This window comes from Diceros bicornis, chromosome 17, assembly GCF_020826845.1.
Source record: "Diceros bicornis minor isolate mBicDic1 chromosome 17, mDicBic1.mat.cur, whole genome shotgun sequence".
Taxonomy (NCBI): Eukaryota; Metazoa; Chordata; class Mammalia; order Perissodactyla; family Rhinocerotidae; genus Diceros; species Diceros bicornis.
The window spans coordinates 48,911,425-49,199,782 of record NC_080756.1 but is presented as its reverse complement, the minus strand read 5'-3'; the positions used below and the strand labels follow the sequence as shown (position 1 = coordinate 49,199,782).

The 288,358-nt window shown below is 42.2% G+C and overlaps 1 protein-coding gene and 1 long non-coding RNA gene across 5 annotated transcripts; one reads left to right on the top strand and one right to left on the bottom strand.

Moving 5' to 3' along the window:
* Positions 1 to 26,024: 26,024 nt before the first annotated feature.
* Positions 26,025 to 60,057, bottom strand: LOC131416311 (uncharacterized). Its single transcript, XR_009222576.1, has 3 exons — positions 59,966 to 60,057; positions 59,659 to 59,735; positions 26,025 to 26,310 (listed from the first exon to the last, which is right to left on the bottom strand). It is a non-coding gene; the product is annotated as an uncharacterized LOC131416311 (long non-coding RNA).
* Positions 60,058 to 63,647: 3,590 nt separating this feature from the next.
* Positions 63,648 to 283,249, top strand: ETV6 (ETS variant transcription factor 6). 4 transcript variants are annotated; one of them, XM_058558748.1, is made up of 8 exons: positions 63,650 to 63,968; positions 150,896 to 151,022; positions 233,088 to 233,252; positions 246,116 to 246,250; positions 260,296 to 260,841; positions 273,589 to 273,731; positions 275,609 to 275,709; positions 279,450 to 283,249. In XM_058558748.1, exons 1-8 carry the CDS (start codon positions 63,936 to 63,938, stop codon positions 279,553 to 279,555), a joined length of 1,356 nt encoding a protein of 451 aa, XP_058414731.1. In that variant the 5' UTR covers positions 63,650 to 63,935; the 3' UTR covers positions 279,556 to 283,249. The 4 variants fall into 4 exon arrangements, with proteins under 4 accessions (XP_058414733.1, XP_058414731.1, XP_058414730.1 ...); XM_058558747.1 differs by having other exon boundaries at positions 150,893 to 151,022; XM_058558750.1 differs by lacking the exon at positions 275,609 to 275,709 and having other exon boundaries at positions 63,648 to 63,968; positions 150,893 to 151,022; positions 279,450 to 279,555.
* Positions 283,250 to 288,358: the final 5,109 nt, after the last annotated feature.

The following is a 288,358-nucleotide window of genomic DNA, read 5'->3' as shown; positions in this document are numbered from 1 at the left end:
ATACTTTTCTTTGTCCCACTGCTAGTCCATCAGGGCAGTGCCTGTGGGCTAGCTTTTCCCGACCAAAATGCCTAACAAAGACAGTTCTCTTCCTTAATCAGAAATTTTCCCAAAGCTCTTAAGTTAGAAACTTTTGTTCCATCTCTGTTACAACAGAGGTAGTATTCAAATCACAGAACAGCTGCTCCTGCAAGGGCGCTGACCCATCAGAACTCTCTGGAAGGTAGACATACCAGCAGAAGATCAAACCTAGCTGCACAGATCGATGCACGCAGAGCCAAAACACATTTTTTGAAATATAAGAATTTAAAATATTTTCTCTTTCCTACCTCTAAGAGGCTGATCAGCTATAAGCTAGGGGACCCTGTTGAACTAATTTGAGAAGAGCGAAAAATACAGTGGGTGTAGACACGGAATTAAAGAAACTTTGAGAAAGAGTAGATCTATCTACATAAAATAGGAGCTACTTGGGGGGAAAAACGATCCTGGAAGCAAAAGGAGGCAGACGAGAAAGAAGAAGGAGGTCTACAGAGGAAACAAGTGTGAGACTAGAGATCCTGGAGAGACGTGACAAAGAAATTTGAGTTGCTCACAAGATGAATGAAACTTCGGGAAAAGGAGGGGCCTAAAGAGAATTTTTAGAAGTTTTGACATGTGTTACATATGCATTTCTCCAGTTCCTGTCTCTTTAAGAAACATTTAGGGGCTGGCCCAGTGGTGTAGTGGTCAAGTTTGCATGGTCAGCTTCGTGGCCCAGGGTTTGTGGGTTCAGATCCCAGGCACGGACTGAAGCACTGCTTGGACATACACACCACTCATCAAGCCACACTGTGGCGGTGTCCCACATGAAAAAAAATAGAGGAAGATCGGCACAGATGTTAGCTCAGGGCCAATCTTCTTCACCAAAAAAAAAAAAAAAAGAAACATTTAGATAAAAACACTGTTTTCAAAAGTGATTTTGGAGTAAAATTTGTGTTTCTTTTGAATGTGACACCATGCTGAGGTTGGCCTTAATGAGAGCCAGTTAATGTTCATGTGTCTATTTATATGTAATATTTATAAGTACAAATATAATTATTTCAAAGATTTATATACATATAATATTTAAAACTCACACATATACATACACATATAAGTTACAATATCTGAGGATACATTGATAATGTATCATTTGAGACATGTAATATGCAATAATAATCATATTATATCTATCAAAGACACACGTGTGTGTGCATGTGTGGTATGAAAGCAGCACACTTAAGGTAGGTCAAATGCATGTATAACCTCTCATTGCTTGCTGAGACCAGAAGTGAAAGTGAAAAAAAAGTCTCTTGGAGGTAAATTAAGAGGGTTTTTTTTTTTTTTTTTTTAATGGTCCTGGGATCAGGTCTGTGGGTGTGTAGCTCTCCGATGCTCCCATTTGAAGCAGAGAAGGAAAGGCAGATTTCTTCCGTAAAGGAACGAAAACACAGCACCTCCACGGGCAAAGGAGACGCAAGGGGAGATGGAAGATGCTAGACAAGGAGGAGGAGCCAGGAAGTTGCCAGCACAATGGTGAGGCTGTATGTTGGACCAGGCTTTGCTCTTCCCAGTGACTAGACACTTTTTTTTTTTATTTGTATTGGTTCTGTTTAACCCTGCATCACCCTGGTGCAAAGTTCAGCTATGCACAGGTACACATTCCCACTACACATTTTTCTCATAGCTAGTAGAATTGTCCCAGAGACTTAGGAAGTCATAGAGGAGGTCACACTTTGCAGTACACATCATCCTGCCATCTCTCGTGCTTTCTCTTTCCCTCCATCTCTCTACTCATTAACCTCCCTGCTCCTTCGCTGATGCGAACAAACTCCTCCCTTCGTCTTAGGGGCAGTAGTTTGAAGACCAGCTTTTGTTACAATGTGCTCTAGGATCTCAGTCGTCACTTCAGGGTGATTTAAGTGTTTTCTTCCCATCAAATTTCCCATCAAATATTCACAAGATGTAATTCTTGTGAATAAAAGTTTTTCATCACTCCACATAATTAATTATGCAATGAATACATTTGTTCTTGTAGTGGGGTAATATTTTGATATTTAACTATATGTTCTTTTCAATTCTTTTTACTTATCTCTTGTTTCCCACCATTCAAGGAGTGTTAGGATTTTTAGAAACAGAGATACAGAGAGAACTATTAAATCCTTAACTGCTAAGCTCTTGAAAATAATTTTGTAAAGTCCATAGCAGAGAAAAGGGTCTTAAAAGCCATGACTTTCCATTACAAGAGCCAGGCACTTGAGAGAGAAACATGTTTTTTTTTTAATCTCCAAAGTTTGACTTTAAATAACTAGAGCCAACGCTTGCAGGACCAAATACATAATATTTATACCATAACCACAGAGAGGAGTATGTGACGTTGTAAGAGCCGTGTCCTGCTCAGAAGGAGATGAGAGCTTGGCCGGCAGGCAGGGAAGTGGGGATTGCGGGGGGTGCACTGAGGGCTCAGTTACTGGTGGGGCCTCGTGCTGTCACTCTCTCCTCCAAGGCCAAGTCTCTGCGGAGAGGCAGAATAAGCTGAGAAAAGTCTGAGGCATTCCAGAGCAAACAGAACCATTGCCTGGCTTCACAGACAACCGGAGCGACTGTACACCACAGAGAGCAACCCTGATCCACCTGGGCAAGACAGTGAGCAGCAAAGCCTGGGCTGGGGCTGCCCATAGGGCCTGAGGAGTTCTCACAGAGCTTCTTACACCTTGCTCAGCAGGGTGCAGAGGAAGGAGCTGGAATCGCCAGTCTCCCTGAGAGTTTGTGGGACAAGCTGAGGGCACCAGACGCGTCTCTGATTAGGACAAGGAAGATACAGAATTTAGACGTGAGGACTGGGGGTCATGGCAGGGTTCAGCAGGAACAGAGAGCAACGCTCAAGGCCTGAAGGAATGAGTCACAGAGATCAGCACAGACAGACACCCATGGTCCAAACTCTCACGCCCACCCCTAATGCCGTAATTTCACATATGCATCCCTCAAACTCAGAGGCATCCAGGAACATAAGAGCTAGAACAGTGGGGCTGGAGGGTTAATTTGATTTACTCATAAGAAACTGAGTTTTAAACTGAGTGTAAATTAAGTTATGAGGATACAAGTGAAAATAGAGGCTCCTACGCTAAGCTGGGTTCAGTTATAGCAAAATTATTAAATTTTTTATATAAGCCATCTTGTGATAATGCAAAGTTTGTACTCCCAAATCTTTTGGCAGAGTTACCTGGCAGTAGCTACTAAAATTTAAAATGCATAAACCCTTTAACACAGCAATCCCAATTTTAGAAATCTATCCTTTAAAAGTAAAAGAATCAGAATGCAAAGAGACGTGTATAAAGATTTTTATTTTGACAATATTTGTAGTGTCAAAAACCTGGAAATAGCTTAAATATTTAGTGGTAGAGAATGGGATGAATAAAGAACGGTATATCTGTGGCCCAAAATATTTTGTAGCTCTTAATATTTGATATATATTATTAAACGAAAAAGCAAGTTACAGTGTGTGTATACATATAATCTCATTTTTTTTTAAAAAAAGGAGGGTCCTTATATATGTTATTATAAACATAAAAAAGATACATCAAACTGTTAACATTAGCTCTTTAATGGATGGTGTTGGAAAAAGGAGGAGAGACCATACATTTTTTGTTTAATGTACTTCAATATTGTTTGACTTGAAAGAAAGAGCATGTTCTCAGTTTGTAATATATTTTAAGCAATAAAATTAAAATGTGAAAAGAACAAATGGATATGAGAAGGAAAAAACCCTCGGTTTAGCAATAAGTTTCAAATGATACTCTCAAAAACTTCTATTAAAAAACTGAATATGATTTTGAAAGACTAGCCTTTCACTTCTCTCTTGCCTGTCATCTCTTAACTGCACCTCTGGTGAAAGTGATGAAATATAGTGAAATGGGAAAAAGAGGGGGGGGAGATCTTAAAATAAACCATTCACACTGTGGAATATATTAAAGAATTAAGACTTAATCTTGACTGTTTCTGAATCCGAATTTTCAAGGACTACCTCCAGTTTGAGAAGGTGATTCCCGCTTTCTGTGTGGATACCCCTTCACCTGCGAGTTTCCCCACTCCTCCCTCCCTCTGCCTCCCTTCCCATCCGAGGCCTCATGTCCTCCAGTTTCCCATGCTACCCACATTTGCATCCCCGGATCTCCTTGTCTCTGACCTCTATTCTTCTTACCGCCCCCTCCAGGCTTCCTCGTTCCCCTCACTCCACGTCTTCCTTTGTCCTCGAGAACACCTTGGACATCGTAACTTCACAGAAGGAAGCATTAGTCCGTTGGATGGAGCACCCGAGGGGGCTCCTGGAGTCCATACCAAGATTCACACTAACTTTTTTCATGAAAATCACTTCATGCTCAGAAATGGAATAAAGGAAGGGAGTGGCGCTGGCTGGGCTGGGCTGTGTCCAAAAACAATTCAGGTACGGAGTGTTCCAGGCTATGTTGAAGGCAGTCCACAACTGCTAGTAATTTTAGCAAGGAGGGAGAGGAAAGGAGAACATTAATTAGAGCCTGAGAAAAGATCAGAATGGGGAGAGAGCTAGGAATTGGAATGGTTTGTCAAGCTAAAAGAAGAAAAAGAACCAAGAAATAGAGTATCAGAAAAGAGATTTGGTGATTAATTTGTTTACTACCGTATCCACTCTGGCCTTCTTTCTCATGGTTCAATGCACGTCCCAGGGCTCAGAATAGGTTCTTAAGGTTTCCGAGTCAAGAGGGATAAACCTGGGGCTCCTAAAGAGGAGCTTTGGGCGGGGTGGCGGTGAGGGTTTCATCAGATAGAAATAAATGTATTTTCCACTTTGTAATTTAAAAGTATAAAGTAAGCATTGTATTTTTTTAATCATACTTAATATTCCACAAGTCATTCTTATCTATTTAAATCCAGAATCATTTTGATGTGATGACAAGCAATGGGAGAAGGTGGGCTCCATGATTTTGCGCCCAACCAAGTAGTGTAATAACCAAGTAGATTAATGTTTTCTGGGCAAAACATTAAGAATTCATGGGAAGCCGTTGGCTTGAAGCAGGGCAAAAAGAGGCAGAAGGCCGTGCAATCAGTGGTGGACTTGGTGCTACTGGGCTCCTTTTTCATGATGAAACCATCCCTGAAAGCATTCTACTCCCTTCAAGAACTGATGATGCAAAGCAAATGACCTATTTAATGCTTAATCCCCTGAGCCCTGACTTCTGCTCAGCATTCTGAAGCAGCCCAGAGGACCTGAACCAGACCACTTATGAGGAAGTAAGTCAACTACCTCCACCCACGACACCGCTCCCCTAAACAGAAGTGAGAGTAAGTTCAAAATTGGGTGGCAGTGTTTGCTGCAAAGGCCTTTGGCCTCTTCCTGCCCGTGTTAAGCAACTCAGGCACACACTACCGGTGTCTTGGCAAGAAACTCTAACTCCCACAAGAGTGGGAAGAAGGCCAAAGAAGGCCAAAACCTTCAAACAGCTCAGTAGCAAAACTGCGGGAGGGAGAAAAGTTTGCCCTGGGAATCCTGGCCAGGTGACTCAGCAGCCCGGCAAGAGAGGAGCTTGTAGTTCTGGAGGAGTCAGAGCTGGTGCCACCAGGGCTGGTGGAGAGGAAGAGGGGAGGTGTACTCGGCAAGAAAAAGTGCATGGTCCGGCATGCGAAGATGGCAATGGGAGCTTTCTCCACCCAGCAAATTCTGATTTCTCTGTCCACGCCTGTGGTTCAACGCGGTGAAAAAGGAAATGCCCAGCAGGTGGCAACACCAGATAACGAGTAAAACGAGGCTGCGAGACAACACTAGTTCGTCTTGCATGCCCTGGCTGTAGCCGTCTGTGGTGGGATTTTGCTATTAGCGGATGTCTCCATGAGAAGGAAGAGGCATCAGTTGATCTTGGTACTCTCAGCACCTAGCACAGTGCCTGGTACATGCTGGGTTTATTTGTTGATTGAGTGGATCAATGAATGAATGAATAAAGAAACTTTGAAAAGTCACCTAAACTAGAAGCAAGTCATCATTTAAAGTGAACCTATTCCCTTCTTCTTATCCCATCACTGCTATTGTCCTTTTAATTACAAATTTAATTAGTTTTAGTAAGAATAATAAAGCACCATACTAGATTAATTCTCTACTCACCCTTTTGCCAACCTACACCCTTTTTCTCTATATAATTACATTTTTCTTATGTCTTTCAGAGACTTAAAGAAAACATGAGGTTTTAAAAGAAAAACAACTCTGAGATTAGAGCCACAACAGCTAAAATTCCCAGTTTAAAGGAATTCATCTATGTTTGGATGTGATGTTGGTAAGGAAGGCAATAGACAGTAACAATCATTCTTCGGTTACTTGTATTTTTTTTAACCAATGACTTGTTTGCCAACTGCTGTTAGCTTTACTTTTAAAAAAATTCTCTTTTATTGGCCCTCTCCAAAATATGCTATTGTGCTGTGGCTTGTGCTTTTTTAGAATCATTGCTTAATAATAATCATTTGAGGTAATGAAAATAAAAAGACTAAATAAACTGATATGTAATGAGAGCTCACCATGCACCAGGCACTGTGCTATATTGGGTTAGGAGGATGACTTTCTATCACTTCTGAGATAAGTAAAAAAATCCTCACCCTTTGCTTAACCAGGGACACAAAATGGCCACATTGGCCACCAAAATAAGACCTTCCATATCTACCTATCAGAGTGAGAGATAGCTAACTTTCCCTAAAAGCTAATGACAAGATCTTTGCTGATAAGATAATGGCAGTTATGGGGATGACCCATAGTGTAGTGGTTAAGTTCAGCGCGTTCCTCTTTGGCAGCTCAGGTTCACGGGTTCAGATCCCGGGGGCAGACATATACCGCTTGTCAGCCACACTGTGGTGGCAACCCACATATAAAGTAGAGGAAGATTGGCATGGATGTTAGCTCAGGGCTAATCTTCCTCAGAAAAAAAATAATAATAATAATAGTGGCAGTTAGCAACACTGAGTTGGGGCATGAGCATGAGGGACAGTTTATGCATACATATGAGTTTTTTGAGGGCAGGAATGTTATCTCACATATTTTCATATCCCCAGCACCTCACAGAGTCTGGCATATTTTAAGGCCTCAATAAATATTTACTGAATATGTGGAGACTATCAAGACATATCTCACTGAACAATGGTACTTGAATCACAGCCATGTTCTCAGCAGAAAAATGGGAGAGCAGACCATGGGAGCCATCATCAAGCAGACTTGTAAGACTGGGCCCAGACCAAAAAAATTAGATAGCATCTTCAGAAAATGATGACACCCTTGATTATCTCTCTCATCTTAGGAACTCCTGTCCTTGCCCTGTTCAACTTTGTTACACCTAATCATCTTACTGCTTTTACAACTTTATTACATATTAAATGCAACTTTTATGAACTCAAAGAGCCCATTTGAGTCCTTTTCATCCATAAGGGAAAAGTTCTGAGTTATCATTAGTCTCCCTATCTCTGGAGGAATATTGTATCCTAAAAACAATTATCTTAAATATTGGTGGTCCCCAGCACTAGGCTTAGTTCCTATTCTCTTCTCATTCTGCATTCTCTCCCTAGGCAATCTCATCCCCACCCATCATTTCTATACCAGTAACTCCAGATCTGTACCTGTAATTTAGATTTGTCTCCTGAATTCCAAGTTCATACATACAGCTAATTGCCTACTATACACCTCTACCTAGACATACCATAACTACCTTAAACATATCATATCAAAGATCAAATTCAGGAGCTTCTGGTTTAAGATGGCAGATGGAGCATATCCACTTATCTTTTTTTCCAAAAACCATATTAAAATTTTAGTAAAGAAATAAAAAGGTGTGGACACCCCAAACACAACCCAACAAACAGAATGGGAAAGAAGCTACTAGAGGAGCAGAGATTCCAACAAAGTTCTGGAAGTTAGGAAATGGATGAAGAGGGGTGACTGATGATCAGAGTGAGTAAGCTGCAGCCTAGAACACCTAAGAAAGAGATTACAGTCAAGGAAGAAGCCTATCTGCCTAGAATAAATCCAGAAATGCTCTTAACTTGAAGACACCAAACTCTACAGAAGGCAAAAGAGTGAGAAACAAGCAGAAAACAAAAAAAAGCACTTTAGTATCTCCAGAAATATTAAGAATGGGGGCCGGCCCCCTGGCTTAGCGGTTAAGTGTGTGCGCTCCGCTACTGGTGGCCCGGGTTCGGATCTCAGGCGCACACCGATGCACCGCTTCTCTAGCCATGCTGAGGCCACGTCCCACATACAGCAACTAGAAGGATGTGCAGCTATGACATACAACTATCTACTGGGGCTTTGGGGAAAAAAAGGAGGGGGATTGGCAATAGATGTTAGCTCAGAGCTCGTCTTCCTCAGCAAAAAGAGGAGGATTAGCATGGATGTTAGCTCAGGGCTGCTCTTCCTCACAAAAAAAAAAAAGAAAGAAATATTAAGAATGATATTGCATCCATAAAACAAAAGCAGGTAAAAGATATGAATGCCAAAATTTCATATTTATCCACCAAACTACTTCTGTTCCTGTACCTCCTATTTCAGTGAATGCCACTATCATCCCCCCAGTTTCCCAAGCTAGGAAGTGGAAAGTGATCCTTTATTCTTCCCTTCTCCTTGTGCTTCATTCAACAAACTACAGGTTGATTCTATCTCCTAAATCTCTCTCCTTCACCACACCCATGGTCTTTTATAGACTTTTATTATGTCTTCCCTGGATTCTCTCAATAGCATTATTTCTGTTCTTTCTAACTTTAGTTTGAAGCCTTCCCAAATCATTCTCTAGGATCTCGTAATTCCTAATCAGTCCAGCATCTGAAGGCCTTTGTTGAACACTTTACACAGACTTTTCAACGGCATACTGTGCTAAACCATGAAGCTCCAGAACATAGAAATCTTTTAATTTCTGCCTTCCTTAGAAACCTTCCCCCTGATATAAAGAATCAAATTAAAGAAAATGTAGTTGGATGGGTAGGTCTCCCTTTGACATCATTTAGGTTACAACCCAATTCTTTGAGGAATTGGAAACAACTGTCTTTGTCTTGCAAATCTCTGCAAAAGCAGAAATGAGGCTCTAGAAGCAGTTCAAAGTTCACGTATCTTTACCAAGCCCAAAACCTCCCCTATTCCTCTCAAAATGCTTGTAGATATTGGGAGGTTGGAAACAGAATTGTCCTGAACTTGAGAAAAAGAAGGAAAATTTTAAACAGTAATTACTCTAGACCTCTGATAATAGGCAAAAATACTCCAAAACTCCTTGGAGAAAATGTGAATACTGTCTCTGTACCTTCGTGATGTAGATTTTCTACCTACATCTTCTCTAGCACCTCAGAGCCATTCTTTGAAGTAAAAACTTTAGGGAGAAGTTTCTCATCAGAAGGGAAAAAGGGAACTATTTGGGAACTGGGCTAATGAAAAATATTAAATGCCTTCTCCACAAATATTAGTAAAACTTTTTAGCCATCTGAGCAGATGAACTTAACTTATTCCAACTGCCAAAACAAATTTTGGATCCAACTGTTCTTTTATAAACTAGTGAGTTTTGTATTATTGTACCTGACTTACGGCTATAATTTTAGAACAAAAGCTATATGACTGTTTGTGTTTGTATGTTTACATGTGTCTATTTATGTAAGTTGTAGATGTCAGATATTTTTCTACCTCTGGATGGTATTGCCAAGTTAATTTACAAAAGAGCTCTGTTTAGTTGGCTTAAAAACAAACAAGCACTTGCATGAATTAGGGATTCCTAAAACTCTCAGAAATATAGAAACTAACCCAAATGCTTTTCAAATTCATGTGATCTGGGAAAGTATTTGGTATTAAAGCTAATTTGTTTGTTGGTTTAATTAAAATAGGTATGTCTTCAAAGTTATCAGCATTAACATTAATACAGACAGGGCCGGCCCCGTGGCTTAGTAGTTAAGTGTGCGCGCTCCGCTACTGGCAGCCCAGGTTCGGATTCCGGGCACACACCAACGCACCGCTTCTCTGGCCATGCTGAGGCCGCGTCCCACATACAGCAACTAGAAGGATGTGCAACTATGACATACAACTATCTACTGGGGCTTTGGGGAGAAAAAGGGGGAGGATTGGCAATAGATGTTAGCTCAGAGCCAGTCTTCCTCAGCAAAAAGAGGAGGATTAGCATGGATGTTAGCTCAGGGCTGATCTTCCTCACAAAAAAAAAAAAATTAATACAGACATACAATTTTTATTCTACCTGGGTTTATTCATATTATCTCTATTGGAAAATTTGTCAGCAAGAAATATAGTTTGGGATAATGGCTGACTTTGGCTAATGTTTCATGAAGTTTTTGTGAGCAGTCTAAAGATAATTGTTGGGAGCAAGTGATTTAGATAGATGTAAGCGGAATAAGAGTTTATAGATGAACTTTTTAGCAATAATTATGTTTTATGGTATGTGTACTTAAAAATAGCTTCCAGGGCCGGCCCCGTGGCTTAGTGGTTAAGTGCGCGTGCTCTGATGCTGGCGGCCTGGGTTTGGATCCCGGGCGCGCACCAACGCGCAGCTTCTCCAGCCATGCTGAGGCCGCGTCCCACATACAGCAACTAGAAGGACGTGCAGCTATGACATACAACTAGCTACTGGGGCTTTGGGGAGAAAAAATAAATAAATAAAATTATAAAATTATAAAAAAAAAAATAGCTTCCAAAATCTTTTTGGTAACTTAAAACCTTAGAGTTTTTCTAAGCTAAATTAAATTACGGAAATTCATTGAATATCTAGATCATTTCCAAATAAGATAAAATGGTGAAATATCAATTACTAAGCATAGGTTTACCTACTTTGGGCTTCCTTGTTACAGAGAAACTAAATATAATTTTGTATCTGTTAGGAAATATGTTTTGTGTCACATTAAAAAGTTGTACTATGAAGAAGCATATATTTCTATAGATGATGAAATGTATTTATAGATTTGCCAGTCTAAAGAATACTGGTGTAATAGACAGTTCATAATTGCTTACTTCTTAGTTTTTATGGAAATTAAGGTTTCTAAGGGTTAAGAATTCTAATTAACATATGTAATTAAAATTACTAGAAATAATAAGGAAAACAACTCTGTATGCAAGGAAAATAGGACGCATTTTTGGTTAAGAAAAGGTATGAGATATGAAGATGTATTTTTGTTTAGGGAAAAGAAAGTAAATTTGTTCCAAAGTAAAACTGGTTATTTCAAAGTGGGAAAGGGGAGAATAAAGGAAAAACTAAATAGAAAGTTGAGAAGAGAGAGAGAATTTTACCGTGAGTGGTTAAGCTGGCTAAAAATCAAATTGTTATTGGAAAGGTTATAAAATTAAGCTTTAAAATCAGTAGTGTACTTCTGTAAAACTAGAATTGAATTTTTTTCATCTGTTAAAATGACAAAGTTTTCTTGGATTATTAGTCTGCACCTGATAAGAGATTGTAAAAGGGTTTTTTTTTTTTTTTATCTTTAAGTAATCTTCCTAGAAAGCAAAGATTCTGTGCTTTATCAAATAATTTTCTGTGCTTTATGTTATCTTTATCATCAGGTCTTTCATTACTTAGGAAAACTGAGTCTTCTTATTTAAAAAACTAAATTTTGCTCACAACTATGTAGCCTTCTGTATTTGCTTTTCAAATCTTTATTATCACTTTGGTCAAGTGGGTAATTAAGTACTCATTGTAAGAACCATTGTTTCATAATGATCTGTGATCCTATTATTCAAGTGCCAAAACTTTTGATATTTTTTGACAAACTTCCCAAAATCAAATTCTAAATGAAGTCTTTTTGACCTCGAACTAACTCTGGGATTTTTCAGAGGGCCCCTGGAACATCTCAAAAGATTTGTTCTCTCTCCTTAAAAAAAAAAAAAAAAGTCAAGAGATGTTAACTAATTAGGCCTATTTCATATGTTAAATTATGTGGGAAGCATTGTCAAGTAAGTGACACTTAGATTAAACCTTAAGTGATACTTAATTAGACCTTAGATTAATTTGTGTGGATATATTTTATTAATATGTGTTCCAGAAATTGTATGAAATTCCTAGAAATTTGATATGTCCTGGTATAATGCTATCACTTGTAATTCCAGTTATCTTAAAATGTTATGTGTCACAGAAATAACCAAATGTCTTTGTCAATTGATTATAATATACTCTCATCAGATCTTTAACCATGGCCATTTTTAAGTCTTTTGCCATTTACACTTATTGTTTTGCTGTGACGCTTTTTGTGTGTGAGGAAGACTGGCCTGAGCTAACATCTGTGCCCATCTTCCTCTATTTTGTATGTGGGACGCCTGCCACAGCATGGCTTGACGAGCGGTGCATCAGTCCATGCCTGGGATTCGAACCTGCAAACCCCAGGCCACCACAGTAGAGTGGTTTGCACCACATGCAAACTTAACCACTATGCCACCGGGCCAGCCGCCATACTCTAACACTTTTGCAAAAGTGTTCCTGTAAAAGTGCTTCACCTTCAAGGTAATGCCTGGAAAGAACTCTGTCAAGCACACATTTCTGATAACTTTAAGATCATAAAACTGAGCTGGATAAGAATTTAGAGAACTAATGGAAAAATTGGATTCAAGCAGATCAAGAATTAATAACATGGAACTGAATGAACTGATAAGGATGATTATAATTTTTATGACTTTTTGTTTGAAACACTGCTGATTCTTTAATGTTTTGTTTTTCCAAATTTAAGGAAACTTTTTCTCTTAAGCTATCTATGACTTAGAGCAATTTAGTAAAGTGTACCTTTGTGAACAAAGATAAAACAATTACTTTTTCTCCCTACCTCATCTCTCCAGAATTTGGAAACTCGTACTATTCTTATTTTCATGGCAATATAGTTATTTGCATAAGATCAATAAGAATCTGTTCTCCTTGTAACAGAACACAATTTGAAATATTGGTTATATTACTAAGGCTTTGACTGGAATATCATATTTGAGAGAGATATGCATAGAATCAGATATGCCGAACAGCTTTAAGGAACTAAGATTGACTTTATGGAGTCAATAAAGCTCCTTGGAAAAATATCCTGGTACCTTGCTTACAGAGTTTCCAACAACCTAGCCAGGTGAGGAAGGAAGGTCACTTCCTGGCAGGTACAGGAACCTCGGGATTTGGGGGGACCTTGAGAAGATTTATAGGTATTGCAGGTGAAGTCTGATGGCAAGTCCTTGGCTGGGCTTCCCAGCCTTAAGAGGCTTTTAAAAGTCCAATCTGAGATTTGTTATGAAAAGTTCTGGCAATAGATTTAAAAGAGCCTATATAGTCAATTACTATTCTTGCTGTACTTATGTAAATAATCAGGCCAAGTTTATTAAAACCAGATGTATTATTTTGCAAACAAATTAGTCTTAATTTGGCTATCTTTGGCAGGAGTGTGGGTGACTTTAGAGAGAAAAATTATGTTTCAGTAGAAACTATAATACACACTTGCAGATATAGACTCTAGTCATGTTAACTTCTTTGAGGTTTTGTTACTTACCTGTGAAATGGACTGGATCCTGAATTCCTCTAGTTTCCTCAAATATCTCGCTATGAATCTCCAAACTGACATTTCCAATTTTCTCCCATCTTTTTGACTTGGAATCATTGAGAACTAAAAGTGCCCTTTTCCTGAAGCCCTGCAAAGTGAAGCTGAACTACTTGACAAAAACTTCAGAGAAATCACCACAATAACTCTTGTTTAGACAATCTTCCTTGTGCCTATTGCTGTATGGGCCACTCAGAAATTTTGCTGGTACACCTGATGACATCATCAGAGACATTCAAACTGCAACGCAGGAAAATATGTCAGATTGCCCCTGCCTGCCCTTACTCCATCTGAAGATGCTTGGAGCTTCACATCTAGAAATCTTCTCACCTGACAGCTCTCAGGACTGAGACACTGGCTTTAGAATTTGTTCCAACCAATAACCTTTGTTTTTCTTTTGTTTCTGTAGAAATGCCTCTTATTAATTACCTGATGGCATACCATATAGGCTAACTTTGGGATCTCACCTACAAGACTGCCTCCTGAAATGAGACACAACTCTTTTAACTGAACTGACGTATTCTCAAGACTGAGACTGCTTCACAGAGATATGGAGCAATCTATCAATTTAGCTTCTGGATTGTGAAACTTCTTACTTGAAGTTTCAAAGGAAGGACTATAGGGGAGCAGTTTTTGTCACCCTGAAATATGTCACTTTGGCATGAGGATTATTTTGAGCCAAAGGCAATCAAAACCTGGCACATTCAGAAAAAGTTCTTTATCTCCCCCTCAACTGCCTAAATTTACATTGGAAAGGGGGCCTGTACCAGGAAGAGAGATGCTACCAGAGGCACTTTTTTACTCAAGAAACTTATCTGCATAACGGGAGAACCTTTGTTTTGCAAACATCTCCTCTGCCTTCCTGGCCTTCCTTCCCTTTGTATTCCCAGACCTCTACCCCTTTCCTTAGCTCAGGATGTTATACAAGCCTCAATTACCTGACTGCCTTTTGAGTCTTCATATCTTTATGGGGCTCCCTTATGTATGTAATTTTGTTTGTTTTTCTCCTGTTAATCTGTCTTATATCAATTTAATTATTAGGCCAGCCAAAGAACCTAGAAGGGAAGAAGGGAAAATTTTTCCAACCTTACACTTTGTTATATCCCACTAATATGAACTTACTTTTAGTTCTTCCTTAAAATGTGTCTCCTTTTTAAAACAAGTGCTGTTTTCCCTACCTGGAGCCCCTATTCTCTCTATTGTCATGGGAACTCCTTTCAGGCTCAGCTCAAGTGTTACTCCCTCTGAGGAAGTTCCCTAACTGCCCTGGACTGATGTGGGAATCCTGGTCCCTATATGCCCTGTGTATGTCTCATTTGCCTCCACTACAGCACTTTTGTGTTAAACTGTGTCAATGCAAAAGAACCAATATCCATTATATAGATAAGAGAGATAGGTGAGTTTTACTTGAGCCAGAGTGAGGATTATAACCTGGGAAGGCCTTTTCCAGGAAGGAAGAAAGTGTTTCAGAGAAATATGGTTTTCAGTACAGTCTTATCTTTTTAGAATAAAGAACATACATTAAACATGCCCAGGATACATATTCATCAAAGTTTCAAAGAGGTATTCAGTTGCAAATTAACAGGTCAATATGGTCCTGATGTTGGGAATGGGACTAATGTGGGCGTTCCCAATAGAGTGTTACCAATAGGGGGAGGAGGGGAAGTATGCATTCTTATCTTAAGAAAGTGCATTCTTTACTATAACGGTTAAAGCAGATGTACAATTTATGTTTGACAGGCCATAAGGCAGGCTTTTTAGTTCAAGCTGAATCAGTTTTTAATCCAAATAGTTACCCCACATATCTCAATATGTGAAAATCTCGTGTCAGTTGTAATTGTACATTTCCTGTTTCCCCAAACCAGACTGTAGGCTCTTTGAAGGCAGGAACCAATTCTTTTAGCTTTATATCCCTTGCATACGTGTCACATGGATGAATGATCATAATCACAGCAGAAGGAAACTCAAAAAATCATCTGCCCCTGGGCCAATGAAGTATTATCATTCTCATTTTATTAGTTGAGGCAGCTGAAACACAGACAGTAAGTGCCTTATTTAAGGTTGCAGAGCTGGAGAATATGGGTTTGTATGTGTGATGGTGCAGAGGCAGGGAGGGGAGAGAATGGTAGTCATAACTAAAATCCTGGTTTCCTACCTTCTTATACAGTGATCTTTCCACTACATGATGACACCTCTTACTAATCTATTATCATTTACCAAAGAAATTCAACTTGAAAAAAGAAAATATTAGCCAAAAATATTATTGCCCAGACTAATGGGATTGCTTTCTTTAAAATAATGACAATTATTATATGATATTTTTAACTCTAGCCTTATTCCAAGCCAGGAGGGTAATCACCTTTGAAATTCCCCATTCATTCATTAGGCACAAAGTCCTATATATAATTTTCTATTAGAACAAACTAACAAGGAAGTGCTTCCATAGGTTATCACATTCAGGTCTTCCCCTTATTCTCTCATGGCAACTTCTGGCCCCTATGCCAAAGGTGGCAAATGGGCCAAATATTATCAGTGTGCTGGCTAGTCAAAGCCACTTGGTCCCTACCTCAGCACGTTCTCAAATAGCCCACCATTACGTTACTCCATTCCTGAACATTTGCAAGTTTTCTTCACCATGGGGAAAGATCTGTGTCTTCCATTTCTTTTTTATCTCTCTTGGTGCCGTATCAAAGTGCAATGATCATAATACGTACTCCAGTAAGGACTTGTTGACTTGATAAAGAAGATAAAAAGGAACCTACAAAATACTCAGTGATTTTTTTTCCACTTTCTTACCCATTTCCTTCTCTTGGATATTGTTATTTGATAGCTTCTTCTTAGTCTATTTTGCCATTTTATCCTTTTAGGTCCACGATTCAAATGATGTCAATTTCCTAGATTCTGCCCTCCACCTTCTTCTCTCTAAATACTTTCTCCCTGAGCAATCTTATCCATTTAGTTTCATCATAACGTATATGCCAATGACCCCCAAATCTACAGTTTTAAAACCAACTTCTCCTAAGAACTAAAGACCCCACTTTCCAAGGGCCTCCTATACAATGCCACATGGATAGCCTGATACACCTTAAAAATAAGATGTCTAAAATAAAATTTGTCACTTCACCCAAATCCATTTCTCTGTTTGTTAAGGGCATTGCCATCCTCCCAAACATAGTGGCCTAGAGCCCCAGTCACAGTTTATATTCCTCTTTCCTCGTTACCGTGGCCCCACTGGGATGGCTGAAGTGGCTCCACACTCAAAAGGAGCTCCCCTGTGCCACACCTGTAATACCTTCCCTCACCCCCAGCCATGACTTTCTAGTGGGACCTTCCAGAAACACCACCTTATACATCAGGTCCAGTGGCTGGTCTAAGGGGTGGATCTGTGACACGGGCCCATCCATCAGGGTCCATCCTGGGAAAGTTCAAGCTGGCCCAGGGGAAGATCTCATTCTTCTTTAGTCCCTCAGCTAGAAGAACCAGCTGTGGCAATGATCCTCAAGTAAGGAGAGAGCTTCTCTATAGGACAAAAGAATACAGGCTACCTTCAAAGAGAGGATATGAGGAAGAATGATATCTGAGGCCCTGATTCAATTGTCCCTATCTGGCTCTATCTCTGTCGTTCCTGAAGTTAGGTTATTAATCTAATTTTGCAAATAAATTCCCCTTTTTTTCACTTTCATCAAGTTGGGCTCTGTCATTTACAAAATGTAACTTAAACCTTTTCTTTTCACCACATGCTTCCTTCCCCTGAATAGATAAGTTAGCATTTAATCAGTTGCCAAATCATGTGGATTCCATCTCTTAAACATCCTCCATATATATCCCATTTTCTTCACCTAATCCAGGTCCTAGGTGATGTACTGGCTTCCTTAATATATTCCCAGACTCTAGTTTCACCTCCTCGAAACACCCTCCAATTACTGTCAAAAAACTTTCTAAAGCTCATACTAAGTGTGTCAGCCTTCTCTTTAACAACCTTCAATGGCCCTCTAGGACTCACAGAACAAAAATAAAACTGCTCAAACAGGCTCAAATACCCTATGATTTGGCATTTCCTTTCTCTTCCATTTTACCTCTCCTAATATATCTTTCAACCACTCACCTATTGCTAAATATTTTCTGAACATTCCTGCCTCTATGGTTGCCATTTTCTCTCCACTTATTAGAGATACAAATCCTACCCATTCTTAAAATGTGACCTTCACAAAACCTAAAGCCTCTAAATCATCAGCAAACTCTACATTTTCTTGGCTTCTACAGCACTTTATACCTCTACTGACACACATTTGCTTTGTGCTGCAGTTATTTTCATTCATCTTATTTTCCTTTTAGGCTGTAAAGTTCCTTGAAGACAAGGACTCTTCTGTATTAACCATTAGTACTGTTAAAAAAAGAAACAACAGGCCCAAAATGGAGTCACTTGTGCTTCGCTCCACATCAGCAAATGAAGACTTAATACCGATCCTAACTGCAGTTTCAGTCTCTCCCAGGAATGTAACCTTTAATCAGTCAATCTGGAATTACCTGGTCAGCATTAGTGAGGTAATCCTCCTGATAGACCCTTGCTGTCCCCCATAGGAAGGTGACTTGCCTGAAACAATCCACTCTTAGCTAGAAATTTTCTTTTCCCACCCCCTTCCATCTGTAAAAGACTGTCCTTTTGTGTAGCTCTTTGGAGCTGGTTTCCGTTTGCTAGATGGGTTGCTGCCTGATTCATAAATCATCAGATAAAGCCAATTTGACCTTTAAATTTACTCAGTTGAATTTTGGTTTTCAATAGTACTAAAGGGCTCCAGAATATGCCATCCCAAATATGCCTCTTTAGTGTATGGATTATTTTCAGCTAAAGGCAATTGAGAACCAGCAGATGCAGGAAAAGCTCTTTAATTCCCCCTAACTGCCTAGAAATAGGGTATAAATTTTCCCTTTTGTAAAGGAAATTTACATTTATAAAGGAAATTTCTGTTTGTAAATGTGTCTCACGCCAGGAAGAGAGCTCCTCGCAGAGATGACTCTTATCACTTGAGACTCTTATCTGCATAACAAGACAACCCTTATTTACCAGGCATTTCTTCCCTTCCCCTTTCCATACCGTGCCTCCTCCACCCAGAAGCTCAAAATCCATTTTCTTTTGTTTAGCTGATAATGTTACATAAGCCTCAATCATCTGGCTACCTCCTTGAGCTTTCATTTCTTTGTGAACTCCTGTGCATACATACATAATTAAATCTTTGTTTTTTTCTCTTGTTAATCTGTTTCTTATTGGTTTAATTGGTGGGGGGGGGGTGCAGCCAGTAAACCTAAGAGGGTAGAGAAAAAAAGTTTTTCCTCCCCTGCAGTGCTCAACATAGTATTTTGTACCTAGTAAGTTTTCACCAAACACCTGTTGAATTGATCTAAATATAACATACAGATTTGGGTAGAGGGATTGTTTCTCTTCTAATCATTCAAATTTTAATTCAGTGTTGGAATTAATGCTTCCTGTGGAATCTGTGAGACAACTATTATGAAAGTCTAGATAATTACACCATTTACTATTTAACATTCTCATAAATGTCCTCTGTATGAGAAGTCTCAGTTTAAAATAAATTCTATAAGAAAACCAAATGTCTCAGTTTGTCTCATTAAAAAAAACAAAATTTCACCTTCTTATCTCCTTTTTTCCTCCTTCCTCCCTCCTCCCTGCTTTCCTCCCTCCCTCCCTCTCTCTCTCTCTCTCTCTCTCTCTCTCTCTCTCTCGCTCTTTCTTTCTTTCTTTCGACAATCAAAATGCAAGCTATGGCTTGGGTGTAATTATAGGTGCCAAACCAAAGTCAGCTTTTATTTACAACCCCTCTGCCACGTCAGCAGTCCATCTCCTCCTCTGATGTATGCAGACTGCACCCAAACCAGTTTGAGTCATGTTATTTGTATGCCATTAAAATGGGGCATCTGATAATATCTGCTCCCTTTCTCTGGTTCAATGAGTGAACGGGGCTCCTCTCCCTTCCCTTAGTCACCAGCTTTTGAATATTTACAATCTGTGATAATACAAAGAAATGGGTTTTGAACTCTAAGAAGTCTATAGTTGAAGTGGGAAAGCTACAAGGGAATAAAAAACAGAATGGACCCCTAATAATAATGAATTTTCTGTGAGTGGGAGTAGGTTATGGAAGATGGGAGAGAAGAAGAATAAGAATGAATGACTAGAAGCAGTGAAAGTTTACAAAGAAACCCAAGAAAGCTAAATATTTGCTTATGGGTGAACAGGAAGGGAAGGAATAGTGTTGTGTTTTTCACATATTAAGTACTCATTAGCCATTTATACAAGGATTTGGACAGTGCTTAAAAGATAAGGCCTTCTTTCTTAGAATTGAGAATAAGAAAAATTATTCCTTTGAAAGTGCCGTGGTAACTTTAATGCTGTGGGATGATATATTTAAATTGTTTGACTGGAACTTGGTTAAGTCCCTATCTGCATGCAATTCTATATAAACTGAGTTTAGAGTCTTTGGTTCCAGGTATTCACAGCCTGAATCTTTATCTATATTTTTGTAGATGAGCTGATTGAGAACATCTATTTTCAGACTACCTAATCCTGGTTTTCCAACCAGGCAGAGCCATTCAGCCAGCCCCAGTTTTGCTAGGTTAGCACAGTTAATGAGAACTGAAGCAAACCTGAACAACTGGATTATGAGTCCTGAGCCTGGTCGGCCAAGGGGAGTAGACAGATGTTACTGACATAGAGTTGAAGAATACGTAGGCAACTGATCCAGTGCAGAATCAAGGAGTTGGGATATTGGAGTGGAAACTGCATCAGATTTGTGGCCAGGACAACATAAGTTCGAATTTCAGTTCTCTTGTGCAGACTTTGAGCAAATCAGTCAATTTCTCTATGACTCAGTTTCCTGTGACCTTGAACAAAACACTCTATTTCTCTCAGACTCAACTTCCTATAAAAAATTGGAATATAAAGTTATTGTGATGATTAAATGAGATGATGTATGTGAAAATATTTTATAGTCTACAAAGTGTTATGTAAATGTAAGGTATGAATTTTAGGTTATGGTCTTGTTAACGTTATGATTAAGCAAATGGTTTCTATCAGTTTCTGAGAGCAGAAGAGTCATGTACAGTACATGTAGAGACAGGATAAGCCATTCACTAATTCAACACTAATTCAAATGTTTATTAATGGCGTACTATGTGCCAGCAATGTTTTAAGTGCTGGAGATACAACCATAAAAAAAAAAAAAGGTAAAAATTCTTATCCTTGTGGACAGGATATAGATAATAAACAAACAAGCAAAAAAAAGGAGCACTTCAAAAATTCACTTGTGTAAAATTTAAGGTTACATTGTTGTGAATTTAATGCAGATGGTATTTTCAGTTGATAAGATAAAGATAATGAAATGAACTGTATACACAATCAATAGACACTGAATTGAGAAAATCTCAAATTATCAAGAGGGAGTCACTTCAGAACTCCTCCCCACCTCCACCCTGCCCCTGCCCCTAAGAACTTTAGCTGGTTAAGAACTGAGAGCAGAGGTTGGACAGAGGCTAGGAGCCAAGTGCCTTATATCTGGGGTTAAAGTACATAATATGATAGGATGTCTTGGAGAAAGTAACATAGGGAAGGGAAATAGGGAGGACCATGGTAGGTGGGAATGGAGGATGTTCAGGAAGACTCACTGAAAAGACAGTGTCTGAGCAAAGGCCTGAGGGAGGTGGGGGAGCCACCCACATGGAGATCTGGGGCAATCACATGCCTGGCTGAAGGAACAAGGAGGGAAGGTCCAGAGTTGGGAGCATGCCTGGTGTGCTTGAGTGTTAGCAAGGGGGTCACTGAGGCTGTAGTGAAGTGAATGGGGGAGGGCGAGGGCAAGTAAAACCTGGAATCAGAGGGAATGGGGCCAGATGTCGGGGGCTGTGAAAAACACTGAATTTTACTTTGAGTGAGATGGCGAGCCATTGAAAGAGGATGAGCAGAAGAATAACATGATCTGAATGTTCTAGCGGTATCGTTCAGGCCGCTGCATTTAGAACAGATTGCAGGTAACAAGGGCAGAAGCTGAGAGATTAGTGAAAGACTATTGAAATAATCCAGAGGAGAGATACAGTGACTTGGACCAGAGTGGAGCAGTGTTGGTGAGAAGTGGTTGAACTTGGGATATAATTTTTTTTTTTTTTGAGGAAAATTAGCCCTGAAATAACATCTTCCTCGGGAAAAAAACAACCGTTGCCGGGGCCGGCCCGGTGGCGCAAGCGGTTAAGTGCGCGCGCTCCGCTGCGGCGGCCTGGGGTTCGCTGGTTCGGATCCCGGGCGCGCACCGACGCACTGCTTGGCAAGCCATGCTGTGGCGGCGTCCCATATAAAGTGGAGGAAGATGGGCACAGATGTTAGCCCAGGGCCGTCTTCCTCAGCAAAAAAAAAAAAGAGGAGGATTGGCGGATGTTAGCACAGGGCTGATCTCCTCACAAAAAAAAAAAAAAAAACCGTTGCCAATCCTCCTCTTTTAGCTGAGGAAGATTGGCCCTAGGCTAACATCCGTGCCCATCTTCTCTACTTTATATGGGATGCCGCCACAGCATGGCTTGACAAGCAGTGTGTAGGTCCACACCCAGGATCCGAACCTGTGAATCCTGGGCTGCCAAAGTGGAGCAGGCAAACTTAACCACTATGCCACTGGGCTGGCCCGTAAACTTGGGATATAATTTGAAGGTCAAACCAATAGGATTTGCTGACAAACTGAATGTGGGGTGTAAGAGAAAGGAAAGTATATAAAAAGACTCCAAGTTTTTCACCCTGAACAACTGGAAGTGTCAATTGACTTTTACTGAAATGAGAGTGAGGAGGGATGAACTCACAGGGATTGACTTGAAAAGTCAAGAATAATTGTTCTATTTCTCTTCTGATGGTGTTAAGTGAGGGAGTTAGGATTTAATCAGTAAAGATGGAGAAAGAATATAGCCAATTAGAATGAAAATGGCATTCCAAAATTAGGTTGAAGCCATGGTGCAAAAATATGAGGGTAGGTGATGAGCCCACCTAGTGAGCTTGCTACAGGGCAGGGGCGATAAATGAGTTGAAGACTTGGAGCAGGAGACAAGAAGTTGAGGGAGCACAAGACGAAGACTTGCATCTTGCTATCGTAAGATGCCATCACTGGGGCCACAGGAAGGGGCAGAAGACTAAAAACAGGTGGTGGGCAATACCATTCTGGTGGCAGTCATAAGATGTGTGAGTGAAGAGTAGGCAAGAAATTCAGCAAAGACAATCCAGGTAAAAAGAGAACATTAAACCCATGATATAGGGATGGGGAGGAATTGACTACCTATCTTGAGAAAAAGGGGCTAGGTTTACAACATATCATCAATGTGGTATGAAGAGCAATATATTTTTTGAGTGATTTTCCTTTTTGCTCGATCCCCCATCCAATCTATTTTTTGAGATCTGTAGGCTCTACTTGTCAAATATTTCTTGGATCTGTCCACTTCTATTGGCTTCCACTGCTAATACTCTATTCTAGGTTACTAACATCTCTTCTTATTACTCTTGCAACAGCTTCCTAAATGTCTCTCCACTTATTTTCTTGTCTCCCTCTAATCTATTTCCCACATAGGTACAAGAGGGAACTTATTAAAATGTCAATAAGATCATGATAGTTTCCTTAAAATTCTTCAATGGCTCACTATTATTACACTTAGAATAAATTATAACAAAACTAGCACTTCTGTGACACATACTGTGTGCCAGGCACTCTACTAAGAGCATTACATAGATTAATTTGCTTAATATTCAACTCTATGAGGCAGATACACTTGTATAATTTATATTTATCAGATGAGGAAACTGAGGCACTGAGAGGCAATTTGTTCAAAAGGCCTGTCTTACCCTGGCTTTCCCAGAAGCAGAGCCTGCAGTAAACGCATATGCACCACGACTTTATTCAGGAATTCAATCTCAGGAAAGCAGGAGTGAGTCAGGTGAGGAAGGAGCCGATACAAAGTGACACGTTACCTCGATAATGGCCACTGCATGGTATCAAGCACAACCGATCTCTTGACCTTGCCTGACCGTCTCTGAGAAGCTGTATGAATAAATGCATCTCAGGGCACTCCATCTGGAGGGGAGAGGGGAAGATCTTTTTCACTGGCCCTTCTTTCTCTTTGGTCAGAGTTTACCCTCCAGGGCAGTAGCTCCCTTGCGTTTGTGCACACAAGTAAGTCTTAGCACCAACAGGAATGCACCTGGTCACACGAGGACAGGTGCACGGTGTGGGCACAAAGCAAGATGCTATCAGAATGGTCCACATGAAGTCTATCGGAGGCTGGCAGAGCTGTCTGTCACATTGGGGCTGGAGCAGAACAAGTAGCTGAAGGGTACCAGAATGTGCCACCCTAAAATATGCTTCTTTGAGCTAAAGGCAATTAAGAACCAGTGGAAGCAGGAAAAGCTCTTTACTTTCCCCTAAGTGTAAAAACAGAGTATAAATTTCCCCTTTTATAAAGGAAATTTACACTTACAAAGGAAATTTTCATTTGTAAAAGTGTCTCATGCCAGGAAGAGAGCTACTTCCAGAGACAACACTCATCACCTGAGAGACTGTTATCTGCATTATAAGACAACCCTCATTTATCAGACATTTTTTCTCTCACCTTCCCACAACTTGTCTTCCTTGCCCAGAAGCCCAAAACCCCTTTTCCTTTGTTTAGCCTAAGGTGGTATATAAGACTCAATCATCTGACCATCACTTTGAGTTTTCATTTCTTTGCGAACAATCATGCATATGTACATATTTAAATCTGGGTTTTTTTCTCTTGCTAATTTATTTCTCATCAGTTCAATTTGGGGGCCTAGCCAGTGAACCTAGCAGGGTAGAGGGAAAAAAGTTTTCTCTCCTACAGTTAAGGATGCCTGGGATACCACACTTCCCCAGACAGAGGCTGCAGGTGAGATCTGGACCTCTGATAAACTTAGCAAAAGGTAAAAATTCTTTCCAAAGTCAGCCTCCCTGATTTCTGTCTGCAGAGTCTGATTAAATGAGGGTGGTAACAGCCTCTTTGTCTTTTCCTTTCGAAATTTAGAATAGCAGGAGAAAAACAGTTGTAAGAATTAGTTCTTTGGATTATGACTCTTGTAAATTTGGTTTTGAGTACTCATTGCTTATTGATCCTTAGCCTCCCAAGAAAAGTCATTGTTTTCCTCTGTCTCTGCCTTTTGTGTCATTTGTCATAAGGAGGAAAATCATAAGAGATTCTCCTACCATTTCGTGTCTTGAGAGCTTGGCTTGTAACCAGTGAGAGTGTACTCTCCTTGGTCTCTGACAGCTGGGGGCATGGTGTGCAGGTTGTCAGATCTATGTCTGGTGGCTAACCATCAGGCTAGGAAACCTGACACATGAAGTGCATAAGTCTTTCTGACCATACCAGCTCTCAGGGGAGTTTGTCTTACTGAGAGGTCTTAGTCCATAAGGGGTCTTTGTCACCTTTTCCTTTCATTTTCTTGTTTGTGCAGAGAAAAGTCTCATCCCAGTAGAGCCTATCCACCGTGACAGATTAGTGGGTACACGATTGAAGGCGTTCACTTTTGTTGGAGACTAGAGGTTCCTTACTGCTTGTGACAACAAAGGTATTTGATTTCTTAAGCTGTCTTTGGGAGTAACTCTGGATCCTGGGATGTGGAGAGGGGGTCACTATGTGCTGCATCTTTTGTACCCTTTTTGGAGATGCCTCTTGTGTTCATTGTTAAGTCATAAAAAAAGCTTATTGGTTTAGAGCCACATTGGCATAGATATGCCTTTGGAAATTTGGACTTTATATCTAAAAGGATTTTTTTAATATTTATTTTTTTAATTGAGATATAATTGGCATATAACATTATATTAGTTTTAGGTGTACAACATAATGATTTGATATATGTATACATTGCAAAATGATTACCACAATAATTTTCATTAACATCCATCACCACGCATATTCAAATTTTTTTCTTGTGATGAAAACTTTTAAAAAAACAGTCATGCATCACATAACGACATTTTGGTCAACTGTCATTATGTATATATGTCAACTGTGTATATGCCAGTGGTCCCATAAGAGTATAACGAAGCTGAAAATTCCTATTGCCTACTGACATTGTAGCTGTCATAATGTCACAGCACAATGTATTTCTCACATGTTTGTGGTAATGCTGGTATAAACAAACCTACTACACTGCCAGTCATGTAAAAGTATAGCGCATACTGGGGCTGGCCCCCCGGCATAATGGTTAAAGTTCAGTGCACTCTGCTTTGGCAGCCCGGGTTCATGGGTTCAGATCCCAGGCATGGACCTACACCACTCGTCAGCCGTGCTGTGGCAGCAACCTACATATAAAGTGGGGGAAGATTGGCACAGACGTTAGCTCAGGGCGAATCTTCCTCAGCCAAAAAAAAAAAAAGTATGTACAATTATGTACAGTACATAATATTTGATAATGATAATAAACAACTATGTCACTGGTTTATATATTTACTATACTATACTTTTTATCATCATTTTAGAGTATACTCTTTCTACTTATTAAAAAAAGTTTACTGTAAAACAGAATGCCATGTTACACCAGCAGAAGCCTCATATACATCTTGTGTTTACAGCATCTCTTGATGGCATCATTTTCTCTTGTGCTTGATTTAATCTCATGTTGTTTTGTTCCTCATGGCCCCTAAGCATGCAAAATCCACTGCTAATGTTGCCAATAAGAGGTCATGTTGAGTGATTGACCTGCAAATGAAATTAAAAGTGATTAAGGACTACAAAGTGGAAAATCAGTGATGGTTATTGCTCGCCAGTCAGGCATGGCCCATTCCACCATAGCTACGAACTTGAATAACAAGAACAAAGTGACAGAAGCCATTAAAGGATCTGCTTCATTGAAGGCAACAAGACTAAAGTAAATTCAGGAAAGGCCTATATCAGACATGGAGAAACCTCTAATGACCTGGATTGAAAGACCAGACACAGAAGTGTACCCCTCTCAGCACCATGATGATCACAGCAAAAGCAAAAAGGTTGTTTGCAATATTGAATGCCGGACCTGACTACGATATTGAATTTACTGCTAGTTCTGGATGATTTAAACGATTCAAGAATTATTATTCATTACATAACGTGAAAGTGAGCGGTGAGTCTGCGAGTGCTGATGTGAAGGCAGCTGAAGAATTTTTGGAAACTCTAGATAAGCTGATCGTGAAGGAAAATTACTTGCCAGAGCAAATATTCAATGCAGATGAAACATCTCTATTCTGGAAATAGATGCCTGAAAGGACTTTTATTCATAAGGAGGCCAAGTCAATGCCAGGTTTCAAAGACAGGATTACAGTCTTGCTTGGGGGCAATATTGTAGGCTACAAATTGAAACCCTTTGTAATCTGGCACAGTGATAACCCCAGGGCATTCAAGCATATCAATAAGCACACACTGCCAGTGTACTGCAGGAGAAATAAGTCGTGGATGACCCAGCTCCTCTTTCAAGACGCTCTCCTGAATTGTTATGCCAGAGAAATGGAGAAGTACTGTTCAGAGAATAACATACCTTTAGCTTATTGTTGATAATGCTCCCGACATCCTCCTTTTATTGGTAATCTTCATCCCAATCTCAAAGCAGTATTTCTCCCTCCAAACAACACCTATCCAACCAATGGATCCAACCAATGGATCAAGGAGTTATAGTAGCTTTTAAGACCTACTACCTGAGGAGAACCTCTGCCTTGGCTACTGCTGCAACTGAGGAAGACACTGATGCAATTCTGGAAGGATTACAACATCTATGACTGCCTCAAGAACCTTGCTTGGGGTTGGGGTGATGTCACCAAGGAGTATATGAATGGCATGTGGAAGAAGACACTCAAGAGTTCTGTCCAAGACATCAAAAGATTTGCCACGGATGAAGAGGTTGCAAAAATCAACAAGGCTGTGGTTGAGATGGCAAACAATTTCAACCTGGGTGTGGATGAGGATGACATTGAGAAGCTCCTAGACATCCTTCCTGAGGAATTGACTAACGAGGAGTTGTTGGAACTGGAACAGGAAAGCATAGCTGAAGAAGAGGCAAGAGAAAAGGAAACTGCAGGAGAAGAAAAAGAAGAACCTCCAAGAAAGTTCACAGTGAAGGGTTTAGCAGAAGCATTTGAGAACTCAACAAGCTCCTTTAAAGGTTTGAAAACATGGACCCCAACACTGAATGGTTTTCATTAATAGAGAGGAATGTTCATGGTGCATTATCTGCTTACAAGCAAATCCGTGGTGAAAAAAAGAAACAATCAAGCAAACCACCATGGACATAGTTCTGAAAAGAGTGACACCTCTTCAAGGAGAGCCTCAGGCAGGTCCTTGAGGAGGTGTTTTAGAAGGCATTGTTAGCATAGGAGATGACAGCTCCATGCATGTTATTGCCCCTGAAGACCTTCCAGTGGGACAAGATGTGGAGGTGGAAGACAGTGACATTGATGATCCTGATCCTCTGTAGGCCCAGGCTGATGTGTGTGTTTGTGTCTTAGTTTTTAAAAAAAAAGTTTGGAAAGTAAAAAAAACTAAAATTTTTAAAAATAGAAAAAAGCTTATAGAATAATAATATAAAGAAAGAAAATATTTTGTACAGCTGTACAATTTGTGTTTTAAGCTAAGTGTTGTTACAAAAGAGTCAAAAAGTTAAAAAAATTAAAAAGTTTATAAAATAGGCCAGCCTCATGGCTTAGCGGTTAAGTGCACATGCTCCGCTACTGGCGGCCCAGGTTCAGATCCCGGGTGCGCACCGACACACCGCTTCTCCGGCCATGCTGAGGCCGTGTCTCACATACAGCAACTAGAAGGATGTGCAACTATGACATTCAACTATCTACTGGGGCTTTGGGGGCAAAAAAAAGGAGGAGGATTGGCAATAGATGTTAGCTCAGAGCCGGTCTTCCTCAGCAAAAAGAGGAGGATTAGCACGGATGTTAGCTCAGGGCTGATCTTCCTCACAAAAAAAAAAGAAGCCCTCTCCACTGATGAGGGTCTTCTATAAAAAAATAAATAAATAAATAATTTTAAAAAAAGTTTATAAAATAAAAACGTTATAGTAAGCTAAGCTTAATTTATTATTGAAGGAAAAATTTTTTTAATAAATTTAGTGTAGTCTACATGTACAGTGGCCAGCCCTGGCAGTCTAGTGGCTAAGATTAGGTGCTCACACTGCTGCAGCCTAAGTTCGTGTCCCGGTCAGGTCAGCTGTCATAGTGTAACATACTGCGGCGGCTGCTTGTTGCTGTGATGCTGAAAGCTATGCCACCAGTATGTTAAATACCAGCAGAGTCACCCAAAGTGGACAGGTTTCAGGGGAGCTTCCAGACTAAGACAGACTATGAAGAAGGATCTGGCCGCCCACTTCCAGAAAAAATGGTTATGAAAACCCAATGAATAGCAGCAGAGTAGCACCAGAAGGTGAGAGGACAGTACAAAGACCAGGCAGGGTTCCACTCGACTGTACAAAGGGTCTTTAGGAGTCAGAATCAACTCAATGGCACTGACAACAACAAAGTGTACAGTGTTTATAAAGTCCACAGTAGTGTTCAGTAATGTTCTAGGCCTTCACATTCACTCACCACTCACTCACTGACTCACCCAAAGCAGCTTCCAGTCCTGCAAGATCCATTCATGGTAAGTGCCCTATAAAGGTGTACCATTTTTTATCTTTTATACTGTATTTTTTTCTGCACCTTTTCTATGTTTAGATACACAAATACTTATCATTTGTTACAGTTGCCTACAGTATTCAGTACAGGAACATGCTGCATAGCTTTGTAGCCTAGGACCAATATGTTATACCATCTAGCCTAGGTGCGCAATAGGCTATACCATCTAGGTTTGTGTAAGTACACTCTATGATGTTGGCACAAGAAAATCACCTAACGACGCATCTCTCAGAACATATCCCCATTGTTAAGCAATACGTGACTATACTCTTTTAGCAAGTTTCAAATATACAAGATAGTATTGTTTTGTTTTTTGTTTTTTTTATTTTATTTATTCATTTTTTCCCCCAAAGCCCCAGTAGATAGTTGTATGTCATAGTTGCACATCCTTCTAGTTGCTGTATGTGGGACTCGGCCTCAGCATGGCCGGAGAAGCGGTGCGTCGGTGCGCGCCCGGGATCTGAACCCGGGCCACCAGCAGCAGAGCGCGCGCACTTAACCACTAAGCCACAGGGCCGGCCCACAAGATAGTATTGTTAACTACAGTCACCATGCTGTACATTACATCTCTAGGACTTATTTATCTTATACGCAGTTCACAATTGCCTACTTCCTTGTTTGTACTAGAAATTAAGGTTACCAAGGGTTAAGAATTCTAACCAATATATGTAAATGAACTACTAGGAATAATAAAGATAAAGGAAAAATTTCCATATGCAAAGTATGCAAGGAAAATAAGGTGTTTTTGTTAAGGCAAGATATGAGAGATAAAGGATGTCTTTTTGTTAAGGAAAAGAAAAGAGTAATTTTGTCCTAAAGTAGTTTAAGATTATTTACAGGTTGTTTTAGATGAGAAAGAGGAGAATAAAGGACAAAAACCTAGAACGATATAAGAATTTGTAAAAGGAAAGAGAGAGAGAAAACTTTCTCATGTGGTCAAACTGGCTAAAATTAAATGTATTTATCATAAGGTTTTAAAATGAATTTTAATATCAATAGTGTACTGATACAGAACTGGAGTATGGATTACCGGTCTATTCTTTTTTTTTTTTTTTTTTTAAACACTAATCCAAACCAACCTTTATTTATTTATTTTTTTAATTTTATTTATTTTTTATTTTTTTCCCCCAAAGCCCCAGTAGATAGTTGCATGTCATAGCTGCACATCCTTCTAGTTGCTGTATGTGGGACACGGCCTCAGCATGGCCGGAGAAGCGGTGCGTCCGTTCGCGCCCGGGATCTGAACCTGGGCCGCCAGCAGCGGAGCGCACACACTTAACCGCTAAGCCACGGGGCCGGCCCTGGTCTATTCTTAATAATTGTAAAAGGTTTTTCTTTGACTGTTGAGTAATCTGCCTAGAAAACAAAGATTCTGTGTCTTATCAAAACAATTTCCCGTGCCTTGTGTTGTCTTTATCATGTCTTGGAGTACTTGAGAAAACAGAGACTTCTTAATATTTAAAGTGCTACAGTTTGTTTACAGTCATGTGACTTTCTGTATTTGTCTTTGAAATCTTTTATTGTCACTTTGGTTAAATAGATAACCAAGCATTGTTTAATAGTAACCTGTGATCCTGTTCAATCAAGAGTTCAAATCTTTTGACATTTTTTTTTCAAATTTCCCAAAATCAAATTCTTTTTTTATTTTTATTTTTTATAATTTTTATTTATTTATTTTTTCCCCTAAAGCCCCAGTAGATAGTTGTATGTCATAGCTGCACATCCTTCTAGTTGCTGTATGTGGGATGCGGCCTCAGCATGGCTGGAGAAGCGGTGCGTCGGTGCGCGCCCGGGATCTGAACCCGGGCCGCCAGCAGCAGAGCACACGTGCTTAACCGCTAAGCCACGGGGCCAGCCTGCAAAATCAAATTCTAAATGGGGTCTTTTTTGACTCAAAATAACTTTGAGACTCCCCAGAAGGCAACTGGAAAATCTCAAAGGATTTGTTCTCTCACTTTGTAAAAGAGAGATGTTAAATAATGAGATTTATTTGTATGTTAAATTACAGGGGAAGCATTGTCAAATAAGAAGTGATTCTTAACCTTCTTTAGGTTGTATTTGTATGGATATATGTTACTAATATAAATGTTTCAGAAATTGTATAAAGTTCCTAGAAATTTGTCAGTATCTTTGCTATCCATAATATGTCCTTGTATAGTCATCAGTCATAAATGCAGTTGTTATAAAATGTTGTATGTCACAGAAATAACCAAATTTACTTGTCAGTTGTGCCATAATGAACTCTCATCAGATCTTCAACTGTGGCCATTTTAAAGTCTTTTGTCATTTACACACAGTTAATATTTTAGTCTTATTCTTTCTGAAAGCATTTACAATCAGCTACAGGTAAAAATGCTTCATCTTCAAAGAGAGTCACAGAAAAAACTCTGGCAATACTTTGGACTACTGGTTTCTCTCTCTCTCTCTCTCTCCCTTTTTTTTTTTTTGGCTGAGGAAGATTCATCATGCGCTAACATCTGCTACCAATCTTCCTCTCTCTTTTTTTTTTTTTTTGTATGTGAGCTGCCACAATAGCACGGCCACTGACAGATGAGTGGTGTAGGTCCGTGCCCAGGAACTAAACCTGGGCTGCCAAGTGGAGCATGATGAACTCAACCACTAGGCCAACAGGGCTGGCCCTGGAGTACAGGTTTCTGATAACTGTAAGTTCATACCACCAGACCGGGTAAAGATTCCCAAAACTCTAATGGAGAACAAAACAAGAACTAATTTCATGGAACTGAATGGACTGGTAAGGATGATTATAACTTTTATGACCTTTTTGTTTGAAATATCCTTGGTTCTTTAGTGTTTTGTTTTCTAGATTTAAAGAGCCCCTTTTCTCTTTTCTTTAAGTTATCAATAAGTTACAGCAATATGTTAAAGTGAACAAAGAGTAAACATTTACATTTTTTCTCTACCTGATCCTTGCAGAATTTGGAAACTCTTGTTGAATGTTCTTATTTTCATGGTAATATAATTAATTGCATAAGTTCAATAAGAATCTGTTCTCTTTGTAAATAGGACACAATTTGAAACATTGGTTATATTACCATGGCTTTGACTGGAATGTCATATTTGAGAATGATGTACATAAAATCAGATATGACCAGACAATATTAAGGAACTAAAGATGACTGTATTATGAAGCTGGTGCTTACAAAGCCCTGTTGGAATACCCACCTGATACTTAGCTTAGAGGGTTCCTGGTCCTACAGGTAAGTAAGGAAGATCACTTCCTGACAGTCACAGGAAACTTAAAATATAATGGGAACGTCAAGAAAGGAGGAATTCACCCAAATCTATAGGTATTACAGGTAAAGACTGATAGGAAGGTCTTAGCTTGGCTTCCTACCCTCAAGAGCCTTTTCTTTTTATTTATTTAAATTTTTTTACTTTTATTATGGTAAGTTGTTTATTATAAGATGATTTACAAATATCTTGCTGTCTTTATCAAGAGGCTTTTAAGAATCTAATCTGAGTTCCCTTATCTAAAGTTCCAGCAAAGCAGACTTTAAAAAGCCTAAAAAGTCGATTACTATTCTTGCCATATTTATGTAAATAATCAGGCCAAGTTTAATGAGACTAGATTTATTTTGCAAATTAGTCTTACTGTGATTATCCTTGATAGAAATTGGAGTGATTGTAGAGAGAAAAACTCTATGTTTCAATGAAAAAAATATAGCACATCCTTGTGGGTTGTTGAATTCTAGCCATGTTTGCTGTCTTTGAGCTTTTTCACCACTTTATAAATTGTCTCCTGCTGTTTTGTACATTTTGTCGATAATTAACTTTTCCAATTTTTCTCTCAACCTTCTGACTTGGCAGCACTAAGAACTAAAACCTGACTGTGCAGATTCTTATTAGGATTATCTCAAAGACCCCTACAAGATATTGCTGGATGCTTCCATGCTCTGCTCTGAAAAATAAGCACGACTGTGACACTGATGTATATGCCATCACTAAAGACATTCAAACTGCAAACCAGGCAACTGGAAGTTGGATTGTCATGGCCATACTCACTCTACCATCTAAAGATGATTTGGGCCCAATATCTAGAAATCTTTTTGACTGACTTCCCTCTGATCCCCAAAACTGGGTTTATACTTTGCTCCATCCACTAGCTTTGTTTTTCTTTTTGTTTCCATAGAAATGCCCCTTCTGGAAAAAAAGAAGTTTCAAAGGGCAGAATGAAGGGTAACAGAATATGCCACCCCAAAATATGCCTCTTTGGCACACGGATTATTTTGAGCTAAAGGCAATTGAGAATGAGCAGATGCAGGAAAAGCTCTTTACCTCCCCCTACCTGCCTGAAAATGGAGTATAAATTTCCCCTTTTGTAAAAGGGATTTGCCTTTAAAACTGGAATTTCCATTTGTAAAGGTGTGCCTTACCAGGGAGAGAGCTACACCCAGAGACAGCTCTTACCTGAGAGACTCACCCGCACAACAGGACAACCATCATTTACCAGACATTTCCGCCCTTCCGCTTTCCATAAAATCCTACCCTGCCCAGAAGCCCAAACCTCTTTTCTTTTGTTTAGCCTAAGATGGTATATCAAGCCTCAATCATCTGACTGCCTCCTTGAGTTTTTATTTCCTTGTGAGTCCCCATGCATACATATGTAACTAAATCTGTTTTTTTTCTCTTGTTAATTTGTTTCTTATCAGTTTAATTGGGGGGTCCAGCCAGTGAACCTAGGAAGGTAGAGGGAAAAAAGGCTTTCCTTCCCTTAATAGCCAAAGACTCTGCAGATGAATGAAGCCAGGGGATCTGAAGTAGTGCACAAGAAGTAGCTGATGCATACACATAGTAAGTAATAAAGCTGGAATTCAAGCTCTGGCAGCCTGGCCTCAAAGTCTATACATTGAACTTGAAGTAATTTTATTAATTTCTTTGGTGACCTCTTTTTTGTCAGTCTCTTCAGTACAATGTAAGGAACGGAGAATGTCTATCTTATTCCCTATTATATCCTCAACATGGAACACAGTGCCTGACCCAAGGAGATACTCAATAAATATTTGTAGAATGAATGAATAAAGGGTTCCTAAATGAGAAATGGATTTTAAGGTGATATTGTCCATATCATTGAAAGTAAAAGTGCTATCAAGTTACTAAATGGACAAAGAGAAGTACTGATAAGTGAAGATAAAAGACTGGAAGGAAATGAGATGGATGATCTAGTTTGCTCAAATTTCCTTCCAGCTTGAAGAGTCCTTGAACTATGGAAGACATCGTTAAGGAAACACGAAGGAAGCAAAATCAGGAATTCCTTAGGAAGTTCAAAAAAGGAAATGTAGAGAATCTGGCACATTGTATGACATATAGGAAGTTATTTTAAGCAGGTTTTTGAAACTAAATCTATAAATGGGTTACAAAAATCCAAGAACCCCATACAATTTTATACAAAAAAACCATGTCTCTATATTCATATGCAAATTTCTAGGCAATAGTTTCTCTCATGTTTGGAAATGAATCGATAACCTCCACATGGTTAGGAAACATTAATTGATTACAGCAATTTATAGATAATCGAGACTTACTTCCTCAGTTTTCAGATGAAGAAATCAAGGCCTAAAAATGTTATGGGACCTGCTGAAATTCAAACAATGAATTAGGTGACAAGAAGGACCAGGACTCAGGTTTCTCGATTCTCAATCCAGTGCTCTTTGCTGGCCCTGCATCCCTTCCTGAAGTTAAGTCATAAAATACCACGTGTAAAACAAAGAAAAGTTTAATTTTTTGGAAAAAAGAAGAGAAAATTAAAACAGATTGATTACAAAGATAGAAGCAATAGAACCATAAGGCTAGAGAAGTCTCGAGGTATACCTAACTTTTCCCTGATTTCAGGCGAAATGCCTCTAAACATCCTGGAATGTTTATTTTTCAAGATGGTTAAGGTATATGAAAGAAAGGACCAAAATAATTATTCAGCATTCAGCTGAGAAACAAAAAGAACTAGATTATCTTTATTCAAAACATAAGTAGGAGGGTATATCAAAGTTGTCCACAAAAAAGAATTTTAAAAAGAGTAATAAAGGCATAAAGTGACAACCTATCAAAGTCTAGTGCTCATCTATGATGCAAAGCAAAAAAGAAACATGGAGCGTTTTCTTATAAATACTAAGATAACAAAGCATTGTGAACCTCTGATTTCACAGTGTGGTCTCAAGGATAAATTAAGTAAATGAAATCCATAATCTCCAGTCCTCACGTTAGGCAATTAATTAACTTTTGTTCAAAGAACATCAAACTGTTAGGAGACCTGAGTTCAAATCTTGAATTTGCCACTAATTCATGGCCTTGGACAAGTCAACTTCCCTGGTTCTCAGTTTTTTCCATCTTCGGAGTGGAAAAAATGTGATCTTGGGGGGCCGGCCCTGTGGTGTAGTGGTTAAGTTTGGCACACTCCACTTCAGTGGCCCAGGTTCACAGGTTCGGATCCCAGGCACGGATCTACACCACTCGTTAGCCTTGCTGAGGTGGCAGGCCACATACAAAATAGAGGAGGATTGGCACAGATGTTAGCTCAGGGCGAATCTTTCCTGTCAAAAAAAAAAAAAAGTTGAGGGGCTGGCCCCATGGCGTAGCGCTTAAGTGTGCGTGCTCTGCTACTGGTGGCCCGGGTTCAGATCCTGGGCGCGCATCAACACACCACTTGTCAAGCCATGCTGTGGCGGCATCCCATATAAAGTGGAGGAAGATGGGCACAGATGTTAGCCCAGGGCCAGTCTTCCTTAGCAAAAAAAAAAAAAAAAGAGGAGGACTGGCATAGATGTTAGCTCAGGGCTGATCTTCCTCAAAAAAAAAAAAAAGTTGATCTTGGGCAGTGTTTTCTCAAACTTTATTTTGATTGTTTTTTATTTTTAAAAATTTAATTTTTTGATTACCACCCATAGTAAGACATGTTTTATATTATCTGCATGAATAAACATATATGCCTATAACCGAAACAAAAGTTTCATAAAACAATATTGACCCCTAGTAAGTTCAGGGCACTCTGATATTTTCTATTCTATTAGATTTTGTCCTGTTTTTTTCTTTTTTTAAAATGCAGGTTATGACCCATTAAAGTGATTTCATGACCTACACGTGGGTCACAATCTACAGCTTAAAAAACATTATGAAAAACATTCAAGTCACTTGTAGCTTTCATATTCTATTAATCAACTCTCTACGAGAACCACAAGTCAATAGTGAAATCAATTTACTTGAATTTCTATTTTGCCCATCCCAATGTGGAAGGTGATAACGGATAATGATAAAGAATTACAGGTAGCAAAAGGGAAAGAAAGCGGGAGCTTTGAGTATCCATAAAAGGAAATTCAGCCAGTGACTATTTTGACATTGACCATAGAGAAAAAGAAGACATTCACAACTAAATTGGAAAGTTTTCACTGACGTTTTTAAAAGACTGCCCATGAACTGTTTAAGTTTTAAGAGCTTCTTAAGAGAATGTTTGAGAGAAGGAGGAGGCTGAGGCAGTAGGAAGAAGGAGAGGAAAGAGGGAGAAAAAGAAGGAAAGGAGAAAAAAAGAGGTAAATATTCAGGTGGTGGTGGTGGTCCTGACCCCTCTGACCTTCACTGTGCTGGGCTCAGCTCACCAACTGTAAGTGTGACAAAGGACTTTCCGAACCGCGTCAGCATCCCCCACTGTCAGAGCACTCCTTTTGAATTACAATCTGATCATTATGTGTCTGCTTGAAATGCTTCAGGGACTTCTCAGCATCTCCAGAATAGCATGCAAACTCTTCAGCATGGCACACAAACCATTCATAATATGACCACATTTTCCCCTCTTTCCCCAATACCATTCACACCCACAATGCACAAACACCATCACCAGTTACAGCAAATCCTTGGAGTTCCCCAAACCTCCCTTCTCATGCCTCTAATTTTTTTCAGCTCTTTTCTCTTTCTAGAATACCCTCCCCTCTGCTCATCTCTTCTAGTCCTTCAAGTCTAAGCACAAGTATCCTATCTCTGTCATTCCCCACCTGGTCTGTGTCCCTCTAACGCTGCACTTACCCCAATCACAGACGCTAATGTCATATATTGCAACGCACATTTGTTCATCTTTGCCCATAGACTATGAGAACCTTGAAAGCAGGGGTCATGTCCATCCTATTTATAGCTGAACAGTGCCCAGTACATAGCAGAAATTCCATAATCTCATAATTTCTCATAACACAAATTCCACTAACTGCATGAATACTGAAGGACTCCTATGTTCCACCTGTCCCAGCCGCTGAGAGTAACTGAAAGTTCTAAACTTCAGCTTTGATGCTTGACAGTCAAGTGTAATCACATTAAGTAAATAATCCTCCAGTCTCCGGACAAAACTTTAGCTAAATCTTCACATAACAAGTAAAGTGTGAGATTTCTCTAGTTAAAAAAGATGACAATAATTAAGCAGAATGGGAACATAAGCCCCTGGCAGTCAATCTAGAGAATGTTGTCCTCCTAAAATGGCCCCTCCAAAAAAGTTTGGAATTAAAAATGGACAGAACACAGAAAATCACAGTGAAAAGTTATCAGATCTTAGGAAATTTAGTATTTCAACTCCATCCCCTTTGTTAGTGGAAAACAGAGATAAATATGGCTAATGGTAAATATCATATTGTGAAAGAAAGCAAAGCACCTCTAAAACTCGTAGTTGTATTTCTACTCTGATTTTTAAAAGAGTAGGATTTCATTAAGACAGTAAAGCCCTGGTGTGAGGAGCAAGTAACTTGGGATCAGGATAATTCGTTTTTAAGATATGGTAATTAAACACGAGAGGGTCAATTTTCTCTAACAAGGGAAAATGATAAGAGGAACATAGATAAAGAATGTTAGCCCCAGACAGAAAAGAATGAAATATCTGATCTTAGAAAATGAACAGAGGTGAGTCCAATGAAAGACCATAATAAGGAGGGGATAAAACAGATGCTGATTCTAGAGCGGCCAAGCACACCCTTCTGGAATTGAAGTCATTTAGATTTGACGTCTTAACAAGAAACATAAGGGGACAGCTAGGAAGTAAAAAAATATGCTTCTATTAAATTGCTGATAAAAGGCAGGTGAGGGAATACAAAGGGCTGAGGACACGGTTTAAATATCCTTGTCTCTATGACATACAGAATATCTCAACTAGATATTTATTTCATTTCCTGAAGAACAAAGGAAATGAATAAAGTAAATGCACTTATTGGTCATCGGAAACAATAAAGAAGTCTGATTCCAAGAGTATTTCCCAGTGAATGAAATTCTGGTCTTCAGTGAACTCTTTGAAAGAAAATGTTTGTGAGTACCTGAAGAAATATAACCAGTAAAATTATGTGAATTCTTGAGGATAAATCAAGATATGGATGTGATTACATTTTTATCATTGTTGAGATTTTGTCCCCAAAATTACTGATGGTTATCTGTTAGTTGTAAAATTGTGATATTTAGAATTTTTTCTTTTACTTATTTTTGTTATCGAAAGTTTCTACAATGAAGAATATATACTTCATTCCATGTATGCAGTGTATCAAAGAATTTTGTATACAAGGAAAATTGTGTACATCAAAGAATACAATGTATTACTACAGTAATGAAGAAAAATTCCCCTTCCATCCCTCTCTCTCCTCCCCCCTAAAACAATTCTGAATAAGATAACATCTAAAAATTTGCTTTATTTCATCTGTTGTGGTAGACATATGAAAAATTTGATCCCATCAACTCAAACCACTGCTAAGATGATCATGATCTCTAGGAAATTAGACTATTCAGAAGAGCATCAAACTCAGACTCTTAGAATTAGAACCTGGAGGACACAGTTCCAGTAGTAGTGGTGGATTTAATAACCCCTTCCCTCTGGCAGAGGTGACTTTTATTGTTGTGGCTTGACAATAAGTAATCAAGAATGGTTAAGAGATTTTTATATTAATTGATTTAGTCATTGACTATGTTATTACCAATTTTCTTGATTGAAGGAATAGAAAGTAACTCAGCTCAGAAATTTTTTTTTTTTTTTTGCTGGGAAAGGTTTGCTCTGAGCTAACATCTGTTGCCAATCTTCCTCTTTTTGTTTTTTTTTCTCCCCAAACCCCCAGTACATAGTTGTATATTTTAGTTTGAGTCCTAATTCTTCTATGTGAGCCACTGCCACAGCATGGCTACTGACAGATGAGTGGTGTAGTTCCACACCCAGGAACCACACCTGGGCCACCAGGTTCGAAGTGGAGTACGTGGAACTTGAACCGCTAGGCCATCAGGGCTGGTTCTCAGATTTTTTACAAGTGGATCTATTCTTAAGGACAGAAAGAACTCAGGAAAACACTATTCAGCTCCAGCCTCAAGAGAGCTGAGGATGGGAACTGGGACGCTGTCAGGTCAGGGTCATGCTCCATGAGTCCTGGAACCACGTGGTCTTTCTTCTTTGCTACCTTCTGAACATCCGCCCCATTCTTGCCTCTGCAGATCAGATCCTTTCACTTATTCAAAATTTCTGCTCTTCTATGATTTTGGCCTGCATGTGGCTTTTTCTAGCCCATAAAACTGACTCTAGGCATGATGCTACGTAACAGATAGGCACCCCACAACTAACACAAACTCTGAGAGAGCCAATTCCACATTAGTTCCAAGAGAAGAGGCTGATTGTCTCAGCTTGGGTGAGGTGTTCATCCTTGTTTCTAACAGTAATTTCCAAATAAAGGGAATTTGTGCAAACAAGTATCCAAAAGGTACTTATTACTTTTCACTAAGCAACTTTGGATGAATCATTATATTTAGTAATGGAGATGAAAATGTTATCGGGTAGTTCTTCCTTGCCTCTCTCAATTCTCTCACCAAGTATCCTGTTGTTCCTCGCTTTGGCTGCCAAGAGCCCAATCCCAGGTTTTCTTTCCTAAATAATGACCCAACTCCAAAGGCATCTGCACACCTTCTCCCCATCCATAGTCTCATTCCTATAGCAGTCTGCTCTTTCCTGGCTGAAACAGAGCAACTAAGTCATGCTAAAGTACTTATGACTGATAAAGTGATTTTACAGCAGGTCCTTCATCCTCTCAGGGACTTCATTTACTTATCTCTAAAGTGACAGAGCTTGGATTAATTGACTCTTAGGTTGTTTTTTAGTATAACTTTCTAACTTCCAAAGATGAAAGTTGAAGATCACCCCTCCAAAGCTATTTGAATTTTTAAAGGGCATTCTAACTGATAATAATAGTTAACATTCATTTAATGCTTATTATATACCAGACACTCTTCCAAGAGCTTTACATATAATAGTTTCTTTAATCCTTACAACAACACAGGAAAGAGAGTGTGTTAATTAGGATCATATTAACTATGGTAACAAATAAATGCTGAAAATATATACCTTAAACAAAATTAAAGTTTCTTTCTCACTCACATCACAGGCCAGGATGGGTGTTCCCTGGTGGTTTTCTTCCATTTGGTGATTTAGGAACCCAGACTTTCTTTTTGTCCCTTTTAGCACTGCCATCTCCTAGATCTCACAGTCATCTGGTTTCAGCTACAGAAGGAAAAAGAGAGTACAGACACGGTACCCACATCTTAAAGAGTCTGGTCCAGAAGTGACATAGCTCACCTCCACTGATACTCTGTTGATGAGAACTCTCAAGGCAACACCTGGATGCAAAGGAAATTAGGAAATACTGTCTCAGATGGGATAGTTCCCAGAAAAATTAGTGTTTTTCATCACTCCTAATCTACACATTGTTTTCACACTTTAACATCTTTTTGATAGGAATGCTTTGTTCAATCAAGGACAATTATTCAATGTAAATTCATATTTAGTTGGCAGCATTTTTTTTTTTAGGTGAGGAAGATTGGCTCTGAGCTGACATGTTACCAATCCTCCTATTTTTTTTGCTGAGGAAGATTAGCCCTGAGCTAACATCTGTGCCCATCTTCCTCTATTTTGTGTGTGGGATGCTACCACACATGGCTTGATGAGCGGTGTGTAGGTCCGTGCCCGGGATTCAAACCTGCGTACTCTGGGCCGCCAAAGCAGAGCACGCAAACTTAACCACTACACCACCGGGCCAGCCCCTGTAGTTGGCAGCATTTTTTCTATCTTAGTATTACAAAAAAATTGTGTATTTGACAACCAATGAAATCTTAGGTTAGATGAGATTCAGTGTACAATATGGAAGAGGGAGCAGAAATTTTGGCTCTTCCTCGTCTGCCATTCTTTTCACCAAATATTCATGCATACTCTTCTTTTCTCACTCCAAGGATACATACAAAAGTCCAATCAACTTCAAGCATACAGCTCCAAGTCCAGTATCTTTGGGTGATGTGAAGCCTTTCCATCTAAAGCTCTTCTCAGTATGGTGATATACAAATATATAAAAAAGTTATCTTATCTCACACTATGATGATAAAACAGGGACAAGATAATCATAATAAAAATTCCTATGAAGAGGGCCGGCCCGGTGGCGCAGGCGGTTAAGTGCGCGCGCTCCGCTGCGGCGGCCCGGGGTTCGCTGGTTCGGATCCCGGGCGCGCACCGACGCACTGCTTGGTGAGCCATGCTGTGGCGGCGTCCCATATAAAGTGGAGGAAGATGGGCACAGATGTTAGCCCAGGGCCGTCTTCCTCAGCAAAAAAAAAAGAGGAGAATTGGCGGATGTTAGCTCAGGGCTGATCTCCTCACAAAAAAAAAAAAAAAAAAAAAAAAAAAAATTCCTATGAAGAAAGAGAAGAATTGGGAAAGCATAGCAGTCACTTGTCCATTATAGTAATGGATTCTGCTTTTTAAGTTATCATAGACATAATTTTAAAAATGCTTTGCCAATGCATAACCTGGGTCTCTGTCTTTCCAGCACCCAATGTCTGTTCCTTTGCCATCTGCTGCCCAAATGTTCAGCCAAATACAGTTACTTTAGGGTTTTGTTATAGCAGCATTTCCTTCAAAGTACCAATTTCTGAATTAATTAGGGTGATGTTAGGGGCAGTGAATAATAGACCCCCAAATATATGGCACAAACATAATAGAGGTTTATTTCTGATTCATTTAAGCTCCTAGACCAAATGTTCCCAGTTGGTGGGCAGCTTTCCAGTTGGTGCATCCAGTATCCTTCCATCTTGTGGTTCAGTCTTCCCCTAGGTCCTCATCTTCAAGTGAATCCAGCTGATGGAAGGAGAAAGATGATGGAGAACTGACATCTGCTTCTTAAATCTTGACCTGAAAATGCCATACACCACCACATTCCACTGGTTGGCATCAGAAGGAAGACAACTTCTGGTGCAGGAGGAATGGGGAAATCTAGTCTTTGTCTGGGTAGCTGCTTCTAGTGACAACTCAATCCTCTGCAGGGGAAGCACAAATTTTGGCAGACAGCTGGCTGTTTCTGATACAAGAAGATGAAGATTCAATTTTGAATGATAGATGTTTAGTGGCCGGGAGAAATTTAAATAATATTATTAAGAAGTTCCTCATAGACTGCTCAGATCATAACATATCACTAGCTACCAACTCTGTGTCCGTGTGTTATTGTGAAATATTAGATGAAATATCTATGACAAAAATTGAATCAAAAGCAAGAATAGGGCTGGCCCCATGGCTTAGCGGTTAAGTGCGTGCGCTCCGCTGCTGGCGGCCTGGGTTTGGATTCCGGGTGCGCACCAACGCACCGCTTCTCCAGCCACGCTGAGGCCATGTCACACATACAGCAACTAGAAGGATGTGCAGCTATGACATACAACTATCTACTGGGGCTTTGGGGGAAAAAATAAATAAAATTAAATTAAAAAAAAAAAAGCAAGAATAGGTGATATGATTTTTTATAAGTAGCCAGCAATGGTAATAATAACGGTATAGTAGAAGTAGCTAGCATTTATTTTTAGTGGTTTCTATACGCCAGGCACTGTGTTGAAGACTTTTCAAGCATTATTTTATTTTATTATTTTTGTGTGTGTGTGAGGAAGATCAGCCCTGAGCTAATATCCATGCTAATCCTCCTCTTTTTGCTGAGGAAGACCGGCTCTGAGCTAACATCTATTGCCAATCCTCCCCCTTTTTTTTCCCCAAAGCCCCAGTAGATAGTTGTATGTCATAGTTGCACATCCTTCTAGTTGCTGTATGTGGGACATGGCCTCAGCATGGCTGGAGAAGCGGTGCATCGGTGCGCGCCCGGGATCTGAACCTGGGCCGCCAGTAGCAGAGCGCACACACTCAATCACTAAGCCACGGGGCCGGCCCTCAAGCATTATTTTATTTAAACTTCACTTACATTATCCCAATTTTGTGAATGTAAAAGTTCAGGGAGTTAAATAACTTGTTAAATTAAACAGCACCTAGAAGTGTCTCATTCAGGGCCTAGTTGCTAACCATACACCAATTGTTTTTCCTACTTAAAATTCACAAACCCCTAAGATTTCTTGAAGAAATAGTTGAGAAGTCCTGAATTAGAAGTTAATGATAATAGTTGGTAACAATACAATCATAAACATAAACACAAATGAATTACCTGAAAACTACACATCATTCCTTGGTTAAAAGGTTATCAAATCATTCAGAACATGTTTTTAAAAATATTTGTTGTTAGTGCCATCCAGTTGATTCCAACTCCTAGCAATCCTGTGTACAGCAGAGCTAGACCTTGCCCCGTCTTTTTGCGCCATCCTCTCACCTTCCCGTGCTGCATTAGACAATACTCAGCTGTTATTCACAGGGTTTTTTCAGAAGTGGGTGGCCAAGTCCTTCTTCCTAGTCTGTCTTAGTCTGGAAGCTCCACTGAAACCTGTCCATCATGGGTGACCCTGCTGATATTTGAAGTACTGGTGGCATAGCTTTCAGCATCATAGCAACACACAGCCCCCACGGTATAGCAACCAACAGATGGGTGGTGTGGTTCCCCGACTGGAAACCATCCTGGGCTGTAGCAATGAGAGCACCAAATCTTAACCACTAGACCACTAAGGCTGGCTTTTTAAAATATACATATATTTTATATAATCAAAATTTTAAAAATTAAAGATTCTTACAGAGAACTTGCAGTTTGAGAAATAGTTCCTAGTTCAATAATGTGTGGTTCCCTAACTTTATCAGTCATACTTGCTGCTGCTACCTCACTGAAATACTGAAAGGTGAAGATTCTCAAGGTCCAGTTACAGAGAGGAAATGATGGGTCCTTCTCGTGAATGACCAAGGGTGACGAGAGAGGGAACGCCAGCCAGCCAGGGTTGAACCAGGAAAAACGTGACAGTTTTTGGATGGAAGAGGAAAAGGAACTCTGACAGAGGAGTCCCGGTTCAGGGAAGGCTGGCCTGCAGGAACAGCCAGAGGGACTCCTTTGGAGGAACTCTCTAAGGAAGATATGGAATGGGATAAGGCAGAATCTTGTGAATATTGTTTGGCTCTCCTGTCATCTTCAGGCAGTTCCTCCATCTTTTAGCATTTAGCATCCATTCCTTTCCTTGGGCTTCTGAACCTCAAGTCTTCTTTGATTGTTGAGATTCCTCCTAGTTAGACTAGTCTGTAAATTAACATTACACAGAATAGATGGAAGGACTAAAATTTTGCCTCCAGACAAAGGAACAGAGGAGCGAGGTTTAAACTGCACAGAGGCTGCCCACCCCAGAACCGGAGAGTGCACACCAGAGAGTCAGCCGTCATAGGAGAGCATACATGCTCAGCTGATTCTGATGCTGAGTCTGGGAGCAAAACTTTTGGTTACTTTATGCTCGAGGCAGGGGGGAGGAAGTTGTACCTTCCTCTTACAACAACCTCCAGAGTGTTCACTTAGGAGACTGAGAGCCAAGTAAACAAACACAAATGACAAGGAAACAATTTAGGAAATGCACCCAGGGAGAGCTAGTTAGTCTTAAAACACATTACTGAAGAGTCGTGAAAGTTTAGACTCACAAGGAACTTGCAAGTTCCATCTCATCTAAAGGTCACAAACTGGCAGCCTAGGCCAAATCTGGCCCACAGATGGGATGTGCTTTGTTTGGTTCATTGTTTGAATTAGTTGTTCACATTTAAAATAAAGAGAGTTCACATGTTTAAAAAATGTGATCACTCTTGAAAAATCGGAAGATCTGGCAAGCCTGAGGGGCCTGCATTTCCCCACGGCTGTAGAGCTGAACAGCACTTGTACCCTTTAAACGTTGCACATATTCCCCAGTTTGCCACAGTCCCCGCTTCACTTCGTTTACATAACCTGCTTGGACTCTGTCGACACCAACCTGTTCGTGTTTTATAGTTAAGGAAGTGAGGCCCAGAGAACCCAAGTGACTTGCCCATCCACACCACTTTGTTTAATATAACTTATATGTTGGTGCTCTTCCCATACATTCCTTTCTCCATCCCATACTTTTCCCCAAAGAGATTTGGAAAGTAAGCACACAGTCTGAGGAAATTACATTTAAAGCAGGAAGAGACAAAGATGATGTCAACCAGAGAGAATGAGTTAGAGGCTTACTAACTGGAACTCAAGAGACTTCAATAGAAAATTAATGGGAGGAGGCGGAAGGAAGACAGAGATTACACATGGAAGACGAACAAGCGAGAGAAGCGTACGTGAAGAGCTAAGGTGAAGTGAGGGAAAGAGCAGAGGAGGCACCCAGTGCGTCTGCTCCCACAGAGATGTTAACCTTGCTGGAGAGCAGCCGTTGACAGAAAGGAGGCTGCCAGAAAGAGACCCCAAAATCAAAACTGATAAGAAAAAGTAATTAGAGATTCTAAGAGATTTCTTCTTCAGATTTATTTATTAAAAAAAAAAAAGATGTATGAAGAAAAGCAGAGAAGGCTTCTCAGGGTTGCTGAGAACTTATTAACAGAAGGAGAGCAAAACAATTATCTGAAAGAATACAGTCCACAAGGAAAAAAAAGAGAATCTTCCTGAAACCAAAATGCGAACGGGAGAATTTTACCAAGAATTTGCTGTTTTAGGGGTTCAGCAAGAGTTTTTCTAGAAAGAAAAATGAACCAAGACTGTGGCACAGCACTCTTTTTCTTAGGGAGATGGGTCTCAGGAGCGGTACTGCTGCAGGACTGCAGATTCATATCGAATGCTATTGTGTGAATTCACTGTAAAATTTAATAGAAGTAGCAGAATGATATTTGAGATCCTGACCAAAACAAAACGGAGCAAGTGATGTAGACGATTGATAAACCTTAAGAAAAACAATAGGATATGTGTGTAATTAGCATGTGAGAGTCAGAAGACTTGGGTGCAGCTCTTGGCTCTGCCCCTAATGGGCTGGGTCACCTTGGGTCAAATACTTCATTTCTCTAAGGTTCAGTTTCCTCAACTGTGAAGGGAGGGGCTCCAGCTGATTTTCAGTGTTATCCCCAGATCAGCAGCATCAGCATCACGGGAGAACTTGTTAGGAATACAAATTCTCAGGTCCCATCCCAGACCTACTGAGTCAGAAACGCAGGGTGAGGCCCTGCAATCTGTGTTGTAACAAGCCCTCTGGGTGAGAAACCAGTCAAGGTTGAGAACCACTGAGCAAGCCACCAGCCTACGTTCCTCACAGCTGTAAACACTCTCATTCTAAGTGAAAGAGGAAAGACAGCTGGGTTACCCCAGCAGCTGGCATAAAAGATTTTTTAAAAGATATGGAACAGGACAAGACATGATTATTTGCCTCAAATGGTGCACGTGTTGGGTTAGCCATTCAATTTTGTGAGGTGTGAGAACGCCGTGCACACAGGCAAGGATCATTCCAACAATGAAACGAAGTGAGTTGAAGCAGTTAAAGACCACAGGTGGCGAGACAAGGACAATCACATAGGCATCAGCAGTCATCTCCCTATGAGGGTGGACATATATTAGAATGGGGTCAGTGTGCAGACAGGAAAGGGAAGAAGGATCCTCCTTTGCAGTGTTTAAGTTATACAGTTTTAAAAAATAAATACGCTTTTAGCTCAATTAATGAACTACTTTATAATTAGCTACTTTATATTAATGGTGCTTATGTTTACAGAAACAAAATCCTCAAGGCTCATTGGAAGTTTTAGAGATGTCATGGGGCTCAAAGGTTGAGCTATAATACCAAAAAACAAAGCAAAACAGAAGAAAACACGCAAGCCAAGAAGCAAAATAAACAAGGAACACCAACTTCCTAATAACCTTCTCTCTGTCCAGGCATAGTTGAAGATGAATGAGACTGCAAGATTGAGGGATTTCAGTTTGCTTTCTGTAGCATCCCCCACTTGGTCTTTCCCCTTTGCTTTCAGGGACCTGCTCTTTAATTTCTTTTCCTTGTCAGTCATTTACGTGTGTTAATTCATTGACTGCTAACACTTGAATATGAAGAAACTTCACGATGTGCTAGGTCAACCAGGCATTTTCATTCTGTTTTTCATAATAAATTCTAGAATGAAAGGTTCTGTCATCTGTGAAAGGAACCATACGTATCACCTACAGGTAGTGAAATTCTTGAATGGAGCAGAAAAGTCCAAGGTCAGTAAGGAGAGCTCTGAAAGTCTATCTGACTTAGTGATCTTCCTAGTGTAACTGGGAGCAGTGGTAGTAGTGGAAGTGGAGCAGCAGGGGAGGTGGAGTAGCAGAGGAGGTGGAGTAGCAGGGGAGGTGGAGCAGCAGAGGAGGTGGAGTAGCAGGGGAGGTGGAGCAGCAGAGGAGGTGGAGTAGCAGGGGAGGTGGAGTAGCAGGGGAGGTGGAGTGGCAGGGGAGGTAGAGTGGCAGGGGAGGTGGAGTGGCAGGGGAGGTGGAGTGGCAGGGGAGGTGGAGGAGCAGGGGAAGTGGAGTAGCAGGGGAAGTGGAGCAGCAGGGGAAGTGGAGCAGCAGAGGAGGTGGAGCAGCAGGGGAGGTGGAGTAGCAGGGGAGGTGGAGTAGCAGGGGAGGTGGAGTGGCAGGGGAGGTGGACAGGGGAGCAGCCCAGGAGCCCGTGGTAAAATGAATAGAGACTATACTGGCCTCTTTGCTAAAGAACTTTCTCCCACAGGAAGGACAATCTTCAGGTTGGCTTGGCAAGACAGTCTGTATCAATTGTCATGAAATCTGCATGGAGTCTCTTCCAGGACTGAAGACTTCCTGCCTTACAGGTCAGACCTTTCGTATCCTTCCTGCTTCTCTGCCTCATCTTTCTGTGCACGAGTACAGACCAGCTCCTCTCCACTCCCCCTAATCATAATCCACCTCTGTCCCAGGAGCCAGGGCTGCTGTGACAGTCGCATAGGTTCTATCCTACACAAAAGGGCCCACATAAGTGGCATCATGCAGAGGGGGCGAATGGAGGCTGGACTCTAGCCCATGCTTCTCTCAGCACACACTGTGTTGAGGGAGTGCCTTTTTCTAAGTCACACAAGGTGCCTTTTGAGCCAGCCACAACCGTGCCAGTAAACCCTGCATTGTATTTTTGGGCACATCGGACACAACAGTGGTTTTCTTAAAGAAACTCCTCTTAACATACTCTCCAGATTAACCCATGCTTCTCATTCCGTCTATAAAACTGACTGGTGCCCATGGCACAGCCATGCCAGCAGTTGGTAAACACTGCCTAGTGTGCTCTGCGCATGTCCACTCCCTCCAGTTATGTTCTATGTACATCAGGCATCCCTATTTGTTCCCAGACTGGTTTCTATCAGTTGTACTTGTTTTAATTATCCAAATTAATTAAATATTGAATAAATTGATGACAGTGCAAAAAAGAGAATTGCGGTTTCTGTGAAAACTAAGTTTAACACTTTGTAAAGATTGGAAAGGGTGAGTATTAGAAATAGATGTTGATTCAGTGGTGGAGAGGCAGCTATAAAAGACTGGCAGAAGAATAATGCACTTGATTCTGCACTTGATTTACTTCATATGTGACTTGAAATCCTTGATTAATTTTAAAGAAACTCAATCAAGAAATCATAGACCACGAATTATGGGTGTAGTTTATAAAAGAAAGATGTTTCACTGAAATCTGCAGACCTGTGTTAAAAGCAAAAAATAATACAATATTTTTTTAAAAAAATTTTGGCCCTATATCAAAAAACATATATGTTTTAAGGTAAAACACATGCTTATGAAATGTTTGTGCTATTTTAATGAATTTTTACAATTAATTAACCATCAACCAATACCCAATCCAGATCATGTCATATAAGAAGCCTTCCATAGAATTTTATTTAGGGCCTAAGGAGATTTGTGTGTAGTAGCTCCTCACCCTTTGTGATGCCCTTCCATGCAACTTTAGGTTATATCTGCCTTTGCTAACACTATTTTTGACAAACAAAGCAATAATGTATCACATGAGGAAAGCCATCCTCAATAACAGCCATACAATCATATCTATACCAATTCAAAATATAAAAAATGTTCTTTTGAATCCAATTTGACTTTATGAAATATACTTTACTACACATTAGAACAGGACACACATTCTTTCTGGCAACCACAAATCAATATTTGGCAGCTTCGCTTGGAATTTTGTAAAAATTGCCTTTTAAGTTCAAACTGACTAAAAGACAGCTGGTTATAACAAACTCAGAACTTTTCTTAGGAAGGATGATTTAATGTGAGGTTAATTATTCATTAAGGGATGAAGGAAGGAAACTGGAAAAGTTATGTTTCATCATTTCCCAATCATTTGGAATGAAAGAATCAGGCAGTTTCAGAACTGGGGAGAAACTTCAAGGTCAGCAGGTTATGCCTTTCTCTCATGGCAGAATTCTCTTCTTCAGATCAAATGGTCCCCTGCTCTGTTTACTCACTCACCAAAAATGAGATGTTCCCCACGCTGGAAAGGAGTATGCTTCATTATTGAAAAGCTCAATTCAGAAAATTCTTTCTTATTGTGAGTTTTACTCTGTCATTTTATCACCTCCATTTTTGGACATTAGTTCCGAAATTTGCAATTTGAACATTTCCGTTCTTGCATATTTTGAGGGAACTAGGTATATTTATCCTGGAGAAAACAAAATGCGTGTGTGTGTTCTAGATGGATTGTGGTAAGAGTAATAAGATCCTCAGTATAAGGAAAAAGTTCCTAACTATTAGTTTAGCAACGAGGTAATGTGGAGGTTTCCTTGAAAAGTAGTGAGGTCACTTGTTCCAGAAAAGAGCAGTGATTATCTACTGGGAAGTCTTCAGGATGAGATTCTTATATTGGATAGAAGGCTAGGATACATGGCCTCTAAAGTTCCTTCTAAAATTCTAAAAGTCTTTAATATACTTGACATTCTTCATGACTTTCTACTCCATAACATACTTGGCTTCTTCAAATATCCTTCATATCCTATAGCTTCCAGGTCTTTTCACTATTTTAGTTGACCTGCTATGAAAGCATGTTGATGTAATAAATATCCTTAAAATTTTGTATCCAAAATTAAAATTTATAATTGGCAAACATGATGCTGATATGGGGTCATCGGGAAATGGTGACTTTGAAATTGCTAGTAAAAAACCAATGTGAAACACAGTGTTGCTCAAGAGCCTTGGAAAACACTAGTTTCAACTAAAGTTGCCAGAATTTATCCTTAGAACTAGAATGTCACTAACAAATCAATAAGGTAATCAATTACTTTGTAGCATATTTAAAGTAATACAGGTCAAGAATCCCTTATTTGCAATTCCAGAAAACTATGAAACACAAATTTTTCATAACTAGATGGGTGGCAGATTCTGATGTGAACCACTAGAGGCTATTTGATTATCTATATTTATCCTATTTATGCAGAGTATTCACACTTTTGGCTGCTGAATTATTTAAATGTTTGATTTGGAGGTGCACTATCATACCTTTCTAAATCCAAAATATCTGAATTCAGAAACACTTCTGGCCAAAGAATTTTGGCTTAGGGACTACGAACCTGTCAAATGTGACAGGAGACTGGTGGTGGGCATCTGTGTATTTGCAAGGAAAAGAAGTGATTCCACTTGCAGTAGTGTGGTGCTCCAGACACTCTGAAGGATCCAGCAACACAAATAAAAACAATTAGATCCTGAATAAAACATACTTTTAATGCCATGCTGGCCTCCCAAGCAGTAATGGAAATCTCCAACCCCTCTCCCCCATACACACACACTAAATACAAAATAAATAGAAATAGACCAAACACATTCCAAACCAAGGGAAAAAATGGAAAAAGGAAAAAAGAAATTTTGACACAATCATACCGAAGAGTTTAAGATAATGTATTAGTCACAATAGGCTACTTTATGCTTTGACGATAAATGAATTTCAATATCTCACTGATATAACACAAACACAACTTCCTTCTCACTCTTGCTGCACACCAATGCAGGTTGGTAAGAGACTCTGCTCTACACAGTCATTGAAGGACTTGATCGATGAAGGCTTTGCCATCTGGCATGTTGTAAGTTGTTGCAACAACATAAAAGAGCACATGGAGAACTCAAACCCACTCTTTCCAGCTTTGGACCTGGAGAGACATGTCACTTTCATTCCTATTGTCAGGATTACTCACGTTGCCTCCGCTAAATGCAAGTTTTCATGTAGGGCAGCACAAGGAATATTTGCTGATCATGACTATTTGCCATAAAAGGAGAAAAAAGAAACACAGAAAAAGTGGGACAAACAGAAATTTAAAATGACATGGTATAAACAAGTCCAGATAAGTCTATAATCACAGTACACCAATGGAGTATACTCCTAAGTAAAAAAGTGGGTAATGTCAGAAAGGATTTTTTTAAATCTGGTTACATGGTGTTCAGAAGAGATCTACCAAAAATGTTAGAACAAATAAGGCTTGAAAATAAAAAGACAAAAAAGGATATAATGGGCAAATATTAACCAAAAGAAAGCTGACATGGCTATATTTTTATTAGAAATAATAGATGTTAAGACCAAAAAATTATTAAGTATAAAGAGGGACACTCATAATAGTTTTTTAAAAGCCCAATTCACCAAGAAGATATAAAAATTCTAAACTTATGCCCACCTAATAAAATAGTATCAAATTATATGAAGTAAAAATTGGTAAGGTGGAGAGACAATAGGGCTCACAAAACTTGGAGTATTTACTATCTGGCCTTTTACAGAAAAAGTTTGTAGACCTCTGTACGTGGACATAAGGCATCTCAGCAAATTTCAAAATATCAGTGTCAAACGACAACAATCTGTGAACCACAATGCAATTAAGTAAGAAGTCAATAAAGAAATAAATTAAAATAAGTAAACAAAATTTCATACTCTTGAAAATTTCAAAGGAAACCATACTTTTAAATAATGCATGGGTGAAAAGAGAAATAATGATGGGAATTTTAGAATACTATGTAGTAAATGATAATGAAACTATTATATATTAGAACTTGGTAGATGGCCAAAGATGGACAATTTGAACATCACTAAGGGCACTAATTGCAATGCATTAAAACAGATCAGAAAATATGTTTAAATCTATGAGCTTAGATACTTGGGGGAAAAAAGCTAGTAAGTTACCTTGGGAAGATGATAGAGAATCATTCATTATGCTGAGAACTGGTAAATAAAGAGAAAAAAATCAAGCATTTATCCTGCCTTTCCTACATGGACTGTATCAGCAAGCAGTCAATAATCAATCAACTGGAATCACTGGCACAGGCGGGCAAGCTGAAACTTGCAGGGAAACCCAAGAGGCCAACCGTATCCAGATGCCCAAATGCAGCCAGTAAAAGGGAGGTTTCTGAGAGGTCAATGGGAAGCTGTTGCCTCTGTGGGCCAGTCACAGAATTTAAGGAGAGTGAGAACAAGCTTGGATCCAATGGAGACCTCTGCATCTATCCACCACCACATTTGTCTGCAACGAACTTCTGAAAGCAGTGGCCACTGCTTCACTTCTGCCTTCCAGATTTCATGCAGGCTCTTCTCTCTGCCAACTCTAACTCAGAACCATAAGGGAAAGAGAATTCTAGAAAATAGCAGCACAACTTAGTGGAGGCCACTCTTTTTCAACTTGGCAGCTATACATTTCTTTTAACCACTTCCAAATAGAGATAATAGCAAAATCATGCTTCTGCTTAACAAGATGTAACCACCCTCCATACAACTGAAAAGGCACTGATCTTCTCCCTCAAAGGATACACAAATGAGATCTATCTTTAGATGATGTCCATTTGTCACGTAGCTGATTTCACTCCTCCTTTGTTATCCTGTAACTTAAATACTAATGTATAATGTCTTATGTTAGTAGATAAATGGGAGAGGGAAAAAAAACTACACATACACACACGTGTATGAATATATTCATATCAAAGAAAAAATATACTTATAACTACTATAATCCTCATTTCTGCAATTGGTTCACAGCTGGTATTTATAAGCTCCTTTTCACTATCCAGTCAGTCTTCTCTGCTCTCAGCAAGCAACTCAACTTTCCTGGAGGGTGACACAAACCTTCAGTCCTGAATGGTCTGTACCATTTGCAGTCCTGCTGTATTGGGTTGCTGTAGTTTTCTATCAACTTTTTTCATAGTACAGAGGAGTATGAAGACGTGTCCTCATAGGATCTGTTGAATTCCAGAGATACTTCTCCCTGCCCCCATTGTATAGTAGCGACCCAATTTCCCCTTGAGGATCAAGATCAATCACAATAGCTAATACAGTAAGCCACTTTTTTTGCCTGTTGGTTTAGTGTCATGAGAAACTCAAAATGGCCAGGTTGGAGTCTCAGGTTCCAGTTTGATAGGATCATCCCGAGTGAAAACACTCTTTCTTTTGGAACTAAGACCTCTAAACCAACAGAGCACATAGTTGAGAGAATAGGAAGCACAATTTTTGCTAGTGGACCGTTAGAGTTAGTAATAAGAGAGGCCAATCCTACTTCTACCCCTTAATTCTTGGAACTGAGAGGAAAAGCACCATATGGTGATCGCTCACGCAGAGCATGTATCACATCCTGGAAGACATTACTCTAGCCCTGCAAAGTGTTGCCATCCAGCTGACACCACAACTGAGTCTTCAAAGGCCATCCCACTATCCTATCATGCAAACTGCTTCAAAATGATGGGAACACGATAAGCTCAGTGAATTCCACGAGCTCAAGCCATTGCTGTAAATTATTTGGTATAAAATCAGTTTCCTGTTCAGAAGTAATGTTGTGTGGAATACTATGAGGATGAATAAGGCATTATGAGGATGAATAAGGCATTGTGTAAGTCCACAAAGGTTGGTTTTTCCGGAAGTATTGCAGACAAAAAAGGCAAATCTACATCCAGTTCTGACCAGTGGAAGGAATTTCCATAACCACTGTCTGTTAGGGCCACTCTCAGGTGGGGCAGTAGTGCCACAGTTGTCCACTTTCAGCTGGTGCCAGCATACCCCAAAAAACCATCTGTAATCAGGCCTGAAGTTTTTCTTCCTTGGTATAGTGGACATCCTATGTGGCCATAGGTGTGGGTTGAAATAGTGGAGTTAATTTAATAGGAATAAGAGCCATAGGAATCCGAGCCAATGGCTCATGTAATTTACTTGTGCTTTCAGGACCTGCTTAAACCCAATCTCATATATATTACTTCCACTCATGTTGGAGTATTTCTGTGCATGCCCAACATAGTGGCTTGGTGGGTCAAGCAATACCTAGTTCAAAATGGGAAGTTCAGGTTCCATGATACTTGGTAGCTCAAGGTCAAGCATTCAGTAGCTTCTAGGGTCCAGGAGCAAATCAGAAGCTATTTCTTAAAAGTAGAATATTTACCTTTAGAAGATGACATAGCTTTGCTCCAAAATCCTAAAGGTCTGCACTGTAATTCACCTATAGGATCCTGCCAAGGGCCCCATACAACATCCCTATCTGTCATAGACATTTTAAATATCAGTGGGTTTTCTGGATCAAAGGCCTTAAGGGGCAGAGGAGCTGGCACACAGCTTGGACCTGTTGCAGAGGCTTCTCTTCAGTGAGCCCCACTGAAAACTAGAAGCCCACTAGATGTTATACGTCTTTCTTTGGAGTAGGAAGGGCTAGATGCAGCAACTTGTTCTTCACCTTAGAAGAGATATCTTGATCATGCCCCAGATCAAAGGAGGCAGTCACTAAGGTGGAAGGCCCCTAAACTTTGGTGAAATTGATTTATCAGCCTCTGGATATTTGCTACTTTCTGCTCATGAGTTCCAGTTAACATACTATCGTTACTGTAATAGACCAAAATAATATTTTGTGGAATGGAGAGGCAATCAAGGTCTTTTCCAGACTAGATTACAGTAGAGGGCTGTAGAGTTGATAAAGGCATGAGACAGGACAGTGAAGTGTATTGCTAATCCTACCAGTTGAAAGCAAACTGTTTTTTGTAGTCTTTACTATGAGAGATGAGAGAAAAAGTATTAACCAGATCAAGTACCTGCATACCAGGTACCAAGCATTGTATTGATTTTCTTATACAAAGAAACCTCATTTGGAATAGCAGATGCAATTGGGATCATGACTTGATTAAGATCATCATAACCCACCATCATTCTCCAAGATCTCTCTCTTCTTCAGAGGCCAAATAAATGAAATGAATGGGAATGTAGTAGAAATCACCACTTCTCCATTCTTTAAGGCCTTTATGGTGGCACTATTCTCTGTAATTCCTCCAAATATGCTATATTGCCTTTGGCTTACTATTTTGGCAAGTAAAAGCAGTTCTAGAGACTTCTTTTTGGCCTTTCTATCATAAATCCCTCACTTCATATTTTGGGGAACAATGTGGGGATTCTGCCATTTGCTGAATATGTGAATTCCAACTCTGCATTTCGGAACTGGGAAAATAATCATGCGGTGGGTTTGGGTATCCACCAGGCCCAATATGAGTTGGGCTCAAGCCACTTATTCCCTGAATTCTTAGGCCCTACTCCAACTGGCACACCACAGTGACATTTTGGGTTTCTAGGAATCAGTGTTAATTCAGAGCTAGTGTGCAGTAATTGCCCCAAATTCTGGTTTTTTCCCCTTCCCCAACGCAGAATCACACTGGTAAGTGGCCACAGGTGACTTTGGGGAAGGGTAGGTGGAAGATTTATAGTATATACTTTTGGCAGTGTAGTAGGATTCTTCTTTAAGGAGATCTGCCTCCGCTTAATTTAAGGGAACCTGCACCAACTTGATTGGACTAAATCAAGTCTGGGAATCAGTTGACGAACCAGCGCTTTCTGTTCTGGGATACAAGTCAGATTTTTTTTTACTCTAGACCTAGAGCTTTTCTTGTGCATACAAATCAAGTAAGACTTTAATAGAGTGTCTATTTATTTCAATCCTAGGGAGATCACAATAAAGTAGACAATACTAAAGATCAAGTCATGTTGATTATCCCTTCAGCTCTGCCGTCCATTATGACAACTGACAACCACATTTCCCTTGTCTCTGGTAGTTCAGATAGTTCAGTGATGTCACTTGGCACCTGTCACTCCAGGATCCCATCATCCCCAGTGAATTCAGGGAGCTCAGTTTGATGGCAGCATTAATGGCTCACAGAGAATGTCTACAACAGAATTCTATAAGGATGCTGGTGTTTGCTTCAATAATGCATTTCTTACAGCCTTGATGAAGGGAGTGTCTTCTGAACCCTCCAAGGTCATAATTAGTGGATGGCTGAGCAGTTCTTACATAATAAATCCACTCCAGCATTACAAGTCCTTATTTTCTGTATACCTTTCATCTACATACTGTGAGATGGATTTATGAAAGAGTGAGTTTTCAGGTACTACTTGAGAGAAAACGGTTTTACAGTTTGTGTGTGGGGGTGGAGTTTTGAGTAATATGGGACAAGGCCTACGAAAGTAATGGGAGTAATGAAGTAAGAGATTTGAGCAGAGATGAAAGACTCAGTAGTGATTATAGATGAACTATAGAAATTTGGTGGTGGAAAAAGGGAAGTGGCAATAATCCAAACTATGGGAGTTGCTACTTCTGGAAAGAAGACTGGGAAGATAGAGAAGAATCTGTGAACAAAACAGAAAGACTTGGGCATAGGCAATATACATGGCATGAAAGAGAGCAGCATGTCAAAAACTATTTTGAGGTTCATTAAGTTGGAGGCTGATAATATGGTGGCATTAGTAAGAAAGATGAGGAAGCCATAGGGAGAAGGCATATGGACTACAATAGTTTGAAGGTTAGATGGGAAAAGATGTGACAGAGTACTGAAAAATTCTAAAAATATAACTGCTAGAGGGGGCTTGTGGAAAGCTGATCCTTTTGTGTAGTGACTCTGTAATGTGACAACTTGGCTAGGTGGAACTACATTCCCAGAATTCCCTTCTCTGTCTGTTTCCGGCTACTCCAGGCCAAAAGAGAGAGTATGGTGTGATTTGCAGGATGGAAATGAAGCAGCAGACATTTTGTAGCTCACGCATGTTGTCATTATCTGTTGCCTCACCTTACTGGTGTGTGGCAGCAGCTGAGCCAGCGACTGTTCCACCCTCACCAAGATCCTCTTCAGCTTCCGCAACTCCTGAGTCAGATGTGTGTGTGTGTTTAGTTCCAAGACAAAGGGCCCCAGCTTGTGTGGGACACCCAAGCCATCAAGGTCAGAGGCAAGAGAATTGATATGGGTTTCAGTCCATTCTTATGGGCTCCAGCTCATGCTTTTGAGTTCTAAGTTGTTCTTGATCTAACCCACTTTACATCCATCCATCTTCCCAACTTCCTGCCCCATATATATATATTTCCTTTGCTATATTAGTCAGCATTCAATCAGAGAAGCAGAATCACTATGTATATATATGTATATATACTACACACACACACACACACACACTCACACACAGTGGTGATTCTGCGTCTCTAACTGCACCCTGACTGATGTAATAAAGAAAATACATAGTTTAAGGCACTGATTCTCAAGATTCCAAAATCCATGTCTTATTTGGATAAGCATAAACATCTCTCTTCTTTCCCACCCCACTGTTTATGACAGATCCCTTTTAAAGAAGCATGCCCCTTAGGTTAAGGAATTCTGGTTTGGCAGAGATATATGGATGGTGTTTCTTACTGTAGTTTGTATTGTTTAAAATGTTATTATTTTCATTTTAAAAATATAACATTATGCTGTGATAATAGCTATGGGTTTTTAAATTAAACACATCCACTTCCACGTAGTCTTAACTGTTTGTTCTTCCCCACTCCTTGCCCCTCCTCATCACTCTTTTGGAGGATAAAGATTAGACATTCAGGTTCCTCTTCTATTTGTATGTAGAAAGTCACAAGAGCCCATAATTCACTTTGTAACACCTAAAACAAACCAGATAATCTATATAATTATAGTTTTTTTAAGAAAAACCATCAGAGAGATGAGTGCACAAAGAGACCTAAGTGAACTAAATTTCAGAAAATGACAATCCTTGATATAAGAGAAAAGATCCACAGCAGTTCTCGCCCCTGACTGAAGTGTAGAGAAGAGGTATCCACCATAGACGATGGTTAGAAGAAATCAGCCTAACTTTTCACAAATTTTAATGGCAAATGTGTGGGCTGATGTGATAGATTAGAATTCAGAGGAGTCACAGACACAGAACAAAACTGTACTACCTCACCATTTTTTCTCACTGATATTCACCAATTACTGGGATAGGACCACAAAAACAAGGGCAGTGAAGAAGAGCTGAGAGACTCTCTCAGAGATACAATGAGCTTTCAGCTAAGAAAGATTTGTAGTGGAGCAGAAGAGCTGAAGGAAAACCCATGACACTCCAGGCCTTCAGCTAAGAAAGACAGAGGATGGAGGCAAGAGAGAAGCGAGATCCTACCCCAAGGCTTGAGCTAAGGAAGAGAGTAAGCAGGGTAGAACAGCTCTAAGGCAATATTTGCTTGTAGGAAAAGTCTTGATTCTGCCTTCAAAATATTTGAAGCCAGTAGTGAATTTAATCAAACTAAAAAATTACAACAAAGCCCAAATCCAGCTCAACTATAGATCATATTGACTTAACTCCAATTCTAGTGGCCATATAGGAGAAGGTGTGTGGCTCTTTTTGGAGGAAAATATCATTTAATTCATTGTCTACTGTATTTTTATATAAAATGTCCAACACACAATAAAAAATATCAAGATACACACAAAAGCAAGAAAAAGTAACTCATAGTTAAGAAAGGAAACCATCAATAGAAGTTAACCGAGAAAAACCCAGATTTTAGAATTACCACAGCATGACAAAAATGCTAAAGGACTTAAATGAAAAGGTGGAAACCATGTATGAAGATGGGGCAACTTCAGAAAAGTGACAGAACTATAAAAAAAAGGAAGTGCTAAAAATAAAAACACAGTATCAGAAATAAAGAATTAGATGCGCTTAACAGTAAGTTGGACAATACAGAGGAAATAAACTTGAAAAGAGATAAATAGAAAGCATCCAAATTGAAAGTCAGAGGAAAAAAAGGATAAAACAGAATAGTTGAGATCTATGGAAGAATGTCATGTGGTCTAACATTTGTATTACTGGAGTAACAAAAGGAGAGGAGAGAAAGAATGGGCAGAAACAATATTTGAAGAAATAATAGATGAGAATTTTCCAAAACTAATGAAAGATATCAACTTACAGGTCCAAGGACTGCAGCCAACAGCACGAAGAATGAATCCAAAGCAAACCACACCTAGGCACATCAGAGTCAAAATTCTGAAAACCAAATTTAGAGAGTGGATCTTAAAGGCAGCCAGAGAAAAGAAGACACTGTACAGAGGGAGCTAAAATATGAACTACAAATGACTTTTAATAAAAAATAATGGAGACAGAGATGGAATGATATGTTTAAAGTGCCAAAAGGGAAAAAAAATTTGTCAACACAAAATTTTACATACAGTGAAAATTATCCTTCAAAAATGAATGTGAAATAAAGACTTTCTCACCAGACAAAAGCTGAGAACTTTCATCTCCAGCAAGAAATGCCAAAAGAAGTTCTTGAGGCCAAAGAGAAATGATCCCAGATCTGCAAGAAGAAATAGAAAAGTTCCAGAGAGGATAAATATCTGGGCAGATTAAAAAGAGACATATATTCTAGTACCTTCATTATATACATATATTTACAATTTTTTAAATATCAAAAAAACCCTACGTATGGTGGGTTTTATAACATATGTAGAAATAAAATACAAGAAAATATAAGACAATATTATAAAGGATGGGAGAGGGAAAATGGAATTATGCTGTTGTAAGTTTCTTATATATTCATAAAATAGAATAATATTATTTGAAGATAGGCTGTGATAAAGACGCAAATTGTAATTTCTAAGGCAGCTACTATATTTAACTTAAGAAGAAAAGCTAGAAAGACCATTTAGGAATTTAAATGGAATGTGAAAAAAATACTCAAATTTACCTAAAAGACGTCAGGAAACAAGGGATAGAGAAATAACTGACCAATGGGAATGAATGAATGGATAGAACTTCCCTCAACCAACTGAATGGCTTTGGAAATTGCTTTTGCTACAGACTTGATAATGTTTTTCATGAAGTCAATCTAAAACTACAAGGCAAAATACAGCCACACGTGAAGCTTACACTGCAGTTAAATCATGTCAACACAACTAACACTGTTTGAATCACAAATATTATCAAGCTGCTTTATCCACGTCCCTTGCTGTCACAAGTTAAAACAAGAAGCAAGATCTCCATCCCAACACAAATTTGCAGCAGTTATGTTTTTCTGAACACAAACTACAGTTCTGACAGTGGTTTTTGGATTTTGATGCAAGAGAAAAGGAAATTTCCATATTTAAAATCCACTTAACTGTGCAACTTAGGCGCTTCCACCTAACCTTCAATTGGAAGTGATGAATCTGCAATGTAATGGCATGCTAAAGAGGAAATATCAAGAGAACTGATAGAATTCTAACAGAATTGTATAAATGCCTTCTAAGCAATGAATATGCTTAAGTAAAATCATATGCCCATGAATTGATATATTTGGCAGTACCTATCCGGGTGAAAAGATATTTTGAAAAATGAAATATGTAAAATCTCATGATAGAGCAGCATGAACAGATAACCATTTGCAATCAATTTTCACGACAGAGAACATTACTGAGAACCGGGTTCGACTAAGTGAAATGTTATCCCCCTAAAAGAGTTCCATTCCTCTCATTATTAGACGTCTATTATAACTGTTATTGTTACATCTTACATTTTGTCAATAAGAAAACGGTAAATATTTGTTTTCTCTCATGTTATATAAGTATCTATATATTGTCCTCAATTTTGCCTCTTGGTGCACAAAGCCTAAGATATTTGCTATCAGGCCCTTTACAGAAAGTTTAGCCAACACCTGGCTAAACTCAATGTTTGCCACAGCTGCCATTGTATATTTTGCTTTGGAACCACTACATTCTAATTTAAACTACCATTCTATGAGTCACTTGAAGAAGGTAAGGAGGAGATAGGATGGAAGTTGAGAGTTAATTCAGTCCTGAGGTTAAATAATTGTAGCTAACATTAATTGAGCACATATCATACGTAGGAAGCACTCAGGTAACAAAGTACTTTATATATATTTGCTCATTTAATACTCACAAGAATCCTATGAGATAGATACTATTCCCCACACTCAGCCCACCCTCCTTGTACAGAAACTAAGTGTGTTGCCAAAGATCATATAGATAAGTAAGTGACAGAGAGGTTTATAGGATTTAACCCAGCAATGGGACATCAGAACTAATGTCTGCAACAGCAGTCCAGGGATCAAAGACAGATAATTGTTGGGGGTGGGGGGGCGTGCAGCAGGTGGTCCAAAGCAGAGGAGTTGGTGTGGACTTGAGATCTCTTGGAGAGGACAGGACTGCCAGGTGACAAACTGCTGAGGTCCCTGTAGGCTCACAAAAACCCGTTATTCCCACCTTCCCAGCAACAAGACTCTTTCCCATCCCAACCCCTTTAATAAATTCTGGTTCAGAGTGTTCTTCTGATGAGCGTGTGAAACAGTCTGAACACATTTTATTATGTGGAGAGGTGAAGGAAAGCGGGTAGGAAAAATCCTAGGGTAGGATGGAGAGGATCTGGGAAATCTGTCCTGGTCTCTCTCTCTATATATACATATTGTATATATGTATATAATGTATACATTACGTTGTAAATATAATGTGAATTTATACACATTATATTTACACATATGTATTTATATATTTGTAATATAATACACGTCCATACATTAAACTCCTATGTATGTATTAGCAAGGTTTAGAATTTAAACATAATTATAATGTTCTCAGTCTTCCGCAGAGCATTTTAAAAGACTATAAATAACAATAAAAATAATAGAGTGATCAGACCATATGTACTCAAGGCTAGAACCCTCAGCCCCACAGGCTTTCACTTCCCTTCAATTGTTTTTCCAAGCAAAGATTCCTCCCCTGGCAGGATCCCAGGGTCATCCAACCGGCCAGTGACGACTTCAGAGAAGCGGTCCTGGGGAGGGGTGTTATCTTCAGGAACACGTCCCGTCAACTTTGTAGTCGAGTCACCTATTTCGGTTGGTAGCAGCCGCTATTTCTTTAAATGGACAGCGGATTTCGAAACCGGGAGGAAGCGGGGTCAGGAAAAGGAACCCAACTGCTTTTGATAACTGCCCAGCAGCCTTCCCTTCCCCAGATCGCGTGCTCCGCCGGGGAAGCGCCTGCGGCGGCCGCATCCCCCAGCTGGCGCGCGCGGCGCCGGCTCGTTTCGGGGCGCCCACCTTCGCGGGGAATCCCCCCACCCGGGCGTCCCCCTGCGTCTGCGGCGCGGCGGCCCGGCTTTGTCTCGGGCGTCGCGCTCGGGCGCTCGCTCTCCCCACATTTCCCGGTGTGCAGGCTGTAACCCGATCTCCCATTTCCTGGTGGATTCTCTTAAAGAGGCAGCGGTCGAGAAGCAGAACAAAGGCTATTGTTTTATTTCCTCCTTTGGATTCCGTGTCCTTACCGGAATGTCCCTTCGTATACAATTATTTTCACTGCGTCTGCGCTTAGGGGAAAAAACCCAAACACCTTGTGCATTTCAATGCATCTAGGAGAGGGAGCTGGGGAAGGTGGGGGGCGTTTAATAAAACCTGTTCTGTGGTGTCTGGGGCCCCAGTGTAACGTTTTTTAATCGTGTCTTCCTTGAGCGAGGCGATCGTTGGGCCGAGCTTCGGAAGCCCCGCTCCGGGCCGGCGGAGGGCTGGCGGCGGGGGGAGCGGGGCCGCGCGGGGGCCGCGCTGCGGTGGGCTGCGCCGCCCGCCCCGGTAGCAGCCGCGGCCTCGCGCGGCCCCGCTCCCCCGGGTTTCCTCCGCCCGCGCTCCCGCCGCCGCCGCCCCTCCCCCCGCCCGGCTTTTATTTCCCCGATGCCGGGCTGTAACCCGAGCTTTTATTTCCTGGTGGCTCCTTTAAGAGGCAGAGCTCAGTGCTGGGAATTCACGTCAGTTTCTGCACTGAAACTCTCAAGATCAATGAGCAGAGAGCTTTCTCAGTTCTGCCTTTCAGTTTCTCTCTTCCAGGAAGGAAAACATTCGAGAGAGCGAGGGAGAGCGGCGGGAGGGCGGGGGGCGGGGGCGCCGGCCGCGGGTGGGAGGAGAGAGCGGGAGGCCGGCCGGCCTGCGCCCCGGGTCGCCGCGCCGCGCCGCGACCTGCAGACCCCGCCGCCGCGCTCGGGCCCGGCTCCCACGCCCCCGCCGCCCCGCGCGCCCAACTCCGCCGGCCGCCCCGCCCCGCCCCGCGCGCTCGCAGACCCCCGGGGCGGCTGCCGGGAGAGATGCTGGAAGAAACTTCTTAAATGACCGCGTCCGGCTGGCCGTGGAGCGTTTCTGGGTTGGGGAGAGGAAAGGAAAGTGGAAAAAAACTGAGAACTTCCTGATCTCTCTCGCTGTGAGACATGTCTGAGACTCCTGCTCAGTGTAGCATTAAGGTAAAGATCTTCTCCCCCTCCCTCTCCGTGCTCGAAAACCTTGCGCTGCACCGGCCGGGGCAGTCGTTCTGGGCTCTTCAGAGGGGGCTGTTGCAGTCGCTCGGTTCGCAGTAAATTATTTGGGGCGCCAGGGAAGGAAATGCAGCTCCCGGCGGCTGCTGTACCCTTTAGCGTAACCTTGCTACTCCCCCCCACGTTGAGCCCCCTATCGGCTCCTTGGCCCCCACTCCACCCCCTTTCCTTTTGACAATGAAATGCCTGTCACAGTTGGTCAGGGAACCCGAGTGGTCTCTGGAACAGTAAAACACCCCCGTAATTAGTGCGCTTTTTAAAAAACCTGCTCCCTACTCCTACTCCCAAAATGTGACTGAAATGTAACTTTTGTTCCCGAGGGGTGGTCTTCTTAGAAAAAAAGTTCTCCAGCCCCCATCGTTTCTTGTTTTAAGGACTCCCTGGGTCTTATCAGACGAGATTTCCCCCCTCCTCTGACTGTAATTGCAAGCTCTTGCCGGAGAGACAGTCCTGGTGTCAGCTTTTCCTGGGCATTGCACAATGAATTTCTTTCTCTCCCTTTTTTTTTAAACCAAGGTGAATAAAGTTGCTGAATGGTTATTTTACTCCGATGCATATGAAAGTTGAGCAATCCCAAAGTAGAAAACTCTACTGATGCAGGGAGAGAGAATTATCTAAGTGACCAGGCGAAATGACCTTCCCTGTTTGACAGTGCGGAGAGGATATCTAAGACTAGAAATCTCCCGGCTTTCTGGACGTGTTTTGCAGTACTGTAAAGGCGGGATGGTGGATGCTTGCAAACGCAGTACTTGGCGTCCAAGCAGTTGCGTGTGTGCATGTACATATATAATCTATAAAGGCTGGCGGTGCTTTGGTTTGTTGCTTCTAAAAAGTTGTTGTAAAGTTTGCCACCGTGAGGAGGCAGAACGATGTGTCCATCTCCCCCATTTATTTTTCCCATCGCTGCGTTTATTGTGCACTTGATTCGATTCACTGTTTCGTCAGTACCCAGATGGAAAAGCCTCCTGCTTCAGTGAGGGGCTGAAGCTGCCGAAGTTTGTTTGGGGCTTGGCCCCTTTAATATGTGTTCATCGAGTGGACACTGCAGAAACAATGCACAAGTAACCTGTTTTCTTCATCTGTGAGGAATGAGAGAAACCTTTCCTGTTTTAACACTGCTTTTCCATTTGGATCTGTTTAGAGGAAACAGTATTTTATCATATTTGGTTACTAGGTTTTCGTAGTTATACTCAGATTTTAGTGTTTCTTATCAGGAAAAGGTGGGTTGGGTTTCTTTGTTTTTGCCTAACAAAAACGCCGAATGGAACTTTCCGGCTTCTGTGTTTGTACATATCTAGGGGTAGCAGTATGTCTGTGGTGGAGGGGGTGTCAGAGTGAAGATCTTAGGGTACTTTGATACTCCAGTTTCTTTTGCTGTATAAATTAGATTCTACAACGAACAAGTTCAGGAAAATCCTACAGTATGGATAATCTGTTTGACACTTCGTAACATGAACAGAGGTAACTAAATAATAGGGTATTAAATCAGTAAATTGTATTTAGCTGGGTGGCAATAGATCTGACATCAGGAAAACCTGGATCAACTATGGGGCAGTAATTTTAGGGGAAATTTTAGCTGAAAACAGCAAAAAGCAATCCTTTCTGTGACTTTTTTTTTATACCTCTTCTAAGGAGTCTGCGTATCCCCACTGTTCTGATGGGCTTATGTCTGTGTGCAGCTGGCAGAAGTGCTGCCGAGTGGCTGGTTTCATTGTACTCTAGTGGGAAAAGAGTACAGCCACCCCTTTCCTTACACACACACACGGAATCAGTCTCAAACCCGAACAAAACACTTTCTCAAATGTGACATAAAAATCACATGCATAGTTTGCATATTATTTTTTTCCTTATTGCTTACCCTCTCAGTTCTTTTTAGGTGCCTCTTTTCACAACTGTGTATTTCTATGTAATTAAAGTAGATTTAGTGTTCTTCGCTAGTGAAGAAAGGAGCACTTTTATTTTGAATTGTTCTTTATGGAAACAGTATATGACTGTCGACTTAGACTGTGTGTATGTTTAGGGGCACATATGTGAAGTGTATTTTTCCACGGAGTTTGTTTAATTCACAATGTCCCAATAATATGCGCAGGAGATCAAGGACTGGGATTATTCCAGGTCATCTGAAAATGTTCTGGTGATGTGTGTGGTGTTTCATTGAGTCCTTGGGATGTGGTACAGTGACTGCAAAATAAAAACTGTTTGTTGCTAACCCACAAGCAAGTACTGGGATTGCTTGTAGAGTCCAGTAAACAATAAACTTTTCTGTGGAATGGAGATGAATGTCAGAGCTTTCAAAGATGAGCTGATGATTCTGATGTACTGAAGACATGTGACGTGGAAGGCTCTCTGTGTGGACAGATTGCCCTCACTCCTCCTCTCCACTCCTGAAACCTTCCTCACTCGCTCTCATTGCTTATAAGCAGCTGGTCAGCAGGCAGCAAATTCCTCGGCAGCTGGTGTGGCGGAGCACAGAGGAGCCCGACCAGAGGCAGCCACAGAGGGAAGTGCTTTGTTTACTTCTGAGCAGTGTCTGTTCTGCTAGAAAAGAGTAGTGTATGATTTAGGTGGAATTTCCAAGGTGAAAGTTTCTGTATCAGTTAATCAGTGACACCTTAGTATGTATCACTTATGTGGTGGCGGTTGACAATGAATGCCTGCTAATGGCTTTTATATTTCTTTTGTGCTTTATAAGCATGTTTCCATCACCTAGGGAAGTTAATATCAGACACACATTTTGCAGTAGAAGACAGGTTGATAGCCCAAGGTCACCCAAACTATCTCCGAACCCCACTGTTTCTGTGCACCGGGCTGCCCCTTGTGTGTAGTGAGTGGCACTGTCATTGTGGGAGTTGACATGCTTTTATTCCTGACCATTTGGAGTTGTTTAAAAGTAAGGACAGGGTCAAGTAACACATAAAAAGTCAAATTATTTTTCTCAGAGGATTGTGTGGCTGACTGTGCTGGTCACAGGAGGAAGGAAGAGGCTGTCTTTTCCATCATCAGCCTTCACCTTCAAGTCACCTGTTCGGTTTTAAGTTCAGCCAAGTTGCAGCGGAAAGTGGTTATGGCCCAGCAGACACAGTTTTTCGGGAGGCTTGGCACCGCGCTGTAGTCGGCCAGGGCTCTCCAGATTACAAAAACTCGGCGCATAACTTCCCTGGTCCCGTCCCTGCCCCCTGTATTGGTCGTATTGGGCCCTTCCCTCCATACTGGTGGGCTTTCCCAGCAGAACGAACTCTCTTTTTTTTGCTGCTAACTGGGAAACTCTCTGCCTTTCCCCTCCTGGACTCTGAGCTCCGTGGGTTTAGTGATGATGATCTTTGTGTCCTAGTGCCTAGCTTGGCACCTGGCACAGCAGTGTTTCTCAGTAATGTTTGCTGATCTGAAGTGAGGCACAGGACGAAATCAGTGCCCTCTCCTCTGTCTGTCCCTGTGTACCTCGATGACTTAACGCCGTCATCCACTAGCTTGCATGAAGTATTTAATAGGGCCACTCTGCTGTCTCAGGGAGGCTGGAACACTCCCTGGGTGTCTGTCCAAATATTATTATCTGTAGAATTTTGGTATAATAATGTTTTATTATTTTGATAAAATTACCAAAAACTGCTTTTGTGTCTAAATAAACAAGAAAGGGAATTGAGTACAAGATACAACAAAGGGGCTTGAGGAATCACTTGAGGAGATTCAGATTAGCAGGCCAGTTGCTTTGACAGTGGAATCAGGGAACTTTTAGACTTTCAGAGTTGAAAGACCTCAGAGATCACCTGGGTCAACCTCCTATTTTTATACAGAGGAAGTCCAGAGAGCTGAATGGTTTGCTTCAGCCGATCGATGACTGAACCTGGTTTAGAGCAACACAGGCCTCCTGGTTCTCAGGCCACTGCACCGCATTTGCTAGGGTCCTGGTGCATCCCTATAAAAGGCCCAGGAAATTCGATACAATAGGCTGTGCTCTCTCTGGCACTTCCTAGCTTGTCCATTTTAATCACAAGCCAGCTGGTGTGAGGGCACGGAGGTATGTGCCAAGGAAGATGGTGTGTGTGGGAGCATTGGGCCGAGAGGATATATTGTTAGATGTGAGAAGAGGAAGTAGTAGGAGTAGGGGATGAGGGAAGGAGGGCTTGATGGACTTGTATTTGTACCACTATTTGCAGCAATAATTTTTTTTATTATGGTAAAAAACACGTAACATTATATTTACCCTCTTAACTGTTTTTAAGTATACAGTTCAGTAGTATTAAGTGTATTCACACTGTTGTGCAACAGATCTCTAGAACTTTTCCATCTTGCAACACTGAAACTCTATACCCACTGAAGACTAATTTCCCTTCTTCCCTCCTCCCAGCCCTTGGTAACCACCTTTCTATGTTCTGTTTCTATGATTTTTGACTACTTTAGGTACTTCATGTGAGTAGAGTCATACATTATTTTATTTCACTTAGCATCCACATTGTAGCATGTGACAGGATTGCCTTCTTTTTTTAAGCCTGCGTTTTATGTATGTGCTACATTTTCTTTATCCATTCATCTGTCAATGAACGTTTGGGTTATTTCCCTCTCATGGCTGTTGTGAATAATGCTGTGGTGGACATGGGTGTGCAAATACCTCTTCAAGATCCTGCTTTGAGTTCCTTGGATATACACCCAAGATGGGATGGGTAGGATGTAGCAATACTTCTTTATAGTGTGTGAGGGCCTGGTACTTCTGCTTTGGGCTGAGGGCACTGGGCCCGTCATCAGGGCCTTTTCTGAGAAATCCTCGAGTGGGCCATAGGCTCTTTATCCAGGGGCAGCCAAACTTACACCTTAATTTATGTATAGTAAGCTCCCTGTTTCCAATGGCATCTGCTAAAAACATGGCAGCTGGTCCTAAAGACGTAGCTTCCCTCCTTAGCATAGGTAAGTCAAGGGAAAAAATACCCCAAATATGAACACCAGAGCAAGGTAGAACTAAAACAAATTCTGTAAATCTGACTTAAGCTGCATTTACTCGCACTGAGGAAGGTTGGGGGCAAGGGATGTTGGGACTGACTTGAGCAGTTGCCTTCTCTTACTGATTTTTCAAAAGTTTCCCTTTGGTATGGATCTTCCAGCTGAGTGAATCGGTGTCAAATGAAGCCCCCTGGGGTGTGGCGTATACAAATGACAGATTTTTCTCTGTGAAAGCTACTTGAGAAAACGCACTGGAGTTTGTTTTCTGGCAGAGTCCTTCACGGCTGTTTTTGTTGTTAGATGTGTGTAAGAAACCAATCTCTGTGTGTATTTGTTGAGTAGAATGAGTATGAGTTTACTCCACGTTCCCACGCCAAAAGGGGCCCAGCTTAAAGACTGTTTGCTGCCAAACCTAGTATTTGAGGAGAGACTAGACCAAATTAGTGAGAAGTTAGAATTATAGCCTATTAGAAACACATTTTTTATTGATTTCTGAACATACAGGAACCAGACTAATAAAGTGTTGCTTACTGGGACATTTCAGGGTGAGCCTCGATGAATAGGCAAAAATGGCTTGTGTGCCACATCATCTGTTGGGTAGGCATGAGAGCTACTGTGTGCTTGCAACTGTCTCTTCAGTGTCGAAATATCACCACAGATATACTGCTTGCTCTGTTAATTTGCTTGATCACCCTTTCTTCTTAGATAGTGAAAATATACAGTTCAGCCTGGTCTTTGTCTAAATGATCTGGAATCTTGAGAGAGTGGAGGTGGGGTTGACTAAGGAAGGCATGAGCCTGTGTTTCAGTGTGGACTCCCAGATGAGCATAACTGCTCACTCAGTCCTGTGGGCTATGCCTATGGAAAGCTGTGGAACACTTGCATTTTGGGAGCTTTATAAATTCTGTGTAATTAAAGATGTTGTCTGCTGTCTTAGTGGTCATTGCTCCTACATTTCCTCCTCTTCTTTTCCTCCTCCTCCTCATCACCACCGTCATTTATTGAACGCTGCTGCGTGGTGCTCCTTGTGCTAAGTGTTTTATCTACGTTATTTCATTTACCCTTCATAACTCTCTCGGGGGTGCACTTTTTCACCCCACTTTACAAATGAGGAACCTGAAGCCCTGCGCAGTTAGGCGATGCACTGGCCTAAGATCTCTCAGGCTGTACGTGGCAAAGCTGGGGCTAGGATCTACCTCATAGGACTATAATTCCAAAGTATTTTCCGTGACATTAATCTCAGGTACAGCCATCTTTGTGAAGAAAATGAGGAAGCTAAGCGTGATGGGGCATTGGTGGAGCTTCACATAAGCCGAGACGAGAGGCAGGAGTAGAGCGGGCAGAGGTGTTTACTCAGGTCCTGAATTTCCTTCCCTCTTTGGTCCCCTCGGAAGGTAGGTTGTTCTTCTCGCTGTTCCTCTCGTAGTGGGGGTGACCAGATGGTCACACTGAGGCACCCACCTCGGAATGAATGTCCAGATCTTCCATTTTTACACCAATCCTTGACATTCTCTAGTGATATTTTGCCTTTTGATGGGTTTCATTTTGGGCCCTTCATGTTTTCCTCAGAACCTTTCTTTTCCTTCTCTGCTTTTCTCTTCTTTCCCCCACTCCCTGACACGCCTTCTTAAGTGGGTGACAGGCTGAGGCTGTGTCCTCTCATCCTGCCCAGCATTGGTGCTAGACACCTTTGTCTGCATCATTTAGTCTCTTTTCCTTCCACAACTTTTTAAACAATTCATAAGCACAGTGTTTTCTTTAAATCATCCTTCATGTACATCTTTAAAACTGTATTTTCTAGGAATCTATTTGAAGTCTTTGCAGGTATTCCCTGATTTGTCCCCCACGACCAAAGGAATAATCTTTTTTCTTTTCCTCTCTCTTGATAGCCTGACCCTACTGGCCTTGTTCTAATTTACTTGAATGAAGAGAGAATTTTGGCTATCTGACTTCATAAATTTCTGGATTCGAGCAGCTTTCATGAAGCATGTCTTCCTAGCAGATAGAGGGAAGGCAGCAGAGAGAGCTGTGGTGTGGAGGTACTAAGAGGGGATTAAGAAAGCATAGTCCCCAATTCTCATGAAGCAGATGAGGAAACTGAGTCTTGTGGCATTTAAATATCGTGCCGGAGATCACACTGCTCATCTGTCCTAGGGCCATGTCCCTCTAACGCTGTGGCAGAGGAAAATGGGTAAAAAGCAGACAAGAATTCAGAAAACATTACTTCCTCATGAGGACTCATATAGAAAGAGTTAAACCCCTGTCTGTGGCACTACACAATGACTGATGATATTAATGATCGTAATTATGACTTCCAAGTTAAAGAAAAACTTTAAATTATGAGATTTAGGAAGTGAGGAAATAATGCAATGCATTTTGGAAAGCTATCCAACAAAAATGGTTGGCATAAAAATAATGTTAAGTTTTAAAAGGCCATGCTTCAGTTATCTGGACAAATGACTTATGAAAAACACTTTACTTCCCAGCAAAGACAGGAAAGAGCTATCCAATAAATGTGCACGCTCACCAGACCTTGTGTGCTCCTCGGGGGTATTTTCCCTTTGTGTGTGGGAGTCAGACATACAGAAGACGATCTCATTTCCTGAATGACCTGAAAAGGACACGTCGCCCTGCTGGTGTGCGCGCTGTGAGTGAACATGCTCAATGATGTAAGTGTTGCCACAATGTAGTTCCAATTACCTCTGCTTCAGATTTTGATTTGCGTTTCATTCTGTCTGATGTTGTTCTTTGGTTCTTTTGTCTTTTTTTTTTTTGGTGAGGAGATCAGCCCTGAGCTAACATTCCATGCTAATCCTCCTCTTTTTGCTGAGGAAGACTGGCTCTGAGCTAACATCTGTTGCCAATCCTCCTCCCTTTTTTTCCCCAAAGCCCCAGTAGATGGTTGTATGTCATAGTTGCACATCCTTCTAGTTGCTGTGTGTGGGACGCGGCCTCAGCATGGCCGGAGAAGCGGTGTGTCGGTGCGCGCCCGGGATTCGAACCTGGGCCACCAGTAGTGGAGCGCACGCACTTAACCGCTAAGCCACGGGGCCGGCCCCTGGTTCTTTTCTGTACAGTCGATTTCTCTTAAGGGGATTGTAAATTGCTGAGAAGAGGGGTCCAGTCATTGCCATACCATGGAGCGCTTCTAGGGGAAGAGAGCAGACACTGGAGTAGACAGTCCTGAATGTGAATCCTGCTTCTTGAACTTGAACTTATTCATCTTAATCTTGAACCTATTAAACTCATCTGAAGTAGTAATGAAAATACATGTTTCTTAGGGCTGTTGGGATATGTAAATTGCCTAATGCAGTACCTTACACTGTTAAAAAAAGACTAGTTCTTCTTCCCCTTTATAGATCCTCCACATCATATGGATCTAGAAGGGGCTACAGATTTTCTGGTCTGTGCCTACATTATACAGTGGAGAATACAGAGGCCAGAGATGTGAATGGTCTTGCTCAAGCTCCCGTGACTGGTTCGTGGCACTGCCTAGACTAAAATCTAGGCCTCCCGAGTTGGCTGAAAGTCCCAGCAATTGCTCTTGTCACTGTCCCATTGAGTTTCTCGCAGGGCTGGGGTCACTCAGTCAGCGTTCAGCAAAGCTCTTATTTTAGCTTTAATTGAATACAAGCCTCAACAACATGAGAGATGAGCCAACTGCAATTACATGATAATAACAAATGCCTTTTGCATCTTACAGTCAAGTTTTGAGGGAATAGCTGGTATGGTTCTGAATGTTTCCAGAGATGAAAGAAAAGGAAAAAAACCTAAGCCTGGACGTACTGTACAGTGACTCTAACTAACATTATTACTCAGCACTCAAGTATTTGAACCTATTCAGGGATCCGCTGGTTCATACAGTTGCTTATTATTTGCGACTGGGGCGAGACTTGAAAGAGAACATCAATTCTTTAGTCTGCTTTTGTTTAACCGGCAGTTCCATGTCTGTCTGACCACAGAACAGACACTGTTTGCTGTGGGGTGGTGAATTTCCAGTTTCAAGAGCAGGGAGTAGATGGCTCTTAGTGGACCTTTACAGAGAAGAGTTTGAAAAAGCCAAATTTGTTACTTTGGGGCATGAGAGAACCTTTGTTTTTAGTAGATGTTAAGGGACTGAAGTATCTCTTTTCAGCAGCTGTATTCTCTATGCTATGGACTTAAAATGCGTTCCTAAGTTCTCCTTTGTATGTGTATGTACAATGAGAAGATGAAATACAGACCGGAAAATGACCTTTTTTTGAGGAATCGTTGGGAGAATGTCAGCTGCCTCTTCCACCGACCCCGTGAAGTGGGTGTGGGCACTTTCAGACTGTTGAAGAAAGAGCTTCAGTTTGGAGAGAAACTGTTCCTCTGCGCTCCTCCTGGAAAACACAAGTGAAAGTTTGTGATTTTCTTCTCAGCTGCCTGGTACCCTCTCCAGTGGGGTATGACGGACCGTGTAATTTTATCTTTCTGAAGACTTATCTGTATAATGAAGTCAGTAATCCCTGCTTCACTCACATCCCCTATATGTGAGGAAGCAGTAACTAGAGATGAGATGCTGACTGTAAAGTATTTTCTGGAAGAAATGAGCTACAGATAGAAATCAGCTTCGTATAAAAAACAATCAAACCCCAACGAGCAGCCTGTTTGTCTCTGAAGTTACCCGTTTCCCTAACACTTTCCTTGTTCCCTAGTGAAAGTGTGGGTCTAGGTGTGGCAGCTGAAGTCGTGGGGCTGCTGAGAGATGAGAAAGAAAGAGGGAGGGCTCAGATCAGCCGCCTTGCTGCAGGTGTAACCCGGAACAGTGCTGGGGTCTCTAACAAATCCAGGTCAAGAGACAATTTAGAATTAGTATTGTTCCAAGCCTAATGATTAATACTCAGAGAAATAGATCCGCACTGGAGTGGGCAGGAGGCAGTGTAGTAGAGACTTGATAAAAAGGGGAGTGGGAGTTTGCTAAGCTCTTTTCTTGCCTGCTTTGAGGAGCTCAGATGAGGGAAGGAAGCGTCTCTCAGCACTGGTTCCTCCATTATTCACTGTTACTTCTAGACCATTTGTCTTTCCCAGACTATCCTTGACCACCACATCAGACTCCTGCCAGAGCAGACCACACTGTAGTGTCTCCTGACTCAGCCACGTATTTTCCTGTATAGATTGATAATCATGGGCCGGGCACCCAAAGGGCAGAAGTGAGTTCTCTTTTCTTTGGGCCTCGTTGTGTGCTCGTGCTCAACATTCTGCCACAGAGTTGGCACATCTGGTTTTGGGAAATGGAAAATCTGAAGGATTGGACCCCTAGTGCATTTTGCAGCTGCTGTGCCGTCCTTTTGACTTGCGATCTGGGAGATTTAAAAAATCCGTGTCATGATTTCGCTTGACTAGTGCTTTGCAGTGTAGACACTCAGGCTGTCCTGACTCATCGGTCTTGACAGTAATGGCCAGTGATGGGTGGGGACAGCAGGTTGGGAGTCACCCTCTCTTGGCACCCTTTGATCTGGTCTATATTCGAAGTGAGGTGAACCAGGTGGGAGAGTTGTCATTTGAGGATGAAATCTGAGTAACTTAGATCCTCGGTCAGGGTAAGTCTCCTTTTCTCCCCGACTTGGAGACCTGAATGACCTGATTTGGCTGACTACATTGCAGATCCCCTGGAAAGCTGCCAGCTCCTTATTTGACTTTGTGCCATTTACTCCTTCCCCTAGTCTGCTGACTCGAATACTTTAGGGTGAGGTGGAAGGAGAGACCATACCAGTTGGAAAGGTAAGAGTCTATACCCTCAGAGAACCAGAGAAACACAGGCCCGCTTTCTGAATTTCGCATTCTGCTTTTTTGCATCTCTGAGGCCCTGTGCTTTGGCAGGGCTGTGAGTTAGGTGGTGAGGGTGCGCTTCTCTGCAGGCAGAAGTCAGCTGCAGGTCAGACACAGCTTTTGAACACGATGGAATCCAGGGGGAATGTTGGCGAGTACAGCAAGGCTGGAGTGATGATCCTCTAATCTTTTTCAGCACGCTGTAAGGGTATCTTTAACTTGCACCCAGACAGGCAGGGAGCTGGGCAGAGGGACCTAGGTGTTCAGTTACATCTCAAGTAGGGCACCCGTTCGTATACATGCTCCCACCCTTCCTGGCACCTCGGCTTTTCTAAGCTGCCTACCCTGGAAAATGAGCAAGGAGCCACTGGCATCAATGGCAGGATGTTTATTTATCATCCTCTGGGGGCAAGGCAGCTTGCTCTGCTTGGAGATAGGTGGGACAAGGCCTCAGAGGGAGAGGAACCTTAAAAATGCAATAAGGAAAAAAGGCCGAGAGCCATGCAGACCCCACTGAAAGGCCTCATTCCAGCAGAGAGGGAAGAGATGGGCCCAGGGGCGCAAGTCACTGTTAACGTTAGCCGCCTCTTCTGAGAATTTGTCTGTCTTGAAAAATTTGGTAAAATGGCCAAGTGGAGCTTCTCTAAGGTAGGGGAGTGCCTGTGTGTGCCTTTGTGGTTAGCCATCGTGTTAAGCAGTCCGATTTAAGGGAAAGGTGGTTCTGTGTATGTTTCTATTTCAGCTGTGGTATTTAAATTTCACCCTGGAGGAGGTGTGGGTGGGTGAGAGTGTGGTCCTCTTGCCTCTTGGTTCATTTCTATCTGGGTTAGAGGTGAACATGAGTTCACGACACAATCTATTTCTTATTTGGGTGCATTTTAGGGTCACCTGCAGAGCCCAGGGCAAATCCATTACTTTGCCTTGATACACATGTTTGTGGACTGCCAGGCTGAGTGCCAAATGGATTATTGGAAAGAATTCACTTCACAGCTCTGGCCCCCAAATTGGTATCTGGGATTCTTCTTGGGGTCTCCTATTCTTAGGGTTCTCTTTTCTTAATCCTTTTGGGGCTCTGAGTGGGGCCTGTGTTGAAAAGATTATGCCTCTTTGGGGAAGTTCTGGCTGCACACCTCCCCAGCCAGGATGAGGCAAGTGTTAGTCCAGCTGGCTGCATATTGGGCAGTTGACCATGGTTAGCACTTCAGGGGCTTCTGGTATACCATTTGTCAGCAAGGCAGTCTCTCAGCTGGTCCTAGTGTCCCCAGGGCACAAATGTTAGGCTTTGGGGGAAAATTTACAATTTCAGGTTCACTCTTTGTTTGCATTTGTGTGCATTAATGGCCTCATAACTGAAGTGCATTGAAAGATTGCTCCACACTCCAAAGCCTAGAAAGTACCTTCTTTGGGTCAGGGAAAGGTTTCTGCATAAAGTTACTGAAGGCTCAAGCTTAAGAATCAACACTGGAGGTTAGAATTAGCATGTTCTAGGGAGAACAGCAAGAGGGTAGCTAACGCCAGGCCTTTATGTGCTATTTTTAGTGCTAGTCAGGACTCTATGGTATGGCCTGTGCTTTCTTGGGCATCGTTCTGCTTTTATTCCAAGGGCTTGTTCTTGTGACTCCGTTTGCATATATGCACATGTATTGCATGCTCACGGGATCATAAGTCACAGAAATTATGGTATAATCTGTTTTCTAGCTTATAGAGTGAAAGACTGTGCAAAACCCAGCCTTGTGGCAAAGAAGCCTTACATGTAGATGTGAAATATATCTCTTTGGAGGGTTAGCTTTCTGATGGGCCATAAACGGATGGTTAAACAGCAATGTGAGGGGCTGTTAACAAGCTGTTTCTAAGGACATCTCCCTGGTCTAGTCTGAAAAGGTAATGTGTACGTATTGGAGCTATGAAATAGTTTGCCTGTGGTGTTTATATATTGGTAGATTGTGTGTTTGTGTGTCTTCAGTGGTGAATGAACTGAAAAGATAATTTTAAATGTTGTTTATTTGTTCCTGTGTCAGTGTCCACATTCTACACTGGGCTATGTTCTGGTTTGTTTTTAAGCTGCCTTAAATGAAGAGGTGTTTGGTCAACCACCATGTATGAATCAACCAAATTTCAAAAAGCTTCAGTATGTTTATGATAATACTCGTTAAATATGTTTAATATCATAAACATACTGTATGTATGTTTATGATAATATAGGTATATAATAGCTGCTTTAAGGATTTAGAATACTTGGATGAATAGGTAAATCACCTCCCCGTAAGCAAACTAGCATTCAGGTTCCCAGCTTCAGCAAAGCAGGGTTCCTATTATGCGTCTAATCTTATTTGAACTTCTTTTCACATTCAGGTGACATAGCTGAAAATCAGTCCATGCCAGTTTCTGCTACTATTGGATTTTAATGAGAACTCTTTTTGGTTACTAGGATGCCATGCTTCTACTGTGTTCGCAGCTGCTGTGTTCAAAAACAGGTGTCTCTTATAATCCTCTGACGGGATCAGTTTGCTAGCCTGGCAAAGCCTTATTATTATTGTTTTTATTTATTTATTTTTGTCCCACGTAGGTCAGATGCTGCCAAGAGCTGTTGATGAGCAGGATGAATGTGAGAGAAGATGGCAGCTTTTCTTGGTGGAGGTTTCTGTTAAAAGAATCCATCTAAGAGTCTTATACCATAAAGATAGAGCTAAATAAAATTGTTCAGGATGCGAATCACAGGGGAGAACAGCCAAAAGAAGGATAATAATGAATAGTTCTGCCAAGTCACCTCTCTGTCATTCTTCAAAGGCCAACTTAAAGCCAACGCTGTCATAACAGCCATCCAGGACTAAGGGGAGTGAGTGATGGCCCTTCTCTGGTCCACGGCACACTAACTGATGCATCCACTGTTGCTTCTTGGGGCTACTGGATCATAAGCTCCTGGAGGGCAGATGTACTGTCTTCTCCAGCCTGCAAGGCAATCTGGTGCAGTGCTCCACACCCCGTATCTCTCACGCTGTCCTTTCTGTTCCATCCTAACTAGACTGTCTGCCTTCTGGCCCCAGACTCATCAGTTGTCTCCTATCCGATCTTCTTATCTCCACTCTCTACACCCTCCAGTCCAGCCCAGAATGATTCTTTGCAAATAAAAATATGATTACATCACTCCCTTTCTGACACTGCAGTTCAGGATGAAACCCAGCTCCTTATCACGGCATGCAAGGCCCTGAATAGTCTGCCTTTCTAGAATCATCTTCAGCCTCCCTCTCCACATTATGTTCCAAGCAATACCTGCTCTCCTTCCAAACCACCTAATGAACTTTTATGCCTGGAATCGTCCCCTGATTCTTTTTCTGCCTGGTAGCCAACTTGTCGTTTGAAGCCCATTTCTTAAGCCTTCCCTGTTGCTGACAGGCACAGCATCCTATAGCTCATTGAACATGCCTGTTGTTGGCAATGATCCTGTTATAGTTTAACTGTTAATCATCCTCTAACTAGAATGAAAGCCCACTGAGAGCAGGAGTTTGATGTATTCGTTTTTATATTTCCAGTGTCCAGCACCGTGCCTGGCACAGAGATGGTCCAATGTATGTTAGCTGAATAGATTTTTTTTTAATCAGCACGCGTTTAAGTTTCTATTATGGGCTTGGTGAGTGCCGGGCTCTGTGATAAGTAGAGAAGTGTAAGATAAAGACCTAGCACAGTTGAAATCCTGAGCATATACTCCTTGAGGCGTAGAGGAAGGAAGAAAGGTAGAGACTTAATTTTTGTTGCAGTGTCAGGACCACATGGCAGGATACCTGAGGGGTTCCCGTGAGACCTAAACACTGAACAAACACATACACACACAGCGCCCACTCATTCCTTTCCTCTCGATTGCCCATCTTCCAGAGAGGAACATAGACAGCTGGAGAAAAGGCTTGAGAAGCTATAATACTCGATGTGTGGGAAGAATCATGGACAGCTGAAAATGAGTGAACTTATTCACTGCTCCCTCCTCTTTCTTGGCTCCGCTCAGCCTCCTGGGTCAGGGAGAGAGAGCTGATGGCTGTTTGTTGTGGCCCTGTGCAGTCTTAGCATTGCTGGCTGTCATACTCTGGGAACCAGCGGCCTGTCACCATTGTATGGCGCTCCCAGTTGTTCCCTCACTTCATTCCTCTCCTAGCTGGTCGGTAGAGATAACCTGAGAGAGCAGCACAGCTTTCTGCGCCTTCTTTCAAGTCTGTGATTGCCTTTTCAAGTAAAGGGAGGAATCGGACTCTTCACTTGGTCAACTCTTTTCAACCTTCTCCTCCAGCTCCCATGTTCTCTTCTACACTTATCTGAGATGATCTCTTTGGAGCTCTTATCTTACTCCTAGCATCTTGCCCTGAAGGGCTAAACCAGTGAGAACACCTGAATGTACCTCAGAGCTAGGAAAACAACTCAAAGTCATGTCTAATGGATGGTATGACGCCCTCAACATTTCTGTTTACAGTGGACAACTCAATGCTATTTGTTGCAAGAAGAGACTATTGGGAGAGTGTATTAGGGTCGTGAACAATCTGATAAATGTGAAATGAACCAATTGGGAGAAGTCAGGTATTTTCAGATATAAGCAGACACACCTGGGCCTTCCACACCAGCCCAAATGGCTCGTTTTCTCATTACTCTCGTTGCCATTGACATACAGCTGGGATTCACGGCATCAGGATATGTGAAGAGTTTCAACTTCCTGAACCTAACCAGACCCCAGCAAGAGTTCTTTTAGAGTTCCCCCAAACTGTCACCAACCAGGTTTTCCTGGCCACCTGCCAGGGGTTCTCTTTTCTAGACCTATATTGCAGCTGCCTGCCAGAACCTCGAGGCCTTATCTCATCTTGGCTGCAGGTGGGTCCGTCTCCACGTTGCTTTACTCTAGGCCTTTCTGTCCTGCAGGGAGTCCAGTTTTCCCCTGCCTCTCTCAGATAGGCTCCAAGAGGGTTTGTGTGGCAAGTTGAGAGTTGTTACAGGTATGCTGATGTAAGCCACCTTGGGGAGCAGCAAAGCATAGACCTGTGTGTTCCCAGTGAAAATACACATTTATGAAGCTGCCAAGGTAGGGGGTGACCACTAAGGGTGAACCCATGCCATCTTACAAACACTCAACCTATTCACCTCATACTTGGACAATATGCTGCCATCAAGTTTCCTCCCCCTGTTACTATCCTTGCTCAGCATCTCCCCTGCCAAGGCTGTTGATCTATAGAGGCCATTTCCTTCCCTGTCCACTGCCTCTCTGTCTCTTCCAGCCTTACCGGACCCAATGGTAAGCTTACTGTTCTGGAAACGCAGGAACCTGGGACTTAGCGCTGATGGGACCTAGGGTTCTTGATAATTGGTATGTCACAATCTAACCTTGGAATTGTCCCCCATTTAGTCCTACTTAGAGCAACCTGCTTAAGAACAAACTTTTGAACCTCCACGACTATATTAGGGCTGTCAGTCATTGTTTTTACTTGAAGTTGCTTCAAGTTTGACCTGCCTAGGAGAAAATTTCAGGACACTTCTTAATGAGCTGTTGAAATGTAAATAGGAATGGAATAACAAGTGCCATGCAGTTGTGGGAGGGGCACACACACCCCCAGCAGAAGTTACCAAATTTTCCAAACCTTAAATTGTGGTGTGTGATCTGATAAAGGACTTACTCTTTTTTATTTGTGTGACAAACCTTACAAAAGGATATGCTATTATATTTTAACAAATACTTCTATTGAAAATAAAATAGCGTGAGGTCAGGGCTGCTGCGGAATAGCCCTGCTTCAGACCTGTCTTCCAGTGTGGCAAAGGTGACACTCGGTAACCAAAGATACCACACCCTGGATCTTTTCCGAACTTCCTTCATTTTAACGACCCCTTGGCTGGTATTGTGAAGGACGAGTTAGTATGTTTGTCTTTCTTCTAGATAAAAGTTTCAAGGACACTTAAGCCTTCTGCTTCAGGGCAGAATCTGATCACAGGCTGAGATCAGGAAGAAATTTTCCCCCTGTGGTATCAAATTGCACAATTGCCCGGCCAGGTGTGCTACCTCTGTTAAACAAACACACACAAGCACACGCCTCCTTGCTGGCCATCTTCAGAGCAGGATGTTGGACTCCGTGGCCCAGCAGTCTAATTCCTTTGGCAAGTCCTGCACTCTAAGATGGGTGGCAGCTGCCCCGTGTGCTCTTGCACTTGGCTTTCCTCCGCTCACTGAACTCAGGGCCACGTTGTCTGACCCCGACAGCTCTCCCTTTGCAGGAGATTTGAAATTGGGTCTAAGTATATACACACCCACACAGCCATGCACACACATCTTGAAAGAGTTTTCCATAAACTCGCTTCCCTTTTCCTGGGCTTTATTTTAGTTCCTACACCACATCAAACCCCTATGCATTCCCAGAACATCAAAATACCGTTCACAACTAATAGTAGGATTCTTTAGCATAAGGCCCGCAGTTGCCAATCTCAAGCTTGTGTTGTGACTTCGAAGTCTGATCTGAAAGAAGCTGGGGGGTTGGGGGGAGATGGACTTTTTCTTTTCTTTTTTTTAAGGCCCAGGCTGTGCCGCCTCTTGTGCAGTAAGATAATTACCAGCGATTCCCAGGCTCACCGCCTGCGTTTCTTCCCTTGCAGCTCTATCTTCTGTGGTGCAGTTCTTCCTTCACTCTCTATTATTAGCCTGCTTAGCTCTACCCTTCACTTCCCCACCTCTCCCTGGTTCCCTCCTCATCTTCCCCTAGTCTTCCTTTTCCCTTCACCTCTGTAAAGTTATTTTGGGGAGCACTTTCCATGTTCTATTCAGATACGAACTTTCTTTTTCTTTATTAAAATAAATTTGTTCCTCCTTCATTTCATCATGCATTCATTCATGTTCCCAAAATAGAAAGCATCGCCCTCCCACACGTAACATCTGGCTTGTGAACCTTTACAACAGGATGTGCTGAAGTGAGTTCTCTGAAGACAGGTTTGCTACATCCCAGGGCGGGGGGCTCTGATACCCCTGGTGGCCACCCGCTCATCTTCGCACCATCTCTTGCCCTTCTCTCTGCTTTTTGATGATTCTACCCTAGTCACGTTCCTTCCTCAGATTACTGTTTTAGTGCTTAATTGTTCATGTCGGTTTGTTCATTTTGTAGTTGATTGTTTCCTTTTTCCCTTTAAGTTCTTCTTGTTCTTTGAGGCACACTGATATTCCTGTTAGAGATTATACCAGTTTTCCTTACCTAAATTTGCTAAATGGACATAATAGTGAGTATTTGGTACTTATACCAAGGATCCCTTTCGGAAATAGGAGAAGAAAAGTAGATTTTTGGCAGCTTTTGAAATAACAATAATTCCAAATTTATAATAATTGAGAAATCATTCATGTGATTCTTATAGAGTAAAAGCTTAAAAATTACTCTTTTCTTTGTAATTTATATGAGTCTCCCTCAGTTTGGGTAAGAAACCCAGTTTAAGTGTACAACTTTTTCAAATAGTGACCTTAGAAATTATTATAATTATTTCTTTAATTTCAACAATGAATAATTACTTTCTGTATGTTGTTTTAATGTTTATGATACATTACTGTGCAGTATTAGCCTATTGGGAATTATAATTTTCTCATTTTATAGCAGAGTTTATAATGTGTGCTGTGCTGTATTTAAGTAGTGAAACTGCATTTCTTTAAATAGGCTTTCGTGTTCAGACTTTCACTGAGGTAGCCATATTCTTGGACCTTTTATTACTACCCGTTTGTAGTATTTTTCTGTGTAAGGGCAGTTTCATCCTGTTTGCAACATACCCTGTTCTGGGAATGGCTGGAAGGAGTTGAGGGAATTCTGTTTGAGTCATACCCCATCACAGAGCAACATCATTTTAGGAATGAAAACAGAGAAGTTCTCACTCTTCTAAAAATAATGGGAGAAGATTTAGGGAGGTGGCTTATGAGATCAATCCTAAGATTAGGCCAGACATCCATACTAATTCCGTCTTTGTAAACGAGAAGTAGCCTTAATAGCTTTGATGTTAGGTTAGAGGAGTGGGTGAAATTTTATTCCACCGAAAGCATGACCCTTCTGTAAGTATTACACTTTGAAACTTGCCTTGTAGGGTTTTAAAAATGTTCTTTTCAGGATTTTAATCATTTATAATAAAATTAAGGGCCACTAGCATTTTATTAAAGCCGTGTATGCATTTTGAAGAGGAGTTGGTGATGGAGCAGGGATTGTGGGTTGTTCTAGCTTTTCCTAATCTGTCTTGCTCCTAAGAAGTGATGGGAATAACCAAAACCTTAAAGGTTGTGGATTTCTCCTTCCCAGGAGAGGGACCTCCCACCCCCCAGACTTGCATCCCAATAATCTTGCATGGGGGGAGAGTAAAGAGCTGTTGATTTTTTTTAGAACTCGGTTTTAGCCTCCACAGCAATTCCAAAACAGTGAGGACTCACCAGCTTAGACTTGGGAGTCCAGTGGGGTTTAGTACTTGGGGTAGAAAATTGGGATTCCAGCTCAAGACTGCTCCTCTAGTCTGAGAGTTGTTTAAGAGGGGCCTGAATTGGAAGCCTTATTTCTTTGACTCTTTCCTTAAATCCAGGTTTGCTGTCTAGTGTTCTGGGCCTCCTGTTACAATGATAAAGGATTGAACAAGCACCATCATGATGTCTGTCCAATCAGTTCCAACACTTGTAATTCAGAAGATAGTCATTAGAATAACAGAATTTAGACAGAGCTACAGTTTTGAGGAGTTTCAGACTAAGGCCCAAACTAGAACCCAGGTCTTCTGACTCCCAGCCAGCTTACTGATTTTTGACTCAGTAGTCAGTTTTATTTGTTTTAGGCTGTGGTTTCAAGGTAACAGATCAGTTCAAGTCAAATCACTGTGATTAGTGGGGAAAAAAACACTAAAAAAATCAACATGGTAAAGTGAGTGAACATATTTACTTTTCAGTTGGGTGTTTCTTGGTCACATAAAGAAAACCACAAACTCCGAAGGTCTTGAATGCTTCATGTTTGGATCTTTTTTTTTTTTTGAACTCAAAATGCATTAAGGACAGTGGAGTAGGAAATGGACCCTATACATAACCCACCATCCGCTCCCCTGTCTCACCCCCTGCATTCTCGTTGGGTGTTTCAGGGCTCATTTTAAGGTGAGAAGTTAAGTCTGGCTCCCTGACCACCCTGTTTCCTTCTGCTGAAAAAATGTGATCACGAGGTTTTTATGTTACATGCGCTTTGACTATGGGAAGGAACCGAATCGCCTCTGAGATCCTATTAAACAGCGAATGCCCTGAACGCCAGTATATGAAAATGCTTTTCTAGGATGAGCTCAACGCATTTCATCCTCCAAATAAAATCTATCTGCTTGCACTTAGATTGTTCAAAGGCAGATGGTAGGCAATTGAAACAGAGAGGCAAGCTGGCAAAAGGAAAAATAAAACCACAAATATCTGTACATGAAGGTGATCTACGCTCTTGCCAAACCCCCTCCTAACTTCGTTAACACAGCAGTGTAGCAATTAAGTAACATAAGAACTCAGACTCATATGGCTAATACAATTGTCCTCCGTTAATGGGGTGAAACAAAGCTTGCATATAATATACAGTGCTCTTCCCCCAAATGCAAAGGTAAAGGAGAGTTTAAGAGGGAATCAGCAGTATAGCCCATAAACCATGCTACCCATAGCGGACACCCACCACATTGAAATCTCACTGACCCTCACCACGTGTGAACAGTGCGGCCACCGGTATGAAATGTTTGCTGTTACAGAGTTGCCATGTCTTAAGGAAAAGGACCACTCAGCAGTATTGAGCTTCAGATTGGAAGTAAAATGCCCTTGGGGTGAGGGAAGGAAGATGGTGAGCAGAATCACTCAGAACACTGGAAGAGTGCAGAGCAGTTGCTACGTGGGAAACTCCGCTTTAGCCAGAAACACAAGTTATTGCCATCTTACTGCTGTGGGAAGGCTGGGGGTGATGAGAAAGCCCTCTGCGTTCCCTCAGCCTTTTCATTGACTGGAGGACTTTCCAGACTCTAAAATCTGGCACTTCTCACTAACCTTGAGCTTGAACATTCAGTGACAGAAGGGACGGGGAGAGTGTTTCAGCTGCTGGAGCTGGGTATTTGTGTAGCTGCTCCTGCAGCAGGCCATTTGTGGCTCTGATGGTGCCAAGCTGTAGTGTTCTGAGGGCGTGTGAACCAGAGGGTGTTGATCCAGACTGCGGAAGGGGCAGCTCTTGGAGCAGGTGGGAGTGGTGAATGAGGAGGGGATGTGGTGGGGCAGGATGTGACATGAGTTTACTATGCTGAGAAATAACCTGGGGATATCTGTGAGGAAAAAAATCTAGATGGCTATAGAGAGTGGGCTGATATAGGAGAGGAGAGCTCATATTGCCAACCAGAATGAAAGAAAAGATATCTTAGTATCGAGAGGAAGCCACTGTTAGGACATTAAACTTTTTGCTGCCTGAGTGACTGAGGGAAGACTTGGAAGAGTTCTCTGTATGAAAAAGCAGTCAAATCAGGTCTAAACCTTAAACTTTTTAGTCATACGAAGTTCAAATACGAGGTGTCTGAGGAGTAGTGATTAGAGGAAAAGTATGTTGGATGAATGAACACATTCCTTCACAAGTCAATATTTTTTCCTCCCAAGCCCTCCACATTTTATAGTTGAGTTGTCCCAAATACATCGGTTTATCTCTTACATAAGAGAGCTTCTTTCATTTCATTGCTGTATTCCATTTTTGATTGTTTTCTTGCCTAATGGTCCCCTATTTGATCCTGGCCAGATATTGCCAGTAACTATTGTTAGAATGATCTTTTCCTTTCCCCCAGCCTAGCCAGACGATGTTCCATGGTCTCTGAACTGGGATTTGGCAGTGATTCATGACTGTTGTGAGTGCACTTCAGTCATAAAACTCAGGAATGGAGTGGCTGTATTATGGAATCTGGTTGAAGCAGGTGTAGTTTTTATTCCTCTGCCAGAGAATTTTTCTTTACTCAGAAAGAATGGCCTCCATACCACCTTCCTCTAAAAGGTACAAGTCAACAGTAATGCCTGTTTGACAGTTAGTCGGCGTGTTCCTTGGGGACCGGCAGACCACCCCAGCAAGTACAATGCGCGGAATCCAGCAAACAATGAAGAGCATGTGCTCGCGTGGCCAGATCGTTAGCTTCCTTCCTTTTTTGCCTTGATTTTTGGGAAGTCCTTGCTTGTTAATTCCACAGGCCATGGGACATAGCAATATAAAATGCCAGAGGATGTTCAAATGGGTGTGTGGAGGAAGAGGGAAAGCAGGAATTCTGGGCCAGAGAGCAGATGGCCGGCCGGTGACCTAGGAAGGGAAGCTCGGGTTTTTAAAGTGAAAAAATAGTAATATTTTCTTTTATGTGTGATTGTCGTTAAGCAGTACCATAGCTCCAAGTTGGAGAATTTCAAAAGTGGTCATAGAGGGCCTATCCTCAAGGGTTTACAATTCAAAGAGGAGATAATGTTTTTAATTTAATGAAGATGTGCAGGAAACAGCCAGAGAAAATGGAAACACCATTTATTTGGCACCTTCTGTGGCCATGCTAAAATGTGTGTTGTGGCTCTGGGCCTAGGGGATTTTTTTTAGGTTTGTTTTGGTGTTTTCCCCATGATGACCTGGTTGTAAAACCCTGCATTTGGAAGCCAGCTGCTTCCTGCTCCTTTATTCCAGGGGAGCATGAATGTTCGTGTCTGGAGTGATGATGGAGGCGAGGGGGTTGGGAGGGAGACAGGTTGGCCCCCATTCTCTCCCTGTTCGCGTGTCCTCCAGGAGCCAGGAACCTGGCCCTGATGCTCGGGAGGCCTGAGACTGTGTCCCTGTCTCACTAAGAGTGGTGGGGAGCCTGGTGGTGCTCTGATGAGGGCCACAGCCCCCCAGCGTTGCAGGGAAGCTGCAGCCCCTCAGTCAATGCTTATTGAAGGCATTGAATGCATTATGTTGGTACAGGTAGGCCCTCCTTCAGCTCCTGGGACAGGCGTGGCCTTTTTGCATGCACATATTTATTAATAGTCATAGACCTAGCGGTAGGCACCATGGTGAGCCTAGTTCTCTTACCATAGGAGTGAGAACACCGGGATGTGTTTTTCGGTGTTCTGTTGCCCCAAAGCACCTGCAGCCCCCAGGTGTTCTTACAGTGATCTCAGAATGACCCAGAAAGCATTCGGAGAGGACCTTGTAGAGCTCACCATTTGTACTTCTGTTGCAAAGGGCAAAAATAAGCAAGCAAACAAACAATAAAGCGCTTTTAGTTGTAGTAATGTATATTTGAAAAGTATTATATATTGCTGAGCAGGGGCGTTTATACATTTCAATCCTTTGAAAAATTCCCCTCCCAAACTTCATGATACATCCCTCTAAAGTTCGTTAGTACATATTGTACATTCAGAGGAAATGTTAATTTAAAGCTAAGACATTAACTACTTTTCTCTCCCCAGAAAAAGTAGTTAAGGAGGAGCTATGTGTACCTGGAAATGGTTAAATGAAATAATATTGTAAAGAAAAAGTCATTGAAGGCAAGTTGAAGGTTCCTATCATATTCCTTGCCCTGTGTTTCTTGCTACAGTCTATGGCCACTTATTGCTGTCTCATGTCACTTTCCTTGTTAATTTGGAATGGGCCCAGGCTGGGTGATGGCTTTGGACATGACTGCAAACAGTCGTTAGGGACTGGGAGCTGCCAAGTGAGGTGATATGATGGAGCACACAAGCTTTATGCCTTTTTCTTAGTCTCGGCTTGGAAATGCAGGAGTTGCAGTGGCACTACTCAGTCTGCCTGTTCCTCCCCCTAATCCCATATTGTCCCTATTGCCCTCAGGTGAAAGCTCAGCTAACCTTGATGAGGCTGTCACCCGCTGTGTGCTCTGGCTCTCTTTACCTCTCTGGCCCCGTGCCTCGCCTGCCTCTTTTCCTCAGATCCCCTTTACCCACACCAACTCCTCAGGATTCTGCGAAGGCACCATCCTCTTCTCTCCCAGACTTTGCATTTGTCATTGCCTCTTCATGAAACACTCCTTCCATCTTTCTTCTCCCAACTGACTACTCATCCGCAGGTCTCACTGCCCAGGGGTCTTTTCATGGACTTCCTGAGTCTGGATGAGATGTCCCTCTCATGTACCCTCATAACACCCGTTTTGAAACTTCTGTCACATGATCTTGTAATTACCTGTTTATATCCATCACTTGACCATAAACCCATTAAGTCAGGGCTCATCTTGGTTTTGTCCTACAACCACAGTGTTGGGTATACCTGAGTTAGTTTTCCATAGATATTTGTTGAATGGAGGAACGTGTAGAAAACAGAACATGGTCTTTGATTAATTCTGTGTTTGGGTCAGTGTCTGATGCTTTCCCGATCCTACTTATCAGTCCCTAAGACTGCAGGACTGTTAGCTGAGGGTAATGCGTATCTGTCGTACTGTCAGATGTAGTCAGGTTGTTAGAAGTTTGCTTATGCAGAGAACAACATGGAGTTTTTTTATTTTTATTTGTGAATTCAGAATCTTGAGTTACACATGAGCTGCAGTGGTTTGGTTTTTAAATTGAGTTTCTGCTATGGTTAAATCCAAACCAAATCAACTAAAGGAAGGTCTCCCTTATCATTTGCTCCTCCCTACAAAGTCTGTGGCTCCCTGGATGTTCCTATAAGACAGGAAATGCGATCATGGATCAATTCTAGTTACTGCCTCTGAAAAAGGAGAGGAAGAGAGATGGGTCTGGCTTTGTGAGGAACCATCTCTCCCCTCCTCCTCTGTCTCTCTCTCTGCCAGTAATTACAAAGCTGAACTGAACTGCTACTGAGGATCCAAGTTCTTTCCTGGCTCTGAGTAAGAGAACATAGATAGCATACTCATCTAGACTCTTTGGAATATTCATTTTGAGAAAGATCATTCCGTCTTGAGTAAAGCTTCAAAATTCTTCCCACAGGGTCTCCTTTCGTCCCTTCCCTAGTTCCTGCAGACTGGGGTCATAGAGTGATCTTCTCCTCCCTCCTTGCCAGGCTGCCACCAGGTTCACTTAGGGCATGTTAAATGATCTTGATGTTTCTCCAGTCTATAAATAAATACTTTTTTAAGTGGGGCTATCATGGGATTTGACTGTATTTATTTGTGTCACTCTCTCATTCTCCTCTCCTCTCACAGGGAAATGGCACATTTAGGAAGAATTTCCCTCATTGGTAACATTCAATGATTTGTGTCTTTCATAGACCTGGTCTCTCTCCTGGTATCAGACCTAAAGAAACAGACAGTTCCTTACTTTCAAACGTGCTTGTTCTCGGGTACATGAGCGGTCTAGGAGAGTGACCACACTCCCGTTGGCATCCGTCATTGTGACATCCTCTGGTTTCACACATCTTCTCCTCATATTACTCTTCTCAAGTTTACAAATCTCTTTTTATTGATTTCGTTTTAGTTTGGCATCACAATGTAGTAGGACCAGCGCTTGGCTGGGAATTAGGACTAACTATGGCCTTGGATAAGACACTCAACATTCTTGGTGTGTAGTTTTCTCCCTTGTAAAAGTTGAGACATCCAGCTTGATAGTTCTCTGGCTCTAAGGACATTTTGACCTCTGAATGCTGAAAGGATGCAGGTAGGATTTTAATCTTTCACATCTTATCCTTTCTGGGAGCATTTTGGTCAGCTATTTGAGTGATGATTCAGAAAATCCTGTGTTCCCATGAGAAACAAAGGGAACTACGCTGGTCCCTTCAGATGGTAGCTGCTAGAAATAAAAACCCTACGGTTCTTGGGGGCAATCAGTTTATTTCAGGTCTATCGATAATAAGCTAGAAACAAAGTTGCAAAGTTGATCCATGCATATTATTTAACATCATCAATGTTTACATTTTTCTTATTTCTAAATTACTTCTGATGGTGGAGCATTTTGCTCCCTTTGTTTTTGATTATGAACACCTTTGCCCCTTAGTGATTGTGCAATAGCTGACCTCATCCCAAAAGGTCCATATTACATGTCCAGCTAGGACAGGGACTGCATCAGGGCAAGCGTCTCTCATATAATTTGACTCAGCCTGAACACATTGATTTTCTTGCAGCCAGGGATTAACTCCCTCCATTGAAGACTCATCTGAGGGGAAGAACAGATAGCAGAGTGTTTGTTAACATGATGGACTGTCCTTATTTCGCCTTCCGGCAGCAAAGTGATCTGCTTGGAAACTAATTAGAACATTTCCCCAATGGTGTTGATGATCTACTTCTCCTCCTGGCTATAATTTGGACACTCCTGTAGTTTCCTAGACAGTTGCGCCACATGTCAGGACCTGGCCGTAAAGCAGCCGCCTTTCTCTCCCTCTTTCTAGCTTGTCTCCCTTGAATAGAAGGATGCTGAGAGTGGCTCGTTCCTTCACATGAATCGCAGACCTTTTATTTCAGGCTTGTTGTTTAAGAAGGTTTTTCACTCTTCTGTGATGCTCCTTAAGTTTCTGCTTTTCAAAATCTTTCTTTTTGGATCCCAGAGTGGAAAAGGAAAGCGTGCGTCATCTTTAATATCATACGTAGGTAGTTAGGAGACTTCAAGGTCCTCAAAGTCTGGTCCACACTTCTAGTGGCACAGGAACGAAGCTGACCTTTTCTCTGGAAGCCTGCTAAGCCTGCCTCTCTTCTCTGCATCCCGCTGAGTCGAGACTGACTTTCTTTCTGATATGGCCAACATACTTGCCATGTGGATAAAGGTTAAGGATGATCTTTGTCATGCCAAGGTAGCTATAAGCCATGTGCATCTGGGTTCCATAGGGACTGAAGCACCATCAGGTCCATTGGGTTTCTTTGTTTTTCAGGATAGTTTTTGTTTGGCTCATATGTTGAGTAGCAGAAACAGCCCCACCTTTTCTTTCTGTTATAATGTGCTAAAGATTTGGGTTCTGTGGCCTTAGACAGTCATTTACATAGTTAAAATTAGGTATTAACACTTTTTAGCAAACGTTATACCTCTTTCTGGTGGGTTTCTGGTATTTTTTGTTTTCACATATCATAAACGACAAAGTCTGGTGACTTGCGTGGGATGATGCAGAAAATCTGGAGGTGAGACCGAAGTTAGGAATGGAAGTTCCTCACTATAAGTGTGATGCTATTTTCACCACAGGTGAAAGGCTTCAGACCACAGTTCAGTGAGTAAATCTATATGGCATATTTTTGTTTACACTTTGATTGTCAAGGCTAATTGTTTTAATTTAAAGATTCTGCCTTGATTAGATTCAGTAATCCCTACTGGACATAAACTCATGAAATTTGCTTCAATTTCTACAAGACTGTTTTAGTTTCACAAATAACACGTAGACTTAGCCACACTTTTCATACTGATGCCTCCAATATAGATGATACTTAAATTATAATGCAGTTAAGGTAAAATAAAAATGTAAAAAGAATTCTAATAAATGAATTTACTCATTCTTTCTTGAGAAATTCAGTTACTCATTCATTTATTAATTTATTCATTGATCCTAGGCTGTATTACTTGCTAATTTACATATGGGTTCAGAATACTAGGAATGGAAAGAGGAAAGGGGGCATCAGCTTTCCTTAAGACTTCTTTTTAAGTCAGGCTATTACTTTCTGTAACTCTCATGTCTCAAGGAACTGCGGGCAAACTGTGAACCTGAGTTTAAAGTTTGTTTTCCTAGAAATATCAGCAGAATGTAAACTCAGAAACAGACTGCCCAGAGAAAAATTCTCTAAAGAATTTTTTTTGTCTTGTGTTAGTGGTTTTCTTGTGGGATTCTGTATAATAATAGTATGTATTTCATAAAGTTGCCTCCCAAACTTCCTTGCTTAGCTCTTCCTTTCCAAGAGGCATTTCTTGAATTACTGTACGAACGTGTGCATAAAGATGAAAGCCTGACCTTCCTAAACACTGTGGTATAAAATTAATTGATAATTAATTCTACAAATGCCTATTGCCACGTGGATAGAGGATGGTGATTTGTCAAAGACATTGACAGCTGAGTCAAAGTAATTCAAGGGAGTTGGCCCTGCATGTAAGAAGTTTCAGAAACACCATGACCAGTTAATTTCACTTATTTTCCTTTTAATATTTGCACCAGATGAATGTAAACATCATATGTACCTCTAAAAGTTCTTTCAATAAGTACAAAATAATTATAAGTGATAAAACTTTTTTTTTTTCTTAGTGGTAGATAAATCGGTGTAGCGTAGATGGATTCTCGTCTATGGCATGCTTTGAATCATTGCTAATTTGATAAACTAAATGAGCATCTAATTTTATTTAGCTTTGAAAAAAGCCTGTGGTTTTTTCCTTTGATATTTTATTTAGAAAGGCTTTCTCTACCCTAAGATCACATAAATATTCAGTTAAATATATAGAATATTGCCTATTTTATTTTTCCATTTAAATTTAAGATTAATTTCCATACATATTCCAAAGTAAAGAGAACAGTATAATAGACTGTATATACTCATCCCTCAGCTTTAACAGTAATCAATACATGGCTAATCTTGTTCTGTCTATATCCTGCCACACTTCTCACCCCTGTCCCACCCTGTTATTTTGAAGTATAAATCTCTCACATAATTTCATCTATAAATACTTAAAGTATGTGTCTTTAACAGGCTTAAAAAAATAAACAAAATGTCATTATCACACCTGACAAAACTAACAGTAATTCTTTTACGTTACCTAATTACTATCTAGAGTTCAAAGATGATGCCTAGTGTTTTAGGCACTGAGGATACACGCCTAAAATGTAAGGCCTATAAGGTTTTAATACCCATGAGCCAATATTTTCGTGTGAGGAGACGGACAAAATTAAGTAAAATAAAAACAAGATACTTGTGATGAGTGCTCTGAAGCAGGTGCAATGGGTAGCAGAAAGAATGACCCAGGCCAAGAGTGGGCTGTTCAGAGGAGGCTGGTAAGGGAGGTCCCCAAGAGGTGTCATGGGAGCCGAGACCGGCTGAAGAGAAGGAGCTGGGAACACTTGCCCGGGTGGAGGGATTTGTGGGTGCCCTAAGAGTTTGGGGGGCCTACGCAGTGTGTTTCTAACCAAGCAAACTTTTTACACAGTTAATGCTGAATTTAGTTATAGTCATTTGCAGTGTGTAACTTTTAAGTGTCTAACTTTTCGGCAGGATACAAAATACACTGATATTGAACTTTTTGAGAGTTTTTGGCGGGTCAGTTATGCTTAATTGCCCCTGGACATTCCAGAAAAAATGAAACTGAAAATTCAGGCTACTTAAAGACCTTTGAAATATACAGACTCCTAAGGGCACAGACCCTTATCTCTCTGTAATAAGAGAGCTCTTAATTTCTGCAGGGCAGTTTCCCTCTTGAGATTTTGGGCACTTCCTGATTCTTTCTGGGTAAAATAAAAGTGACAACTTCTTTTTTTTTTTTCTTGAGACTTTTTAATACTTCTTTGGGTAAAAACCAGGAAGTGGGAAATGAATGTATAGAAGCCAACAATACACACACACACATATACACACACATGTGTATTTTCATGTACATATGAATATACATGTGGGTAATAGGGAGGAGAAAAAGGATGCATAGAGAAGATGGTCTCTGTTAAATTTGATTTAAATGTAATAGCAAATTAGAGAATGTTTTTGTCTTAATCTTTTCTGTAATAAAGATAAAATCGGTTATTATGTTCATATGATAGAACAAACGTGGACGATTCCAGCATTTTTCTTCTCAGCCATTAAAAGAAGAATTTGAAAGAAACAGTCTTTACATATACATACAAAGAGTTTGTCAGCCTTTCTTCAAACACAGCCAGCCACAGTCAGACTAAACATTGGTAGACATTTCATTTAGTCCACAGTGCAGCTATTTGTTGATTCCCATATTTTCTTTTTACAAGAAAACCTTCAAGGTTAGTAGTCGTTACTGGATCTAGCCCAAAGTAAAATTCCGTTGTGTTGTAAAACAGCTTAAAATGTTATCTTTGATTTAATCTAGAAAATTCTATTATCATCAGTCTTGAAAAAGGTTCTAGTACTTTAGGTTTAACCATCAGCTGCATTAAAGTCTGTGGATAGTTTTGCAGTTTATGAAATTATTACTCTTCCTCATTTGTCTTCTTCCTCTGCCAGACATCAGTGCCCTTGTGTTCACCAAGGACTTAACTATTGGATTTTTCTTCCCAGTAGGTGGGATACCAGTAGGAGGGATAGAGAGTTTATGATGGATTCAGTTCGTTTTTATTTACTCAACCACTCTTCCAGGGCCTGGAGCCGTCCAAGGCAAACCAGGAAATTATTGTTTACATCTGTCAGGAATTCACCATTCTCTGTTTTATGAGCTTTCATGCCCTTCAGAGACCGTTCTGCACACCTTGATTGTCAGAAAGGGTCTGGGATATTTTTGGAGTGGTACAGAGATTGCCTATCAACACCGTAGTTTGCTGTGACTCTCAGTGCTCTGTAGTATCTGTTTTCTTAAAATTTGTTTGCTTGGCAATAATAATTTTTTTTAAATAAGAAAATGGTAGACACATCCCTGGGAGTTCGACGCTAATTTAGTCAAGATCACTGAGTATGAGAAAGCAATAAATTAAGGGAGTTAATGCATGTGAAGGACTTAGCAACATTCTTGCCAAAGTAAGGCGTTATCAGTAGTATTGTGTTATTAAATAGCAAGCGTTCATTGTGTTCCTGCATTTAAGACACTTTCAAGCATTGTAGGGAAAGAAAAGCACATGAGCTGTAGTCTTTACCTTTAAGGAACTTGTAGCCTAATTGAGACATAGGTATAAGAAGATAAGTAATATGAAAATGCAGTATGTAATCAATGCCAAATGCAAATGTGTGCTAAAGGGGTTTAAAAGCGGGAGAGAGTTCATTGCTCTAGAACTAGAATAATGATAATGAAAGCAGTCAGCCCTTATGGAGTGCTTACCATGTCTTAGGTACCATTCGAGTATTTTTCAGGTATTCACTCGTTTAATCTTCCTGTCAGCCATGTGAGATAGGCATTTCTGTTATTGTCCCTGTTTTACAGATCAGGAAACTAAGGCAAGGTTTGCTAACTGGCCCAAGGTCACAGGCCAAGGAAATGGTGGAGGCCCCATTAGATTCCGGGCTGCCTGACTCCAGAGCCACAGTCTTAGCCATACCAGGGTGGTCTAGGAAAACCTGAGTGAAGGGGAGACCTTTTGGGCAAAGGAAGCAGACCACCTCATGGAAGCAGCCCGTGTATACAGGGAAAGAGTACAAGGTGAGGTTTCAGGGACATATTTAAAAGGCTTCAGTGCAGGTTAAAGGCATTTGGACTTGATGGGAAAAGCAGTTGGAGAAACAAGGAATCAACTTACCACGAAAATAACATGAGCACCCAATACCCTGGAAGGATGGATCTCACAGAGGAGCATTCGATGTGTGGCAGGGCTACCTCTAGGGTTCGAGTTTGGAACTTTCTAATAATTTCTGCTTCAGTCTTGTGGCCATCCAGTGATTTGTTTGATTTCCCATGAGCCCTTTCTCCCTTGGCCTTGTGGGATCAATACCTACAGAATCTCAGTTGTCAGGCAGTATGAGCTCACTGTCCCACTCTTCTTCCCAGCGACTCACACAAGGCCCAAGTGCTGGTGTGTAACCTACCTTCTTAGATGGCAGACGGTAAAGCCAGGTGGTGTCACTCCCCCTCAGGGATTCCTTTACTTTTCTCTGGATTTTCGGCCAAAGAATGCAAAACCACATTTCAGAGCAGCCTTGGAAACTCAAGAGAAGAGTGGTAGCGCGTGGAGACCCTTCCAGAAGAATCGCAGCCCCAGCTGCCCCTTGAGGCCTGGCTCTGGCTCCCCAGGGGCTAATTAGAAGAATCCTTCATGATCACCTGGTCAAGACTGCATATATTTAGACAGCGAAGTTAGGGGGAGTAACCACAATTTTCGACTCCATGCTGATTAATCTAGGATTTAAATACAGGCTTCAAAATAAAGTGTAAGTGGTGGTAGCTCAAAGAAGCAAACCAAGCTTAACATTAAATGCCATGGGGCTCCTGAAAATGTGGGAAGGACTGGGAACAAAGGTTACTTACCACATCTATAACTCTTTTTAGACAAAGAAAATATGTGATTAAGAAATGTTTTGGCAAGATCTCACCAAGAATATTTACTGGGAAGGAGGCCCAGGACTCAGCCAGGCAGGAAGATGTGGGGTGTTTGCTGGGAGTGTGGAAGAAGAACATTCTCAAGTATGGAAGTAGAATGAAGGCCTGTGTCCGGAGGGGGAGGGGGAGGGTACTATAATACAGTTTTGTGCTGTTAAAGGATCTGCAACAGCTGAAATAAGTAGAGGAAGGGGCCGGCTGGACATTTAGAGACCAGACTCGGGTGGGGAGGAGGGGCCTTAAACATGAACTCTGCTCATTAGGCATGCTTTGAATATTTGAAGACACAGCGCATTTACTTTTTTGTTTTATTTTATTTTAAACCATGGCTGAGTCTTCTTCAGGAAGAAAACTTGATTGTTTGCAGTCATCCTGGCATAAAAATGTCCACAGTTATGCTAACGGGCAGGCTTAGGTGAGCCAAGAAAATTTGCCTTTCTGGTTCCAACGTTTCACTACCTAGCTTTTTATAAAAGAAAAAATAAACTTCCATCAACTGAAATTTCAGGTTAGGGGCTTGGTTTGAGGGTGTTTGGAGAAATGGGAGTTCTTTGCCATGTTTTTTGTGGACATTGGATGCGGTTCAGTGTCCTAGCTGACCATATCTCCCCCTGGGGCGCCTTCTCTCCAGAATCATTTGTCTCCCACTGGGAGACTCTTCCCTGCCTCTCCTTTGCCTGTTTCTCAGACATCTGCTGCACACTTTCTCCAGGACATACGGTCCAAACCATTTGGAGAGAGCTTTGTCTGCTTAGTATAACTTCTGGAAGAAGATAGAACTGATTGACTTTCATGCGCAAATACAGTGATAGTCTTGCCAGAAGCTCAATGTCACAAGCGTGAATTTATGTTGCAATTTGAAAAGGGTCATAGTATTCAAAGATGAGATTAATGCTGGTCCATGAGTGCTTTGTGGTGCTGAGGTAACCGAAGTGTATCTGGTGTTCTCCAGCACTTGAGTTCCTCCAGCAAGTGCCAAGAAGAAAAAGAGGGCTCCTGGATTGAAACTGGGATGTGTGGATGCATATTTCCTGCCTCCTTTCAACTGGTGATCTAGACACAGGCTGGTAGGTGGAAATCAGTTAGTGGCAAAATGTGGCATGAGCTCTCTTCTCTATACCCTTCTCACTCCCTTATAGAACACCTGTTCGTTTTGTACAGATTCAGGCAACATGTTATAATATTCCTGTATATTCTTTTCTTTTGTTTTGATATTAGACTTTATGTGCAAAGAATTGGATTAATCATAATCATTACTTCATGACACATTATCTTCACATTTTATTTATTTAAAGTAATGTAATAAGCACCCTTAAGCCCATCCCCCAAAACAAAAGCTAGGATCTTGAAAATAACTTACTTCTGACCAGATGATGGTCCTCTCCACATCTTATTCCCCTCGCTTCCCTACCCAAGTTAACCATCATCTGAATCCTATGTGCATCATTCCATTACTTTCTTGTCTATATACAGTCATGCCCCGCATAATGACATTTCGGTCAACAATGGACCACATATGTGACGGTGGTCCCATAAGACTAGTACCTTATGGCGTAGGTGTGTAGTAGGTTATACCATCTAGGTTTGTGTAAGTACGCTCTGATGTTCGTACAACTATGAAATGGCTTTTCTCAGAGTGTATCCCCATCGTTAAGCAATGCATGACTGTAGTTTCTTTCACCTATGTGGTCCTAAGATGGACCACATAAAAACATAAAACATGTACACACAAAAAGTATGTGTCTATGCAGATATATATTTAATTTTAATTGTCTTCTAACTTTATAAAAAGGGTATCAGACTATATATAGTCTTTTGGGACTTTTTTTACTTAATATTTTTACTGGTATCATTCATTTGTATTGCTACATGTTGCTGTATTTCATTTGTTTCCTCTGCTATGTAATGTTCCCTTGTGTGATTATGCTCAGTTTATTCATTCACTCTCCTGTTGATGGGCATTTGGGTTGGTGCTAGGATTTTGGCTATTGCGAACATGTTTGCTATAAATATTCTTGTACGTATAATCAGTTGTCCATGTGTAAGAGATTACTTTGTGTATATGACTTCATTTTTTTGAAACCTCAGTAGTACCATGAGCCAGAGGAACATTTTTGGGAAGCACAGTGAAGACAAATCCTCATTGTTTTTTATTTCAGTTTGGTGTGAAGAAGTAGCGCGTAAACTTTGCATGAGACAAGACACCACCTTATTTTTACTTTATTCCTCCTACCATCCTCCCAGTCCTACCCAGTGTTTGGAACAATTCTGGGCACACAGCAAGCACTTTCTTTATACATGGCTTCGATGCAGTCAATGCCTGTTGACTTCATCTTATTTTAAACTCTTTGAAGGTAAAACCTTGTCCTTTATGAGACCAGTCTTTTTTGTGCTTCCATGTGTTTAATCAGGTCAATTCTTTGCAATATGTTATTTAGCACCTACCATGAACCAAGCAAGCACCATCTTAATCAGGCATGGTTCTTGCCCTTAAAGAACTTCCTATCTCGTGAGGAGAGGATGTGTGCAAACTGAGAATTATAATACATTATGATATGTGCTGTAACGCTTGGGTCATAGAGAAAGAGTACTTAATTCTCCCTGGAAAAGGAGACTTCTGAGGGTGGGAGGGGGAGAACATATTGGATCTGAGATTTGGAAAATGAGTGAGAGTTCACAAGAGAGATTAGGACGGTGGATGAGGTGAACTAGTTCAGGGAAGTCAGAGGCGTGGGAGAGCATGGCACACTCAGGCCCTGGCAAGTGGTTGGTTTTGACTAGAATGTGCAGTGTGTGCAATTAAGTGGAGGCAGGTGAGAAATCAAACATGCTTGTGTTTTTGTGAGTCTCCTCAGTTTTGAGGATTGTAGATGAACCAAAGTCATTTTCACTTGCTCCCAGCCTCTATCCCACTAGTTATCTGGGGCTGTGGTACTCAGTGATATCCCTCACCCTTCCTCTTGGTGGCATATCCAGTTGGCTAAGAGGGCAGGCCTGACCATGTGCCCAGAGTGGGAAGGTCCCAGTTACCTCTGGCCCTAGTTGGCTTGTTTACTTGGACAGTAGAGTTCACCCAAGTTAGGATTCAGGAACAGTCTGTGGTCATGGAGTAGTGTTTTTCTCTCCAGGGACTGGACCAAGATAAGTCTGTCATAGGCGTGGCAAAGTACATGCTGGGGAAGGTCTGCCTCTACTTCTTGTGTCTTTTAGCCCCAGTGATCTTTCTCTACCCTATCTCTGCCCCAAGCTGCTTTCATATACTTGCTTTCTAGTGATGAAGCAGTGGAGGAAGCAATACGGATGGTGGCCTCATCCATACCCATCCCTGACCATCTGTTCTCAGAGACTCTATGGCTAGCAGAGGGAGTGATGATTTCAGGGAAGAGCACCAGGGAGAGTTGGTGGACAGCAGGAGTCTGTCTTCTCAGAGAAAACAGCTAGTCCTCTGTGACCAATTCTCCCTCTAACTAGAGAGATTATACAGCCACTGCACACTTGGGAAGATTGGGTAGAGTTGTACCAAATAAAATTTTTAATTGAAATGGATGGTGGTAGAGAAACACATTTTATTATGCCATGGCATGATATCAGGTTATATTTTGGGTGACTTTTTGGAAGTCTTTATTTTAGGTTCATTTTATTAGAGCTCTAATTTCTTTGTATTCTTGTACTTACCCAGCACAGTAGTTACGAACACAGACTTTGCAGTTTGGTACACCTGCCTGTGTTTGAATTCCACCCCTGCCACTTTTTAGCTCTGTGACTTTTTGCATATTATTTAACCTCCAAGGCTCAGTTTTCTCAGCTGAAAAATGGGCCACTAATACTCAGCTTCTACACTGGGTTATTGTGAGGATTATGTGAGATGTGATGCATGTAAAATATTTTACAATAGCTTTTAACGGAGTTATTTTAATTTTAGACCCATTTGTTGCTTTTATAAAAAGATTCAGTTCATCCTTTAAGCTCTGTCGGATGGCCATCTTGAAACCAAATGCACTGTCTTCTGTAATGTTTCATAGATTTTTAATATCCTTCAGTGCAGAGGTTAAGTAGAAGGATGATCATGTACAGACAGAGTGGGCACCCCTCTGCCTAACCATGTCTCTCAGTTTCAAAACAGTGCTTTGAAAAATCTCCTCTCCTACAAAACTTTCCCAATGAAAACTCTTTTTCCACCTGGTTATTGTCTCTGTGTTTGTTACAGCCTTCTCTCTGCTTTCATATATTTAGCTCTGCAAAGTCATAATCATTTATCCACATGTACTTTAGTGTGCGTTTGTCCCATCTCTCTTTAGAAGACATATCCCTGCTGATGCATGGAGTAAGATGTTCTTTTCCTTCCCTATGGAAGTGCTATTTTCCCTCTCTTCAAGGAGCTAGGAGAGAATTCAGCTCGACATTCATTGTGTGTCAGTGTGTCACTGTGTTCTTCTTCTCTTAGATCACGTGATTAAAAAAAGTGAAATGGAGAAATGATCATATAAAGATGGTACATGTCCCTTAGTGTACATCATCTGTAACTTCTGTGTACTGAATTTCGCTGAAATCTGTCAAAGGATACTGAAGACAGGCTCATTTGAAACATTTTCTGGCGTTTTCATACATGTCAAACTGATCTGTGTGAACTGGAGGTGCATTGTCTTTCCGTTTCATGATGTTATCCAATCTAGCCCAAATTCAGAGGACTCTTAAGAAAATTACTGTGATATGATCAGATTCTAATAAATTGAAATAGCGATTTCTCCACCTTGTGTAATTAGCACTTTGAGAGTTAAATGATAAAATAGAGGATATGGACAGAACACAGAATCGTACGGAGAAAGTTGGAGAAAGGAATAATAATGAGAACAGGAAGGGAACAACAGCTAATAAGGCCATTGCTTTTAAGCAATTGGAATTCTTTCATCAGATAATTAGAATTCTTCCTGCCAGGCTCTGGAGTTTGCCCTAGTCGATGTGACTCAAGACCTGGCAAGGCACTCTCCTCTCAAATGTGTTTCATCTGAGAGGTCCCATAAGATGTGGAGTCAGGTGTTGAGGAGTTTCCAGCTCTCATCTCATGCTGGCCTTATCTAGTACACAGGTGGAGGGTGTGTCCTAATGGCACCTCCTCCTTAGCACTCTTCCTCTAGTACTGTTGACCTAGGGGCATTGTGAGGAAGTTCAGCCACTCCCCTTGACCTCTGACCTGGCCACGGGTTCAGGGAGCTTTGGGGTCTCATGTGTTCAGCAGCCCTTAATGTGTTCAGTTGGTCTTTTCCACATTGCCAGTGACGTCTTTCTTCTTCCTAATCATCAACTCATGGAACATTAGAAAGGGCCTTGCAGTTCCTGTGGTCTAACTCCTGAGGCCTGGGGAGGTGAGGTGACAGGCCTGCAAAACACATTTTGGTTAGAGGCAGAGCTAGGACCAGACCTGAGTTTCTGGAATCTTCGTCCAGGGCTGTTTCCGTTAAATGATGCCCTTGCTCTCTTCCACTTCGCATTCTCAGACCTGGAGGACCCCTCTGATGTTTGTACCCGATGAACTTATGAAAGTAAGAATAGAAGCTTCTATGAAAACCTAATTTTAAACCTGTTTTTTTCCAATAAGAACATGCTACTTTTATAATCAGAAGAGAAAATAAAACTCTTTAAAGAAGCTGATAGAAGGCAAGTCAGAGCTTCGCTCATCCAGCTCTTTGTGTGCTGCGTTATGGTGAAGAGGCAGTAAGTGTGGTGGTTGAACATGGTTCTGCAGCCAGGCCACCTGCCAGCGAATCCTTGGTGCTTATGGACCACCTCAGGTCTCTGCTGAAATGGCATCTTATCAGTGAGGCCCTTCCGGGCTGCCCTTTTCAAAATAGCAACTACCCTACCCCCCCCAAACGACCCTTTTGTGGCCCCTTCACTGCCCAGTTTTTCTGTATAGCACTTGTCACTCTCTGACATTGATTCTGGTTGTTCTTTGTTTAATATGTTTCTCCTTCCACCTGTGTGTCACCTCCATGGGAACAGGGATTTTCCTCTCTTTTGCTTACTGCTGGATCCCCAGCACCCAGAGCAGTGCCTAGAACACAGTAGGCAAATATTTGTTGAAACAATGAATGCATGAACTTAGGGCACAGAACTCAACCTGTCTGTGCCTTAGTTTTCTTGTGAGTGAAATAGGGTTTAAAAATAGAGCCTACCTCCTCGAGTTGCAATGAGAACTAAGGGAGTTCATCCATCTAAAGCACTTAGAACCAGCCTGGCATGTAGTAAATACTCAATAAAGTTCCATGTTATCATAATAATTATTGAATATTTGACTTCCTCACTAGACTGCAAACTCCCCAAGGGCAGAGACTGTTTCTTACATTATCTTTGTATTCCTGGTAGCGATGTGCCTAACATATGATTGATATTCATTGTTTAAGTAGATAAATAAATTATAGAGAAATTGTAGGCAATCCCACTGTAAATATTTGTTAAATTTAAATGAATAGATTTCCTGCCTATCTTTTCCCCGAGCTGCAGTTGGTGAATCTGCATGGAATAGTATGATTTTGTTGTGCCTTTAGCTCATCACTTAAGCAGGGGGCCAATAATTTATTTTTGTTGCTGTGACTTGGCTGAAATTTCTTGGAGATTGACAGCAATGGCAGCCACTTGGTGGGTGATGAATGTTACCCCAGCCTGTAAGATACACAGCAGTTACTTGAGATCTCTTCCATTCATAGTTGGTACTTCACAGAAATGCCTCCCTGGCAAAGGGGCTGCTTAGCAGAGCCTGCAGGCGTCTGAACAGACAGATTCAGGAAAGATGAAAGGGAGGGTTAAGAGAGAAACACTTGAGAGGTTGTAAAAAGATTCTGCTTTTAAACTTGAGCCAGTCATTTGAGTTCTATGGGCCTCACAGTTTTTCCGGTAAAATTAGAGAATAGGACTCGATGATCTCCAAGGAACCATCTTACTTTTTAAATTTCCTGATTCTGTGGAAATTGTCTAAGAAGGCCCCAGACTGATTAAGAATTTTAGGGCAGAAGTTTAAGTGTAGATACTAATAAGATGAAAGGGGATGTTACTGTGGAAGCTTTGGGCAAGTGGTTAAATGGCATATAGTGTCCATTTGTGAGAGGAACTGGAAAATTATAGTATTTAAATAGAAAATGAACTCAGAACCCACATCTTAACAAAAGCGTTTCTGATTTCCTGGTTTGGGTCAGTTTATTTAACGTGAACTAAGTTGCATGTAGTCTGTCCAATTTCGGCGTCTGATTTCTGAGCCTTTCCCATAACCAAGTCCCCAGAGATTTCCAATCCTGCCCATAAGGTAATGCAATTTGGCAAGAGGATTTGGACCTTGACAAAATCTCTTGCCCAATTTGGTTTCCAGAAAGGCTGACTTACCTAATTTGAAAATAAATTGAAAACAAAACCTTTGGTTGTTACATGTTTGATGAAATGCCACAGAAAACTATAATTTTTTTTTCCATACCCCATTACTATGGAGAAGATTGTTACCGTTCATTCCTAAATATCTGTCTTTGGTTTACTGTCCTTCCCTGCCACAGTGTTCCAATAAGGCTAAATTACCACAGCAATATTAAATCATAGGAATCCTTGTGTGTATGTATATATTTTGTACCTTGCGTATCTGCCGTATTCCCAATCTCCACGTTAATATTAATTTTCTATTGCTGCATAATGAATTACCGTAAAGTTAGTTGCGTAAAACAATACACGTTTACTATCTCATAGTTTCTGTGTGTCAGGAATCTGGATACAGTTTATCTGGGTCCTCTGCTTAGGGTCTCACAAGGCTGCAGTTTCTCACAGCTGGGGCTGTGGTCTCATCTGACACTTGACTGGGGAAAAATCTGCTTTTGTTGGCAGATTATTACCTTGTGGTTATAGGACAGAGGGTTTTGATTTCTTGTTAGCTGTTGGCCAGAGGCTTCCCTCAGCTCCTTACCATATGTCCTCCCGACATAGGCACCCCACACGTGGCATTTTACTCCTTCAAAACTAACAAGGGAATTTAATGTTTTCCAGTAGCTCCAGTTTCTTTACAGATGTGACCTTAGTTTTTTCCCCTATTATCCTTATAAGGTAAGATAGAAGTAGGGAGAATCGAGAAGCTTCAAAAGGGCTGAATGAAATGTCTAAGGTTGGAAAGCAGCCAATGTCTGCACTGGAATAAGAATTCAAGTTGATTGATAACAAAAACGAACATTTACTAAATATTTGCTACATACCAGCTACTTTGCGAAGAACTTTATGTCACTACGTGCTCGTTCAATTCTCAGCACCATGCTCTGAGTTAGGTATTACTGTTACTAAACTATTTAACAGGTGGGGAAATTGAGGATTGGAGAGGTTATATAACCTGCCCAATGTTCGCAGACAGAAACTGCGCAGGTTTGAACACAGGTAGGCAGATAGATTCCAGAAGCCCCTCCCATCCTTCTCTGAAGATCTTTCCATTAGAACATGATGCTCTTCATGTTCAGAATTCTTCCTCTCTTTTGTTAGATACTTAAATCACTGCGGTATTGCAAAGGGATAATTGAAACAGATTGCTCCTTTAAAAGTGCATTAATAAAAGGGAGGGACAATGTTCTTTGTTTTCCACTTGATTCAGGCTTTGTTATTTTTCTGAAGACATACAGGGCAAATTGAAGGAAACCAAAATTTTGTGGGATTTGCGTGTATTAATAACGCTTTTGCTATATACACATCCAAAAAAATCAGACTTACAAACTCGTCAAAGTTGATAGAATACAGCTTGTTCATTTTAATTCATTTAAAATGTTCATTTTAATTCAGCGTTTTATTATTCTGTAAAACACTAATAATATGGAAATGGCAGAACAGGTCTATTTTCCACCCTATAAAACTACTTATGTAGATGGATCTTGTTGAGAGATGTGCAAGATTTGATTTGAATATTAGAAACTGAAATTTTAGTGTAAAAATATCTAGTTGGGTGTGTTTTTTCTATATTTTTGGAAACCTAGAGAGTTATCTGGCAAGGTACTTTAAAATCTATAAATACAGAGGAGAAATAAAATACAGAGAAGGTTTGTTGATTATTGAGCTTTTTCATGAGTAGCAGGATGGAGCAGCTGCAGACAGAGGTCAAGAGGAGAGAAAAATGCTTTAGTGGGTCAGATCCAGCCAAATATCCAAAAGCGTTGTGGTCGTTCTCTGTGGCCGAGTCCTCCAGCTGGAAGGACCTTTGAGCATACCGAGTTCCCCCTCTTCATTTGCTATTAGGGGTGCAAGTGTGCAAGTGTGCCAAGGTCACGCATCCAACTTGCTTCATTCAATGCTTATGAATTCGCCTTCCCTGAACTCGTGTTGGAAAGCTTTCTTGAACTCACTGTTGTCCTTTTTCCTATACTGCATTTGTATTTCTTTTTATAAACCTCAATGCAGGTCAGCCTGGTGCTATAGTTATTTGGGTTAATGTCTCATTCTCCCTAGGATGCCCTAGGCTATCTGTAATCAACTTTGGTCTTCTTTCAGTGCCTAGCATGAGGCCGTAAATATTGGAGGTGCTCCCTATATGTTGGTTGAATTGAATGAAAGGTATTTGAATACATTTCATATACTCTCTCTTACTGTGGAAGGCAGGGCTTCCAGCCATTAGTTCTAAAAGGCTTTGAGAAGGATCCCTTCATTCCAGGAATTGGAGAGTTGGTGAACAAATTCAAATCGACTGTATCACTATCCTTCATGTTCGATGTGGGGTTTTTTTGGCTCTCAGCTGTTGTCTTTTTTTTTCCATTTAAAAAATTATGGTAAACTATACATCACCTAAAACTTACCATTTTAACGGTTTTTATGTGTTCAATTCACTGTCACTAGATACATTCACTTTGTTGTGCAACCATTTCTACCATCCATCTCCAGAATTTTTCGTCTTCCCAAACTGAAACTTTGTACCCATGAAACAATAATGTCCCCTTCTCCCTTCCCTCCAGTCCCTGGTAACCGCTATCCTACTTTCTATCTCTATGAATTTGACTATTCTAGGTACCTCATATAAGTGGAATCATACAATATTTGTCCTTTTGTGACTGGCTTATTTCACTTAGCCTAATGTTTCAAGGTTTGTCCATGTTGTAGCATGTGTCAGAACTTTATTCCTTTTTAAGTCAGCCATTGTCTGTTAGGACTCAAGAACTTCAGTGTTTTCAGTTTTTGTAGCCAGAGGTAGATTTTTCTTCCAGACCTATCCTTGGCCCTTTCCTGGGATGAAATTTCCAAGGGCATGCCCTGTCTTCCTGAGTGGTATTCTTTGGGGGAGCTGAGTAGGAAAACTGAGGCAATTAGCAGTGCAACAAATGAGCACCTACTGTCTATAGGGGTTCTGCTTATGACTAGAGATTGCACAGTGTTTTGGGGGAGACAACTGTATACTTGGTTAACTATAGTACCTTGTGCTAAATACTAAAGGAGGGACCAGAAGGGATCCACTCAATCTGCTGAGGACTGTGAGGGAAATTTAGGAAAGGTTCAAAGAAAGATGAATAGGTATTCGAGATAGAGAAAGAAGAGATGCCAGTCCATGAGTAGCCTGAGCTAAGGCAAGTGAAAGAAAACACATGGTTTTTTGGAAGAATAGCAAGGAGCAGCGCTGTGAATGAAGAAAGCGTAGAGAGTGGGGGGAATAGTAGGAGGCTAGAGGTGCTTGAACACCATGCTGAATAGTTTGGGGGAACAGGTCACTTGGAGGCCTCATGCATTAGGCTGACCTGATTAGATCTGTAGGTTGACAGCGTAGTGGATGGATCAGAGTAGGAGAGATGGGGACTGGAGACAAGTGTGTGTGGTTTGGAGCCAGAGGCAATGTGGTTGCAGCATTTTAAGCAAGAGGTGATGAGGGCCTGAACCAAGGCAGCCACAGACAAGAGTTTGCCCATGGTCAGTATCCTCAGGTATGTTGACAGCAGACTTCATTGGACCACGCCCACCTAGCCTGCCTTTTTATCTTCTGAAATTCTTATAATTTCAACTTCAGTTTAGAGTTCTGTTTTTGTAAAATTTCGTTTATATCTTTCCTTATTGTAACCACAGTGGCAAGAAGGAATTGATTTATAAAAGACAACAGGACAGGTTCCTACCTTCAGGCTTTCCACTCAATAATGTACTTTTTTGGGTACTTTTTAGATAGTCTTCCATGTGCTAAGTGATGTGGTATCTAACTTGTAGAAAGATACGATTGTTAGTATTGTATGTAACATAGAATAGCTAGAGTATAACTAATTAGAACAGATCAGCTGAGCTACATTAGAAGTGTACACCCCCCTCCCCCCCATCTCCTGGTAACAAAAGAACTCAAACAACATACAAGTGAATAAACTTAAACTTTGAAGAACAAAGCTGGGTTGGCCTCAAATATCATCAGCATGGCCGTCAGAGCCTATCTAATGGTCCATAAAGAACTTGGCTCTTCACAAAGTGCTTTGATAGTAAGCTTAACAGGAAAAGACTTAGTCCCTGCCCATAAATGTGCAGTTTATATTCTAAGTTGTAAAATGTCGGAAATGACTCTGGGAAATTAGAAAAAATGAATTTAGTCAGTACTCTTAAAAGTGTTATATCAGGAGGGCCCCAGACATTCACATGCAGAAAGGGAAAACTGCACGGTACAAGTATCGAGAGAAAATACCCAGGACTCATGAGTTGACTAAAAGCTGATTGAGGAAAAAGTGCTGAAATATACTAAAAATAATATGAGTTGCAAGGAAAATAACCCTTTTGCTAACCTTTGCATTAGTCAGTTCCTTATTAGAGTATTTTTTTCCTGTTTTAGTCACTACTTAAAAGAGTGTGTATAAATATAGAAGATCAAGAGAAGTGTGATAAAAATAATTTAAGATGTAGAACATGAATTTTAAAAGAAAAGGTTAGAGAAATTTGGGGATTAAATGGGCTGACTTTGTTATCTTAATATAAAAAGATCAGAAGAATATTTATGAGCACGATAATGTGAGTGATACCAAGAAGTTTACACATACTGTACCCTTATGGGGCTTTAATCTAGTGGCCAGGTTTTCATTGTGCAGTTGACCAGTTTTTTTTTTTTTCATTTCTCAAGACCGCTAAGTGAAAGGAAATCCATGTTAAGTTGTAGGAGATATTTTGAATGATCCACAGAGCCTAGCAGAGCGCCTGGTAACTACCCATTGGGAAAGGAGGAGTTTCCTTCCTGGAGGTTGAGGGCTGAGCTGGAGAGCTTCCTGAAGGAATCTGGACTGAATGATCTCAATTATGTAATTCCTTTCCATATTAAGGTTGGAAGGAAATTTTAGGAAGAGATAGGTCATGGACTGCCCTGTGAGTATAAGGGCCAACACCTAAAATGAATATATATTTCTAAGGTTTTGAAAGTAAAAAGAGAAAAGAAAAGCTATCTTGGTCATCCCAAAATGTTTTCAGGTCCTCCTTTTGTAGTTTTTATCTCAGACTCTTGTTTGTTTCCTTCTTAGCAGTTATTACGACTTGCAAATATTTTCCTCCTGCTTTTGTCTGTCTTGCTGTTACCAGGTAGGCGTCATGAGGACAGGGACTGTGTCTGTTTAGTTCTTTATTTCTAGCATCAAGCACAGTGTTGATACATAGTAGGTACTCAAGAAATAGTGGTTGAATAACTGAATGCGTGAGGATGGGCCTTGGGGAGAAGAGTGCTCCCAAGACCAGACCCATCCAGGTGGACGCTCTCCACCTTGAAGGGATGCTCCTCTAGGGGTTAAAGAGAGAAGGAAGCAAGGGTGAGAGTAGAGAACGGGGAAAGAGAGTAAACTCCCAAGGCCTTTTTTTCCTGTTGTCGTTGCTGATACATCAGGTAAGAATCTGCTAAAAATGGGAGACGTATAGTGTTAAATAAAAATGAGAGACAATGTGGACTAGTACCCAGACGCAGTAGCTCTGGGAAACAGTTCATCATGACTTGCCACTGGGTAAATTTTTTTGTTTTTTTCTGGAACGGCTAAAGGCTCTCTTAAAATCAAGTTTTCCTGGTGTGTAAATCATCTGGAAGTTTTAGTGGTAGTGGGGTGTGTGTGTGTGTGTGTATGTGTGTGTGTTTCAAGCATCTGAGTCCTTTATTTATATTCTCTGCCCTGGCCTTGAGATGTTTTTTGAGCAGCCTTAGATTAGATTATCTGCACTGGGATAGTAGAGTAATTTTGCGGCAAACTGCCACTGTGCTTTGGACTGTTCAACTCTTCTCAGCCTGAGTAGCCAAAAAAATATCTTGATTTAGTCTGGTCTGGTCTGTTGTAGTCTGACTTAAGGACATCAAGTCCCAGACCTTAGGATCCTTAACTTTAAACATTAACATATTAACAAAAGGGCAAAAAAAAAAATAAACAAAAAAGAAAAAAATCACCTCTTCTAAAACAAACAGTCCTCCCCAGACCCAAATAATTCCACCTTCCGAACTGTCCCATGCTGATGGAGCTTTTCAGGGAAATGTCTTTGAACCAGAGGGTTCCCTCATGTCTAAAAGAACATTCCAAAGAGAAGATTAGAGGACAGTGAAGACAACTCTAACCCCGGTCAGTCCATCCAGCTCTCCTCACTTGCTACTCCCTTTGTCGTGAGAAGGCAGGCTGGGAGTCCCTTCAGCTGCCTGTATTTAAGGGCTTTTAATATTCACAAAAGTGCAGAGAACTGAAAGCAAGAGCCTTGAAGCTATGGACTTTTCCAGAATTGTTTCTAGAAACTTACTGTAGCGGTAGGAGCCCCATCTTTTGAAACTCCCATAGGTTTACAAATATCTTCCCTTGGTCTTCAAAGACCTCTGAGGACGGGGATGGTAAGAAGCAATCGTTCCTTCTGCTGATGTGTCTGATCCCCTGGTGTCCTCAAGCCCTGCGTCCGTGTTGGTGAAAGGAATGAAAATAACAATGCCTTTCATTTGTCAAGCAGCTTTTAAAATATTTGCTTTTGTTGTCTCACTTCATCCTGACAATGACCCTGTGAGAAAAGCAGGGTGGTGTTCGTATTGTCCTTGTGGACGCATACGGACAAACTGATGCTCTTAGAGGTCAAGTCCCCCAGTTTAGTAAAGGGCAGAGCAGGGACAAGACTCCACGTCTTTTTGCTGTGAAAGCAAGATCAGGTGCAAGATCGTGTCTCGTGAAGCAGTCCCGAAGAAAACTAAAAAACAGTGGAGAGCCTGATGCTGTGAACTTGAGCTTTTGGAAGCAGTTCCTCACTTTTCCTCATTAGTAAAATAGTGAATCAATGTGCTTTGAGCCTCTGTGGTGGAGAGGCCTCCTTACTTTCTCAGCCACCCAGGCCTCATCTAGGTGGGCACTGATGTTTCTCAGGTTTAAGTGCTGGAGAAACAGTAGGGCCAACCAGACTGTCTTTTCGGAGCAGGATGGATCAGAGAGTAAATCTTAAGTGAACTGAGCACTAAGGAATTCTTAAATTGACAGGTGGAGAGGGTGGGAGAGTCCCTGTAAGGCTTGCTTCTTACAGCCCAGCTGCTCCTCCAGGCCCGGACTGCTAAGATCTGGGTATTTCCAGCACGATTGCTTCCATGGCTGTGTCTCTTGGCTTTCTGATGGGGCATATAATTTACCTTTCAAGTTCTATAAATGGAACCAGGGGTAAAGTTTTGACTCTGTTGGACATATGACCTGCAAGTTGGCTTCTCCCGTTTGGGGAGCCCTCTGCCTCACAGTGAACATTTTGTACAGTCAGGTAGACCTCTCCGCCAGAGGACTGACTCCTGTGTGTGTGAAAAGGAAGACAAACCTGTATTTTGTAGAAAGGGCCTATTGTTCCCGGGGAGTGGTTGTGGCCAATTTCTTGGGCTCCTTTGGCTGACTCTGAAGAAGGAATTGAAGTCAGAATGCTAATCACTGACTTGCACAGACATCAACAATCAAACCTCAGGGAACTCATAAGAAAGTAAACAAAAGTGCTCAATTTCAGATTCTAGAAGAGCAGAAGTGTAAAAGAGGCTACAGATGAAAAAAAATGTGTTAGTGAGAAAAAAAGATTCTCATTCCCTGCTTCTCAAATGGGTAGCCTTAAAAATAATAAAGAAATCCAGAGGTGTGGGCTCGTTTTCCATGACCAGGGTTGACGTGGCTGGCAGCCTTCCTCTTCTGGAGGTGGTCTCCTTTACTCAGAGCTGGAACGTGCCTGTGGGAATCACACCGTATCTGAATTGCAGGATTTCGTCATGTGAGTTGGACACAGACTTTTTTATTCTAGTTGTGCACAGTGTTTCCAATGATCCATCTCATGCTCTCACTTGTTCCTCTAGTTCCACATAGCAGGCTGGTGTTGAGAATTCTGTCATCATGAAGGAGTGTTTTCTTCTAAATGTGAGAAATTTTGGAATTGTTGAACCAGTGTAGGTCCTTGTGGGGGGTCTGTGAAATGTTCTCAGTTTGCTTTAGCCTCTGACGATTTCTTTTCTCCTAGTGTAAGGAGAGAATTATTTTCCCTTCAATTACTGCCCTCCAACCTCTTTCATATAGATTTATGTATTCTAATCTGGACCTTTCTTTGATTCAGTGCCAGCTTACACAAACTCCAAGTCATAGATGTGGCACGTGGCCAAAATTATCTATCCTCGAGTATGTCATGTTGGAAAGGGCACTGGCCCTGGAGTGGGGAGACCTGCCAGTGACCTGACTTGTCTCTGAGCTGGTTGTGTCACTTCTCAGGATCATATTTGCCTGTTAATAATCTCAGCCTTCTCTCCTAAATTATAGCAAAAAAAAGTGACCTTTAACAAGATTCATTTATAAGCTACTTGAAATCTGTCCATTCTTCTCTTAGCAGTTATGTTCATGATTCTTCAGCCTGATCCTCCAGAGTTCATTGGGCAGAGACATTATCCCCATCCAGTATTCTGTTATCCTTATCTATGTAGTGAGCATACATCAAAAGCTATCCTTTCTCCCCAGGTTAACCTTTGTTTCCAGCAGGAGAGAGCACTCACCACCACATTCGGTCTTGATCCCCTTTAACCAAAATTAGAATAAGTCACAGCTGGGGTTCAAGGGAGCAACGGGAGCATCTCAAGTTTAGGGCCGCAGAGTCCTGGTGAGGAAAATTAACAGTGTGGACTAGGGATTTGAAGACACACAAAGCCCTCCTCACTGTTGGCTTTTTGAGGAGTCCTGTTGTCTTCCTAGCTACTGACTAGACTGGGCAGAAAGCTTGCTGAAAGATTGGAAATTTGTTTGGGGTCTTGGCTAGAAGTGTCAGGGTGCCATACTAGGTTTTCTTAAGGAGTCTTGGGGCTGAGGTGCCTCATCCCTGGGAGGTGCTTCCCACTGGCAGCTCGTAGTCTGGACATCACAGTGATCCAAGTCCTTACGTGTCTTGTGTGCATCCCCTTCTACAAGCCTTGCCATGTTATCCTTATTAACACGGCTGCCATATGTAATACACCACCACGTGGGATGGGCATTGTTTCATTCTAGGCATGTAAAAATCATATGTGTGACCCTGCCTGGCTTCTGATCTCTCAAGCCAACTTGTGGAGCTGTTAATGCCTCTGTAAAGCTGAAATCTAGTGCTACTCAAGAAACTCTGTTTTTCTGCTAGTTTATTTTTGTTATCCTTGCCCCCACCCACCTTGTTTTTCAGCCATCAATGAGTTTTTATTGAGTTACTCAGACATTCAGCCAGACTCTGTGGGGGAATAAAAAGATGTTGTAAGAAACTGCCCCAGAAGGTAAGGGACTTAAAATCCATTTGAGAAGGGAAGGCCCAAGCACGTGAAAAGTCCTCTAGCAATAGCAGCCCACAGATAGATTAGACAATGTGATCAAAGAAGGAGAGATCTCTCTTCAGGAGTGCTCAGGCAAGGCTGTATTGAGGTGGTGGTCTCACTATATGGCCTGAAAGCTTGATTTTTTCCCCCCTTTATTTTATATGTAGTATTTGATATGTACACAAGAAGATACGTGACACAGCATAATGAATAATAAAATGAACAAAGCATAATGATAAAATGAACACGTCTGAACTTACCATCCAACTTAGCATCTACAACAATGCTACTGCCCTGCCTTCCCACCCAAGTTAGCCACTGTCTTGAAATTTTTTTTTTTTTGAAAGTCTTTGTAGAACACATATATTTTCTTTGGAAATCTCATAATCTTCTGTGATACAGGATCTCTGAAGGCAAACAAGGGCATATGTGATGGTTAATTTTGTGTGTCAACTTGGCTGGGCCATGGTGCCCAGATATGTGGTCAATTATTATTCTGGATGTTTCTGGGAAGGTGTTTATGGATGAGATTAACATTAACTGGGTAGACTTAAAGAGTAAAACAGGTTACCCTTCATAATGTGGGTGAGCCTCATCCAGTTAGTTGAAGGTCTACATAGAACAAAAGATTGACCTCTCCAAGCAAAAGGGAATTCTACAGCAGACAGCCTTCACACTTGAGCTGCAGCATTGGCTGTTGCCTGGGTCTCCAGCCCACTGGCCCCCTCTTCAGATGTTGAACTTGCCGCCTCCATAAGTGTTATGAGCCAATTCCTTAAAAGAAATTTCTTACCATATATATACACATCCTATTGTTCTGTTTCTCTGGAGAACCCTGACTAATGCAGCATATCACGTTCTCTGCGTGCCATGTGGGTAGCATTACAGAATAGAGCATTTTTATGTCAGGAGCTCAACAGTATATTAGTCACATGCTGGAAAGCATCTGGCTGACTCTGGTCTAGGCCTTGACAGAGAAACCTTGATTTTCTGTAGAAGGCTCTTTTTGGAGTACTCTTTCCTCCTTTTTAGTACTCTGTCCCCCACCCCCCCAAAGTCCTGTGGCTTTCTCTGATCACTCACGTACCCCTTTCTACCATGCCCCCCCAAATACACCCAACCCTTGCCAACACACATGCACAATCTTGTGTGTTTCCTTACCTTCTATGTGGAACCCTGGTTCTGCTCGTCACCAGGAAAGACATTTAGCCTCTCTGAGCGCCTGTCCCCTTGTCTGCCCCAGGTAGGGGTAGTCGTCAGTCTGTATTTATTATGTGTCACCATGTGCCGGCCACTGATCAAGGCGCTTTACCTGTTTATCCCTTGTTCTCCTCACAGCAGCAATCCCAGGTGGTATCTGCTATCATCATGCTTACTTTGCAGTGAGAAAATGGCAAGAAAGTTATAGAAATGGGATTTGAATCCAGGCAGTCTGACCTCAGAGCCCCTGCCGCTAACCCTTTTAAAACACATTATAAATCAGAAGGTGGTCTGCAAATATCAGATCCAGCTGCTATTAACATACGCCATTGTCTTGGGGCCCTGTGCTCTGCTAGTTGATAGCGAGGGCATTTGAGGAGCTGATCCAGGCTAATGAGGTCATTGGTATGAATGTATCGCCCTTCCTGGAAAGCTCTGGTGTTTTGACAGAGGCTGTCTGGCAGCCACAGTTCCTGAACACCAAGGAGAAGTTGTGTAGGGGCCTTTCAGATATGATGGTTAGTGGTAGGTTGGGTCATGGGCCCCCCCTCAGGTCACACCGAGAAAGCCACCCCCTACTTTATGTTTAAACAGGTCCTGGAGGCTACAGTGTAGCCCATTGAGACTAGACCCCATACTTGACTCAGGTGAGGACTCCTTAGATTGGAGGGTCAGAGGCCTCAGCAAAGCGTAGCAAACAACTGGCACTTCCTGTCCCTCCCAGGACCGTGGCAAATGTTGTGAAATAACAGCACTCTTCAGAATAACCACTGCTAAGCGACTGAGTTGGGCACATAGTATGAAAGGTCTTTCGCCACACTTCCAGAGATCTGGGTGTCCCCAGAGAATCGAGCCTGGCGTTAGTCTTGCCTCTCTTTTCTCTTTTTCTTTTCCCAGCCGTATTTCTCCAGGTTTTCGACACTAGCGCCGCCCATTATTCTTGTTTCTTCAGTGTTTTTAACTCTTTTTCCTGTCTGGTGAGAATTGAAATGGTACCATACCACTCAGTTTCCAAAGTGGTACCATACCACTCAAGGAATGAGTTCCATCTTTTCATGGAGACTAATTTAGTGTTTTTAGTAATGGCAGTACATCGAGAGGGCGATAACACACCAGGAGTCCTAGCAGTGTCTCTTCCTGCAAGGTTATTTTCTCTGTCCCAGTTGCAGAAGGAGCAAACGTTATTCCATTTAAGTGTAGAAACTTTCTTTTTAAAATACCTCTCTTCTTTTTTCTTCATATGCACTGGTTCCCTCTCTCTTCTACTCTCGCGTAGACGCTGGTATGTAGAGCGATTGTTTCTGATCCCCAATTCCTTTTTGGAAGGAAAGAGAATGTTTGTGTATGCCATTGTTTTATGTGGGAGAGTCATGCTACTCCCTCTGCTTTCGAAACATTTCTCCCTAAAGCATTTTCAAAATGTCAGTCATACAAGGTAACAGTGGTTTCTGGGACCTTCTAGGAGCACATTCTTATATACTCAAAAGTGAATAAAATATAGAGGAAGACTCATCTGAAGTCGTGATTTATATGTCATTTCCTTGCTTTCTTCAACATCATTATTTTTGAACCAGTAAGTATTTTGATCAACATTTTTTTGAGGAAGAATTGTATGGTATTTCCCAACCTTCCCCCTGTGGGTGGAATTGCATCACTGAGTCACTTTTCTCTATTTTTTTCTGCTTTCTGTCTCCTGTTTTGTCAAGGATTCAGCAAACTCCAGCCCTTTTTTGGTGTTTTTCAGTCCTGAAATTTTAGGCTGGTATCTGTGATTCTGTTAATTTCCCATCATTATTTTCCAGCTCATCAGGGAAGCCTCATAAAAATAAGGCATTTTGTCTAATCCTCAGATGGAGGTTTGAACCCTGGTAAACATGGACCCTCCCGTCTCACTTTTTAGCAATCCCAGAAGTCGGAAGGATAGTGATCTCATCAACTGTAGGCGAAGTGAAGTATGTTTTTTTATTTGCCTTTACCTTATTTCATCCACCCAATCCATTTTAAGGGATAAAAATGCTATTAAAAACATTCCATCTGTGGTCAGACTTCTAGCTTTAACCTGGTCTGAGACTTAAGATGAAATGCCAACTCTAAAAGTGACCCTGTGTGGAGTAAAGGACCTGGACGCCAGTCCCAGTCCCATTGCTTCCTAGAAATGTGACCTTGGAAAACCTCTGAGATGCATCACCTCATCATAGATGGGGATGATGTTACTGGTTGTGCCATCTGTGTCAGTCAGGGTTCTCCAGAGAAACAGAACCGATAGGGTGTGTGTGTGTGTACATGTGTGTTAAACGTGGAAAGTGTTATTTTAAGGAATTGGCTCATGCAGTTGTGGAGGCTGGCAAGTCCAAAATCTGTAGGGCCAGACCCAGGGAAGAGTTCATGTTGTAGCTCAAGTCCGAAGGCAGTCTGGAGGCTGAATTCCCTCTTTCTTGGGGACCTCAGTCTGTTTTTTCTAAGACCTTCAACTGATTGGATGAAACCCACTCACATTATAGAGGATAATCTGCTTTACTCCAAGTCCACTGATTTAAATGTTAACCTCATTAAAAAAATTACCTTTGCAGCAACATCTAGACTGGTATTTGACCAGATATGTGAGTTCCATGGCCCAGCGTGTTGACGCATAAAATTAACCCTCACACCATCTCGAAGAGCCTCTATGAGCAACAGCTGTGAATAGTCAGGAGCTGAAGGCATGTGTGGGGGAGACAGCTGTTCCTCAGCGCTGTCTCTTCTCTCTCTCTGCCTCCTTTACCTCCTGAATTTTTCCTCTCTTCCCTCATTTTTACCCTTTTCCTCCCGCTTCTGACATGTGCCCTCCTTCTCCCACCCACTCTGCCCGAGATGCGGGGCATGTATAAAGTGAGAATTAGGGAGAACAACCTGGTGTGTGATTAATTTATAATGGAAAGAGAACAGATCTTGAAGTCATTCAAGTTAATCAAGTTAATTAACATTCAATAATTAAGATTCAAGTTAAATCAAGTTAATCTCACCCTTTTATGATCATGGGCAAGGGAATATACCCCTCTGAGCCTCTGGTCACTTATTTCTAAAATGGGGATAATGATATTTATCTGATACAGTTCTTGTGATGATTAAATGACCTAACATGTCCATTTCCCTTGTTTGCAAATGTTTGCCCATCTCAGAGTGTTTTTCAGATTTAAAACGTTACTCATTTTGAACTCTTTCAGGCTTCATGAGCCTAAACTTCCCATTAAAATCAGATTAACTATTTTACTCTAATTGTAAACCATTGTTTTAATAAAGTCTCCTAGCAAATGTTCTTGTATGTTAGTTTCCTTTCCTATTTCTCAAACATGTGAAGCACACTCCTACCTCAGGGCCTTTGCAGGTGCTCTTTCTTCTACATGGAGCTCTTCCCCCAGATAACTGCATGGCTTGTTCCTACATGTCTTTCAGGTATCTGCTCAAATGCCACCTCTCAAAAGGGCATTCCCTGACCACCTTGTATAAAAAACTCTCTTACTTTCTGTTGCACTTACCTTTATTTTTTTCTTCATGGTACTTATCTGAAATAAATATTTATTTTCTCTCTAACCCTTCTACTAGAACAGTGGGTCTCAACCTTGGATGTTCATTGTAATCACCATGGGAGCTTTTGAAAATTCTAATGCCACGCTGCACTCCAGAACAATTAAATCAGAGACTGGGGAAGTGACCCAGGCACAGTATTTTATAAAACTTTCCAGATGATTCCTATGTGGAGCCAAGGTTGAGAACCAGTGCTCTAGTCTAGAACCTTAGCTACAGAGAATGTGGACTGGTAGCATCGGCATCACCTGAGACCTTATTAGAAATGCAGTTGCTTGCCCTCCCCTGGCCCCGCCGCCCCCTGCCCCCAGTCTGATTCTGCTGTTTGGGAAGATCCCCAGATGATTCGGATCACGTTGAAGTTCAAGATGCACTGCACTAGGATGTAAGCTAGTGGCATCATTTTGCTGTATTCTTAGTGCCAGAACAGTGCCTAGCACACAGTGAGCACTCACTAAATATTTATTGGATGAATAATGAATTAAGTTTGGAGATAAGAGAGGAAAGGAGGTGATAAGGGAGAGAGGACAGAGAAAGAGAGGGAGGGGAAGACAGAAGAAAACAACGCTGCCCCGCCCACGTTCCCTGGGCACAGCCGTAACCACGGCTGCTCTTCCCTGCTCTCTGCTCCCAGTCAAAACCTCACCAGCCTCGTATCCACCATCTCCTGGGCTTGCCTCCAGCTCACTGTGTTTTCCAAGGTGATAGCTGACTAATCAAAGATATTGTGATAATGAATTGCCTAACTAGCCAGCCCAGCTTCTTCTCGTTAAGTGTATATTTGATTAGGGGCCTGCTGAAACCAAGTAACCAATTAAGTCATAGTAAGACTTTATGGACTACCTGCTACATGCATGGCTTAACATGGCTCAAGAGGCTAAGAACCAAAGATGGAAAAGACACGACTTACAGCCGAGCAGTAGAAACAGTTATTTAGATGAATAATTCTAATTCGAGGCAAGAAATGGTCAGTGCTGTGTGACACGTAGACAGAGTGCTGTGGACGGTCAAGAGTAAGTGATTGTTTCAGATTGGGGATCAGAGTAGACTCCCCAGTGGAGAGGGCAGGGGACATTTGAGTTGGGAATGTGAGTGGCGGGAACACAGGGCAGGTGAGGCATACTCATGAGTCTGGGCTAGCGTGAAGGCAGGTAGAAGGCAGAGAAGGTGTCGGAGCACGGTCAGTTCTGTTTTGGGAAGATGATGGCTGTGGAAGGTGCTGTTGGAAAGATGATTGCTCTTGCTGCACCATGTATGTTAATGTTCTCCTTCTCCGAATACAGCAGCATCTGCTCAGCCCCATTTTCTTTCTTTTGCTAAGAAGCAAGCAACCAGCTCTGCCTTCCCAAGAGAGGGCACACCTGGAGCCAGGGATGCCATATTTTCAGCTCTGATGGTGATTGCTTTGGTTCCTTATTTCATTGCTGTTAGGATGCGCAGGCAGCGCTAAGGCACACGTAGCCCATAAACAATATCTGCTTCCTGGTGATTTCATGGTTCTGGAGGAGAGGCCATGCACAATGATTAAGGTAGACTGGAGCAACACGCAGGGGTGCTATGGACTATTTATTTACACTAAAGAGAATAACCATCCCTTTCAAAGGAACGCAGCTGTTTCCCCCCCCATATAATACTGTAATGCCGTGGGGTATGTGTGCGCACATGCTGATGAGTAAGGAGCGTCCATCCATCTCCAGCTGTCGTGTCCGAGAGCATTAAGAAAAGGCTCAATCTCATACACCTGCAGGTGATCACAAGCCAGCTATTGAAGCATTCAGAGAAACGATGTCTTTGTCTTCTGCCTCCTTTTGGAAAACCTTGGGACAGCTTGTCCAAGGCCGCTTCTTAGAGGATGTTCTTTGGGACAGTTCTGCTATAGTTTGCTATTGCTGATGATCGCTGGGAAGGTTGCACCCAGACAGACTCTAGGCTGTGGGTGGCCCTGATGTTCTCCACTGTCTTCCTGACCGGTGGTGTCTGCCCGGTACTGCTCACTGCAGCAGCACATTCTGTAGCTGATGGAGCGTGGCTTTTCAGCAGAGAATTAACAGCCTGGAGGTGGAGTTCTCTCAATCTCAACAACCCTCATCTCATGCAAATCTCTTTCAAGCTGAAGAGAAAAGAACAAATAGAATGCCAACTTTTAAAACAAGCTTCTATAACACATTGGGAAAAAGTCAGACTTTGTATAAATCCGAGAGAGAGAGAAAATGAGGCCCATAATCAAAGATTTGAGATAGATTTGAGGAGTTTCCAAAAAATAGTGCTCCCAAGTGAGCAATACTTGGTATGTGTAGTTGAGAAGCTCTTTCTGGTGCCGCCATCGCACTGGTGGCCTCTCCCCACGCCAGACACCCTGTCGCCTGACCAGCTCCCTCCTCCCTGTAGAGTGGTCATCCTTCCATACCTCGCCTCTGCCAGCCCAAAGCCTCACGCCCTGCTTGACGGCGCCCTGCTACTGTTGACACGGCTTCCCAGGTTTACTAGATACCTCGAAGTGACTCTTTGACTGGAGTTAAAAGTGCATGGCGAGGCTGGCCACACAATTTGTGGGGCCTGGTACAAAATGAAAATGCAAGCCCCTTGTTAAAAAATTATGAAGAATTTCAAGATAGCCACAGCAGAGCATTAAAGCAAGCTCAGGCAGGCTCAGACAAGCACAGGGCCCCTGTGTGACTTTGCACGTGACGCCAGCCTGGTGCTCAATGTTGTGTTTTGGAATAAGCGGGGGTCAGTTTTAGGGCTACCTGACTCTCAAGCCCTGTCAGTGTGAGGGCCTTTGGCAGATCACTGACCCGTGATTCAGAAAGAGTCATTCAGACAGGAACTGCCCAGCGTCTGGGTTTCTCTTTTTGCAGTTCTTGGGGCTGTGCAGAATGTATTTGTTTAGTGTTTTGTCCAGTCTGTTAGGGCGATCAGTGTGGTTTCTCTGGTATCTCCAGAACTGGAAGCAGTCCAGATTAAATCAAGGGTGTTGAAGTTGCCCAAGGGCTGGCAAAGCTGCCACCCTGTCAGCAAGCCCACAGCGGGAGAAAGCTGAAGCCTAGGCCGTGGGGAGCCACCCTACTGGAGTCTGGGATCCGTTTGCTCCAGGCAGAGCCTGCATCTCAAGTTAGGAGGCACTGCCTGCATGTCTAGCATCATATTGATGTTCTTTGGTGAAGAAATGTGGCCCTTGCTCAAAATTATTTTACAGTCTCCTTGGGCAATGTAACACACATTAAAAATACTGACAAACTTTAGACCCATGGAAGATGCTGATCTTTCTAGGTCTACAGCATGATGGAGACAGTAAGTGCTATGGATAGGGGAGTGAAGAGATTTTCTTTCCTGAAGGACAAGCTTTTGTAGTGTTTCCTGCGCTGAGGTTAAGTCACGCCAGCCCGTCTTCCCTCACCAGGGATGGTGAGGAAGGACTGGCTGACCAATAACGAAGCAAGCTCATTTGTAATTTTACAGGATGCTGAGTAAAGATGAATTTCTCTCTGACCAACACCAAGAGGCCTCGGTGGTCCGCACAGTGAGAGTCTCTAGGTGCTGTGGCTTCTTTGGGGTGCTAGGGCAGAGTCGCAGGGAGCAGCCTGGCCAGCGAGGCTTGGGGAGGAGTAAAGCAAGTTGAGGCACTAAAATCCAGCAAGGGTAGGGCTGGGGAGAGGGACACGAGCAGAAACAGGGGAACAGAAGATAAGGACTGTTAACAGAGTCTCTTCCCCCTTTCTTCCTTCCGCCTTCACACTGGACCATTCAGCTCCTTCCCTCACTGAAATGGGAAGTGGTCATCTGGTGACATCCCGGGCTTGGGCTTCTGCTGCATGGGCATCCTGGCACACTTGCTGGCCCTGAGTCATCCGGGAAGTGAAGGCGTCTCGTAGGACCTCCTCTCCCACCGTGGCCTTAGGCCTCTACTGTACAGGAAATGTCTGGTTTCCCACTAATCAGAAGCTATTTGCAAGACTAGTGGCAGTTTGTACAGATTTGGCCAAGAGGTGGACGCTGGTGGTTTTTTTGTATTAGCGCTGACAGAAAGAGAAAGAATAGATATCTGAAAATATTATGAGAGCATTCTGAGGATGCTGTTAGCACATTCAGGCATAGCCTTCATCTTTAAAAGTCACAGAGAGCAATTAGCACAGTCACCCCCCAAATGAGCCTTGAAAGCGCTGTCACAGGCAGAGTTCTGGGTGGAAGTAAAAAGTCTGATAAGTGACACTGAGTTGTGTATTGGAAAGAGCATAGGTTTTAGGGGTGGGGGAGATAGTTCTGTGTCCAAATCTTAGCTCTGGTACTTACTCTGGGACTTAAATTCTCTAAACCTCAGTTTCTCTATAGAGGTTTTATCCTATAGAGATATGATTATATCCCTAATCAGGATAAAAATTTCTTGCCCAGTTGTTTTAGAATTCAACAAGATAATGTTTATAAAATATCCAGCAGAGGGTCTGGCACCCTAGAATATAGTTAATGTTAGATTTCTTGTTTTTCTTATGCGAGTAAAGATGCATGTATTCAGGCCATGGAAAGTTGGAATGGTGGGAAAAGTCAACTGTTAAAATTAAGATGGGATTTTTGGAGATGTGATCACTTTTCTGAGCTTTTTCACCTGTGATCAAAATTGTCCATGACCTTGGCATTTTTAAGAGCTGTAATTTAAGGTAAGAAGATATCATAGGTCAGCTGTGTAGAAATTCTAGAATTTGAACATTATGCTTCTGTTCACTTCTAGACTGGGCTAACACTGTAAAGTTAGGCTGGCTTGACTGTATGTGATAATTAGGGGCAAGGAGACCACGGAATATTGAAGCCCCTAGATAATCCCAGTGTCTGATTTTAGCCAATAACAATTCTTCTCCCACCAAGTCTTTATCAGAACTGCTAACAAGGAGAAAAATCGACTGGTTGAGTTTCCTCACCTTTTATTCTCCCCTGCTTATCCTCAGTAGAGGTGCTAATGAACAGTGAAATGGCCAAAAGGTGGGCTGCTCCAGGGAGGAGAAGCAAAAGGCTTAGATAATCCACAAACTGGATAATCAGTTTGAATAACTGAATTAACTCTAGTAGAAAGAACAGACAAATCCACCTGCAATGCATTGTCAGAAGCTAAAATAACACATGAGTAGCAAAGCTTTCCCTTTCAAGTTTGATTTTTAATCTAGTGGTAGATATGTTGGGACACTGCAGCCTATTAAGTCTGCTGACTGATGTTGGGATGCTCTGAAGGAGTTAAACCATTCTAAGAAGATCCAAGGAGTCTCACCCTCTCCTAGCCTCCTTACCTCCAAGTACAGAGTCAGAGAAACCAAATCGACTTCTCTGAATAAAGAGAATTGAGATTGCTCTCCCGAGCCCCAATCCTAGGCCACTCCCTAAACTGAGAGAAATGGATGACCCAAGTATTTCCATCTTTGCCCGTTGCCGGGCAAGGCCAGTCCCCATGAGGGAGAGGTGTTTTATTATCTGCCTTAATTTAGCCACTATATGGAGAAGTACTATAATGTAATCAATGCTGTGGTGCTCAAACTTTAGTTCATCAGAATCACCTAGAGGGCTTTTAAAAACAGTGTGCTGGGCCCTTCCCCTAGAGTTTCTGGTTTAGATTGCAAATCTAGAAAGTTCCCAGGTTCCAGGGACTGCACCGTGAGAACCACAAGTGTAGTGAATAAGAAGAGGAGCTCAAATCGGACTACCTGGGTTTGAATCTCAGCTCTCTCACCTGGTAGTGGTATAACTGGGTAATTATAGTGTAGGGAATCTCGTAGTGCCCACGTTTTCTCATTTGTAAAATGGGCATACTAATGTCTCATAGGGTTGCAAGCATTAACTGAGTTAATACATGATAAGCCCTTAGAATATTGCCTGCTGTGTCCTAAGTGTTCATTGTAGACCAGCATGACACAGATATGGGCTCCCTATAACAATGAATATCATGGCTAATATTTATTGAGCACTTATTATATGCCAGAGACTGAAGAAGCCCTTTACCAGGATTATCACATTTAATACCTACAACTCTCTGCTTCCTTTCTTGCTTCCTTCTTCCTTCCTCTTTCTTTCTATTATCCTTTCCCCTCCCTCCCATTCTGTCTTGCTCTTCATAAACAGTTTGTAACAAAATTAATAAAATTTTGAGTAAAAAATAAAATGCGCATTTTTTGTCGTAAAGCGTGACCTTCAAGAGTATGAGCTCTTTGATGACTGTCCCCTCTTCTTCATCTCTATATCCCACTTTGGTACCAGGCATGTAGTCGGAGTTTGGTGAACGTTTTTATTACACGAATTCTGTCGTCCTTACAAATCAAACTAGATTTATCCATCAGGGTTCGCTCCTGGTTCTTCATCCTGTCCTGGCTTTTCCTAGACTGACGCGTTGGTGAGTTTGGCGTCTGTTCTTTCTTCCCCTAACTGCAGGTACGCACACACACGCCAAGCCAAGGTAGTATTGCTAACCATCTACAAAGCTTTTATTTCACTGGCTGATACCTGGACTTCCTGTCAAAATTTTTAAAACAGGTGCTCCTTGGGACAAGGCCAGGTCTCCTTGAGAGCCTCCAGGAAGCGTGTGGCACCCCTGGTTGGGGAGGGTGGAACCCGCACTCCTGAGGGTTCCTGGAGTGAGAGCAGGCCGTCTGAAGTGTCCCTGTGCTCCCTGACCCAGCAGAATTGGCACTGGTCTGCAATAGCTCCCTCCTTCCTGACCCCTCACAGTAAGGGATACTACGCATCAGGTCACCTGACTCTTGTTCTTGTCGGGCGGTTGGTTGTCAGGTATTGCCCAGTTACAGTTGGTTCACACTCACAGCTAAACTAGGACTGCCTCCAGATCGCAGGCAGGTCAGCTGCCTGAGTCTCTAGTTACTCTTGCAGCTCAAGTTTCCCTCCAACAGGTCCTGATAGGAGCTAGTTCTGCAGAGGTGATGTGGCCAAGGCTTATGGCAAGGTTTAGGATTTCCGTGTACAGCCTTCTTAGCGGGCAGCTCCTAGAGAGGGCGTATGTTCTGAGGGTTTGCAAGGAAGTTTCCTTCCATGCAAGGCATGTTCATGGATCTTTAGTATTTGGAGCCAGTCATGTGGAGTGGATCTGTGCTAGTCAGCACCAGGAGAATTTATACTCGAGGGAGAATCTGTAAACTATGTGATGTTTCAAGGGTTCATTTTCTCATTGTTTCTCTTTGCTTGTCCCATGACTGGGTATTAATAAACATTGACTGAGAGTCTGCTCTGTGCCAGGTACTCTCCTAGGTACTAGTGGGGGTGGGGAGTACAATACAGAGATGAATAAGACCTGGCCTTCAGGAAGCTCTTATTTCTGTTCTCTGTATCAGTAGAGGATTGAGTTGGTGACAAGAATGAAAAGCTGGGGGAGAGGGAACTGAGAAATAATGATAAGCCTTAGAGAAGTAGGAATAAAGTATTAACTTAGAAAATTGTTTAGACAGTTCAATAAGATATTTGTAGTAGATATGTATCTAGATGTGGGATTTGTCTGGCTGTGTGGTCCATACATGGAACCTTTGCAGGCTTTCCAAACCGGTTGCATTTGACCAGGCTCTCTGCATTAGCATGAAGCTGTGTAGGGGAGACCCACCTTATTATATGACACCAAAGTTTAGGGTAGAGCTACTCCCGTATCCACATGGATAGGTCTTATCCTCTTGCCCTTGGGTTCTCCAACTTTGCATTTGGGAAGACTGGAGTGTTATGACCTTGTATCTCTTCTGTCGTGAACTGGCTGCCACCCACATCTCTGCCCATTTTCCCTATCAGGTTAACCTTGGGTCAGGGCATATCTTTTCTCCAGAATCCATTCCCTGCCAGGAACCGGCAGGGAGCTTTTAAGACTTATATTTCTTTTTTTCTTTTCACTCAACACCTAGCCTGGTGCTAAATACTTGCATGTCAGTCTGTGAATATGTGTGAGAAGGGATTGGTCAGAATTCCAAGTCTGAGTTGCAAGAAAATTCTTTTGTCTTGCATTGGACATGGCTTGACATGAGAAAAGGTACTGACAAGGACTTGGCAATCCTGAGGGTTTCTTTGGAATGACATTTGCTTTAATAAGTGTTGACCTATTTTGTAACAGACCAGGATGAGGTTTCCCTTTTACCTACTATTTCAACAAAGTTAAGTGCATTAAAAGTCTATCTCAAAGGCAATATATATTTTTTAAATTTAAATTTCAGAATAGTGTTTGCAGGCCGAATTATGACTTCCTCTTCTTTGTCTCATAGGACTCACGGATACACTCTTCTCTTAGCATCTGGTGTGCTGTATTATTTTGAGTGTTTGTTAGTCTCCCATATGTCTCCCTCTACTTGCCTCAAGGGTAGGTAAGCATCGTGTCTTACCATTTCTGTGTCCAAGTATGGATCCACAGTGCCTCTCATTGGCACACAGTATGTACTCAGCAAATGTTTATGTTCTCAACAAGTGTGCTTAAGAGAAACGTACTCAAGAAGTGATCAAATGAATGGATACCTTGGCTTATGAGTGTTCTTAGCGGCATTCCAAATGGCAGAGGCATGTGTTTGGAAGAAGGGGCATGAGGAGCCAAAGGGACAGAGGGGAGATCAGTTGTATCCAGAACTCACAGTAGTTTCGTCAGGAAACATTACCAGATACTGGTGGATGTGGGGGAGATGATCCACTTGTTCAGTATCCTTGGCCACGGTTATATTGGGTACCTGCTATGCACACGGCTCATACAGTGGATAGGGAAAATTGAAATGATGTGATTCTTCACAATCTAAGTGGAGAGATAATATATAAACACAAATATTTTAAAAGTACAAACCCATTCAGGATTAATCATATGAGTGCTTAGGCTAGAGAGAAGAAAAGAAACCCCTCCTGTGTGCCAGATATTGTATAATGCTGAGGTTGGAGCCTTAGACACACACATATGACTTCATTTAATCCTCACAGCCTTTCAAGATAGGTGTCTTTATCTCCAGTTTACAGACAAGGAAACCAAGATTCAGGGGCCAAGTCACTTGAGCAAAGTCACACAGCTAGTAAATGTCAGTGCCAAGATTTGAACTTGTGGTCAAGGAAGAGACTATCTGTACTGTGGAGGGTAGGTAGGCTATGAACGGGCAAAGGGAGAAGGACACCAGTTTGCAGAGGCTCTGCCTTGTAGCTCTGAGGAGGTAGCCTGCCCAGCATATATATAAACACCACCACAAATGACAGGCTTTGGATGTGGAGTTTGACTCTCCCAACAGGGAAACTGGTACAGAAGAAACCTTATATGCCTGTATCCCATAGTCTATGAAGGGTGTTTGTACTCAAGCACAAGCCAACTGCACACCTCATGGAACTAGCTTTTGTGACATGTGCACCACATAAAAACCATCTTTTAGAGCCCTCTTCCTCGTAGTGGCAGTGTACCTGAGAGCTTCCTGTTCTGTTTGTGGTGTCTGTGTGCCCTTAGATCATTTTACATCACTTTGTTCCTCATCTCCCTCAGCCATGTCGCTCATGGAGTCACTTGAGAGGAATACTAATCCTAAGGAAAGACTCAGAGAATAAGAAATATGAAGAGCAAAGAAAATATAGCCTCGAGCATACTTGGAGCTGGTTTTCCAGTTAAAAGGCTTGATTAAAAGTGTGGGGAGAGCCGGCCCCGTGGCTTAGCGGTTAAGTGCGCGCACTCCACTACTGGCGGCCCGGGTTCGGATCCCAGGCACACAGCGACGCACCGCTTCTCCGGCCATGCTGAGGCCGCGTCCCACATGCAGCAACTAGAAGGATGTGCAGCTATGACGTACAACTATCTAATGGGGCTTTGGGGGGAAAAAAAAGGAGGAGGAGGATTGGCAATAGATGTTAGCTCAGAGCCGGTCTTCCTCAGCAAAAAGAGGAGGATTAGCATGGATGTTAGCTCAGGGCTGATCTTCCTCACAAAAAAAAAAAAAAAAGTGGGGAATGAACCTGATTTACATCGTTATAAAAAGTGAAGAAAGCATTATAGCGCATGTTCTGTGTAGGCAGCATCACACATGTGGGGAGGAAGCCCAAGAGGTTGGTGGTCCACAGGTCTATGCAGGGTGCTATGGCCAAGTACCCCTCTGATGGCTCCACGGGAGCTGACCCTGGCGGGAGAAGGTGGCTTTGTTTCCAGTGATAAGACTTGGTGATCTGTACTTGAGTAAATGGGGCTTATGTAAAGGCTCCTGTTCCCTGTCCATTCCTCTTTTAAGCTGGATATTCATTCAGCACAGAGGAGTAAATTAGGGGTAGGTTTTACACTAGTAAGCACTAGTATGCCTCACAAGAGAATAGTCTACACTTTAAAAATTAGTTTATGTTTACAGTGATAGAGAAGATGGGCCTGGCCTCGAGGCTGCTTGGAGTTTCCCTTCAAAGTTAAGATTTATGACACTAGTTTTACTGTCAAATTCTATCATAGATATTTATAATTAAAGAAAACCATTTAAACTTTATTGTTTATTAAACATTTAAACCACTTTAAAAGACTTTTTTAAATTGAACCTTTTTACATAGTAACCAACTACCTGTGCCTGACTTCTTCGTCTTTAACCGTATGCTCACATCGTTGTTCCATAGTTGTTATCGATAGTATATCTACAATTAGCATTATTTAATATCGAAATAATAGTACATAATATTGTATGTAGGGCTTTATAGTTTACAAAACACTTTGACACGCATTATCTCTGTTATTTTTGATGGCTCTATGACATCCCACTGAACTGATCTGCATCAGTTGAAGGTTCTGTTTCTAAACTGAGTTCTGCTCAAGTGTGAGAAACCATAGCAGTGAACATAAACTAGCTTTAGCCTTATCACTATTTCCTGCTCAGGCAGGTAAGATCTGCTCAAGGAAGGAGCAGTTGCCAAATGGCCAGGTGTGCCAGTTCACGGGCTAGAAGGGGCAGCTGTCAGTTGAACTTTGCCCATGTTTTCAGGATTTTATCTGATCTTCTGGGTGTACTGGTGAGTATACTCCTGTGGGTGGGAACATTTGGATTGGAGACCTGTTCAAAGGCTTTGTGCTTTTAGCTGAAGAATCTTTCTGAAGGTCCTTTCAGCTGTTAGGCAGCCATCTTGGAACAGGTGGGGGTTGGGTTGCCATCCCTAACAAATGGATTCTCCCACGATCTGAGAGGGTTGCTCCCTGGGTCACCCGCTGTACTAGGAATGGAAAAGGAGATGTGACAGGAGTAGCCAGTTTCCCAGTCCTATTTGGTGTGACTGCTGGCAGTTTGAGGATTCCCTCCTTAACCTTGAGGCAATCTCAACATGACTGACTCATGCCATATAGTGGCCTTTGAACTCTTGATCCGATACAGTCTTGACTTTGGTTAGATACCATCTTGACCTCTGGAAAGAACTGTGCCCTGGGCTACTGTTTTATTGATTCTTCTCTCCACAAAATAACTCTCCACAAAATAAAATTTTTTTTTTTTTTTTTTTACCTTACATGCCTGAAGTTGGAGTTCATCTTTTGTAGTGAAAAAATAACCATTTTCCCTATGGTGTGACAGATGTGTGGCTTACAGCAGGAAGACTAGCTGTCCTGGGTTCTATGCTTAGGTTTTTTGCTGATTCACAAAGGCATTTAATTTCTCTCTACCACTTTTTCTAGATCTGCAAAATAGAAAAGGGAGTTCATGAACATGTATGTGCTTCTGGGGGATTTTTCTGTGCAAGTGAAAATTATTATTGATGCAACCACAGGACTTGCTGCTAGCTTCAAGGGGTGCATTTTACTCTCTGTGGAAAGAGGCCAGCAGTAATGATAGAAACACAGTGCATTGACTTGGACCTTACTTTTGACAACTCTTCCCTTCCAATCCTTAAAAACACCCTCCACCGTTGAAGAGAACAGCAACAGGCCTTCAGCGAAACCTATGGCCCACGCATGCCTTTGTAGGTCTCTGGGATTGTGGTGAGAAAATCCTACCTTTCACTTGCTTCCTGATATCTTGGCATTTTAGAGGTGTCTGGAAAGAAAAGTAGCAGAAAAGCAGCATAACCTGCTTGACAAGTCTTATATAAACGGAAGAAGTCCAATAAGGCTCCTGGTCTGGGATTGCCAAGCTCAAAGAAGCCAATTGTAGTGTGCACAGAGGTGCAAGGCACTGAGGCCCAGAGAGCTCCTAGGAGGCCTGCACGCAGGCAGGACCCAAAGTTCTAAGGACTGAAGGTCCATCGCAGCTCCGGGAACCAGCTGAGTTCAATGACGGGACTCCTTGGTGAGCTGGCGTTGTTATCTGGCCGTGTTGCTGGGTGGACACCTGACAAGTTGTTCCTGCTCTGCTCTCCCGTGACCCTGTCATCTCAGTCCTCTAGACTTCATCCCACAGGGGCAGATAATGGTGTCGGTAGCTCTCTCCACTGTAGAACATGCGGGGATTTGTGAGCTTGGTTTTGATTTTCTTCTTTTGCTTTGGAGGACCCAACAATCAACCCATTTGAGTGGAGGTAGAAGGAGAGAAAGCCTTTCCCATGGCACCTGTCCCCTCAGTGGGCTGCCATTTGCCCTTCTCTAGAAAATCACATTGTTCAAATCATGCTTCCAGGAGATCAGAGAAGATGGGAAAATGCCTTTCCCAAATATGTATACAGGGCAGCTTTAAGCTTTTCTTGTGAGTAGGGGAACCTATTGACATGCTCCCAAGTGTAACCCGCTCCTTGGTTCTCATCCTTTCTACCCCGTTCTAGGCCAAGTGCCTCCAGTGTATTTGGTGACCCAGAAAAGGCGAAGGTGAAACCACTTTTTGTGGCACTGCTCTTTGTGAATAGAAAATGCTGCCTGGGAGAAATTACTTAAGTGTGAAGGTTTATGTTAGGGGTGGTTTGCTCCACTGCAATAAGAAAAGTCAGGAATAAATCTAAAAAGGCAGTTTTTGATAGGATGCTGTTTTGTATAAAATAAAAGCAGATTCTCCTTATTCAGTGTTATTTCTCAGCACCTAGCACTGTGTTTAACAACAACAAAAATTTTGATTGAAAATGTAACTGGATGGGTGAATGAATGGGTGCTACCTAAGTATTTCTCTTTTCTAGTCAGATGATTTTCTACTTATCCAAAATTACATGTGGCAAGAATTTAGGATACTTATGGAGAAAAATGAGTGCTGTTTGTTTCTCCATAATATTTCTCTATGAAAGCAAGAACTTGCTAAACTTTAGAAATCTTTGGAGGTTTTGAAATTACCCACTGTTATTCTTTGGAAGAGAAGAGAGAACAATTTTTTTTTCTACCTTCTCGGCCGATAAGGAAAAGCGAATTTCAGAAAAACATGGGACGGAACAGGAAGTGTTTAGAGGTTTAGTCATACTTGTTAGGTATGAAAGAGACCCACTGCATTCTCATATTGTTTCTTTTATGGACTTAACACTTCCTACTTTGAGAATACCTTCCTCCCCAAGGGCTCAAAGCTCTTTACAGTCATTAATCTTCATCCTGCTCCTTTTCTTAAAAACTTGAGATGTTAACTACCATTTAGCTGGTGTCATACCAGCTAAAACTTCCAGCTAAATGCATTTTATCCGTCTGGGTCCATTAGCTCACTTGAGAATGTGGCCCTACTGAAGGCAATAGGGGGACCAAATTGTCCCGGTTTCCCTGGGACTTTCCTGGTTTAGCACCAAAATCCCATATCCCAGGAATCCCCTCAGTCCCAGGTAAATGAGGACAGTTGGCCATCCAAGAAGGTGACCAGTGCAGATAGCCCTGCATAGAGAGAAATCCTTCCACCCCACAGTCCTCACCTTCAACCTCGCCAGCTGCCTTAAAAATGCCCTAGACAATAGTGTGTGAATGGTGCAGTGCAAATCTTTAATGCCACTTGGCAGAAGAAGATTCAAAGCACACAGTCATGGGATTAGGGAGATTTGAGATAAGTAGGGAGATCTTTGTATCTACAAAGTAAAATTTCTGATTTCTTGTGTTTTTGTCTACCCTTTGTTTCTTTACTGCAGTATATGGTGAGAGACGAAAACAAGAACTGATAACTACCTGATTTCTGAAACAAGAAGTGTGATTTTAGATACTTCTGTTGGTCTCAGATTTTTCATCTGAGAAATGAGGATGCTAGTCTTGATTTCTAGGGCCCCCTTCTGCTCAAATGTACTAGGAAAGAAACAGGAAGTAGGAAGCAGGAGAGGTCAAAAAGAAAATGGACTCCATCTCCTTTAATATGCTCTACTCACAAGGAGGACATTTTCCTTTTAAGTATAAATCTTTCAAACATACTCAGGGCATTTCCACCCATCGTGTCCCACCCCATCTCTTTCTACCATCTTACGCCGTGTTGTTTGAACGTGCTGCTTGTCAGTGCCAGGGAGGGAGTGGGCGGCTGCCGTGGTTCTCCAGGTGCACCTTGCTCTTAGGACATCCTGACACCGGGCCTGAATATGTTACCCTGATTCAGAATATGCTCTCTTCTGTTCAAATTGCCCGATTCCAGGTTTGCAATCATCTTGTGAAACACTAGAACTTTCAAAAACTTTCTTCCATGAGTCCATGGTACCACTTTCATTTTGCCAAAGATCCTTACTCCTCATTTGGGGGAGAAAATGTAGAAAGATCATGGCTTTGGAATCTGACATGCCTTGATTCAAATTCTAGCACCACTTGTGTAACACTGGAAAACAAGTTCTTTAAGCTTGCTGAGATGTGGTTTCGTCCTTTATAAAACAGAAAGATAGCATATCTTAAGTGTCTGCCACATAGAAGATGCTGAATATATGTTATTTACCTCTTTATTTTCCCTTAGCCCTTCCCCCTGCACCATGCTCCCTGACGTATCACCTTGTTTTCATTCTTTGCCTTCTGTTTAATTTCAGAGGTTACAGAAGAGGTGTATGTTACAGGTAAAGGAGAGTGAGTGCCCAGTGAGTGGGTGCTGATCAAATCATTACACCAGGCTCTCCTCCTGACAGCTCATACTAGGCCATACTGCCCCTGAATGTTCTGGAACCAACTGGAAAAGAGGTGTCATTAGCAAAGAACCAGTTACCTCACTGCAGGAGAGCAAATGTGTTCATGATTAGAGCAAGGTAGGCACCTTCCACACACACCCCACGCCCCACTTGGTGATATTGAAGAGTTGACCTGTAAATCCAGGTGAAGTTGACACTGACAGATGGCCCGCTGTACTGACTGTTGTTGCAGACAGCGGGAAAACCTCTGCTCAGCAGACCACTTGGTGTTTCAGCTGTAGTCACTAACATGTTAATCAAAAGAGGCAAATGCACATTTTCCCTTTGGGCAGAGCGTGTGTAATAGTGTTACAGAAACAACCTTGAAATATCTCTCCTCGAATATCTACCCAATCCAGATAGGTGGATTATCTGATCATACCAAGACATGCAGACCTGGCAGTGGCTACTTCTCCTAGTGCAGCATTTTTATAGGAATCGTTCTTTTGATTTCCATTTTCCCATTTTCTTTCCCCTGCTTAAAAACAGATGATTTGCTGGGCCGGCCCTGTGGTGTAGTGGTTAAGTTTGGCGCGCTCTGCTTCAGTGGCCCAGGTTCACGGGTTCAGATCCCGGGAGTGGACCTACATCGCTCATCAGCCATCCTGTGGTGGCGACCCACATACAAAATAGAGGAAGACTGGCACAGATGTTAGCTCAGGGCCACTGTTCCTCAACAGCAACAATCACAACAACAACAAAAACCAGATGATTTGCAAAGGCACTTGAAAGTGATTTGTACTCTACAATAGATAGTAGTTTTGCATGAGCATTGTGTCTTTTATCTTACAGTCCTCTATGTAATTTTGTGATATCTTGAGCCTACCCCAGATAGGGCCACCAAGCCATCTCAGAAATGACCATATCTATATGTGTATATATCTGTATGTCCTTAAGATTTTTTTTGTATGTTCTTAAGATTTACCACAATGCTGGCACGTGTACTTATCATTGATAGTTATTAAGCTTTTTATGCATTAAGCCCTATGCTAAGTTCTAGCATATCATCTCCTTCAATCTTTACCACCTTTTGAGGTAGAGCCAGTGTTGTTATTACTCCATTTTACAGATGAAGAAACTGAGGCTTGGGGAGTTAAGTAACTTGTACATAGTCATGCAGTAAGTGCCAGAACCAACATTCAAAACAAGCTTGGGTGCCTCCAAGTCATAGCTCTTAACCACCACTCTATACTGCTCAAAAATATTTTTAGAACTGAATGAAGAAATCTAAGGAAAACATGGTCCCTAGATTCTAATGTCTTTTGTGATAACAATATGAAACTTTCGTCTTTTTAAAATGTCATTGAAATGAAACTTGAAAGGCTCCATTCTTCATCTTCTAAGAATGGGCAAAATGTCTTGGTAATTTATGGCATGTGTTCCAGTGGTGGCCCCTTTTAGTGACACTAGTTCCTGCTTCGAAGCCTCCTTCTTCCTTCCAATTCCATGTGTACCAGTGTTTATCTGCTGCTTAATCCACCCACCCATCCCTAGGCATTTGTAGGTCCACCAGTGTTCACATGGCAACTCCTACTTAAAGTACCTTCACCCCAACATCAGCACAGAACAGGGGTCAGGGACCTCCGATTGAGTAAGCTTTTGGCTTCTTGATGCCTGTGGGAGGTGGGGCTCGGGGAGCTGGTCTTTGGAGTACTTCTTAGTGATATCAGAGCTGCTGTGTTACCTAACATGATTTCTAGAGTAGAATGGCGTGAGGCTAAAAAAGAGTATGACCAAGCGCTTAACCCGGTAACAGCCCTCAAACATCCATGTAAGTGTCGTCTCCTTCAGAGTTTCAAAAGTAGTCACTTAAAAAGACAAAATTTACTTGCATTGTACACCCCTTGCCTAGTGTCATGAAAGAAAGGACCTAGGTTTCTCTGTCCGTAGGCTCTGGGTTCAAAGACTGATTTGTCACTTATTAACGTTATGCCAGTTATGTAACATTGCTGAATCCCGGTATTTTAGTCTGTAAAATGAGGATTAAAATTTCATGCTTATTTGATTGCTGGGAAATTTAAATGAAATAATATATATGCCTGTTACATAAGAGTTGACAATAAATAATACTTTCTTTTTCTTTCCACTTAAGTGTTTTGTCCCCTCTAGACTTTAAACTCCTTAAAGAAGATAGAGATTTTTTTTTGTTTTCTTACTCATCTCCATCTTCTCAGAACCTAGCAGTGCCAGGCAGGTATTTGTTGAATCAAAGAAAAATCTAGAAAGGTCTTCAGATCATTCATTCATTCAGTCACCAATTACTAGTTGCATATCTGCCGTGTATCAGGCTTGGTGCAGTGCAGTCAACAACACAAACATAGTCTATGTCACCACTTTTTAAAGTCTAGCTGGCAGAGAAACATTACATAGATAATTAGAGTAACATAGATAATTGTACATCGTACATAGATAATTAGAACAACTTTGGTCCTTGAGGTGGGATTTGAATTTTGGAAATACTCAAAATCATTTGGCGTCAAGTCTGATGAGTAAGGTTTTCAAGCTATACCTGAAACTGTTTTTGGTCAGATACAAGAAATAGCAATAAACTGTTATCTATAACTGATTCTGAAAGTCCTAAAAGAAATGTTTCTAAAGTATTTTTGAGGAATGGTGGCATCATTGGAGTAAGTATAAGCACCTTATAGAATATCTGTCTCAATAGGCAGCAAAGTTGTTGGTTTGGGATCACGGTAGGTAAGGTGTTCCAGGAACTTAGAATGACCTGGAATAAGACCAAAAAACAAATCAAGTAACTGGACAATAGGGCAGTGAACATGTCTCCTGGAGAGGAAAAGTAAGAGGAGATGGGCAGTGCTGGCAGCTTGTAGCAAGATTTTTATGTAGATACTTGGACTTAAAACTTTGTCAATAAGTCACTAGATGGCCCTAGGGGAAAACACAGGACAAAAGATGAGTTTGTGTTGGCATTAAGAAATGCTCAGAGTGAGATTGTCTAACGAGGCTCATTCATTCATTCAGTAAATACTTAACGAGTGCCTACTGTGAGCCAACAGGCATTGCTCTAGGTGCAAGGAGTGTGGTGGTGAACAAGACAGGCAAGGTCCCTGCTCAGGCGAGTTTTCTGCTAATGACAACCTTCCCTCCTGGGTGAGTGGGAGTGCCTGGGGCTCCAGTATGGTTTTGGGAGTCTTGAGAGGCAGGTGAGGTAGGCCCCCAACTGGGGTTGTGGACCCAGGAAAATCAAAGTCCAAGCTCCAGCAAACTGTTGACCCGGAAACGAGGAACTGTGAAGAAGGAGACCTGGATCCAAACTCAAGGGCAGGGTCCGCTGAGGAGGTCAGGCGAATCCAGGCTGGGGAGACCTGGCCTGGAACACTGTGAGAGGTAGGATGGCAGCCCTGAATGGGTCACTTGCAGCTGAGTCCGTGGATGGGGAGGGAACTGCTTAAAGCCCTGAGTGCGGGTGATGGAGTGAAAAGCCTATAATCAACTGTAAGAAACCTTCTAAACACCTTTATTGAACTAGAAAGTGTCTACTGACAATTGTGTGAAGTGAGTGGGACTTTTATTTAGGTCTCAGGTTACTCAGGGTCATGTGGAGATTTTCATCTTACCCGTATTTGTCCTGTAATCTAAATGTAACATGCTCAAGGCTACCTTCTGAAAATTAGATTGATTTATTTTTCTAATCTGAACTGAGGAAAATACTACCTATTCTTCTGTCTCCCAGTAATCTAATGTACGTGCATAAAATGTTGTAATGCATGAGACAATGCATATTATTATTATTTTTTTTTAAGCTCTTGATAAAAGGAGTGGACAGGGGAAGCAGTGTTAGTTTTTGAACCTAGGTCTGAAAGAAATGGAAATCATTGCATAAGACGAATACGTCATGGTTTGCATGGCCTTTTTCACGTATTTTAACGCTTTTGATTTACTCAAAATCTTATCAATCAGTCAGCACAATTGTCTCCATTTTATAGCTTAGGAAACTAAGACTCAGATCTGCCCCTCCCATCTTTTTGTAGTTTTTGTAGTTTTAGTGGGAAGAATCAATGTGGAGGAAATATTGAGTGTTTGTTCAGGCTGATACTTGTGTTTTTCAGTCTTGAGAATAGGGGAAAGCAGATAAGGATGGCTAGATTGGTAACAGAATAAATGCAACTTGCATTAAAACTATAAAGTTAGTCTTAGTAAGAGATTGAGTATATGGGGGAGGGGATGTGTCTTCTCAAGGGTCCTTATGGAGCATTCTTCCTTTTTTTAAAAAATTATTTTGTTGAGGTCACATTGGTTTATAACATTGTGTAAATTGCAGGTGTACATTATTATATTTCAGCTTCTGTATAGACTGCATCATGTTCACCACCAAAAGTCTAGTTTCCTTCCGTCACCATGCATATGTGCCCTTTTACCTCTTTCGCCTCTCCCTCACCCCCTTCCCTTTGGTAACCACCAATCTGTTCTTGTCTATGTGTTTGTTTATCTTTCACATTTGAGTGAAATCGTACAGTATTTGTCTTTCTCTGTCTGACTTATTTCACTTAGCATAATACTCTCAAGGTCCATCCATGTTGTTGCAAATGGCACGATTTTGTCTTTTTTTTATGGCTGAGTAGTATTCCATTGTAGATGTATACCACATCTTCTTTTTCCATTCATCTGTTGATGGGCACTTGGGTTGCTTCCATGTCTTGGCTATTGTGAATAAGAGCATTCTTCCTTTTAAGAACATCCTCAGGGGGAACATCAGTCACAGCCTAAGGAGCCTGTGTTCCTTTTTCAACAACTGCTTTACCTGCTGCATGGAGTCAGGCCAGGCAGGTAGGGCAGGTCGGATGCAGACTTGCTCTCAAGGGACTTTGAATCACGTCTTTTACTTTGTGTAGAGCTTTCATTCTGCTTTAAATCTATTTTCTCCTAATTAGATACATCTTTCCTCTGATAAGTGCTAAGTATCTTTTGAGAAGTTTAAACCTCTATTTTATGGTCCAAAATTCTAAACAGTAGAAATAATTAGTATTAAACAGAGTGCCCAGAGCTTTAGAAGTTGCAGCTGGGTTGTATTTCTAGGGCTCTCCTAAGAAGGATTGTGGCCAAGTTCAAGAATGATCCAAATGAGGAAAGGTTGCAATGCACATGATAATTTGTGTTGGGGAGGAGAGCTGAAACTCTGCAAAGTGGCATCCTGAACGAACTTGTTTTTCAGCTCCCAGGGAAATTTGTTAGGTAGTGAGAGAGAGAGAGAGAGAGAGAGAGAGAGAGAGACATTGATTGAGAAGAAGAATGAAAAGACTTTACTTGATGGAGCCTAAACTCCTCTGTATTCTTTCTGCTGAGAGCTGAGAGGCTCATCGTCTCTGAGTACAGGAGCAGGAGGTACCTCTACCCCCTTTGTCCTTCTTTGTAAATGGCTTCCAGTTTGGAGGACTCTAATGACTGACTATTGCGATTGGAGAAATGAAGGAAGAGGAGCATGAGGTATCTGCAGTCGTTGTCTATCCAGAGTTTATGATGTTTCTGAAAGATGTGGGATAGCATCACGAACCTCATGGCCTCCACTCATCCCTGTAGGGTGTTCACTGCCCCAGTATCTAACCTATAATTTGCAGTGTGGTCGCCAGTTGCTATATGCAGCTAATGAGCACTGGAAATGGCTAGTGCAACAGAGAAACTGAATTCTTAATTTATTTAATTTTAACCAATTTAAATTTTAATTTAAAAATGTACTTGATTCAGTTATTAAGAATCTTTTTTTTTTTGTAAGGAAGATTGGCCCTGAGCTAACATTTGTTGCCAATCTTCCTCTTTTTGCTGAAGAAGATAAACCCTGAGCTAACATCTGTGCCCATCTTCCCCTATTTTTGTATGTGGGATGCCGCCACACATGGCTTGACGAGCAGAGCGTAGGTCCATGCCCGGGATTCAAACCCGCGAACCCCGGGCTGCTGAAGTGCTGAACCCCGGGCATGTGAACTTAATCACTGCACCACCTGGCTGGCACTAAAAATCTTTAAAGTATGTTTGCAACAGCTTGGATGTGTGAACTTACCTGTTCAAATGTAAATGTTATAAAATCTAAATACAGATCAAGTATTTCCAGTGAAGATTTAGCATCTGATTTGAAATGTGCTATAATGTAAACTAGATACTAGATTTCAAAGACAGTATTAAAAAAACAAAATATCTCAAAGATTTTATGTGTTGAAAGAGTATGTGTTGGAAGAATATTTTAGATATATTAGGTTAAATGTGATATATTATTTAAATTAATTTTACCTGTCTCTCTTTTTTTACTGTGGCTACTAGAAAATGTTAAATTACACACGTGGCTCACATTATATTTCTGTTGGACAGGGTTAGTCTAGATAATGCCTTATGGGATTCATTGGAAGTGTTATTAGAACTTTCTAGGGAATGTTGCTAGACTTCAAAAGTTAGAGACACATTTTTCCCATTGTGTTACTAGGCTTTTTTATATGGATGGGTTTTATGACGCTTGAGGGTTGAAAAATAGGTTATAAGAGTAAGTTAATTGAGAAGATAGCTTTGCTTGTATTAATCAGAATGATTTTCAAATGCATTTTCACCCACTCAGAAACCATTGATTCTCAGGAGAACAAAGAACTACATTAGTGCTTTGTCATGTGTGTCTGTTCAGTCCATTCACCTCTTCTTCAGGCAGAAATTTTGGTGATTGTCAGCATAGATTTGATTTGCTCGTGGCAAGGAATATAAAGTCATACAACCAAAGGGGAATATTAGCCCTTTTCTAGCTCCTGTTTCAGCTCTACAAGCTCCAAGTGATTTTCAGAGTCCCTATTTCACCTTTTTGGTTAAACTTTCCAGATCTTCCTATTTATAGATTTCAGTTGTTGGCGGCTCCATGCTAGAACTGATGTTGACACCTCTGGTGAGGCTTGACTGGTGAGGCTGCAGCATGCTTTCACAGCTTGGTTTGCAAGTTGCTTTCTAAAGATGCAAAGAGAATTACTACCCACTCTGGTAGTCTTAACACCTGAGTGAATTTCAGGTGCTAAAGCCACATTCACGCCACAATCCTATCACTGTTTTAGAATTGTATTTTGCTTAAAGGAAGAAGAGGTAAAATACAAATAACGTCAAGATGCTTAGAAACTGTTGAAAATTTTGTTTTATAGGAACAATTTAAGTTTCCACTGGCTTTTCTTGAGAATGTTTTTATCAAGGAGTGAATAAATAAATCAGCTTAAGTTAAGGTTCTTAAGTAAGCTACCCTTCCCTTTCAGGGCCACTTTATACACAGGCTTTATCATGGTTACCGAGAGTTTAAAAAATATTATAGGCAGAAGCTAACTCTGGAGAAAGATGACATCTTTGGGTTTAGGACTGCTAGCTCCATGCAGAGCAGTTATGTGATTCATTCCAGAATCTTGTTAACCCTTCAACCTCAGTTCCTACATCAATCAAGTAGGTTTTGTGCTAGTTCTGATGACATGACTCCTAGGGGTGTTAGGAAGATACAGCAGCATGTAATTGAAGGGCTTTAAGCTATCTTCGTAAAGAGCCTTAGCAGGCTCAAGATTTCTACTAGTTTACGAGTCTAAGATTTTATTAAGAACTCAGCTGCTTGGAGTTCAAGGCATTTCCCCAGATTATAGTCAGTTGATAGTTTGGTATGCAAAAATAAAGAACTAACCACTACTGACAGGGTTACTTTGGGGAAAAAATGTGTCCCACTTGCCACTGTAGAGTGGCACAAAGGCAGCTCTGACAGCCATCATGGGGTTATGCGCCTCACCTAAGGAAAAGAGGCTCCCCTGTCTCCAGTCTACTTGATGTGGATTCATTCTTGAGCAGGAGAAGGGGCTCTGGGGCCTGAGCACATGAGGACAGACAGACCCTTCTGGGTGGGAGAGGAGGGAGGGAGGGTAGGCCAGAAGTGGAGTGGGTTTTCATTCCCTCTTGCTTCTCCTTCAGTAACCTTGTCTTGCTCCTGCGACACAGTTCAAGCGCAGCTAGTGCGGAGAACACAGGCTCCATGTGGAAAGCTCCAGAAAGTGAAGCTGAGCAGCCTTCCTGGGGTGTGGATGGGGGGACCTCCAGAGGCAGTTGAGAGAGAAGAGGAACCACCGCAGACACACCTGTGTGGGGCAGTTGTTCATATGTAGGTCAGCTAGTCATCACTCAGGAACTTCCTGTGTTACACTGATAATCTCTCTTTTATGGTTAAAGGCAGAACAATAGCAATTTACTCAGGAGGGAAGGACAATTAGTAAATTGGTTAATAAGGTTTCTAAAAACCTATTGTGAAAGGTAATCATTTAATGTGCGTCTTGATTTACTCATTTATATCTTGATTTAAGAGTGATTCTCAGCCTTACCCTTCTGCATATTGGAATCACATGGAGAGCTTTAAAAATATTGATGCCTGCCAGATTTACTGGGAGACTGGAATTTTTTTTTTCTTAAAGCTTCTCCAGATGATTCTGATGTGCAGCCAAGATTCAGAATACCTGATTTAAAACGTGTTTCCTGAATTGTTAGCTGATCCTGAGTCCCTGAGATATGTGGAAATTCAATCACATTTTTCATGTACTATTGAGCACTAATAGTTTCAATGAAGGCACGGGATCTTATGTAAAATAAACTATTAATGAGTCTCAACAACAGGGCTGCAAGAGTGCAGCAATGAGTTTCCTTATTATTTCAAGCTGCTTAATGTTCTGTTCATCACTGTTGTCATCATGCGCGTGCGCGTGTGCGCACACACGTCTATACTTCATTCTCATTCCTGTCATTAAGGTTTTAGAAAGGTACTAATGCCAATGGCATTTTTCATAGTAATAGTCACCTTGTCAGCAGAACTTGTTTTCAGTAATCCGTTGTTAAAAACAAAACTCCCAGGTCTTTCTAACCGTGACCACAGTGAAGGGGAAGATGCCTCTTCTGAGTTCCTATAAGGAGTCTTGAGTCTATGAATCAGGAAATTTCTGTGATTTTGACAAGGATAGGTAGAAATTACTTGCCAAGATTGTTATTATTTCTGGGAAAGTTTTGCTAAAAGAGGAAATGCAGGTGTGTGACACTCTTCATCAGTGTTCAAGGTTGTTTATATGGTACTCTTTAGAGTTATAGAGGCTGGGGAGAAAAAGATAAATTCTGCCCTAATTTTTCAGTCAGTCCTATAGTGAGATCCTTGTCAATCTTCACTCTTGGTTTCAATTAAGTTAATTTCCCATTTTACAACATAAAGACAGGTTTGATTCTTAAAGCATACATAAAAAGTCGTGCTTTATTTGGGACTTCTCAAATTCCTGATCATAATAGTGCCTTGCATTATAAAGAGCCTTTGTTTTGAGAAACTCATAATATTTCATAAGCTTCATCTCATTTATCTTTAAAATAACATGTGAGAGTAAAGGTTGGGTACTGTCATGCTGGTTACTCATATAGCAACACAGAGGAGATGTTAACATTTCTTTTACATTGCTTTTTAAGTATGGTGTTCTTATACGGTCTTGTTGAAAATTATTTTGGTGGTAAACATTTTCCAGAGATGTAAATCTTTTACAGATCTAATTTGCTCTTGTTATACTAGGTAGAATTTACAGGGCTTTTTCTATTTATTTCTCAGCCTGAGGCAACCCAGGAGTTATCTGATATGTAGAGCAAGGGGCTTGGTTCGATTTGACTATAGTAGTGGTTGTAACCCCGCCTTCTTCCTTCTCGATTGAGGCATGTGGGGTGGTGCAGTGTCTTCTGATTCATTGGAAATGGGCTGGATCCAGGTGGGACCCGGTGGGACTTCATGCACACAGCTTCATTGGTACTGCCATTTTAGAAACTTTATTCAGCTTTATTCAGCATTTCTATGGATTAGCCTCATTTGAATTAGAATGCAAATCTTGCTCTGGTGTCAAGTCTTTGAAACCTAAGGTTTCTTGTTAGGCATGTGGTCCATTTAAGCCATAGATATTTTGTATAGATTAATCAAAGGGCAAAAACCTTTTTAGTTTTAAAGGAGGTCTGAGTTGCCTGCCCTCCAGCTACCCCCAGCAACCAGCTGGGGTTGTGAATTTGAGCCATAACTTCTTTTCATCTCGCTTCCTTTTATAAGACTTCCAGGATACAGTCTTTCAAGAAAGAAATGAAGATGGGCAAAGCCCAGAGTGATGCTGTGACAGGAAGAAGGGGCTGCTTGGGGAGAGGTGGTGAAGGGTTTATGAGGCATGAGAAGGCGGGTGGGAAGGGAGGGAGGAATTAATGGTTAATGCACAGGTTCCCAAGCAACCCTTTGGGCTGCTTCTTTCTCTTCTGCCTGCGGGCTCTGCAGAAGCCTGACCCTCATCCTTTCCTCTGCCCAGGTTTTAAAGTCCCATGAGTCCCCAGGGAGCTCCCACTCCAGGGGCACTGTGAGTGCTATAGGAGAGCAGTCACATGGCAGGTGGAATATGCCTGGAAGGTATCTCTCCTCTGGGGGTAGAAATTGGGAAGCGCTCTCTAATGGTGCCCTTGATACAACTAAATAGCAACTCACTCAGTTCATTATTCGTTAGCCCCAGGCAGGGACACCGCTGATTGGCTAATTGTAATAGCCAAACCATTAAACGGAATAGTATTAATGGAGGAGAAAGCAGCTAATAAAGAGCTGAACTTGGCCACTTTGTTGTGCCCAGGATATAAGGTGTTGTTAATTTAAGTGCCTGTTTCTTCTGCTCTTAGAATTAGTTACGAAGAAAGGATTTAGTGACCCTCTTTCAAATGATTGATCAAAAGCTTAGGGGCATTTCTGGATAAATCCAACAGCAAGACTTTATTTTTCCCAGAGGTACTACATGCTGGTTCTGTATAAATAAATTCACACCCCCTTTCTTATGCTGGAGTGACCCTCCATCAGTAGAACATACACTTTCATGGGGTTTCCAGGAGTGGTGACGTGTGTCGCTGAGCTCACCTGATCTCCACTTTGAGCGAACACCGCCATCTACATCATGGCAGGGATTAGGGGCAGAGTCTGGGGCATGGAGTGGCCTTGAACTTTCCCACCCAGGTCTAAGGCCTGTGACCTTGCTTGTATCAGTACTGGGTTCCAGCCAAATGAGCTGAGCATTCTTCAGGCATCGACTTCCCTGGAAACCACAACCTGGCATGAAAAGGAATCATGGCTTGAGATTCTGCTTACTATTCATGTCAGAAATATTTAAGAAAGTCAGAAAAAAAAAAATTCCATAGAATCTCAGGGTTGGGAAGGATCTTAATTAAAATGTTTTAAAATTTTAACAATAAAGAAATCTATTTGAGGTTTTTGTTTTGGTGCTTGTCATTAAAAGGGTTACTCCTAGTTCTAGACACTAGTGCTTTTTCTAATTATATTCGGTAGAACCCTAGGGATCTGTGTGGGAACACAGGGGACTAATTGATAGAGAAGGGGATTGTGAGGTTCATGTTTTGTTTGGATCTGTTCTGCCCACACTGTAGTTAATAAGCTTGACTTGCCAGGAGATATAAGGTCACATCGAAGTGGCATCTTGGAGTTATAAGGCACCTTCAAGTTCTATGTGAGCTCCTTCCCAATGTGGGAAGCCCTTTTAGAGTCATCTTTCAGCCTCAGCTTAAATTGGCTTTAGGGGAACAATAAGCCACACATATATTTCTAGTGCACAGGTATACGTTGCTGGCCCTCCCCTCTGTGGCGGGCCTTAACTCTTCCTTACACTAGTCCTTCCCGTGTTTGAAGACATCTACAAGGATCCTTTAAATCTTTTTTCCCCACAGGCCACATATATCCTTAGTGTCTTCATCCATTCCTCATTTGAGAGAATGGGAGTCCGCATCCTCAGACCACTGGAGAAGCCTTGTTGTACTGTGGCCACTGTTGATTTCTGAAGGCAGACTAGCTCCTTCTTATAGGGATCTGCACACTAAAGGCACTGAATAAATGTTGACAGGGGCCTTTCCTCCTCACTGCTCCCATTTGTCTCACCTGTACATTTAGATTTGTTGTTCTTGGATAAATGGAAAGCAATTGAGTAAAGGAAATGTTTTGCTGTTGTGGTTAAACAAAATGTAAGAGATAAAAGTAACATATTTTTACTCACAAATTCCCTAAGATGAGATTTCTGTACAACGTGAAGTCATCATGTACACAGGCAGTCTGTAAATGCCCTGGTGGCCCTGCTGATTGCATCCCACAGGCAATACATATCCCTGGATGAATTCTGATGGCCACCCCTGCTCAGAGGTCATACCGGGAGAACTTGTCTCGTACATCGTATTTAGTCCCTTCCCTTCAGCTAAATGCATTACTCCCTCCATCTGTGCTCCCAATAGGATAAGCAACAGGTGTAAGAAAGTCAGCTCCCTGGCTTAGGAGGCTCTGTTGAGTGACCCTCGGGAACCCCACTGGAATTCTGTGAGGAGTAGGGGCTCAAAGCAATGAAATATTCCAAAGCTGTAACAGTTCTTACAAGCTTGAGCTTAGCTCTCGGGATTCCCCATGAGTTGTGAAGCAATTGTTGGCTGGCTGGCGCTACTGAAATGTAATTCCTTATTTCTCCTCTTTATACCAGCTACACTGTCTCCGGAGCTGGTGACTTAAAGAGATTGCTTAACCCCTGCAATCTTCAGATCGGGTTCCTCATGCGGAATGGAGACAATGATGCCTTCCTTGCACGGTTATTGTGAGTCTGAAATAAAATAAAGGCTCCATGGATAGCACGTTCCAAGTGCTCCCTTAATGCTAGCTCCCTTTCCTGATTGTTTCACTGACTGTATTTTCCAACTAAGGTTGGGATATATGTTCTGAGTGGTATAAGTATTTATGTATGAGTACTCATGTATTTATGGGAAAAACGATACAGAACTTTTAATATTGGGCCATCCTGGAAATTCTAGGACTTAAGGTTGCAGAATTCATGGTGCCTGGTACAAGTCTTGACTCCTAGTGGACACTTGATGAATGCTGAAATAGTTCATAACAGGCATAGGGAGAAAAAGCCTTAATGACCTTTACAGGAATGCTTGATTACAGGGCCTGTTGCTAACCCTTCTTTTTATTCACCTCACTGTGCATAGCTAACATAGTTCTGGGTAAAAGGAAGACTTAGGATGCTTTGACTTAATTGTGTCTGTTTGACAGACACAATACACTGTCTTCTGGTTTTAAGATGTAATAGGCCAGGAAGGTGAGGAAACGGACTATTTCAGTTCTAAATAGGAGTCTGCATATTTCGGGTCCTGAACCCATCTTCTTAAATTTCCAGAGCAAGAGCACGTCTTAGACTGGTGAAGCCAGGCTTGTAGGAAGATCCCGACTTCAGTGTGAGTGTGGTATGTCTGGCGTACCCTCTCCCCCGAGGGCTGAGTGGGCGTCCGGGTAACCGAAGGAGGAAGCTCCAGAGACCAGGAGTGTAGTTTCCACCCATCCTGATTTTCACAGGGTACTTCTCCCCCAACTCCTTTTTTTTCCTGAAATTACTGCAAGCATGTTATAAACCAAAGACCAATTGGATTGTAAAATTCTAATGACTCAGCATCCAGAGGGACATTTCTCTCAGGAGAGGAGCTAGACACTAAGAGGAAAGCCAACCCAGACCGCTGGTTTGCACGTCTTCTGGAACTTCTATGGGATGGAAAATAACATCACAACTTCACTGCTGTGATTTGATGGATCTGGTTTTTCTACTTCAAAATTGATATTTGAATACCTCAGATCCTAAGGTATATCCCAGATCCTAAGGTATACTGTTCTCACTCCAGATCCTAAGGTATACTGTTTCTTTCTGGGGAAATGCCAAAAATGTCATGGTCTGTGGCTGTGTGTACAATGTATATTGAGAAAAGAAGACTGACGTTTGCGTCTTTTTCTCAAGTTCTTTAAGTTGATCTTGCTAAATTTTGGGGTGAATAAAATATTCAATGTAGTTTTTCAAGTGAAAGAAATTGACATTCAAGAATGTGTTAGTTTAGGTTCCTGTGTATGTCTATTTGCATCCATGACTCCAAAAATCTAGAAAACTGTGCGGCTCAAATTTTCGTCTTGTTCAGTTTTTTGATGATACATCACTTTCGCTTGTTAATGAAAGCTTATTTAAAGGAAGCCAAAGCCACCACCTTGAAACATTTTGCAGCCGGAAGAGGGTACTTAAATAATTGTGTATTCAGACTTCAGTTTAGTAAATCTCAATAAATAGCTTCCCAGAGGAGAGGTTCTTTCTGTTCAGTCTATAGAAGATGACTGTAGAACAAGCCTCAACTTTCCCAGGCAGCTTTCCCAAAAATCTGCAGGGTGGAAAAAGAGTCCTTCCTTCAAAATCTTGAATATTACAAGCGTGACCAATGTATCTCTGGTGCCTGCTCGTTTCTATCTCGCCAGGGTTGCCAGTTTTCAGTGCAGTAATGGGACACCTAAATGCAGCAGGATGCAAAGGGCACCTGTAGCATTTTTACCATAGTTCCCCAGAAAATGATCACAACCACCACTCTTTCCATGACACTCTTCCTCCTCAGGACTTGACACAGGCTTCAGAAACCATCATTGGGGGTAATCCTTGCATTTACAGTGGAGATGAGGACTATTTCTGGAAGAAGTTCCTAAATCAAGGACATTTCAGCTCTGCAGTAGAGGAATCTTTGAAATTACCTGTAAACCATTTTTTGCAAGTACAACCAAACTTTATTTCTGTTTTTCTCAATTCCAGAAATGCTTTATCTTTATTTCCAGAAAGTTAATACTTAATTAGTAATAGGCTCTAAGTTTCTCAACCTCTTAGCCTTTTTGAAGAGTTATAGGTGTAAAAACAAATACATAAATGCACTAGGAGGATCCCCATGATTTATAGAAACTCTATATTGGGTAATTTTGAAAAGGAGAGACTTTTTTGGTAGTAAGATTCTTCATTTTTTGACTCTTCTATAATATGCAGCCATGGTGTGGGGTGGGGGGAGAAGAGAAATGCTATTCTCCTACTGAGCACAAAATGTATATGCTTGTTTTATGCGATCGTCACAGGTTTCTAAGCACTCGGTTTAAAAATGAGCAGAATTAGATGGGTGCCCTTCATTTGCCCTTCACAGTCAGGGGGAGGAAGGAGAAGAGGGCTCATTTTGGTTTGGATAGTTGTGCTTGCTGCAACCCTACTCCGTATTCTATTTAAATCTAAAAAAAAAAAAAGCTTTCTATAATGGTTAGTAAAATTTACATTTCATCCCTTGCCTAAAACTATTTTTAGCCTTATTTTCTCTTTTCAGAGCTTTGTGCTGCTCCCCACCCCTGTTCTGATAGGTGTTACAATTGGCCTTAGAAATGGCAGGGCTTCCCTTTTGTTCAGCTGGCCGGTTTGTTAGGTTGTGTCTGCAACTTTGAGAGCAGTACGTTTTATCTTTTTCAGCATCTAAACAATAATGTAACCACATCACGGCATTTTTAGTCACATCATTGACCTCCACTGGCTGTTTATCCTCTCTACACCACTTGAATGCATTAATATCACTGTCTGTAGCATTTTAATTTAATTAGAGTAGCAGTTATAATCCTTTTGGGAGAATCGTTATCCCCTCTGTAATGTTAAAATAAAACACCTCTGGTTTTCATTTGACTGACAGTTTGCTTCAGAGGTGAATGAGCACTAAGCGGGTACTCCCCTTCGCTTTCTTGGGGTCGGACCAGAGAAGCAGTTGTGAGAATAAAGAGGTTTCCTTTATTTGGGAAATTGGATGTTAATCTCCTTAAGCTGCTCTTTCTAGATGTTGCCATCTGAGATAGCGGTATTTGTTTCATATTTCTAATTGCTAATGGTCTGTTGATTGTGCCACTGTAGATGTTAAGTGCATGGTTATAATAATAGATTAAAAATGAGGAGCACGTGAGTCATTCTAGAGATTAAGAAAAAGAGACAAAAGGAGATAAATCTGTGGTGTGGGATTCCCAGCTGTGTGTTTTGTTCTCCTTGGAAGAATAAAGGAGCCCACGCACTGGGCAACATCCTTTCTGGGGTCCCCCAAGTGCTCTTCTGGCTGCTGAACCCAGGGTCACAGGTAGGTGTGTAATGGCTGCTAGCAAATTACTCGAGGCCCTAGAAGCACATTTTTCTTTTCCCCCTCTTGTTCAAGATACCCTCTCTTCTGTTACTGACAAGTCTTTTTATTGAACCTTTTGAAAAGAGCTTCCTGTCCCGAGCTTATGGTGTCGCGATATTGTTGAGTGGAAGCCATCATCGGGAATGAGAGAAGTTCAAGGTTCACAATCAGTCTCTAGCCTTCTTTTTATAGGTTTCCTCATGAAATAGCACAGTTGTCTCCATCTCGAATTATTTGGAGGTGGGGGTGGTCTAAAATCCCAGGGCAAGCACTGAAGTCTGGCATCTCAGTGTAGCAGTAAGAACAGGGAAGCATGCAGAAGTGCAGACACACTGGGGCTGCCTCCGAGGAAGTACAGTGAAATGAAGGGACAATACAATGATAATTTTACAACTAAGAATATATACATTTTAAAGATGATGCCTAGCTTGACTCCTAACAGTAGGCTGGAGGTAGATTTCCCAGAAAAAAAGTAAAATCCACTTTGATGGCTGGGTTTCTCCCAGCTTGTCGTTGATGGAGTTGGTGAGGGGTGAGGGAGCTGGGATGAGGTCGTGTCTCACTCCTACGGACTAGTTACAGGCTCTTGTGAGTTTCTCCTTGCTTTAAGAGAAAGTCACCATATTATGAAATGCCATCTTTTTTTCTTGCACTCATATCATGCCATTTGAAAACTCTTTGGCTGCACAATGTTTTCTTCATCAACAGTTTCACTTCTGCAAACACCCTACCAAAACAGAAAGCTATTTCTGGGAATAAAGTTAACGGTAGATAAGATATCTAGACATATATTGGGACTGGGAGGTTATTCGAGGGTTAAAGCTTATGGAGAGTTTGTTAAACTGGAAAAACAGAGTATGTTTAAAATACGTAAAAGCCTATCTCACCTTGAAAAACCCCTAAACAGATTTTGTATGTTTCCCATATGTGTTTTTATGTCTTTGCCTCTTTCACACCAAAAACCCCAAACCAAACACCAAAAATGTAACTCATCCTTAAGTTAGAGTTGCTCAAAATATGTGTGATGTTTGGTAAAGTTCAAGAAAAGTGAAGTTGAAGGTTTTACCTCTGGGTGACCTTTCACAGGTCATCTTGATTGATACAGAAATGAAATCTAGGAGGTATGTGCCTGCCCTTACTAAGAAATTCACCAGGAAACTTTATGTGTGTTTAAACAGAAATATTCCAAATGCCCTAGTTGCTGGTAGAGGATGCCTCAGGGAAGTTGTATCAATTCCATTCAGAAATTACAAAAATATGTATATCTTCATTTAAAATAGAAACTTCCTACCACAACCACCAAACTTTCCAGGGTATGAGAAGAGAAGCTTTAATTTGGTTATAGGGCCGGGGGACTCCCCTGCTTCCCTTTGCACATTTGATGAAATATAAAATGTCAGAGAACTGTCTTTCCAAAACGTAAACACCCCCTTTGCTTTATTTTAATCTGTGCTTTTTCTTTTGCTCTTGATTTCTGTTTTCATAATGGCATCTTGCTGATCTTTTTCCCCCAACTTATTTTTGGACTCTGGTGTCCCACTTCACCGTACCCAGTTAAACCACAGAAACTGACGGAAGTTGTGTTTATGTATGGACTGCAACTAGCTGGTATGTAGATCTAAGATGCAAATTGCACTGCTTTTCTAGCTGAACACAGTAGTTGGTTTCTTGCCATTATTTGCCATGTTTTAACTTAAAACTAATAATAATCCTTCCCATCCCATCCAGTTGTTTTAATTGATCTAACAAACACTGCCTGTTTGAGTTTAAACAGTGGATCTGCCCAAGGCCCCCTCCCCCTTTCCTTGTCAGTTGAATAAGTATCTTCAGGGAAACAGTACTTTCCTTAAATGCAGATAATTCTTTTGATGAGCTCTGAACTACTTCAGAAGGAAAGGAAATATTGATTCTGAGATGGAGAATGAAGGGACACGGAGATACCAATTAATGTCGTAGATAATTCCCTGCTATGAAGGAAAAAATTAAACATAGGATATTTTTGGTTGTTGTTGTGTAATGAGATAGGAAGAAAAATCTCACTCGATAGAAAAATCTTGCTCGTAGATTTATTAACTAAATGTAGAACTTCTAAGCCATCACTTTGAGCTCACCTCTCATTGGATCTGAGTACAGAATCATGCTTGTATTAGAAGCTGGGGTTATTGCCAGAGAAGACGAAACATGGTTTTAATGTATTGGTGAAATTAATTATGTGACTTGGAAAAGTAATTTTTGAGAGAGTCGTCTGTAAAGCCATTCTCTTGGACATACTTTTTCATTTCCTCGGCCTTGTCTCCCCTCTTTACTTGAACAAACCACTACTAGTACAGAGACGAAAAATGGATGCCCATTGACCCGAGTCCAAAGGAAAAGCCCTATTTTAAACCTTTCCAGAATTTTGTTACAAATCCCAAATGCCAGAGATCTGAAAGACAACTGTATAGAGTGCCTAAAGGGGGCCAGCCGGATGGCAGTGCCCGAATGCCCGCTGTCCCTTTTGCCCCCCACCCCTCTCCTGATTTAACATCTCAGTTCCAAGCTTTCATTGTCTTTTTCCCTCTCCCCTCTTCCTGCCCTTATTTTCAACAGCAGGAACGAATTTCATATACACCTCCAGAGAGCCCGGTGCCCAGTTACGCCTCCTCGACTCCGCTTCATGTTCCAGTGCCCCGAGCGCTCAGAATGGAGGAAGACTCGATCCGCCTGCCCGCGCACCTGCGTGAGTGTCCGCGCGCGGGGACGGGGAAACACAGACCGACCTACGGACAGACCGAGAGGGTCAGAATGATGGACTGCGCGGGGGCGGGGGCAGCGCTTCGGGATGGAGGGGGCAAGCGCTGAGATTGTTTTCACACGGCTCAGCGAAGCTGCTTTCGAATCACCCCAGAATGGCTTTGCCAAGTCTTAAATTCCCGTCCTTTGTTTCTCCGTGTATTCGTCTCTATGACATCTTACCCCCAAAACCTGGAAAAGTGCAATATATAGCAGAGTCAACCAAATCTCCTAAGAGGCGTGAGTTTTTGGGAAAGTTTGTGTGTCTTCCTGAGTTCACACTTACTCCCCTTGAATATTTTCTTAGGCCCTGAATTGTGCACAGTTTCTGAGTTAGACTCACTCCCAGCTTTGCTTTTAAGCTGTGTGCACTTCCTTTCTTGGCAGGGCCTCCCCGGCCCTCTTTTCCCCCTTTGGCTGCTTCTCTTTCCTTCGTTTTACATAGCCTCTCTCTTACTCCTCCTGACTCCCCTCTCTCTTGCCTCTCTTATACCCCCATTGCCTCCACAGCTTCCGGCAGCTTGTAGTATTTCCACCTCTCAAATCATCTCGGGCCCCATGCCTCTACCGCCTCCCCTGTCCGAATCCCCAACTGCGTTTGGCAGAGCCTCAGGGCCCACACACTGCTGCTACTGGGGCCAGTCTCCAGAGCAGCTGACACCTGTCATTGCCTTTTTGTCTTTTTTCCTGTGCTGCAACCCAGCCCAGATGATATAGTGTGATGGGGGCAGCTGGGGAGAATGAATCACCTGATTCCCACCCTGATCTCAGTGTCCAAGAAAATGCCCGATTTTCTGGCTTGAATATTATCCCGAGGGCACACATCCAGGTTATGGAGGACGTCGGGGTCACCTTGGCCCTTCTCTAGTTGACTCCTAATAACTGAAGTCATAGCACAGCCTTGCTTGCCATCTCTTTCTGGCGTGGTAATGCTCCCCAGGTTATCCTCCTCCTCTTGTTCCATCCCTCCTCCAAAGCCAGAATGTTGCTTGCTGAAAGTGGAGAGCAATAGGAGAGAGAGAGGATGCAGGCTTCTCTTTTCTCTCTGATAATTCAGGAAATCAGATGACTGTGATGCCAGGAGATACTGGGGGGACATTGCTGCCTTATCCCTTCTCCTCCACAGTGAGGAAGACTGCTGGGATTTTTGCAAGGAGTTGGGGGCCACGAGTATCCTTCCCCTCCTCCAGCCTGCTGAGTCCATCAGTATTTACGAAGTTGCTACATACTGTGGTCAGCACATTCCAGCTTCAGTTTACTGTCTTTTCCACAATGAACTTTTAAAGAAGAGGTTGGTACCATAAAGATGCCGGGGTCATGACTATGGCCACGCTTGCCTTTAGTAAACTGGAGTGTTGTGGCACCATTGGAGCAGACAGGACTGGAAAAGAAACCACAGCCAGGTAATAGCATCTTCTCCTCCAGAGCTGTCCTGTGAGCAGTGTATTCACTTCAGGATGGAACACACTCATGCTGTGCAGGCAAAGCACTTCTGCTACCTAATCTCATTCATTTATTCATTCAACAAATGGCTGTTGATGTACCTGCACTGTGACAGGCACTCTTCTGGATGCTGGGGTTACAGAAATGAACAAAGCAAAGCAAATTCCTTGCCCTTATGGAGCTTAAAGTCGAGCACAGAATGAAAAAAAATTGTGAACATTTGTCCCAAACAGGCTGAAGTTTCTTTCATGGGTTTATATTTCTATAGTTTGAGACATCCCCCCATGATGGCCGTAACTCCTGGTTCACCTCTGCATGCCTTTACAGATGCAAGCTCGTTGACCATAGAACTGCCTCTCCATAAGACATTATCATGGTCAAATGAACTAACACACACACCGAACTGGCAGTCAGGAGATCTTAATTCTTAACTAGTTCTGCTCTTAAACTAGCTGTTTAACTGTGAGTCAGTCGTTATAATACTCAGTTTTCCTACCATATAATATTGTGATTGGACAAGACAGTGTTTAACAGTGCTCTTAACTTTAAAATATTATGATCTCACCTAAGGCATTGTTCTCCCTACTTGGAACTATTTCTTCCATACCAACCCTTTACTTTTCTCTGGAGTGGACCCTTTTCTCATTGGGCTACAGCTGTGCTGCTTACCACTGTTTTGCCAGGCGCTACCATGTGCCTAGCACACAGTCATCATTGCTAACATTTACTGTGGGATTACCCTGTACGAGGCACTGTGTGAAGTCCTTTATGTAAATTATTTAATTCTTACAGCAATACTTGTAAGGTAGATATCCTTTTTATATCCATGTCATAAGGAGTTTAGAGTTTAGAGAATTTAAGTAACTTGCCAAGGTCACAGAGTTAGTAAGAGGTAAAGTCAGCATTCAGACTCCATTCTGTCTGACTCCAGAGCCTAGGCTGTTAGCTATTATGCCATCACGTAAGTGTGTTCACTAAATATTTTTTGGATGGATGGAGGGATGAGTTCAGGGTTGACACTTGGCCAGTGTGTACTGATGTGGCCATAGCATTGGTTTATGGCTAGAATCTTTTCTAACCGGTCAGTCAGTTGCTCCATTAGATGGATGAATGGATGGTTGGATGGATGGATGGATGGATCCCCACATAGATAATTATCAGATGTAGGACTGTAGCATATTACTGGCGACCTTAGAGTATAATCAGTTGTTAGATTATGGGTTCAGGTCAGGGTGATGATTCTGCCTGAGTGCCTACTGTCTGGCAGCCTGGCTTTGGAGACCTCCTTGGTAATCTGCATGAGCCCTGTTGAAACACCGTTGGTTCCTACATCTGGAATGAATCCTCTGAAAGTGGAGGTTCCCAGGCTCTTGCTGTTTGTCCTCAGCTGGGGCTTTCCACATGAGGCTGAGCTGCCCTCCTCCCTCTCCTCTTCCAGGACTCAGCTGCCCATCGTGCTGTTTGAGAAACATCTCTTGTAGCCCCTAGGATGGTTGAAGCTGTGCCGTACACTTGAAGATGCATCCCAGCTGGGTTTCCAAACCTAAAAGAAAATAAATATTCTAACAAGGGAATTGTGTTATTGCTGTTTTAATCTGGGATTCCAGACAATTCCCAGTGGAATGCTCATGGAAAGTACGGGGAAGAATCTGAAAGCCAAGACAGCAGCAGGACATTTATGGTATTGCTAGGTTGAAAGCATTTTTAGCTGCTTGTTTTAAAGAGATACTCACCAGACTGGTCTGCCTCAAAGTGGCTTCTTTTCACCATTCATCCTCATTGATCTCCAGATAAACGCTCTCTCTTATCTCTTTCTTTTACTCCTTTCATTCTTAAATCAAAATATATATTTTCCTGGTTGGTGAGAGGGCAGGGATCATAGTATTTAAGGTTCTCATACTGAGGGTTTCTCACCATTTTGTTCTGTAAACACAGGGCTGTACCTAAACTGAAGACACAGCGTGACAAATTAGCAGGCTATTGAGAAGCAGAAAGTAATGCCTTTTCCTTTTATTTGCCTGTGATAAAAACAAAGTGATAAATGGAGCAAAGTGTGAAGTGGTGATTCTGGAGGACTTGACAGGGACAGGCAGGGGCAGTCTGGGCCTAGGGAAGGAGGAAAACCGAGAGGAGGAGGGCCAGACCTGTGCCACCCTGGTCTGGCTTACTCACTGCCCGAGTTTGCAGGCTGGTGCCCTTCAACCATCCTGCAGCAGTTTCCTGGAACTTCCCTGTTGTACCAGGAGAGCAAACACAAGTATGTTTATTGAGAAGATGGAAACAGCTTCTTTTTTTTTTTTCTTCTTCCATAAAGGCCACTGAATTATTTTTTTTTTTTTAAGCTTGAGGGTAGAAGAGCTGAATTACAACAATTATCGCAGATAGGTGAAAAATGAAAAGTTCCATTCTTTATACGGAAGATCGTACCTTGAAAACACTTAAAGGACCAAGAGCCCCCGAGAGTGCCTGGACAAGATCACTCTTGATTCTTCTCTGAGCAGTGAAGGGCTGTTGCCTGGAGCAAGCGAGGCCTTTTTCTGATTCTCGCTAGGGGCCTCATGGTGTGAGGGAGAGACTTTTTCTGATTTGTCTTCCCAGAGACCACCACCTTCTAAATTCATGGAGGAGTGGGTGCTGAGGGGGGCAGCAAAAGGTGCCTCATGAGGTGGTGCCGGCACTGTGAAACACTCAGCCTCAAACAGTGATGCTCAGGGTTGCCCATGTGATAACAGAAGTGTATTTCAGATTTATGGGGCAGAATTTAAATAAGTAAATGTCTTTTCTTTATTTTAAATTCCTTTTTTCATCATCATGTCACATTTAGTTGATATAATTGCATCTAATCACAGGTTGACATTACACTGTTTGCCCAAAGACTTTCGTTTTTGCAGTGCCAGTCTGGCCTTCTAAAATCCCTGTGAATTGGTATTTAAAAATCGGAACCTAGGACTCATTCATCATATTTAACAGGGTTACAGTTTACGATGTTGTGGGTTAATAAATAGCCATAATAGCTGCTCAGAGTTTTCTAGAGTCAGAAGACCAGAAATAGTCCCCTGGCTCTACTTCCTTTCCTTGTGAATCTTTCAGAATTCTTACATTACTACTCCTACTTGTGTGTGTTTAATAATTTAATTTAATGCCTTCCTTTGGAAATGTTACCTCGCTGCTCACCCACTTGGCGATTTTGCATTCTCAGCAGAGTTACTGAGTTTAAGACAGTCACATGACAAGCAAAGCTGTATTAGAAACAGGACAGTGGAAAGAGATGCAGTGTCTCTCTTTTCTAATTAGCTGGAGCAACAATTTTATATACTTTCAAGTTATTTTTGTTCCCAAAGGAAGAGGAAAAAATGGGAATTAAATATAATGGTTTGTATTTTATATTCTCATAAGTAATAAAATACGTTAATATATTTATCTCATTTAATCATGCAACAGTTCTTAAAGGAGATGTGACTAATTCTGTTTTATTGATGAGAGGACTGTGGCTCAGATAGCCACTGAATTGTCCGGATTTGTACAGCATGTGAAGAGTCTAATAGGATTTCTACTTCAGAAGTTACCATTTAGCTTTCTTAGGAGAAAACATAATGGCAGTGTCTCGTGGACTTGAACTAGAGGCCCTGCTGACCATTGGAGTCTGGGTGGCCACGGGTGCAGGGACTGGGAGTAGCTGTGGCTCTGGTGATGCACTTGACCATTCCTGTTTGCTGAACCCCCAACAGGCTGGCTTCCATCAGGAATGAGAGCCTGTTTCTCTGGATAATTCATTCTGGTTTTGCTCACCCATTTCTACTGCTCCTCCCACTTTACTCTCTTCTGAGCTCAGGTTGAAGTTCAGTTCATCTCTGCGACCAAAAGGGCAGAGCTGGCCCTGAAGGCCTCAGAGAGCTAGCGCTGGGTGTGGGGCTCAACCAAGCGCCCGTATTCCCTGGCATTTCACCGGACATGATCTCCTGGGAACAGGTCCCACTGCTTTTTTGGATTTTCCAAATGGAAAAGCATGGTAGTGGAAAGGACTTGGGTTCAGACAGACCTGAGTGGGCTTGCATTCCAGGGCTGCCTCTGTTAGAGAGATCATTTAATGTCTTTAAGACTCAAATTTCTAATACACCTACTCATGAGGGTGTCTTATAAGCGTACACTAATTTATGTGTAACACCCAGCACAGTGCCTGGCAGTCGGTGGCCAGTAACTCGCTAGAGCTCTATTTCAGTTGCCAAAGCTGGTAAACAGCCTTTTTAGGAGGTGGCTTCCCCATTTTCAAGGGTCAGGAGAAGCATGTGTGTCCTTGTTTGTCTGTTTCAGTAAAGAAAGGGCCTAGAGTTCTGTCTACGTAGTACTGAGACTGACTTCCCTAAGTCACAGTGGAAATCAGCTTTATTTTCTAACCACTCCTTCTGGTTTCTGGGAGCCCACTTCTGCTCTAGGGCACTCCACCAGGGCCTTTACTTAGCCATACCGTACCGGTACCTCTGTCTGGAACTGTTTTCTTCACTGGCCTTACCTGAATCTGGAAGTCTCCTTCCTCAGCCTTCCCCGTCCTTCTAAGACCTAGCAAATCCTCCCTGTCCTTTGCCATTATCAATGTTCCAAAAATGGCCTCTCCTCACGCAGCTGCCTGTGACGCATGGTGACATCACCAGCAGAGTTGAGGCAAGGACGTGGGGAAGAAGATTTAATTCTCAGCCCATATCTTGACAAAGCAATAATAACTTCAAACAAAGACGGCCAGCCACTAGCGTTTTATATTTTGTTCCCCTTGTCGCCTTCTTGCTGGTCCCTTCACTTTTTGCATTCAAATGCCTGAAGGCTCTCTACTCTCCCAGCAGTATATGCGGCTGCACCAGGGCCCTAGTAAGCTGCTTCAAACAGCTTGAAGAGAAAAAACAGCCCACAACAGAACAGCCAGAATGCTTTGGAAGGGAAATTTCCTTTTTGGGTTTGCTGTCTGAAAGAATTTCCGATGCAGGCAGACATTAATTCCTAGCTCCATGCTTCCTGATAAGGAAGCAGCTTCAATAAAGGCAGCTATTTATAGATGTCTTTTTTTTTTTTTAAACATATAACCAGAGGTCTATTGACCTTTTCTTTCACTTCGCATTTCATGCCGTGTGCTCCGTGTACATTTAAGGCAGTTCCTCCAGCATAAGCTCTGACAAAGTGGCTCCGATCCTGTGGGGATGGGGAGGGGAGGGCTCTCGATTCCCTTGGAATTCTGAAGTAGACATTTGGAAGCTACTGGCAATTGGTTGTCCCTACCTGGTGCTGTGAGTTATTTATGTGAGCCCAGAGATGCCCAGCTCTATTCTACACCCCGTGTTGAAAGTTTATGACAGACTAAGCCAGAGAGCCATTTAAAAATAAAAGCCAATGAGAACCAGTCAGTTCTTTGCGTAGAGACATGAACAACAGGAAATAAGAAATGATATTTCCATTTCTTCTGTCTCTTCTCTACTGTCTCCTTTGGATTTTCCCAACCATCAGTACCTCTGTGGTCTTTCTCTTGACATATTAGAGTTCTGCAAATTGAGGGGTCGCTGTCCGTAAGTTCCATGATCAGCCTCACATATATCTGCATAACACTTGCTGGCTGGTATGATAAGGATTCAATATAGTGCTGGCTTGAACTGTGCTTTCCTAGGTTATTCCTCACCACCTCTTCGTTATCACAAAGCAATGATTGGGCTGAGGCTCTCAAATAACAGATGTTTTCTCCCATTTTGCTTCATGCCTGAGTTAAACCTTATCAATAGCTCAGACTCTTGCAGTTTGTGACAGGAATGACTTTGACCACTTCATCTTTATGCCTTTCCAGAGGTGAACGTTACCAAGGACCTTCGGATGTTACTCATTTCACTGTCGCCATAGGAAGATTCTGATTCAGTTGCCTAAACCATCCATGTGTGCTTTGGGGGTTGTTTTTTCTGGTGTCTTCTGCAGCAAGTTAGAGCAGGATTTAAGGAATTTAAACTGTCCCTGTCTCTGGCCACAGGCTGACTGTAAATTCCCGAGAATAATTAGTTACCCTGCCCCAATATTGACTGCTTCCACCTTGGATAGGTGGACTACGCGCCCTTCTTTTGAAATTAGTCCCTATTTCTGTTTCCTCTAGATCTGAATAGAAATAGCCTCCAATGAGGCTCTAAGATTTCAGTAATAGAAGTGCAGATTGCAGACAGAGATGCTGGAGGCAGAGCTGTGGATGTGTGGTGGATGCAGATCGCATGCCTAGAAGGAGAGTCTAACCTGTGCAGGAATGTGCAGGAAACACTATTTCACCAGTTCAGCTGGGGCTGAATTCTCTGCTCTGGGGTGGGGGCATTCACTAAGGTGGTTCACTGAGAAGGGGGAAGGCTTCTAAGGAGATATGTAACAATCATTTGGGAAAAAAAAAAAAAAAAGAAAAGGTACCTAGGTGAGTGTTGAGGGTGTTGAATAGCATTATCTTAAGAAAAATTACAGGGGTATCAGGCAGTTCATGTAGCTCCACTTTAGAAGTAACAATGTTAGGATTTAATTATCCATTTGTTTACCAAGAGTGGCTTACCTTTGCAAATAAGTTTCTTTTTTTGTCATCATACCCTGCCTTTCAGTTTACAGGAACTGTGCTCCTCTTTAGGAGCCATTCTGAGGTCAGCTGTGTATAAGATGCCACTCTTGAGAATCTCTGTTGCAATAATGTATGGAATAAGTAATTATTGTCACTGCTATTTATTGATTACTTTCTATGGGCCAGGAACTTTATATGTATTATTCTGAATAATCACTTAAATTTCAAGGTAGATATTATATCTGTTTTACATCTGAAGCTCCGAGTGGTAAATCACTTGCCTGAGGTCACACAGAGAGGAAGTAGAGGAGCCACGATTTGAATCCAGATCTAATTCCAAAACCCAGGCTTTTTTTTCCATGTCACCATATTTCCTCCTAAAAGTATTAGAATCTGATGAAAGTCATTTCCTTCTAGCTGTTGGTTAGGAGAAAATCTAAGCTAACAGGTTGCTTTTTTAAAAATTTAAGCAAAATTTATATAAACTAAAGACAAGAAAGGCCAAAGGGAGTCATAAACTAAATTATCTTTTGAACTTAAGAGGAAGATAAATTTTCTAATTCAATCCTCTGTGCAGACTGCTACCTGCAACATATGTTCAGATATCTGGATAAATTCTGGAGTATTAGAAACAAAATTAAATGAAGTAAAAAGGTTCCCGTTGTCCATGATTTTCCAATTTTTTAAAAGAGATGACCTAGCTCTGAGATTATTATTAAATAGTAAAAAAGATGATGTTCTTGAATGAGATTGTATTTTTGGCCTCCCAAATTAAAGCATTCCACTTCCGAATACTTTTTCTTTAATCTGACGTGCTTCAGGAAAATTGTCTGACATTTTGGTGCCTTAGTTTACCCACCTGGCGTACGTGCTGGGAAACTTCACCGCAGGGAAATAGAGCAGGGAGTGTACTTGTCTGGGGGTCAGTCCTCTGAGTGTTGGCCCAGCGTGGCTACTAGTGGGGTCACCCCGAACAATTCATTCTTTCTCCCAGGATTGTAGTTTCCTCATCGGGAAAGCGAAGTAGCCTGAGTCTGTGATTCCCCAGGTTCTTCGCAGCTCAAACATTTTATCGTTCTTGAATTCCAGAAGAGAAATACAAGGGATATTAGCAGTGGAGCATTATCTATAAATGCTAAGTATCATGATCGTTCACGTGATTTCTAGCACTCAACATCAAATTTTAGTGCAGATGGTGCTATTTTAATGATGCAGCAAATTGTCCTCTATTTTGCTGTGATTGTTTTGTGAAGATGCTCTCCTGCAAGGAGATATGGAAATTCTACGCCCGACGCTGTTGGATGCTTCCCTGTGCTGCCCCTGATTCAGATCCGGTTAATGCTTTTGTGGGATGGGAACCGGAGCCGACACCTGGGCCTTGCAGGTCTTCTGAAGGCTGTCTCAGCCATTCGCACCACACACTGGTTCCCAGGACCTTACAGCGGAATCCCAGGCCTGCTCCCGTGTCCTCGTAGCCCCACTTCTGGCCTGAGAAGTGTCTGTGAGTTGGCGCTTTCCCCAGTGCATTACGCACAGGTATGGCTTCTGGTAACTACCTCTTGACCCCAACTGCGTGATTGGTGGGAATCCCCTCTGCAACTTGAGGCGTTTGCCTTTCTGTAACCTGGGAAAATGACAGTCTGCACTTTGCTCCCTCTCTGGATGGTGTCCACTGGGTTTCAGGCCCTCCAGAGCCAGCTGATCTGCATGGATAGGCCACACTATCCTCCCTGAGCCAGCCCCGTAGCACATGCGCAATTAATACTGCATTAATTAATTATGGGGAGAAAAGCACAGTTGGCAAGAGAATGAAGGCTTTCAGTTTCTAAAGTGAAGGCTTTGATGCTGTGCTTTAAAGTACATTTCCATCCCCCCAGCCAGCAGCGAGAATCTGTGACACATATACCGTCCCCTGGGCATGAAAGCTCACACCCAAGAAACTGTTTCTAAATAGAGGCCCTGAACTAGTTACTCAAATCAGCTACTCATCACCACAGGCTGTGGAAAGGGGGAGTAAGATGAGGGGGAAAAGAATTGCCCAGAGCAGCAGTGATTCTCGGACAAAGCTGATGAGGGGTTTTATTTTCCCTGCTGCAGTAGCTGTTGGGTCACCAACATCAGGAGCAATTTGTAGAGAAACAAATATGAGCAAGTGATTTGGTGCCAACCCTCTTCAGGAAATAAAATGACTCTTTTTCCTTCCTCCTGGTCTGCCTCACTTCAGGAAGTAGCTCCAAGGCAGGGCAAGTTCACAAACCTGTTATTCTGATGGTTTGGAAGGTTAATCTGTTTGGGGCATATTTTCCTACTAGATATGAACAAAGTGCGGGAGAACACTCTTCCCTTTCTTTTTCATTCTGATTCCTTCCACACTGCCGTTCTCACAGAACTGAACTCCCACTCTTGCTCTTTTCACTTCTCGTGTGAGGTGGTGGTGAAGCCACCTCACAAAATCCCCACCCTGGACAGATAGTTCTCGTTCCCCTATTTACAACTCCCTCACGTATTTTGTGTGGGGCTCCTGCTGACCTTAAAATTTGGCCATGACTCAAATATTCACCCAGATATTTTGGGTATTATTTAAAGGTCTTTTAGGAACACCAAAGTTGAAATTTCCTGAGAGAGATATTCCTCACTTGAGAGTCATGGGTCAGTCCTCTGAGCGTTATAAATGTTCTTTTAAACTACCCAGTAGTTCTGTGCTTGTGCTGAGAGGAATTTCAGAGACCCACAAAAATCTAAAGAGACGTAAAATTTGTTTGGACCTTGTAAAAGAAAAATTGTTTTGGTTCTTAGGCAAAGAAAAATTTTGCTTCAGATGAATCCAAATGAGAGTGTGTATATGTGTGTGTGTGAGCTTGGATCAGATTGTCTCTTAGCTATTACTCCAGATATCTGCTTCATGGAGATTCTGTGATGATTCCTACCACCAAATGGCATCCAGGGAAAGAACTTGAAGAAACACAAGTAGGTATTGTAGCATTGGTGCTGTGCTCCAGCTGTGTAGCAGTCTCATGTTTGGTACTTCTTTGTTTGCTGAAGGAGTATTGAGATTCAGAAAGTGACTGGCTTCTAAACTCTAATTGTCCAGATAACAGTACTCTGGATCCAAGACAGAGGGCTTATAGTTGTCTGTGAACAGGGCCAATGTTATGCTTCAGCAGGGAATGGTGGTCACCTAGTTGTGGTGATTTAATAGTGCCCTGAACTTAAATAGCTCCAACGTTGAACTACTGTGGTGCCTAAAATTCCACTAAGATATATGCCTTTTGGATCAGGCATTGTTTCCACCTAGCTCCACTTAAAGTAAATACTTATCCTAGCAGATGACACCTTGGATAGAGATAAGTAATACCTTAAGTCCCTGATATCTTAATGAAAATTAATTTATCAAAATCCTGAATCTTTTGAAATAGAAGAACCATGGCCAGCATGGAAGGTCAAGGGCAGGGGTACAGTTGGAAATAAACTCCATAATTTTGCTTGGGGTTGGCATTCTCCATGGAGGAGACAGACATAGGATTAGATGGAAAATCCAGGCCCCTTGATTTAGACAAAACATTGTGAGCCTGGACCTCTGAGACCAAGATGACTAATCTGATACTTACCATGCCGGGCTGTGGGTCTCAGGACATTGCCAGCATCAGTATTGGCCAAATAAAGGTAGACCTCCTCTAGCACACTGTCAGCTTGAGAAGGTGCGGGTCATCTGCATTTCCCTGAAAGGAGTGCTGAATTTTGAGGTGTAAATCTGAATCCTTAAAGCCTTTCAACCATTCTTACCAAAATGTCTCTACCTTTGAGGTGACTAGATGTTTGATTGTAATGCCAAGACCATGCGCATGTATAAGAGACCTGTTAATCTAGTCTCCAGTTGAAGTGGTCAGGAAAACCTTGACTTGTGTGGAAGTTTAAGGAGCTAGCCAGAGGTGGGTGGCTTATATGAGGAGTGGGTATGTGGAATTTGGGAGCAAAATCCTTCATAGCTCTCTTTATGGAGTAATAACTTCCCTTTATTGAGTACTTAGGGTAGGCACTTTTCACATATATTGTTTAATCCTCACTACAGACCCATGAACTGAGTTTTATTATCCTCACTTTACTGATGAAAGGTCAGGTTTAAGAGGTTAAGGAACTAGGCCAAAGTCACAGAGCTGGTAGGTGGCAAAGTAGGTCCATCAGACACTTTCCACTCTACACTTTTCCTCCCAAAACAAGCCAAAGACCTATTCCCTGGACCGTTCTCTTTTAGAACATGAAAAATAGTGTTGGGTCCCCCTCTGAGATCCAACTGTGGTTAAAACCTCATAAATTTTAGAAAAATAGAATAACTCACTAAAACAAAATTGTAAATCCACACCGTAGAAAACATCTCCCACAACCCAAAACCTCAGGGTTAATATATTCAGATTTCAGTGAGCTGTATGATTCTCACTAGTCCCTTAAATATCTCTCTGTTTCCTGGTAAATAATATCCCTTACAGAGACCTGGCACATGAATAGTGTAATAAGATCAGATCCTATCGCTCTGCCATTCTAGCGCAACCTAATTGCAGGGTGAAAATCCAGGACCGTCTTAGTTCCTCATCTGTGTGTGTCTCTCTTTGTCCCACTGCTTGCTTTACAGTTTGAAGTTCAATACCACTCCCTCTTTTTGTGCTTTAGGCCTCTGTGTTGTTTCCTTTTCACAACTTTTTTTTTTTTTTTAATGAAATGATTTGAAATGGAAAATTAAAAACTTAACTATGAGTCTGGCAGTTTCCTGCTAATGCCTCTCTGCTAAGAAGCTTCATAAAATACTATATATTATTATTCACTTCAGCACAGCTGCTCTGGGCTCTCACCCACTTCGTCATTCACAATATGTCTGAGAGATTAATTTTGATAAGACTGTTGTTTGAGATCTTTTCCTCCTCCGTGTTTTACTTAAAATCCTCACTGGGGAAGTTTGTCTGGAAGAAATCCACCATCCTTGGTAAAAGGTAATTTGGTAATATATGTGCCTTAGGAGCTGTAGTTGGCTCTTTATGTCCTTGCACCCTCTTCATTTGAAATACTGCGGTCTTTCTCCCCAGTCTCCAGTGTGTGGGGGGTACTGAGAGGAACAAGAATAGGTGCTTTGTGTTGAAGTGCTGCGGGGTGCCTGATTGTGAGTGTGTGTTTGTGTGTGTGTGGTGTAGTTAAGTCTTCGGATAGGCCTGTTTCTTGATGAAAGTTGCAGGTACTGATTCCCTCTTGGAGAGTTAAAACCCTTGGTGTCACACAGGATCTGAGGGGGAACAAGGGCACAGGAGAATGAAGAAGAGGGAAGAAGAGGTGGACCAGGGTCCGTTTCGGTGGGGTCCACACCCCCTGGGTGGGAGCCGAACTGTTTATCCCGCATCCCAGCGGCAGCAGAAAGCCAGGGGTGTTTTCAGGGCTCAGCTGCCAAAAGTTTCTTGAAACAACTCTGCTCAAAGGCATATGCTGGGCTCACTTCTGAGGGAAATTTCCTTTTTGGGGAAGTTGAAGCAAAGGAATTTCCTGTGTGGGCAGACAGAGCTTCCTGACTTGAAGGCTTCTTGGAAGGGAAACAGTTTCATAATGAAATGACAAATTAAAGACATACCAGCCGGGTTCACTTCAAAACAGCTATTGAGAGTGCAGGCAAAGCCCTATTATACTCCCTCACAGAACAAAAATAAATCCCATCCTGACAGGTTTCTGTATGCTGGATTATATCCGTCCCCCCCGCACCTTCCTTCACAGCCTTCTTCTCTGCCTCCCACCCCCGCCATTAGCTGCCACCAGCCCTATCTTGAACAGCTCTGGGGAGCAGCCAGCAAGGAGCTTTGGAGCGTCTCTCTTGCTGCCCTCCTTTGTGGCTTCGCCCATCCCTTGCCTACACGGGGCCTTAGAGGTTATGTTACAGCCCCATGCTGCCAAGACTCACAGAAATGACCTCTTTCCTTCCCCCTTTGACACAAAGCTATGATCGAAGATATCTTCAGCAATGGGGTAAAAAAAAAAAATGCAACCGTTTCCTCAGGCTGGCCTTTAGAATCTCGTAGGCAGTAAGTGTACGTGCTATTCTGGTGCTGGGAGCTGGTCTGAAGCCTGTGCTTTGTTGAAGGAAATAGGGCTCTGTGTTGGGCAGAGCATGTTCTTCCACCTGAACATGTCGTTTCCCACCGTTCAGGCAGCCTGCGTTTTTTAGAACATTGACATGAAGATGCCTGATGAATTAAGTCTCTTCTTTTAATGGAACAGAGTAGGAGAAAGAAGGGCAGTATCATTTGGGGTGGTATTAATTAGACTTAGGCTAATGAAGTAGATAGGGCACAGATTTTAGAATCAGATGTCTAAGTTCAAGTGCCAGCTCTAGCAACATACAACGAGCAGTATAACCCTGGACGAGTTGCTCAACTTCTCGGCCTTGGTTTCCTTTTCTCTAAAATGGGTACAGCAATACCTTTTTCACATTGTTGTGAGGAAGTTAGATTATGATTTCAAAAAAAATTGTAAACTTCTCTAAAGACTTTGCAAATAGCACTTGTTATTTAGCCACTATTGGGATCTTTTGGGATGGAAATACAATACTACGTTGAAACAGCAGAATTGTAGAATTTGTCGATCAATTTGGCAAATATTTATTAGAGGTTTTCTATGTGTGCAGCATGCCTGGGCTCTGTGGAGAAAATAAACAAAGTGTGAAGTTTAGAGCAAACACATTGTGTGGCAGAAAGAATCTTGGACTTGGGGTCAGGAGACCAGGGTTCAATCCTGGCTGTCACTCAATAGCTCTGTGGCTTGGGGTGAACTATTGAACCTTTGTGAGCCTCAGTTGCTCATCTGTAAAACTGGGGGAAATCAAATTCTATGACTTTAATAAGTTCTGTCCAACTCTGACATTGTATAATCAATTTTAAGAGGGCCCTGCCTTTTGCAGTGCTTATAGGATTTATTCTAAAGAGAGAGGAAGAAATATTCACTGTATAACTGTCTGATGAAGAAACTTGCATCAAAAAGCTAGATATTTTTTATTAGCATATCTGATGTAAACAGGAAAAATTGGTGCTTGCCAGATATGTCAACTATAGTGATTTGTTTTGGGGTGTTTCTGAGTGAATGCTGACTTGAAAATAACTAGGATCATGGGTTGAACATGGCAGTCTCCTCAAGATGACTTGTCTGGGGTCCTTGGTTTACCTTCTCTCAGCTGCTCCGGGAGACACTCAAGATGTTGCCAAATGGTTATTCGTTTAAGCCATTCCCATCATGGAAATTGTCCAAGTGGGCTTCCAGGGTAGAGGCCACAATGGTGACTGGTCCTGCCAGTTAGGTTTTATTATGTGCTGATATGTAACTTTAGAACTGCCACATTATCCTTTCTCTAACTTTCAGTTTGTGTGAGTAAAGGACTAGTACTAATTTTGCCTCAAAGCAGTCTTCTCAGCACCCATTTTTGGTTTGTGAAAACCAAGGTATTAGAAAAATTGGATACCATGTGTAAGATCACAGTTGTAAAGTGGTACTCGACCCAAGCATTGAGTAAAAACAGCTGACATTTTTCGGGTGTGTGCTCTGTGTTACTAGTGCTTTCATAAATCATCTCATTAATTTTATTCTCCCAACAGGTCTGAGCGGTAGGTGATATTATCTTTGCTTTACAGATACAGAAACCAAGGCTTTGACATGTTAAGTAATTTGCTCAAGGCCTCAGAACTGGTTGGTGGTAGAACCAGAATTTGAACCCAGGTCTATCTGCTCCGGCACCTGTGTTCTTTATCCCTTCAGTGCATCTCATCTGTGTTGTCAGTTGTTATTAAATTGACCCCAGTGCTTAGCAGTGAAGTCAAGCCTTTACCAGGTCCCTGAAAAGAAACAAAACTAATAACCTCGTAGTCAACATGCTCTTGTAATGGCAGAAAAGCCTGCAGCTTTCCGTTGTGGAAAATAATATACCTGGGTGATACACCGAGCAAACATAACCCTGCCCTCGCCCCTGGAGGAGAGCCTGCTCTGGTTCATCCTGGGGCCAGGCTGGCCTTGAACCTCACTGGCCAGACCTTGCAAATTAGGACAGAAATCTGCCTGCCATGTTTCAGATATGTAAGGAGAGTGACCGGTGCCAGATTGCATCCTTTTCCTTGTAAAATTCCTTGGAGATACTGTTTGTGGCTGCCTGGGCTTGTTCTGAAGAAAATTTAAATCTACTTCTGTTCCACAAGCATTGATTGAGGAACCACTCTGCTCAGTGCTAGGAATACAAAGATGAGTGAGGTAGGAACTCAGTCTAAGAAAGCCGAAACTTGGATAATCATTCAACCAAACCAGTATTTATTAAGCACCTACTGTGCCCAGCAGAATGGTAATGACAAGAGATAAATAGCTAAACAAACTTACAAGGACATGTTTTAAATTTCCACAGAAAGTACATTTCTTTCTTGATTCTGTGTTTGATTTTATTAGCTTTCCTCTGTACAAGTAAGCTTTTAGTGTGTGCCCTATTAAGTCCAAAGTTTTATTGTTTTTTACTTATTTGACTATAATGTAGATACCTCCAGAATTTCTCCTCCTCGTTCCCATTGTTAATCTTATTTTTCTTGCCCAAAGAATATCGACTTTCAAGATTATTTTTCAATAAAGGCCAAAATATTTTTTTAATTCACTGATATTTAAAACACAGATAACATCCAGGAGAAAATCTGAGAAAAAAATACGATTTGATGGTACCTACTTATAAAAGACTCACAGTACTAAGTAATTCTTTGGCATATATAGCAACACACTATGTAGGTGTCATTTCATAGTAAGTTCATAGTAAGGGGAGAAATGGTGTCATTTCTCCTGTGCAGAAATGTAATCTTGCCTTTCATTTTTCATTGGCCTCTAGCAGCCAGTGGGGTCTTTTAAAAAAATTCCTTTTCCTCATTACTCTATATTCCCCATTTGGGCTTAAGGTGGGAAAAAAGAAGTACTCTTGAAATGCTATGACCAAATCAACACTTTAATATGCTCCTTGGCTCCTCTGGTGAGGAAGTGGGGGGATGTGGAAGAGATCGATTGGTTTATTCTTACTTTATTTGAAAGTGAGAAGAAGGGAGGTGGGGGAGAGTTTGGAATAAGAGCTAGTGTGCATTCTTCTGCATCCCAATCCTGGGATTCCTGGAATATTTTTCTTCTTTTTGCTGAGGAAGATGGTCTCTGAGCTAACATCTGTGCCCATCTTCCTCTGTTTTGTATGTGGGGCGCTGCCACAGCATGGCTTGATGAGCAGTGTGTAGGTCCACACCCGGGATCCAAACTCGTGAATCCTGGGCCGCCAAAGTGGAGCACACGAACTCAACCACTATGCCACTGGGCCAGCTGCCTGGGATATTTTTCTTACCTGGCACTCAAGCAGCATTGCAAGGGGAGGGTATGTTAGGAGGAAGATCATATTAACGGAGGAGTTACAGGAGCTGAAGAGTTACTGAAGGAAGCAAGATGACTGACAGGTGGATGAAATTCAATATCCTTCCCATTCAAATTTAAAAAAATGGAAGATACTAATTAGTGAGTTTGAGTTATATCTTTTTAATAGTCGCTGCTCTTCAGACACAGGTGCTGATGATCAGCAAAATGTTAACAGCTATGGGGAAAAGAAGCAAAACTCACCGGGTTGTAAGATCCCTAAGTAGACCACCAGGCCGTGGATGTGAGGAGCTGACAGTGTCTTTCCGTGGGACTAACAGTTTCACTGTACCATTGAGACCCCAGGTGACTGAGGCAGTGGCCCAGGTTTAACTCGGGGCATGTAGAGACAGAAAGCTCGGCCTCCTTTGTGTACCTCACTCTTGTTGGATGCTGGAGTTGCATCTGCCCATCTTAAAGGAAAGCAGACAACTTTGTCTCTGTGTGGTCCAGGCCCATCCTGAAGTCTGAGGCTTCTAAACATAAACATGGCAGTTCCAGCCTCCCTTCCAGGACTCCTGAGAATTCCTAATGGGGAGGGTCATATCTAGCCACTGTCAACCTGATGATAGACGTGTTGTCAGACCATAGCCCCTCCCGCCTATCTGCCATCCAATAATCTTAAGGTTTAGGGGAAATTAAAATAGACCTTCTAGAAAGGTATCGAAGTTTCATGCACAAATATAGCCTTTTTTGATGCCAGAGAAAGAAAGCCTTTTTGACTTTTGTGAATAAGAAATAAGTGATGGCTATGTTGCACCCTCCTGGAAGATCTGGTGGACTTGCATAAGACCCAGGGTGAATCTGACGTGCTTTAACTGATGACCAACAGGAAATCTGTCTCTCCCATTAGAGACTGATTGTGACAGCGTTGCAATTGACCTGCACATATAGGAACTCCAGCTTCTGAGAACGTAGTGGAACTTTGTAGGGATTAACACCAAGAACTGCTTTAACATTTCACAGCTTGCAGTCAAGATGGATACTGTGTAAACAGTGCATTGCAAATGATCAATGGATCCATAAGTGATAGGCAGTAGTTCCAGTGGTGTTCCCCTCCACATTTTATTTTTGATTCTTTGTCAAGTAATGTCATAACTGAGTCCATAACTCGAACCCAGGGAGTAATTGCTATAAGTGAACTTTGTTGCTTCAAAATCTTGAGACACCTTTTCCTTACCTCCCTCCTTGTTACCTAGTATTTATACTTTTAATGACATTTAAAAGTGAATCTCCAAACCCTTTAGAGCTGAATCCCAGCAGAGACGAACTTTAAAATGGTGGGAGTGAGGGGTAGAGCAACCCTTGTGGGAGTCAGAATGAGATACTTGTGTGTCTGCACTGGTGGCAGGTTTGGTGTGTTACCAGAGTGATCTCCATGGTAACAGATCAACATGGCGCCAGTGGCAGCGCTACACTCAGGGCTTTAGGTTCCCATGAGAAAGTGGATTCTCACAGCAAATAGAGGGGAAAATCAAGGAGCATGAATGCACACTCCTCCTCTTTGCAGAGTTCTGGTCATGAATTGGCGGTCCATATAACGAAGACATGGCTGTTTAGCCACTTGGGCTCCTCTCAGTAAACCAAGATTCTTTAGAGAATGCACAGTGTTCTCTTGAATTTTGGCTAAACTCATACAAGATTTAAACAGGTGTTCACAGCAAAGAACTATGTTGTGGTGGGATGAGAATGTGACTTGGAGTCAGGAAGTCTGGCCTCCAGACCCAGCTCTGACACTACCTTGCAGGTCTTTACTGTCTAGATTCTCAAATTCCCACCAGTTATAGTAGTCAATCATCTAATTATATTGAAAGCCCCCAGGATGATACATTGGCAGTAAAAAAGGTAGCCGATGGAATATAATTGAATAAAATACAATGTGCCATTCTCACCATCAAAGATATGATAATGTTGTGATCATGTGTCTGAAAACTTTCAAAAACCTGAAAAGTAGAAGGTGGAATTCTTCTCTATTAAAGATTAATCTCTGAAAGTAACAATCAAAATGTGAAAGCTGGGCAGATAGCAGAAGAATGGATTTTTCTGGAGCCTTAGTTACAAAAGTTTATTAGTTTAAAGAAAGAATCAGCAATCACTCATTTATCTTAAACCACAAGAGGACATTTATGAATTCGGAAGAAGGGTTAAGTAATTTGGTGATTTCGTGTGCCTCTTCCCTGGGGAATCTTATGACTCAATGATCAAAGGTGTCAGAGTAGTCAAGATAGTTTTCTGTGGTCAGATCTGTGCCCAATAGCTGGGCTGAGTACACTCTGAAATGAGATTCTTTGTGGCCAAGACTTCAGAGAGATTGAGGATGGGTGATTTGGGTGATGGTTTCAGCTGTATACATTTAAAGGGGGCCAATTTTCCCCCCGAAGGGAAATTTCTTTTCTAAGGAATTTATTCCTAGGGCTGTGGGGGAGTTAAACCCTCTGTGAATCAAGGAAGTAACTGATTGCTTATTTCCTACAAAAAATAGCTATGAATTTGATACTGACTAAAGCAAGCCAGCAGCTCCTTTCTACCACGGAGTCAGAATATTTCTTTACTACACTTTGCAAGATTAAAAAGAACAACCAATAATGGTAGTGCTCAGTTTAAACTTCTCTTGTGATTCTCTCTGTTCTATCTTTAACCAACAAAAGTCTAAAATTTTTATTTAGAATCATAACGTTGGAAGATCTTTAGATTGCCCACGTCATAACGCAGCTTCTAAGATTGGTTTCAAGAAGGTCCATGATCAGGATTTAAGTATGAAAAATCTTGATCTTATCTTATTTCCCTTGTCACTTCTTTGTCTTAAGTTTACTTTGTTGACATGAAGAGAATTTTTGTTTAGTCCTACAAGAACAAAAAGAGCCTTGTATATGTTTTTTAAAAAAATAAAGATCTTTCTGCCTCAGAATCAACTGTGCTGAGACTGTTTCAGTTGAAAATGGACAAGTTCTTGAAGTGATATCGGAATGAACAAGATGGAGAGTTAGACTTTTGGAACATGGTTTCCTTATTGTGCAATTCCAGTTCCAGAACATTAGCACTGTCTACATTCAAATGTAAATATACATTATTTTATTGTTATCTGCTGGTTTATAATTTTGATTCTGCTTGTAATGAAGAGATAGTTGGTAATTATGAGCCATTTTAAAGGAGACTTTATACATGGATCAGTCCAGCTAAGCTAATATTTAAAGCACTTTTCATATGCTCGGGCTCATAGGGCTTTCAAAATAAGGTTCTAGTAGAGAAAGGAGGGCAGTTGAGGAAAATAGAGCATGTATTTATAAGGAGAGCATACTTCATTCCCTTCAAAACACAAATAACTGAACCAAAAAAAACCCAGACTCTCAATGCCAGGTGTGGGAAGGAAATCCCGTCAGTGTAAGGTTTCTCTGGAGCACCCTCCCCCAGGGCTTACGTTGCAAACGCCACTGTTTCTGGGGGTGCAGCAGGACGTATTTGACCTGAAAGTTGGGGAAAGGGAGTGCGGCCTGCTGCTGTGCTGTCGTGTGTCCCCCTCGACCTCCTGGCGCTGCCACAGAGAAATGAGAGGTAGTGTGAAGTCAGCAGGGATGGACAGATGCAGTCACATGCCTGAGGGCAGACCCAGAGCCCAGACGGCCGGCCCAGGAGCAGGACCCAACTGCAAGGCCAATGGAAGAAGAAGTTGGCAGATCTCAGAAAGGAGAGGAAAAGAAGAGGTGTTTTGTGTGTTTGTTTGGTTTTTGCTTTTAATGAAAGAGGGCGAGTTGAATGAGAAAGGTGGGTGAGAGTTGGGAAGGTTCTGAGCAGTGGCGTGTCCAGGGCTGACAGATCTTCGCAGTCAGCAAACCGCCTAGATTTCGTTTTAGCCTGAAGTGTGGCCCACCACCTAGGGAACTACGGAGAGATCCTACGTTCCCTAGGAGGGGACCCATGAGACTTTACGATTAGAACGTGGGGGCTTGGGCAGACAGAACTCGGAAAGTCAGGGCTGGATTTGGGCAAAGAGACTACAGACTCTCTACCTTCCTATCATCAAAGTGTCCTGCATACCTGCTTGTCCTAGGCCCTGTAGGGATATGAAATCGCAGGGTGGATCTGCATCTTAGAATGTGCGTCCCTAAACTTTGTTGGTACCTGGAGCATGTTTCTCTGTCCCCCCCCAGATAAATAAATAAATGTAAATGAATGGTGTTCATATGTCCATTTAGCTCACAAAAACTTTATATATTATATATAACTCATAATCTGACATATAGTACTGATAGACTGGTTTCAAATAACTACCTTTTCTAGCATCATTTATCTGGCAAGGTACAGGCCCAGATTCTAACCATGCCCCTTGGAGAAACATGGGGGAAAATGAACAACTAGGCACTTAACTAACCTCTGAATGAGGGAGGCTGTTGCTTTAGATGGCCCCCCAGGAATTCTGAATGATGCAATGGAGGACAGTGGCCCCAAGGGGGCAGGCTAGGGAGTTAGACCTCCTTCTTCCTACGTTTTGTGGGCCATTGCTGAGTGTCTCCAGTCAGGAACTCCATGTTTTAACACATGATCTTTGCAGATTTGGGCGTAGTGAGATGCCTTCACCAAGTGCTATCTCTCTAATTCTCTACCTGTGTCGTCTCGACTTTGTATGTTGCCTTGCACCAGAGGGTCAATTTGTTTGTCTAGTTAAAACTATGGTGTGAGAATTTGGCTGTTAATGATTGAGAGTAAAGGACAAGCCTGGGATCTGGAAGGGTAAAGCTGATGTTCCCAGGACTCTGAACTGAGGACTCTGAACTGTGGCTGGCGGCTGCAGAACTCATGGCAGAGGCAGGGAGGCTCATAGTGTGTGGCCGTATCCTTCACTCAGGTTCTAATCCTGCAGGCTTGATCTGAGAAGAAAACTTAGCCATCCACAACAAACATGTACCAAACTCATTTTGTGGCAGGCCCTGTGATGGGTGTCTTGGTTATACTATGAATGAAATACAGACACTGCCCTCTCTATTACTTTTTAAAATATCTTTATGTAAGTTTGTGTTCACTTACTTCTTCAGCAAGTATTAACAGAGCACCTGTCATGTGCCAGGTAGGTGCTAGGTACTGTGGAAACCCAGGTGAACAGGAGCAGACGTGTCTCCCTGTTAATATGTGGAATTTACAATCTAGAGGGTCTGTACACACCAGATGTGCACAGAAGACATCGTCACTGCCCTAGTTAGGACTCTTTGCTTATGTCACTGCCCATGTTGAGTCTTTCCATGTTTATAAATATTCCCGTTGTGGGAGCCACTGATGGGCCAGAGGAGCCTGATACGTATCGCATCCAAAAAATGGTTTGTGAGCACTTAGTGGGGCAGCAGGAGTTCCCTGCACTGAGCATTATGTTCTTATTATATACATACCGATGTGTTATTGATTGCTTCACTGTGCTGATCTGTATTTCTTCAGGTCTGTCCAAGCTGGTATGATCCATCTTTGACTAATGTTTCTAGAGTTCTAGGGAACTGTTGAATCCACTTGCTGCCGTGTCTGCTGTGGCAGGCACCAAGCCTGCTTATGGTGCTTGATGCTGATGCTGAAAGGGATGATTATTACCAGCACTGGGTTTGCAAACCAATTTACCTGGGATGGAATTGTCAAGGCTCAGCCTGGGAGCTTGTAGTCATGGAGCAGAAGGAGATCAGGACCAGGCTCAGGAAATTATGGGTGGATGGAAATTGATCTCTTATATTAATGTGAGTCTCCAATGAGGTGAAGATAGGCATGCCAGGACAGAGCCCTTGCATCATAGCAGCACTAAAAAAGTCCCAGTGTGAGGACCCGACTTCTACCTTAGATTGAGCATTAAAATTAAATAACTTACCAAAGAATAAATACCAATATATGTTAGAAATCATAAAGTACCAGTTCTGTCTTTTTAACTAGCAGATTTTTTTTTAATGTTAATTCTCAATTTGGATGGAGTTGTAGGGAGATGAGCACATTCATTTGTACATGACCCAGCTGGTCACTCCAGACTTTCAGCAGCTTGTACAAGAGCCACACATATGTAAGTGAAATGAAAACCACCAGCAGCAACCTGAAAACAAAAATAGAATTCAGTGAGCATAACCTTTACAGAAACACTTTGGCAATACGGGCTAAGAACCTTAACACAGTTTTACTCGTTGGCTCAGTCATTCCTTTTCTAAAAATCCATCACTAGGAAACAGTCTCAGATGCTGACAAAGATTCTTCCACTTGGATGTGCAGAGCAGCAAGAGCCAGCAACAAGGAATCGGTTAAATAAATTAGGTCAGGTCATTATGCTGGAATAGTATGCAGCAGTTAAAAATCATGTTTTTTGAAATGTTCGTCTAATGTAATTAATTGAAAAGGCAGGATACAAATCTCTCTTCTTAAAATAATCCCCCCTTTTTTTAAAGAAGAAGAAATGCAGGAAAGTAATTATTGTGGCTATCTCTAGGTGAAAGGATTGTGAGTAGAATTTTTTCTCTCTCTTTATTGTAGTTTTTTTCTGTCTAGGATTATTTTTGTCCATAGGGGCCTATGAAATAGTGGTCACTTCTGTCCCCAGCTGGCCACTTTGCACCTAGATTTATTGTGTTAAGATGCAAAGCTGGGCATGTGTTTTCCATTGTCTCCCTTCCCCCTACCATTAAACCCCCCAGGACCTTCCCACTGTACTAGGATGCATGCAGCAGCCTGCAAGGTCCCACGGGCTCTAGGTCCTGCTTACCTCTGGAGCTTCATTTTGTACCCTCACCTCCTTGCTCTCTGTTCTCCGGCCGTACTGGGCCTTTTTCAGTTTCCTGTACAAGTCACATTCTCTCTCATCTTCCTTCTGGCTGCAACACTCTTCTCTATACTGAGCCCTTCCCCCTGCTCCCCCACCCACCCCTAACTTGGCAAGATCAGTTCAAGATAATTCCAACTCATCCTTTATGCTTCAGCTTAAGTCACTTACCCCGGGCTTCACTGAGGACTCACCAGCGCCTGCAATGTGCTTCCAACGTGCTTTCAACTTCCCTTCTTACAACGTGGATTCCCGGTCTGTCCTCGCCACTGGAACACATGCTCCATAACGGCTGGGACTGTGCCATATTGATCACCACTGCATTCCCCCAGAACACAGCACAGGACCCACCTCACCATAGATGGTTCTTAAGTATTGATAAATGGGTGAATCTCATGCAGTTAGACCAGAGTTTCTGTTCTCCGGTGAAGGACGTAACTCCAGTCATGTCCAACAGTAGAAAATGCATAGGTTTTGCAGCCCTACAGACCTGAATGTCATGGAATCTCGTTTCCCTCATCCCTAGCAGGAGGATCACAATGCCCACCATAGACAGTTGTTGGGAAGTTACATGAGTTATTGCTATGAAGGCCCTGGTAGAGTGTCTGGTTCATAGCAGGTCTGCAGTAAACGATACTGTCTTCTTGGGCAGGCCTCAGTGCTCGTCCACGCAGCCAGGCTTGGCATACACCTAGTTTTAATATGACCTTGTCTGTTGTTAAGTTACTTGAGGAGAGGTTTCCCCAGAAGAAACATTTTTTTCCAGGAATTGAAGTCTAGTTAGTGCTCGTCGTGAGCTCTAAGGCGGTGTGAGATTTCTGGGGTCCACACAGTGCCGGACGCTCAACGTGCGTGTGCTGAATTGACCAGAACCAGACTAGGCATTGAGGGAAACCTGTGTCTCCATCTGCTGCCTTCCCCTCATGGATGCGAATCATCCTGAGCTCTGCCTGAAACCGCGTGGTGCCTGGTCGGAGGAAGAGAAAGAGAACTCCCCTGATGGGCCAAAGAGCTCTTATTTTTCCTTTCTAAAAATCACCATTCTTTCAAACTCCATTTAACTTGCCCAGTTGTATACACTGGGCTTGAATTTCACGGTATCAAAGACAACTTCTTTCTTTGAGGTTGGAGCCCTATATGTGGGTGATTTCAGGTAAAAGATCTTAGGGATGCAGACTCATCATTCTTTTATAAAACTGATTGTCCAAGCACGACAGCCCTAGGGCTGTCCCCTTATTGGAGCTTTTGGAACATTGTCAAACTGTCAGTCTTGAGCTGGTGGTTATTTTATCTCCCAAACACCCAAAACCAGATTTACGCTGGAAGTAGATATTAGTGTGGCTTTCGTCCTTTCTATATCTGGGCCCCGAATAGTTCAGAATTGGAGTCAGTACTTTGCTCTGTGTTTTCAGAGATTTGGGCTTCAAGCAAACATGAAAATTGGGCCTGTGCCTTCCCTCGGTGTGTATGCACACACACATCTCTGCATTTCTGTGTGCGTGCCTCCCTGAATAAGTCCTCCTTCAAAGCTCAAACTTTCATCATTTGAGAAATGGTCTGCTGTTTCACAGCTTGTACTTTTTATGGTTCTTGGAAGATCACTGTAGCATATATATTTGGCAGAAAGTTAGCACACAAGCCCTTCTCCAGAACTTGGTACCAAATTTGCTGAGTTCCTGTTTTAAAAACTTGAAATTCCTTTGACTTTTCCTGTGATGCACTCATTTCTGAGCTAAAACTGTAGTTGAAAGCTAGTCTTGGTAATCATTCACATCAAGAAAGGAACGAATTTCTCAAAAAAGAAGTCAGGTGCTAAAAATAGCTTCCACACTAAGGCCCACTTACTTTTGTACCTAGGAAATCAAGACAGAAACATTTTCAGGATGGAAATGACGTAGTTCAGTTGATGCAACCATTTGGCTGCCTCTATTTTCTCTTGTCTGCCAGAAGGAAAATATATAGTATAATGTAGAAAAATTTCCCCAAAGTTGTTAAAATAATCACTGAAATAACCTTTGGTGCTTAGTATGATACTCTGGAAAGCTTGGATGGTTTATTTCTAACATTTTCCAAATAGCCAGGTTTTTACTCAAAAATTGGTTGGTATAGCAGTTCCCACTGTTACAGTTCACTACATCCTGAAATCCTTCATGGAGGTAGGAAGTGTAAAGAGAATTGCTGAGAAGTGACCAATTATTCTCTTCTGTGTTTCCCTAGTGTGCTGTATAATTAAATGAGTAGATAAAATCTGTATGAAATAAAATATTATGCAATATCAAGTAAACGATATGACTTTTAAAAAGGTTTTGGCCGTAAAATTTTTTTCTGAGTCTATAACATTACAAGTGCTCTGCCTTTAGCCTTCTCTGCTTTTAGTTACGTAGATGCCAAAAAACAAAAGGATTCATCAGGAATCATTTCTTTTCTCTCTCCCTGGCACAGAGAAGGCTTTCAATAGCTATGTGCTGAATGAATGAATAAACCAGCCTGTGTCATAATGTATCACACAGGTGATTCGTGGAAGTGTAATTGTTATCGCCTCTGCTTTAATAGAATGCAGCTGATTTTTTTTTTTTTTAAGTTGGGATTTTCTGTCACTGGGATGCCAGCTTTTTAGAAAAACCAACATCTTGGGTTTATATTAGAAGTAGTTTTTAGATTCAGTACCTTATATCTTTTTTTACTGCATTGGGACGAGGGCACATATTCACTTAAACTCATCCTGTGATATGACACTGTTAGAAGTGTACCAGTTCTTGCTTGAAAATGACAACAACAAAGTTATGTATAACTTAATCAGAAAGGTTTTTATTGGAAAGATTTTAGATAGTTCATTGGCTTAATTAAAAAAAAAAGTAGCAGAACCCGAGGCAGGCTCAGCAGCCAAGAGCTCAGCCACGATCTTTCCACGGGGACAGTCTTCTTAGAATGCCACCACGGCAGGGCTGCCAGCGGACACGTGAATTTATGAGGCTGATGCCACTGCCATGAATACTGTCTCACCATCCCAGGGGAGTTGGTCACTGCCTTCAGATTCGAAGACCGAGGCAGGTGCATCTAACAGTCCCAGGGAACAGGTGAGAAAGCCCTGCCAATCTTGGGAATCCCCAAAGAGAGGAATGTGAGGATGTTGAGCAGACAGAAATATGGAAGTCTACCATAGGGTTGAACATCATTGCAGAGCAGTGTGTTTCATCTTGGTTTTATGTCCCGTGGAAGCTTTCTTCATGGCAAAGTTAAGTAGTTCCCCATTGGCATTCCCCGGGTCACCACCCAGAACGGCAATGGATTGTCTCCTTTGTCATCTTTGCTCCATTTCCATGTATGAGGCTTTAGCAGATTGTGCAAATCTCAATGTGTTTTTGTTTCCAAATTCTGTTAGCATGCTAAAAGGCTTGCTCATACCATGAAACAATGCAGAGCCTCACTTCAAGAAAAAGATGGGCCTGGCTTCTTAATATGTACAGCGTCCAACTCTTTGGAAGTATTATTTACTTTTAAAAAATTGCTTTTAATAATTTCTGATACATATCAGTGAGTCTCAGAGCTGTAAAGGACCTCAGAGATGATATTTTTCAACTTGTCACCCAAGTCATGAATGTCTCTACAGCATCCCAGATAGAGCAGGACATTCCCCTTCTGCCTGAAGATGTTCAGCGAGGAGCACGTCGTTGCCCCTTTTCCGTCCCTTTCCTGGATGTCTCCAGATGTGAGAAGGCTTTTCTGAAATTTACTTCACTGTCACTTGGCTCTTTGGTTCTAGTTTTCTCGTGTGGGACCAAATGGGACATGTTCCTTCTCCATTAATTCTAAAGACAGACAAAACTGGATTTGGATATCAGCTATGGATTTGATTCTCACCTTTGCTGTTTATCAGCTGGGTGAATTTTAGGCACATTGTATAATCTTTTTTGAACTGCTGTTTCCTCATTGGTAAGATGAGAAAAATAATAATCTACTTTGAAGGGATTAAATATAATAGAGAGTAGCTTGCGCTGTGCCTGACCTATAGTAGATCCTCAATAAGTGCTCACTGTCCTCCTTAACATTAGTCATGCATTTGAAGATGATTGTTTTGTCCCTTCAGTCTTCTATTTTCCATGGTAAAACTCTTTTCACTTGAGATGAATCCTCCTGTGTAATTTACCATCCTGGCCTTCCTCCTGAGCTCACTTCTATCACTGTTCTCCCAGTTTTATTAATGATTGTGTGAAAATGTGGTCTGCACACTGACTAGGCTAAGGGGAATGGGACTATTACTTCTTATATCAGTATTTTTCTTCTAATAGGTGCAAACTAATTGTTGAATGAATAAATGGGCAATTATTTCACAATGTGACATAAGGCTATGCTAGCGTTTTAGAAACTGTGTTGTACTCATGTTGATCATTTTTACCTGGATTACAGCCAAAGTCAGTTCTCCTCCCTTATGCTTTTGTGGATTTTTTTTTTAACTTAAATATATGCCTTTACATTTAAGCCTGTTAAGTTTCATTTAAATTGGCTGAGGTAATTTTGATCTTATGTCTTCATCCCTCTCTAGAATCTCTTCTTTTCTACTTTATGTCATCCAGTTTAGATGAGTATTCCCTATACGCCCTTATGTTATTTATTTAGAAGGAAAAAAGTTTGAATGAGACGTGATCAGTGAAAGAGCCCTGTGGCATACCACTAGAGACTGCCTTCTAAGTAGGTGTAGACTGATCTTTATAATTAACAAGTACATTGTGGTCATTTAGTGTTTTATGGCATATAAGTCTCTTTTTATGTGCCATAAGTGACACATCATCCTTTTTGCAGATATGCACAATGGTATACTGCCTTTCAATTTAACCCATAAGAAAATGTCAAGATAAACTGTCACATTATTTGCTGAAATCAAGATGTACTCCTTGGCTCTCCTGAAAAATCTTTACCAAGTACCCTCTTTCACTTTGCTAATCTGCTCATGGTGAGCCTGAAACCTTATAGTTAGGCTTGTGCAAGAGGTCTTCTTGGGTCAGTGGTAATAAACAGATGGTTAATCAATTTATATACTCTCAATGCTTGCAAGAGAGAAAGAAATGAGTTGTAGTTTTGTCTGAGAAGACTTTTTAACTTGGCAAGACAGCTAAGACACATCTGAAATCAACTGAGTGAGAGACAGTGTATTTTATTCTTTTACTCATGACGGTATATGTATATGTATTTTGTGTGTTTTCTCCCATTGAACACTTACGATAATGAGTTTTTATATTTTTTCATTTTAAAATTGATTCTGTGAAATGTTCACTAATAAAATGGAAAGACAGCGGGATTTGGGGCTCACTGGGAAATGCTTGAAATCAATCCATTATGTATATGTTCATGGTAACAAATTCAGAAAGGCACAGCTTTTCTTGGTTATGTGCTACTTCTCTCTAAATATGTTTTCAGAAAATTCTCAAAAAATAACTTACAACTACAACATCAAAAGAATATGCCACCTTGGTTTGTATGTGCATAAAATTATATATAAGGTAACCTCCAGAGTATTGATGCAAGAAATGCAATTAAATTATTTCCATGTGTAAGAAAAATATGGGAGGTATATATATATATATATATATATATATATATATATATATATATATATATATATATATATATATATGTAAAACAGTAAATACAAATCTATTAGCTGGCTGAAGGAGGAAATAGGAGCTAGTTTTTGAAGGGCTGAGGGTATGCCATGCTAAGGAGTTTAGATTTTAAATCCGTGAAAGTTGTAGGTTGCCATTCAGGGGGAATTCAAATAGGGGAGAGAAATGATCAGATTTATGTTGAAAAGCTTTCATAGGTAGCAACATAGAGGATGGGACAAGGTAAAAAGCTGTTGTGATGATCCAGGTGAGAAAAAATACAAGTCTAAGCTAAGGCAACATTAGTGGCGATGGCGTGAATGGGAAATATTCAAGTGATGTTAAGATTGAATGGGCAAGGGTTAGTGACGGATCAGAGAGGAGAGTAAAGGAAAGAAGAGAAGAGATGGCTGTGGAGCCCATTATCTACAGTGGTGAGGTGAGAAGGAAGAACCTATAAAGGAGCACCCTGAAGGATAGGAGGAAAATCATGGAGAGACCAAAGAAAGAGAATTTCAGGAGGGAATGATCCTGTACCACCAAAGGCTGCGGAGAAGTCCAGTAAGATGAAGACTGAGGATGACCTTGGCTTCTACAAGTGAGGAGGTCATCGATGACTTAGGCAAAACAGTTTTTGGTGGGGAGAGGCAGGGGGAAACCTGATTGCTGTGGGTTGCAGTGTGGAAAAAAGTGATGATAAGTGTCTCTTTGATTGACAGTGGATTGGAATACAGAGAGAGCAGAGGAGCCGGAGGGCAACAGTGGGTAAAAGGGAGGTTTTCATTTGATTGTTTTGTTTGTTTGTTTAATGGAAGGTATTTGGCATGAAGAGTTGCTGGTAAGAGTTGAGAGTTGAAAATATAGGAGGAATAAGGGGTGGTTTATGGAACCGGGTCTTGCAGAAGTGGGGAAAAACGAGATGCAAAATAAAAATGGAAGTATTCTTTAGTATTCAGTAGGAGGATGGAGTCATTCTACTGACACTGGAAGAAAGGCAAGTATAAATATAGGATAATTGTTTGTGTGAGGGCAAGCTTAATAATTGCTGGGAATTCCCCAAGAAAATTCCATTTTTTTTTTTTTCCTGAGAAGCCATAGATGGAGGAGGTGTCAGTGAAGGAAACAGGGGAGTGGCTGACGGAGCCGGAGAAAGATTGCTTGGCAAGTTGGGGGCCTGGCATAGCCTCTGAGTGGGAGACCGTGAGTCTGTATTGGTACAAGTCTGTCTAGCTGCATGGTTTCCCCTGTGCTGTTCAACACCATGGTGTAGTAGGAGAGAAGGGAGATGATGAGATTCATTCTTTCAGTGAATATTGATACCTGCTATGTGCCAGGTATTCCATACCGTTGAGAGACAGCAGTTAACACAATAGAGAAGTGAGGAAGCCAGCCATGTGGCTGTCTAGGTCAGAAGTATTCCAAGCGTAGAGACCAATAGAGGCCCTGAGGAGGGGATAGTTTGTTGTCTTAAAAGGAACAGCGAGGAAGCAACTGTGTCTGAAGTGATGTGTGGCAGGTGAGAGACAGTTGGGTTTGAAAGGAGGGATGGGAGCAGGAGGATTTGGGAGGACCCTGCAAGCCATGTAAAGAGTTTGGCTTTGAATTTGCCAGTGAGAATTTTAAGCAGAGGACTGGCATGGTCTGACTGATTTTTAAAGGATCTTTCTAGCTGCTGTAGGGATTAGAGGAGAGAGCAGGATGAGGGAGGGGGGAGTGTGAAAGCAGGGAGGCCTGTTAGGAGCCTGTTAACCATAAGTCTGGCAAGACGTGATGGAAGGTTGGACCAGGCATGTTCCTACCTCAGGGCCTTTGCACTTTCTGTTCTTTCTGTCTGGGATGCTATTCTCCCAGGTATTCCCATGGTGCACACCCTCCCCTCCTTCAGATGTCTGCTTAAATGTGAGGCCTTCATAGTAGCCCTCACCCCCTCACCAGCATACCCTTTCCATGACATTTTTTCTCTCCATAACATATGGCCATTTGACATAGTATACATCTTACTTGTGTATTGATCAATTGTCTGTTTTTCCTGACTAAGATGTGAGGTCCATAAGAACAGGGATTTCTCTCTGTTCTTGCTGTGTGCCTGCTGCCTAGAACAATGCCTGCACTGAGGAGGTGCTCAATAAATCTTTGTTGAATCAATTAGGGAATGAAGTTCTTCTGTCTCCATTATCACCAACACCACCTCCACCATTATCATTAGTAAGAAGAATGGCAGCGCTAATACTATTTTTTCCCTTTCTGGAAAGACGTGTTACATCAAACCTCATACATCTTCCTCCGCGGAGTAGAAGTATGTCACTAAGCCATGGAGTTGATTTCTTGGCTTCTCATGTAGCAAGCAGCCGCGCATTTGGTTTGTGTCAGTCTTTGCATCTTTTTTTAGTCACGTTGCTCACAGTCTTCAGAATCCTCCAGCTTAAACTCTTGAGTAACTCTGGACATTGGAGGTAGCTGGGAACTTGAGAACCAGATGAAGGGTGCTGCCAATAGCATGCCTTATGTGCCTGGCATCTAATTTTGGCACTTGTTTTCGCAGGTTTGATTGCATAATTCAGTCATTGGCTACCAACAGTGACCACATATCCTGGGGGGAGGAGGATTTGGAGGCACAAGATGGAAGCTGTTGTAGGGATTCAGAGGATGGGTTAGAGTTCTTGTTGTTAAAAATATACCTGTATTTCCAATACTCTTGGGATTATTCCAGGCCTTATGCATCGACCATCACCAAATATTACTTCCTTTGGGGAGTATGGTATGATGCTATTGTTTGCGGTCCTTTCACACCAAGTTGCCATTTTTATTATATGTTTCTGCCTGAACCCGTGTTTTGCAATGTATTCTCTCCTACAAAATCTGTGTCAGCTGAGTACAACTTCATTTGTTTTCCCACTTTTCCCTAATTAAAGACATGTATATAGCCTGCTATTCAGAACTTCTGATAAGTATGAAATTACTGAAGATAGCACATGTAATTGACATAATTCCAGGAAAAAAGCAAAGAATTTGTAGATTTAGTCTTCACACCCTCATTGTAGGTCAATAATATGATTTCTGATATTTTTGAATGTACAAATGTGATGCGTTTTGAGAACCCTTAGTTCATTTCTAGAGGAGAGACTTTCCAGTTGTTTGTTTTGTTTGTAATGTGTGGAATTAAAGTTGTGAGCGCATCAAGAGTCAGGACAGTAGTTCTGTCCCTAAACAGATACGTGACCTTGGGCAAGTCACTTGGAGAAGAGAGATGCATGGAGAGTACTGAAGCAGCTGATTTCTGAAGACCCTTCCGCCATGAAAGTACCGTCATCCTTTGCAAACGTTCATGCCTGTTGTCTCTTTGCAGCACTCAGGGTTAATGAGAGCCCTCAGGAGCACTGTGACCTTAGAGGGAACTGGCTCATGTCAAGAGAACAGATGCCAGTCCCCTCTAGTACTCTCCCTGGGCAGATGACCCAGTCCCTATTTAAAACCTTGAATATTTACATCACTGATAAATGCCCGCGTAACTGATACTGTCAGTGATCAAATGCTGACATTACCAAATGACAGAGCTGCAAGGGACCCTAAGGTATTATCTAGTCCAGTATGGCCCCAGACCCACAAGAGTCTGAAAAGAGTAATGGAGGTGGGTCCGTGAGCCAATTTTAGTATTCCAAATGCCCCACAGTAATTCTCTATTGGAGGATAACATTGTCAGGTTAAGCAAGCTCGGGAAGCACGAGGTTGCTCTGCTTTGGGCTGGAGTTAGAAATATGAGAATAAATCGGTTATTCCTAGTAACTGCTCTTGGGTAAGGAGGCTCTTTCAAAACCAAAGTGTCTCTAGCTGTGTTGTCCAGTACAGTTAGGCGCTGGCCACATATGGCTGTCAAGCCCTTGAATCATGGCCAGTACCTAGGGAGTTTTGCTGGAAGTGTAAGTGCATACCAGACTTCAGAAACTTAGAATAAAGATGTGAAATTTCATTAATTTTTATATTGGTTACATGTTTAAATAATATTTTAGATATATTGGATTAAAGAAAATATTTTCTTAAAAGTAATGTCAACTATTTCTTTTTACTGTAGGGGCTAAAACATTCTAAATTATGTTCTGTGGCTCATGATGCTTCTGTTGGAGGCACTCGTTTATAGTGAGAGATTTCTGGCTGGTGAAAAGGCTGGACTCATCCATTTTTGCAGACGTGCAAAGTGAGATCAGAGACGTTAAGCCACTTGTTCAAGATCACACAGCAAGTTGAGAGCTGAGCAGGGGTTAGGCCAGTACATTTTCCATTACCGAAAACAGCCTCGGGGATCACAGCGATTTGTTTTAGCTGGAGTCTGTAAAATTGCTGCTTTGAGTAAAAGCCAAGGCTCTTGTATAGATTATTAGCAGTTTTCCAAGCACGAGCCCCAAGTTGTATCCCTTCGGTATCAAATCCAACCAAAAATAAAGGGAAAAGAAGGAAGAAAAGGAAAGAGAAAACGCCCCGTTTTATAGGACCTGGCGAGAAATCCCAGTTTTCAATCTTGAGCAGACTTCTTTCATCTCAGCACCCTGGCGTGGAACATTAATTGCTGAAGAAAACCACAATAAGAAAACATTCACAGGGAGTCCAGCCCTCATTCATCATGCTTTTCCCTTCAGCACAGCAAGAATCCCTTCAACAAATACCCATTAAGAGATTAAGGCTGACCAAGAATAAATTGTTTCTTGGTCCCCAGGCAGTTCATTTGACATCATTTCCTCAGGCTTAGGGACCCCAACTATATGTGTTCAGCATGGAGCTATGTTAATTCTACATAGTAATAGTATTCTAAAAAGTTTTTAAATAATTTAAAACAATATTGAATGAGACTTTAACGTGGCTAATAATCATAATATTTTGCCCACAAATGAGGCCTTTTTTTTCCTGCTCCACAGGGTGTAGCCAAACCCAACAACTCTACCTTAAAAAAAAAAATTGTAAAAATCAGTCTACCAAGTCTACCAAGGTCATGAACACTTGAGGAACTTGGCATTGATGGAAAGGAAACTTAGCATCTAGCATACTTGGTCCTTGGTCCCTTCTCCTCTGAGTCATCATTTCTCCTCTGATAACTTTGATTTTTATGGTTATCAGTATTTTATGTGTGGAATTTACAGCTGCTAGCAATTCTACAAGGTTCATTACAAAAAATCTTCCCTGCCCCCCACTCCACTGTCCCCACTCTTGATTTCCTGCTCGCCAGAGGCAACCACACTCAAATCTTTTCACTGATTTTTTTGTCATTTACCTTCAATTCTTAAATCACATGCTCATGTTACTACTTCTTTATTTTCAGTTCTGGACGTTATCTGTTGCTGTCTCGCTGTGGAAGGTGGCAGTTCATCCCTTCTACCCCCATCCCAACCCCTCCTATAGATGCACCCAAGAGATCATCCTTTTGGATAGATCAATATCTAGTGTTTACATATTATGATTATGTAAATGCTATTTGCATCTGACTCATGTACTTTATTAGCATTACTTTTCCTTTCCTGTAACTTCTACTTTTCCCTGGAGTTAATAACTATGGTGTTTTTACCATGTACTTACTGTTTTAATGTTTTTTATACACTTATCGCTAATTCACACTCTCTGCCTCCCCTTTCTCTCAGTAGTTCGGAGGCAGTAGGTGTTACAAATCCTGAAGCAAAGTCTCCCAGAACTTTCCACCTGCTCTAGGCTTGGCTTTAGCTTGGTGCCCAGCTGCCATCTGGACTTTTCTTCACTTTACCTCTCCTTTGAGTTTGATTCCATTTTCTGAATTCCATGCTTTTTCCTGTTTTAGTTTATTCCGTGGTTTTAATGCAGGACAATTTCCAATAGCTCCCTGGGATGGGGGTGGGGGGAACTAAAGGAGAAGTAAATCTTTTGAGACCTTGCGTGTCTGAAAATATCTTTATTCTCTCCCCATGCTTGATAATTTGACTGAGTATACAATTCAAGGCAGGACGTAATTTTCCCCCCGAATTGTAGAGGCATTGCTCCATTGTATTGTCTTCCAGGGCTGCTGTTGAGAAGACCACACCGTTCTGATTGTTAATCCTTTGTGTATAATTCTTTTTGTTTGCTTGTTTGTCTTCTGGGAGTATTTTTATCCTCTAAATTCTAAAATTTCCCTGTCATGTGCCTTGGTGTAGGTCTGTGTTAATCCATTCTTGCAGGTTCTGGGAAATTTCCTCCCCTATTTTCTCAGTTCTTTCTCTGGAACTCTCATTATGAGGATGTTGGTGTTATGATTTTCTTATCTTTTCTCTTTTACTTCCCACCTGCCTATATTTTGAGCTCCTGTTGGGGAGATTCCTCAACTGTAGTTTCCAACACTTCTGTTGAGCTTTTATTCCTGACATCATAACTTTAAAATTCAAGTGTTTTGTTTTGTTGTTCTGGACATGGTCCTCATTATAGCATCTTGTTCTTGTTTCGTAGATGCAATATCTTATTTATCTAAGGATAATAATTATTATTTATTTTTTCTTTTCTCTGCATTGGCTCTGTTTTATCCGTGTTGCCTTTTTTTCTTTATTTGGGTTTTTTTTTTTTTTTTGGTTTGGTTTGGTTTTACTCTCTGCTTTTTATACTCAAACATCTGGTGATCCCTGCTTGTCTGCTCATGGTGAAGAGTTGATGGAGCGCTCAAGCACTGATTAGAAGTTCTACGTGCATGGGTGGGCTTGCCCACAAGGGTAACTGGTCTGGGCATTTCCTTGGGATACCTTTGGTGTGAATATCTCCAGATCTTTTGTCTTCGGCTACTCAGATTCCTCGGAGATGGATGACTCTTCCAGTAGCCATCCTGGAGGGTGTAAGTCTAGCTGCCAAACTCCTGGGAGCACAGTGGGAAAAGGGGTGGAGGATAGTCTCAGTCAACATACAACATTCTTTTAATCCTCCATGTATGAAATTTTCATTAATTGCACCTAGTCATTTTGGTATCCAGTCTTTCTGATGTCACTATATTTTACTGTCTCCAGAGCATAAACTTCTAATCTTCTGCCATGGGAGGGGAGGAACAGTGACTAGACTGTCCAGATTTTCAGGTGTGACTAGTGCCCCCGATTCCCAAGCCTCTTAGGGGTTCTGCCCTGTATATCTGATTATTTCACAGCTTTCCTTAGAATTCCACTTTCTTGGGTCCGCTAAGTAAATTACCATTGGTTCATCTGCTTTCGAGTCTCTGGTTTGTTTTTCTTTTCTTCTTCCCCTTCACCTCTTTCTCCCCCCGCTTTCCCCTCCTCCTTCTCCTTCTTGCTCTTATCTCCTCTCCTGGTGTCTTTGTCCTTGTGCCTTCTTAACAATCTCTTTGCTGTTATTTTAGAGGAGTTCGAGGAAAGAGAGCAGAGCTAAAATTAATTTCCTCGAACTCAGATGAATTTTGACAATGTCTCTGCCATAGGGAGTTGTCTAAAATATGTGTATTCTTGTATATATCACGCTAGAGTTTCTCAGGAAGAAAATTCTTTGTCAATTAAAATTATCATTACTACTGACATTTTTTTGCCCTTAGACAAGTACAGCTTGTGTCACAGTGTTGCCTGTGTAGAATTCCTGTAAGGTGCTACTTAGGACACAGGTAGTTGTACCTTTGTATTCCCACATCCTATTGATGGAAAGAACTTTTTACATCTCCTTTGTTACAAGAAATCAATGGAAGCATCTGGATAAAACCCAGTTAGAGTTTTGTTTGGTTTTTACACCAACACCCTTTAATTCAATAAAGAAATCAATTTATGAATTAATAATAAACTAGTTAATATATGTAAAGCTCTTAGAACCATGACTGGCACATAGCACTAAGTGTTAATTGCTGCTGTTATTCTTATATACTGTTGTTTTTATAATACTTCTAAATTTTCCAAGAGTTATATTTAATAGTTCTCAAACCCAGATGCACAGATTCACCTGATGATCTTTTAAAAAAGATTCCATTTCCCACCTTAGGCCTACTTAATCAGAATCTTCAGGGGTGGGTTCCAAGTATATAACAACATAGAGCTCCAATATTCTGGGGAAGAGATAAGTGAGACATTTCAAGAACCCCTCTGGGTGACAGGGGGTCATCACATCACTGATGGAACTTATCATGTGGATGGTAGTTGAAGAGAGCACGATGAAGCAAGGGAGCCAGCTCTGAGAGCTGAGACTAAAAGCAAACTATATATACACAGAAAATAAATAAATTTATACAACAAATAAATAAATAGTATTTATGTAGTAAATACACACATGCACGCACACACACATATATAGACTGAAAACAAAGGTATTATGCCTGGCCCTCTTTCTGTACAGAACATTTAAGCAGTGTGTTGCCCCTCTTCTTTATGCTGTTTTGTCCCTGTGTTTAAATCAGCTTTTACCTGGAGAGAATTCGAAGAGAGGTTCATGTGGATGGATGTGCGTTTGTTCCTGCTCTCCCAGTGGCAGACGTTTTTGAAGTGTTGACCAGAGTCTGCTAAGCATTAACTTTAGACAAAATCCACACTCCTGAATGGGACCCACACAATTCTGATGGATTAGATTTAAATTAATCCTTGTTCGGATTCAGGTCTCATCTGCTAATGGAGTTCAATTTTCATTCATCTACTGTAAAACCCAATAACCCTTATTTGAAGCTGAGCTAAGGGAGAGAAAAGGGAGGAAATAAAAACCCGTTACGTTTTATTTCCATGTAAGTGACTCAGAAGGCTCTAAATGGTTATTTTATTTGAGAATTAATAGCAACCCTTTGTTTAAAACAGTCAGTGTTGGAAGAATAGTTTATAGAATAGGTAATAGAATTACAGAATTCTATATTATACATTTATAGAATAATTTAATAGATATCATAGTTGGGGGCTGGGTATGGGGAGGGAGATGCAAAATTGCAGAATGACCAACTTCACATCCACTAATACTTTTACATTATAAAAACTTTAATTCTTGATTTTAAGAATATTCCTTTATAACAAAAATTTATCTTCAAATTCTCTCTATATTCTAGTGTTGGCACAGTGGAGAATAATATCAGAGCTTTCAGTTGGTAAGATAAGAATAGCTAACACTTACTGTGTGCTAACTATGGCCAGGTGCAGTCCTAAGCACTAAGCTAACTCACTTAATCCTCACCTTAGCCCTTTGAGAAGGTTCTGCTAAGATGCGGAAATGGAGGCACAGGAAGCTAACCTGCTAGTAAGTGGTGGAGCTCCCCTGTTGGCTTAACCACTTTGCTATGATGCTTTGGGTTGCTCACCAAAGGTGCCTGGCCCAGAGAACACTGTGTTCCACACTGGGCTGGACAGGGCTGTAGAAGGTGTTTTAGACAGAAGCCAAAGGAAGCCAGTACCTGCCCATTCTTCCTTCCCCATGCTGTCTCATTCAAAACCAACAATAAGTCTTAGGGGTTTTGAACAAGACAGTCTTAGGGGACTGTTAGGATAGGTGCGGCTCAGAGAATTCAAGTAAATTACTCAAGATCACATGGAGGGACAGTGGCAGCCAGGATTCAATCCAGGTTAGATTCCACAGCCAGTGGAATGCCTCCCTTCCTCTCTTAGTATTACCTTTGCTCTGTTTTGCCTCTGAGGAGGCGGGAAAGAAAGGCAGGGCTGAGTAGGTACCTCTGCTCACAATTACCTGTGTAGCGCTGTGTGACTCTTAAGTCTATTTCGCAGGCATAAACCTGGCTGCATGACAGACGAAGCACAGGGAGGAAGGCAGCATTCCCCTGTGTGCCTGGAGGAAATAACACTCTTGTGCGCTGGGACCAGAGAACCGTGCCCACCAACTCTGGTTTTTTTCTTCTCCCTTTTTCTTTTTTCCTTCATCAAAAAGATATGAATGCTGAGATCATCCCAGAGAAATCTAGAGTAAATACCATGACAGAATGGTCCCACTGGAAGGCTTCTTGTCCTCCTGCTGTTTGTGATTGTGAAAAGCTCAGCAACTGGGCAGCTGGATGGGTATAAATATAGCCCACAGCACTGACTCCCTCTGAATCCTGCTTTCTTAGAAGCACAATGGGAGCCCACGGAAGGGAAGGAGCAGTAAAGCCTGGTCAATCAATCAGCCTCCCTCCCTCTCGCTCTCTTTCTCTCTCTCCATCCTGGACCTCAGTGTGACTCGGAGGATAGAAGCAGCTCTAAAAGTGCACTTAAAATAGCTCTTGGAACTGGACACTGGCTAAGCTCAAAGACAGGGAAGATGCTACCTATAAAACCGGCCCCTGTCTGACCCTTAAGCCCAGAACTATTTTGATCATTCTTGATCTCGGGAGCCCGTTCTTTCTCAGCCCAGCTGCTTGGGCACAAGCAAGTTTTCTGGTGTAAGTTCCAGGCATTTGGTGCCTCACTGCTGCCTCCGTACTCAGATATCTTCTTCTAACCAGACTCAGCTGTCTAAAGCCTGAGGATTAAAAATAGCCTCCTGTGCTAGCTGTGGAATTGAAGGAGAGGTACTCAGTGAGCAGAGGGGTCAGCTTTACTCAAGGCACCTGACTCTCATACCTGGGGGTTTCATTGCACCTAAGTGTTTCATCTCTTGAGGCCATTTTAGTTTTCTGCTATACTATTGCCCATTTTTTAGGGCTATGCAAGATAAAACAGTCTTCTTAGATTTGTGGGCACCAGTATCATTAGGAGTCTGGATTTTGGCAGGAGAAAGCCATTATTTTACTTGGTGGTTCCCAGAAACAAATTGTGTCTAGTTATCTTTCCATGCAGACTGCAGTTGTATTTGCTATTGATGCATACATTTATTCGTTTTCTCTTTCCCATTTGGTGGTAAATACTTCAAAGAAAAGAACCATGTCCTCTACCTTCATTGTAACTGCCCACAAAACTTAATAAATCATCTTACATGTCTTAATGTGTTTTGTGACTATTGAACTGACCAAAACAACCTTACTTTAACGTCCATGGCACTTCTCTAGAGAATGGCATAAATTTTGTGTTATTTGCCTAACACTCCATTGTTGAAGGTTCTGTGTTCCCTAGTAGTCTGAGAGTAATCGGTGTGTGTATGTTGTGGGTGTGTGTTTGTTTCATTGGATATGAGCTGTATCTATGCCTATTTTTTTTTTAATTTCTAAGATTACTTCCTTCAAATTGAACCGCAGAGTATAATATTTATAAAAATAAAGCAGGAGCAGTTAGAGCAGAATATATTTAAAATATAAATTTAAACATGGATAAACTGGAGAAGGCCCTGAAGGTGCAGAGCAGGGGCTCTGTCAGTCCGCCGGTGGCCAGGGCGCCCCAGCACACGGCCTTCCTCACAAAATATCCTGCCTGCAGTTCCCTGTCCTTGGAGCCAGAGCCCTGTTAGCAGAAGAGCACCAGCTGTTCTGGCCTTGGTAGTGCCACATGGAGGAGGGGCACTCTCCGGGGAAATCAGGCCACCACGTGGAGACTTCATAGAGCCAAAGTGAGCATCTTGAGTTATACTCGGGAGCCATTGCAGATTATACAGAGCTTTAATGGTGGATTTCCTAAAAATCCTTCACTTAGGACAGTGGCCTGGCGTATAGTGAGGACTCAATAAATGTTAGCTAAGGTGCAAAGAGGCTGCCACCCTTACCTGTTAGCTCAAGTAGAAAAATAACATGAGGAATTTGATCTGAGTGGCCACAGCAAGTCCATTCCCTCAACTGATGATGCTCAAATGACCTCGGCCACGTGCTTCATATTTTGTCCTTTGCCTTTCAGTGGAGAAGCCACTTCACCCAGATAAAATGCAGACACCTCAGTCTCCTGTTCAGCTACTGTCCTGTCAAGAAGGAAAGTACATTGCAAGTGAAACTGATGTGAAAAGAACTAATTAGGATGCGTTCAAGACAAGAGGATAGATTGAGTTTTAGGCATTTATGCACATACCTCAAAGGAAAGGAGAAAGCACGTTGCACTCAGTCATCTTCTGGTCCTTGGCCAAGATTCATATTCACCTGTCACGTGCCATGTTCACCTTCGCCCTGTTGTGCACCAGCCCTATACTATTCATCATTTCCTTTAGCCCTCACAACAACCCACAAGCTGGGTGGTGTTATTCACAGTTTATAGATGAGGAAACTGAGACTCACGGGCTGAGATGACTTGTCCAGGGTCATGGGGCTAGTAAATAGCAGAGTGAGAATTGGAGCCCAGACCTTCGATTCCCAGCCCAATAAGGTAGTAATAAAGTGTGAAAACAACTGTCCAGCCCTCCCAAAGTGTTCATGGGCATTAAAGGTACTGAGAGTCTTAAAGGGGCACTTATTCTTGTGCATCACTTACCATTAAACCAGAGCTCTCACTGTGTATTGTCCATGCCTGGAACCCATCAAGGACACGAGGCTGTGCAATGACAGGTTTTCTCTATGCAAACTTTCTTTTTCTCTTTCTTTTGTTTTAAGAAACTGAATAGCACTGAGGTATAATTTCTTGAAGTAGGACTTTATCTCCTTCTTCTTGAGAGGCATTTGGATGTCCTTTCTTCAATGAAAGATCCTTTCTTTCCTGTAAGAACCTAGAAATAGTTTGTTAGTCCTGCACTGTGATGTTCCTAAGTAATCCAGATCATGCCGTGAATAACACTCAGTGTTTGAGAGACCATTCATTCTTTCAGACACTATTACTTTTATTCATACAATGTGCCTAGCACTAGTCCAGGCACTAGGAACCTAGAAATGAAAGGATATTCTCTTTAAGAAGTTCACAGCCCAAACCTCAGCCGTGCCCACAGAGCCAGGGCAATTAGGGAAGTTTCCGTATCAGATAATGGGAGGAAGGCCAGGACCGCCAGTCGTTGGTGAGTGTGGTAGGGGGCAGGCTGTTGGTAGTTGGAAGCTGGGGTCTGCCATTAACTTTGGAAACATGAGCTCAAGGAGCAGATAACAGAAAACCAGCCATAGAAACTGAGATTTGGTCATAGGACTTTTGTTATGGAGAAGGACTGGAAGATAGAGCTTGGTGAGAGACCAAGATCAGGGACCCCAATACAGCACAGACTTTTTTCTGGGTGACAGAGCAGGGCCCAGTAAAGCCAGCAGTTGGGGTGACTCAGTGCTGATTCCTTGAATGACTAGTCCCAGTCTTCCTCTTGATAAAGGGCGGATTGGGCCTCAAGTCTGGGTGGAGCTGAACTTACATAGGGGGGGTTAAGTAAGCCCAAATGGAAAGGTTATAGGGCCATAGGAGTAGACAGCCAAGCATCTCACTACAGCTAAAACCCAAGTAAAATAAATAGGACTAATGTTATACACAAATCTCTCATACAGGAGAAAATGGACATTCCAGGTTTGCATGATTTGAGGGAAAGGATTTCAGGTCTCTGGGTCTTGTAGACTAAGTTACAAGATTGCTAGGATGCTTATGATACAAATAGTTTTGTGTGATCTGTTTGTTTATAGTGGAAACAAAAGAAAATTCTCTGTAGTTTTTATTACTACACAAGGATAAGATTTCAGAAGATTTTCTTTCCAACAAATACCAAGCAACTATCTATTATGTGTCAGACACAGTATTTGTACTGTAATTCCAAAGACAAATAAGAGTTCTTGCCCTCAAGGAACTTGTCGTCTCTTGGGGAAGACAGATAATTTACCAGCAAATTAGAACATAGGGTGACTGGGGATGCATTTCATGTCACTGGCCCACAGAAGAGAAGCGATTGACTTAGCAAAGGTGAAAGTGTTTAAGCTGGGTCATGAAGGAAAGTAAAAGTAAGAAGAGTCCGAGGAAAGCAAACAGAAATGAAGATGTCTGATTGGTTCTAGAAACCACCAGAAGCTGGTGGCTGTAGTGAATGGGAGTGGAGGAAAATAAAACTGGAAAGATAGGCCTGATGGGCTACTGGGGTAAACTGAAGAATTAAATTTCACCCCAAAACTGTGGGCAGCCATTGAAGGACTTTAGGCAGGGAAGCGATACTCCTTTTAGTGTTGAGAAAGAATACTTTGGGAACTATATGAAGGATGGATTGTAAGACAGGAGTCAGAAAGGCCAGTTAGGAGGGAAAAGGATGCTAGTAATGCTTAAGTACTCACCGTTTTTCTCATACCACCTATTGTAGCTTCCACAAGTGTAGACTCAACTACAGAGAAGCAACACAAATGTGAAATACTGGCTTGTGAACCACGAAGGTAGCTCTCTCCTGTTCAGGAAGGGGGTATACTGGTGCCTAGAAGTGGGGGAGACGGAAATGAGTCTGTAATAAGGAAATAAGTTATATTAGGGCATAAATATAAGGAAATTGCAGAAAAGTTTAAAATCTAAAGCACTTTGTAACCATGATATTTATAAGAACCAACATTTTATGTGAGTAAAATTTACAAAATGCTTTGAAGTTGGCCCCAAAAAAGCCTACATACCTTCACTTTGAGTTACAAATAAAATTCAAATGTTACACAGCTATGAGTGGTATTTACATTCTCACATATTCCAAACTCTTGAGTTCATTTTGCTAGTATTTGTTTTCCTTTGAGATAGGAGTTAGTTCAGTCACACTTTCTTCTCCTGACAAAAACTGCGTTTTTTTTTTTCTGAGGTAGCTTTCCCTCTAACCGTTTCTTGTTGTTCTTACCCAAGACCCAGTATCTGCCAAAACAAATGTATGTGAGTGATAAACGCTGAGAGGAATGTCTGTTGGACCACAGGAAATTTCCTGTTCAGGAAGAGATCTTGGGAACTTCCTGTGGAGGAGTGCATTGTGGGACTTTTGGCTGCAGGCCCTTGACCACAGCTGCAATTAACTAAAGGCAAGGGGGGAGGGGGGAGGAAGACGAGGAGACAGCTACCCACAGACATTTTTATCCATGTAGCCTGAGGAGAGAATGGGCTAATACAGGTTCAGAATTTTCCACGTGAACTAAATGTTCAGTGCATAACAAGGTCACTGGTGCCCAGTCTCCTTGATTGCCACCCATCTTTCACAGCATCCCAGATGCTTCCTTAGGTTTCCTAAAAACAGGCACTGTCACATTATCCATGTGTGTCCTCCTGTCCCCCAGCCCCTGGTAAGCCTGCATGAAGTGTCCACCTCCTCTTGACCCCCACCAACTGGTTGGAATCCCCTGAATAGCCCCAGGATCACTCATGGCTACTGGTGTCAGACTTTGGAGTTGGTGATCTTTTTCCATCCCCAGTTAGGTATGGAAGAGAGAAGAAGAGAAACCTTGGCTCTTTGGCTTACCTCCATTTGACGTAGAAAACATTTAAGAAATGTTACCAAATTATAATGAAAGACTGGGTTAGTAAATCCAGTTTATAAGCACAATAATGAGCAACAGGAGAACCCTGCATTCTTCTTCTACAGTGCCATCCAGGAATGAAGTCCTGTTGAACACCTCGTAGCCAAAGTCCTCAGACCCCTGAGTGGACTGCATGGCAGCGCCACATCTCGCTCTGCGGGGAAGTTTCTGACGGGGCTGTGACGAGCTCTGTAAAGGGCAAGTCACTTTATCCCTCCGCATTTCAGCTTCTTTGTCTAACCTGGGGAATAAAAAAAATTTCCCGGGGCTGGCCCGGTGGTGTAGCAGTTAAGTGCGCAGGCTCCGCTGCAGCGACCTGGGGTTCGCCGGTTCGGATCCTGGGCGCGCACCGAGGCACTGCTTGGCAAGCCGTGCTGTGGCGGTGTCCCATATAAAGTAGAGGAAGATGGGCACGGATGTTAGCCCAGGGCCAGTCTTCCTCAGCAAAAAAAAAGAGGATTGGTAGATGTTAGCACAGGGCTGATCTGCCTCACAAAAAAAAAAAAAAAATTTCCCCTCTCAGGATTGGTGCAAGGATTAAATCAGATAATGTATAGAAAAGTGCCTGACCCCAAGCAGATGCTGAGAGTTTTAGATACATTTTCCCTAGAGTCCATCATCTTGACACATTGGAAATTAGTCAGATGTGGTTCCGGCTAGAGTCAGCGGAAAGGCCTTGAGGGGCCTTTCACCCTCAGCTTCTGTGATTTGTATTTAAGGAAATTTTTCCTAGAGCTTCTACTTTGCATCCAAGTGCCTGTTATTTCTTTACAGCCTCCACTCACTGCTTTATGGAGTCCGTCTCTAAAGAGCAGGGCTTATGTTTGAGTTTCAGAATCAGCTTGGTGGCAGGTTAATGTCTGACTATATATATGAGTCCTTGGGGATCTCCAGCAGGGAGATGACCATCTTGGGGGTGACCATCTAAGGACTGAAAAATAGCCATTTTCTGGGTCATGTAGAAAATCCTGTCCTCTGTGCATCACCCATCTCACTGTCCATCCCTCTCACTGCCCTAACATGCACAGCCCCTATTCGTAGACAGGACTAATTGCTAAACATGAATTTATTATTGTATTATACGTATTTCTGTGTCTACATCGCCTGCTAGAGAATCACTCCTGGAGGACAAGGGCCATGTCTGCCACATGGTATGTGCCTAATAGAGGCTTGTGAGGTTGAATCCGCTTGATTTTAGGGGAAGAGTCCCAAGTTTAACATGGGACTTAAACAGAAGACACTCGTGGTATTATGTCATACAGTGTCATCCTAACTAGGCTGAATGTCTGTTATTATTAAAGATATGTGTCTGTGTGCTCTGCTGACTATATATGTATGTTCTCTTCCATTGTCGTTTGGCCTATGCTCCATTGTCACATTTTTGACTTTCCATTTTCATGGCCCCCATTTCTTCAGAAATTGTGTTTTTTCTTCTTTTTTTTCCTTGGTTTGCTTTTCCACTCTAGAAACTTGAAATACAGCCCTATTTTTGCAACAGGTCTATAAACAAAAGGCAAGGGTATTGGCCCTTGACTGAGTGAGCCCCCAGAATTATCTTGAAAAATGGGGTTCAGATTTTTAAATGTTCCTCAAGAGTATGTGACCAGGTGTTCACCAGGAAGTATTAAAAAGCAAGAGCATTTTGCAGCAAACCTTGTCTGAGTGTTTAGTCGACCCTCTGAAGTAGTACAGTTATATCATGGTTTTAAAAATAAAAGCAAAAATACTGGTGGAACGTAAAATGAGCTGTATTCATTGAAAAGTTGTCCTCCCTCATCCCAGGTGATTTTGTTTTACATTTTTCTGAGGAGACTCCCCACATCAGAATGGCAAATATGCAAACAGAGAAACATAAATTAACTGGAAGAGAACAAAGTAGACCTCTTCACTGACCTTTCTTCTGAAAACTCTGACCTTGGCCTTTAAAAGACAAAGGCAAAATTGGAAGAAAAAAAAAGTTATCTGATTTCGTTCAAGAGGCAGCTCTCTGGTTATGGCTTACAGCAACTGGGCCGGTTTCCTACATTTTGAAAATGTTTCTTACATTTGGAAAAATAAAAGCTTGTTTAATGAATCTTGATGTCACCAAAAAATTCAAGTGATCAGAATGCTCCATTTCCACAGCTGGTGTTCTGTTTAATTCAGACGGCCTTGACAAAGCCTGGGAAATAGAATGGTCCTCCCAGGGAGAGACCTCACGGTTCTGTAGATAATATACTACCATCCAGGCAGTGGTTGTAGTGAAAACATTGTTATGGTTAAGCTAGTACTATCTTATATTTATATGATACCTTACACTTTACTAATATTAATGTATGTATTAATCTGTCTCACTTAATCATCACAGTGCCCCTGGTTGTGGAGAAGGGGGAGTGGACTGAGAGAGGTTGAGGGTGGAGGTCGACCAGCAGGACCTGCACTCACATTAGGTCTTCTCTCTCCAAGTTCAGTGTGTCCTGGGGTGAAGCTACTGGCCACAAGGTGAAAGCCAACATGTGCCAGTTAGTAAGCAATTTTCTGACAAATCCAAGGCCAAGGGAAGTAAAATAACTTCTTTGTTCCCCTCTATTTCTTCCCATGCTGTTCACCCCTCAACCCCCTGCCACCTTCCTCCCCTATTCACAGTCATCCCCTTCTGCCCACACTGCCTCAGCCGCCTCTGCAGTTTCTGTGAGGGGCTGAGGAACTCTTTGTTTGTGCACTAAGGGCTTCCTCACAGGAAATTTCCTGTGATGGAAACTCTGGGGAAACTTCCTGTTGGTTAGGGCAGTGCAGGGGGCTGATAACATGAACCACTTAAACCTCCAAACCTCAGCTGCCAAGGAGGATGGGATGGTTCTTCCCCTCTTTCTCAAAGTCTGGGAGGGCAAGAAAGTGCAAGTGTACAGAAGCCTCAAGAGTCTCACTTGGGTGGCGTTTTCTAGAACCTAAAAGCTACAGCTGTGATCAGCAAGTTCTTCTGGAAGATCGGCCCTCATGGTTGAGTGGGCTACCTAGATTTCTAATGAGACTGGAGCCTGAAGGGACATTCTGTCTGGAAGCATTAAGAGGACTCTGGAAAGTGTCTCAGGGTTCTGGATCTGATTTTTTTCTATATCATTTTAAAACCTACTCCTATTACTCTTCAGTGTTATGGGTTTATGAGTACTACAAACATTTGTTTTCAGCTATGACTTATGGACTGAGAATTTTAATTAATCCTTGTCATTGGCAGACACAGCTGACTACGTGTGTGGTGTGGTTCACTTAACACCAAGTGTAAATCGTCTGGGGTATATACCATAGGACAACCAATTTAGAACCATAGCACTAAATTCTCCAGTAGGCTTTACATTCATTTGACCTACTCTGGACCTCTGGTGGATTATTTTGTTGTTTGCTAGCATTTGGAGAAAGTTAATCATTCCTAAATCATCCCTTGGGGTTGAACTTAGCTTTGAATACTTCCAATGTTGAGAATTCTGTAGGTTCCCTTAGCAGCTCTCATAGCCCAGCTCACAGTTTAAAATTTTGGTCTCCTAATCACCTTGCATTTCTCTGTTAACCTATAGACCCCATTACCACTTGCCCTACCTTGCTGTGTAATAAAAATAATTGACCCCTGTCCTCTTTCTATTTCCATGAGTAGTTACTTGAAGGATGTCTCCTAATCACTTGATTTGCCCCAACCCAAGTCCATTTCTCTACAAGTTTCTTAATAGGTGCTATTTTCCTGGTTTAGGGGTTAATGTGGCCTTCTTTTCTAAAATGCACTAGATTCAGTGAAAGCTTCTACCAGTCCAACCTCCCCAAACTTCTGCCACAAGCTGCTATTTTTTCTTGCTTTCTTTATAGGAAATGATCATTCTAGCATCAGAATAAATCAATGAACTGGACATATTTTTAGGTGGGGTTTTGTGGTTATATTTTTGGTACACATTGCAAATTAGGGAAGCATGAAAGAAATTACAATTAACCAGGAAGAAATTTGTTGGCTGATAAGAAGTCTGCCTGTTAGAATCCCAGAAGATAGAGATCATTGTTCATCTTTGTATACACGATATTTTATAAGTTTTTGGCACATCGTCTCAATACATGTTTCTTTTTTTTTTTTTTTTGTGAGGAAGATCAGCCCTGAGCTAACATCTGCCAATCCTCCTCTTTTTGCTGAGGAAGATTGGCCCTGGGCTTACATCCATGCCCATCTTCCTCCACTTTATATGGAACGCCACCACAGCATGGCTTGACAAGCGGTGCATCAGTGCGCGCCCGGGATCCGAACCAGCAAACCCCGGTCCGCCGCAGCGGAGCACACACACTTAACCACTTGCGTCACCGGGCCGGCCCACTCAATACATGTTTCTTGAATGAATGAATCCTAAAAGTTAAAAGGGAGCAAGTTTTTGGACTTAGTTTGTTTTCTAGCTGTTCTCATGAATTGGGTATTAATCTTCAAAATGGTGAATTATCAACGACGAGTGGTCGTGCATGTAATATATTTACAAAAGCAAGGAAAACTATCTTTGTAAAAATGCCTTGGAATAAAGCTTTAAATATGGAAATGCAAAACAATGATTTAGTTTGGGGCACTCAGAAGAAGAAGAATAGGGCCTGTTTAAATGTTTTGCAATATGACTCACTTTTGATTTTCTGTTTCATTTTATGTCATAGAATGGGATTAACTGGAATATGTTATAAATAGAGAGAGACTGTCATTGTAACATTAATTAGCACCATTTGTCTACATAAGAATAATTGCCATTTTCAGTCCATTCTTACTTTAAAATAGATCATAATGGTATCATAATATCTATAGACTGAACCAAGATATTATTATTGTATCATGGTCTTCATCAAAATTGTGTTAAAGTACTATAGGACTCTGCTAGGTATCCTTATCTTTTCTAGAAGCTAGTTAGTGTATTAGAAGAACCAGGGACTTTAGATTCTCAGAACTGATTTCTAGTTCTACTTTTGCTGTTCTCTTCATTCTTTCGACAGATAATTTATTACATGACTGCTGTATACTGTGAGGGGCTAGGTACACATCAGTGACCAAGACAAATACGGCCCCTGCCTTCGTGTTGCTTATAGTGTAGTGGGGAAGGTTCATGCTTACCGAGGAATTAACACCAGCCAAATACTCCATTTCCCTCACGGCAGTCAGAGTAATCTGTTGTAAAATAGAAACCAAATTGTGTCATTTCACTACTGCAGAACCTCCACTGGCTTCCAGTTATATTTAGAAACATTCTGAGTTCTCAGTATGAACCACCAGGCCTTGTATGATCTGGATCCCGTAAACCTCTCCAACCTCATTCTCTATCTCTTTTTGTTCTGCTCATTCCTCTTCAGTCGTACTGGTCTTCTTGCTATTCTTAGAACACTCTGACTGTGCTCCCACCTCAGGGCCTTTGTACTTGAGGTCCTTCTGCCTATAAAGCTGTTCCTCTAGATTTTTCCCATGGTCCAGTCTCTCACGCTATCTAGGACTCTGCTCAAATATCACCTCCTTAGAGAAGCTTCCCTGACAGCTCTATCCAAAATGGCACCTTCTTTCACTCCCCGTCCCCTTTACCCTACACTGTTTTCTTTCATAGCACTTTTCACCACTTGATTTGTTTTTTTTTTTAATTGGGTGGTGAACCATAGGTGTCTATTTAAAAAGGTGATTGGCAGTTCTGTGTGCACAGGTGGGGCTTGATGCCTGGTGGGTCCAACTGTGGTGGTCCAATTGGATGGGAGTCTGGCTGTCTCATGGGAAACTCCAGAAGTTTTTTGGACAAGTGAGGTTGCCCCAGAAGAAACCCTGTGTCTCCTGCTTGTAGCCAAGCTGTGAAAGGGCCTAAGCTTTTATCATTCATTGTGTAGACTTCCACTGAATTCCTCTATGTTCACATCTTTGCTGTCTCCTGGACCTGGTGCTCTCTGACTCAGCCTGATTCAAGCAAGCAAACGTCCTGTCATCTACCAGGAAGAGAGGCTGCTGGGCTGGGGGAGGATGGAATACAGACATGCCACAGATCCTTTTATTGGTAGCCTCCTTTGTTCCCCTCCTGCCTTCAGAGGTACCTCTAGTTTCTGAGGTTTTTTGAGGTTCTGTCGGGAAAACTACCTTGTTTGTTGTTGGTGTCTCCCGCTGCAGGTAGGGTAGGGTTCAGTTGTTCCACGCTGCTAAATCAGATACCAGCTGTCCATCTGCTTTCCATCCTCCAGAATTTTGTGTACCTTTCTCAACTGCCATTGTTTCCTCTCCCGTTCTGTCTCTTTATGGGTTTGTACCTTTTTTATTCCTCTGCTGTGGTTTAGTGGGACCTTGGACAGGAGCAGGGATGGACGCAGACATGACTCATTTATTTAGTTACCCTTGAGGGTAAGTGCATCGCTGCAGCACTACAGGATGCCTTGAAATCATAAAGCGCAGGAACTTGGCCTAGTCTGTGGCATACATTTAAGAGGAGACTTAAAAGCTTAGTAGAAGTTAGTGGAGTAAAGAGGAGGTAAGATGATTTCTGGGAAGTGGAATGGGGTAAGTGAAAGCCGTGAGACTGGAGGAGGATTTGGTCTTCAAGGAATGGAAAGGCCAGGCAACTGGCCTTTGGTGAATTTGCTGTGGAAAACCAGAGCAAGATTTTACAGAATTGCAAGGGGTGAGGACAACGGGGTAAAATGAGGCAAAGTCACGTTAAGGATTTTGGTCTTTATCCTAAGAGCAACAAGCAGCCATGACTGTGTTACCTGTGTAACCTCGGACCTCACAAAATCTTGGTTCTTCTTTGTAAACCAGGCCCAGTAATCTCTACCTCATACAGTTGTGAGCATTAAACGACATCTTTTATATCAACCTAAAATTGTCACACTTGTTTGCTGAATTTGATTTTTTGGGACAACGACAAGTCATTGTACCCCCTCAGTAGAACAGCATAATCAAGATGTCAAGTTGAGGAATAATCTTCGAAGTCAAGTAAGCAAAGAGATAAAGTAATAAAAAATTGAGAGGCATTGTTTGGGACCCAAGAGTCTAATGAAGGGGAAGTTTCAGTTGTCCACACCCTGGACTCAGGTAGACTTGCAAAATGGTGTCAAGGTTAAAGGATAAGAATTTGATAGTATTTCAGCTACATTGCGAAACGAATCCTGCATGAAGATTGATTAAGAAGCTTATCAATTAGTAGTTGGGGACTATAGAGGAAGCAGGCACAAAAGAAAGATGAATAGCTCTACACGCCTCTGTCCTGTGCAATGTAAGTGGGTAATGAAATAATCATCTTAAGTTTTCCTGTAAAAAACTTTCCCGGTACGTGCCTGGCAATGTGCTGAACACTATAGACAACAGACAGTGAAATAGTAAAGAGGAGGCTCTTGTCCTCAAGGAACTTTTAAGCTTTAATATATTTTTATTTGCGTTGTAATGTATTTACTAGTTTAAAGAATTGGCCAGAGAGTTGCACCTTCAGTGCAGGGGTAAGTTGGCAAGTTTCAAGCCTCTGAACTTCCCAGAACACGTCCGTGGTGTTCATCCCGCCTGTTGCCAGCCAGCCCCAGAGAAGCTGATGAGCTCAACTCACTGAGCGCACCTTTGGAGCCTGGGAATCAGCCTTGACTCACGACCTGACATTTCTGAACATGCTGAACATTTCTTAAAGGAAGACAGTGACTTAAGTCACTTGATGGTGTCCCACCAAACTAAACAAAATTGTCACCGTGGCGAACAGTCTTGGGTCTCTAGAACTCGTTCTGGGTTTTAAAGATGCAAGCAGATTCTGGGGCCCGCCAATTTCAGATTGCCAGGGAAGTTCAGGCTGTAAACTTATCTACAAATAGGCAGTGTGGTTCACATGCTATTGATGTAGTTGTATTGCTTTTTACAGCTCTGTGAAAATTACTTGCAGTTTTAAAGGCGTCTACTTCATTTTGATCTTAAAGAATTTCAAAGAAAATAAATGCACACTAGAAAGTAGGTGGATTTTGATAGCATATTTCAAACATCCCCTTTTATTAAGCACATGCAGAAATGTGTAGTAGTAGAGAAAATTGGTAGAGTGAAGAAAAGTACAGACAGATTCACATGGGCCTTCAGTGAACACATGCACGGTCAGGCTTCTGGTTACGAAGTGGTGCCTCTAGGCAGGGATCTCTAAGTTCACAGGCCTCATTAGGCATGAGCAGGTGAGGCTCAAGGCTATTAGTCAACAGCTGTGCCATGAAACCTCAGAAGTGCAAGTTTTTTCATTTCTAAGCCTATTGAAATGTGGATGAGAAGGAAAAGGACAGTCTCATAATAAAATAATATGTAAAGACTAACCAAATAACCCCCTTTAGGTTTTACTCATTGGCAGGCAGGAACACATCATATTTAAAGAGGTGAGGCTTTACCTAAATGTGTCTGTGTAAACTCCCTACCTTCCCAGTGAAACAGGATGCACCTGTCCAGAGGTGTCCTTATTACTAGAGCAAGGGATGTCTGATTGGAGTGACAGGTTTTATTTCCTTTTTGGAAAAAAATCATTGTAGGTGGTATCAAATCACCTTTTGTCTTGCCCTGGAAAGTTTTGCAAAAATAGGGATTACTTCTTGAACTTGAGAAACCAGTTATTTGACCTACAATTTTTCGTACCATAGCTCATTCCTCTAAGGTACTAGGATCATGCATTTTTCTCTTTCATACCCTGCAACCCCCTTCCCCAGTGATCATCGGCAATATGCCCACCCATAAATCAGTGAAAGGGTCACGAAAGAGAAACATAAAATTCACTTAAAAAAATAGCTATAAGACATTCCTAGAATTTGTAATATAAATCATTTTTTGTCAACAAAGTTAATTGTTCTCACACATTTGGTAACAAGGATGGCGAACACAGTCCAGTCCAAAATCTCAACGATGTGACAGATGCAAGGGGAATGGAATTGGGCCCCACAAACCGCTGTGCAATATGAGGAACTCCAGCTTTAACATGAATTTTATATTTTTCTCCACAATTCCAGCCACACCACCTCCACCCATTTCCCCTGTAGGATACAATAAGAAGAAAAAGTACCAGACGAGGTATACCAGAAAGCTACACTGAGGAGGCTAATAGCAGGCAGTAACGTGCTAAGAGAACATAATAGAAGAGAGTGGGGTACCTAGGAAAAATAAGGGAGTGCTTGGAAGAGGAGGAATGAGTAGAGAAATGTGACCTCAGGGAATTCATCCATAGCTGGATGGTCTACTTAAAAATGATAGGAAGTGGATGGAAGAAAGGCTGTAGGTAAAGGGATAATGGGATGTGTCATAGTCAGCAAGGAGGAAGGAAAGGAGAAGAAGAGGAAAAAAGGTATAGTAGAATGAGAAGGAAAGACACAAAATGAATATAAGAAGGAAACTGAAGAGATGTGAAGGAAAAAGGAGAAAAGATGTAAGAGGGGAGGAATGAAAATAAATAAGTAAAATAGAAATTGTTTTTGATTTGTTCAGTCATAGCTGTAGAAGAAGCATATAATCAACAATTGATTGTCTGTTCTAATAAAGAGGAGAATGATATGGATGATCCAAAATAATGAATCCTTTCCAAACCATTAATATGTTTTGACTTAAGGTACATTTTTATAATTATATTGAACTATATATTTGTCTTTTTGTGTGTACATTGTTTAAAAATTTTTTAGTACAATTTTTTAATAAAACACAGAAGCCACAAGGTAGTTGATTAGGTAGAACTAGCTCTCTATCCCTAGTTTAGTTCCTTTCTGCCTCCTCCTTTGGGCTGGGAGGGATCAATATTTGCAGATGTCCCTTAGCCTATAATCAGGTTATATCCGCCATCCACCCTCCATAAAACCCTAATCTCAGCAATTGCTTGGCAACTGGGAGGGAATAGAGCATTTTACTTAGACTTCTGTGAGTGGACCCTGAGCATGGGAGGTGAGCCACAGTCCCCTGTTCTCCTGATTCCGTCTAAACTGTGGTGTTCCAGAGTGAGAATTCAGAGGGGTTGAAAGCAACACAGAGTACCATGTCTCACATGGAAAATCCTTAAAGGTAAACCCATGAAAAAGAACACTTCTTTACTTCAGAAAGAGCACAGAAGACCAATAATTCAAATGCATTTTCCAAGACCTAGAAAGAGCTAGGCGTGGCTTAGGTATGGAGGGTGCATGTGTGAGTATCCGTGTCTTTATCACTGGCCCTACAGCTCAGAACCAAACATCTGTGTGCCACCTTCCATGATTTCTCAATGTCACAGAGGGAAAACAGTGTAAGTATGGATTAATGTAAGAGAAGCCACACTGAAACAAAAATACCTGGTGTGTCTTAAGGTTCTAGTTGGCAAGATCCAACCTAAAACATGTATGACTATCACCATTAGCAAGACGCACACACATGTCGGACTTTCCTCTCTGTTTCTGATTAGGATTAACCTGGAAAGCTGGATTGAGTCCATCTTTAATAATAACCTACATCTTCTGGAAGATTTGAAATTATTTTCTTTTTTCTTTGCTGCTGCTTTTATAGATTTATAGTAGGACTCTTGGGGTTAGATGGACATTTCAGGTCATTTAGTCTATCCCCACCTGGTGCGGGCACTCCACCTGTGGCATCACTGAGTGATGACCATCCACCTTCTGCCTGGACACTTCTGAGGATGGGACCTCACTGTCTCTCAGGCAGTCTTGCCATTTTTAAACAACGCCAATTGTCAGGAAGTTCTTAAAACTCTTAGATACATGACATTTATTTAAAAAAAAGCCTCACCACTTCCATCACTGTGGTACAAGAAATAGTTGATTCTCTGTGTTTTTTCTTCTCCAACTCTGGTCATCGCCTGGGCATTGTTTATGACAGGATCTCAACCTCAACCAATCTTTCTGCCTTTGCCTCAAGCTCTCATGGTATCTAGATTACGGGACTCATTTGGAATCTAACTAAAAATGAGAAATCCTCCGTTTCCATAAATATAAAGCTTGGCAAGGAAAAGGAAAGGCAATTTAGCAAAGGCTGGTGATAATTCCAAGAAGCAGTGTCTTCTGGAACATCGTATGGTGACCCTGCCACTGGAGTTATCTGCTTATCTGTTTGGTTTCAGAGTTTCCAGAAAAGACTTGCTGCCTTCAGAATACTTCCCAGCCCTTGCCTTGGTGCCTGGATTTCTACCCTTAGCAGTTTACTCCTTGAGCGTGGATTTTTGTTAAAAAAAAAAAAAAACAGAAAGAAAGAAAAAAAGCCCATAGACCAGGGAGATGGCTTATTAAGCTCTGGGTAGTCATTTCACTTGAGCATTAATCATTTTTAGATCTCTTCCTGGAAGTGTGTTTTAGTGGAGCAGGGGGCGGGGGAGAAGTCCCGGAAACAGGGTTGTGTCCATCACTAGGGCGCAGGTTTCTGGGTTGGGGTAGGGAGGAAAGAAGAAAAAAAGGTAACATTTCTGAGTGCCTGCTGAGGATCCAGCTCTTTCACAACTACAATTTTCACAACAATCCCTGTGAGTTGGGATCCACTTTTTACAGATGAGGAAATGAAGATGGGAGACTAGGTGTCCTACCTGGGTCACACGCCAGTCAAGGCCAGAGCTAGGATTTAAACCAGAGCTGCCTAATCCAAAGCCTGTGCTCTCTTATTATTCCATGATACCTTGTGCCATCACTGAAGGCTAAGGACAAAGACCTGGACGGCTGAGATGGAGTTTGCCTACTTCAGAATTTTGCCTAAGGCTTATAACGCTTTCTAAATGCATCACTTTGAAATCATACACATGTGGCAGTAAAAATGTCCTAATGCTAACTAATTTCAAGCTTTAGCTTTATTTAAAATTTATATAACTCTGTAAAATATTTTACTTATAATGAGGTATTTGTTTATAAGGAAACTTTCTCCACTTGATCAGAATACTTTTTATTATTTTCTTATTCATTATCGTAGATATTCTCCCTTTTTGGAGAAATGGACTGTGTTCACACTCTTCACATGATCTTGCACAAATCTTGCATTATTACCGGAAGGCTGGTGAAGATCAGCTCTGAGATCCCTTCCACCTCTAATTCCTTGCAGTATTTTGGCTGTGTGCTGTTACACTAGGTCACAGTAAGCAGACTGCCGACTTTCTGCACAGGTCCCCTTAGGGAATGAAATGGGAATAATTCTCAGGTGTGCAGCAAAGCCCCTTTAACTCCCCACCTCTCACCGACACTCACTCACTCAAATACGTTTAATGCTTCTCCGGGATTTTTCCTGCCTCTCCAGCACTTTTGGGAGAGCATTGTGGGGTACACAGTCTTCGGGTGAATTTCCCTGTTTTCCTGAAACAGGCCGCCATCAGACTTTGGAAGAACATCCTATGGGAGGCGGTCTGTTCTCCCCCCACTCGGTGTTCTTTCACAGCAACCACAAAACCACACTTTCTCTATTAAGTACACATTCCTAGGACTGTAACAAAAGGCTTCTGTGAGCTTGAAAGCAGCAGGGGAGAGGACAACATGAAGGACTGAAGATTTAAAGAGTTTCATTTCTTCCTTGCTGGAGACCATATTGTGTTTGAATGCAGTTTGGGATCTGCGTCTCCACCACAAGGGGAAATAGAAATCTGCCCTAAAGCTGCACAGGGACCCCGACTGGTCTTTATCCTCATAGTTTAGTGATTTCCTGCCACCCCAGCGAGCGGCGGGGCTCCTTGACATTCAGGAGGCCCCGGGAAACCCGGCTGGGAGCCCATGGGGACAGGGCTCTGAGCCCGCGCCTTCAGTTCACCGCTGTGAGCATTGACTCAGCCTGGCTGGTTATCTCCAGCCAGAGCCCACAGCCACAGCTGACCTGCCCTTCTGGGATGGTGGAATTCATTGTTTTAGAAGAGATACAGGAAATCAGAATTTTCCATCCTTCCCAGTTGGGGAGAATTGAATTCTACAGAGAAAGTAACAAGCATTGAAAAGAAAGTCCCCTCCCCTTCCCTTCTCTCTGCAGCCCACCCCAGATGGCACACTGTCCTGCATTTGAGGGAAACTTGCGTCCTTGCCTGATAGTGCCAGGCACTGTCAACCGTGGGCTTGGCTGTGCTGCCAAGCTCCTGCTTTTCCAGTAGCAGAGTTAATGTGGCCATGACTCAGAATTATGGGACCCCAGATGCTAAGGAAGTGAACTAACTTCTTTTCGGCTCACAGCGGACTCGTAGTCAACAGAATAGGTTTCATGTTCTAATGAAACAACCAGAAATTCTGTCCTTGGTGGCTAAGTGGTGTGTGGTGTGACTCTGACTCTCTCCCTCCCCCTCCCTCTCTCCTTCATTGCTTCCTCTTTCTTTCTTTCTTTCTTCAAATCAGAGCTGAAAACTGTAATTCCAGCCCAAATTCCTTTAAGCGAAGGGTCCTCCTGAACATGACCTTGAAAAGATTTCTTCTTGTCATATGCGCAGCCGGAGTTGCATGTTGTTCCTTGGAATTAGGGAAGGCTGGAGAAATCTTCCACTCCATTTAAGGAGAGCCTGTATGGTTAGTGGATAGGGCCTCGGGCACAGGATTAACAACAATAATAATGCAAAGAAATGCACCTGCAAAATAAAAACTTAATAATGAAGAACAACTTACAATTATAAAGCACCTTTCTTCCAGGGAGTACTAAGCACTTCCTTGTAAATTCTGCCCTGTTCTCACAGTGCATGAATTATTTCCTAGAAATGATTTAGGCTCTTTTAGAAAATGCATTGATTCTCTTAACCATCATGATCCCAGTTACAGTAAAACCTCTATTATCTGATTTTCTGTGAATTTGTAAAGCTATTATTAACAGGCACATTATACATTTCACCAGTACAATGACAGCTGATGTTTATAATGGTGACCCTGAACTTCTTTAAGATCCTGAATTACCCACTCAGGAATCAAAGAAAGATTAAATTGTATTCAATAAAGTTTTTTATGTTGTGTCTATTTTATTATATTCAGATCTTTTTTAGAGGAGTCCAAGTGTATGTCCACCATGATTTTCCAGGGTGGTACCAGTTTAAAATAGTTCATCCTTTCTTGTCATTGTAAACCAAACTTTGTAAAAAAATAATTTCGATATTTTGGATCCAAACTACAGGTGATTAAATCTCAAACCTGACAGAAAAAAAAATTTTCTTTTTCAGAGCAGCTGTGGCAGATATGAAATATTATAAATATGATCATCAAAGTGTAGGGCAGATCACCCCAAACACTCCCCACTGTTCGTCTGAGTTCTTAGCCCAGCTCTCCGTAGGTGTTCTGTGTTTGACAGCATCATTCAGAGACTGACAGTAGTTTAGCATCCAGGTCATAGTAGCTCAGATCCATGGCCCTCCTTCTTGAGCTCTGCAGCTCTCTCTCAGGCATTGTGAGATGTGGTTTATATCATTTTCCTTGAAAGAAACCTTATACAGAAAAATAAATGCAATAAACAATGAGGAGACTCTAACCAAGAAATTCTACAAGCATCTATGAAAGGAGTTAATGACAACAAAATGCAGGCCCAGGGAAGGAGATGTGAGCAGAACGCCCCTCCCCCACTGCCTCTGCCTGGCGTCAGGCGTGATGCAAACTGCCATCCAGTGTAGCCTGGTACAGGGACAGGGACTTCCGTGCTGCTTCTGTGGTGAAGCTCAGAAAGCTGAGAGCTGGAGCCCAAGAAGAGCTAAAGGAGAAGGAAACAGAAGACCTAAAACAATAGAAAAGGGTGTACCCCGCTCTCCTGGCCCATCAGTTCACACGCCTGGCTGGAGAAGTCAAAGCATAACACCAATAGGATATCTGCTTATCATTCAATGGTGCCATATGGAAATGTCAAAGAACCTTCATGTCCTTTGCCTCATTTGATCTCACAACAATCCTGCAAGGTGGGCATGATAGAAATAGTTACTCACGTGTTCAGATGGGAAAACAGGCTCAAAGACAGTGAGTGCCTTAGCGAAGTCCTGTGCCAACAAGGCAGATGACAAAGCCAGGACTAAAGCACAAGGCTTCTAATTCCTTATCCATGATTCCCCGATGCCCATAATCCCCTGATGGAATAGGGTCACCCTTTAAGGTGACTGGTCCCCCAGTGCCTGGTTGTAAACAGGTGGCTGAGTATGGAGAGAACCTTTGAGGACAGTGACCCATGGGGCCACCTCTACTTTCAGAGGTCAGTATATTAGACGAACCATGGACCAAGAGCCAGAAGACCTCAACTCTGATTCTGGCCCTACCTCTCACTAGTTGGGTAACCTTGAGCAAGCCAGTCAGCCTCCTTCCTATCTGGTTGCTCAGCTGGAAATCAGAACAATAATGTCTGCACCACTGACCCACCTGGCTATTGTGATGGCCAACTGAGATAAAGTATTTGAATGCCCTTTGTTGCCAGATATAGGGTCACACTTCCATTTCCCATGATTTGGCTCAGAGAAGAAGGACATCTAGGTGAAGGGCTTGGTAGATGTGATGACTTAGGTTTGGGGATATTTGTGGACAGGACACAACAAATATATTTATTTGTCTGGGGGCGACTAGGGGCAGAGAACAGAATGCCGGTTATAGTAGAAATGCCTGGCACCTGCAATCATTGTAGAGTTTGAAACTCAAAAATTATGCAGAAGCCCTCTAAGGATGACATATCCAGTTCTTCCTGAAGTGGTAGATTATAAAAGACTTCACAAAGAAGGTGAGCCTTGAGGAATTTTAGTATATTTTGAAGTGCACATGGTTCACCAGCCAGGGAACAGAAGCAGCCCATCCCAGACAGAGGGGGTGGCCTGTGCGAAGGCCAGAGAATGCAGTGCCTCCGGGAATTGCAAGCATGTCCTTGTGGCTGGAGCCGGGTCAGCCAGAGGGCGACATGGCAAGTTAGGTGGGAATTTAGGAGGCCCTGGGAAGCTTCTGGAAATGTTTAAGCAAAGCAGTAACACAATTAGCTTTATGTTTTAAAAAGATCACTGCCTCAAACTCTGTGCTCAGCTACCTGGCCTTTTAGTTTTTATTGGATAGAGGAGAGATCGCAAGGTATGCAGAGACTAGTGAGCAGGGACACAGAGGTCTTCCTAGCCTCCCTGGTCCCCTCACTCTGTGTGCCTGCAGTCAGCCATCTTACTCTATCTAAGCCAAAGAAGGTGGGGAGCCACAGAGCCAGGAGCTGAGTTAGAAAGGGTGACAGGAAGTGCGCTGAAGGGTCCACACTGCAGTTGACAGTTTGATAGCATTAAGTCACTCAAATTATTTCTTGCATTTCCTTTGATAGTCTCTGTAGCAAATGGAAACTTTAACCAGACACCAACTTCTTTCCATCTTTCCATTGGACTCACAGCCCACTTCAGATGTTCCAAGTCCCAAGCCAGAGATAGCATGTGCCGTTACTGTGTGGTGTGGATGGAGGGGGATCTCCTTCTAGCCTGTAGAGCCATCGATGTGCTGTGACATTGGGGGGTGGAGGACCTGAACTTTGGTGTCAGACAGGCTGGGCTGTGTGTCTGGTTCCACCACCCATTAACTCAAGATCTTCGTAAGTCGTTTAACCCCTCGGCCCGCGTCTGCATTTTCTCATCTGGAAAACAAGACCCGTAATATCCACCTTCCTTAGCTGTTGTGAGGATCAAAGAGATAGTACCTCCAAAGCACTGGGTATATAGTAAAATCTCAATTTCTGTTTTTCTTTTACATGCCAGAAGTTACTATTCTCTCAGTAATTATTCTCTTAGAAGCAAATGAAAGAGATCCTGTGTGTATGATGCTGCTCCGTCTGCTGTATTGTATTATGGGAGTTGAAGAAATAGGAATTAATGATGAAGTCTATCAGAAAAGAGAATGTCTCTAAGATGCCAAGCAAAGAAAACTTAGGAAGGAAAAAGAGCCAATAAATAAATCAGTTGATTAGAGGTCAAAATGTCCTATACACTGGCCTAATATTATAACTCCAAGGACTAATTTCCACTGATGAGCTCAATGCCTGCCCAAGTAATAATATGCTTTTCTAGCCAAAAAGACAACATTTATAGGGTATATTCAATTTTAATACACAAATCATTATGACTTGTCAGAAAGTCGTCTTATTCTTTCTGTGGCCGCAGACAGCACATCGAGGCCCGCCACCATGCCAACTCAAGTGCATGAACACTTACCACGGCGGGTTCCGTGTGGAGTTCCAAGTCAAACACAAACAGGCTAACATTCAGAGCTGATTGCCTAGTGGGAAAAAAGGCATAAGCACGGATAAATCTAATTTAACACAGCTTCTGGAAATTCTATATACAGCTTCAGAGTGCTGTGGAAGCAAAAAGACAGGAGGCAAGACACTTTTGGAAGACGGCTTCGTGGAAAGAGTGGCTTTAGTTCAAGGCCTTAAAGTGGGGTGAGTTTCAGCCGGCAAAGGGGGAGGGAAAGTGTACTCCGGGCAGAAGGAGCATCCTGTGAGCAAAGGAGTGCCAGGGAGGCTGGACCCGGGCAGGTGTAGGGAATGTCAGGTGAAAGGTCTAGGGAGGGGGGCAGGTTAGGGTGTTGAATATCTCTTTAAAGAGTGATTTTATTCTGAATGCCTTTGGTGGGGAGCCTTGAAGGTTTTTAATCAAAGGAGCAATAGGATGGTTCTTAAGGAAGATTTCTCTGGGATCGCTGCATACTCTCACCGAATAGTTTTTGTGGTTTTGTTTTATACCAATTACTATATGGAACTTGGTATCTCTGAGCCTACAATCTGCATTTCCTGAGGAGAATGGGTCCGTTTTTGCTTTGTTCACTACATGTCCCTCAACTGGACACTGCTCATCAAGCCTTAGGGTGTCCCTAGTCAGCGCTCTCCTGTTCCCCGCAGCTGTTATGGCAATCAGGCGCCATGTTTCCTAACCTACAATCCCACCCCTCCTCCTTCGCAGGCAGCAGTCAGCACTCCTCATCCTCCCCTCACACCCAGCTTATCTGCGTTCACGTCCACGCTTACCACACACAGTGTGAGAGGTCTTTCCTGTGCGGTATACAAGGCCCTTTCCCCTGAACTCCAGCTCATCTTCCCCAGCCTCCCCAATTGGTTATCCTCTACCTTCTCTATACTCAGCCTCTTTTTCATTTGTATTTAGTTCCTTCCATCTTGAAAGAAGCTTGCCTGGATTCTACATCACTCTTCACTATCACCTCGTCTCTTTTTTCCTTCACAACCAAGATTTGGAACAAGTTATCTACACATACTCCTCATTTCCTCACTTCCTGTTCATGCCTCAACCCTCTGTGAGCTGGTTTCCACCCCCGTTACACCTCTGCTCTGGCTGGAATCACCAGATGCTAAATCCATCGGTCACGCCTTGCTCCTCCCTATCGTGACTCTACAGCACGTGATCTGTCTAACTGCTTCCTGAGACTCACTGTCTTGGCTTGCAAGATACCACTCTCCTCTGGTTTGTCTGCTGCTGCCCCGTTCTTCAAGGGTACACCTTTTTTAAACAGTTTGCTCCTTAAATGTTTTCCTTAAATCTCATCTACTCCAGCGGCTTCGACAATCACCAGTATAATGATGACTTCCAAATATCTTTTATATCTAGCCTAGATCTTTCTGTTAAATACCAGATGCATGTATAGGACTGCCTGTTAGACCTCTGCACCTGGCTGTCCCACAGTCACCTCGTGTTAAACAAAACTGAATGTATTTTCTCCCCATCAGTCCTGTGGGCTGGGATGGATGGGCACCACTATCTAGTTGCAGGAATCAGAAGCCTGGATTTTGTCATTGACCGCTTCCTCTACCTTGAGTTAATCTCCAAGTTCTGCCAATTCTACTTCCCTAATATCTTGAGCCCATCCTTTCTCCATTCCTTCTGCTTTAGTTCAGGCTAACAATATCTGTCATCTCCGTTTCTCCAGCAGCCTTCTAACTCATCTCCTTGGACCAGTCCTGCCCTCTTCTAATTCATCCTCCGCTCGGCAGCTGGAGTGATCCTTCGAAAACAATATCTGATTATGTTACTTCCTTGTTTCAGATCCTTCAATGACTCCAAGTAGCCTTAGGATAAAGTCTAAACTCCTTAGTACGGCAGACAAGGCCCTTCCTAATAATGGCTGACATTTATCAAGTGCTTAATCTGTGGCAGACACTGTTCTCAGTGCTTTAGACACGTCTCAACATACTTAATGCTCACAACTCCCCGATGGAGGGCCTGTTCCTATCCCCGCTTTACAGTTAAGGAAACCAAGGTGCAGAAAGGAGGTCCCTTTCCCAAGACCACACAGCTAGTAAGTTGGAGAGCCAAGATTCAAACCCAGGAAGCCTGGCTCTGGGGCCACACTCCTAGTCACTGTGTTACACCATCTCTCCTTCACGGGGCATAGCTTCTCATTCATTCAAAAATATTTATTGAGTACCTACCATGTGCCAGAAACTGCTTGAAGCATCGGGGATATAGCAGTAATCAAAACAGCTCCTTCACTGCTATGTTAGATTCTTGTAACTAATTACAGTAAAGATTAAAATATATTTAATCAGGAATCTACCTGTGGAGTCATCACAAAGGCTTTTTGAAAGCATATTCAGAGACTGGATGAGAAGATAAATAACTTTAATGATAGTAATATTTGCTTCATTTAGATAGTTTTCCAGAGAATAAAATTGCATTTAAAATTTTTTAAAAATCTGCACATCCTTTGATCCAGTGAACACCAAAATAATAAATAAGTAAAAAACAAAGGAGGTGAAAAAAATAAAACCAAAAATCTCTCTACATTCTGGTGAAGAAAATGAATAATAAACAAGGTAAATAATAAAACATATAGATTAGATAGTGGTAAATGCTAAGGAAAAAATAAAGCAAGAAAGGGGGTAAAGAGGAATCAGAGAACAGAGATTTAGTTTATTAGGGAATGTTCAGGGAAGACTTGAAGGAAGTGAGGATGTCTAGGAGAAGAATAAGCCAACTAAAGGAATAGCAGGTACAAGGGCCCTGAGGTAGGAATGGGCCTGATGTGTGTGAGGAGCCGCGAAGAGGTCAGTGTGGCTGGAGCAGAATGAGGGACGGGAAGGATAGAAGGAAATGGGCTCAGACAGGGATCAGATCATGTGGGGCCCAAAAGGTCATTTTAAGGACTTTGACATTAACTCTGAGTGAGATGGGAAGCCACTGGGGGATTTTGAGCAGATGAGTGACATCCTGTAAATTATGAGGAGAGGAGTGACATAGTTTAAATGGATCCCTCTGGCTCATATGTTGAGAATAGACTGTAGGAGAACAAGGGTGGAAGCTGGGAGACCAGTTAGGGACCAGTAACAATAATCCAGGTGAGAGATGATGGTGGCTGGGACTAAAGTGGTAACAGCAGAGGTGGCAAAAGTAGTCAGATTCTGGATACATTTTGAAGGCAGAGCCAACGGCATTTGCCAATGGATTGGATGACTGCAAGGTGTGGGGCCTTGGCAATTGGAAGAGTGGAGTTGGCTTTCTCTGAGATGGGAAAGACTGGGAACAGCAGACTTGGACAGATGATGGCACGGGGGTAGTTTGGAACATATTAAATCTAACATGCCTGTTATGCATCAAAATGGAGCTGCTTTATGGCTCCCTCCCCTCATTTAAACACACACTCACATACATCGTCTGTGTTGTCCTACTGAATTACTCAGTTTCCCATACTGGTTTTGCTCCTTCATGTGTCCAGGCTTTTGTGTCTGCTGTTCCTTCTGCCAGGAAAGCTGTCACCCCATCCTTCAGTTCAGAAAGTCTTGCCTGGTCCTGTACTAATGCACTGACTTGTCAATGTCTCTTTATACTGCTTTCTTCCCCACCAGACTTTAAAATCTGCCTGTCATTCACTTGTATACCCTGTACCTAATACAAGATGCAGTGCATCATGGGAGCCTAATCAGTTAGATGGATGGGTGAGTGGGTGCATGGATGGAGAGACGGACAGAGGAGCACTCAGCACAGTTAGACCAAACTGTGTTTTGAAGGTAATGATGGGAATTCCCCTGGAACATTGCCAAGTGAGATGGTCACCCCAGACTGAAATGAGAGAAACAGCAGATGTCAGGAAGTTTTTGTGTTAATCCCGACATGTACGTTAGAACACTCCAGCACAGGTCCCCGTTCCCGCACTGTCTCCCACCTTCCTACCCCAGTTCTGGCTCCTGGTCTTGTTAATCTCCAGCATCAGTGAACATACACCCTCTACTTTACACATCCAGGTCTGTAGGGGAAATTTTGGTTATAAAACCGGAAGAGTGTTTAACCTAATGACGTGCTGCAAGCTTGCTTTCCTCGGGCCTCTGGGTCTGCCAAAACGATCAGGCCTCATTATTTAGGAAGCCGCCTCAGCCAGGCATTACTAATTTGGGCATTACTAATTCGGATGCCTATTCAGGCAAATGAGCAATGAATGTAAAGTGCTTTTGTCAGTGAATTGCAAGTGAAGAGGAGAGAGGGGGTGAAATAAAGGGAAGGTGATAGAATGTTGGAGTTGTGCTTCATTTCCAGAAAGGACAGTCATTGCTTCCTGGAAGCTGCCCTTGGCAACAGGCATGGGGAATGGGAAAGATTTATTCCCCTTTGCCAAAGCTCAGTAATTCAGCTTGAGTATTTCCAATCGATACATTTCTTGCAAAGTTTCCAAGGGCTGCATTAAAAAAGCCATTTTTAAAAATTATCATTATGTGGCAGTGTCCTCTGATGAGACTGGTGTGTCAGGGATGAGCCGGGTCTTCCAAACGGGCAAACTCTAATGAGACAAGAGGCTTTTAAAAGAAGCAGGAAAGCAAATTAGAGCTGACAGCAAGGCCAGTGGCACCTGCAGAGCCTCTGGCAGGGCACACCTCATTGCCTCGTAGGGCTCTCTCTGAGATGAGCAGCTGACTCGCTCCTCTGAGGGCTTCCATGGGAAATCTGTGATGAGCACACAACTCCATATTTCTGTGAGCTGCGATTTGTCACTGATCATGGGAAAGACTCACTTGGGGAGATCTTCACTGTGATCCAGGATTACTGAGATGATGAGCCTACAGGCTGAGTCGCTCAAATTTTTGTGAATTTTTAAAAATTCTGTAGTTCTGACATCTTACAGTCTTGGCTTGTGATAGGAGATAAGGAAAGACAGTGAAAGGTTGGGTGTCTTCATTGTTGTTGTCGTTGCTGTTATTTTAATCCCCACTAGAAATTCCTTCTATTTGGAAGTTTTATCTTCCCTAGAATAGTTCCTTAGCCCTTTAAATAAGAGAAGCCATGTCTTCCCTCCGTTGGTGTCCATGCCCATTGAGGCTCACAGCCATTTTCTTGTGTCGTCCCTCTGGGTGCTGTCTCTATGCTTCCTGCACTTTGGGCTGTAACCCTCTTTGGTGTGGTCAGAGACCCCTCAGATTAGTTATCACCTTTCTTTTGCCTGTTGTCACAAAACCCAGCAATGGTTCACCAAGACACACAAGAAGATTAGTGCTCTTTTTTATGAGACGCCAGAGGGATGCTGTCCTTACAAATATGAAGTATTCCAGGACAGAGTCTGGGAAGACGCCACGGGCAGCAGCATAATTTTTAACCTCTTAGAACCCCCAGGTCAGAGCAGAGCAACTCAACAGCAAAACCAAAAACCCGTAGACAATGACAAAACTAGGTGGCAAGATATCCCCAAGATACAATAGGGCTTTTGATGGACATTAGAACAGGAAATTCCCCAAATAGCCAAGAGGTGTTCACTGGGAAGCGTGGAGGGTTGGTTTGAGAGGAGCAGCTGAAAGTGGGAGTCCTTTTCCTGATTCCAAGAACAGTGAGTGCAGGTGGCCTCCAGGGAGGTCGGAAGGGTCCAGAGCTCTCTTGTCACTGTGAACTCTAGAACTAACCAGCCAGGTCCTCCTTCCGGGGTGACCCTATGCTGAGAAGCTGCTGGGAGTGGAGTCAAACTGAACAGGATAGGAACAACAAAGACTTAAGAAAAAAGGTCCCCAAAAGGGAACAGAACCAGGAAATTTCAGCAATCAAGCTGCCACATATTTGAACATCACATGAACATAATAGAAGAGAGAGATTTGTAAAGTCAGAACCACGCCATGTTCTAAAAGTTCAAAAAACTAATTTCACTTGAAAATGAGCAATAAAGAAGCAGTGAGGTCCAACTCCATACAAAGTTTTTATAAGATAAAAGAAAATAAGGAGCAGAATGGCATTCCTAAAGAAAGCATGCCAAAAAGACATAGTTTTGGAACCATTCAAAACTGTCACCTACATCCAAATGAGCTAAAAGACGTTAAGAAAATGATATAAAACATGGAAAATAAACCAACATAAATCAGAGTTAGGAAAGCTCAGAAATGAGATGAAAGAACTCAGGAAAGAATTAAAAATGAAAGAAATGAAGAGTAAACTAGTAGGAATACAAGATGAATATACACAAAAGGTGATTTTTAAGAGAAACAGAAGGCGAAAAGCTGCACCATTTTAAAAATAAAAAAGAGATAAAAAATAATTCAAGAGAAAGTGACAAATATTGAAGAGAGGCAAAGGAATTTCAACATGTGGACAATAGGAGTCTGTGAAGAAGAAAACCAAAGCTAGCTTGTGTCTGCATAACTCCAGTCTCGGCCTCTCTCTTCACACGGCCTTCTCTTCTGTCACTCCTGTGTTCTCTCATAAGGGCACTCGTCTTTAGATTTAGGGCCCACCCAAATAATCCACGATGATCTCATCTCCAAGTCCTTAATTTAATTACGTCTGCAAAGATCTTTTTTCAAATAAGATCATATTCAGAGGTTCTAAGGATTAGGCCATGGACATATCTTTTTGGGGGGCCATCATTCACCCCTCCACAGTCACTGAGCTAGTAGGTGACAGAAACAGGATTTGAATCTTATAATAAAGTAAGCGAAGGAAAATTTTAATATTTCCAACAAATCAGCAATTCTTGCCAAGAAACAAAAGTAGCCAGCATGCTTTATAAATAGCAGGACAATGGGAGGTTCGCCTGCAGACCACCTGGAGACCTAGCCCTGGCTCACGCTCTGCCCAGCCTCAGGGAAGCGTTTGTGCACTTTGTGAATGGACATTACTTGTGCCATCAGTGATGTGCCACTCATTCTGTTCCTCATTTTTTCAGACTCAAATCAAAGTTAAAAAGCAGACATTGGTTTCTCTCCAGAACTCAGAATGCTCACGTCTATATTGTAACACTCACACCTTTTCTAATGCAGAACTAAAAGCTCCTTTGAAGAGTCATGAGCTATAAACAGCTACAGGCAGAAATGAGCAAACTCCCCTTCCTTTGGGTGCCTCTACCATTCTGCCTCCAAGCTGGTCCAGACACCATCCTTAAAACTGGAGGGTCTTCTCACTCATTCCTTCTGACTCATTCATCTGACTGCGTAACAGAGCTGAAGTGTGAACAGATTTTCTTGATTTGGTGTATTCCCTTTACCAGCTTCCTCTTCCACAGAGGTCTTCATGCCTTCATCTGAAGGAGTGAGTAGTATAAAACTTCAGACAGGATGACAGAGCCAAAGAGAAAGATATTTTGTGGCCAAGGGAGGGTCTGCTAGTGCCCCTTTGGCCACTGAACCGGCCTGGCCACCCCATCTCCCGGTATTTGGAGTCTCAGACCAGCCCAGGGCCGGTGGTAAAACAGAAGACAACGTGTATCTCTGTCTCCAGTTGCATGTCTGCTGCTCCGGACAGGGGCATGGGGTTGGTTTTGTTTTGTTTTTAATTTTCCTGACTCCAAGTGACCATCTTAAGCCCTGAAACCAGGGGATTAGTAGTGACCTTCACAGCTCTGAAACCAGGGAATATAGCTGCTGAGAAAAAAGATTACAACTTTTTTAATGGATAAATCTGCAAAAGCCATTTCCTTGTGAATACTCCCAGTAAAAGAGAAACAAGGGGATGAGGAATGGAGAGAAGTCTGTGACGCACACACGTACATGCACACACACGCACACACACAAATGCAACACAGTTATCTTTAAATAGAAGTTGCTTCTCCAAGTTTGATTTTTTCCACTTCATGAGGCGTCCGCAGCGCTGTTAAAATGATTTCATCCTGGCTGTGTCGCCACAGTCAGTCTGCCCCTCGTAATGCTGAATCAGCATCGGCTCAGGCAGTCTTGCAAAGCAGAGTTGATTCAGCACTAAAAGGCAACCAGTGGGGTCTTTGAAAACACTTGGACTCACTCTCCAAAGAGTCAGGGAAGAGGAGAAAGAAGGGTGGGAGGTTGTGGAATTCTCCTGGAAAGAAGACATTTTCCAGAAAAGCATTGTTTTACCAGTGTCTTAGGTCACATCTGCCTTTCAGTTCCTGTATGTATTTTCTGAGGTCTGTGGAGTTAGCATTGTAAAAGTTAAACACTTCTTTCCGTCTCCCTTTGCCTGGCCCCTCCCCCACAACCCCCTCCACCGCCCCTAGCCGCCTGTTCACCTCACAGGATTCAGTGATAATAGGGACCATCTCCATCCTGAGAAAAGGCAGCCTGCTTTTTGCTTTCCTTGAAATAAAGAGAACCCGGGAGGGAAGGGACTAGGCACAGCTGACCCACACAAAGGAAAGCGTCTCCATGCCAGGGACTGGGCAGAGCAGGCCCCGTCCAGAATGAGAATGAGTTCTGCTCTTGCTGCACTTTGCAAAGGAATGTTCTGTAGACTATGGCAGACACAAGAGATGATCCTGTGTGGTTTAAAAGACCGAAAGGGGAAAGAAAGGAAATTCAGACACCCGTAGTCGATCATCTGTGTTCTGTGGATCATGCAGATCCAGCAGGATCTTCATGTGCTCTGTACCCCATCCGTTTCCACTGAGGATGAAAAAACCTTCTTGCACCAGCCTTCTACTCGCGGTTTCAAGTTGCTTGCTCAATCTATTTGAGGAACAGTTCAACTCTTACTATCTATTTTCCTACATTTTTTCTTCTTAAAATTGGGCTTCTTTGTGTGCATAAATATCATTAAATTTGAAAATAAAATGTATCTTTCTGTTCTGCAATATGAAATTCTGCCCTTAATTGCCTTTCCTTTAGAAATTTGTCTTTTGATAGTATCTCTCCTTACACAGCCCAGTTGCCCCACTGTTCATAATTTAAGATACTTTGCAATGATTAACCTTCACTAGTATGAATAAAAACTTGCAGTACGTTAGCAGTGATTTCTAAAATACCTGAGAAGGGGCACTCGATATTTAAGGTCAGGTGTGTACATTTCATAAGGAAATGACGCCCAGAGTCAGCTTTCATCATTTCATTGCCCCCCACTTCACAGTAAGAGGAGGGCACCCTTCCTGTCCCTCTCTTCTCTTTTGTACCCCAAAATATCGGGAGAGATGTGGGTGTGTTTCTCTCCTCAAACCTATTTTGGTTTTTGCATTATATCACTAGTATATATTGTCAGACCCATTTGCATACACAAGGCTAAAAAATTCTAAACTGATTCTCCAGGGATCCATAGATAAACTTGAGCTAGTCTGTAAACTTTGAAATTGCAGGCAAATATTGGTGTGCATGTGCCTACGCGTTTCAAAAGAGGGTCACCAGCTCTCACTGAATCCTCAAAGGGATCTGATACCTCCAGAACTTAAGAAGTACTGCTCTGATCTGTCCCCTCTGCATCACCACTACACCCTCCCCATCATCTCTCTTTTTGAATATAACTTTAGTTAAAATGTTGATATTTTGTTCATCATGAATCTTTTGCATTTATTTTGATTTTTTAACTAATGCATTAAACTGTTAATATTTTTCATGGTTACGGAGTTTTTTGGCACTTAAGTTTTGCACCCGAAGTGAGTGCCTCACTTGCCTCCCCCAAGTCCCGAACCTGAGTGGACTCCTAATCCAGCCTCCCTTCCTCCGGCCTCTCACCTGCTCCAGTCCTTTCTCTACCTCTCCTCCTGAGCCACATTCCCCGTCTGCACACTGATGAGGCCAGTCCTCTCCTTCAAGCGCTGTGCTAGGCTTGTAGCTCCTGCCAGAGCCTTCACACAGCTTACAAGAACCCATGTTCCAGCTTCTGAGGCTCCAGTGAACTGCAGAAAGTATTTCAGTCGCCTGGAGACATATGACAAAGTACAACTGATGTGCTATCCAGTCTCTGTCCTCCCCAATCCCCAAAACTCCATTCAGCACTCCCCGTGTACCAGGCACGGTGCCAAGTCTTTATATGGGTTATCTCATTTCATACTGAAATTGGCCCTAGGAGGTCAGTACTCTTCTTGGCCCCATTTTACTGCTGGGGAAACTGAGGTTCAGAGATGTAACTTACCCAAGGCCGCTGAGCAAGTAAATGGCAGGACCAGTATTTGAACTCAGGATTATCTGAGTACCAAACCCAGGTTTTATCTAAAATATTACATGCCTCTCCCCACTTTGGGCTTTGTGCCCAAAAGCAGAAATGGGAAGGAATTTTATAAGTCATGTTTGTGAGGGTGAGTGGCAGGCCTCAGGCCAGTTTTGCTGTCAACAGGTTTGCTGATAAAAACCCCTTTGTGAATAAAACTGAGTGAAAGCCAGAAAAATCCACAAAATGAAGTTTATGAGGAAAACATTATTCGAGGGAGTTGAATATGACTTTAGATCTAAACATGAACATATAGGATTCTTGCTCTTGGGTTTTGGCCGAAAGACATGACTATAACCTCCAACCTCCACTTGGAAACTGATTGCTGAGGTACAGGGTAACCTTGAGGACAAAAATAGGAAGTGTTTTGGAACTTCCAATTCCCTAATGACAGAATTTGTGCGCTGAAAGCAGTTTTGATCAGATAAGCACAGTCAAGGTTAGAGGCAGACCCAGAGGAACGAGGATGCCCAAGCTTGTCAGAGTACGTCCAAGATCAGAGTGGGAGCCTGGAGGACATGGTCCAGCCCTTGGGGAGTCAGAAAGGGGCCCTGGAAATTGCTCTGGGAAACAGCTTGAAGGGGTCTGGTGATACTTTGTTTTATTTTGGAGGGTTTATGTATCCTAAGGAAAACCCTGCTCATTGCAACGCCTTTGCAGAGGTCAGAAGGGGCTTTCTGGACACTGTTCAGAGTTCTGGATCTACAGGTAAACCAGACCTGCCATGAGAAGTCGAGTTTCTGGTTTATTATGCCTAATTCCCTTGGACTTTTACAGTGCATTTTAGAGTGCAAGGGGCTTTTATATCCATTATTCCCTTTGACCCAGAGGAATTTCATTCGACTGATACAGAAGACCTGGAGCTGGAGTTCTGGTCCTAGGGCCGTTGTGACCTTGAGAAAGTCCCTCAACCTCTCTGGGCTTCAGTTTCTTCTGCAAATATAGTTGTGCCAGCTTTGGATCCCTCACAGAATAGTTGCTGGGAGGACATGGATGTGGAAGCATCTGGTCATATAAAGAACTGTGTAGATCTGAAGTGTCCTGTGTGATGAGAATGGTGTCAGGTGGGAGAGAGGTGGCAGTTGTAGGCTACAGAGCTGACCCACAGGTGGATTACCTGGTATTGGGGATCTTTGGCTGTACAGTCTGGCATTACCGGGGGACCATTGTGTGCCAAGCATGATGTGAGAATCACTGAGCCATCCCCTTCAGCTACATGCATGCACATTTTAACTCTTTAACACATGCACTTAACAGTTAGCAATTTTATCTCCAAGAAGGTGGAAGAACTAATGAGCAGCACTGCAAATTTGGACTTGTCTGAGTCCAATGAGGAGGAATTGGTTGGCAAAGTAGAAATGATAGGAACTTTGGTGAGAATGAAAATGTCATCTTACAACTGGGGAAGGGAAATGAAAGGCATGATCAGATGTGTTTTCTTGACTTGAAGAAGCTAAATTTTAAAAATTTAGAGAAAAAGTACCTATGGTCCCATGATCTGAAATGCTGAAAAACAGGTCAAGAGAGTCAGGGTGCTGGGGGCCAGCCCCATGGCTTAGCACTTGGGTGCACACGCTCCGCTACTGGCGGCCCTGGTTCGGATCCTGGGCGCGCACCGACGCATCGCTTCTCCGGCCATGCTGAAGCAGCGTCCCACATACAGCAACTAGAAGGATGTGCAGCTGTGACATACAACTATCTACTGGGGCTTGGGGGGAAAAAAAAAGAAAGTCAGGGTGCTCTTGAAAATGAAATTCTGACACATCAACTGCACATGGCACTTCTTAGGATGAGAAGGGAGAAAGACAACTAAAGAATCTGATGAGGCTGTTTTGGGGACATTCTCTGATGATCTTAATTTTTAAATAGATTTTTTAAAATGTAAAAGTAATACATACTTAATATAGAGAATTGGGAGATAAAAAATGAAAAGGAGACAGTAAACATCACCTATAATTCTGTTGACTGACAGTTGCTGTTAATATTTTTATGTTTCATTGTAATATTTTTCTATGCATTGTTCAAGATTATAATATATATATACACACATGCTATTTTAAAAGATGTATGTAGTGGTTGAAAGAACAGCATACTGAAAATAATATGAAAGAAAGATTTTTAGATCTAGAATGTTAAAACTAAGTGAGCTGAAAACTGTGGAAGATGCTTAAGAAAACAGTGTGTTGGGGGTATAAGAATAAGCCTGGTATCAGCATGCAGCTTGGATTGGGTCGAGTGACATTAACAAATGTCAAGGAAAAAACGAAACTTCAGCTTCTCTCTTTCTTCCCTCTCTTCCATCAAGGAGGATGATCGTCAGACTGAAACAGGTAGTGCAAACTTTGACATGAAGGAATTGAGCCCAAGATGGGTGAATTGATTGTAAAAGCGAATCTAAGTTGTTTTAAATAAATTCAAGGCTCTTAGCCCAGACAAATGACATCTCAGAGTAGAGGAACTTACAGGAGTGAAAAAGAGGCCACTGACAGTGATCCCTAAGGGTTCTGGGAAATGGAAGAGGTACTAAAAGAAACAATCTGAACCACTGTTTACCTCATATTCAGAAGAAAAGGAAAAAAGAGAGTATACAGACTAAAAACAACTAAGCTGATACAACTTCTGGATGAAATTCAGGACAGATTTTCAAACATATATGTTATAAGCACTTAGAGAAAATTTATCCCTCAGGAACCAAGCGCTTGCTCCTTTTCTTCCTCTTCACCCTCCTCGATAAGGTTGTTGTAAATTTTGTAGTTACTATGTTTCTGGACATCAGGAAAGCATATTATTTGAACTTCAGATGGTGCCTTTATGGCTGAATTTGGAAAATGTAGTCCAAATACCAGAGTATTTAGATGGGTTGATAATTGACCGCTTGTACCCAAAAGGAGCCAATAACTTGATCAGTATCCATCTGAAAGGAAGTAGCTGGTGTGTCACCAGAGTGCTCTCATCTCAGCCCTCAGCTAATCAGCACTTTGTCAGAACCTGTTGAGGTGATAGATGCTTATCAAAGCTGCAGATGACATGAAGCTGCAAAGTATAGATGATACTAGAAATAGATCCAAGTCTGGAGAGACTGCAGCAGGCTGGAATGATGGTGAAAAATCACAAGATGGAATCTAATATTGATTAACATACGTTCTTGTAGCTGGGTTCCAAACACCAGCTATATATGTGCAGGATAGGGTAATTGTAAAAAACAATAATGGTAATAACAATAGTAGAAAAACAATAGCTAATATTTATTAAATTCTTGCTCTGTGACAGATACTGTCTGTCCTGTGCGTTTTATATTATCATCATTTGTATAATCTTACTCTATACTAGCTTGATGTCATCTGCCAATTTGATAAGCACGCCATCTGTGATTCAGTGGTACTTACTTCACAGATTGAAAGCTGTCCCCATTTTCAGGTTGAGGCAAGTGGGACACAGAGAGGTTAAGTAACTTGTCCGAGGTCACACAGCTGGGAAATGGCGTTTCCGTGCTAGTGCTCAGTGCCTGCAAGCTTAACCACTGTGAAAGTTCACACACTCGCTGGAACTTTTCTCTCTCTTTTTTTTAAATCATGAATTTAATTTGATGTCCTGTGAAAACACCAAATAAGCTTAGACAGAGAGGCAGGTAGTTAATAAATATGGACTTTGGCCTAGACCAGCTGGGTCCCAAGGTTGGCTCTTCCATTGGGTGTGAGGCTTTGGCTGAGTCACTCAACTTCCCTGTGCTCCGGGTTTCTCCTCTGTAAACAGGGAGAGTGAATGTTTGTACTGTACGGGGTTGCCTTGGGGATTGTGCAGAAAGCATTTAGAATAGTGCCTGGCATGCAGTAAGTGGGTTTGCTCTTATGATTAGGCCACTTGAGAAGCAATATCATGGGGTGTTCAGAGTTGGGACTGTGGACCCCGACCACCTGGGTTTCAATCCTAGCACCACCATTTGCATTGATGTGTGCTGCAGTTTTCTCATCCGTAAATAAGAATAATCACTGTTGTAGTGAAGATTCAGTGTCAGTGCTCAATAATTGTTAGCTGTCGTTATCGATAGAAGTATATCGTCCAGAGAAAGAAAGGTTCTAATCATGCTTCTGGAACTGTGTTTAGGAATGGGAGCCAAATAGGATCTCCCTCCAGAGGAGGCAGGCGGGTTAGTGAGGTTCTGAACACTGCAATATAGACCTTGTGTTTGGACCAATTAAGGACGTTTAGTCTGAAGGCAGGATGACTAAGCGAGGAAGTGATAACTGTCCTCACTGACATCAAGGTTACGGAATTGTTCTGTGTCAAGTCAGGTTATGAGACAACATGGGATGTCGGGAAGAGGCAGGGAACCTGGGGCAGCTTGGTCGTGGTTCAGTCTCTTAACTTTTCCCAGCTTCAGTTTCCTAATGACTAAGATGGGGTGGGGGTTGGACTAGATAGTCTCTGTGGTGTCTTCTGTCTTTCACAGTTTATGATTCGGTCCTCTAAGCCATAGAATCTTAGCAAATTCCTGTTTAAACAGAAAGTTTGGGACAAAGGGGATTTTTGATGAAAGTGTTCTATAGCAAAAGAACTCGAACTGAGTATTGTTCAAACCCGTAAAATCATCTAGTGACTCTGAGCCCCCTATTTCCTCATCTGTTCAACTGAAATGAGAATATGACTGATTTTGCGGGGCTTTCGTGAGAATTATGTGAAGTAATACGTGTGAAAGCACTTTGTCAAAATGTTATGTTTATTATTGCCACAGCGGGGTTATAACTTTTCCAAGAATTAGAATATAATAAACACTCTTAAGCGCTAAACTCTATTTAAAGTAATTTAATCTGTTTTCTGTGATTCAGAAGGTCCTTTAGGAAGTTACAAAATCTCAGGGTCGTTGTCGTGAGCATGGAGCAGTTCTGTAGAGAAAAGATCCTGGCCGCTTATATTCTTTGGTTTTTAGGATTCAAATTAAATGAGAGCATATTGATTGTGTTAAACCCAGAAGGGAATAGAGATCACATGCTCTAAGCCCCTCATTTTACAGATGAAGTCACTGAGCCAAAGAGAAATTGAGTGGCCTGCCCAGAATCACACGTTAATAAATGGCAGATTTGGGAGTAAAATCCTGGCTCCTGACTCCCAGCATGCTTTTCATCATTAGTTTAAACATAACTCAGAAAGTCTGAAATGAGGCTAGGAATGTACTGATGAATGTGGCTGCTCCTTTGAACGTGGAATCGAAGAAATATTAGAAGGAAGTTTAAGGGCCTGGATGTGCAATTGAAGGGTCTGGCACCATGAACTTAACTTGACCCACTTGGGGGAAACGTGCATTGGAATTTTTAGTTATTTTCTTAATCATAGCAATTCATTTCTTCTGTACAAAATTCTTCTCAAATATGCTCTAAAATTAATTGGCATTAATAATAGGAGACTTGGGGCTGGCTTGGTGGCGTAGTGGTTGGGTTTGTGCGCTCTGGTTCGGTGGCCTGGGGTTCGCAGGTTCAGATCCCGAGCACGGACTTAGACAGCGCTCCTCAAGCCTTGCTGCAGCAGCATGCCATATATAAAGTAGAGGAAGATGGGCACAGATGTTAGCTCAGTGACAATCTTCCTCAAGCAAAAAGAGGAGGATCGGCAACAGATGTTAGCTCAGGGCCAATCTTCCTCACCAAAAATAAAGTCTTATTATGGCTCTCACAGGCTTGTTTTTGTTTTGTGCACAGGGAGTAGCAAAACGTAGATGCAGAATAATGGTTTCTCTTTTCTTTTTACTAATGATCATTAACATCTATATTCTTCACCTCTGTTGAGTTAAAGTTGCAAGAGATAACTGTAAAACGAGCTATATATGTCCCTCCCTCATCCTGCACACGCAGCTTCTGTTACACAAGCAGCTGTGAGCTGTGAAGTCTCAAGACCAGTGTTATGAGCAGTGCGTGTCTATGAGCAAGTAGCCAGTGAAGGCTACTTTATTCCTGGATGCTTTAAAAGCAGAGTCCCTCCTACATCTCCCTCCTCTTCCCATTTATAAATCTATTTCTAGACCTACAGGGATCTGCAGATTTTTTTGCTCTATTTTTAGGCTGTTTTAGGCTGAGAAAGCCTCCAGAATCCAAGTCTTGGATGAGGAGGATTCACTTCACTCAGTCTTTTCTGAATCCCTAATAAATGTTGAAAGTGAATCTCAATTCTGAATCTGGATGGAAAATGCATGGGTAAGCATAATGTGATGGATAAGAGCACAGACTCTGAAACCAGACTGTCTGGGTTTGAATCTCAGCTCCTCTGGCGGTATGATCTTGGGCAAATCCCTTAAACTCACTGGGCCTCGGGTTCCCTAATCTGAAACCCTATCTCATAGGGTTGCTGTGAGCGTGCAGTTAAATGAACTAATGTGTGTAAAGTGCTTAGAATAGTGCTAGATGATAGAAGTGCTTAGTAAATGACTATTAAGTGAATTAAATGGTCCTGATAAGACCAGAGTTGCCTTTGGGTCCAAGGCTGTATTCCGCTTAGACACTAACACCCAGGGCTTAGGGCCCTTTGGGTTGAAGAAAGGGGACTTCTTTTTCCTCAATTAGAATTGGTTACACCATAACCTTTTTATCCTATTGAATTAAAAAGGAAATAGCAATGGGACTTGACTTTGAACACCAAAATTTATCAACCCTCTTTCCAGCTCAGTGAACGTGTCACCTTCTCTCTTTATGCTCACGGAAGAGTAGTGGCTCTGATAAATTTGTTGAGTGTCCTCAAGCTGGCAGCTTGCTCTGTCGGGGTCACTTTTGTAAAACTGCTAGGATTGCCATGTTATTCCCTGGACTGACTGTAACTCGCTGGGTCCGTTTTGCACACAAGCCCAGAACGTTCATCTCGGATCCTGGTGAGGGGTTTCCGCCCAGTGGCTCTGCTTGCTTACGGGGCTGGCCTGTGGGAGAGAGTAATGGGAAGTGAAAAGAGAAACTGTTGTTCTTAACCAGCAGGGCTGTTTGGAGTGTGTGACTCTTCTTGTATTTAGGGAAAAGATTACTCATGAGTATTTTCTTCCATAGAATATAAAGAAGCTCAAATTACTACTTGCATCCCCCACCCCCTTCTCACCCGCCTCCCTTCGTTTCAGTGAATCCTCTGCAGAAACTTCAGCATTTTACTCTCATTTCCCCTCCCGAGTGGGATTCAGTTCTGCATTTGCTGCAGCGCTCGCACTTCCACTAAGCTGCCCCAGACTTTTTCCTGTTTCTGACTGAGCGTCTTCTGCTCTGTGGCCCTCTCACCACCAGGTGCTTTCCTAGGCCAAGCTTGACTGGAACCTCGCGTTTGTCCCCTAACAGCTGAGAGTACTCATACTCCACGTGTGAAGGAGAGGGAGGGAAAAGTCCCTAATCACAACACACTATGCTGTTCCTGTTCGATGGTTACACCATTGACAATGGGAAGTCAACTTTAAGATTTTTTACCAGTTCAAAAGTCGAGATTTTGCTGAGCCATTCTCACGCCCACTCCCACCTCACTGTGATTCCAGATATTCATTTTCAAGGTCACTGAAAAGAGTTGGGGCACCTCCTGCATCCAAGGACCATTTTTAATGGCAGTGCTTCTTGGCCTAGTCAAGAGTCAAGAACAAAACCTTGAATTTTTTAGCGGTCGTTTTTTATTCTAAAGATCATAGAGTAGTAACATACTACATTATTATTTTATAATGCCACTTTCTTTCGGTATGAAAAGAAAACCATAAAACTTAAACACCAAGGAAAAAAACTCTTACATGCCCATCTTTAATTATTCCAATGCCCATAGTTCTTTATTGGTGCCCTACATGATGGACCAGTTTCTAAGGGACTTCCATAGAGACCAAGGAAGCCAGCAACCATTATTTAAAACTAGACTTTGCAAAGGAGCCACCTGGAAGACAGAGCCAACAGTCATGCCCAGAGGCCCTGGACCTTCTCCAAGGGATCTGAGCTCTTCTTTCCCCAGTCCACCAGGGAGGAAGAACAGCCCATCAAGTAGACCAGACAGTTCTTTGTCATACTTGATTTAAGGATGAAAGGAGATTCTTTTCAGGATCAAACTGAAGGACACTTTTATAACACACTCATGGAGTCTCCTTAGCAGGTTTGAATAACTAAATAGAGACTGAAGTTCCTCTTAGCCAACAGTAATTCCATTGTATTTGAACTATTAATTCATACCATATGATTTTAGAGAGTAAAGCTCTATTGAGCATCTAGTTTCTTCTAACCCATCGGTTCTCAAACATCATGATCTCAGGACTCTTTTCGATTCTTAAAAATTATTGGAGACCCCAGAGAGCTTTGCTCATATGGGTTATATCTATCTATGTTTACCATACTGCAAATTAAAACTGAGAATTTAAAAAATACTTGTTAACTTACTGAAAAATAATAAGCCAAGCATATGTTAGCATAAATATATATTTATGAATATATTTTCCAAAACAAAAAACAAATTAGAAGAGTGGCATTGTTTTACATTTTTGCAAGTCTCTTTAATGTCTAGCTTCATCAAAGGTGGCTGGATTCTCGTACCTGCTGCAATATTACTTGTTGTGTAGCCTCTAGAAAATTCCACTGTACACTCACAAAAGAATGAGAGTGAAAAAAGGCAAGTAACCTCTTAATATTGTTATAGAAAGAGTTTTAACTTCATAGACACCCTGAAAAGGTCTTGGGAACCCTGAGGGGTCCCCAGATCACACTTGGAGAACCACTGTTCTAAACCATTTGGAATGATATATCAAAGATTTCCCACAACAGCGAAATAAAGTAAAAATATAGACTCACAGTCAGGCTTCCAGACAGAGATCCAGCCTGAGCCACCCTCTCAGCCTCAGCTTCAGCCCTCCCTTTGGCCTACTTCTGTCCTACTCAGAGTCCAAGTACCACCCCTACCTGGAAGTTCTAACATCAGCAAGTAGAAAAAAAGGCAAAAGACCTTTTATTCTTACCTTGCCCTCTCATTCCCAGAGGCTAGCCTGATACTTTCCCAGAGGCTGAGTGAATGGCTCTTCCTGGAAGAAGTTTCAGGGAATACTTCATTATTTGGCAGCTCTGGAAGGTCAAGCCTAGCTCTGGAACATTCTCACTTCAAAAGGACACTGGGCTACAATCAGATCAGCTCTGACTCTAAGGTCCCCTCCAAAGCACATTGACATTTGTCATGACCCTGAGCCCCCTTAGATGCTTCCGGCCACCACAGAGCTGCACCTTTAGGACAAACCTGGCATCAAGCCAGCCCCTGGAGCTAGGCAACAAGGGGCAGGGCTCTAAGACCTCCAGTCCCTTAAAGACATAAAAAAGGATTTTTTTTCTCATTTTGCCTCTGAATAAAAAGTTCATTTGATAGCACATTTTGGCTCTTATGAAGCTTGAGTTTTTTGGGTTTTTTTTTTTTTTTGTGAGGAAGATTAGCCCTGAGCTAACATCTGTTGCCAATCCTCCTCTTTTTTGCTGAGGAAGACTGACCCTGGGCTAACATGCATGCCCATCTTCCTCTACTTTATATGAGACGCCGCCACAGCATGGCTCGACAAGCTGTGCGTCAGTCCACACCTGGGATCCAAACCTGCAACCTTTCTGGCCACTGAAGCGGAGCGCACACTTAACTGCTACACCACCGGTCTGGCCCCTGCAGGTTGACTTTTAACCCGAGTTTCAGAGTTGAACGTAAGGGCTCTTCAGACATGGAGACTCAATTTTGTTAACCATTCAGAAGTCTTTTCCCTTTATTCCAACTGTTTAACTGACAAGGCCTTTCTCTCTCTCTCTCTGTCTTTCTGCCTCGCTCTCTCTCCTACAGGCTTGCAGCCAATTTACTGGAGCAGGGATGACGTAGCCCAGTGGCTCAAGTGGGCTGAAAATGAGTTTTCTTTAAGGCCGATTGACAGCAACACGTTTGAAATGAATGGCAAAGCTCTCCTGCTGCTGACCAAAGAAGACTTTCGCTATCGATCTCCTCATTCAGGTGAGTCTGGACTCTTAACACGCGCTCAGCCTGGAAAATCTATTAGCCGGGGTTGGTTTTTACCACCACTCGTTCTGCCAAGAAATCTCCATGGTAGGTCACCATGAGCCCGAGGACAGTGACCCAGTTCAGTAGAGGAAAGATCCTGCTGATAGAAGCCAGTTTGAGGGAAGAAGAGGAAGAATTTCCAGATCAAGGGGAAACTTTTTAGCGTTAGGAGAAGGAACCCAGTTAGGACCTACAGACACAGGAACTTAGAGGATCTAGTTTGTGCCGCAGAATAAAGAAGAAAATGCCATCTGGTCCTTTCACTCTACCTTGCTCCTGATTCTGAAGACTTTTAAAAGAGATACTTGAGATGAGTGGAGGTTGTGAACTGCTCAGTGAAAAACAAAGACAGGAGAGAAGGTGGATGAGCACCGCTGAGGAAGATGGAGGAGTAAGGAGAGTGGAAACGAGGGAACAGGAGATCAAGACTGGGAAAGGTGGAGATGCTAGTGGCCAAGGCAAGTTTAGAAATCAATTCAAGGGGCTTCAGGGGATTTCCTTTGGAAGTACTGAATTTTTTGAAGTAATGCGTCATGTAGCTTGTAGAAATCCTGAAAGACACAAGTGGAGTTTCCTCAGGCCCATCTAACTAGGAAGATTTGTCAAAATAAGGGTTCCCAAGACCACATGGGAAGATTCAATTCAGTAAGGAGCGTTTTGTACCTGCCAAGTGTGTTGCTGAGGTAGATAAGACTTCAAGTATACTTTCCAATTTCGTTTCTTAAACTTGATGCATATTTAGAAGATAGCAATTTGGGAACTCCGTATGTCAAAGGGGAACTTTGGTGTCAGGTTTATTCCTCTTTAGAGGCTAGTTATTCAAGTACCAGTGGGCCCTCCTTCTATCATGTCTCATTGCGGCCCCCAACTTGGATGTAATTTGTCTAGTGGAGACCCTTTTCTTCTTGACAGAGGGTAAAGATCCTGCAAAAGGTCTTGGCATAGTCTCCAACTACGTTCAACCCTTATTTACTCCTGGAGGCCTGCCAGAAGTTAATAAACTAACCGTCATGAGGAAACGTCCCCCATCACAGGGGGTGAGATTAGGTTATAGAACAGTACCTCCCCTGCTTTTCCCAACTGCAGCAGACCGTTTATATGAGGAAATGATAAAGGGGAAGTTTCCCCCAGAAGTATAGATGTTATTGAAACTTGAGAGCTTATATCTCTGAAAAACAGATTGTTTTTAAGGTTTTGTAAGGGACACAAACATACCTGAAACATTTTGTCTCAAATCATTGATTCTTTCTGTGGTCTCAGAATAAGAAAACTGTAAAACAACCATATGAATAAATAAAACTAACCTAAAAGGAACCTAAATAGTTCCTTTTAATTTAATGCAAAAATACTTCCCCTTTCTGTTCCAGTGGAAACTCAAAGATATTATACTCAAAGAGGCCAAGTTACCTATCTGGAGGAAAAGAACGCTAGCTCGTTAGGGTTCCAGAGAAACTATTCATGTGAGACAAACAGAGGAAAGCACAGTGATGTGTTTTGACTTGATTTGACTTAGACCTTGCGCAAGCATTCCTCCCCAAGTCTTTGTAAATTTCCCCCTCATCGTGTCTTGGGTGCTCCTTTTTATTGCTGATTTATTTTTCTCTCCGGTGACCTCTCAACTTCATTATGAAACTAGGTTCTCTCTGCTAAAAGCTGCAAGTAAGGATATGCAAAAGCCTGTCAGTAGTTCCTTGCCACTTTGTCAAGTCTGTGCCAGGCTGGGCCACGTGGAAAACTGGACAGGGTACTGCTGTCCAGTTAGAGAGACAGGACTGCATTGACCCTAAAGGCAAAAGGAAGCTGGAGAAGGGAGAGAGCGGAGTAGGATGGGTCTCAGGGAAGAAGGAATGGAGTTGGTCTGGAACATGAAGGATGGGTGGAATTGAGTAGGTGGAGAAGAGAAGGAGAACATTCTGGTAATTGGAGCAGCATTAGCCTAGTATATTTGGGTGACAGTGAGAGAGCCCACCTGTTGAATGGAAGAGGCAGGAGGCTGGAAGGCCAGCTAAGGCTGCTGCACTAATCCAGACATGAGATGCTGTGGACCACAGTTAGGTGGGGGCAGTAGAAATTCATTCCATGAGTATTCCCTGAGCATCAACATGCCAGAGCTACAGAAGTATGGGCCAAGAGATTTGAGGGATAGGAGAGGCAATTTCTAGCTGGATTGTCAAACAAAGCTCAAGGGTCTGGTAATGGAGCCGGACTTTGACAGCTTTGAAAGTGAGCAAGAGGGAGGTAAGGAAAGGTGTCAGGAGGAGGTGTAGGCCAGTTTGTGTGGAGGAGGAGTTCAGAGATAAGGCCACACAGCCTAGGTCCTCCCTTTGAAACACTATTTATCGTCACTCACCACCCCTCCCACACTTGTCTAATTGCCTCTTCATATTTCAAGTTCTGCTCCTTCCTCCAAGAAAGCTTTCCCTGACTCCCATCCCTACTTCCCTGATTCTGCCCTGCCTTCCTTTCCTCTACCTCTCCCTGCCCCAGTCTGGATTAGGTGCTGTTCCTCTTGTATCCCAGAGCATTCCCTAATTCTTTCATGGCCCCTGACATACACACACTATGTTATATGTGATTGTTTTCTGTTCCGCATCCCTCTCCTAGAGTAGGGAGTTGACTGTGGGCAGGGGTTGTGTCCTGTTAAGCTGCCATGTCTCCAGCATCTAGCACAGTGCATGGCATCCAGTTAGCACTTGATAAATATTGATTGAATTATGACCCAACTTCTTAACCTAGGCTTGACTTCTTAAGAAGTTTGGATTTTATTTTGCAGGTAATGGGAAACCACTGAAAGGTTTTGATCAGGAGAATGATATGATTGGAGCTTTCCCTTTGGAACAGACATTTGCCATCAGTGTGTAAGGTGGACTCGTTGGGTCACTAAAAGCAGGAAAGCTAGTTACAATGCTATTGCTACAGTCTTAACGGGAGACATTGAAGTCCAGAGCTGGATCAATGAGACCAAAATAATAATACTTCAGGCACAGAGTGGTTAGCTAAAATGGGGAGCTGATTTGGAAGTAGTGGTAAGAGTTCATTTTGGCCAAGCAATGCCAGGACATCCAGGAAGACATGTCCTGTTCTGCAGTTGGAAATTTGAGGCAAGAGCCAGGCCAGAGCTGGAAATAATCAATATGAGCATCATCCCCATTACATTGAGCTGGGAATATAGATAAATTTATACTGTAGGTAATTTAATTAAGGCATCAACTAAAAAGCCATGGACAGAATTTCAAGGTGATACCTGCCCTTATCTACAAGAAAACATCACAAAACAAAGGAGTATTGTCAGAGTGTTTGAAAGACAGAACTAAGAAGGAGTTGAGAAGACCCTTCTCATGAAGCAGCCACGCAGCAAGGTAATACAGGCGTGCTAGACCTGCTTGCGTTCTCCTTAGGCAGAGACAAGGTATACATAGAAAATCTTTCCTATCTCTCAGATGTAACAGTTGCCACCGCTTCTTCTGACATGGGCTTTCTGCTTAGCATTCGGTGTGGTTGATGTCCTGAGGCCGGGTCCTACACGTGGCCCTTCCGCAGATCACATCACTTCATTTGCCCTTATTTTCCTCATCCATAAAATGGGCTTTTCACCATTTGGCTCCTAAGCTCCCTTCAATTCTTAAGAGTTCAGCCCAACTTCAACCACTGAAACAGTGTTCAGCTTCTAGTAAGCAGTAACCTCCTACCCTACACACAGTAAATAAATACTTTGATCTCCTTCAACCTATATCCCTTGTAAAATTTACACTTCACCCAATTTTTTCTGTCTTTCCTTGAATCTTTTTTGCTGCCTAAGAAGAATTAGCAGCAGCGTCTCACCAGTCCTGGGGCTGATGGAATATAACAAACATAGCTGGTTGCCCCGTCACTATGAATGCGTGTTTATAGCTTCCTCCGGCCTCGTTTCCTGCCTGGCCTCATCCAGAGTTATGCTCTCTGTACGTGGAAATAACGTTCCTTAACACAACTCATCTCGGATGCAGAGAAGAGAGAACAGAACTCGATGAATTATAATTACCTGAAGTATTAATATACCTTAGGTCCAAATACAGCAGCCTCTCTGAACTCCACATTCTTCAACCAATTTAACAAACTACCCTTATTTTGTCCACTTCCAGGACAAGGGTCCTCCATTTTCAACCACTAGAATGAAGCAAGGAACATTCAGAATGTGCTTTAAATAACTATAACATCTCCAAACAGAAGATTTCAAGGCTGAAGATAAATGGGATATTTTCTTTGAAATATTCTTCCAGTCAGAGGATACAACAAGATGACAAATTTATAGCATTTGCAAAGCTAAAGAATAAATATAGAGGAATCTCAATTTTAGAAAACCTCACCCAGACAGGATAATTTTACCTAGTCCTTGAGCACTAGATAGTTACCACGTTAAATGGTCTGGGATGATTTAAATTCAAGGGAGTATTTGATTACTTGACCACTTTGAGACTCTGAGAAAACACATTAATAGGAAGGAGTAGACAAGTTAGCACTGATGTTAGCTCTTAGACTTATCCATTGCAAGACATGCAGGTGGAATGGATTTTTGTAACCATTATTTATATGAACAATAAAAAAAAAGTTATTATCAATTTAATTCATGTTAGACTTTCTATCAATGCTAAAAAAAAGAAAAAAGGAAAACAAACATATTTTTAAAGTTCCTTCAATTCAGCAATTTGGTATTGGGGATTTACTAAGTAAATCAGTCTTTTAGTATACTAGAGTATGATGTTACAAATTATTTCTTTCCTTTCCAACCCACCAGAATCTTTGCCTTTGGAAATAAGCTTTGCTTGTGCCCTTCAAATATAGTAAAATTCCCTTTCAAGATTAAGCTGAAAATACTGGTCTTTATCTCCACACAGTTCCTTGGACCAATTTGCCTGTTAATTTCTATTACACAATGTTAGATGGTTTGCTGGATTGAATGGCTGTGTCAACTGGCTGTTGTAGAATCGAGTTGCAGAGTCAGAGTATGGATCACAGAGGGAGACTGTAGCCCTGAAGTGTGGGAGTTGCAGCAGACATGACCCTGACTGAAGACACTCAGAGTTGGCCCTTTCTTCTCTTACTGTGACCTTGAGCAAAGCAAACAAAAAATGTGTATCACACATCAGCGAAATGCTTAGATACGTCAATTACAGGAAACTTATTTAATTTCCTAGCACTTCACTTGTCCCGTTTGTGAAATGGTGGTGACAACTAATCCCTCTGCCATACAGAGGGGTATTATATCACGTAAAACGTACAGCGTGCCGTTTGATAAAGTACGTACTTTTATTTTCTCATGAGCTTATTCTTTTGTTTATCTTACCCTATGTTCTGTATCCAGCTAAAGGCAAATTGTCTTACTATATCTCTTTCTAACTGACTTATTCTTGTCTTAAATAGAATATTCGAATTTTCCCACAACCTGCTCCCTTTTTCTCAGGATCTCTGTGTCTAAGACATAGATATCAAGCTAAATTTCAAATATTTGTTCCTAAGTAAAAGACTAGTTTATTTTTATGGTCACAGAAGGCACTTCATATTAAATAAAAAGGTTTGTAATTAAATCAGCCTACAAAAATGGATTGAATGGAATGCTTGGAAAATAAGATGGAGCCGAGTTAGAAAGCCAGGCAGTCCCATGACAGGACTAGGCCTATTATGGCCTCCAGTGGGATCCCCCTAGGCCTGTGACTGCATTGGTGTTTTCACTGTTGAATTCATGATGAAACTGAAGGGACTGAGACCCAGGACTTCATCCTGAACCTATCACAGGCAGAAAGGACCCAGCAGAGAGAATTTTCTGACAAATCTGAAAAGTATCCCTCCCACACCATGCATGCTTTCATTTTTTTGTTAAGAATTGGTCAGAAGGAAACTAAAATCTCTGAATAAAAACAGAAGAGAGAGAAAGAGAAAAGAGAACAGTTTGCAAATTTAAGAGTGTGTTACTTCAGATAATCTTCATATGAGGCTATGTACATAGTAAATCATCGCCTGAAAAATGCAAATTTTAACAATGTTAGGATTCTGCTTTAAACCTGCTGAACTCGAAAAGTTAAACATTGTGAACCTCGGGAGAGAGGCTCTGGGTAGCATTGTAAATGACGCAATGCTTTGGCCCCAGCCTTCTGGAGAACAAGCAATGTATAGTAAGACTTTAAAACTAATCATACCCTTTCACTGATAATACCATTTTAAGAAGATATTCCAAGGAAACAATCTAATGGGGGGAAAAAAAAGATGCCATTAGCAATTCTATTTATAATTGTAAAAACTGGAAATGCCCGAGCACCCCCCGCCAATATGGGACTTGCTAGGCAAACTTAGAGGATGTAAGTATAAGGGAAGACACTGTAGCTTTATGTATGACTATTTATTGAGTCAGTTATTATTTCTGCAATAGATTATACAGGGCCTTACACATCATGTTTGGGGCTTTAAATGTTATTTTAAAGACAGGTAGAAGCCTCTGAGATTTTAAGCAGATTGGCATGACAAGGTGCAGAGGTGAAAAGCAGATGTGGGAAGTCGGTTTGGCTGGTATCTAAGAACAGTGGTGGTAACTTGAACTAAGAAGAGGACGATTCTAGGAATATTTAGAAGGCAGAATCTGTAAGCCTTGGTGACTGATTAGATGTTGGATGAGAGGGAGAGGAGAGTTAAGAATGACTCCCATGTTTCTGGCCCAATCAACTGGGCGTTTACTGAACTAGGAAATACCGTGTGGATTGTAAAGACTTACATTAGACACGTTAAATGCGCGGTGCCTGTATGACGTGCAAGAGGAAGCGTCTAGGAGATAACTGAAGGTTCTGGAGTTGAGAAGAAATGCCTGACTGGAGTAGATTTAGCATGGACAAGCTGATTGAAGCCCTGGGAGTAGATGATATTATCCAGGAAGAAAGACTAGTGAGAGTCCTGGGGAGCCTTACTATTGAAGGGTTGGAGAGGAAGAAAGAGCAGAGAGATGGAAAGAAAACCAGGAGAAGTACGAATCTCAAAAGCCGTGGAATGTTCTAAGGAGAAAGGGGTACTGATTATACTGGTGATGAAAGATGTTGAGAGGGCAGGCAAGTCCCTGAGTACTGACCATTGCCCTTTGGGTTTAACAACAGGGAGGTGACTCAGCAAAAGTAGTTTGGAGAAGGGTTGGAGTGGAGAGCAGGATGAAGGGCCCTGAGGAGTGGAAGGGGAGGGAAGTGGCCATAACAGGGTTGGACAGCTCCTTGGAGAAGTTTGGCTACCGTGGGAAGAGAGAAACACCGCAGTACCTGGAGGGGAAGATGAAAACAAGGGTGTCGATGTGCGTGTCCAAGTGTGTGCGTGTGGGTGCGCGCATGTGCTTGCACTCGTGTATGTGTGTTGTGTGTGTGTGTGTGTGTGTGTGTGTGTGTGTAGAAGACAGGAAAAACTTGAAACTGCTTAGATGCTGAAGGGAAGAAACACATAGAAAGAAGATGAAGATACAACTGTGAACAAGAGAGACAGAGAAACTGTGAACTAGAAATGTCTGTCCGTATAAATGATGTCAACTGGAAAAATAAATATTCCATACAGATGAATGTGACTTTATGAAACTTATGCATGTGCTTTAAATACAAAAGTATTGAAGCAAAGCAAATAGTTTCCAGATTTTTTGAGACACGTCTGTTCATAATTATCCTAATCACAAGGGGTATCGACTATTGAACGTGTATTATAGCAGACATGGGCTTGGTGCTTGTTCACATCATCTCACTTAATCCTCATAACAGCCCTGCCAAGTCTGTGGCAGTATCTTGTTTGACACAAAAGAATATTTAACTAAGACTTGAACTAAGGCTCAAAGAGAAAAAATAGTTTGCCTAAAGGGCATGCAGCTGACAAATAGAGGAACCAGGATTCAAACCTGGGAGTCCCTTGCTCAGAGCCCAAGCGCTTTCTTCTAAAAGTAAAGAAACTTGGGGCCGGCCCTGTGGCTTAGCGGTTGAGTGCGCACACTCCGCTACTGGCAGCTCAGGTTTGGATCCCGGGCACGCACGGACGCACCGCTTGTCCAGCCATGCTGAGGCTGCGTCCCACATACGGCAACTAGAAGGATGTGCAACTATGACATACAACTATCTACTGGGGCTTTGGGGAGAAAAAGGGGGGAAAAAAAAGGAGGAGGATTGGCAATAGATGTTAGCTCAGGGCCTGTCTTCCTCAGCAAAAAGAGGAGGATTGGCATGGATGTTAGCTAAGGGCTGATCTTCCTCACAAAACATACATACATACATACATACATAAGAAACTTAGATAAATGTAACCACCTAAAAAGCATCTCTTCTTGGTCTTCAGACACGAATAAAATTGATAGGGCAACTTGCTGCAGTTTTGTTCACTCTCTACTATCCGTTTGAAACAAATTGCAAATAAAATAATAGAATTTAGGATTCACAAAGTCGATGCGTGGCTTTTCACGCCAAGATCACCAATACAAAATTGTATGTGTGTTTAGTTTGTGTGTTTGTGTGTGTGTATGTGTGCACACACGTGTATGCGTGCAAGTAAGTGCTGCATGTGTCATGTGTATACATACCCCCAAGAGTTTATCTAGGTTTTATGGGGCCTGAAGCTCATAGTAGCAAGTAGCAAGCAGTTCTAGGGCTCCTCCCAAGGGCCCATCCAAGTGAAGAGCCCAGAAGCTCACTAGCTGCGTGGCAGATACACTCTCCACATGCACGTGTGTCAATGAACTGTGCGTGTTTGCATGAACGTGTGTGGAGGAGCTAACAAAAGCTATTGTCCCTTAAACAGTAGCCTTTGTTCCATTCCTTAGTACGACAGAAACACCTTTTATGGTAGTACTAGTTATTTCTTTTCTGGGAAGACAGAAGATTTATCCAGAATCGAATGGGCCAAGGACTTTTTGAAGAGTGACTTCTGAATTCAAGCCAGCGATCACTAGCTGAGTTAGACATGAAGTGCTGCCTATGGCTCATGCTCTTGACTTTCAGCAGACAAATACATGTCACTTATTTTTAAATATCTTCTTTATTCCAGAGATCTTTTTGTTAATATGACTTTTTAGACATGATCTCCTGCACGTATGAAGATTTCGAGAATGTACCAAGAGAACAGGCTGGGCGTTGGAGGAAATAGGAGATGAAAGAGGATGGGAGCCCATGTTTGTTTATTTAGAAAGCTGTTGTAGAGAGGACGCATGTTCTGTGTTGCCCCAAAAGCCAAAACTAGGAACCCAGGTACATGAGATTTCAGGGAAGTCAGATTCCAACTCAACAAAAGAACTTTCTAGCAACTAGAGCTGTCCAAAAATGGTTTGCTTATATTGTGGCCGGCTGCCCATCACTGGAAGTACTCAGCCAAAACTACTTCTTGGCAGGGGAAGGGGAGGCAGGGGACTTTTACTGAACACAAGTTTGAGTTGATCTAAGAAACCTCTAGAATCCTTGCTAGGTCTAAGATCCAAGCTATTATTGGGCACACATTATGACTGCCAATCATACACACACAGGGCACACACAGTAAGTTGGTTTTTCCTCCACGGTAGAGATGCATCTGTGCTAAGCCAGCCACGTTCCCCGACCGAGCCCCTGGTTGCTGAGGAAACATGTCTATGAATGGACTGATCTGACTATGGACATACTCCACAGCCTTAGAATTAAGGTTTTTCATGGCCTAGAACCTGGGGCCTTGATCCCATGCTCTCACCCATTAGTCAGCTGTCACAGGTGGCACTTATGAATGCTATCTTATTAGTTCTGATAATAGGCTTAGGGTTTAGGTGAGAAACTCGCAGAGTTCTGCTTGATCCGCCCCTCCTCCTGCTTTCTCCTGTGCACTCAGAGAGGAACCTTCTCGGCCTGGCTCCCTTTGCCAGCTTTGGGATGAGAGGCTGAAGAGAGCCAGCCCAGAAGGCCTGGGACAGTATGGAACAGAGTACAGGTCAGCCCTGCTGTGGACATAGCCCACCAAGCCAGGGTGAGGTGTCCTGAGAGGCCAAGGATAGGTGAATGACTTCAGTTAACCTTTGCCCTTTCTGAAGGGGGAACATAACAATGACCATGACCCAGACACTTCTCCTTTGTTCTCCATGTGAGACCTCCTTAGGGGTCTACAGGTCTTTCCTAAAACACTTTAATAATATCAATAACAATAATGGTGGTGGTGATAGTGGCAGTCACAGCAACAGCTAGTGTTGGGTGAGTTTTTACTGTTTGCCAGACGCCATGATGAGCTCGTTACACAAATTACCTCATCGAATCCTCACAATAGTCTGACTCCAGAGTGTAGACCCTCCCCCTTCCACTTTATTGCCTCGTGTCTGTATGTACACAGAGAAATGGAAACTCAGAAAAGAAAGTGACCTGCCCACTCTGCAGCCCAGTCTTTAGCCACCACATGGTGGAGCTTCTCCAGTCCCAGGAGTGACCTAAGAGGAGGGGCCAGGGTGTAACACGTGCACCAGACCTGGTCTAGGTGCTTCGCCGACGTTCCCCTCATTTAATCCTCACAGCAAACTTCTGAGGTAAATGTTGTTTGCATTTCACAGAGAAGTCCGGGGACTTGCTCAAGGTCTCCTGGTGCAGAGGAGCTAGTGCTCCAGCGGGGCAGCCTGGGCCCTCCCCGCCACAGCAGCCTGCCTCTACACGAACAAAGTTGAACACCCTCACAGACACTAAATTTATATTTCCTGGCCTCCCCTTCCAAAATGGATACACTAATTACTGACCATTTTTTTGGTAATAGTAATCATCAGGAACACATTTTTCAATGTTTTCATTTTCTCTTCTGCTTACTACCGAAATAAAGCATTGCTCAAACGCACAGGATAAAACCCAGCGAGTGTGAGGCCATGTAAATTAAGAAAAGTTCAGGAAGACATTACACTAAACCAAAAGAAACAAAGTGTTGATTAGGGACTTATTTTTGTAAGCGATTAAAATATGAGTCATTAAAATAGGACTGTATTTCAGGCTCTATATATCCTCATCAGAGACAGCATTACCATGGCTACTAGGTTTGGATTAGATCAGCTCCGAAGCCTTCTCAGCTCTGAAAATGCAATCTCTGCCTTAAACAGCATTTTTAAAAGTCTAGTTCAGAACACCTCTGCGTCTTCTTGCCCATTTCATTAAAAGGAAATACCCAAGTGACGTGGTGTCTTCAGTCCTTTAAAGTCTTTTGCTTTATTTAATCATAATAGTACAGTCATGCATCACTTAACGACGGGGATACGTTCTGAAAAATGCATCACTGGGCGATTTCGTTGTTGTATGAACGTCATAGAGTGTACTTACACAAACCTAGATGGTATAGCCTACTACACACCTAGACTGTATGGTACTAATCTTATGGGATCACCATCGTATATGTGGTACATCATTGATGGAAATGTCGCTATGCAGCACATGACCATAAATAGTGGCAGTAAGTTATGTTAATAACGACCAAAATTTAAAGGAAGAAGAAGGAACAAAGTCAGAGCAAAGACACAAGGACACGTCAGGAATCAGAATAGAATATTGTGGAACTTTATATAGTACAAATGGAAAAGGAGGAGAGGTTTGCAGAAAGAAAGAAATTAATATGGAGCGTTTCTCAGGTTCAGGCTGAGTTTAAAAGAAAAAAAAATAATTTAACAGTGGCCCAAAATATGCAGTTAAATTAAGTTGTTAATTAAAGTATCTATTAAAAATGGCTAAAATTAGAGACAGAAGCGCATTGTTTGGTATACTTGTTGACTGCCTGTCTGTATGTGGAAGGGTGTGGGGGGACAGTCAGAAGCCTGTGGTATTTTAAAGATTAATCAGCCACCCCTAAAGGGTTTGGAGGCATCCACCTGCACTTTTGAACTTGGATCTAAGCCAAAGGGGTGGAACAAGATCATGACAGGTTTTTTTGCTAATTAACTACTCACTTCAAGTACCAAATATATCAGAACAGAGGGCCCCAGCTCAGACCAGCCCCTGCCATCCTCTGCAAAGGGCTGACATCTAAAGATGATTTTCTGGAGACTGTAGAACCTTGGAGCAATGCCTGTGTGTATTTTTAAAGGAGGGAAGCATCCCAGAATGTGCCAGTTCCTTGTAGGATATCTTCAATAGTTAGCAGCTCTGACCAGACTTGTGAACAAATATGACCAAATTTGTTCTCTTCCTGCCTGGGAGTGGGGTGGGTTAGAAACGCATGTTGTTTTCTGTTGGGACGATTTCTATGAAGAATCTATGAGTTGTCATTGGAACATTAAAACTTCATACTTAGTGACTTCAAAATTCTTCTTTGAATAATCTGGAATGCAAGCAAAGGTAGATGTGAAAAGGATATTTTTCACAAAAATAATAGCAATAAATTGGGACAATTTAAATTTCCAATAAAGTTTGGTACATCTTTATGACGGGCTATCATTATGCAGCTACTGGAGCAGTTCAGTAATGTGGAGGGAAAAAGAGAGACACTAAACTCTTATAAGCCTGGTTCTAATTATATAACAATAGATAGTATTAACTGTCTATTATTAGGGCTTTTCACTCTTAGTGGTAGTATTATAGGTGATTTTTGTTTTCTTTCTGGCTTTCTGCATTTTTTTAACTTTTTTATATATTACTTCCATAATCAAAAAAGTTCAATTAAAAAAAATCACATGGCTGTGACCTTCTGAGTTTCAAGTGGCACATCCTGTCCCCTGTAAGCTCGGTGAGGGTAGGAGGCGTGCCTGTCTTGCTCACCATTGTGTCCTTAGGACACTGCCAGGTGTTGAGTCGAAGCTGTCAGTGAATTGTTGTTAAATAAAATATTCCATTTCTCCATTTCTCTTTCTTTTTTCTCTCTAGGCGATGTCCTCTATGAACTCCTTCAGCATATTCTGAAGCAGAGGAAACCTCGGATTCTTTTTTCACCATTCTTCCACCCCGGAAACTCTATACACACACAGCCGGAAGTCATACTTCATCAGAACCACGAAGAAGGTACTAGAGGAGCCTTCTCTTTCCTTGCCTGAGGCTTAGACAAATCCAAGAGGTTTAATTGTTAATTTGATAAGTTCTTCCTATTCATGTGGTTCATTTTTTCATTCAACAAACATTTATTGAGTGCTTACTATGTATAAGACCCTGGGGGAAATGCCAAGATGAATAAGATATACCCTTGTTTCTCAGCAACTCACAATCTAGGTGAAGAAATGAGATGGATATACACGTAAGTATCAAAACATAACTAGAATAGGAGGCACCATAAAGAGGCAGTGGAAGGGGAGATTACATCCAGGTACAAGCATCGGGCTCAGCTTCATGAAGGAGATGGCGCTGGAGGATTCCTTGATGGTCCAGCAGGGTTCTGATAAGCAGGGACGAAGTGGAGAACACGCTGGGTAGAGAGAATGACATAGTATGGAGTGAGTTCTTGAGCCAGAGAGCAGTCAGATGACTTGGGTTGTAGAGCTTACCTTTTTTTCCCCCCAACCTTTTGTAATGAAAAATTCCAAACATACCCCAAATAGAATAAACTAAATACACCCCTGTGAGCCATCGCCCTGCTTCAACAACGACCAACATCTTGCCTTTGCAGAGCTAATCTAAGGAGGTTAGATTGGAACCCGGATGTGGAGGACTTTGATGGATGAAAGTAATGGGGAGTCATTGAAGGTTGTTAAGCAAATGGTAATAAAAGCTGGAGAAAGGGAAAAAGACCCAAACCAAACCCGATGAACTCTGGTGGACCAGGGGTTTCCTCTTCACGCACCGAAGGCAGCTTCTTACAGTGCACTCAGTGTAAGTGCGTATTTCAGATGTCCCGGAGGCTGCTCCTCTCGTGTGAGTCACAGTACTCGTGAAATCATTAGCAGAAAACAGAACAGAAGACCAGGATTGAATTGTGGCCCTGGAGAGAGTTCCATAGCAGGTGTTTGGGCACAGAAATAGGGTATAAAAGTCTTACTTTGAGCACTATTCCATTGAACAGTGATGCATCGAGCCTCTGAGGAGCCTCATGTCCAAGTCTTCCTGCCCGATTGGTTAGACAACAGACGTGGGGACACAAGTAATACTTTTAAACTTGTACTTTTCCTTAGGACCAGCTTACTAAGGGGCCTAGAACACTGGTCCCTTGGAGTATGTCCTTAAATGGATTGATCATCCCCAAGAGGAGGGCAAATATTTTTGTTGTTGGAAAATTAAAAAATGAGAAGTTATTTGTTTTCTTAATTAACGCTTCGCGAGAGAGCCTGACTCCAGGTGCCCCCGCCGTCTCTTCCTTGTGCCAAGTGTTTCACAGCAGGTCCCCTCGCTTCTGTGATGGAGGATAAACGAGAGCGTTTCTTGCATGCTCCCTGCCTGTTTCTCTCATCCTTTCTTCCTCTGGCTTCACCTTTGCTAAATTTAGCAGCTGTCTCCCACCCTCAATTCGGTTTCTTAGCTCTTTCTGCCATATACATTTCCGGCTTGCTTAATAGCCAACAGCTACTCCAGAGAAGAGGCGGTGGGTTTACTGAAGCTTTGACATTAAGGCAAAAGTCATATTACCTAGCCTGCCTCTTCAGATACAAAGGGTGTGTGATGAGGTGTTTTTTCTCACTCTCTTTTTCTCATTATTTAAAAAAAAAAAAAAAAAAGAAGAAAATTCCTTTTTTTCTTCCCAGATGTGATTGGAGGTTTTGGTCTCACCTCATCACAAATCCTTCCTCTTTTCCCCTTGGCCTGATGTGACTCATAAGTAGGTGTGTTTGTTGTGGTTCTCATTTGCAGGAGCTAATAATAGAGAAAGCTGGCTTACTCTCAGAGCTACTATCAAACCAAGTAAATACAGATGTGCCACCCCACATGCCATAATGAGCTGTGCTCTCAAGTGTTAAGGTGCTGGCGGTGGTGGTGAGCTCAGGAGGTAAAAGAATGGAGCTAATGAGGCCAAGGTCAAGGGCTCCATTGCCCTGTGGACCAGTTAGCTCTGCTTCAGACCCAGCTCTTAAAAGTAGTGTATTTTCAGAGAACACAGAGAAAAAATGTGTCAGCCAGGAAATGAGATCTGCGCCCTGCAGAGAGTATGCGCCCTGCTCCTTCGCCCGTTCAGACGTGGTGCATGCTGTCCAATGAGCAGGTGGACACACAAGAAGGGAAAGTGCGAGTCTTCATCAAGTGGTATCAGATGAGAAGAGCTGTGCAAGGCACACAGGTGATATGAAGAGGCTGCCTGCCCCCAGGCTTCCAGATATATGGGTGCCATGGGTGACAAAGGGACCAACTAGAGAGGTGAATGGACCTGTACAAGCTCCCTGCCTCCAACCACTTGCCACCTCTTTCTCTTCTTCTCCACCAAATAGAAGAATACCCAGCTCAACAGGAATTATCTCTAGAATCAATACTGTTATATTTACTTGTGAATGGTAACACATTAATATGGGCATATGGTAACAGACAGAAAGATCTGGTCCTGAAAAAAGAAGTCTGTAAAGTGAAATTATACCTGTCAAATATTGTATCCCTAATGATTTATTTTACATAGTTGGGGTTACAGTACCATGTAAAAGTATGTTGCTATTGACTTGGCACAGAGATAAGTATGACAGAATGGAAGGAGAACAGAGGCATTCCAGAGAGGACCCGATCCAGCCCCTAAGCAGCCTGGCACAGTGAGCACAGTGAGCCGTGCAGAGTGAAGTGCAAACACAGAGCTTCATTCAGCCCCCGTGACTTCACCTCATCATTGCCACCGACTTAACCAATTCAGACATTCATAATTTCACAATGGAAATTTATATCACAATACAAACGTATCTTGTTTAATCTAGCAACAGTTCCCCGCAAATGTCCCTATGAGTACATTACATTGAAATCTCGTCTTCCCTCCTAGCAGCCACGTGGCAGTGCCAGAAGCTAGGAAATTGGTGTTAGCGCATAAGCTCCCCTCCAGGCTCGGGGCGGGGGGGGGGGGGTGAGGGAGGAGTGGGGGGGGTGAGAAGTGGATTATACTAATTCAAACCCTTTATTTTGTAAACATTCGTTATCCCCCTAATATACACGATTCTGAAATTGTGTCATGACTGGGGTGAAACTCCTCCGATTACCACCTAGGTCTAGGAGAACCAGCGTACCACTCGCTTCCGTTACTTAGTTATGGAAAGGGAAGGCAATATTATATAATTAAGGTAACGTTGTAAATTTTCATCCATAGCAAGGCACTTCTTACAGTGAAACAGGACTCTGTGAATAAGTAAGCCAGGACAATAGGCATAAACCAGGACGATCCCAGACAAACTGGAATACATGGTCAGTTGGGGTAAAATTTTTAAAAGGATGGGATCTGGAAGTCAGGAAACCTGGTTCTCATCCTCCATTCTGCCAGAACACATCATAAGAGTTAAGTTTCTGGTTTCTCTGGCCCTCAGTTTCCCCAGCTATAAGACAGGGGATTAGACAAAATGGTCTCAGATCTCTTACAGCTTTCAAATCCTAACATTCTCTCCAAGGTCTGAGTCTCCCTGGGTGATTTGGAGATGAATAAGACACGTTCTCTGCCTTCAGGGTCTTGGGTAACATAAATCCAGAAAGTCATAACAATGTCCTGCCTGGAGTTGCTCAGAAACAGTCTATTCTGGACATCTATTTTCATTTGTCTCACCTTATCAAGAACTGCTGATAATATTACCCCACTTAGGTAGGCAAACCAAAAGCATCATCATTCACTTGTTTCACGATGAAAATCTTAGTTTAAGTAGATTTCTTTTCTTTGATTGTTGTGACTCGATTTATCTGCATAATATGAATTAGATGTTGGGTAGATAGCTACGTAGGAAGGAGACAAAAATAATACTACTTCTTTCACCTAAACCAGGAAACAGAACATTTTTAGAAATTTCAGACCTCAAATGATAACAAAATAAATTTATTTTGTCACACACAGTGATAATATCAACTTCTTTTGACACCTTAGTTTCCAAAATCAGTTACTCATGGTTCCCATGAATAACTTTTAAAGAGGCTGTGTCCCAAAGTATATATTCAGTTGCTACTTGTCCTTTCTTTGGTGTTAGAACTACTTCAATAATGATTCCCTAAAAGCTCACTGAGTGGTATAAAACATGCTTTCAGTCTGGGCTTGTCTCCAAATGGGGTCAGCTCTGCAGAGTTACCCCTGTTGGACCAGACATGCGTTAAGTCTGTAGGGAAGAAGGAACAAGGTCTGTTTCTTATGTTCTCATCCCACGACCCCTTTGGGGGACCCTCCTATAACTTCAACCCTTCAGTCCTACCCTCTCCTATGCCCCATCTGAGAGACTGGGAGGTGATTTTTAATCACTTTAATTTGAAAATATTCATACGTGCAGTGCTGTGACTGTTTCTGCAACAGTGGACACAGTTTTAAGGTGAAAGTTCTGCTCTGGGACAGCTCTTTGTCACAAGGTGGACATGGACATTGTAAGTGATGAGAAATTTCAAGTGTTGAGATACTGTTGATCTCAATTCTCCTTACAACTAGCACATGGTAATGGCCCAGAGAGTAGAGAGAAATCATTTCCCCGGGTGTGTGGGTGGGGAGGAGGGCGTTTGGCGTGCATTCTGTGATGGCCCACATAAGTTTGATTTATATGATTGTTTTATTGAGGGATATTACCCCTCCCCACCACCACCACCTCCAAACCCAAGTGCCCAAAGACTGCTTTGGAGGAAAGAAATCTTATACAATTTTAATGAGATGATTAAAGATGAGGTATATGAATCTGCTTCATAATAACAAAACAAAAGCTAAAATTTCCTTGGGTCCTCGTTGTGTGTTAGGCCCTGTTCTAAGCTCTTACATGTTTAAATCATTTAATCTTCACAACCACCCTATAAAGAAAGTAATGTTATCTCTACTTTATAGATGAGCAAGTAGAAGCTAAGAGCAGTAAAGTAACAGGCCCCCAGATCACCCAGCTATGAAGTGGCAAAGCTAAGCCTTAACCCCAGGTCTGCTTAACTCCAGTGCCTGTGTTCATTCCACTGCAGCGTGAATGAGCCAACCAAAATCACATTTTTATTAAGGTTTTTTGTGCAAGCAACCTGATAATGGGACAAACGATTAAACGATGAGTAGAATTGTGGAGATTAGGATGCCAAGTCAGGTCCCCTGATGGGGATACAGTGTGGCAGGTACCAGCACTCCTGCTTATAATTTTTCTGCTTCACAGTACTTGAAACTGCCAAATCTAAACCAAAAAAAAAAAAAGTCAAAGATAACTTTGAGACACCTGTATAAGTCTTCAATTCATGATATTAAAAACTCATACTAACTTGGACTGAATTAACCCATTTAGATCATTGACTGCCTCAGGATGAATGGACTTAGCATGACGAAAATCCCCTAGCCTGTGAGAGATGTGGGTTCTGAGTCAGGCACTGTCTTCTGAGAGCAGAAGTGCTGATTGTCTTCCCCCTTGGGAACCAGCCCCTCACTGCAACTCCCTCCTTGGGAGCCAGCCCCTCAGTACAGCTGCTGGGTAGGCATCAGGGTAAATGAAGTTTTTAGCTGCTCAGGCCACATCCTGTTACTGGTGGTTGTAAAAACCTCCCCAGTTCTCTAGTCTTGCTGGACTCATGTGGATGAATGAAGTGTCAAAAAGGCCATTGACTGGGGTTTGACATCTTTGTTATCCATGTTAACCATGTAGTGAATGAAGGAGCCAGAGAGCACAATGGTGTGTATGTGCGCTCTGGATCCACACCACCTGGATTCAAATCTCAGCTCCCCAGTTTACCAGCTGTATGACTTCAGGCAGGTTACTGAACTTCCTTGTGTCTCAGTTTCCATCTGTAAAAGAAGGAAAATAGCAGGACCTATCAAATATGATTGCTGTTAAGAAAGAATCAACTTAATATGGGAAATGCTCTAGAACAGCATCTATCACATAGCAAGCACTCAATAAATGTCATTCATTATCATTATTTGATATTTCTTACCACTATTTGGTTGGGCTTTCTTCTTTTTTTTTAAACTAAAAATAATTTACTTGTGATTAAATGCATGTAATATTTACCATCAACCATTTTTAAGTGTACAGTTCAGTAGCATTAAGTATCTTCACATTGTTATGTGATGGTTGGTTTTTTTCTTACCTCCAATCACAATTTTCTTAACCATCTCCATCATTGCAACTAAATGCACTTTGTGCAGACACCAAATTTGTCATCCAGGGCATAGGAAGGGCCTGTCGTTTCCCCATGCCATTATCCTAGAACGCCTACATGGATTAACCAGGCACCATCTGTAGCATTGTTTCTATGGGAAAATACATTGAAAGTGCCAACCTTAATTACTTTCAGGACACAGCCTATTGTGAAAATGAGCAGTGCTTTACTTTATGTCACCTCGCAGTCTCTGGCACGTTGTGGGTCCTCCATGACCCCTTTGAAATCCATTAATCTTCTAGCTGTCTCCTCTCACATTAAGAACTGTAAGATTAACCTTTTTGTGCCCCTTTCAATGCTGTGATTCTTGGATCTGGCAGGAGGTAATGAGGTCCCACCAGAGGAATACCAGGCCCAGCTCCTGACTTCCTGTTGTCCCCGGGGCGCCCGTTAACACCTTTCCCCCTTACCAGGCCTCATTCCACTTGTCTCTAACTCCTCCTTTCCTCTCCAGCACCTCTTCTTCCTGCTTTGCTTCCTGTGCTTCAGGGTCTATGGCAGCATGACCTTTAACCCTCTGACCCTTGCCCCCTGGTGCAGCATTTGATGGTGATGGGAAAGTGTGGAGGCACTGGATGGCGCACAGAGCATCTCTTCACTGATCTAGGCCATCAATCTACTTCAGGGAGGCCCTGCTCACCTTCCCTGCCTCCTTGGCTTCCTCAAGTGTTGTGGAGGCTGTCAGCCCCAGAGCTAGCTGACTCTATTAAGCCAGAAGTTTTAGGGGCAAGAGATTCCCTAATATGCATGAATAACTCTCCCAAGGTAGCCAGGAAGTCTTCAAGAAACTTCCTCTTACCCCCAGGGAAAGAAATGCCATCTGATTCCTTTGCGATAAGGGGCCTGGGGGCAGTTTAGGTTCACCTCCAGAGATGGAAGCCCGTAGTTGATGCTGTCTTGCCCTTTCCCCTCTCCAGCACTCCTCTGCCTTACCTTTGTGCCTCCCTGACCCCCTGCCTATGAATGACTCACAAGGCTTACCCCCACAGGTCTAATTGGCTGGCTCATTTGAAATCTGATCCGTTGATTTCCTCATTCACTTCTTTTGTGCTGCTTTGTTGAGACTGAGGGAGACTCCTCTCTGCTGCCTGGGAAGAGCAAAGACAGCTTACAGCCAGGAGCATGACCCTGTGCAGCGTGCAGACTTGCTTAAGCTCTCTGTACTGAGCCGCTGGCAGAGGGAGCCTGTTTGGAGGCCGTCCTGCCTACAGTAATGAAGATTAAGCCTCAGAGTCCTGCAAGTCACCTATTTTCTTTCTTTCAGCCCCCTCACCAAATGCTGATACAATTCTAGGAGCTTACATAGGATTTATTGTTTATGACCTCAAACATCTGTGAATCATACACTCCAAACTAGGGCAGTTTTCTTCTTAGGCCCTCCAAGGGAATTCGTGACATTGGCAACTTGTTGAGATGAATAGACTGAAATGGGCAGACAAAGGGTCAGTGGAAATTCTCAGCTGAACTTCTCGGAAAGGGAGGGGAGAGGTGGGGAGGTATTTGTTTGCCAGGGCTGTCATAACAAAGTACCACAAATTGGGTGGCTTGAAACAACAGAAATTTATCTTCTCACAGTTCTGGAGGTTGGAAGTCCAAGATCAAGGTATGGGCAGGATCTGTTCTTTCTAAGGACTGTGAGGGAAAATGCCTCTCTCCTCGCTTCTGGTGGTTTGCTGGCAACCTTTGGTGTTCCTTGGCTTGTAGATCTCTGCCTTCATCTTCACATGGCCTGCTCCTTGTGTGCATTGACTCTTAATTCAGCACCTATAGCCTTTTGTTGTGTTTTTTTAACGTGTCTGCCTTCTCCATTAGACTACGATATCCTTGTGAGCAAGGACCACATTTTCTTACTCTTTGACTATTCCGTGTCTGAGACACCCCTTGAAATATGTTGACATTACTGAAGGTTTGATGATTCAACTCATATTTTGTAATCGCTGCATGGTAAAACATTCCCCTTCCAAACATGCAATGTATGCATGCCTATGTGTCCAAATTGCCCTTTCCATAAGGACACCAGTCATACTGGATTAGGGGCCCACCTTACTCCATTATAACCTTATCTTAACTAATTACATCTGCAATGACCCTATTTCCAAATAAGGTCACATTCTGAGCTACTGGGGGTTGGGACTTCCAACATATGAATTTAGGGGGGAAGGAGCACAATCCAACCCATAACAGGGTGACAGAACGTAAGGTGTGTATGTGAAATCTATTTTGAATTTCACCTCAGGAACTAGAGCCTTTAATTTGTATATAGCTCTTTATACTGTTCGTAGTTCTCACGAATCTTTTACAAAATTGTGCTAGGAAATGGTCCCTGCTGGAAGAATGTAGACTGAGGCTGAAGAGTGAGAGTTACCTGCTGAGCCTGTTGATTTGCATCTCCCTGACTAACTACTTCTCTTATCATCATCCATGGCCTTGGGGAAAGCATGATAGTGGAAATGTGATACTGGTGTGTGAGATATAAACTTGATCTTAGCCTTTGCTCTACCCCAGAAATTTCCTAGTCAAAACCAATGACTTAAAAAAAAAAAAAAAAAACCAATGACTTAACCAAGGCACTTTTGATTTTTTTAGGTTTAATAGTTATTCATTACTTATAACATGATTAAATTGGGTCAAATTTTGATGAATTTTAAGTAAAGAAACTTTTCTAATAAGTAAAAGGAAAAAGGACGAGAAAAGAAGTCAGACCCTTTTTTGTATGCATCACATTTCAAGTCCTAATTTATCTTGGGCTGTTTGGTAGTGAGAAGGGATTATTTGTGTCTAAAAAAGGTCTACAGAGAGAAAGATTTGGAATCAGAAAACACTTTTAACCAGCATGGGTTCCGTACCAGTCCTTGGCCTTTTTTCCCCCTCCCCTCTTCCTTCCATGCCCACATTGACTAATTCTGTGTGGCTTTCCCTCCCTCTTCCTTGTGCGTTTCCCTCCCATATCAAGACCTTCAGACCAAGGGCAATGTGGATAATTTCCCAGTTTTCCAGCTGGGCAGTTCACCAAGAACAAACCCAGACAACAAGTCCAGACCAAAAAAATCTTCTTGTTTTAGACAGAAGACTCCTACATCTGGGGGATTTAATGCACCCACTGTCCGCTCAGTGCATTTCCTGTGTCCGGAGCTTCTCTGCCTGCCGGCTCTGGTCTCGTAAGTTTCCATACCCTGCTGCCAACTTATAATAACAGAGGCGGCAGGCAGCAGGGTAGGAACGTCATAGCCCACTTCGTACGTGGGCACATGCCTTGCAAACTGAAACAAAGCTTGGAAGATGTCATTGCAGGCCTTTCAGCCTTGACAGTGGTTGTACCCAGACCACCAGGAGCCTGGAATTAAAAACCCTCAGATCCAGTTCTCTACCATTAATGTTATCAACTTCATCAAGTACTTCCTCTTTGAGTGGTGTCTGCAGAGAAATAAATAAATCAAGCTCCTCCAAGTCCTGTTCCTGCCCGGATCCTGAGTCAAAAGTAAAATCTGAGTTGGATTATCCAGAGCACTGTCTCCTTCCTTCATTGTTCCCAAAGATCTGGGCAGGAACAGAGAGTGAAATCTCCCCAGGACATTACGTCAGTTCCTCTTTTACCCTTGGCATGAAAGTTCTTCCTCTCATAGTCCTCCCAGACTTCCTAAGGCTTGCCCTGAGTGCACACCCATATGCTGAGCCTTGAAGCTCAAGACATCAAAGAAGGCCTGCAGGTAACCAGACTACTGGCCAACGCCTGTGTTCATTTTGAAATTTGTAAGACGGGAAATGGATTCAGGAAATAGAGTTTTTCAATACACGGTCTTCATCATCCTTTAGTACTTTTAAACCTTAATAAGCTTTTAAGTAAAGGGAGACATTCTGTAAATGGCATTTAGAAAAAAATATATGCAACTTCAAAATGCAGCTCTCTTAAATAGTTGCTTATGATGATCATATTCTGTGACAAATGAAAAGTGAACCATGGACAAAAGGTAAATTCATTTTTATGGACAGAAGAATTGAGATCCATATTAGCTATGAAAAGAAAACTTGCCTCATTCTCAAAAATTGCAGATCATTTCTATCATACTAATAATCCCAGCCATTAAGGTTAACTCCATGGGCCTAATCAGTACCCTGTAAGCATTTATTTGTACTAGGTTAAAGTGAGGAAGTTAGTCCTTGTCATCCCAACCTGTATCCTTGCAAGGTTGATTAAGCACTTAAAAAAAAAAGCCTTTTATAGTGGAAAATATCAAACTTATACAAAAGTAGAGAAAATTGTATAATGAACCACCAACTACCAATTGCTAGCTACAATGATCAACTCATGGCCAATCTTGTTTCCTCTGTGCCTCATCTACTCTCTACTTCACCATCCTGGATTATTTTAAAGCAAATCTCAGATATATAATTTCGTCTATAAGTATATCAGTACAGGTCTGAGAAGAGAAGGGCCTTTTATAAAATCATAATCACAGAGCCGTCACATCACTGAAAACTAACAGTTCCTCAATATCATCAGATATCCTATTAACGTTCACATTTTTCCAACTATCTCATAAATGTTTTTACAGTTTGTTTGAATCAGAATCCAAGCAAGGGTCTATACGTTGCAAATGGCTGATGTGTCTCTTAAGTCTCTTTCAATCTATAGGTCTCTGTCCATATCTTTCTTGTGTACGTGCTTGCGCTCGCTCGCTCTCTCTCTCTCTCTCTCTCTCTGGGTGTTTAAAAAAGAAGTTAGCCATGATAAGTGTAACTTTCCTCCTGTACATAGTGTATCATGTACATATGCATCTTTTTCCCTCTAGTTGCTTTCAAGATTTTCTCTTTATTTTGGTTTTCAGCAGTTTGACTATGATGTGCCTGGGTCTAGCTTTCATTGTGTTTATCATGCTTGGGATTTGTTGAGCTTCTTGGATCTTTAAGTTTGTTGCTGTTGTTGTTCTTATTACCAGATTTGGGGCAATTTGACCATTATTTCTTTTTGGGTTTTTTGCCCCATTCTTTCTCTTCTCTCCTTCTTGGACTCCAATTACATGTCTATTAATATTGGTCCACAGGTCACTGAGGATCTGTTTGTTTTTCATTTTTATCGATCTGTCTTCAAATTTACTACCTTCTTCTGTCATCTCCAATGTGCCATTAAGACCATCCCGTCCAATATTCGATTTCAGATATTATATTTTTCAGTTCTAGAGTTTTTATTTTATAGTTTGTATTTCTCTTCTGACAGTCTCCATCTGTTATTGCTCATTATGACCATCATTTCCTTTAAGTGCTTGAACTTATTTGTAATAGCTACTTTAACGTTCTTTTTTTTCTAATTACAACATATCTAGATTATTTTAGAGTCTGTTTCTGTTGACTGCCTTTCCTCTTGATGATGGGTCCTGTTTTTCTGTTTCCTCACATGTCTATAAAATCTTTATTGGATACTGGACATTATAGATAACAAATTGTAGAGACTCTGGATTATGTTATATTCTTCTGAAGAATGTTGATTTCTGTTCTAGCAGGCAGTTAAATGGCTAGCCGATCACTTTCAATTCGTGGAGGCTTAGTCTTACATTTGGTTAGGGCAGATCCATTTCAGTTTTGCCTTTAGCCTTCAGGCAAATCCCTTTGTCTTGGAACATAGTCCTTACTCCTAAGGTGTGTTCCTTCTGGGATATTAAACAGCCTGAGGTGTTTCCAGAGCCTTCACCGGTAGGACTCAGGCTCTGAGCTGTCTCTCTAATACAGTTGCCAGTAGCTGCGATTTCTACTCATATCTTTCAACCATACAGCGGTTGCTTTTCACTGGGCTCCTTAGAGTTCCCCCTGCATGTGTGCTGTTCAGGGGCACATGTTAAGGATTTGAGGGAACTTTATATGCCAGTTTAGTGGCTGCTCCCTCTGAGGCTCCCTTCTTTATGGGATTTGCTTCTCCAAATTTTTGCCATTCTGACAGCTCCATACTCTATTCCCTCACATCTCAAACAGCTTTCTGTTCATTTTCTAGTTGCCCCACACTACGTGGACTGGGGAGGACCCTCAGGGTGAAAGCTGTATGAATTTGGATTCCACTCTATGCAGTTCCCTTCTTTCAAGAGTGAAATCCCCTTCAGTTATCTCTGGTACCCTCAAATAACTTTTATAAGTATATTTCATCCAGATTCTGCCATTTTTATGTGTAGGAAGGTTAATTGGATACAAGCCACTCTGCTATTATTGAAACTGGAATCCCCTTCTTCTTCATAGAGAAGTGGTTGCACACCATATACACTTCACCTTGCTTTCTATCTAACCATAGAGCCTGGAGACCAGTCCTTAGCAGAATATTGAGATACTCTTCACTCCATTTTATAGCTGCATAGTCCTCCATTGTTTAGAGCTATATTATAATTTATTGAACCAGTCTCCTATTGATAGCTAGTCCAATGATTAAGCACTTTTAAATTCATAGCAGTAGGTTATACAGTAGTTACAGAATAAACCCTTTACTTTCAAGCAGATGATCTTTTAGTGCTCATGAACAATATTTCTTTTGTTCACTGTCTCGTATAATAAGTGAGATCTAATGGAGTTCCCATTTTCTTGTTAACACTGTGTAAAACTTTAAGAAACCACCACTTCTGTCTGTTTCCTAACCCTGTCAGATTCCCAGATTCCCTTTGTATGTTCTTCATATAGATATTGTCATAAGGGACAAAGGAGATATCTTTGACTTGCTTCACTTAGAACCACAGACAAGTCTTTGACTAGAGCAGGGACCTGCAACCATGCACATCTTTTTGGTGAGACCGCTCTGGGCACAGATATGGCCAGAGAAACCTCATTGAGATGAGTGTGGGGCCCTGTGGAAAGCTGCATTTTTGTAGGCAGATTTCTGTCCTTCCTGCCCTTAGAGGCACTCCTAACGCCATGTGAGTGCTGGTCCCTCCCTCCACCCAGCCCACAGAGCTACTTCTCTTGCTGAGCTGTGTGCACTTCTGATGTGGTCCTTGCTCAAATGTCACCAGCTTGGAAGTTCAAGCAGGATGGAGTGGAAGTGTTCTGAGGGGTGTCCATCCCTCCTCCTTCTTACTTACCTCTACCTGTCTCAGCTTTTGTAGAGTCTGTGCACTGAGAAACAAGGTGATCCTAAATGTTCTTTCAAGTACAACAAGACTGTCATTCTGTAAATTAGGCCCACTGTTCATGCTTAGAGCAGGTTTTGATATGACTTTTTCCCCCAGTTTCTACATAGCAAAGTGGCAGATATTGTCATGGGTATATAGTTTCTAGAATCGAACTGGAATCTGGTTCTAATCCCTTAACTGGCTGTGTGGCCTTGGATAAGTTTCTTAACTTCTTTATGCCTCCATTTTATCACCTGTAAGATAAGAGTATTTGTAGTTAGTTTCTCCTACTTAGGAGTGTTGTAAATTTTAAACAATATTCTCCAGTACCTAGAATATAGTAATTACTTTATCCTTGTCATTATCATTAACACCAACAACAACTCCTGGAGGTAGAGAATATGAAAATTCAGTTATGAAAATATAAGTCAGTGAGAACATCTGGAGAGAAAGCCTTAAGGACCCCGAAAGCCACTTTGAAGAGTCAAGTAACAAAAAGATAAATGAAAGTTTGGCTTCCTTGGGTTTATAAGCCACTAGTAGGAGATTAATGGAATGTTTGCAGACATTCTTAGCTCGTCTAGTGGTAGGAAAAGAATTTCAAGTATGTTCACTTTAATTTTTTTTAAGCAGTGAGAAAGACACTCTGCATCCTGCGGAAAGTGCCACACTGCCACACACGTGCTCTGCCGTTTACTACCTTTAGAACCCCAGTGAGGTCCCTCTTCCGACAGTTCACTGGGGTCTGTGATTGTCTTCCCCTCTGCTCCACAGATAACTGTGTCCAGAGGACCCCAAGGCCATCAGTGGAGAGTGTGCACCACAACCCTCCCACCATTGAACTGTTACACCGTTCTAGATCACCCATCACAACAAATCACCGGCCTTCTCCTGACCCCGAGCAGCGGCCCCTCCGGTCCCCCCTGGACAACATGATCCGCCGCCTCTCCCCCGCCGAGAGGGCCCAGGGACCGAGGCTCCACCAGGAAAACAACCACCAGGAGTCCTACCCCCTATCAGTGTCTCCCATGGAGAATAATCACTGCCCACCATCCTCTGAGTCCCACCAGAAGCCATCCAGCCCCCGGCAGGAGAACACACGCGTGATCCAGCTGATGCCCAGTCCCATCATGCACCCTTTGATCCTGAACCCCCGGCACTCCGTGGATTTCAAACAGTCCAGGCTCTCCGAGGACGGGCTGCATAGAGAAGGGAAACCCATCAACCTCTCCCATCGGGAAGACCTGGCATACATGAACCACATCATGGTCTCCGTCTCCCCGCCCGAGGAGCACGCCATGCCCATTGGGAGAATAGCAGGTAAGTGAGCACTCCCCTCTCTCCGGCCACTTCAGCCTCAGGGGAGATCTAGCGAAGCCCCGCGCTCTCCTTAGAGCCTTGCAGCTAGCCTCACACCATTCCGGATTATGATTACGTGCCTCAAAGGCTCTGTGAGGGCAAGTGGAGGCTTCTGCCTGGATGAGGCGAAATCCCTAATGGGCTAGTTAATGAGCCACTGGGATGGAGTAGTTAATGAGCCTCAGAAATGTTAAGAAACCAATGTCCTACGTCCAGCTTACAAGGAGAGTCACATCAGAATTATGCCTAAGCGAAAACATTTAAAATAAAAGGTTTATGAGCATGTTAATGGCCCTGTCCTGAAGTTTCCAGCAACTAATTAATGACCAGATGCAGCATAAAGAACCTTTGTCTCGGATTCAGTCCTGTAATTCTATCCTGTGGGCAGTAACTCAATGTGGCCTTCACCTTGGGAGGGGATAGGAGAGAAAAACAGAATTATGGTGTTGGTGGCAGGTGTTACTAGGTCGTTTGGACTAAAGGAAACCACTCCCAAATTCTTTTACTTTTATGATGACAAGCCCAAATTTGCTTCCCTAAGACTAGAAACCAGTGAAAAGATCTACACATTGTGTTTTTGCTAGTCTGCCCATAATTTACATGAAGTCGTTCTCCGGAAGCTTAATCCTCTAACCTCTCTGCGAGGTTCGCTCTTTTTCTAGAGCATCTCTCCGTTCCTGAGACATCTGTTGGGCACCTACTATGCAAAGAAAAACACATTAGGAAGTAGGGGACACAGAGCTGATTTAACACAATTATTTCCTCAAGGAATTTAAAGTTTACTATGGGAGACAGATGTGAAAACAGCTAACTAAGATACACGGCAGAATGAAATAAGTTTTATGTCCCGTTCATTTGCACGAGCATTTATTGAGTACTTACTGTGTGCTAGGAAAATTAAGTGCTATGGAAGCAAAGCAGAGAGAAGGTGCATTTTGACTGTAGGAACTGAGGAAGGCCTTGGAGGGAGGTAGCTAAATGCTCCCTCCCTTGGAGGGAGGTGATTGTGTGTTCAGTAGTGGGAGGGAGGCATGGAGGCAGAAGAGATTAGACTCGTTCAGGGAAAGGTGAGAAACGCTCATAACAGCATGACAACGCGGAGTCCTGCAGGCTACCTTAACTGCCTCTGCCTTGACTCGTGTCTTTTTTTATTTAAATCATTTGTTTCTAAATTTTTTTCTGGCCCCAAGTACACCTCCAATGTTGCCTCAATTTTATTGTTATAAATAATTTACGTCAAGAATGTTGAATCAAGAAAATAAAATGGCAAAGAAATATGACATATGTATTTAAAAAACTGTGAAGAATTGGGGCCAGCCTGGTGGCATAGTGGTTATGGTCGCACGCTCTGCTTCAGCAGCCCAGTGTTCACGGGTTTGGATCCCGAGCACGTACCTGTACCACTCATCAAACCATGCTGTGGAGGCGACCCACATACAAAAAAATAGAGGAAGATTGGCACCGATGTTAGCTCAGGGACAATCTTCCTCACCAAAGAAAAAAAAAAAACTACAAAGAATGAAAAAATCTATGTCTTGTATTTGATTCAAAATGATCCCACAGGGTTGGGGGAGTGTACATCATGGGTGGGATGTACAAAAAATAAAGTTAACCATGGGCTGATGTCTGTATAGCTGAATGATGGATGCATGAGGGTTCACGTTATTGTTCTCTCTACCTTTATATACGTATGAGTATTTTTTTGTGTGTGTGTGAGGAAGATCAGCCCTGAGCTAACATCTGTCACCAATCCTCCTCTTTTTGCTGAGGAAGACTGGCCCTGGGCTAACATTCGTGCCCATCTTCCTCTACTTTATATGGGAGGCAGCCACAGCATGGCCTGACAAGCAGGATGTTGGTGCACGCCCGGGATCCGAACCTGAGAACTCCGGGCCACTGCAGCAGAGCGCGCGTACTTAACCGCTACGCCACCAGGCCGGCCCCGATGTATGAGTATTTTTTTAATAATAAAAAGAAAATGAGAAAGAACGGGATAAAGTAGCAAAGAGCTTAGGCAAAACATGTCAATTTCCACAGATAATTGGAGAAAGAGGATGGGGTCAGTATATGACTATGAATAATATAAATGACCTGTCTTGTGCTTTCCAGGCAAGACCCTTCTTGTCTGTATATACTCTCCTTGTCTTGTTTCTTGCATGGTCTGTACAGCAGTACTGGACGTTTTGCAGATACTTTCTACTTGTTTATAATTCTCAGGACAGCTCTTGGAGGTTAACTGCTACATTCGTTTTATATGGAAAAGTCATCTGGACAGGGGAAACCACAGAGGAAACTGAGCCCCAGAGAAGCAAAGGGCAAAGAGGGGTGGGGTGACAGGGTCTGCAGGACAGCCCTTGCTGCCCCGTTGGCTGCCGTCTGTAGTGCTGCCCTCATGGGGCCTGGCTTCCTCATCAAGATCTGTCTTGTCCGCCTCCTCCGTGATGCTGTCTTCACCACAGACGTCTTAGGAATCTTAGATAAGTCCATAGAGCCAGAAAGTTAAATCGTTTCAACTTATGGAGTAATTTTTCCCTTGTTTGGTAGGTTTGTGAGTTTTAAACTATTAGGTCTCTTAAAAGTTGTGCTGCAACTTTAAATCTTATTCCTGAATGTCAGAATTGCTTGATGATGGATGTCGTCTCATCAGTAAGATGCTCTATGAAATATTGTTGCACCCAAGTGATGACCTTGGTGCCTATGGATGCCCTCTCTCTCTCAGGAACACACAGAAAAGGGGAATCTGTGCTTTTCTTTGTGACTCTAGGAAGTCAGAATATTCATGTAAAATAATCATAGGGCCCAGATCCTTTGGGGAAATGCATTAACTCCTTCAGTATGATAAAATCGCCTAGAATTATTCATTATTAATGCTCTAATGGTATATTCAAAAGTTTAAAAATCTCCAGATGTGTGTATTAACTAATTTAACCAAATCCAGGAGTAGCTAATTTAACCGAAAGGCACTGTTTTTCTCAGGGGTGAAATGAGAGGGTTGGAAAGTCTACGATCTAATCCTTAGTCTTGAATCTGTAACTCTCTGAAGAGAACTCATCACAATTCCAGGCTCCTTTGTTTCATTTGGAACATCCCTGTCTCTCCACCCCAGCCATTCTGGGGTCTTTTTACCTACTAAGGTCCTTGTAAAACTGATTCTGTTTATTAGAGGTCGCATTCATTGGATGATTCCTATGTACAATGTAAAGTTCTGTCGTTACTGAACAGCCATTAAAATCCTTCAAATCTCTGTAAAGCAGCTATTAGATAAGAAAACTTAGTTCCTTAATCTTGTTAAATGAGCACAGCACAGAAAGAAATGAAGGCGCTGCTGAATGTCGCACTGATGAATACCGTAGCTGGGGGGTATGGATAGAAACACTACTTATGAATGTGGATCAAAAAGTAAAGCCAAATTCCTATCCGTTCAGATATAATTTGCTCAGGTATGCTAAGATTAATGCATTTGGACGCCCTCTGTGTTTAAGGCACTGTACTGTTTTCGTGGGAGTGGGGTGTTCGAGGAGGTATAAGACAATCTTTATCATGACAGAGCTGAACAGGTAGCTATAAGTGCAGTGCGTGTTGTCTTTAAAGGACTCCTGTTAAGTACTGTAGGAGGTCAGAGCGGGGCTGTCAGGGAAGGCTTTGTAGGGGGGGCTGGCTTTTAGCTGGGCTTAGATGAATGCTTAGAATATGGACAAGTGGGGATTAGAGAAAAAGAGGTCATTCCAGATGGAGGAAACTCCAGAGCAAGATAAGGCCCAGTGTAGTTTTTCTCTTTCAGGTAGAAACATAAATCCAAGAATCAAACCATTAAAAATCCATCATAATTCATCAATTCTTTTTTTTCCCCACTTTTTAATATCTCTGAAATTGGGATTCATCATACAATTTAAAGATGATATGCAAAGTTATGATAGTTTACTTAGGTATTTACCTTGTGGAAAAACTAGAATAATCAACAGAGGAAATTCAAGAGGTAGTTGACAGTTTAAATACAAACCACAAATTAGATCTATTTAAATATAACGTAGCTTATTTTTAAAGTTGTCGCATATTTTTCAAAGGATAAGAAGAACTGTTACTGAGTTGAACAAGTGGGAATGGCTGGCATTTATGGGAGAGAGTTTGACACAAGACAGACTGAGACAAGATCCCTGGGTTCTATTTTTTTATTGAATAGCCAATGGTGTATGTAACAACCAGCAAGTTGCTTCTTGCTGTGCTTATTTTCTATTTATTGTCCTCGGGAAGGGATTGCTTGGCTGGAGTGTGGGGGAGGGGGACAGCATCTGTCAACCTTCTAACATCTTTCTCAGCCCACAAAAGTTTCTCTGGCCTGTGTCTCACCAGTGTGTTTCACAGCCGGCAAGTATGTTGGCAGTGAGCAGCATAAGGTGATGAGGACAGTGGGGATCCCGTGAGTCGTGTTGTCAGTATATATTGAAATTCATTCTTAGAACTCGATGATTTCAATGCTAGCAGGGCCTTTTACAGATGAAGCAACTGAGATGCAGACACATCAAAAGTCCAGCCTCGAGCTTCCGTCCAGTGGTCTTTCTGACACGCTTGTTTCCTTCTGACCCGGGCCTCTAGAGCAGGGATTGAAAACCCCGGCCCATGGGTCAAATCAGCCACCGCCTGTTTTTGTAAATCAGGTTTTATTGGCACACGGCCACACCCATTCACTTAGTATTGTCTGAGGCTGCTTTTGCGCTGCAGTGGCAGAGTTGAGTCGTGGCAGCAGAGATCGTATGGCCAGCAAAGCCTAAAATATTTACTAATTGGCCTTTTCCAGAAAACGTTGGCTGCTCCTGTTCTACAGCATTGTTTACGCATATGTTGGGTATGCTGGGAATCGCAGGCGTAAGGTAGGATGCAGATGTAGAAAACGCTGTCCCTGCTCTCAGAGAATTACTTGCACTTCGGAGGCTGAGGCGTGCCTAAGACGTGGAAGGAACAATAACAAGTGATGTAAGAAAGGAGACAAGTTCTAGACTGCAGGCTGTAGACTGTTTGCAGACCAGTCAGAGTAGTTACAATAGCATCATTACCATAAATAAAATACAACTAAATAAAAGAAATTGTTTCTTTGCATACTTGAATTATGTAGTTAAATCATTCCTTCATTTATTCAAAAATTATTACGTATCTCTATATGGCAGGTATTTTTCTAGGTGATGGAGTACAGCATCTCTAAATGCCAAATTTTGCATCTTAGCTGGCATAAGGCAATATCCCTCTTACTTTATGCCATCAAACAAACTAAGCTCCTGCTTTGATTTTAACTATAGACAGCTAAGTCTTAAAGGAAAAATTTTAAGTCATTTTGGCTTTCTCTTAAAGTTCTTCAATTCCATTAAAACCTGAGTTACCAGACTTCCTGTCTGCTTGTCCCTTCCTTGGCCTTAATCCAAAAATCTGCTAAGGAAGCAAGACTCATTGGCAAACTGGTTTATAATCCATTCGTAGCTGTTTATTTGCTACACGAAAGTGGGGACTTTAGAAGTCTGTACAGATTGGGTTGTTCGAAGTCCGTGACCCATCCACATGGAGAATATTTCTTGTGCTCATCTCACAACTTGTGCTTAATTCTCTCGATTTTCTTTGCAAACATGAACTTCACGCTTTGTGAGGATATCATGAGTTGGTTGATCCCACAGCAGATAAGACATAGAATCCTCTCCCAGCTCATGTTCTCTTCAGTCCCAACCCTCTTATAACACACATCATGGCAGTCTTTCAGATCCTTGAAGGGAATTGAAAAAATATGTTTATTATTTCTCAAGGTTACATTTTTAACAGAAACAGAAAGATTATCAGAGAAACATCGCATCTCCTGGATTGCTTCTTTGCCACCTGACTAGAAGAATGTACTTTCTTGATTTGGTTTTATTGACTGGATGAGTTTTATATGCACAGAAATTCAATCCTAGAAGCCTTTAATCTTAAATCAGATGAAGAAAAATAAGCCTGAGACTCCTGGGTCAGCAGTTGGAGGCTCATCCTGGGGGCTGCGAGGACCAGAGGGAGCGACACTGCACTCTGCCCTCGTGCTTCCATCTTGGCCTCCTCCCCAGCAGTATTGAATGGTGGTGAAATTGTTTCAGATGAGGCTCGTGGACTTTTATTTTCTTTTATAAATGAGCCTCAGGAGCAGCCTTGAAGGGAAAAAGACGTCATAAAAGAGAAGTCTAAAGGGATTAGTATGAGAGTGATCTCTGGGCCCTTGTGGTAAGGAGTTGGGGTGTGCATGTGTGTGTGCCCTTGCACGCACACGTATGTCTGTAAATATCTGTTTGGAGGAAAGAAAGGACAGGGTTGTGGGATGTCTCTATAAGCCAGAGGGGCTCAGGGTTTTAGTACCAGCTGACAGAGCCACGTCCTTCTGCACTATCTCAGGCTGATAACCCTCTGCAGAGCCCTGCATCCAGAACCCTTTAGGTCTGGGGACCAGAGTCCTGATCAGCAGTTGGCCTAGAGTGTTCCTGGGGGAACAGTGTGGGCCAGTGGGAAGTCAGCAGGATTGGAATCCAGACCTTGTCTCCCAAGCAGAGGTGCTTAATGTCCCTGAGGCATGGTTTCCTTATCCTTGTTATAATGAGAATACCCATTTCTGTACACTTTTGAGGACTAATGAGACAATATGTGAATATATAGCACAAGTAGGTTAATTACTAAGTGTTAGTATCCCTCCTCTGCTCCATTTTTCTTTGCTCTACTCCAGGGCTGCAGAGAGTGAGGAGAGAGCTGTAGGCACAGCCAGCGCACTGGCCCATCCAGAGCTGGCATGAGGCATTGGCTCAGAAAGCCTGTGTCTGGGGCATTTGTTCCAAGTGATGCTGGCCTGCAAAGTGCACCGCTTCTAGGGGCCCTGGTTTCCTATTTCCTTAGAGATTAACTTCTGCATCCCTCTCCCCTCCTCTGAGGCTTTGCCCGCTGCCCACATTTGGAGGAGATGGATGAGACCCTTGGGGAGGGGAAGGTCCTGCATTCCAACAGGAAGGTCCCAAGTGGCTCTGAGTTCTCACACTCTCTGAGTCACTGCCCTTTATTTTCACTGTGAAATACTGAGAAATCAAAGAGCCCTAGAAGAGAAGGAAGTTTCAGGGCAACATTTTTAAAAGATAAAACAGTACCAGCCCAGTGGCTGGGTGGAAAATAATAGAAGCGGCTTGAGGAGACTGGGAATTCCAGTTTGTTTAAGGGCACACATTACCGTAATGCAGCGTCCCTCCCTCCCTGCAGTCCCTGGATGCGAATTCCCGGGCTGCCCCCACACCTGAGACAGTTGTGGTCTTAATCTAGACCACTAGGTCCCAGCTGTGGGCTTAATCTCAGCTGTAAGGCCTGAGTTGCAGATACCAGTGATTCCCAGCCTTGCTCCACACCTTATGCAACCAGAGGTGAAAGGGTCCAGGCTTGTTTGCAGCTGTGGTCTCTGCCCCGATGAAACCAGGAAGCGTGGATCGTTGCCTTAGCTTCTCCCTCCCCCAGCTTGCCACTGTGCACATATGGTTTCTGTTTTCCTAAGCCACAGCAGAGCACAAGCAATTGCCCGTTGTAAACACACCTCTGCGTATCAACACAGGGTCGGCTGCACTGGATTTATCAACTTTCTGCTTCTAGGTAATGGCTGATCTGGAACTGAGGAGGAAAAAAAAAAAAAATGAGCTGCAGATGCCCCCCTGCGTGTTGTAAACCCCGTTGTTTCTATAAGCAGGGTTTCTCAAGTTTGGCGCTCTTGATATTTGGGCCAAATAAGTCTTTGTTGTAAGGAGTTGTCTTGTGCATTCTAAAATATTTAGCAGCATCCCTGGCCTGTACTCACTAGATGTCAGGAGCATCCTCCACCCATCCACACCCAGTGTGACAACCAAAATTGTCTCCAACCATTGCCATTACCCCCCAGGGAGCAAAATTGCCCCTAGTTTAGAACCACCGCTATAAAGCAGAGTAGCAACTTTTTATTTTGCATATTACTTACCTGTTCTGTTGCTGAACCTGAAATAAATTTGTTAATTTTTCATAATAAATTTAAAGAAATGAAACAGAGACACTCAGCCTCTTCTTGGTGATTATATCCACAGAACTCTGGTTTGCAGACCTTCATTTAAAATTCCATTGGGGCAGTTAAAACAACATAACATTACTTTCTTAGAAGCTTTCCTGAAATTTAAATTAACCACCATCATTAAACATTCCCTTTGTCAATAACATGACTTTGCCCACTCAGATTTTTTAAACGTCAGTCTTGTCTAGTATGGTTTTTTTCATTAGGAATCATGTTGGTTATGTGTGAATTGCCCCTCTTTTTACAATGTCTGCTCAGTGAGCTTATACAGTGAGTCTCTGGTAAGAGACAGACGTGGGAGTGAAAATATTTCTCCCTAACCACAGGAGGGATTTTTTGTGTGTGTGTGTGAGGAAGATCAGCCCTGAGCTAACATCCATGCTAATCCTCCTCTTTTTGCTGCGGAAGACGAGCTCTGAGCTAACATCTATTGCCAATCCTCCTCCTTTTTTTTTTCCCCCAAAGCCCCAGTAGATAGTTGTATGTCATAGTTGCGCATCCTTCTAGTTGCTGTATGTGGGACGCAGCCTCAGCATGATCAGAGAAGCGGTGCGTCGGTGCGTGCCTGGAATCCAAACCAGGGCTGCCAGTAGCGGAGCGCACGCACTTAACCGCTAAGCCACGGGGCCAGCCCAAGGAGGGATTTTTTACAATGCCTTTTAGCCACAGATACCCAGAGTCCCTCACTCAATGAGAGAGAGGACACTCTCTTTCTGCAGGTGAAAGTGGCATATCACTTCAGCTAAACCCTTTCGTAAACTTCATCTCATGGAAGAGACAATCCAAATCATGGACATTTGTTTAAAATACCCACATGCCTTGCTATAGAAGGCTCTTTAAGAGAAACGCATTTAAAATTAATGAATACTTTGTGACATAAATTGTCCTTCACATGCATATTCAAGTGTTTTGTAATGAGATGAACTTTTGTTTATAGAGTTTGGTGAGTTTTATTTATATAGTATTAAGCATTTTCATTGGTGATCAAAGAATAGTGTATCTGTGCAGACATGGATTTCGACAAAGCTGAAAAATTGCAGGTGGGCTGTGGTCACGGCCTCCAGAGGATCCAGGGAACTAAAAAGGATGTGCCTTTTATTCAATTGAAATCTTAAAAACAAAAATAACTCCTATGACTTGAGCTTCAATTGTAAAAAAAAGAAAAAAGAACTTGTGTGGTCAGGCATTTATTTTTATCATCTGGCATATTTTTAACTAAAGAAACAAAACAATCAATAGTGTTATAAAAGCCACTTACACTCTGAGCTTGAAACAACTACTTTATGCCACAGAATTCCTGTTGCTACCTTCGTTAGTGACTGAGTAATTCAGTATGTCTTGAATGTCAACATATCTTTATTACTCAACTAAAGTTGGCTTTGCTGGATTAAATGTCATTTAAAATGATCAACTGGCAGCTTGTTTGGGGTTATTTTCACATTTATGAAAAGGAAAAGTTTGCAAGATACAAGTGTTCTTGAAACTTATGGATAAAGTCTGTTCTCTAGTAAGCTCTGCCCTTCATTTACCAACCAAAGAGCAGATAAAATTCTAGATCTTTTTTAGTAAATGGTTTACATGAAAGTCCCACTTTGATGTCTCTGAAAAACCAACATGGTACTCCAGTGCTGGTTAAGCCCTTACTTGGAGAAATGGTCTAGTTCTCATTTCACTATTTATGAGAAATAGAATGTACCAAGGCAGTAAAAGAGAAGCAACAAAAACAATGAAAGTGAAATTCCTTGTGCAGTTGGGGATGGGGATGAGAGGAGAACCATCCCCTTAAGTTTTAGCTCCAGGTGGGCTAGAGGTGAGAGAAGTGCCTATATGTTGCTCACTATCATATGTGCAAAATTTCTTTCTATCAAACTACGAAAGACAACCAGATAGTTTTTTTATTATTAAATTTTATTAAAAAGAACACTCTAGAGAATCATATTCCCAATCCAGATGACTCCAAAGGTATCATCAAGCCTCTTTGTGGTAAAAGTGATTGTAACTCTGTAGGGAAACAGCAGAGGAGTTAGACACAAACCCCTTTGTTCCTCCTAAATTTACTGGCATTTTATATGATAATATTTGGTTTTATCAGATGTTTTCCAGTTGGAAGAGATTGTGGGAAATTAAAATGTACCTGCTATTTGAAGATTGGACAATTTAGCCAGAGCTCTATTCTCTATTTTCCATTTGTAGTAAAAATGTTGCAAGACCAGGAGGTAGCAAGAAGGGTTAAGACTCTTTGCCTACTTCACTGCTTTGCCTAGAAACTAGGTTCACCCTCTTACAAGTGCCTTAAAAATGAGCTAGATTATTCTCAGGCTGCAGTAGTGTAACACTGACTTCTCAAGGTACTTATAATGCTAGGATTGGTCCTCTTTTTCCTCCCCCTCCTCAGCCCACCCTCTTGCACACAGGGGCAGGTAGGAGGGAATAGAAGTGGCTGGTAGCTTCGGTTAGAATGGGGTTCAAACTCCAAGATCATAGGGTCATTGTTTTAAGAAGAAGACCACTTGTCCTTTTCCAAAACAGAATAAATCACACATCACATTAACTTTTAGACACAGATAATCAGGGAAAAAAGGATTCACAAGGGACACTAAAGATTTATGGTCATTTTAAGTTTAATGGTGGTTCCTTGAAAGATGAAGCCTCCTGAAAAATGCCACATTTTATGCCAGTTCCTTCTGTGTTCAGAGAGAAAGCCAGATTGCACAAAGGACGCACCACACAGAGTTAAACCTTGCTCTGGAAAGTCCTAAACTTTTACAAATGTATACCTCAGCTTCTCTGAGAATGGAAGTTGCATCAGGAAGTGTGGCGTAGCACAAGCTTCGGAGTCACGCAGAGCCTGGAATCCTACACGTGTCACTCAGGAGCTGTGCCCTCTGAGTAAATTACCAAACCCTCTAAGCCACAGCTTCCTTGTCGATAAAGTAGGAATAGCAGGAGCACCTGCCTCCTGAGGTGTCGTAAGGGTCACACGCAGCCATGCTTATAGCCCACACAGCACAGTGCGTGCAAACAGCACCCAGTAAATGCCCTTGATGTTATTTTCATTACTTCTCTTCACTCGCATTATCGCTAATACAATAATCTTGTAAAGTAAGTGTTATTCTCGTTTCATAAATGAGGAAACAACCTCAGGGACATGGAAGAAACTTGCCCAAGGTGACCTGACTCAATTCCCCTCATAAACATACTCCAGAGAAGGGTTTGTTTTGTTCCCTGGGTGGTGAATGTGTTGGCTCTAAAATATTCTGAGTCTGGATTGGACCCTCCCCTCCCAGGTGTGCCAGGCCTCACCCAGCTCAGGAAGTCAGCACACTGTAGTGCAGGAGCCCGGAGCTCAAATCCCAGCGACCTCGGGTGTTAGAGGATTAGAAAGGATGCGTGGGAAATGAGGATTAGAAATAATGCACATATAGCGAGGATTAGAAATAATGCATGGAAAGTGAGGATTAGAAATAGTGCCTGGGAAGTGCCGAGCACATACTTGGCTTTCAGTAATTAATCATTTATTCGAGCACATACTTGGCTTTCAGTAATTAATCATTTATTACTAGCCATTCTGGCTAGTGCCTATCAAAGCTCCCAGAATCAACAGTGAACATCTGGAAGTTGGGCCCCTTATTCACAGCTGGAGGCCAGTCCAGCATCAACTAGGCTTAGAAAGTACACGTCTGTCCCCACCCACCCATGAAGGCTCTGCTAGAAGGCAAACCCTGCACCATTAGGCACAAACCCAGAAAGCACTAGAACCAGGGAAGGGTGTGCAGTGCTGGCCTTCTCTTTGAATTTGCCAACGCACAGCCAAAAGGCAATGCCCAGCACAGCACCTGGCCTGTACTAACTCACTTAATAAATACTGTGTCTGACCAAATGACTCAACATCAGTTCTGCAAATGGAGAAAGCAGTTTTTTTGCACTGGGTGTCTTTCTACAGTGATTCCATTATAATAAAACAATTTCAAAGACTTCTAAAGTAGGCCGTAATGAGAATATCTGTATTCTTTCTGGAAACCACGCGAGCCACAGTTCCCACAGTCATAGTCTCCAAACCACATAGTTTTTCTTCTCCCACAGTTTTTCACGTGTCACGCTTCTTTGTCTGACATCTTTTAGCCGACCCCAATCTTCACAATTTCGTGAGTTCAATGTCACCCTCCATCACCAGGGCAATCTTTTAGCCCACCCTTTACACCACACTGCTCTTGTTGGAGCACTGGGACTCTTTCTGCCCTTTCACCCTGCCGGCCTGCTTTCAGCTCACTCTCAGAGCCAACTCATTTGAAGTTAGAGCTTGCTCTCCATCTCTCATGTGGGCTCTGCTCAAGTTCAAGGCATTGGTCATGACCGTGGACAAGTCGCTTCCTCTCTCTAGGTCACCGTGTTCCTGTCTGTGGAGGGATGCACTTGGCCTGAATGGTCTCTGAGGCCTCCACAAGTCAAAGGTTGCCCTTCTCCAACACCATCTCACAGGTCTCTCTGGGCCGTAGTCTCCTCACTGTAAAACGAGGAGGTTAGACAATCAATCCAAAGTGGGCAAAAGCGGGTACTCAGTTATTTGCTGATTCTTGTTCTTAGTGCCTGCACAAGGAACCTTTTCAACAGTGTTTTCTTGCCCTTCTCCCCTGTAGACTGTAGACTGCTTTGGGATTACGTCTATCAGTTGCTTTCTGACAGCCGGTACGAAAACTTCATCCGATGGGAGGACAAAGAATCCAAAATATTCCGGATAGTGGATCCCAATGGACTGGCTCGACTGTGGGGAAACCATAAGGTAAAAGGGCCCCAGATATTTGCTCTGTAAACTAGTGCCAAACGCAAGCCTTTAGCCCTGGGTTGGAAGATAAATTGTCTGTCTTCTGCTTCCTAAGTCTTCCCATCATTATTTAGTTTATTCCTCACTGGGCAAACACTTAGACAGTTGCAAAGGGAAGGAGATAATAAAGATGCCCCTTTCCATTTGTTACTGGTGCCAGGTGCCAGTTAACTCAGCATGTCCCGGTCTGATGGGGCTGCGTTATGAGTAACCCTCACTCGTGTCCCCTTGACCTGGCCCTGCCACCCACGCGTCGTTAGGAACTGGGTAACAGGGAAGTGCTCCAGGACTCTATGACTCACAGGGGAGCTTTGGGAAGTGCCGCTTCTGTTCTGCTCAGTTAGAAATTCCCATGTTCGCAATAGCCCTTTTCTACATAGAAAATACTTATATTCTGACTTTCAAACATCCCCTTTAAATGCAAACAGTGCAAGAAGTATGATCACCCCCCAGTTTTCCACACTGAGAAGACGGAATGGAATTTAAAAGATAAAGTCTTTTATAGTTAGGAAAACTGTTAAAATGTGTAGATGTAATAAATGGGTAAAACAGCCGAAATGTCCATTGATGGCTGGATGGATAAAGAAGCTGTGGTATATAATACAGTGAAATACTCTTCAGCCTTAAAAAGAAGGAAATTTTGCAATATGTAACATGGATGAACTTTGAGGACACTATGCTAAGTGAAATAAGCCAGTCACAGAAGGACAAATACTGCTTGATTCCATTTATATGAAGTATCTAAAATAGGTAAATTCATTGAATCGAAGAGTGGAATGGTGTTGCCAGGGGCTGGGGCCAGGGGGAAATGGGGAGTTACTAATCAATGGGCATAAAGTTTCCATGAAGCAAGATGGGTAAATTCTAGAGATCTGCTGTACATTGTACCCATAGTTAACACTACTATATGATGCACTTAAAAATTTAAGAGGGTAGATCTCATGTTAACAGTTCTTACCACAATAAAATAAAATAAATAGAGCCAAAAGTCCCCCCCCCGCAAAAAAAATTTAAATTAATAAATCTGTATTCCTACTTTAAAAAAGTGAGTAACCAAGATTCAGGCCCAACCACAGACAGGTCGATGTGGGACAGAGGTGACAAGGCACCCTGGTGGCACAATGCCAGGTCAGCGGAATGAGAGGGGACAGAAGAGGCACAGCCAAGCTCTGCCCTGGCTGCCCCCTTCGAGGAGGGCAGCTGTCGCTCCGGCCCTGTTGAGGAGGACCTAATGCAGGCCTTGCCCAAATATGGCAAGGCCCCACTGACAGACACTTCAATGTGTGAGTCACTGAGAAAAATCCCTCTGCAACTCCCACGTTGAGCCATAGCCCCAGGGCTCAGAACCACTGTATTCTTGCTTCCACAACAGGAATTTAAACAAAAAAAATCTCTTCCTTAAAATGACAAACCAGAAACACAGTTTGAGAAAGGTCATTGCAACAAAAAAAAGAAACTCTGTGTGGGTCAGAAGGTGAAGGATGACCCACAGATAGGGGGATCTGCAGGAAATTCCTCGGGCATAGCAGAGCCACAGTCTTGGGAAAGGAAACAAGGGAGGTTGCTGTGGGATACGCTTTATGAGCCAGAGCTCCAAGGCTTCTGACAAAGGGTGATTCACCTTCGGAGAAATCTTGGCGATGGTGGCGTATAGAAAAGCAAAGGGTGGGAACTAGGGCCTGGAAGCCAGCACATTCGCAGGTAGCTTTCCTGAACGGCAGGGCCACAGGAGCAGCTGAGAGCTTTTATTTTAATAGCTCCCCCAGCGCCTTTTCTCAGGTTCATTTCATTGTATCTTTGTGCTTTTTTTCTCTCTTCCTCCTTTGAACAAACAGAACAGAACAAACATGACCTATGAGAAAATGTCCAGAGCCCTGCGCCACTACTACAAACTAAACATTATCAGGAAGGAGCCAGGACAAAGGCTTTTGTTCAGGTAGCATTTCCTCTTTCTCCTTTCCTTCTTTCGGGAGGATATTGTTTTCTTTAAATAAGAGGGAGGAGGGAGACTGTTAAGATCTCTACCTGCCTGTCTGATACTCAAAGACCTCATTGCTACAAATTGGATACCAGGTGCTGGTTTGTTAGAATTTAAGAAAGAAAAATTTTTTTTACTTATGTCTGTCCTGTAGTAAAGCCAAAACTAAATAAACACAGTCTGACTCACCTTTAAAATAAGGCAATGATTAAATAGTATTATCTCGTACTAACATCCAGTGTAGTTAAAGGGAGCAACCCAAGTAATGTTGTCAATGGCAAAGCAAGGAATTAAAGCTGGACTCCAGGTTCCCAACCCTGTAAGCTAGTTTCTGAACCAGTGTCAAACTGCAGTCATGGCCCATTAGTAAATCATGAAATAATGAGTCAGTCACAACTTTTTTTAATGTAATAGAACAGAATTGAATAGGATAGGATAAAGATGAAAAATATCAGACTATATCACATGAATTAAGAGTGACTGTTGATTCATGAAAATTTGGTTCCGGGGTGGGTGGGTGGGTGTGTGTGTGTGAGATGAGTCATGATATAAAATGTTTTCTTGCAATGCATAATAATCAGAAAAGTCTGAAAGCTGCTGCACTAGTCATTCCTCTTTCCAGAATTCCCCACAGCTAATGAGTTCCAACGATTTAACCTACCACATAGATTGTGATTCCAAGTACTATGCAAGAGACGAGAAAGAATTAGAAGAGGAAGAAGAAGGGATCTAAAGGACGAATCAGGAGAGGTAGAAGTAGACCTCTGACACTGGTGGTAATTGACATGGTGAGACCAAGTGAAGGTTGGGAGAAGGTGGGATCAACAAACACGACCTTAGGTTGTGGGTTTTGTCAGGTGGGACAGAAAAGAGTTTCAGATGGGGCTGGAGATGTGGATTTGGAATTATCTGTATACAAGTAGAAAATGACAGTATGGATGAGCAGAGGAGCTCACTGGGATAAGAACTTAGTAGAAAGAGCCGAGAATCTGGGCTTTAGCACTGGGAAGGTGTGGTAACTTAGGCATAGTAAAAACAATTGAAATCTTCAAAAGAACCAGAAAAGGCTGTTCAAGAAATGAAAACAGAATGGAATGAAGTTAAAAAAGAACCCTCCTTTCTCTGGCTCTGCTGATGCCTTCTCTTCATCCTTCACCTTAAACTTCCTCGTTGGCTCCTACACCTTTTTCCTGGATGAATTGATCCCATTACACAGCTTCAGTTATCAACTCAATGATTAGACTCAAATCTCTATATCCAGCTGTAAAATCTCCCTGAAATTCCAAATCTGAATTTCCAAGAGCTTCTTACAGGACGTGTCCACTGAGATATCACATTAGTATCTCAGACATGAAACGTTCAAGATAGACCTTCACATACTAGAAGTCACCTCTCACCTCCAGCATTCTTGTTACTCATCAGTGACATCACCATTGTTTTAAGCAACCAACCTTGACACTAAAGTTATCTTTGACTCTTCCTATATCCAAGTCAGTCATTGTGCTGGATTGCCCATTGGCTCTTCAGCACCATTCCCACGCCATTCTATGTTGCAGGGGCTAGAAGCCTGGGAAACACGTTTCCCAAGATTTCTTACCAGCAGGTTCCAGGTTGGAGTCTACCAATGACAAGCACTTTCATGAGATTTGGAAGATGAAAGAAAGGCAAAAGCATTATTATTGCTTCCCTGCAATGAAGGCTGATGTCTAGACTTCATGATTCACATCTAGATTGATTAAACAATCTTCTACCTCTGGTCCACGCTCCTGCCTCCCGAATTCATCATACACACTGCCAGCTGCCCTACAACACTAATATGATTTCCTGTGCCAGAAACATATATCCCTTTAACTTTTGCTTTTTTAATATGTATATCCTCTGTGTCCATCTCTGTGGACCATAAAGGTCCATGCCCTTTATGAGGCCTTCTTCAACTGCTCAAACACACACAGATATCTTCTTTCATCATCTCTTGGGTTCTCTTGGCCCTAAACCACATTGTGATTTGCATTTTTAATGGCTATATGTGTGAAGTCCTTCTCCTCACAACTAGATCATAAGCTCCTAGAAAGCAGAGGGTTGTATTTTATATAATTCTGTTTTATTCCTTATAGAGGCTTTTCTTGCCAAGCCTGGTATGGAATATCAGAAGCTTAATATAAAAAAAGTAGTCAAAAGAAGAAAGGGGTCGTTTGAAGGGCAAAATATAGCATGTCTGTGGACTTGGCCTAGAGGGATTATTAGTGACTTCAGATGTGGAGGAAGAAGTTTTAGCTAGGGGATAAAGGCAGAAGACGGACTGCAGATGCTCCAGATCATACAGCCTGAGAAGTTCAGCAATAATGGGCAGAAAAGAAAAGTCGGAGTAGTTGAAAGGTTCATAGGCTTCCAATAGTGATTTTCAACAAGATAAAAGGAAAGAATAGTTCTCTTGGGGGAGAGATTAGTCATTTTTGAGGAAATGAGTGTTGGAAGCCAGACTTGCCACAAAATGAAGGCTTCTTGGTATAAAACCCAGTGTGTACTCTAGTGAAGTGTTAAATTGTGGGTACTCTTTACAATATTTATGGGCATTAAGGAAGGAAGATTTCAGTATGGACTGGTGCCTTTAAGCAGCTCTTTGATGATGAGGCAGAGCTCAGAGAATGAGTAGGGCTCAGCAAAAGAAGTAAAGAGGTTCCAAATAAGGGCAAAGCTAAAAGTTTGGAGGAGGGCATGAGCCATGATTTATAGAAGAAAAAAGACTGGCCCAACTGGAGTGGAGGTTCTTGCTAGCAAATAGTGGCAAACAAGAGTTTACTGGTTAGAGATGACAGAGGGCACTGATGGGCAGGCCAAAGAGTGTATCCTTGACTTGATAAGTGGTCATCATAGGCTTTTGAACATAGAGTGATGAGAGAAAATGTGTGTCCTAAGACAGTTCATCTGGTGCAGGGCAGAGTATATGGGAAGGGGAAGGTGTGCAGAGTGGGGCTGTGGAAAGGGCACTCCCACAGTAAGGGCAGGACATTTGCATCCAGGCTGCCTTCCTGCACCATGTAAATAGTGGTCGAAACAGGTCACTGATGTTATTTCCAAGTGAACCCAATGAACAAGGTGAGGCTTGCTGTGTGCACCTAGCTGCAAAGGATGATAGACTAAAGGGGATTAATTGCCAGTGTTTTGGGTGGGTCAGTGATAACACTGAAAAACATTCTCTTTCTTTTTGCCTTTCTAATTTCCAAAAGCACTACTAACTTGCCCTTTTATCAAAATTTTCCGTGCAGCATTTAATTGTATCCTTCGAGTTAAATTCAAGTTTTGAATACCATTCCCTGGACTCACGGTCCAGGTTGGAAATGCATGTACAGCTCTCATGGGTCTTGGTAAAATCTAACTCTCTAAAAATAAGAAACGCAGGTAAGTGAGCTGTACCAGGATTCCCTCGTATGGTCGTGCAGGAATGCACGACACAGCTTCAAGGGGCGCTCTCTACCACACAGTCATCCTAGACTTTTTTATAGTTATTTTGCCATTTTTCAGGCAGTCAGAGGAAGGAGCACCTTTTTCTAATTTGTGCTAAGTTAGCATCAATGGCTGGGTTTGGTAGCTCTCCAGCTGCGTGAGATGATGGGCCTTTCTTTTTCTAGGTTAGATTTCTGGTGAAGTCAACTTTAGGTAAATGTCATCTCTTTACTCCTCCATTTTTTCTTCCAAAGGTTTATGAAAACCCCAGATGAAATCATGAGTGGCCGAACAGACCGTCTGGAGCACCTTGAGTCCCAGGAGCTGGATGAACAAATATACCAGGAAGATGAATGCTGAAGGAACCAACCCCCAACCTCCGCGGGCCGGCAGCCGAGGGAAGCCCTGCCCACCAGGATTGCTGGAGGCGTGATGGAGCAGGCGGGCTGAGGAGAGTGAAGGAAGAGACCCCGAAATGGGAGTGACGCTTCTCTTGCGTACCAGGAGGGACCCCAGAGCACCTTAGACAAACCAGCCAGCAAAGGCGGGGCTGGAGTTCTGGCCAAGGGCACGAGCCCGGGACTCGAGTTTCACGTTTCCTACCCACTGGGAATCTCTCCATCTGTAATTCCTCACCCTCACCCTTCCACCTGTTGTTAGTTTCATGGTGTTTTTGTTTTTGTTTTTTTTAAGAACATGCAGTTTGACTTTTCAGCATTCATACAGGGGAAGACATCGAGGTTGTTTTCCTATGGAAATATATATCTATTATATATATATATTTTTTGCAAATCTCACGAAGTGCGGCAAGCCCAGCTGGTCAGGAAAGAATACTTGCAAAAGGGTTCAGGTTCCTCTTTATCCTGCCGCGTGGATCGGGTTTGTTCCTGTTGCTGTTGGGTCTTGGCTGGGGGGGATAAAAAGATGCTTTTAAAAAGGATAAAGTGAAAAAGAGAGCTCTCTTTTTCTCTCTCTCGCTCCTGCTCCTTCCCTGCCTCCCCTGCCCCCTCCCCCCCTGCTGTGGCGCTTCAGATGCCCTTCAGCAGAGGCCAGCCTCTTGGAGAGTCTTGGGAGTTGTTGGCAAACAGAATCAGTGGCCTGGGTGCTTTGTGGCCAGCACCACAAAATCAAACCCACATCCCGGCATCTGGCTACCCACTGGAGGAAGGCCAGAAACGTCACAGATGCTGCTGTCCTCCAGAAAGATGAGTGCTGGTCCAGCCCCTGACATGGCTGTGAGAACCACAGGCTTGGTGGTGCCACAGAGCGGAAGATAAGGATGGAAGATAATGATGGGGGCTTCCAAATAGCTTGGAAGACCCCAGCACCTTGGGATTAGCTTGCAAGTACTCCAAAGTGGAAATACAAAAAGACCACACAGGCTCGATGGTCCAGAAACTGGGTGAAAAATCTTCTATCATGGGGATTTATTGGTTTTTAAGGCTAGTGAGGAAGGAAGGGTCTTCTACTCCATCCCAGAGGCCACCTTGTGGTCAGTTTCATGCCCTCACCTAATTTTTTTTTTCAGTTTCCAGCCTTTTTTTAAAGTTTCCTGGTCCCCACAGGACACAGGGCATTTGAGAGAGGAGGATCCTGGTGTGCAGTCTCAGTTCCTACCGGTGTCAGCCCAGCCTGGGCAGACAGGAAATTCCTCAGATACATAACTTTCCTTCTTTCCTTCTTCCCTAGCTGTGTTTCAGAATGGACCCATTCGTGGCTCTTTTTCACCTCAAAATAAGGTCAATAGTGTCTTAAAATGAGGAAAGTGCCACCCCTTAGTACTTTTGATGATAGCAAATATTTTTGGAGAGCTGTTTTAGATTTTTTTTCTGGCCATCTGAATGGACTCTTTCAATATAGCTTCAGAATCCACTATTAGGAGTACAGTCTTTTTTAATCTAAAAGATGAGACCTGCCTTACAAAGCACGCGCTCCTCGTTTCTCTGTTTCCTGGACTCGGTTGGGTGAGCATCTCCCGGCTCCCAGGGTACTTGTGTGCGCTGTCAGCAGCAGTTCCCAAGTGAAGCTGCCAGACCCCCGGGCATCTCCTCAAGCCATTTCTGAGTGGAGTCAGGTACATAGGGGTTGGGGGCACACAGATGGGAGAACTGACAAGGACACCAGCCTGGGAGGAGGGAGGGACAAGTAGGTTGACTTCTGATTCAAGGACACTGGAATTGAGGAGCTGATCAAGGCTGTTCAGTCTTGCCCTGTTCCTGCCTCTTATCAGACTGCAGATAGACACATGGAGGTGGCCAGCCTCTCCCCACTGTCACACCCTCCCCCTACCTACCTTCTGTAATGTTGGGCTTGCAGTGAGGTCCCTAGAGGGTCCCTCATGAAGGGTTTGGTCTCAACCTGCTGGAATGGTAATGAAATGCAGCTGGATCCCAGCACGCCACAGATGTCTTCAAGAGTGTCCAGCAGCACACACTGGATGCATTTTCCAGCCTCTAAGGTGACTGATGTTGTATCTCACATGGAGAGATTAAGCCAAATTCCTGGTGTGTTGTGAAAGCCATTGAGTTCAAGAGCTGGAGAGAAAGGGTGGATTTTCACTGAAGACCTTTGTGTGAGCCTGAAATCAGAGAACAGGGCATGATGTTGCTCTTTTCTGAGATTAGGACATCTCCTTCTGTTCACTGACCCAGGTGTAAGGACTCAGGTTCTTACTGTTCAAAGAATCTTACAGTTGAATTGTGGAGGGAAATTCCCTTTTGCCCCAAGTATTTCTGTATTTAAAGTAGTATCCTATAAGAATATGTAAGGCTAAGGATCACACCTTCAGCCACTTGAAGAAAAAATAGAATGTGCTAATTCCAATGGAGTCTTTATTTCCCATCCGATATTACCAATAATGATTTTCTGTTGATTCCCTTAATGGCAAAAGTCCTCCTCGTTTGTTCTTTGAGAGAATACCTGGGCAGTGCTGACACCAGGGATACAGTATTTAGACACCACATACCCCAAAGATTTCAGATTCAATTTAGCAAAGCATGATGAAGCACGTGCCCGACACTGAGGGATTCAAAGATGAATCAGGTGCAAATCCCTGCCCTCTGTGAGTTTCTGTTCTACTGCAGAATCTAGCATGACATTCCTCACTGCAACACTAAGTACTGGGGGTGATGAAAATGTCACCTGGAACCAAATTAAAAGCACATCTGTGACACCAATAGTTGGCCTTCCCCTGCTGCTGTCATGGGAATTGTTGGCTTGCAAGATCAGAAATCAGGGGAGGAAAAGGCAGAAGAGCACTCAGGAGGAGAGCATCCTCGAGCTGTGTCCTGGGCAGACGGGCTCACCTGTATCTTGAAATTCTCTAGCCTCTTCTCCCTGCCAGGTGGCCTCCTCTCCACCAGAAGAAAGCAGCGGTCATTGGACTGGCTGTAGGGAAGCAATGTTATCTCTAAGATCTTTTTGTCCCAAGGCAAGGTGGTCTTGCCTAAGGCAGCAGCTCCAAAGTTCCAGATCCTTTTAGGGGGTCCCCACAGGAAAAGAGGAATAACAGACTGACGGAGTTTCTCCTTTCAACAGTATGTTTGGAACCCTCTGACCCATTGTCTTTTTACACTGAGAGCTTGTCCAAATCAGAATGTAGATTTAGCTGAAACTTAAACAGCTATGACAGGATTTACCTAAATGACTAAGTAACCACCATCCCCATCTTTCACTGCCTGGGACCCAACTCGGAATACATTTTTGAAACATTAACTCCCTTTTGCTGAAGGGAAACCTGCGTATCAGAGGGGTTGCCCTAGGAGCAGACAGCACGCCAGGGACAGAATTAGGACTGGGATTCAGCCCGGCCATACCCCCATTTGACCCATTCCCAGCCAGGAAGCTGAAGATAAAAGATTTGGGAAAATACACAAAGAACAAGGGCAGTTTTCTTTGCCCAAGCCTTCGGTGCTAGTTAGCTCTCACCCACTCAGCCTGCTCCTCTTCTCAGCAGAAACCTGGAATGAAGGGGGTGACACAAGGAAGCCCATGGGAGGGAGGAGGCAATAATCCCTGCCTGTCTAAAAACCACAGGAGACTAACCTGACACTCTTTTGGCCCCATCTGCATCAACACTAAACAACTACCAACTCCCTGAATCTTTCACACATGCCAAGTGAACGTTCTTGAAGATTTCTCTTTGTGACTGCAACCACCTACTTGCAAACCAGGACGAATCTAGAATTTCTTTTTTTTTTTTTTTTCGGTTTAATTTCTAATCTCTTGTTGTTTATGAGGTGTGGGGTTTATAAGGGACTGAATCAAATGAATGTAACAAAAAAGAAAAAACAAAAAAAAAATGCCTTTTCTCAGGGCCAGTGAGTTGCAAATAATTTTTAAAGAAAAGCCTATAATTGCATCATCTCAATAAATTTTTTATAAAAAAAAAAAACCTCAAGTCTCTGTTTTTAATAATATGAAATGAAGTCAGACAGGCAAGGTGCTGCAATGGAGTAAATCCTGTGTCCACTCAATTATGATAGAAAGTGCAGTCATGGTTTTTCCCTGGCAGGAATCCCGTGTCACAGCAGTCTGCAGGCAGTCTTCAGACAAGCGGCACCAGGAAGGTCAGAGCAAACAGTTCCAAACTGAGCAGCTGCCGCAGGGGCAGAAATTTGCCAGAAGGAACCCCAACCAGAGATGCTTGGGTTCTGTGCTGTGCTGAAGATTTATCAGTTCACTGAGGACAGAGGTGTTCCAAGAGTTAAAGGATCTTGGGTCTTCCCACAGTATAACTCTCTAGTGAAATCGTGGATGTGAGCCTATAGGTGATGAGGGCATAAATGTGGCGTAGAGCTCATGACCACACTCAGGACTAGAATGACATGGAAGGTCTTCGCACAGCTCAGAGCCAGCCCCCGTGCTCAGAATGTCTCAGCCACGTTAGCCAGTGGAGCCACCTGCCAACCAGTAGACACTTGTGATTTCAACATTAAACAGACCGTGGTCAACTAGAAGTATCTATCTGCCCTCAGAGGTGGGTAGAAACTAAGAGAAGAATGGAAAATGAGGCAAATTAACATTGCTTGTTAGCAACTCAGATGTAGGTTTGAGAAGCAGCAGCTTGAAATCAATGGTCTCAGAGAATGTTGTTAGATTATTCCTGTATTTAAGTTGGTCCCAGGGACTCTGTTTCCCATGACTGTGGGTTGCTGAAATTTGGCCCTATATTCTATATTGTCAGAGTATGATATCAGATAATAAGGGTCTAGATATTTCCTGAAGTGCTAATAACTCATCTGATACTACTATTTCCATAACCCGGCATTAGCATCACCTGGGAATGGGTAGAAATGCAAATTATCAGTTCCCACCCCATAAACTGAATCAAAAACCTTGGCAGTGGGGCTTAGTAATCTGTTTTAACAAGCTCGCGGGTGGTTCTGATGCATGCTGAAGTTTGGGAACCACTGCTAGCATCAATTTGTTCATCTTATGAGAAAGAGTATGTGGCCATTTAAACAGTAAGTACACAGATTAATTGATGACAACTAATTTGCATTAATACTACTTACACACAATAATGGTGCATTTTTCCTAATCCTAGATAGACTATGGAATGTAGCTAAATGGACACAGAATCACATACGCAAGTCCTCTTCTTGCTTCCTCCAAACCTTGTAAGCAGTCCATTTGCTATAAAGATGAGCTGTTTTAAAGGGTAACTCTAACAGCTGACCTGCCCTTGCAAATTAAAGCACGGCAATCTATTCGCTTATGTCCACTTACCTGCCTAACCAGCCTAATCTAAAAAGAAAAACAAAAGGATCATTCTCATCTGCCAGCTGACCTTGGCTATCTGTCCCTGAACTGATTAGGCAGAGCCCAGATGACCACTTAGCCAGAGTTTTTGCAGGTGACGCAAGAACCACGGGACTAGACCAGTGCTTCTCAAACCTGAAAGTGCTAGCGAATCACCTGGGGATCTGGGTAAAAAGCAGGCTTTGCTGGTAATATCACTATCTTGGGAAGTACAGGCAGAAGATCTGCTCTACCCTACTCTCTGGGTGAGGCTTGAGATTTGGCATTTTTAACACGCGCCCCAGTGATGCTGATGCCGCTGATCCTCAGATCACACTTCGAGTAGCAAGAGACGGGTGATCTCCCTTTAAGCCCTAAGATTCAGACCCTAATGCAAAACTGAGCTGGCCTCTCTCTTTGGTGTATTCCTTTGCCAGTTCCTCCCTAGAATAGTCCCTGGATCCAATCCTGCTCTGCAAGAAGTTTGCTTGTTCTCTTTTCAGGGCAGCAACAAGAGTAAATACCATGATCAAGTCTCTTTGCCATGTGAAGGAAGATCTATGCACGCACTAGACCTTAATACAGGCGGTCATGACCAGATGCCTCATGATCACCATCCTTATGGGAGGGAATGAGAATTCCTGACATCACTGCCTCTCTTCTAGCCTCTAGAAAGACCAGTCGTGATCACTGTAACAGATAGAAAGTTGACGACGCCATTCTTGATGTTCCAAAAGACAATAGGATAAATGAGTTGATCTTCCATTTAAACTGCCCAAGATGTTGACATTAAAAGCAGATAATCTATGCAGAAATAGAAGTACAATGATGTACAACTGAAACTTTTACAATGTTATAAACCAATGTTACTGCACTAAACAAAAAATTAAAAAAAAAAAAAAGCAGATAATCTTGGGGCAGTGGTCTTACTGTCAGTACTTACAGATTCACTCAGTTTTTTTTTAATGAGCCTTCAGTCCTGCTGGATGGAAGAGGTAGATCTCTGCTATTAAAAACCACCGAATAGGGGCCGGCCCGGTGGCGCAAGCGGTTGGGTGCACGCGCTCCGCTGCGGCAGCCCGGGGTTCGCTGGTTCGGATCCCGGGCGCGCACCGACGCACTGCTTTGGCGAGCCATGCTGTGGCAGCGACCCATATAAAGTGGAGGAGGATGGGCACGGATGTTAGCCCAGGGCCGTCTTCCTCGGCAAAAAAAGAGGAGGATTGGCGGATGTTAGCACAGGGCTGATCTCCTCACACACACAAAAAAAAAACCACCGAATAGGGCCAGCCCTGTGGCTTAGCGGTTAAGTGCGTGCACTCCACTACTGGCAGCCCGGGTTTGGATCCCGGGCACGCACCGACGCACCGCTTCTCCGGCCATGCTGAGGCTGCATCCCACATACAGCAACTAGAAGGATGTGCAACTATGACATACAACTATCTACTGGGGCTTTGGGGAAAAGGAGGAGGATTGGCAATAGATGTTAGCTCAGAGCTGGTCTTCCTCAGCAAAAAGAGGAGGATTAGCATGGATGTTAGCTCAGGGCTGATCTTCCTTACAAAAAAAAAAAAAAAAGAAAGAAAAAAAAAAAAACCACCCAGTAAATTCTGCTTAATCTCTTCCAAGGCAGTAGAAGACTATTCTTTCTTCCCCAAAACCTCTTAACAATACTCTTCTGGAGGGTCTCTATGCCTTTCCTCTCAACCAGAGTTTGGTCATGAGATCCCACATCAGACCACCTGAGTTGGCCTTTGCTTCCTCTGATGGCTCTGGGAGCGCTAAGCTCTCCCTCCTTGGTGTCCCATCTGCAAGCAGTTCTGTAAAAGCAACTGAATGCCTGCCTGCAGTGGATTGTTCATGCACCTCTGGGCCCACTAGAGCTCTCGGAGGAGAGGAGAGTATTTGACCCACTTTTATACCACCAGCCCCTTGCATGGTGCCTGGCACCTGTGCATCTTAGTAAGTGTTTTGAATGAGGGAGTGAAGTCAGAGAAAATCTTTGTGACCTTGGGTTAGACAAAGATTTCTTAGATATGACACCAAAAGCACAATCCATAAAAGAAAAGAAAAACTGACAAAGTAGACTTCATCAAAATTAAAACTTGCTCTTCAAAAGACACCATTAAGAAAATGAAAAGACAAGAAACAGGCTGGGAGAAAACGTGACTCTCTTATGTACAAAAGAAGAAATTTATGACATGCACTGAACATATCTTCACATTTTTACTTTAAAACTGTCTTGAAAGACGGTTATCTTTCCATTCATAGCTGGGTATTGTTAGTCACTCACACACAAAAGACAGAGATATATTACACATCTACCGTAATGAAACCATCTTCAAAATGTGTTTTAAAATTATATCTTCTGTCTGTCATGTTGGCAAAACACTTTTCCCTGTTCTGTAATTTATATTCCTTCTTCCCTTTCCTTTTGTGAATTTCTGAACTAGGCAGCCTCTTGGGAGGCATATTAAAGGGTTTTAAAATTAGATAATAAAATCAATTTCTCATTCCTGGTAAACAGCATTGCACGCTGAATCGTTTGGTGTCAGAATTTCGGCCTATTGCAACTATAGGCAAAGCAACACTTTTAGACAGTGGGCCTCAGGGCTGGGGAAACAGCCTGCAATCTCAACGTGTGACTTGCTGTGTCAGGAGCAAAAGTGCCATCAGAGATAGGACAGTACTAGCACGGATGTTGGTTTTGTCCACCTGAGTGTTCTGACTACTTGAGCTTCAATGTCCAACTTTCATTTTGTCAATTACATCAGGAATCCTAGATAGAGACCTGAGCTCACTGGTACCAAGTTTCTGATCCATTCTGATTCTGCGTCCCTTACACAGACTGGTGCCAGACACAGCTGGCTGGCTGGCTGGCCTGAGAGAGCACCAGTGCAGGGTGGTTAAGCAAGTGCAATCCTAGTCAGAATGCCTGATCCAAACCCCACACGTCCTCTCACTAGCTATATGATCTCAGGCAATTTACTTAACCTCTCTGTGCCTCAGTGTCCTCAAATGTAAAATTGAGATGATGCTAGTAATAGTACCTACCTCAGAAGGACGGTTATGAGGATTAGAAGAGTGATTACAGACAAAGGGCTTAGAAAGGGCATGGCACTTTAGATATTACCTGTTATTAGTTTTATACTTTACTCTGAATCTGCTGAATCTGCTCCTGCTTCACCCAGAGCAGCTCTGCTTTTATCAGTTCTACATATCAGGAGGCCCCAAAAAGAGACCTTCTGGAAAAAGTTTCTATTGCTTTTATTTTGTTTTAGTTTGAACACCATGGAACAAATGCAGCCCCATCACTTTACAGGGGTCAGAGGCCCAGCCAGGTGAGGGGCTCCCCAAGCCCTCCCACACCCCCTTGTTGTCTGAGCCAGAGCCCTCACCCTGGTGTGTTCGTCGGCCAAGT

What these genes read in the sequence shown, in the direction of transcription:
- ETV6 (XM_058558747.1), top strand. Translation starts at nt 63,936, where the DNA reads ATGTCTGAGACTCCTGCTCAGTGTAGCATTAAG. An exon ending in CTATCGATCTCCTCATTCAG is followed by an intron (nt 233,253 to 246,115) that starts GTGAGTCTGGAC and finishes TTTTCTCTCTAG; the next exon opens with GCGATGTCCTCTATGAACTC. An exon ending in TCATCAGAACCACGAAGAAG is followed by an intron (nt 246,251 to 260,295) that starts GTACTAGAGGAG and finishes TCTGCTCCACAG; the next exon opens with ATAACTGTGTCCAGAGGACC.